Source organism: Melospiza melodia, chromosome 9 (genome assembly GCF_035770615.1).
Source record: "Melospiza melodia melodia isolate bMelMel2 chromosome 9, bMelMel2.pri, whole genome shotgun sequence".
NCBI classification, from domain to species: Eukaryota; Metazoa; Chordata; class Aves; order Passeriformes; family Passerellidae; genus Melospiza; species Melospiza melodia.
This window is the reverse complement of record NC_086202.1, coordinates 19,042,085-19,330,442: the sequence shown is the minus strand read 5'-3', so window position 1 is coordinate 19,330,442 and position 288,358 is coordinate 19,042,085. Positions and strand designations below refer to the sequence as shown.

The 288,358-nt window shown below is 44.5% G+C and overlaps 1 protein-coding gene across 8 annotated transcripts; it reads right to left on the bottom strand.

Moving 5' to 3' along the window:
• Positions 1-88,259: 88,259 nt before the first annotated feature.
• Positions 88,260-187,191, bottom strand: PAX2 (paired box 2). Of its 8 annotated transcripts, XM_063163653.1 has the most exons (13): positions 187,089-187,191; positions 185,715-185,779; positions 185,339-185,487; positions 169,235-169,403; positions 167,746-167,943; positions 139,209-139,294; positions 137,063-137,182; positions 115,573-115,748; positions 113,625-113,751; positions 102,309-102,518; positions 98,542-98,643; positions 92,639-92,725; positions 88,260-90,719 (listed from the first exon to the last, which is right to left on the bottom strand). In XM_063163653.1, exons 3-13 carry the CDS (start codon positions 185,361-185,363, stop codon positions 90,598-90,600), a joined length of 1,422 nt encoding a protein of 473 aa, XP_063019723.1. In that variant the 5' UTR covers positions 185,364-185,487; positions 185,715-185,779; positions 187,089-187,191; the 3' UTR covers positions 88,260-90,597. The 8 variants fall into 8 exon arrangements, with proteins under 8 accessions (XP_063019723.1, XP_063019721.1, XP_063019724.1 ...); XM_063163651.1 differs by lacking the exons at positions 185,339-185,487; positions 185,715-185,779; positions 187,089-187,191 and adding an exon at positions 173,166-173,373; XM_063163654.1 differs by lacking the exons at positions 185,339-185,487; positions 185,715-185,779; positions 187,089-187,191 and adding an exon at positions 173,166-173,372 and having other exon boundaries at positions 88,260-90,738.
• Between the last annotated feature and the right edge of the window lie 101,167 nt (positions 187,192-288,358).

The following is a 288,358-nucleotide window of genomic DNA, read 5'->3' as shown; positions in this document are numbered from 1 at the left end:
GGAAAGAGAAGAGTCTTCACCCCATCTTCCTTTTTCAGACAGTCTCCAGGAGTTTTGGAAGGAGCTTTTAAAAAGCCTTCTTCTATTGTTGGCCAGGAAACAAAGGATGGAGGAGCTGGATTTAAGCATAATGACGTGAGCTCCTCCATGCAGAAAAACCCAGCTGAGAGACCCCCCCGGCTCCACACACACACAAAAAAAGGAAGAAAGGGGGAGAAAATCTTTGAAAATAACTAATTAAAGTTGTTTTAGCCCCTCTCTCTCTCCCCTCCAAGGGCGCCTAATCTCACAGGGGGCAGAGGGGGAGAGAGGCAAGAGGAACAATAAGAACCATCCCCCCTTCTCCACACCCCACCTCCCGGTCTCTGAGGTTTTAAAACAAGAGGCCACTTTAAGTTAATGAGCTATCAGCTGACTGGGAGAAGTCTCTAATGAAGCCTGATGTTCACACACTCCCCAGCTTGCTGAATAGACTTCTGCCAATCTCGTAACTGTCAGAAAGTTTCATTCATAAAATCCACATGCTGGGGGTGGTGGTGACGGGGGCAGGGAGGGAGCTGGGTGGAAATGGAAGAGAGGAAGTGTGGGGTGGAGGTCTCCATATGGAGCAGTCAGCCCCAAACAGGAACATGCATGGCTGGGGCTGGCAGGCTTGAGGATCCCAGGGACCTGACTCCACTCTCCATTGTCTGGCTGGTAATTAGGAAGATCCTTCACATGGTTCTGGAGGACATTGAAGTCTGTAGGGATAATTAGTGAAGATTTAGGGGATGTTCCAGCTTTTATGTCACCAACTTTGCTAGGGCCACAGGGGCAGGTGCTGGTGGCATGAAGCCTAGGAGTCATTCTGGGGCTTTGCTGTGCCTCTTGTCTCCTGGCAGTACCTTAGGAGCTGTGCCTGTGGGGACCTTTGGGGGAAGAACAACAAAAATAAAGGGAAAAGTCTGAAGGAAAAGGCATAATGCTGAGACGGGAAGAAACACTCTTGTTTACTGTAAATAAACTTGGTGTTGGTGTGTGCTGGAGCTAATTCTCCTTGGGTATTGCACATGCTTTTGGCATTAGTAAATAGGAAAGATGCAGATACAGGTCAAAATCTGTTTTCCTCCAAGGGCTGGACTGTGGTTTGAGTAGCAAATCAGCATTGTAATCAACAGTAATTGGGAGCCACTGTATTCCTGTGTTTTGCAAGTTTTGACATGAGACAATTCAAGGTCTTTCCTGAAGTTTCTGAGCAGCAATGCTGAGCCTGGATCTTTTTTTGGAAGTTATGGGTTTAATGCTCAGAGCACAGGAATTGGATCTTAGAGCATTAGATTTTTCTCTCTCTCTTTGAAACTTACTTCTCTGGTGGATCTCTTTAATCTGTTACCAAAAAACAAAACAAAAGGCTCTACACCTCAAGGCAGGAAATACACTGACCATGAGGGTTCCCTTTTGGTCCTTTCCAATCCCTAAGTCAGTATGCTGGAGCAGGACCAGGGCATAATTGTTAGAGTGTCACTTAAATCTTAGTTGTGACAAAAGGCACCGTTAAATGAGAAACAATCTCTGCCTTGGGGAGCTTACAGTGTAAATACACAGTGCAGATTGAGTGGAAAAAAACACTTAAGAGTCTTATTCAAAAACCACTGAAACAATAGTAGGATCTCTGTTAACTCTGAGGAGCTTTGAAACTTGATCATTTGCCTGCTATTACACAGGGTGTCTGAATTAGAGCTCTGAAGTCAAATCCTATCCAGGACATAACTACAAGGTCAATTTTGTTCGTATATACTACGAAGAGAAAGGGACTGGATTTTTCCAAGTATAATAAGAAATCAGAGATGAATATTCTTGACATGCAGGACAGCATGTGCTGGGGCCACAGGTTTCTCAACCAGTTTCCTTATTAGGAGCATTGGATTCTGTGAAAACATGAATATGTTGGGAAAGCAGCTGCCTTTTAAGATTTCTATGGATTGGAGTACTGAGTAATGAGTCAATGACATAGTATTTAATTCACTAAGGCTTCTGGCTTCCCACCTATTTTGTCCTATCATTGGAATTTCACTTGAGTAGTGTAGAGAGCTATGTGGTTCTTTGTATACAGCAGAGGCAGTGCTGGAAAGAATGTAACTGGGATTTGACTGTAAACTGCAAAGTCTGTCGTGTGGCTGAATAATCAGGGAATATTTTTCCTCAAACAGCTTCCATAAAGATTTTGATTTTTTTTCTCTTCCTTACATTTGGTACCTGTATTTACTCAGCTTTGTTGCATTATAACAGTACCTGAAGACTTCACCACATTTCTTTGCTGCTGTTTGCATTTTGAAGGTTGGGAAGCAAAACACAAAGCTTTGGAGTGGAGTCCACAAAAGAGTTTAGACCTTGCACACTTGGTTTCTAGGCAGCTTGTTTGCGGTGAAATCTAAGTATCTGTGTTAAATATGGGCACCTGTAGATGTAAGTACATGGGACTGGGGAGCTGTGTAAGCTGGTGGGTGAGAAGTGCTGGAGAGCAGGGTGGGACATCTAGTCTGGCAGGTAGGCACTTCTCTCTTGCCTGGAGAGAGACACCTGTCTTTAAACTGGCTCATTGCTGTGCATATGTTCTTATTGAGGTGTGCTCTGGCTGTATGGATGCAGGATTTAAAACTGGATATTGGCCATAAATGCTCAGCCTTTGAATATTTCCATGGTGTGGCTTCCTAAATTACTTCTGGTGATGGTGTTCCATTTATAAATAATCAAATATTCTGATGAGAAAGCAGTAGATTAGCACTTCACAAAGGCTGAAGAAGTTTCTTGGCTGAAGGGAGGGCAAACTTGCAGAAGAGCAGGAATTTCTAATGTATAGTTATTTACATGCTATAGAGCATACAATGGGCTGTCTCATCTCTTCCATGTGCTGAGCCAGGAGCATCTTTGGAATGAAGGCATGTTCAGCTCCTGTCTATGGCTCCCTGAATGTACCCTCTTAGAGCTGGACCTGAAGCTGTTTAATTTTGTTGTTGTGATGCTAGTTACTGGTTTACATGCTGACTTAGTTCTCCAGCTTGGTTTTACTCCTGCGTTTTCTTTCTCTGGAATGCTGCACTAATCAGATCTATCTTAGGTGAAGTCAGAATGGTCTCTGTGTTGGCTTTGATTTTATTTGTTTTTTGCCTCTCTCACTATTTTCTATCATCAGTATTTCTTAGTGGCTGGTGTACAAATTGCTGACACAGAAGAGGCAAATTCAATATTATCAAATCTCTGCTCATGCCAGGTTTTGTCCTTTTTTTTTTGTTTTTCCTCTTGGTTATACCATTGCTCACTCCCAGCATTCCCTTGTACTTTATCAAGTCTCCTTCTCAGTACTACATTGCTCTTGCTGATAGTAACTTTTTCTGGCAAATTCCACAAACAGTTTTGTGGAGTGCTGATTTTGTCACTGCTGGTTATATTTATTTAGCAGCGGGAGGATGACTGGGCTCTCTGTGGTTGAAGGGCCCTCCTGTGTGCTTTAGACTCACTTGGATGCTCTCAGCCTGATCTAAGGGCTCTCCAGCAAGGAGCCACCAACATGCCTCTCAGGAAGTCAGGGAAGCATCTCCTGGAGGGTTTGTTCAATTGGGTCAGGGACTTGCTCACAAATTGGTAAAGGAGGAGGGGAGCAAGCAGACAGTGGTCAGGTCTGGGTACAGCACTGGATCCTGTGCCATGGGTTGTGTTTCCTCTGTGTATGAGCCAAGAGGGACCCCTTGCTTTACCAGCCTCTCATGAGAGCATTCATCCGACACAAGAGGCTCTGCTCCTTTCCCCTTGGGGGATGCTGGAGGCAAGAGCTCTCAAGGGCTAAAGAAAACAAAGCAATGTTTGCTTAGCTGGAGAGCAGAGTGTGCCCTACGTAAATTGTACTAGGACCTAAAAGTGCTTCAGAAATGAAGTGCCTCTGAAATTGGCTCCACGAGGTAAATGTGAGACAGGATGATGCCATTTCCCCAGCTGATGGGGTGTTCCATTGACTCATTTGAGGAAGTATTTTGGTTACTCTGAGCATCAGCATCAGGAAAAATGACATGAAAGACAAAGTTTTCCCAAGGAAAAAAAGGTTCTGATAGTCCTGCTCCTTGTAGACAGCCAACAAAAAGTCAATGTGTGTGTGTCCCTTGTAATCACAGTGCAAGGGCTCTGCTCATGGGAAGGAGAGAGAGGAAAAGGATATTCTCTCCACTGGCCTGATAAAGCAAGCCATGAGGATGGGAGGAGGTCAGGTACATTCTTTGTTCCCAATGTCCACACTCAAAGGCTTGGAGAAGCATCCCAGCATTCATCCTTGCTGAATGCTGGGATGCTTCAGGTGGGACAGTGTTTCTGAGTCCATGTTTCTCCGGCCTCGCTGTGTTAGAGGTTTTTTTTTACTCTTTGTACTGGACCTATGAAAAATATAGGTCCCATTTTAAATTTTAGGTATCTCTGGTTCAGTCACAAGAGTGCAGGCCAAGCTGGCATGTTTACAATGTACTTATTGAAGATGTAGTACCCAGCCTCACATGTATTTTATGTATTATGTACTCTGCAGAAACCAAAATTTTGAAAATACAGTATTTCTAGTACAGCAGGAAGAAAAGACCACTCCTTGCCACATACCCACCTCCTGTAGCTTTTGTTTCATTTCTTGTCTCTGTATACAGAAGTGTCTCATCATACATAAGGGGATTTCACTTCAGTATACAGTCCATTGCAGCTGTCAGTTCCCAGACCTCCTTTGCCTCTATAGGCATCTTGGTGGTTCTCTGTATTTCTAGGACTGCCTTATTTCCCATAATGTTTTTCCTCTGGTGAACTTGAAATGTATCTATGCTGGCTGTTGATTATTGGCATCCTGAGTTATTAGTGATCCTTACAGAAGTGGGGATAGCAAACTAAGTGGTTCTATGTTTGTGGTCTCTTTCTTCCATGATAGTAGACCTGCTACTACAGTAGGAGTTCAGTTCTGTTGTGTAGGAAAGCATGTTATCACATCTCAGTGTTAGATCAATCATTTGATGTCCCCAGCAATTCAATTTGCAGGGTAGGGGATGTTATAAAAACGATTAGGCTGGAAAAAATCTAAACATCTTTTCTATCGAAGCCTTGTTGTTTGGGTCTTTTCTTCCTTTTTTTTTTTTTTTTTTTTTTTCTCCTGTGTGTATTTTTGAAGCCTGCAGTGGATTTTCTGGACTTGTGACATGAGTTTTTATTATGTGGTGCATTAGAGCCCTTGTGAAAAATAAAACATGTGATGTGGAAAGTCTCTAGTAAAGAGTGACTCAGGAAAAAGAAAACAAAACCCTTCAGTCTAACGAAAGAACAGACTGTGTGAAAGTAACTTGGCATTTAATTGGAAATTGCAGTCAGTCTGCAGATGAAACAGCCTTGCTGGCATCTGCAGGTGGGTGTTTTGCTTATGCTTTACAGTTCTCCGTCCTGCTTGTGCTTGTGAATGTGTTTTGCCTGTCAGCTCAGAGGTGCAGACACGGCTGCAATTTGTGGCTGCTCTTTTTCCAGAAGTATCAGCAGTTCCCAATATCATGAGTGTTGTAAAACTGTGTTAGTAAGAAAGACCCTGCAAAAAATACCTTACAGTACAAATGGGTGTGACAGCCCTTGTTTTAGAGATGGAGAGTGCCTTTAGAGGTCATTAGAGATAAGTGATGTGACCAAGATCATGCAGGGCCTTTTGCACTCTAAATTATATCTGGGACTTCCACCTCACAGGCTCAGAGCTCATGAGGGCATTTTAATAGAGAAACTTTAGGAGGTGCACTGACATACATTCATTTAAGGTAAACGTGATCTGCCATCTTGGGCCAAACCCCAGATTTGCTTTCATCAAGTCTAATTATGATAATGGTTCATTTAACCTCTCTGCCTCCCCCTAACTTCAGCTTTAAAGCAAAGGTGCACTGGCTGAGAAACCTTGGACTGCACAGTTCCATTTTTAGCTCTGTCTGACTCATTTAATGATTTGGTCAGGTTAGTTTGTCCTTGACTCAGTTTCCCCACTGTCAAAATGGCACTAATAACACTGTCCTGCTTTTTGAGGAAGGGTTATGAAGATAAATTAGTTTTGGCTGGAGAAGAGTCCTGCAGGGCTAGCAGAATTGGAAGGAGACAAGCGTGCACTCTGTTGCAAGTATTATCTATCACTTATGTTTCTCACAGCCCTCCTTGACTTTTACTGGCTACATTCTTTCTCCTCTTGCAAATCACCAATGTGTATATTGATCAGCAGTATTCCTTGCACAGATTACAGGGCCATCTCTCCATCAAATTCTTTGCCTTCTCAGAGGCAGATGGCTTTACAGTTGTGGGAGTGAAATCCTGGCCTCGACAATGTCAACAAACTCATCCCTGGTTTTCCACTCCATGAGTGCTTCCTCTTCTGCACAAAGGCTGGCTATGGGGTCTCTGTCTAGGGCTCCTCTAAGGAAGAGCAATCCTCTCCAAAAAATCGCAGAGATGTTTTCCGAGGCAGACAAAGTGATGTGAAGTGAAGGGATGGTTGGAGATGGAAAAACCAGCCACACAACAATCTGACTTCTTCTAGAGAGGGTTAAGTACTAAATACCTCTTACTGGGTCACTTAATGATGGATGGTAGTTAGTGGGGGTGGGGTAAAGCTGACTTCCAGCCCTGCATCACTAAACAGTTCATTAGGAAAAACACACACAATGGAAAATGGCAGAGAGGCTCAAGTGTCCAATTTCTCTCTTGAACTCTCTGAACAGGAGGCTCCAGTCAGGGGAATCCCTGCCACCCATTCCCCCCCTCCTTCTCTGGCAGTTTCTTTATTAATTAACGGAGTTGGCTGGGGACGGAAATGGAGGACAATAATCAACATAGATGGGTCTGCAGACCTATTTTTAATAATGTGCTTTGCATCTGTCCTAATTGGTATGGAAACAGTGACCTGATTGGAACGACCGGGAGCCTCTTGGGGCCTTTCTTTCTTCCTTTCTCTCCCTCTGTTTTCTTTTTTGTTTGGTTGAAGTTTGACTTGGTGGGAGTGGAGGGGCCAGTGGGTAAGAAATATAAAACCTAACCTTAGGGGCTGTTCACAGGCTGGGGAGTTGAGAGGGGCGATGTACTGGGGAGGCATGGGATGTGGGGGCAGGGAGGCCTGGATTGGAAAGTTGGGTGTAAATGCCTCCAGGACAGAAAATCTAGCTGCCCTGAAGAGCTGAGGCCAAGCAAGGGAAGGAAGGGGCAGCAGCTCTCCTGGTTTAGTGTGACGATGAGGAATATGGTGGCTTTTTTGGGTGAGACAAGAGAAGCACCCCAAGAGCCAGCTGATGGCCAGTCCTTACCCTGCTGTGTAACAAATGTGCATGCAGTGAGAGACAGGTCCTGTCTGCAAGAGATTTTAACCTGAAATAGACAGAGAGGGAAATGGATCATTTGATATCAGAAGGTGGTTTTGGAACAAAGTGTGGTCCAGAAATGTGACTCCCTCAGTGCTGCGTGAGCTGCTTACCAGACCACAGATGTAGCTGCCATAATAGCTTAGAGACATGGCACTGGGGAATCCAGAACAAATGCTGTATGCAAACATGCATTCAAAGACTCTGCCTGTGTGGGGAGACAGGATAAAACTGAATTTAACTGTGGTATGTTCTGCAAGGTGGCAAACTTTACCTGTTGCAGCTGCTGACATGCTCAGCATTTACCTGTTCACACTGGATGCCTGTTGGGGTGGGATTGCAGAGACTGAGCACCCCCGAGCCCAAGGAGCAATGTGTCCCTGTGTTTTCGCCATACAGCTGTGCTGTCTGTCCTGTGGCTGCAGGGATGCAGCTGAAGGGCTGCTTTCCTCTTTCTCTCACCTAGTTAAACAGTTAGCAGCAGGCTCTTGCAGGCTGTGCGGTGTTTGTCCACTCTGCCTTCCAGTGTCTTCGCAATCTCTGGAAAGTAGCTCATGAGGCTTGAGCTTTTGGAATACCACATTCCTCCATACAGCCATAGCCTCCAGCAGAGCACGACTGAGCAGGAACTTGTTACCCAAGCAAGAATCATGCTGGGTGTTTTTCATTGCAATCTTGGTGCCAAATTACTAGCTTGCAACTTCACTTTCTGTCCAAAGCTTGCATGTATGCACTGTCAAACAATAGGATGGAAAAACAAGTCAAATCCCTGAAATTATAATGAAATAAAAGTGATTTTTCATATGGGCTAGGATAGAAATTGCACATGAATAAAGTGAAATGAATGGAAAGATTGGCTCAAACAGCTATTTTTGTATCTTCCCCTTGAATGTCTCAACATATCCAAGTCTGGCCATTTTATTTTGAGTTCTACAGCAATTATTTTTTCCTGTAAGCCCCAGCTCATAGGATGGATTCCTGTAACTGAGAATTTCAGCTTTCTTTTGAGGAAGCTTGCTCTTATACTTGCTATGGAAAACTTGAAGAAATGATGTTATTGCCCTCAAAAGGATCAGAATGAGAAGCTGAAAACAAGATCTCCCACATGTATTGCATTTAATAATAATAAATCTCGGGTGCTTTTTTCCAGTCTCTGTTTTGTGGGGTCTTGCTTGTTAACCTGGGCTACTTAGGCAGCCATGGAGGCATTGCTAAATTCAGGCCCTGCTTGTGGATGGTGATCTCTGGTGTATATAGAACCCCTTATGAAGAGGAAGGAAAAAGAGAAAAGAATTGCAATATGTAATGTAGGGGGAGCAGGCAGTGAGCGGCTGCTGCTGCGATGCGTGAGGAGTTGGCCAGGTCCCATGCAAATCAAGGACAAAGTTGACTAATTTCCTGGGTCGGTCATGGTGAAAATATCACATTTCATGGTTTGTTGCCGATTCATAGAAAAATCCTATTAAAACCGGGCAGATTACTTATACAATTTAAACAAATGATGATCAAAGATTATAACATGTTCTGTGAAGAATGAAAAGGAATAGAAATGAATGTGCATCTGGTGCGATGGGGCCAGCTGGGGTTTGCATACCAACTTGCTGTTTGAGCGGGGCGGGGGCGGTGCGGCCCGGGGGCTCCGCGCCCCTCTCGGGCCGGGCGGGCAGCGCCGCGCGCGGCCACCAGGGGGCGCCGCAGGCCGCGTTTTGAGGCGGGGGCTCCGGCCGGGCCCGGCAGCGGCCTGCGGTCCCGGCACCAGGGACGGACGGACGGACGGACGGGATGGATGGTGCGGCCGCCGGGCACGCTGCCCGCTCGGAGGCAGCCCGGCCGCTGCCCATCGGGGGTTCCCCCTCACAGGTGCGATGTGCCCAGGGCGGCTCAGCCGGCGGAGTGCCGGTGCTCGGCCCAGACCCGAAACCCGCACTAACTCGCGATCCCACGGCACACTGCATCACTTCCAAGTTGCTCAGGAAGAAAAGCCAAGCTGAAAATCAGCACAGCTTAGAATGCAAGGTAAAAACGGATTCTGTGTCTCACCGACACAAGGTCTACACTAGCGGTAAGCCGGGCTCTTACAGATCCCTGCATAGATCTGTCCCCTAATTCTCATCAGAGTGAAATGCTGAAACCTTCTCAAGACCTTCGCAAAGTGTCAAGTGCAACAACTGTACCCTGAAGAAGAGAATACAGAGGCATGAGCATATGCTTATGTTGTAAAGAGCCGTGGCTTTGTGAAGTGATTGCGAAGGTGGAGATGAAATGGGTAAACAAATGCATCTCCAAAGAAAATGGCAGAAATTTCAGCAAATACAACAAAATTATTGGCATGGGGAGCAGGAAAAGACAGGGATTTGTTTTGTTCATGTTTTTAAGACAGATTTCTGTATTTCAGTTGAAATTGTTACATCAGGCAGGGCAGGATTTAATATTTTCCCATGCACTGCTGAGCACCCTATCCCAAACAGCAATCCATGTGAAACCTACTGAAGTGGTTTTCATAGCTTGGAAATCAAGCTTAAATAATGAAATCTTATGACATCGACACTCACTTTCTTATGCTAAATATACAGAAGCAGTAGATCACTGATGCTCCTGTCACAAGGCTTGTTTTGCACAGCTGTCTGTCCAAAGTCCTCTATTGAAGCTTTCCCAAACACTGATAGGGTAGGCAGGACTTGATTTTAAAGGTCTTCTCCAACTTAAATAATTCTGTGTTAGTGTGGGAATTCAGTTGCATCTGAAATTTAGGGATGAAGTGTATGAATTTACTGATAGGGGCTCTTCTTTTTTACCTATAAATCTAGGAAAATGTTGCAATAAACTTTTCTGCATGGCCTTCAACTCCAGATCCAAACCCAAATGCCGTCTCTAACCCTAGTGTTGTCCAGAGCTAAGGTATCCATGTCTCCCTTATAATTCAGCATAACATATTTAAACATTCTGACAGCTACCCTGAACTTTTCTTCAATGACCAGACAAATAAGCACCAAATTCTCCCATTGTGAATCCTGTAACAAATCCAAGCCTTGACATTACTGATCATTGTAACACAAGGACATAATACTGCTGAGAAATTAAAGGTGTTTGCAACTATGAGCCTCTTATCTTACCCTGGAGGACCTGGGAGAGTTCTGCAATGGAGATATGATGCTGCAGAGCCTCTTGTTTCCTGCCCTAAATGTGAGCTACTTGCAGTGTCATTTATGGCTAAAGAACCTGTTGATTTGTGAACATTAACTATGAAAAATTCAAATCCACTGAGGCAGGCTGCAATCCTGTTGCAGGCTGGACAGAACTCATCAGTAAATATGCACTAAATCTTAGTTTTAGTCCTCACTTTATTCCTGGCACGAGTGATGACCTAGAAATCCAGCTATGTCCAAAAGTTAATCAGAAGATGTTTAAATATGCTGATACTGATTTTACCACTTATCTTACCTCAAGCAATGATGCCATTCCGGTTCCAGCGTTGATCATGGCTCAGTAACCCCATTCTGTCTGACAATTAAAAATGATACATTTTAATCTACTTATCCCTGAGCAGGTTTGGCAGAATTGAGCAACAAAAATTATTTAGCAGAGCCTCGTTTCTGGAATGCTAAGCTAGAGCCTGATTGTAATCCTAACCCTGCTTTGACCTCTGCCCAGATACTTGCTATCAGTGAAAAATAAAGAATAAATATTTGAGTATAGCAACATTAACTTTCATCCAGTTTTGAGAGTCCTAAAGATTTCAACAATTAATTTATCCCTCTAATCTCTCTTCTTCTGGACTCTATCCCCAACTCTAATCCTATTTTTGATGACAGCTTAGAAACCCAGAATTTGGCATTCTCATCTAGTGGTATCAGACCTTGGCTTTTCTCTACAGGTCTGAGAGGGGTCAGTATTAAATTTGGTTTTTTACAGATCCTGCTGTCCCTAAGCATAACTCAAATCCCAACCTACCAGCATCATACACTCTCCTCTCATTGTCACCAGACTTGAATCTACTTGTTCTAGCCTTATTTGACTTTGCAGAATTCAGCAAATATCCAGCTCTCTGTCTATATCTCTTTAATTTTGGTTCCTAAAAATAAACCACCAGTCTTTACCACAGACCAAACATTTGTTCTTTCTTCAAGATCAGGAATAAGACATTTGTATCTATTGGCACTAGAGTGCTCTGGTATGGATAATCTGTGTATTCAGTGATTTGGCTATAGAGAACTGAAAATTCTGTTTTCTAAAAATAAGTGATTTCACACCTTGAGTGGTGAATAAATAATTTAATTTCTATGTATTCAAGGGGAGATGAGGCTGATTTATGCTAGCTGATATTTCTGGTCTGGTACATAGAGTTCTTTGCAATAGAAAGTACCTGATGCTGCTTTGTGCTTAAAGAATCCTTATGCTTTTATAACAAAATGTGTATAGAGTGTTGCTGAGTAAAAATCGAGAATGGTCTCTAAACAGTAAGTGCTGTTGGCTGTATCCTGTGCCTCTCTTGTATGTGCTTTATTCTGGCCAGAGGGTGTGAACTAGGACATGGGAATAACAGCTGGAGAACGTGGTGGGAGTCATGGTGCTGGGAGGAGCAGCTGCAAGTCTCCCTGTTTTTAATTCAGTATTGAATACAGTGCTATTGGCTTTTTAGATCCTGACCTGTTCCAGTACTGCTGATTACATTTGTGACATGAATGGTCATAGGAAGGAACTTGGGGCACTGGAGTTAGATTTTACAGAGGATGCCTTTTATGTGAATTTGTGTGATTAAATGTCATCTTTCTTGGAAAAATGCCACCTGATGTACATTAATTTTGGATCACAATGCTGAGTTGAGAAACTGAACTGGACATTAATTTGTTTGTTAACTTTTCCACTTTGTTTTCAAGTAGGCAGTCGGGATTAAGTGGGAGAGGCTGTTGGTCACCAGCATGTTCTGTATAGGCCAACCCTGTGAGCAGCTGATAAAATAATATGCACATTAAGCTGGAGAGCAAGTGAAAACCACAGATAATTCTTTTCCTCTCTGATACTATGAATAAGCATCTTCCACCAGTGATGTCTTTGTGTAATAAAGCAATCTTAAAGCCTTGTACTTAGGCAGAGCTGAGAGAACGTGGTAAGGACCTCTCACTTGGTGTAGCCAGCTTACCACCATGGCTGCTTTGAGCCAACATTTTGTAGACTTAGCATCATGTTCATTTCACGTTAATGGTGAGTAAAGCTGATTAGCTGCTGTTTTAACTGCAGGTAACTCATTGTTACTGGCAGGAAACATGTTTCATCTGCATAACAGTTTCATGTGAGCAGTGGGGAACATTTTCTATTAGCATTTGTTGATGTGAAACGTGTTTCTTAGTGGAATTGTGTTTCGGACTGGAATAGAACTTTATTTTCATCTTTAACTCCAACTAGGAAACCTGAATAATGAAAACAAACTTTTTCATTCATTCCCAGTGATTTTTGATATTACTTTTAATGTATCCAAGATCAGTGTCTAGCCTATTTGTTATGCACATGGCTAATAAAGCTAGAATCAACCCTCTTAATGTTGCCAAAGTATATAAATGTCAGCTGCATGCAGAGGCTGGGGTGAGCTGGGGTTGTGTTCCAGAGAAGCTGTGTTACTCTGCTGTCCCAAACTGCCATGTTCAGCTGAGAGTTTGAGGTCTGTAGGGCCCCTGTGAGGTTCAGGTAAGCAGTGTGTGTTCTTTTCCACTCCTGGCAGTGTAATATTCCTTCTTTTCTCTTAGGTACCAGGCAATCCTGTTCATACTTTTTATTTATTATAATGACACCTACCAAAGCTCTACACAGCCAGGAGCTTGAGTTTTGAAAGTGATAGAATAGTGATACTTGCTTTTTAAGAAAAGCTTTACTTGCTTTCTTTGCTTATGCTTTGTAGATAGTGAAGCCAAAACAAGCAATGTTTGAATCAGTATCTTTCCAAAAATGCTGTCATATAATAACTAATTGCATTACCAGTTGTGCCTCTCATTCTGAAGGATCTCAAAGCACACAGTTATCCGAATTATGAGAGCAAATGAAAATCTTGTGTTGTCAGTAAATACTGTGAGACTCTCCTCAAGAAATGAAGCTTCCACCTTCTGTTGGCCTAGAAGGTGGAACTTGCTTTACAGTTTGCAATAGCACTACACAAACGTTTTTGTGAGCAAGGAGGGGAGAATACCCCATTGGTATAGATCAGGAAAGAATTTAGGAAGAAGGTTGCCTTGCAACATGATCATTCTAGAGACAAAGTTTTTGCTTGCCCAAAGCTATAAAAATTATGTAAGGGTATGGCTTCTTTCTTGATTTCATAAAGATAGCCTCTTGATTCTTGACAATCCACAAGTTGAATTGTTTCCAAGTCTTCATTTATTCTGGGGGATGTGCTTGTGCTTAAGGGACTGACAGTCACAAAATACGGTCCCAGAGAGCTTTAAGTCCAAGCGTGACTTGTAGACAAATAACTTAGTTCTGATTTTGCTGATTTAAATCAGGGAACCCACACATGTACTGCTGCAAGCCTCACTTGCTATTATATATTTGTACTGCTGGAATGCCAAGGATCCATATTACCTATGAAGATATTCCTATGCTAGATATCATATGAATGCAGAACAAATGAAAGATGATTTCATGCTTTAGAACTCCAGCAATCTAAGACAGAAGATCGTGACATGGTCAAATAATTATAATTGACACCAGAGAAGCCAGTGCTTCTGCTTCAACTTGGCTAAAACACCCCAAACCAACAAAACAAAACAAAAAAAACCCAACAACACAAAAGCAGCAAAATTCCCCAATGACAACAATAAAAACCCCAGGCCAAAACACTGATCCACTTGACCTATTTATAGAGAGGGAAGAGTTAAAGAACAAAAGCACATGGAAATATCTAAAATTATCTTCTCTTCAAGTGTATGGGGAAGAAAGAAGAGAGGCAAAACAAAGCCCAGAGAATCTGAAGCTTGGTCTGCCTTGTTTTTCCATAAATTTTCCAAGATATGTTGGAGACTCTTTTATGCATTAGCACAGTGTTTAGGAATGAATATTTGTTCAGTGAGATATGACTCTCCCATGGCAGTGCAGTGAAATATAGGATATTTCGCTTGTTGGCAGCAGATTTCTGGCTGTCTATGTTTTTATTAGTGCAGGTTTTTCTATATGAGCATAGCTATTTATCTAGCAAGCAGGGCCAGCCGATAGAAAGTTGAAGAGAGAGCCAGCACAGTTCTAAGCCATCTCAGTTGATAAAAACCCTTAAGGCGAAATATCTACAGGGTTGGGCCATGTGCCCGAATTAAGGGAAATGCTGTTACATTTTCCCAGTCACTTCAATATCCTGCAGTTCCTGCACTTCCACAAACACAATTTAATGCGGCTGATAGAATGCTATGCTGAGGATGTTTTGTCAGCTGCCAGTGTTTAGTCTTGGAAATTTTAATTCCTAAGTTAGAAGATGGAGGGAGCTTTTTACTAGAGGTTGTAACTGGCTGATGACCTTTAGTGTTTTGCTCATTTACCACCAGAGATGGTCAGATAGTTACCCCAAGGGGCTTTGAAGTACACCAGCATCTGTAGTCTGCTGGTCTGGTTTGTCTGTGTGGTGATAGTGGAGGTATGAGAATCCAAATAAGCAACCTGATTCTCTAGAGTAATAATCTGTGTGTAATTGTTGGGGCTCAATCACACACCGGGGTGTTCTCTGATGGTGGCAGGAATTTTGCTCGAGTGTAAACTGGATCAGACCTGTGGGACCTGATCTTTAGTTTGTAATACTTTGCATGTGTGATAAATGCTTGTGGAGGTAAGCAGACCAATTACTAGAGAGGGAAGCAAAGGCAAAGGTTACCAAGTAAAAGAACAGAGTAAGAAACCAATGCTAAGATCCTTATTTCTAAGGTGATTCCCTAAGCTCTTGGTGTTTTGCTTGAATAGCTGCTGAAAACAGAAGAAAAGGCAGTCTTTGCTCTATAGACTGAGAGAGGAACTGTAAGATAAAAGGCAACAGGGGATGAGAATTAGAGGTGGCTTAGGGAATGTATGGAGATTTGTCTGAAGTAGCAGTAGCAGCATAAACAAATGGGATAAAGCTATTTTTGAAAATATCATTATAAGGGATTTTGCAGATGGGCTTGTGATGAAGACCAATGAAACAAGCAAGGGACATTTATAAGGAGCTCCATTCCTTCATAAAACCTATGAGGGGCACAAGGACACAGATTTGGAGATCCAGCAATTAACAGTGGGTGTGGGAATAGAGGTGGTTAAGATGTGGGGCTCTCTTTTCTTGCCTAAAATAAGAGATATTGAGAACAGGTACCAGTGAAGGTTCTTGAGAGGGAATACAAGCACCTTCTGATTGCTGCCTTAAAGAAAGAAAAAGCAGTGGAGAGGTAGGAAGGAGGGCAACTCTACTGACAGGTAGGCTGGGAAGGTCGGCTGTGCAGTAGCATAGCAGAAAGGAGCAGCAAGTTTCCAGGTCAGAGACATGATGGTTGTGAAACATAGTGGTTATGTGGACTGCATACTTATATCTATGTCTTGGATCATCTAGAGACTCTGCCTTCACACTGTTTTTAGCTTCTCTTATAATTTAGTATTACCTGAGATCTGCGTAGTCAAGAGCTTGAAATTGCAACCAAACTACAATGAAAGTCAGCTAAGCAGGGCTGAAGTGATCCTGAAAGCCCTTCCAAAGAAACATGTAATCAAATTATTTAACTGGGGATAAAAGCATGCCAGGTAGGGAGCAAACGTGCAGCATCTCAGGATCTACTATGTTTAAATCAACTCCAGTTTTTAAGTGGCTTTCCAGCATGATCAGATTATAGGCTCTGGGACATAGAGGGTAGGGGAAGCATTGTTGTTATGCCCAGTTTGAGGAGATACTGATCAAGTCCACTGGGGCTACCATTGCATGCAACAAACACAGAACAATAATAATTTGTAAAGCGTATTGAAACTCTATGATAGAAAAAGTGTAATTGCACTGTGTTTGCAGTACATCTGCATTACTTGAATTGATATTTTGCACTTATTGCCAGCCTTGGTCTCCTGTTACAAACATTTTTCATGTACAAGCACTTTCCTCAATGCCATCACACATACAGAGGCATTCCTACTGGTCCAGACTCGCTCCCATGCAGCTTTCCCTGTGACAAGTGGGGCTGAAGTATGCAGAATTCCAGAAAGAAACAGAAATACCAGCCTTTGTATTGTCAGAATGAAAGCAAATAAGTACAAATAAATGAGTCAGCTATATAGATGCATTTCTTTATTTAGATGATTTAAAGTATCCTTGTGTTTTATAATAATGTGATGTATGGTTCACTCTGCCTGATATTAAATAGCAAAAATAGGCTTGTAGCACCCAAAAGTTGTTCATCTTGTATTTTGGTACAGTTTTGTTTTCTCTGTATTTCTTGTTTCAGCTTTTATTTCTGGAACAAGATTTTTATTGTTTAGAAACTCAGACTTGGATTCTTTAGGAAGCAGACCTTTTCTGAAAAATCAAGTCCCTGCTATATATTTATTGCCTCCAATCCTAAAAAGATTTTTTTTTAATGTGTTTAGTTTGATTTCAAAATAATTGCCTGGACATATAAAATAAATTGCAGAAATAAATCTGTGTGGATCCAGAGGCCTTACTAATCAATATATGTGTTCTTCTGGACTTGTTTTCTTCATATCTATTTCCAGAGTTGTAAATACAGGTATTTTGGTTTGAAATACCCTATGTGACTTCTGCAGTAAAGGGATTTCTTTTATGAGATGAAAGTTGAAACAATAATGACAATTGCAGTGTTAATGGGTGAATTTTAAGTATCCTTCTGGAGAAAATGTCCAGCATACAGCTGAAAAATTATTTTATGTGATAGGTTGGGCACAGAGTTATAGTTAATGGGGTGACATTAGGCTGGTGACCTGTCACTAGTGGAGTTCCACATGGCTCCATCTCAGGCCCTGTGCTCTTCAGCATCTTCACCTACAACTTGGACACAGGAACTTGAAGGAATACTAAGTAAGTTGGCCAACACTAAATTGAGAGGAACCATTGACTCACTCGGGGGCAGAGAGGCCCTGCAGAGGCACCTTGATAGTCAATAACTGGGGCAATCACCAATCAATGAAGTGTAACAAGAGCAAGTGCCAGATTCTGCACCTACAGCAGTGCATTACCCTGGTGGTGTGCACAGGCTGGGGAAGGACAGGCTGGACAGCAGCACTCTGAAATCTGACCTGGGGGTCCTGGGTGATGGCAAGCTGAACATGAGCCAGCCATGCCCTGGCAGCCAGGAGAGCCAAACCTGTCCTGGGGGGCATCAGGCACAGCACAGCCAGCTGGGCAAGGGAGGGGATTGTCCTGCTCTGCTCTGGGGCCTCCTCTCCTTGAATGCTGGGGGCAGTTTTGGGCACCACAATAGAAAAAAGCCATTAAGCCACTAGAGTGTCCAAAGGAGGGCCATGAGAATGCTGAAGGGTCTGTAAGGGAAGATGTATGAGGAGCAGTTGAGGCCACTTGGCTTAATCAGCCTGGAGAAGAGGAGATTGAGGGGACACCTCATTGTAGTCCTCATGAGGGGAAGTGGAGGGCAGATATTGATCTTTGCACTCTCGTGACCAGTGACAGGACTCAAGCAAACAGCACAAAGATGAATCAGGGGATATTTAGGCTGAATATCAGGAAAGGGTTTTTTACCCAGAGGGTGGTCAGGAACTGGAACAGGCTCCCCAGGGAAGTGGTGACAACACCAGTCAGATGGAGTTCAAGACGTATTTTGAAAATGCTTTCAGGAATGTGGTGTGACTCTCAAGGGTGTCCTGTGAAGGCCTAATAGTTGGACTTGATGATCCTTGTGGGTCACTTCCAACTCAGCATATTCTGTGATTCTGTGGTTCAAATCTAAAGCATTTCTGACATCACCTGATCATTCAGCTTCACCTCTCTTTGGGACAGCTATATGCATCAGCATGCACCACTACACAAACAACAGAGAATTTTAACAGCAGGCAATAAAAAGTACCAAAGCCTACTGAATCATTCAGAGCTGCTTTAGTGGCTGGCTATTGGGGTTTGTGCTGGAGTGTGAAGGATCCAATGCTCCAACATCGCCATCCTTGTGTGGTGTCCAAGGTCTGTAAAGCCCACAGATGGTCAGGTTTGCCATTGCAGATCAGACCTCACAAGTTTTGTCATGGTTATGTGAAATTGAAGCTTGTGTAGAATGGAGGCTGGGTTTATGCTTAAGTACTCAAAGAGGACTCAGTAGGACTGTTCTGTGACCTGGAGAAAAATGTATTTCTCTCATGGTCATTTTATAATATAGGGGTTTATGCAGGGAATCGTGGAATTGGTTCTCACTGAAGTTAGCTTGCTCTTACTGCTATGCATAGGTATAAGCTCTTTTTGAAAAGAAATCAGAATAAGCTTGGGTTTATATGACTTTTCTGACTTGGAGTGAATAGTATGTCTATCTGTAATGATTATTTGTTGCTGTTGAAGTGATTCTTGAAAAGAAACAGTGAGACACTGTGTCCCAGAGAAGTCTGTGTAAGGACTCTCGCTGACACCACAGGGTGTTCAAGCCAGTCCTCCTTTGTTATCATAGCATTTGCATTCTCATTCTCAAACTTGTGTGGTTTTAGTTACAAATTTCTGGTTTGCTGTGTTTTTCTCTTTATGAAAGATCTTTTCTTGGCTGTTTATATCCTTTTTTTATTCCATTCTTACTCTAACAGTTTTTAGTAATCTTGATAGTCTGTTTCTTGATTTCTTCTGTAGCTAGCTGATTCAGGGGGACAGATTTTGTGCACTGCAGCAGGGCTGGTGGCAAGTATCCTGCTTTCTAGAGAAAGAGAGCTCTTTGGTGGTAAGGAACAACCATGACATTGAAGGATACCTTTGTGTCAGAAGGAAGTGAGAATTCTAAGCTCAGCAACACTAGTGTATTATGAAGTCAGAGAAGTTGTTCTACATTTATATAGAGGTAAGAGCTTGAGTCTTCACAGGAATCCTTGCCTAGGAAATAAGCCTTTAATTTCAGCTGATTTTCTGATATTGGAATTTTGTTCTACTCAAAGTGAAGGGATGCGAGTGCCTTTGTGGGAATTCTCATCTGTGTGTAGCAGTGACTGTGCAGCCACACTAGTGCCGAGTCTGTGAAAATGTATACGTCAGGGTGAGACTATGATCTGTGGGTTGTGTGTGTGAAACTACACTCTGAGTGTGAGAATGCAACGGTGAGAGTAAGTGTCCCTGTCTGTGTGACACTGAGGCTGTGAGTACCTGTGGGGGACTTGATGATGTGACCATGTGTGGTGTGCACTGTGCAAAGGTTCAGCCCATCTGTGTATTGATATTGGTGCCCAAGTGTGATTGCACAAACATGTGAGTGAAGCACAGATGTGAATGTGTATGTGAACACAGGGAGAGCAAAGCCATGAACGCATATGTGAGCATGGGTGCAAGTATTAGTATATTTCTAAGTGCAGAACATATAAATAAATGTATGTAACTGAAATGTGTATATTACCAGATGATCTTAGATGGAGAGATCCTGTGCCAGGCATGGCCTCTTCTCTCTTCTATTTCTGTACATGTGTTAGCTTCAAAGATAAAAAGTGCCCCAGCTTGGCTTTAGCCTGGCAGCAGCCCTGAGTGCGCAGTTGCTCTGCCAGCTCAGTGTGTTTGTGTGCTCTTGTGAGAGAGCTGGTAATTGTGAGCGCTCCCTAAGAGAATCTCTGGGGCAGGGCATACAATAGGCAAGGGTCTAGGGTCTGAAACTGTAGACTTTAATAAAGCCACTGACAGCAAATAAGAGCCTGACATGTGAGTCACATTACTGACAACAAGGGCTGCTTTGTAGTCCCATCTGCACCCTGATCGGGTCCCGTACAGTAACTGAAAGGACAGAACAAACTGCTGCTGCCTTCAATAAATACAACAGTGCCACAAAGGCGGCCGAACAGACCAACTTTGTGTGGCTTTGCTGCAGCTGAGCTACTCCCCTGCTTCTCTTGCTCGCCTCCCCCACCAGTGAAAATGACTGACGTTACCTCGTAAGGGTTGCTTTGGAGCCCTGACTATGTGCTTGTCCCCATGGCAGTCATTACATGTAGCCCTGCAACATCTTTCTTCCCTGCCACCCCTTGTGTTCCTTCATAGCCTTTCTCTGCTTCCAGTGACTGGGAGAGGCCTGGAGCCTCTGCTCATGAGCCATGTCCCCTGGACCTCATGCCCCTGTCTGGGCTAGCCAGCACTGGGAGCTTAGCAAAACCTTACATCAGACTATGAGCATAGGTATCTGAGATGTCAGTAGCTTGAATAGTTACTCCAGACTCCCACTGGAGTGGTCATGATGACAATGTTGGACTTGCCAGTACAGAAACTTGAAGGCCTTTCAGTTGCTTAGTGGTTGGTCACCTCCCTAACCCAGGTAGCATTAGGAACATGAGTGTTTTCTATTTATCCAGGTGTCAGAAACTTTTTTTGCTGGCTGCCCTCAGGGTCTCTTACTCTTCTCTCCATCTGGGCCTCTCCCCTTTGGCTTGGAGACTTCCCCAGAAGAGCTTTCACATGGAGCAAAAAAGCCTTGCAGATTGACCCCTCTTCAATGGGAATTTGTGCCACTGTTATGTCTTTCTCAGTGCTTTTCTGGCCTCTCTTTTTCAGTTTGTCCCAATAGCCCTAGAGAAAGGGCTTTAGTTGGACTACATGTGTTGTCATGTACTGAAAGAGTTATAAACTGTGGAAAAGATCACTAGTTTATAAATCAAAATAAAAGCCTATGGTTGCCAAAGGGGTGATGTTAGGTATTAGGATAAGGTCTGTGATAGTGTAGGAATCTGTGTTGTCTGTCCTAGCCCACTGCATGTCAGTCCACCTAGCAAAAAGTCTAAATTCTTCTCTACTTGAAAAAATGGAAAATCAGACTCAACAGTTTATGCCTAGCAGAAACTCTGTGTCCTCCTGTATCATGTAGTGTACACAGAGCTGGATTCCCTGGAGCTGAGGGTGGGATCCCTACCATTTGCCCTGTGCTTCGACAGTGTGCAGTAGAGCCTGTAGCCTGCCCTGCCAGTGCCTAATTGACACTGTCTCCAGACAAGAGGGTCTCAGTCATAGTGATTTGTTCCTAAGGTAGAAGACTTACCTACTTTAAAGGTCAGATATTTCAGCTGGCAATCTACATACTGTAGCTTTTGGGAACATAACATGGTAGAGGTGGGAATGCAGCAGATCTTTCCTTGAGAAGGTGAATAGATTTCAGGAAGCAAACAAATTCAGGTTCAGAGCATCTTTAGGAAATCCTACGGTACAGTCTTGTGTGAAAAATACCTCTCTGTGACTTTACATCTCCTTCTGTTCAAGCAAACACTTCAGATAACATTAAAGATGGGAAAGTACAGACCAGCATAATACAAATCATCAAGCAATAGGAAGGAATATCTCCTACAGATGTATGCAGAAGAGAAAGAGAGAAGGATTTCACTGGTGTCACATAGAAAATGCCCAGATCCTATAATATGAGGTGTTGATAGGTGATGTTTATAGGAACAACTTGTGATGATGATTTTCATAACACAGTGATATTTCTTAGAGTTAATCTTTGGACCTTCTGCTAGAGATTTCTGTTCTCTTTGTATCAATAATATATAAAGGATTAAACACCACTGTTTTGAAATAACCTACGTAGCTGAGAAGCAGCACCAGAAACTTTAAGTCCTGTAGGAAATGTCTGTACTTCTCAGGGAAACGTCTGGAATTCTTGAAAAAATAAATTAGAGCATCTTATGGCACTATTAAAAGAGAATGCAGACTCCCCCACATCTGGCTCAGTGCTTTTATCACATAAGAAGCTTCCCTTTTGCTTGGTGTTTAGGCTAAGAACTGGACAGGGTGAGGCCAATAAACCTGCAGTCATGGTATTTTTTGGTGTGTGTCAGTCCCTCACTCCTCACCTGTGCTTACTTCTTGTAGAGGCTTCAGCTAAGGCACAGCTGGCGAAAGTGGGAAATTACTCTTAAGCAAGGAGTCTACAGCAACAGCATTAGTACCTTCCTCTGGAGCCCCTCCACCTCTTGAACAGGCAGGAACTGAGAGATCCCATTTCTAGTAGCTTGATACCTGAGGAGGAGAAGAAATGTTTCCTAGAAGGAGATGGAAGGATGGAGCCCAAAAGAACAGGAATGAACTTGGCACAGACATGCTGGATTGTATGTTACTACAGGGAGTAGGAAGCTGCTCACTTGTCCCAGCTGTTCTGCAGCAGGCAATCTGAGAGGACAGGTTTAAATTCTTCTTGCTGTACTTTGAGAAAGGTGCAGTTGGTAATTTTTTTTTCTCTCAATTTCTTTTTGTTTTTTCCTTTCATTGAAGAACTGGTTGGTTATGTCATTGAAGTAATCATTTCTGGAGAAGCATAGCTCATTGAGTGCCAAAGTAGTTCAGTTTTAATTTTTCCAGGTTTCTGAGTGGGTTCTCAAAGTGATCTTTACTAATGATCCCTGAAGATTGAACCTGATTCTATCTGTTGTTAAGCAAAGCCTGTCAGAAGTGCTATCATAAAATGCAATGGAAAGCTGAGTGCAAGTGTATAAAAAAATAGAAACAATAATAAAAAAATCTTTAGGTAAACAGATCTTTGGAAAAGAAAAGCAGTGGAAGGCACTGGAGATTATTTTTACACTTTCCTCTGATAAAGCTGAAGCCTAATTCAATTCTCTCTGAATGCAGAAAAGAACTAGGGCTGCATTTGGCAGCCCATGAAGTATTGGCTTAGTCTGTACAGCCTCATCTAGCATACCAGAGAGTGAAGGACAGGATAGCCAGATTCAGGCTAACAAGTTACAGGAGAGCATACCAGTCTCATCACTCTCTTTTTAAAATTTATTTTCCCACCCTTCCCCCCCACCCTCCCAAGAAATGCTCATTTGGACGCTAATGACTTTTTGTAAATAATTGATGTCACAGATACTCAAGGCTGAAAATAGTCTGAGTGGAACTTCATGTCTATCCTTCACCAACTACTTAAAAAAGGTGGAGACCAGCTTCTGCAAGCCTTCTTGAAAGTGGCAGCCTAGACACTCAGGAGGTCTAGAGCATGCACTAAAGTCAAGGACTTCCTCTTAGTATTTGTCAGCTCTTCTGATCTTGCTTTGGGATCTTAATTTTTTCAGGCCATAGCCAAATCTTGGAGATTTGAGAGATAAAAGAAGCTAAGCTCCAGAAAATTTCAGAGCCTTAGCAGTTCTGATCAAATAAGGTTGTACCTTATGGCTGGGGTCCAGTCCTGTTCAAGATAGCTTATTTAAGCCTATGGGGAAAAGAAGCAACCTTCTGGGAAGGATTATTTGGTCCTAAATTGTCAGCCATTAAATACAAGAGTATTTTGCCAGCAGAATAGGAGAAGCTACTTCCAATAAAGCCAATCAAAAGCAATTTCCCTGCTGAAAGGTGGCCTACCTGAGACAGAGCAGCCTGCACCAGCTGCACGCCGCTGCTGTCAGACTTGGCCGGGTCTGTCAATTAAGGGAACACAGAGCAATCTGTGAGCGCTGAAAGGGATCCCTTCAGAGCCCTCCGTGGCTCAGAGACAGGCCCATTGTCTGCATGCATGTCTCACATAGTTTCAGAGTCCTGATAAGCAGGCATGCCATGAAAAACTACATTATATGGTGAGCTCGGGAATACTTTGTCTGGGAGTAGATGAGATGGGGGTGGGAGAAGAGGTAACACTGCACCTTTGCATTGTGGGAGGTGGGGCAATGAAAGACGTCGCGTTTGGTGGTCCCCCAACATAACCTGCTTTCTCACAAACTCTTGTTGAATGATGAAGTCGTGGTTTCCTCTAATTCCCCTCCTCCTCTCCATCCTTGTCATTTCTTCTGGAGTTCAGAAATCAGGTGGAAAATTACTGCAGCACTGAGAAGCTTAACCACCTTCAGCTGCTGCCTTGCCACATACTGAGAGTCCTTTTTCCTCTGAATCTGTGACCTCCAGGGTCTATAAGTCTGTGGGCAGGGAAGAGTGAAGACTTCAGACTTCCATGCATGTGCTGCAGAAAACATAGAATAGGATATGTCAACATAGTTCTGAGGGGAAGAATAAGTGGGGTTTTCTCACCAGCTGCTAAGAAATGTTTGCTTTCTTTTTCCTCAGCTTATAGCCTGGTGCCTGGATCCCTTAGTGCAAACGGGCCCTTTGCCTTTCCTAGATGCAGACCCAGAAGAGCTGGTAGTCTTGGATGAGCACCTCTCAGTCTACAGCAGGATGTTCTCTTAGACTCCACTGCATGAGCTTGGAGTATGTAAAGAGGTTAGTACATGCAAAAATGCCTGCATAACAAAGCAAATAAAACCAATCTCTAAGTTGCTTTTATACTATCTTTTTAGGCCACACTGCATAGAAGGAGAAGGTTCAAGCAGAACTTTCTCTTTAAAATATCCACTATGTAAAGCTAATTTTCCATATGCTTGGGAAAATATGGAGACTGTACTCTGTGTGATGGGATGCAAAGAAATGTATACATGGGAGCAAGCAACTCTGTTACTAATGCAGTAGCACAGATTTGGAAAGAACCAATGCTGTGGTTAAACTAAGAACCTGAAGGATGACTTGTAAGTGACTTTTCCTAACACTTTTCCTTTCTCCTTGTGGCTGAGGTTTTTTTTTTTTTTGCACTCACTGAAGCTGATAGTCTCCTTGTTTAATTTTAGTTGCAGGCACTCTAGATGATCTTCATTCAGTGTTTAAGCCAAAGTTTGTTGTGGACCATGCCTACTTCTGACTGTCACAGACGTGTTGGACAAAAGCCATTACTGATAAGGCAGTTAAATTCTGTGGAGCTACCAAGGGATGAGCCTGGCCCATACTCTTCAGCTTTCCTATCAGTTTTTTGGCAGTACAGTGGGCTGCCAAAGAGAGGATTTGGTTTCTGATCATTCAGTCATTAGTCTTCAGCAGATATACCCTTGTCAGGCTTTAGTGATTTGTCTGCAGCTCACCCACTGTACAGTGACACTCCAGGAGATGGCAGGTCCTAGTTTTTCCCAGTAGGGGAATATGACTTGGCTCAGCATATTTGATAAGAAAAATTAATGAATGTGTTATGGGATGGAAGCTCTTCTTTCCTCTCCGACTTGGTGAGGTTCATGGAAACCCATCTTTCTTTTCACGTTAAATAAAGCTCCCACCATGGATGCCAAATCCTGCTGTCTGTTCTCACATTCTTCACTGCACACACACTTGTACCATACTGTCACTCCTGGATAAAGTTGTTGTGCTGACATATTTGACAAATTCTTGTGTTTCTTTCTGTTTAGATATATCTATATATAGACATATAGGTATATATATACACACTTAAATTGACAAGAGAGACTGCCTTGCTTTAATTTCTCTTCCTCAATTCTTCAAACCAGAGACCTTGCTAATGTTCATATTAGTTTCCTAAAACTGTGTGTTTCCCCTGCATCCTCACATAAATACAACTCATTATCTTTCTCCCAGCCAAATGCTGGCACACCATTTTCTGAAGCACACCAGCAGCCCACAGCATCCACCGAGTCACAATGTGGGCTCTGTAGGGCACCTTGAAGAACCTTATAATTTCCTTTGGTTTGTCTCTTTTGGTGTTTTTTTTTTTTTTGAGCCTTTTGAATCTGAGTCATTCTTGATGAGGGAGAGATAAGTTGAGGCATCCCACAAAACTGCCAGGTCTTTTCAGCAAAATGAACTGTCTCTTTTGAGTGGCTTATATAAAGATACTCCTAGCACAATCGTCACATTGCATTTTTACTTGCTTCAAAGAACAGCGGACTAATTAAGTGAAGATATTTAGCAGATTGTCATCAGGAGGCAAGTGAGCCACTCAGGGAGATGAATGGGGTAGTTTGTGCTTCTTGGAATTGTTGTTTCAATATCTTGTCGGGCTTGAGCAGATACCAATGGCTTCAGGAAGGGTACATATTCAGTCTTTCATATATGTTCAAGATAGAGCTGAGCTGCTTCATTGTAACATGAAAGCTGAGGAGCAGAAGGATGGGTGTCAAATTGAGTATCCTGGTGTATCCTGATGTAAAATCGAGGTACATTTCTCCTCCTTGCTGTGGTGTTTTTTGACCAAATTTATGAGCCAGTGCTCCACACTGGAGCTGTGTAACAATCTTCACCTGCTCTCCTCAGTTTTTGCTGTGCCTCCTACAGGCAGATATGAGTGATTGGGTGTTTTTGTATCTTTTGGATATGTATGTAGGATATCTAATGGGAAATGTTTTCCCTTCTATCATGTATTGCAGAAGCTGCACAGTCTTGGTGTCTAGCAGAAAGTATAATGCTAGACATCTGCTCCTTGGACCCCCTGGGACCCCCCTGTGGTTTAGAAAATAGAGACCTTTGATCTGTGGTTTGTGTGGGAGAGGTAGATGATGCTGTGGTTTGCAAACAGCTGATGGTTCTCTCTTTCCTTCAAAGAAAAAAATAGTGTTGGTGTGTGATGATGCAGGACATCGAGTGACCAATTGGGAGCACACAGCAAAATGTGGTTTGCTCTGCAAGCTGCAGTTCACCAGTGTCATGGTATATTTTTAAGAAAAGGTGACAGTGTTGGTTGTGTCTTTAAGCCACAAGCCTCCTGTGGGGGCAGCAGGGAATGGCCCAAAACCAGCAATAAAACCCCATGAGCTGAAAATTTCCTTCTGCATCTCTCCAGGGCATAATAGCAGTTGTTCACCCCACGTAAAAGGGCTGCCCCTTCTTACACTAACTTGTCTGTAAAAGGGATTTTTGTCCATAGGCACCTACCCCAGCAGGGGCCCTGTGCAGTGCCTACTGCAAGTTTAGAGTTCAGAGGAGTGTGACTGCCATTTTCTGTCATGACCCTGGAGGTTTTGTTCAGCAATTTGGGTAAGGACTGCTGAGAAAATGTTGAGTTTGAACGGGAACTGCTGTGTGAATGTTTGTGTCCATCTGGGCAGGGTGGCACTCAGAGTACACAGCTCTGAAGGAAAAGAGTGAAGCTGTGCTTGTGCCTCTACAATTTTGTGAAAAATTATGTGCAACAGTCCAGTGCTTAGAACACAGAAATCTAGTGCACCTGACTAACCAAATATCTAACTTCCATGTGATCTTGTCTCCCTACAAAGTGAGTATTTAAGGAAGGGAATAATAACAGGATGGATATATAGTGGACTCTGCTATATAGTGTCTAGGAATCAGAGCTGAGAGATTTCTTGAAATGGAAAATATTTTGGACTCAATGACTGGTATTCACCTCTGGACTAATATCAGTCTGTTGGGCTCCCCTGACACAATTGTCTTGGGCAGCAAGTCTGGCAGCATTTGAAAGCTAAGAAGGAGAAGCTGTGTTGATAGGGGTGGAACTAGTGCTAAGACCTGTAACAGTGTGAGTGCTGCCAGGCATGCCAACCTGGGAGACTCCAGCTGGGAAGGAATAAGAAGGGAAAACATGTAAATCAACTAGATCCAAAAAACTATAAATTCAGCAGGGCAAAGCCAAACAAAGTGAGACTGAAAAGTGGGTGATTTATTTGCTGTGGAACAGGTATTCCTCACAGATGCCATTTTTGTTTTGCCTAAATTCTTAAGAACCTGATCAATTTCCCTCTGACCTTCTGTATCCTGTAGTCTCATGAGGTGGCCTCACTCGCAGCAGCCTGGATGACTCTGGGCAATGTTCCTCGACAGTGGGCCCTTGAACAGTACTTCTGCAGCCCTTTCAGCAGTAGCCTGTTCCCAGCATGCTCCAGCATTGAGGACCTACCTGCTATGGTTGTCTGACATGCACTGCACATACAGGACATGTGGTTCTGCACATGGCCCAGGAACCAGGCACTGCAGCAAGTTCCTGGAGCCATTGCCACAGCTCATCCGTAGCTTGTGTGAGAAAGGCCTGTCTTAGGCACTAAAACCCAAGTTTGATGCCTTCTAGAGGCATTGCCAGAATTAGAGGAATGGAATTCTTACAAGAACCCAATACAACTTCTGTTGTTTGTTTGTTTTTTTTTTAATCAGTGGTGTGCTGTAAAATCGCACCCTCAGGGCTTACATGTATTTGCAGGAGCGGAGCCCTAAAATTTTTGAATGTGTGTTTTGTTAAATCCTTAATAGCTAGGTGACTCCTGCTTATCATTGCTTCTTCTGCTGACATTTCCAAGGAACACTAGCAGGTCAGAAAGTCAGCTTGGAGAAGCTGAGCTGCTTCTTTACCACATTATGCTCACCCAGCCGGGTGCTTTATAACTCCGTCTTTAATGATTTTCTCAGCTATTTTTCCTGGGACTGGCGTAAGGCTCACTGAGGTCTATAATTCCCATGATTGCCCTTAGCACCTCTTTTAAAAAAGTGCAGACTTTTGGCTCCACTCCAGCCTGATGGGAGAGTGGCTATTTTTAATGATAAACTGAATGATTTTGTTAGTAACTTCCATGAACTTTGAGTTTTTTAGTGTGTTTGCATAAATGCCATCTGGTCTTGGATGTTTCTTATTCTTTTGGTTTTTAGGTTATGTTATTATGTCTTTTTTCTTCCATTTGAGTTTCTATCTGTCAGTTTTCAATATATCTGGCTTTGTGCATCCCCTACTACTATTGTTGCTATTTGTGGTGACAGTGTTAATGTAATGTGGTCAAGGTACCCAGATCTCAAACTGGAGACTCTTTATGTTAAATAGTTTACATCTATCCAAACCAAGAGTTATTACCTAGGGGACTTTGTTGACAGAGTAAAGATAAATTGAGCCTTTATCTAATTTTCTGGCATGGGGCAAATGGCAAAAGTTTACTCAGATCAGCTAGGCCAAGAATAACCTTGTGCAACTGTCTCTGAGTTCAAGAGCATTGCCTGCTGGTGGCAGTCCAGAGTGGAAGGGGTCACAAGCCTACAATTCCACAGCTTTGATGTTCTCATATTCTAGTCCTGTATTTTAACTGCAACACCACATTTCTCAGACTCATTCTATTTTTCTGGATAGTTTGAAAATCTTGATTCCTGTGACTCATAGTAGAACACTTCTGGAATTGCACCCCCCTTTCACCAGCTCATATTTCTGACTGTGTTAGAGGAATAAGGTATCCAAAATGTCATCAGGCAATTGACATTGTTTAACAACTCACTGTCATTACTTGGGAGAAAGTCTAGGCTTCCCTCTCAATGTTTCTGACTCCTCAGCTCACCTCACTCCTGCTGTCAGCGTCTTTCTGAATAGAGTTTGCTAGAAGACAATGAGCCCTACCCCTTTCTCTTCTCTTCCGTACTCCCAGCAGGCAAGCAATATGGCAGAGTGTGGTCTCCAGTGTCCCTTTAGTCACTTCTCTGCTGTTGGTGTCATAGGGCCAGTGTTTAAGCATTTTCACGCTGGATTTGAAATGAGATTATAGACTGGTCCACTCAATTGACTTAATGGATTTTAAGAAACTAGATCCTATTAATGCAGTCAGTGCCCCAGGGTGCCTCTCCTACTGCAGACAAGATAATCTGCCATGCAAATTAAATCCTGCCTCAAGATGCAGGGCCTGCTTAATGTGATCCATTACACAGTTTACTTGTTTATATCTAATATTGTAACAGGAATAGGCTTACGAGCAGCAGGACTCAACTGAATAGAAGAGTAAATTACCGGGAAAATGAGGTTTTAGAGCCTCTCTCTCTTCCTTTCTCTCAATCCCTCTTCTTTTCTTCACTCCCTCTCTCTTTCACATGTGAAAACACATTCTTCTGCTTTTTGCATGTAGGGGGTAATCAAAGAAAATAATACACATGTGAGTGCTGGATTCTGCTTTTGTTTACAGAGGTGCAAATTGGGAACTTAGCGAGGAGAAGGAGCTCAAAAGGATCAGCAAAATCTTTATGGAGAGGTGAATCTTTCTTTAGCTCTGTTGTCCAGTCTGCATGGGGTTTTGGAATGGAATTCACAAGAACAGATGTGGGTGGCAAGGGTGGATAGGAATACAGAGACTAGTCAAACTGGAGGACTGGGTTTGAATTCAGGAGAGAAAAAACAGGGATATCCAGTTTGGGCGTTCTGAGGGAAAGAAGTCAGTCCAAGGAGAAGTGGTTCAGCAAGGTCACAGGCTTCTAACAGAAGTGACTCAGGTCCATATAGGGATATGTGCGAAGGAAGATTCTTGTATAAGTGATCCTTTGAAGGGCAGGAGGATCTCTCACTTTTATGATAAGCTTATGTTAAAGATCTTGAGATGAGGCTCCATAAGTTTAGGAACACTGACCTTGCATTGGAAGAAATAGCTTTTTGTATATGACCAAGTCACTGGCTTATCCTGGAGTTCCTGGGATAAGGATGTGGAGAATCAAAGTAACTTGGCAGGATCCAGGAGATGAATAAAAAAGAGGAAATGGATGGAAGGGTCTGCATGAATGTTTCAAATTGTAGGTGACTGCTATTAATAGATGAAGGTCTAACTCCCCTTTGCTTTTCTCCAATGGCAAGTGAAAATTCAATTCATTTCCACAGCCAAATCAGTTTTCTGGTGGAATATCAGCAGACTGCTTTGAGTACATACAGACTTGCATATGCTGTCATACAGCCACTGTCCCAACACACTACGAGTGCCTTGCACTCATAGTGTGGCTGTGTTGCTTTAGCTGCACTAGGGGCTGTAGGCACAGTGATGAATTGGCCTCTATTCATATTCCTAAAGGAAATGGATGGTTGTGATATAGGAATGTACTCTTGCGTGATTTTTTTGCAATGCCTGTAATGGATCCTAAGATCTATGAGATTTCTGAATGAAAGAAAAGTCAGAGTCCAAGGCAGGGGCATATTTGGAGTGATTCCTTAGGATTTGATGCAATCTGTAGCAATAGAGGTGTGGCTGTCTGCAAAGACACACTGTGGACAGACCCAGAACCTGTCCCTTGCAAAGAAAGAAGGAACCTGCATCAGACTACTTCACTTTCACGATAGCTTTTTTGATCTATTTCTGCAGTGATGGGAGTCATCTCTGACAAGATCCAAACAATAATTTTCAATTCCTGTCATTCAAATATACTTTCTCATTTATCTCATGTAAACCAGTTATTTTACTGAGCCTCAGTTCACAGTTCATAGCAGTGTCATCTCTTCAGTCTTGTCTGTGCACGTGCAGCCCCAGATGGGGACTGTGCCTTTGGTAGTACCCAGAGTTATGTGGGTTACAGCTGGGGCCCTGCACACGCAAATGATCTTGGCAGAGGGTTTATTCCCATGGGCAGCAGAGAGAGGTACGTGAGCCCCAGCAGCATACGTGGTGTTGCATGGTCGAGGCCTCATAAGCTGGTGCTGCCTTCAGAAAAGGTCTCCATGCCAGGGAACAACACTGCCTTGAACCAACACTTTTGCCATCTCTACTGATAGCACCTCATGCAGGAAGAGAAGTAAGGGGAGGAGGGAAGGGAACTGTTGTTTTTTTAACTTAATTTAAAGCTCTTTATGAGATTTTCACAGCTGTGATCTTATCAGGGTTTGGCTATAGAAATTAAAGCAGCAATTATATTTTCCCCTTCCTGGAATGTAAAATAAAGTCTTGTGTAAAATGCATTAAAAACTGGAATGTAAAAGTGTAATTAATGTGGAGCAAAAAGCACATTGCGTCATTAACTTTTTTATTAATATTCTCACGCAGTGCAATTTCAAAGCTCAGTGCCACTCCATTTCCCCCAGTGAAATATCTCCCACTCTTTCATTGCAGCTACCTTTAACCTCATCTTTAATGGGATGACAGCAGCTTTTCTCTGGAATTACATCTCTGCTCATCCATCTGTCCCACCAGACCCTTTCTCCTTCCACTTAGGGTTCCTATCAGATTAGGGTGCAATTCTGTTCCTAGTGGAAAGAGAGAGGGACAAAAACATGAGATTCATTTGACATCTGTAAAGCAACAATGGATATGCTTGCTTATCTGGAGGAAGGCTTAAAGAATAGGACTCTTCCTTCTGCTGAACTAGACAGCAAGGCTTCATCTTTCAAAGGCACCTCAAGATGTCTTGCTTGCAGCTCTCATCTCTAGAGACCATTCTAGATCAGTTTACCCTTGCTGTGTTAAGGCCTATTCCTGTACATAGTAGTTGTTAGGTGCCATCTGGGTACTGACTTAATTTCCCTTATTTTGTTGTCTCTACATGCAGCAAGTATTTTTCAGTTGCTGCTGTGTGAACAGAGGACCCCTGCTTTCCCTGAGATGTCAGTCTAAGCTCTTTGTTCTACCTCTACAGCATTGATGAGAGGGTTAATGTATAGTCCTTTTCAGCATGGTTCATTTTCCCTGTGTCAGCCAATGCCACAGAAGGAAGAATAGGGCTGTAAGCAATTCTTGCTGAAATCAGGAGTGGTTTGAGTGGCAGAACTGTAGTCCAATATGCAGGAAGCAGACTGAGAGGTCTATTTGCAGTGAAATAATACGCTCATCAGTTGTAGTATGTCTTGTGCCCTGTATTGTTTCACAAGAGAGGCCAGGGGGTAAAAAATATCTAGATTCACTACTCAATTCTTTCTCATTTTTTCTGGGCTCTGTTCAGCTCTGGAATGGGCAGACATCTCTCAAACTTGTCTTTTGAAGGCTTCTAACAGTTTGCCTGTCACAGAGGGGCAAATGATTTGTTCCCTTGTTTCTAAGCTTAGCCCCTATCTTAATCTCATTTCATTCTAATTTGGTGCTCACTTATAATTTACAGTCTGAGTTTTAGTCCCTGCAATTATCACTAGGATTGAAGTTGAAGGAAGACTTTTAGAGCTACCAGCTATTTGCTTGGTTTTGAAATGCTTGTAAGAGTTTAGCCCAGAGTATCCATGTATGTATTCACAAATGGTTCATGATATTGAAGCCAAAAGATTCTGCCTGTATTTCCTGGTAAAGATGAAATGTCCACAACACCTAGACTGCATTGAGCAAGATAGGATATTTACTGCATCTGATGATTTTATCAGATACCTGATTGATATTGTAGAATGGGAGTGCCTCTCCATCCCTCCATCCATCCCTCCATCCATCCCTGTAGAGTTCCAGAGCTCACAAGTTGTTTAGATCTTACTCTGGTCCTAGGAAATGGCTGACAGTTTGCCTGCATCTCACTTGAAGTATTTACAATGTGACTGTGGCATTTTGAGTTAGGTTGTGACCAGTAAAGTGGAAGTGTATGAGCCACCTCATGTCAGAAAGGAGAGGAGACATTTGGAGAAAGGCATTTTGGCTTCTACAAGTGAGCAGGTGTAATTTGGATGCTGTATATAGAAGAGAAGGCTTTGGTGAGTCTTCAGAAGATGCTTTCCCAATTCCTGCCTGCACTCCCATGAAAGGGTAATTGATTTGCATGGCCATGGCCATGCATTTCCTAGCACAGTAGTGTGTAGAAGAAAAATAAAAGCCTAGTCCCAGGGATCTTCTAAAATGCTCTGTCTGGGAAAAATTCCCTTGAAGTATGTGTTCAGTGCTTTACTGTTAACTGGGCTTTCTCCAAAGATCTGAAATAGCTGATATTTGTCCTTATTTGTCGGCCTGGGGTAGAATCCCAAAAATCCACTGGGTGTGAGCTGGTACTCATTGTTATCTGCTGTTTGTCTGAAGAAGACATTTGATAGTGTCAATCAGACTTCCCATTTATTGATTTTTCAACTGCTTGCTGAATAAACCCAATGCATTTCACAATGCATTGCCAATACTATGAGCATCTTAGCGGGAGCTGTTGTTCACATTTTGACTGAAATTATTATTGCAATTGCTTTGAAATTATAAAAAATTTAATTTAATGAAAACCATCTCTATGGAAATTATACTGGGTTTCAGATTAATTATGTATGTATTTCACACATCTGTGACTGAGGTCCTGTACTATCAATTTCATCATTCCTTTTCTTAAGGCTTTTTTCTGCAAAAAATATCAGGTGGTAAAATGAGTGTTTACCAGTCATCTGTCACTTTGCTTCTTTTCAGGTTGTTGATTAGGTTGATGTTAACCAGCATTCTGGGACTGGATTTGAGGAGAGCTATGTACTGTCTACTTGCCTGGTACTTTACTTCATAGTGCTTGAATTCTTGTAATCCCTTGTCAATGAGTGCCAGCTACCTGTCAGATGTTACAAAATCAGGTACACAAGGATTAGAAAAATTACTTATGACATGAGTTTTTAGTTTTAGTACATTCTCATAAAACTAAGTGTGGGAAGAGGAAGGAAATGTTTGGCTTCAAACATATGATGTTTTTTTACAAGACAGTTATGTTATTCCATATCATCCACATTACTGCTTGTCATAGCACTTTTTTTCCCCTGCTGGAATTCTTCTCACCTGTGGCCTAGATAAAATAACTTTGAGATTCCTTTAAGATCTCTCAGCACCCAAATGAACAATACAATTCTGATAGTACAATGACAGCACAGTATCTTGGGCACCAATTTTAGCAAATCCCCTTTAGTGATAGAAGTGCTTCAGCTTAAACTGTACTTGTGGTTGGAAGCATGCATTCCCAAACTCTGTTAATAATATAAGTCAAAATGTAGCCTTTCCTTAAGGACATCATTGTCTAAAATTTGAGACAAAGCTATTAATTTTAAAATGAAGCTGAAATACACACAGTTAGGCTCTGGACTTCTGTTAAATGCCCTGGAGATTGGCTCGGTGGCCAGCAGAGCCAATGCTGCTATAGTGCTTCATTTCAAGTATGTCTTTATTTTAAGCATTTTTGGAGCAATGGCAAAACGGAATTATTGGTTACTTCAGAGAATACCTATTAGAAGAAAAAGAGGTTGAAAAACCAAAAAGTGCACCTTGTCCCATCATCATCTTTTTGCATCCATCTAATTTTTGTTGTGCCAAAGAGGCATATGCTGCTCTTTTCAATATTAAATGTTATGCTGCAAAATGACAATGTCACTACCCTCTTTGAAATTGCCACTGACAGATTAATTCCATGCTTACTGTCCTAATGCCTACAGAGGCATTGTCTTTAGCTCTTTCATTTTTATGCTATTTTATTGAGATTTTCATCTTATGTTCTTTGGACAGTTCTGCAGAGTGGTGCTCTAGGGTGCTGGTTCATACAGCTCATTTGGGCACGTATTCCTTGCAGTTTACCCTTTGTTGGCACCCCTTTGTATGCTGAAGGATGAATATTGATGGTGATTTCAACTTTGTCATGATCTACCTGCATGCTTTTCTGCTTTTGCTGGAGGGTATGTTGTCTCTCTTAAATGGGATTTACATATTTCATGCTCATTCAGCCCAGCAGCTTTTGCTCTCTTCACAATTGCCTTAAGCCTTTGATCGTTTTCTTCTGCTGTTTTACCCCAGCTTAAAATGCCATCTGTATCCATACCATCAACAGTTTGTTGTTCTAGTAACAACCCAAATGGCAGTCTGCACAAACAGCATTTCTCTAAAGGATGTGCAGTCTGCACAAGTGAGAGCACTGTTTTTTTGAATACTGCTGATATATCTACTGTAGAGTGTCAAATTTTTTTCTTTGTCCAATACTTTTCTTCTTGCAGGCAAGAAAATCTATTCCTTTTTGCATTGCTAGTTACCAATTAGTCTCTACAGTAGTAAAATATTCTTCAGCCTTGTCCCACAAAAGCCAAAGAGCATCCTCATTTTGATGTTTCTTCTGGTTACATTATGATTTGTAGTTTTTTTTAGCTTTTGATTTAGCAACAATAGAATCTGAGACAGCACAGCTTTTCCACTTGTATTACTTACTGTGCTCATTCTGACCCCTTGTAATACATCTTTGACTCTTCTTTGATAGTTTGTCTTCCTGGCACTCCAGTTACTATATTTGCTGTGTTACATCCAAGATGGTATTTTTTTGTATATCATCGTGTACTTTTTCCCTTGGTGTTGTTGCAATGAATATTGAAAGCTGTGTTCTTCCCAACTCGTGATTTTTCTATATGATCCTGCCTTCACTTTCCCCCCATCTCTTATTTTGACCTTTAAAATGGTTTTTGATAATATATTGGCTGAAGCTCATATATCCAGCTGAAGACTATCAAATATCTCAATTGTTCTGAAGCTGGTAAAGCATTCATCTTAAACATCTTGTGCCCATACCACCTTGGAGGAATTTGGAGGGCTCTGGTGGTACCCTCCTGTCCCTGCCTGTTGCTGGTGACTTCTTTATCTGCTGCAAGGACTAATCCAGAGTCACACAATGGTTCTGTGCTACAAGAGATAGCCTGAAACCTGGCTTTGGGTGGGAGGCTGGATATTACCCACAGCAAGGTGGGGGTGAGAGAGCTCATTGCAGCAGCAGAATGGTTGTGCCTGTCTAACACAGCACAGCAACACTCTTGCTTCTTTTACTGGGAAGCAGTAGTGACCAGCTACTTTGCCGTTCACTCTTCTCTCTCCTAAGCCTTGGTGGAAATCAAACTTTAGGGCAAAGAGCAATATGGCTGCCTGCACCAGCTACCTACAACAGTTTTGGTGACAGCCATACCCAGCAGACACAAAAGCTGTAAGAAGGGGCCTATCTGATAAAGGCAGTAATTGGGCATGTGCTGGCAGAGAGGTGGCCTTTTAGAATAGGACTAATCAAATGCTCATTAGATTAAAATGACCACCTTCAGATGCACTTGGGAGCAGATGGGAAGCTGGTACAGTACCCAGAGGACAGGTGGGCTGTGCTTATTCCAGGTTGCTTGTCTAAGCAGGTGATTTCTGTCTCTGGACTAGCTGAGGCTCTCCAGGGGTCTTTGAGGTGTTTCACTGTTTCTAGCAGAAGGAAACAGAAGCCATGCACACACAGTGCAAACTGCATTAACAGCTAGGCAGACAGCTGCCTGCTTTCAGACTAGGGCTGTCCTGAACTGAGCAGTGCCCTGTGCTTCCAGCAGGGCAGCTTGGCACAGAGCACTTGCTGTGCCAAGTGCTGAGAACATCCTCGGTAATGCTGTGTGTTTGTACTTCCTCAGCTGAAGATCAGCAGTGGCCTTGGAAAGGAAGGAGCTCCTGTTTATTAGTATGGCCTTGCTGTGTAATCGTTTGTGTGCTGGCAGCATTTAAGGCCTTATCTGAAATCCACTGGAACTGTAGGAATTTCTTCAGCTTTTAAAAGTAGATATTTAGTTTTCCCGATGCCTGCAAAGTTTCCCTGGGGAGAAACAGCAGTGCTTTCCAGGTTCCAGTGTGCAGCTGCAGATCTGAGCTGTGCTATGTGCCAGGGTGGCTCCAGCATACAGTGATCAGATGGCCCAGAGGTGTTAAATTTAGAACTCTCAGTGGTGAAGAAAACCAAGATAAAGGGATGCTTGATGGCCAAATAATTTTGTAGCTAAACCTACCCACTTCCTGGGAAATACAGGCACTTTGGAGGCCAAGTGCTGGCTTCTGAGCAAAACCTGTGCTCCAGACACTTGAAAAACGTCTGGCCACTGTTTTTCATTAGTAACAGAGTCCTAATACCTTCCCATTTACACCATGCTGAGATACATATGCTCAGCTCAGTAGCCCCCTGAATGAGGATGGTAGATGTCAATGGTGAGAGATTTCCATTTTTCTCTTCAACACTCTCCTCCAAAGAACCCTCAAACTGATTGAAATTATGTAGAGGAGAAAGAGGGGCTCACAGAGAGAAGCTGGCTCGCTTTATAGGGGGTATGGTGAGTTGGGTTTTGTTCAGCTAGGAAGAAAGTCAAATGTTCCCAGCCACCTTGTCACATTCAGAACTACAGGGACAATTACTGACACACTGCTTCCCTCAAAGACTAAGGACATCTGAAAAGGAAGGACACCCTGTCACAACAATTCATTTAAAAAAAAGGTAGCGATAAAGTTCTTTAAAACCATTAACCAGACACACTGGTAATTGGTTCATGATATTTTCCTTGCTTGGTTGCCAACTCTCTTAGATTCAAGAGGTAGCCCTTGATACATTGAGATGTACTTGGCCTCAGACATAGTTACTGCTGTGTCTTCTTGGTGGTCATCAGGAAAGTCCACTTCATCATCTGCATAACCAGTAATGTGGATGATGGAAACTTGGGTTCAAAAAGTGGTGCAAATATGTGTATTGTTTTTAAAGACTTGAGATAAACTATCATGCTGGATCTTCTGTCTGTTCTGGCTGTTTTTGGTGGAATAAATAGCTTCTAAAGAAACAGTTAATCTTTATGTAAACATAATCTCTTTCATACCTATCTCTAGTTTCCTCAGAACAGTCTTAAAACTGAGGAATAAATTCAACCCATAGGGAGCTGCTTATGGTTTCATCCTGTGCTACACTTAAGTGTTTTCTGAGTTGTAGGTGCCTTCATATTCTTACAGAAAACAGGATGGCTAGGGGGTCACCAGGTCAGTATGCAGTCGGTCACAGCCACCACCTAACCTTGAAGTAGACTGTGATCCACTTCAAGACACAGGGAAATGTAAAATGAAACAGAGGAAAAGCTCAGCTGAGCAAGGAAGGCTGGTAGAGCCTATTCTTATCTTTTTCCTTCTCTGTCCCAGATGGGTACCAACAAATAACACCTGTTTGCTGACCACCACTATTTCACTTCTCTCCTTCTCTTCTTCCCCCTTTCTGGTCAGATACTTCATTTTCTTCTATAGAAATGAACTTGGCAAGAGAGCACACCTTACCATCTAAGACAAATTCCTTGATTATTGCGAGATTGTTTCCTTTAGATCTGTGCTGAAGTGCAGTGGAAGATTTGTCTATGGCCAAACTCCAAGTCTGTGGTGAATGCAGACAGGGAGGATGGAAGGACAGAATAAGAGAAAGAGGGAAGGAGGAAAAGGGAGGCACTGTGACCCCTGCACTGAAGCCTTGTGAGCGTGGCAGAGACTTCTGTGTGTTTGTGTGGAATGGTGGCTGTTTAGATAAACAGATGGCAACAAATGGCATAAAATTATATACCCATAATGTCAGTTCATAACATTTTGTTCGACATACTTGATTTAATCGCTTAGCTGACGATTTTGCTTTTGGGCCCATATGGTGGCAAATGGCAAATGAACCCTCTTTACACAGCAACTCCAATCTGGCACTTTTATCACTGAGACTTAGAGAAGAATCCAGGAGGAGAGAGATGCAGATGGAAAATGAATGAGCAAGCAGGGTGGGGTACATGTGTGGGAAGAGGAGGTTTTGAAGGTGCAGCCAGGGGAGTGTTCTTGGGAGATGGAATTGGGGGGTGGTGGTGAAATGGGAAAGGGAGGGCTGGGGCAAAGGAAATCAGGATGTACTATTTTTAAGAACATCTAAGATGAAACGAGGAATTTATCAGGGAGAATCTGAGAGAAAACCTGTGGAGAGAAAATCCCCACATGAAAGTATAAGGAGAATGATGCCAAGAAGAAAGGAGAGAAGTAGACAAGGTAGGGATAATAGCAGACTTTTAGGAAGTATATTCAAAACTGATCTACAAACATAAGTGAAATGAGTGCAAAACCAAGAGAACAGATTGATTGACTGGACTCTTCAAAAGACCCAGGAAACAAATTAATAGGAAATGTACCTGATGAGACTTAGTTTTCCTGTGCTGTTATCAGTGTGGTACTCCTGAGAAGAGAGATCGCGAGAAGGGCAACACAGCAGTGATGACTGAGTTCCTATGGCAGATGACTTTGTCACTAAGACTGTGGTCATATCTGGCATGATTACTGTGTATTACAGTATTCAGAATAATTGCTTTCTTCAACTTAGCTTTTTCTTAAGTTTTGAGAAGGCTGGACCTTTGAATGTTTTTTTCAGCTAGGGTGTGGTCTTGCAAAATGTTGAGGACTATAAGTTTGCCTGTCTGTCAGTGAGCAGGGCAGTTCCCTCAGGCACATCCAGTGTGCCTTCATGTATTCACTCTGTGATGGGGATTTTCTTTTGCATGTGCCAAGGAGAAAACAGAAGAGGCACCCTTTGAAAGATGCTGCTTCAGTGACAAGGAAATAGTCCTCAGTAGGATGGAAGTGAAATGATCTGGTAAGACTGAGAAGTTAGAAGACAAATGAAGCTGAATATGTGCCTTTTGATAAGACATTTTTCCTAGCACATCAGCACTTCATTGCTTATAGTGCAGAATGAAAAAAAAAAAGCATTCACCAAAATCCTCACTTAATCCAAATAATTGGTCAATAAAGGCTTGGAGAAATGTATTTCCTGTGGTTCTGAGAAGTATGTTGCCAGGGAAATTTCATAATGGCAAGATAATGGTCTCAGAGTAACAATACAAATAAAAAGTCCAAAGACCACAAGAAATTTATGACCATTTAGGCAAGCTTTCTCTAATATCTCTTCCCCTTTTTTGGTATTCTTTTGTGAGCCCTGTTCAGTAGAGAAATGCCAGGGTGGTTCTGCTCATTGCACTGTGTTGATTGGTCCAGCAGTTGATCAGAATTTGGTTTGCACCATACTTGGGATGCTGAAGAGGGCTAGCTGCTGGGGAGTTTATAGCTCCTTCATGGCAAAATTGTATCCTTCTAACCTATTGTTGTATATCTTTAATTACTGGGGGACTCAGCTACAGAAAATAAATTCTGTCCAAGTTTCTTCTGAGATGTCCTGTGCACATCTGGGTGTACTGAGCCCTCAGTTTCACTCTTATTTCTCCAGATCTTTACTTCATGCAGCTGTGGCTGGGACTTCCCCATTGTTCAACTAGTTCGCTTGTGACCAATTAGTACCAATTAGTTTAAGACTTCTTGTTTGATTGAGACTTGCTGTAGTTAAGTCTAGATGTGGCTCATGTCTATCAAAAGGTTAGGGTGACTCATATTTGTGGTACCTACAAACCATCTCTTTCTGATGAAAATTAGGGCTTCCTCTTCTGCCCAGCTTTCCTTTTTTCTTCTCCTGAACAACTGAAACTGCCTCCCAAACAATGCAGTCCAGCAGATATCCATGTAGTGGCAGTTGGCTTCCCAGCCTTACTGGATCTTGTGGTGACAGGTGCTAGGTAAGTCCCAAATTTGCTGTCAGAATCCACATTGAAGGATTATGGACTTCCAGGGTAAGGTTTGGGTGTTGGAGGTTGGTTTCCCTCCTTTCCTTCCCTGTTTTATGTGTTCAATTTCAAAGTATCTGCAAACTAGCCTGACACAGCTCTCTCCTTCTCCCTTACTCCCCCCATCACCCTCCCCCGTTCACACCCCCCAGGCTCTTTACAACTAAACAGTTTGTCCTTTTCCCAACGTTTTGGAGAATCTGGGAACGTAAGTGCTCCAATAACTCATGTCTGAGCTCTCATTTACCCCCTGCCGGCATGGGGATGCTGCGCACCAGCCTCTCAGAATGCCAAATGAGTCGTGGCTGCCGCCTTGTCCCCCGCGCCCCCCGAGGCCAGCGAAGGGACCCTCCGCCTTGCTGGGGCTGCTCAGAGACAGCCAGCTGGGCATCCTTGCCTGCTCCTGAGCGAGAACCTCTGGAACTGGGAGGTGCTGTGTGCAGGACAGGTGACTCCACTGCTTCAACTTTTTGGATACAGGGAGAGAAGGGGGAAGGCTAGGTCCCAGAGCTTAAGAGTTTTGTAGCTTGGATCCTAAGAGATGGCTTCATGCAGGGAACGCCTTTGAAGTTTGGCTCTGCCACTGATATGTCCCATTGTCTTGGCTCAGTCACTTAGCTTCTGCCCAGTTAGCTTCTGGTTCAGTTTCTCACATTATCTGAAGGACAGAAGAGCATTTTCCCCCCCATCCCTATGCAGCTGTGAGGTTCACACTGAGAACTGATGCAAAATGTTTTGAGATCCTTGATTTGAGCAGAGCAGACTGCAATGAAAACCAGGATAGAAAAAGACATCAATAGCTTTTGGAAAAGTGGGGATGCTTCTCATGCACTGGGCTTTGCAGCTGATGGACTGGACAGCTCCCAAATATCTTTTGAAAACAATTGAGGATGATTGAGGGTTTAAATCCAGTCATGGTAGGACTTGTTTTTAATCTGCAGGAAAACTTTGGAATTGTGGATTTTTCCTGACACCATATCTTCCCTTTGCCTCTGATTACATCAGCTGCTTTTCATTTACATTCACCCTGTGGTATATGTCCCTCCTTCACTGTTCTCTGAGTACTCTGGTGTTCTCCCCAAGTGTTGTGGTTTTGGTTTTTTTTTTTTCTTTTTGTGTAACTGGCACGGGTTTCACTACCCACCCAGCTCATGAAGCTGTCTGCTCACTTAAGGAGTACTATTCTCATTTTACAGAAGGAAGCATGGCACAAAATGGCCTAGGTCTATTAGTCTGCTCTGGTCTCAGCCCAGAAGTGGTGACTCTCTACACAATTCTCACTCCTGTGAACCTGCAAGCTCATTGCGGTGTTACCAGCGCCGGCAGGCGGGTTATCAGCTGTTTGGTCCCTGAGAGCCAGGCCCATTTCCTCTGTCGTCCTGTGCTCGGGCTGGCTGCTTGACTGGATCGGACGCAAGCCCCGGCCTGCGTTGCCGAGGGATGGTGCCGGCAGCGGGCGCTGACCCTGTGGTGTCGGGTTTGCTGCCATGAGGAGGTGGCCCCGATCCGTCCGTGCACGCCTTGCAGCCGCTCCCCACAGGCTGCAGGGGCTCTCGGGGTGTCTGGAGAACAGCCTGCTCCCAAGCTTCCAGAGACGGGATGAAGCTAGCACCCCCTGGAGCCTCGGGAGAGAGCGAATCAAAGGCGTCTCCCTCCGGAGCCCTCGCTCACGCTCCTCCCTGCTCTTTTTCCAGGATTCCCTGGGGAGGGGGGGGTTCCCAGCCGGGCGTCATTCCGTGGTCGAAGCGCCGCAGACCGCCGTGCCGGAGCCTCACTCACCGCAGCGTCGCTCACCCTCCTTCCCCCTTTCGCGTTCCCTGCCTGTGGCCCTGGCAGGCGACGGGAAGTGCCAAGGATGAGAGCAGGTCCCTGGTGTCTCCTTTAGCTGCCATTGCAGTTAAATTAGAACAGAGACCTGCAAATAAAGCACCCCCTCCCCTACCCCCCCCCCCTCCCCGCTGCCTGAAGCTCTGCATTTCACTCAAGTGCCCACCGGGGAATTTGCCCATTTACTCTTGTTATTTGCATGATAAAGGCTGTTCTGCTGCCTTTTCTGCAGCCTGCCTTAAAAAGGCAGGGAAGTTGGAGCAGACGGGTAGGAGAGCCAGAGAGGTCAGGGCACCCAGCCCCGAGCCCTCCGCCCCCGGCTGAGTCGCCGAGGGTGCTGCGGCGAGGAGGAGGGAGGGAGGAAGGCTCTCCTCAGCCCGAGGTTTTGCTTTCCAGTTTTGTTCTCATTAGCGGCTCTGTGCATTCCCTTCGCTCCTCACAAAGACGCGTATTCTGGCACGGAAATGTGCCCTCTGGGATTCACTGAGAGAGAAAGAGAAAGGGGAGGGGAAAGAGGGACATAGACGCAGAGAGAATAGGCGTTTATCCTGGGTTGCATCCAAGCTGCCTTAGCTGAAAGTCGGGATGGAAGCGTAAAGGTGGCTGTAAACCTTTCTGGTTGCACCACCCCAATCATGGATTAATCACCTGAAGCAGTCTCCGTGTTTTGCTAGTTTTGCCCTGGCTTCTTCTGCCAGGTGTTTTTGAAATGTAATTTTCTTGAAGTAAGATGAAGTGGAAATACTCTGCGGTGATATGCCACTTTCAGTTCAGTTTTCACCCTGGCTCTGATTTAGATGAAGAGCCCCATGTCCCTTCTGACTAAGGAAAATTTACCAAAATGAAAATATGACTTAGCAGAAGAAGCACAAATTTTGAGATCTAATCAGCAGTCAGGAAATTGTTTGGCTAGCTTTATGGGGCAAGGGTGGCTGGTGCTCAGCCCTGCCCTATTCCCATGCTTTCCAGCTTGATGAGGCTTCTTGTGCCTGTGATGAGGCCAGTGGCCACACAGGAACTGCAGTAGTGACACTTTCACCAAGGCAATCTTCTGTTGTCTGCTAAGCTGGCATCGCATGTACTCTGTAGCTGTGGAGCTCTCTCTAGCCAGGCCACAGTCACGGGCCATAGTGGAGCTGCATCTTTAACAGTCTATCTCCCTCAAATACCTCTCAGCTGAAGTGTACCCTTTTACCTCCCTGTCAGCAAGTACAGCCAGCCCCAGCACTCAGTCTCTGAAGCACTCTGGCTGTGTTGACTGTAGCTGCCCTCAGCCTTCTCCCAAAGGCTACAACAGGAGGAAACTGTGAAGGTTATGTAAAAAGATGGCCTGAGGAAAGATGTCCAGAGAAGGGAAGAAAAAAGTCCTCTCTGTCTAGGATGTTGAACTGTGTCATGTGGTCTTTTTTCTATGTTTTATTCCCTTTTTAAAATCCTCATTTCTTTGTAAGTGGCTTTACTGCACACTGTGTGTACAATGTGACAGAAGTTTGGAAGCTATCCCCATTCATTGTACACCTCAGGCCTGGATGGGAGTATTGCCTTATAGGGAGTCCATATGGAATGGGGTGTAGGACTTCTTATAATTGGTATTGTACTGATAGTGTATGCAGGAAAAGAGAGAGTGTTTCGAGTCCTGATGTAGAGATGCAGTAAGATCTCTTTGAAAACATTATTTTCCTTTTGCCCTTTCTTTCTTGTGATGCTTCTCCAGAGAGGAACAGTGCCCCAGAGTGAATGTGTGGAAAATTTCTGATCTGTGCACAGGATCTTTTGTGTGAACTTACACTTCACTTGGACTCTAAACCCTTTTGAATAGATCCCAAGGGCTGTCCAGCCAGGAACATCCCAAACTGCTGCTCTTTGCTGCTTTATTCTCATTTTAAGCAATTTTAAAGAGGCAGAGGAAGGTATGGGTGTGAGGATCTGCCCTCTGGATCTCAGCTGGAATTCTCCACTGAAGAAAGCATCACTGCATCTGTAGGTTTTGAGGTTTTGCACTCTAGCAGTAACCTCCATGAAAAAAAAAAATATACTGCTGTGCATTGGAGCCTTCTAAAAAATCTTGCAGATGTTTGAGGGTAGGTTCCAAAATTTTTTTACTCAGTGTAGATGTCCTTGGTGTATATGGAGCGATTTACTGATCCAGAACTTCACAAGCAGAATTTGATCAGTGTTTCTACATTTCCCACCAGACTGCATCCTGACTGAATCCACCGAGGGCTTGAGAACCAGGATGCTGCTGGTGTATGGTCAGGCTAGAATGTGGAGTGAGACAAGGCTACTGCAGAGCCTGGGACCAGGCCCATTGCAGTTTCTCACTGCTGCTCAGGATGGGTTCCAGAAACAAAGCTCTACAAGCTTGCATTAAATTAGGGAAGCAGGTTTCTGCAAGCATGTGGCAGGCTGCACAGCCAGGATTCTGGCATCCTAAGTGGGTTCTGGAGCCAGCAGTCTGGGAGCTTGTGGCCGCTCAGGGCTAGTGCTCGGGAAAGGTTCCAGGATGAGGTCTCAGTGGCATCCTCTTTTTCACCGTTGATCAACAAGTTCAGAGCATCTGTTCTTGAATCTGAATTCTGTATCTGGTGAACTTTTACATTTTCAGCATAGGTAATGATACCAACTCCATCCTCTCTTCTTGTCTGAAGAATCAGATATATAGCCCTACCTGTTGTATGAGTGCTCCTTCCCAGCTGCAAAGCTCTGAATCTTCTGGAACAGGATCAGTGTGGAAATTCCTTTCATTGTCTTACTAGTAACTTTGCTCCCCAGGTCTGGTTTTCCCTGGTACACTGACACCAGTGTTACATCTGAGAATAAACATTCCTTCTGAGGTTTGTAACTTACTTTTTGGTGGTATTTGTTGCATGGTTGACCTAAAGGAGGCACTCAGTTTAACAAGGAGCTCTTAACTAGTGGGTTTCTGGGAGGCCTGTCAGCCTCTTCTGATGGCTTTCATCTTGTACTATTTATAGATTAAAATTAATTTGAAATGGCTAAGCAGGGGTTTTACTCACTCTGAAATGATTTTATTTATTCACTACCCTTGGCATCAAGAAGACCAGACATAGAGAGAGAGCTTGGCTGTGTCTGTTTCTTGCACCTGGAAAGCACTGTGGGGAAGATGGCAGAGGGATGTTGCAGGCATGTCCAATAATAGTCTGGATAGGTTCAAGTAGTCTGGCTGAGAAAAGCACTGCTGAGGGTATTGGGCAGGTCTGTCTGATTAGTGACATCCAGAAAGATGGAATCAGAATGCAGAGACTAAAGCTGTGTAATTCCTGGCACCTTCCACTGTGTGCTGGACAACCACAGCATATTTTATGTGCCTAAGATGTCTTCAGGTAAGGAGAAGCAATTCTTTATTTGAGCACAGACTTCTTATGTAGTTCTGAGAAAACCATTTAAGGTAGGGTTTGTCTCACCCTGCTTTAAATATCTGGGAGTGATCTTATTCTAGGATATTTACCTACACTGTAGTTACCACCTGTAATTACACAGTATGTTACTACTGTTAATGTTCTCTCCATTGTCCATAGAGGGCCTACATAGATGAAAATATAGCTGGTTTTAATGTGGCAGGAACCTGGTGAGGTGAGTGTCTCTGAGCCTCAGTTTTCATATGAAAGGTGGAAGCATTGCATAGTGAAATGACTGCACGGTTAGACAGGGAATGGCATAATGGGCTATGATTCTGCATTGGTGAAGAGGCAGGAGAGGAGCAGAGGAGGTGTCTGTGGAGTAGTTTACCTGTGACCTTCTGGCATTTGGCCCTATGCAGGTGGAAAGGAGTTTAGGTTATTCCAGTAAACCTTATGAAAACTCATTTATGTTTTTTTCCTCCAAAGCCATGTTTAGGTTGCTAAAACTACACTAGCTGTCTCATGGCTTTTCCTGGAGAATGATCAGACAACAAAGAATACAGTATACATCATCATATCGGGAAACAGCATCATAGATAGCTCAGCTGCTGGTTTGTTTAGAGGCCTCTGGACTATTTTTTCACTTTTTCAGGTTTCTTTCTGAAGGTTTCACTGCCTAGATGTAACCATTATGGGCTTCTGCTCTCTATTTTTGCCAGTTCAGATGGGAAATGTTTAAAAAGTAGAATGAAACAAGAATGAAAGCATTTAGAGTCTCTTCCTCACTGCATTAGGAGGCCAAAGGTTATGAAAGGAGAGTTTATGCTGAAGACATTCTTTGAAAGCCCTCTCAAGCAAGTCTTCTGCTTTTTATTACTGGCTTGAATTAAGATTGATTTTCCTCAGATTCCTGGTCTCCCTCTTGGGACCAGCTCCAAAAACCCTGAGGCTCAAATGAAAATGGAAGGTGCTAATTAAAAGCACTATTTATCTCTCTTTGAAAATAGACCCCAGGAGTATGTGGGGATTGGCGGGGGTTGCTCCTGGAAATAAGCTGCTCTCCTGCTTGATGTTGCAGGTGTTCCATGCTGTCAGGACTGTTAAGAGTCATATGTTAGTGTCAGAGATATGTAAAATATTATCTGTGAGCCCTAGGTCTGTCTCAGTACAGCCACAGCTTTGGGGTCTCAGGAACCTGTGACCTTTGGCCATTGTTGGTCAGGAATTACGGGGACTGTTGTGTGTCCAGGAGATGAGTGCATGCAATATCCCCACTGTACCCAATGTAGTGTCAGAGTTGAACTGAATGCTGTTAGCCTGAACATCTTGAATTAATTTTTTAGGGTATTGGCCAAGCAGGGCTGTCACACTCTAGCACCTTAGGACTGAGACCATCCTCTGGCTGTCTGCCTTGTTCACTCCTTCTATCCCCAAACCCAACAAGCCTTGGAATAAGTTATGTTGGCACACCAAGAAGAGGAGGTGGAGCAGCCAGGGACTGATAATGAGGAAATGATCCAAAACCTCCCCTCCTTTGAACTCAACTGAGTGCAACCAAATGGTCAGTTCATTTATTCTTTCATCAAGTAGACCTGATCCAAACTGCTGATCCAGGATGATGCTACTATCACTTCACAAAGAATATAGAGCTAGGGCTGTATTAACTCCTCATTGGAAAAGAACTGGGAAGTCTGCTGTGTAGGATCATGGAATTGTTTAGGTTGGAGATTTCCAAGGTCATTGAATCCAATCATCAACCTGGCACTGCCAAGTTCACTACTAAACTATATTCCTAAGTGCCAAATCTACATGTATTTGTACTGCAGAAGATGCACAGGAAATTAAAAGTAAGAAGCCTTTCTTACTTTTATTTTACTTGCTTTAATTCACATTTGAGATGCTAGGCAGTTAGTTAAAGGGTCAAAGTAAGAAAGCCTAACTGTTGCTATTTAATGAGCTATTAAAAACAGACTCTGGAAATTTGGTATGAGATTGCTATAGGAACCAAAAAGGCATGCCTACGTACCTTTGTCTTCATGGATATTCCTAGTCTGACCATAGATGTCTAGAGTTGTTTGGATGAGGTGCTTCCATCTCATGGTGATTCTCCAGGGTGTTATCCCTACCATGCTACTTTCCACAGTCAGATTATCCTCATAGTGCTGAGTTTAGTGCAGTCTCTTTGCTCTCATTATACATACCTAGAAAATGTTTAGATCATTTTGTGCAGGCAGAACTTAAAATTCTGTCCTTTAGAGGCTCCCAACCCATTTAAAAGAGTTCAGAGAAAATATATGCTAAAGGAGAAATATCATCCCTGATCTCCTATTGCCTGCTTCTTACTGTGGGTGGCTAAATGTCTCTTGGAACTCGTGATGGGATAGGAAATATTTTGCTTTTTATCATTGGCTGCTAATGCCAGTGTACAGAAGTTCTCAATTTCTGCAGCCAAACTGGGAAGGTGTAAGAAATAAAGAGCTGGAAGCTGAATATGGTTTTTGACCTGTACAAATGACAAAAGAGTAAACACTTTTCTAACAGTGACAGAGGATGGACTAAGCTCTGGATCAGTGAGACTGGGGGCCATAGTTTCTTTCCAGATCTGGAGGAACATATTCTCTGTTCTAAACCAGCTAACTGTTGCTTTGGTGACAAAAACACCCCAAGCCATGATGGCTGGCTTCCCTGTCTTTCCCTCGTATCTGTTGTTGGTTACTAGGAGAAAGTGGCCACAGTTTGGTTGTCATGGTGCCCCAGCAGCCAAAAGAAAATGTCATCCTTTTGTCATTGTAAGGAGAAGCTTTGCTGCAGAAACTTGGCAAGCTGGTCAGAGGGGAAATGATAAAACATCCCTGGTACTTATCAAGGGGTTAATGTTGATAGTTCTGATACAAATGGCATCCTGCAAGTAAAACTGCAATCACTATGCCTGCTGTTGATTTCTGGACTATAGCAACTGCTCTGGAATGCTTGTGCCTGTCTTTTCCAGGTCTCAGTTGGCAGTTTCTGTGGAATAACCTGTACCAGCTCCATTGCTGCCAGGTTGATGTATTCCCAGAGTAAGGAATCTGTGTTCTCTCATATTTTAGTAAGAGACACCTGATTTTCTGCCTTATAATAAACGATTTCAAACTAGTCACATTGCTTTATGCAGTTCATTTTCTCTACTAGAGAATCAGGGACAAAGTAACCATTGCTCTTTGCTAAGCCTTTTCTTGGCCTGAAGTGGAAGGGGCCTTCTGACATCTTCATGGAGAGACAGACAATGGATGCAGGAAATCCACCACAGGATCACCCACAGCCCAGATGACACAGGCAGCATCCAGGAGATTTCCCTATCTCATTCCAGCAGGGAGACACAGGTGACACCTTGGTAAACGTTTCCAAGCAACTTGGCCTGGAGCAATGCAGGAGAGCACTTGAGTGTGCTCCCCACCGAGTGTCCCAGTGCCCCGTGCAGCATCTTTGGCTGTTGGAAACCAGATCTGGGCAGCATGGAGCAGCCAGACCAGGAGGTGGTGAGGGCAGGAGGAGATGGGCGCGTGTGCAGTGCCCTTGGGGCTGCCAGGCACCTCTCATTAGAATACATTTGTTCCACAGTATTACAGCCGGCTGGTTCATCTCTTAGTCTCTTTGCAAGGCTGTTGCTTACAGAAGGTAGAGGCAGGGACTTGGTCTGGGTCCAAACTCTGGTGCTGCTCTGCCTCTCCTCTCCTCGGTCTCTCGCTGTGCACAGAGCCGGGCCCCCTGCTGTGCCCTCGCCAGCTTTTACAGCCGCCCTGCCTGTCAGAACAAATGGTACGGCTCAGAAAATAAACTCATCTCATTTGTATGACAACACGGCCCCTCCGGTTAGAATGCTGCACCATTGCTTTTAACAAGGCTTTAAGCTGTTCAGTTCAGAGATTGTTACAGCCCCTGGTTTGTTGAAATACAAACCTTCTCCTGCTCAGTCATCCTAGGCATGTTCCCTAATGCCTAACCTAGGCTATGATGCCCTCAGTGCTCTGTGCCCTGGCTAAGGATGCCCAAGCTCAATGATGTCACTCTTCTGCCTTCATCATAACCTGGGCCCTACATCCCGAGTACTGCTCCCTACAGGGATGAAAAAGACCTTTATTGCTGAATAGTGCAAGTGGCTGGGTGTTTCCTCCTGTGCTCTATTGTGACTTTAGCGTGTGTGCAGGGCACTGTCTGGATGTGGCTCTGGTGGGGTGTGTGTGTGTGAATGCAGGCAATTTTCCTTTCTGTGTGTCTCCCATGCTGCAAGAGTCTATGTTCATAAGGGTTGAGTTTGTGTTCCTGTTTACCTGTGTGTATCCACCTGTGTGTTCATGTCTTGTTTCTGTGTGTTTGATGTATTGGGTTTTAAGGATGCTTCTGCCTGTGCCTGTCTTTATGTAGCCAATATTTTTGTATTTATGCCTCTCAGATGTGTATATGTATTCCAGTGAGCATGCTTTCATAAGCCTCCTGCTTACCAGTACTGAAGGGTGTGCAAAGATTCTCATTATATTGCACGTTTCCCCTTGGTGTGACACATTCCAGCAGTTCATAGGCAGGTGATTGACAGTGTCTGTTCCTTACATGCTGCTTGGAGCAAAGTAGCCCAAAAAGGAACCCTGGAGCTTTAGATGATCCTAAAGGGTGCCTTGTTAATAAGGAAGGAAAAAATTACAAGGAGATGGAAATAAACATTCAGTATATATTTGGTGACATGCAGCTCTTTCTAAAGCACACCATATGTTTTTTCTGATGATAAACAGAAGATCTGGTCCTCTACTGTCAAAGGAGTTGTAGATTTTCTAGGGTAAATGGTTGCAAAATCACATATGTAGAACAAGTGAAGTTGTGCATTAGATAGAGATGGACACATGTGCTTGTAGATGGGTCTGTTATTCTCCCTTTTCAGCACTTTCACTACAGAGTAACTATGGAATTCCTGTCTTCCATACCTGTTCAACTTGTGGTGGACCAAATGTGTAACTGTTTCATCTTCTCATTAGCGCAAATGCATAGAATCAAGACACCTGAATCCTTACTTTGGCACTAGCTTCCTATGTGACCTTGACAAATTACTGTGTGTTTATGCCTCCTTCATTTGCAGGAAGGGCAACTCATAGTGGGTGACCTTACAGGGATGCCAGAGGGCTGACATTGCTCACATATTTTGAGAGCCCCAGAGTAAAGTGGTACTGGCAATCACAAAGTATTAACTCTTTAGCAATATTAGTGTTGCTGACAACCAAACCTGTGATACATCCTTAAGCATGTGATGGATTTCCCTTAGGTGAAAGAGAATCTCTGGGATGTTAAAAGCAAAATCCTGGCTGTCAGTAAAACATGAGGTCTAACATGGATCCAGCTGAAAAGGTTTGCTCCCCTGACTGGACAATAGGTAGTGGATGCTGCACTCCTTGATAAGCTGGGCTTTGGGTTCACAAAGCTTCTGTCCCCAGATGCTGGGCATAGGGGCAGAGGCTCCCCCTGCATATCTTCTAATGCCTGCAAACAGGGATTTCCATGGTGGAGAGGGAGCACTAATGGAGTGCACAGCCATTTGTTAGCCAGGGGCTTGGGGGTTTGCAGAGCTGTGCACATTCCTGCTGACGGGTGCATAGACAGAGGAGTAAACAATGGCTGTCAGATTTACTGCTGCAGCAAAAACAAACCATTTGTCAAAGCGAGGATAACACAGGGATGCCAACAACTTGAGGCCACACCTCCTTGGGATGTGACCTGGTTATACCTCTCAAAGCCAGCAGGATGGGATGGAAGCTCTACTGGGATTTAGCCTGAGTCCATTCAGAAGTGCTTCCTCCAGAGTAGTAGAGAGGAGAGTGCTGAGGAGTTAGCAGGGGGTGCACAAAATATTTCTTTATACAATGTTGTGAGGTCCTGGCAAATAACAGTCTAAGTAAAAACCTAGTATTAGTCTAAACTCTATGCTGTAAAGCATTTCTGTCCTATAAATCAGATGTTCCCAAACACAATGCAAAACTAGATTTTTCTCTATAGACAAAAGATGGTCTCAAGGCTTTGCTGGACATTCTACATTATTTTAAGAGAACTGCTCTCTGCATGTGATACAGCAGCATTGATCAGAACATTTGTGGTAATTAAAAACCCCATGGCAAGTTTCATCAGGGACAGGTGACAGGTCAGTTAATTATTTTTAGGAAGCAAAATTCCCTCTTCAGTTCAGAACAAAAGATAAAAGTAACAGCAAAATTAACCTTTCCCAGGGGTGATGGGATATTGTGATAATTATTAGTAGAATATACTTCCTTTCATATTTGGCAAAATTTTGATGAATGGTAATATACAGTATACATTAATTATGTGTTTGGTAAAAATTAGCAATAGTTAGCAAAGAGTTACTTAACCTGGAAAACTTAAGCTGATTTTATAACAAAAGGAAATGGAAATTTAACCTGAAACACAGATTTCTAATAGCAGGAATAATGCTGGAAAGTAGAAACATCGATACAGGTTTTCCTGATGAAAAGTTAGATGCTAGAGTGTACAGAGATATGTCATGAACACCAGTTGTCTTCCCTTTGTATGTTGGTATTACAAAACATTTGTAATATTTTCTATATAGGTAAAGTGGCATGATACTGAAAGGGATTTGTCCCCTTAACTTTTCACTGGAGTTACTGACTCCCAGGTTGACAAATTAAAGGGATTAAGGTTTGGTGAAGGACCAGGCTTTGCCTAGAGATTCAGCATGACAGAGTACTGCTGCAACAGTGCTCCTTTGTCTAGGTCCTGGCAGATGCAAATTGAAATACATCACTTGTATGAGCTTCACTACTAGGGTGGATTGTCCTGGAGCATGAGGAGTTTGATCCCACTCACACTCTGAATTGTGACTGGATGCAGAATAATGTGGGGTACTTTGGTACCGGGAGGAGCATGATCAGAGAAAAACAGAGCATAGCATAGCACAGGCTGAAAATTCCCTTACTTGTAAGAGAATTGAAAGATATCTGTTAAAATCTGAGAGAGCCTTCCAACTCCCAACAGAATGAAAGTGGGAAGGAGCAAACATCAAAATGCTAAGCAGAATTGGAGTAAGGAAGATGGAGTGCAGAGTTCTGAAGATCTGTGCCTACCTATCTTTTATGACTGTAACAATTAAGATTAATTGTCTAATGTGAAGCTGCTGTTTTGTTGTATGAGAAATTTAATGACTCCCAGAGATGAAACTTGCCATTGCTGTAGCTGAAGCTGTTACAAGGGGATTAGGCTTTGATAGTCTTCATGGGCTGGGCACAGGGTAAACCTGAAAGCTACTGACTAACAGGTTATCCTGGGATCTTTTGTACAACTGCAGAGCAAACACCACAGCACATTCTGGTCCAACATAGCAGAACTGGCTCACATTAGGCCCTTGGAAAGGGTGTGATGCATGCACCCAGTTGTCTGCCATGTTCAAGGGAGCCATGCTTATCACTATAACATCCCTCTTCTATGGGCAACCTACCACCTCTACCAAAAACAAGAATGAAAGAAAGCCTAAAAAGGTGAAGAAGGATTTTCATTATGAAGTTAATTAGCTTCTGAGCCAAGCTGCACCTTTTCAAGGGGAGGAATTAGAGGGATTTAATTGCTTTATCAGCCTTCTCTTTGATTTTCAGCAATCAGGCCGATTCCATTTAATTTAACTGCCACAGATGAGAAGAAAATTGATGCACTCACCTGCCTTGGAGCAGAAAGAGAGAGTGAGAAAGAAAAGTTGGAGAAATTGGCAAATATAGTGTCTGCAGATTAATGAAAACCAACAGCATTTGCTCACAATTGGAAATGATGTGCCTGCCCTGAGGTGTTGGAGCTGTGCGTGTGCTGCTGTGCATGGTGATGTGAGACCCATGTTAATGGCAGAGAACAGGGAAAAGCGGATGGACCTGCCCTGGGGAGAGAAGGAAGTATTTGTGAGATGATCAGGGATCAATTAATGACTGGATGTGCAGGGGGGTAGAGAAGAATGGGGGAGAAAGTGGCCAAAGACTCCTGCTAGCAGACAGGCAAGCAGAGGTCAATGTGCTGAGTGGCTTGGTATGATAGCTATTGTCATCCTCTACCAGTGGGACGCATTTCTGGGTCAGAGGGTTGGTTCATGTTACAGGTAACTGATGTTTGTTTGTTTTACTGAGGTACAAGGGAGAGGTTAGAAACGGCAACACAGGTTTTTGGCATACATCATGCCTCTGGTGAAGCACCTTTCCTTGTCAGAATGAGACTTCCTGTTGCTTCCTTCAATGTTTCTAGAAACATTTCATGCAGGCGTGAATAAGACAAAACCCAAGGTGTTGAAGAGAAAGAAGGTGAATAGATGTGGTGTGGAAGTAGCAGAGGATGGTCCATCAGGAAGTGATGAGGAGAAAGTGGTGTGAGAGGAGCTGAGACCTGTAGAACTGTGACCCACAGGGTGAGAGTTGACTTCCCCCAGCTAAGGCGTGCCTTTGGAGAGCGTCTGCTGAGCTTTAGTCACCTTTTAAACAAAACAAGTGCCTGCAGCTGTCTGTAGCCATAATAACAGTCTGGGAAAGATGTGTAGTTCTCAGACCCTTTCTTTTCAAAAATGAGGACTCCTAGAGGTGTCTAGAGGTAATCCTTCAAAAATGGGCTCAAGTAATTGTTTTTTAAAGTGATGACCCAAAATTGTAACGTGACTATACTGGGAAGTTTGATTTTCAGTGGCAGAGTACTTGAACAATGCATTGCTTTGGGAGTATATGAGCTAATTTCTTCACCTTTGCTGGTCCCATTTAAAGACAGCTCCTTGCTGACTTAAAGAATTTTGGGCCAAAGTCTTGACTGGAAAACTTTGTGTCCTTTTGATCTGTGCAGGAGAGGTGAGACTTCTTCCTGGTTCTCTGGCCAAGTCTTCATTTGAGGGAAGATGGTAAGAGTGGGTAAATAAAAAGCATTCCAGAAGATGGCACTTCCTTTTTCTGTGTCCTCTCAAAAAAATATAATTAAGGGAATGCATTGGTATTAAAAGAGTGTTTCCTGCCACAGAAGATTGTTTAATTGAAAAGAGAAACTTATCTCTGAAATGTCAGTTTTACTGATATTTTGTTTCACAAAAGTTTTTGACAGAAGCCTGTTGGTAGAATTGTCACCTTCCATTTCCCTTCTTCAAAAGCTAAAGGTGTTTTTCACTGGGAAATTACTTTTTTTCAAGAAGAATTTGATTCTGTAATATTCAAAGGGGGTTTAAATCAGAAAATTAATTTTTTAAAAAATTATTTTATCAAAATAAAAAATTTTGACCCAATTTTTTTTTTTGGCCAGGAAATGTATTCTATTATATATTTCATTCTGTGTGAATTATTTTCAGTCCCATGCTAAACAAATTTCAAAATTGGAAGCTTTTAGAAAATGAGAATTTTCAAATTCCCTATAGTTGTCAAAACTGGGACTTTCTTATCCCTGGGATTCTGCGTCTGATTTCTGTTTCAGCACTACATATTGAATTTAAGACATTTCTTATAAATAGCACTTCTCCCATTGTTTAGATATCATATTATCTTTGGTGCAACCTGATTATGAGAATGACGTCTAATTATTCGTTGAAGTCCACATTAAATTTTGAGCCGATTAGCTGCATTATGTTAGGTCCTACTGGAACTCCATGTTAAGAAATGGCCTTTTCTCAGGCAAAAGAGCAGAAACGAGGGAAAGGGAGGGTTGAGCGACTTGGCCAGGGCTTTTCAGCAGTGGGGAGTGGACTTAGAAACACTGTCCATGTGTGTGGACCTGTAGGGAATTGCTAAAAGCTGATAGCCTGGGCTGTGTCTCTGTCAGTTCATTGCTGGGCTTGACAGTGGTGGTCAGTCTAGAGTAGAAGCAGGAGCATTTAGAAGCTGTCATTGCCCTCACAAATCAGTTTATAGGTCTTTTGAGATGAAGGTCGTTCTTTTCTGGAATTTAACACCTTTAGGTATAGTTTTAAGAAGCAGCAGCTTTGTGGGCTGTAATTAAGACTCTGGAGGAGAGTTTTTTTCTGGTGATTCTCTCTGCTCACCCACAGCAGGTTAAATGAAGGGGGTTAATAAGGTATTATTTCCCCACAAAAGCCCTGACGGTGCATTTCCTCACAGCTTGCCTGCCAGGCTTGGCCTAGCTCTGTGGATCAAAGGCTGGTTATCGCTAATATTGAGCTGTTGTAACCTCTGTCCCCTTTGATTAAAGTGGCGCTGCTGTGAATTTCTCAGTTAATCACACCTTGGCTCACAGGGTCAGCTTGCAACTTGGCAAGTTCAGAAAACTACAGCAGAGGAGAGAAAGGTAAAATGTATTATGCAAATGCAATTATGATTGAGTCTGACTCCATCCGGCCAAGGCCTTGTACTGCTGGAGAGGCTGGAGGGAGAAGAATCAATATCCCATCCTTCAAAAAGGGCCTCTAGGCAAAGAAAAGGAAATGGAACAGGAGACTCTCCTTTCTTCTCCCTAGAACTTCCCACAGTATTGAGGAGAGCAGCATTTTGAGGACCCTTAAGCCTTCAGCAGGTGCAGTGTGTTCAGAGGAGAATGTGACCTCCCAGACATTTTCCATCCCTGGGAGCTATGATTTACAGTTTTTCCTTGGACTACATTGAAATGGGAGCTCTGCCAATGGGTTCAGGACTGCTAATTCTGCTTTCCACTCCACATCACTTCCCAGAGCCTCAGGATGAGAGGAATCAGCAGGCATCATGGCAATGTGGCTCCAATTTCTAAGCACACAGTAAGATAAGTCACCAGGTGTATGTGCAGGGCAAGAGATGAAGATTTGAGCCCCAGGAAGGCCATGGTGTGGAACGTGAAATTTGACACAGTTGGCAGTTGAATTAGGTTAGTGAACACAGCAGCCTAACCTTGTTTTGAGGATCCTGAGGGACAGGACTGATGAATAGAAAGAAAAGATAATAAGAGTTGAGCCTTTTTATGAAAATCACTTTCCTGTTGTAAGTTTTGATTTCATTACCTGCAACATAGAATGTGACTGATTGTCCTGCCAGATGGAGGGGAATATGGGAGTTCCTCAGCGCTCAGGATATGGGCTATTTTTTTTATATAGGAAGGTGCCCTATTCTTAGTAGCATTTCAATGGTCTGTAGAATCAGCCTGTCAAGAACTGGGCTATCTGCAGGCATGTGGTAAAGCCATATGTACATGCAGAGATTTTAATGATGTAGAAACACCAGGATGACTTATCAGTTTTGCAACTGCAACTGAAAAGCTTCACTGAGCTCTGTACTTTCCTAGCGAATCCAAGTGAAACAAATTATGGCTATAACTCCATTTTTGCTATTATTATTGCATCTTCAGGTGTGGTTCTGCCAACCATCTGTTTATCAGGGTTCAAGTCCTCAAGCAGAGTTGCTCCATGAGAGGTGTGCAGCCTAGGAAAGTAGATGGAGTGACGTGGTTACAAACAGTTCAGTAGTATATCCAGGAGCAGAATTGTGTACCCAGAGCTACAGCCCCTCATGTGACAAAATTCATGCTTCTGGTGGCCCTGGCTGACTTCAGCATTGATTCTCAGATTCAGCAGGTTGCCTCCAGGCAAAGGGTATTTGCTGTTTTCACTAACCTGGCAGCATCTTTCCTTATCAGTACACAATCTGTTGGAATCCCAAATTAATACACTAAATCATCACATTCCTACCTTTCTTCCTACTCCTAAGGAAAGAGGTGTTTTACTGCCACTGCTGAGACCTGTTGTGCTTTGTAGCTGTGACAGTGAGAAGAGGGAGGGAAAAGAATGAGCTGTTTCTAGGGAGACTGGTGTTCAGGAGTGCTGGTTGTGGTGTCACAGGGGCTGTTTCAGCTCCAGCTGTGCTGCAGAGCTGAGGTGAGGGGAGCAGGCACACAGGGGCCTCTGCGCTGCAGTGCGGCTCTGAGCAGAGCGCTGAGCACAGAGTGGGAAGGCTGGAGGACGAAAGAGCACGGCAGGGCATTCTTGATCAGACCCACTAATTAACTGCTTTATCTTCTTTTATTTACTCCAGTCTTTCTATTTTTGCATGATTTGTTTCCTTATTCAAGTGAAACAGCAAGTAACTTTTTAAAATGTAAATTCAGAAGTGCTGGAACTGAGTTCCTGCTGGGAAGAAAGTCCTGGAACTCTGCTCCTGATGGCTTTTGGGAACATTTTCATTGTCTCTTACTCCCTTCTAAAAGCAGGTACCATTCTGCTCAGTGGGGGCATGTGGTTCTTATTATGCTATCAAACCTCACAAGCATGGGAACAGAACCACAATGCCTGCTGCTGTTTCAAAGACCCCAAAGCTTGAATTTTAGTAGGTAGCCCATACAGGCATCTTCACATTGTGAGCTTTTCTTCACTTTATGTATATCTTTCCCTTGTGTGCTTCTCAATCCCTTTGCACTGTTTTGTTGCTCTGAATACCTAATGTATGATTATTCTGATTTTCTTAGAGATGTCAAAGATACGATCTAGCTGGCTCAAAGGTGTGACATGGTCCTAAGAGGATTTTAATTAAAATTGTCATTAATAATAAAATATAATAACAACAATAATGCTAAATTACAGCTTTTTTTTTGTCAAAGTGCTTTGGAAAGGTAATGGCAGTGGCACTGCTGTCTCCATTGCAAGGTTAATGTGTCTGGGAGAAATGATTCACCCAAGGTCATGGGTGAGGTTTGTACCAGAGTCGGAGGTGAATAAGTGTTCCTGGTAGTCAGTCTGTTCTATCATGGCTTCCTTCCTACGGAAAGTTTGCTTTCCTCCAGCTTCCATTTTCCCACGTACTGAATGTCCCTCTGACTTTTGTTCAAGACTCCAAGAGAAGAAACTGGCATTGTGCTCTGAGCCAAGGACTAACAGACTTTGCTCAGGCCCAAAATGAGTGATTCAGTGTAAGCACTTGCAGGTTCACTGTCCAGGAGATAGTCATGAAACAGCCAGTGAAACTGCTCCTCAGGACTCAGGCTTTGGTAGGGCTCTACAAAACAGGAGCAGTGCCTTGGACTTTCTCTGTAAACTAATGCAACTCTGAAAGAAAGGGTGTGATGGGCCAAAACCTAAACTCTTAAATCTCTGCTTCTTACCCCACACACATTATGTTTCACCTGGCAAGAGTGAGGACCTTCATCCCAGATGAACCTTTCAGCATCCTTTATGTGGTTTCCTTTGCAAATCTGGATCATCTGTAAATGTGATCAGTAAAGGAGCTCAATGAAATTAGGCTCCCAGGTGCTTTTGAAATCCAGTGGAAGCTGGGCACCTCTAACTATTTACTTTGTTAAACAAATCTCTGGCAGGGACATAAAATGGGCTCATCAGAGCAGGCTTCTTTGAAAGACTTAATTCCATATTTCTGTAGTCATTCATACCTGATCCTCTAATATGGTTGATTCAGCTGTGGCGCAGGTGGAACTCCTGTTCAGTTTGATGGAGCACTTGGTAGTTTTTCTAGGCATGCAATGTTTTTAAGCTTTACAGGGCATGCAGGAGAGTTGTGCCTGGTCAAACAGAAGTCATGGTGTGATGGGTCTGTGACTCGGGTCGTTACAGAGTCTTTTGAAGAGATATTTATACGGACAGTTCTTTCCATAAAATACAGCATTCTGGAAGCTGCTCTGATAATATTCCAGTTTCCCCCTGCAACAGCCCAGTATGCCAAAGTTACACAGGAGGTAAATGCTAACCCCTTTAGTTTAGAGGTCCAACATAAAACCTTATTCCTTATTTATTTCATTTTATTTTTTCAGTGGTGCCTATTACTTTAATGTCTTGCTTTCTTTCCCTGCACTTTTCCTTTCCTCCTGCTTCCTCTTGCCCTTCTTTTCTTTCCTTTCTTCCCCTCAGCCCTCTACTTCCCTGCCTCTTGATTAAAATGTTGACTTTAACTTGGAATTAACCTGATTAATGTAATTGAAAGTAAAAGTCCGCTGCTCAGCACTTTGGGTGATGAGTGGAGATGGATTGAGAAAGAAAGCTTTCAGATTGAATACACTTCTCTCCTCTGGCTGTTAATTGCACCGTTTACTGGTACCTGACTCACTGACCGTCAGTGTTTAGTCCAGTTAATGATGATACACAGTCCATACTTTCCAGAGATAATTAAAAAACATTCCAGCAGACACTGCTGCACAGAGCTTTTCTATCTGTCGCAGTCAGCAGGCCCCAGGGGTTAGGGGTTCTAGTGTGTAAAGACAGAGTTCTCTGGGCAGAGTTGAGCTGGCCTTGGTTATGCAGGCATTTTGAGGAGTATCACAGAATGGTTTGGGCTGGAAGGGATCCTAAAGATCACCTGGTTTTGCCCTCTGGGTTGTTGGCAGCATTGGCTTCCACGCAGGTGAAAGGTGGATTGTCCAGCTGTGGGGCTCAGCCACTGCTCAGCAGCTGTCTGTGCATGCCAGTCTCCCTAGCTGCTGACATACAGGCTGCTGAGGCTGCTGAGCCCTGCTCCAGCTGCTCATGCACACCATCACACTGGCCAGGAATTTCCAGGTCCCCAGTAGCTGATCCACCTGATCTGGAGAGCTGTTCCCAGTGGCTCATGGCTGTGGGTTTCACACCTGGAGACCAGAGCTGATGAAGCAGCATGGTAACTACTTCACATGTTGGCTTTAGTGGGTCTGTCTCTTGACTCTACAGTGCAGTGTGCAGGTGGGCATGGAGGCTTTCTGGAGCTGGGAGTCTGCTTCTGTACTTCTAAAGCACTTTGCCTAAGACATAAGATTTTTGAGTAGAGTGCTCTCCCCACAGTCATTTGAGATCTTATCCATAAGGGATAAGAGTTCAGTGAGAATTAGACATTTAAATGCTTTATGCATCAGGATGTAGTTCTCTTGTGGCATACTTTTACATTTGCAAAATAGGAATGCTCAGACTTCCTTACAGGAGGGGCACTCTCAAACTATGCTGGACAGAAATTTACAGAAAATGCCTTGGTTAACATATTCTGGAGACTCACATACACTGAAGTGATAGTAGAAAAAAATTCTTCAAATATGAGAATCCATTAAGAAGCAGACTGGCAAGGAGTATGGTGAAAAATTTCCTATCACTGAAAGAAGTATTCAGGCAAAACAGGCAATCTGTAACAATGCCAGAATTGGTTAATATATTTGTTAATTACCTGAAAAAGTAATAAACATACGTAAGAGGAATTTGTAGGTGTGACAAAGTTTGGCATGCAGATCAAGATCAGGAAAGACTATAAGGATCATGTGAGGGACTGGCAGCAGTGGAAAGTAGGTAAGAGAAAAAATAGATTTGCACACAGAAGGAATCCTGAAATAATCTGCTTTGACCTCCTGAGCAAGACATATAGTGTACAGTTTACATAGTGAGAATAAGAACTCACTATTTCGGTTGACGCTTTCAATTGCTAATCACAGTGAATTGAAACAGTGGAGTATATTTTTCATCTGAATTTGTGTTCTATCACTGTTTTTTGTTAGGCTTTTTTTCTACTAAAGTAAAATCCCTTTTATACATTGTTTTTTCTCTGTTCAGATACTTCTCTGTTAGACTCAGTGCAAGATTATGCACACCCAAAGCTATGATTTACATTTCTTGTATGCTTTATGCTGTCAACTCGGGAAAAAAAAGCTAGGTGTCACTGTGACCAGCTCAACAAACATAAGTATTCAGCATGTCCTCATCCACCCTCTCTTGTCCTGCTGCCATTTCCCTTTACACATGGGCTCTGTTCAGTGACCTGACTATGAGCAGTGTTGAAGCTCTGGGGAAGAAGATGAGATTTTAATGAGAGGAGTGGGGTTAGTGTTTGTGTTACAATAGCAATGAAAGGCTCTCGTGAGATCAGAGCCCCTGTCATGATAGGATTTGTCTCTTGTTTAAAAAAAAGGCAAGCAGATAATAATTTGGCTTTGCAATCCAACTGATCTGAAATTTGGGAAGGCTGTATCCTCACACACAGGAAAGCAAGTATTTGGGTTTTCAGCCACACAGGGGAGCAAAATGAGAACTCTTGCTTATTAGTCCAGGTCTGATTTTGCAGGATTCTTCTGTGTCTTGGGCAACTTTTATATTTTTACTCGGATTTAGAAAGAGTAAAGATGGTGCTTTTCTATACTGTCTCCTACTTCCAAAAGATTGTAAGTCTGTATATAGTCATGGTATATTTTTATACAGTGAAATGAATAATAATAGCAGTTGTAGTAAATTTTAGGGGCTACAAAGCTCCTCTTCTCTGATCAGGTGACTCCTCTAGGGGATTTTCAAGCATTTAAACCTGGCCCGTTCCAGACACAGTGTCAGTCAGACATCAGTCTGGATACCTAGCCAAAGCATCCAAAAATACAGAGTCCTGCTTCCCATCTGAAGACATGTGTTATTTGGGGGTTTGTGGTGTTTTTGAGTTTGTTTTTTGTTTGTTTTTGTTTTGTTTGGGGGTTTTTGTTTTGTTTTTTGGGTTTTTTTCTTTGTAGAAACTTTGAAAAATCTCTGGGAAATCCCAACTTATAAGAAAAAGGCAAAATGTCAGAGCATGAATGAAGAGCTGTATCATGGCTCTGTTCCACAGCCTTTATCTTTTTAAATTTTTTACTTCCATTCCTATATCTGCTTTATCACTTGTTTCATTATCTTTTCTATGGTTATCCCATCTTTGGTGCACTTCTCTCTGCTCTGTATCACAGCTGCTTGTACCCTTCCCACATTTATCTTTGTCCATAGCCCCACATTGTTCTTTGTCAGATTTACCCTTAAGGCCATCACATGGAGTATAAGGAGCACTTTTTCTCCATTCAGCAACAGAAAAAATAAGACTCAGGAGAGCAAAGGGGCTTGGGTAGGAACCACCTAGCAAGTGTTGACTTGGTTTGACCAGCCCCTAAGACCAGGGGTACTTAGTCACTTAAGAGCTGGATAACCTTCCTCTAGATTGGTAGTGGGATTTTCTTCGCTGAAATTTTCCCCATCATACTAAGAATGCTAAGGTGAAAAGAGGGATCATTTCCTTGCAGTGGACTGGTTCCTGCTCCTGACTGACCTGTGCCTCTGGAAGTGGGACACAGATGCACCTGAGGGCAGTGTCCTTGAGAGCTGGCCACTGGGTGGGTTTCCAAGGGACACTGACCTGTCACAGTGGAGACTAGTCCTGCTCTGATTGCCTTGGGCTTGATCTTGATGCTGCAGTGGGCTTTTGATGGTGCCTGAGTGTGGCTGGTGGTGAGGTTTGCTGAGGCAGAGCACAGAGGATGCTGCCATGGGACCAATTGTGCTGGCACCTGTGAGGAGGCCAGACTGGCTGTTGTTTGCTATTCCCTGCACACACGCAGGGAGCCTCGTGCACTAAGTGACATCAAAGCTCATTATTTTCATCAGATGCCACATTTGTAACCTGTTACCAAGTAAATTGTGATAAAATAGACTGGAGCAGCCCAGAGTCTGACACTGTGTGCTGAGATGGCTGCTGTGTGCACAGCAGGCAGGTACAGAGCTTTACAGGACTGCTGCTTTAGCATCCTAAAGGAGTGGGGAGCTCTCATGGATAGCAGAGTGCTCAGGTCAAAACCAGCTTATGAGGCATCTTTTGCAGACACTGTGTGCTTGGATGAGGGTGAACTATGTCTTTCCAGTGTTTCCAGGAGGTATGTCATTTACCTCCCTCCTACTTCTTGCTAATGGGGGAACTGAGACAAGGGGAAAAGAAGTGATTCACCCAGTGTCACATAGTAAATCTACAGCTTCATATTGTAGTTCTTGCCCCTGTGCTTGGAGCCAAGAACGGGTCCCTCACATGTTGCAATCCAAATGGTAGGGTGTACAGCAATGTATCTGCAGTTTTCACATTCTCTTTCCCCCAAGCTGGAATCCAGATGATGTGTGTGATTCGCAATGACATCTGAGGGCACAGGAGAAAACCCAGCTCATTGCTGGAGTTTAGTTTTCTGTCTTTAAAGATTCTTAAAATCTGCCCAGGATGTTCAGGTTTTTGAAGATGAACTCTGTGTGTTTCTGAATTAGGAGATACCAATTGTTTTGTTTCTGTTGCTTTGTCCTCCCAAGCCTCTGTCTGCTCTACTGGCAGAGACAAATATATTTGCCCTACAACATATTGTGGAGCTGTATTAAGTAATATCTGCAGTTTGTATGTGTAGAAACTGAGGCAAATGGGAAGCTATTCAATGTCTGCAAGGACTCTTCTGTGCCTTTGAGAGTTAGAAAGCTGGGAGCAGGAGCCTCTCCAGAGCTCTCCCCACTTTGCAAGATTTCTAGCCTGTTTCTGACAACAGAAGAACATGCTGTGGTTTTAAGGATCAAATGGGACCTTTAGTGGAGATCAAATCCTCCAGTGCTGTGCATATACAGAATTAAACTAACACACTTTATTTGCTTCTAAATAAATGTCTTTTTACAGGACTAATAGATGCTGAATAGCAAATACTAAAATGCTTCGCATGTGAACAGTCTGTGTTACTTGTGGTGCTGCAGTGGAACAAGCTGGAGGTAGTCATAATGATAGCTGTAAATAGAGAGTTTCTTGGGAATCAAAAGTATTCTGTGATCCATAATAGTTGGAGAAGTTTGGCTAAACGGGAATGAAGCAATTTTAATAGCAATGTGAATGTTTCACTTTGGAAAAATTACCATGATATTAATTTTAGAACCCTTCTGTATTCTGGCATTTTACAAATAGAAGAAAATGTTAAAGTGAAAAAGTTTTTAATAGAAATACAAACAAATAAACTGGTAATATTTGCTTCCAGGTTAGTTAAAAATATATTTGGCATAGCTAAATTATGAAATACTTTATTGATATGAAAGGTATATTGAGGGATGGAAGGGGAGTGCATGAACATTTTTTTTTAACTTTAGCTTTGTGCATCTGGACTATGGTTACCAGCTAACTAGGTCTTTACTGCAGCACTTCTTTAATGCTTACTGATCCTTTATAAATATAATAGAAGGCGTGCTCTACTCTCTGCCCCAAAGGTCTTACAATTTAAATTGGCAGTTCAGAAGAATTATCTCCCTATTTCAGGAACTGGAGCATAGCAAGATCAGTGATTTGCTCAAGGTGACATGGAATGTACAAAAACCAGCCCCAGCTCATTCCACTGTCCGGTTGAGATCCATCCTCCAAGTTACCCCTCACTTTGGGAGCGCTCTGACACCTGAGCTGCCTGGCTTTGCTGCCCTGAGGCTTGAGGTGTGCACATGGCCAGTGGCTGGGCTGGGAGTGGCCGGCCAGCCCTGCTGCAGCTGTTGCTGCTCTTTGTTGACAGTTGCTGTAATCCATGGTACCTGCTCCTATGGAGCTAATTAATCTCTTTTAATTAATGAAATCCTTCCACTTCATGTTCCTCCCCTTCTTTTCCTCTTTGCATCTCTCCAGCTTCCACAGCTGAAACCTTCAGCCCTCCTTGAGCAGGGACTGATAAAATCTCTAGCCTTTAAACATCTCTGTGTACTCATCTGTGGCAATGCTGGTGGCTCCATCTGCTTTCCTCCTTTGGTGCAGTAGCAGCTTAATCTTCATGGCCTGTTATCTTTAAAGCACACTTGATTTCTCAAAAGAAAAACAGCTAAGCATTTTAGCACCCGCTGCTTTCCTTCATAGGCTGCTACATGTCATTGCTGTTTAATCATGGCCTGAGTTTGCGAACACTGTGTATGTACAAAGTACTCCTTTGAATAGATTTATGGGCTTGATTGGGACAACACATCCAGATAATGCTGCTTGCCTGCATCTTTGCACTCCAGGATTGCTTATTTTCTTTCATTTCATCCATTAAGTCCTACTCATAACCTTTCCTCTCTTCTCAGGGCACAAATTCTGATTCTTGCCCTTTTGCTATGAAACTTGTAATTCCATGTCAGGTAAATCCACAAGTAGAAAACTGACTTGGGAACTGCAGGACTGGGTGTATCCAGCCTGTCCACCAAGTTATCACTTCTGGTATTCCTAAAAAAGCAAGGACCAGAGCACATTGCATAAACAATAACACACAACAAAATATAGTCTTCATTCTGAAGGACATTCAGTTCATGTTGGGACACAGACCACATTTCTGGCCTCACAGAGACATGTCACTGCTTGGCTGAAAGGTGATAGAAAATTCTAGGCAGCACAGCCATCAGCATTACAAAAGAAAGCTTCCATACTTCTGCATATTCTACTGCTAATCACAGCATAATCTTCCCCTCTCTAAACCCTGCCAGATAGTTCTCTGTTTACATTTTTTTCATCAGCTTCTTTACCTCTCTCAATATCTAAGTTTACAGTGCCTTTCCTCCAGCTCAAGTGGCTGATTTACATACAAAAGTGATCAGCTGTGGGATGAACAGTCTAGCGAATCAAATAATAAGTGACATTAAGTGGCATCTAAATGACATTACTTCGATTCTCTGCTGAGCTATGAGTTGCAGTGTGAACATGCACACAGTAATTAATTCCTGTGCCTCAGGTCCCCAGCTGTAAAATGGGCAAGGTTCTGAGTTCCTGGGAAGTCCTGCATTAGTTTGGAGTCAAAGTGAGCAGTGCCTGTGCAGAACTGAGAAACCATGGTGGTGGGATGCACTCAAACATGTCCTTAGAAAGCTGCTAGAAAGGCAGTTACTGTGAGTGAAAATAATTATATTGTGTCTTGTTTATATGACAGAGAAGTGCTTTTATATGAAATAAGGACTGCATAGGGATCCTCTAGTTGTATTGACTTTTGGGTTTTTTTCTGTTCATCCCCATCCTTTTTTGCCAGAACATACAAACAAATCAGTGAAAGGTAGAATTGATTGATTCATTAGCATGGTGGAGGTCCAGCCACACAAAGCACTATAGGGAGATACAGTGAAATCAGAAAAACTTGCATGGTTCATATAAAATTTAATAGTTTAGTCAGAGAGAGAGAAAGAGAGAAGAGACAAAAAAGCATGTGTAAAGAGTGATCATACAAAATTTACAGTAAAAGAACCCAAACAAACCCAAATAATTCTATTTTGCTGAATGCATCAACTCACACTCTATGATTCTCACTTTCCTCATGGACTTACAGGTGTAAATCAGTAAGATTTGTTCTGTTAAAGTCAAGAAGAATAAAATAATTTTCAGTGTATGTTTTCCCTGTACTTGAACAAAATCAAGTCACTGCTGTATCATCAAGTCACTGTTACACCAGGAACTGTAAATGCACTGAGAAAGAGATATGGTTTTTAACAGTAAAGGACTAGATTATTTTCCTGGTTGGACTCATGTATATCACAGATGATTTTTTCCAGGTCAGGGTGAACCCTGACAGGCTGAATAAAGCCTGATCAAGATGCAGAATTACCTGGAAAAGAAAGGGAGTAACAGGGAGACCACAGAAACTTGGTAAAAGCTCCTTTCATCACCTTCTCTCATGGCTGCACACAAAAGCTCTACCCCTACTTAGACTGTACCAAAAATACACCCCAAGCATCCCTTGCGGAGACCTTTGCCTCTGGATGAGGAGCAATTTCAGCCAAGCAGTGAGGTGGGCATACTGACCTTTTCTCCCCAAGGGCAATCTCATCCATCCTTGAAAGGAGACCTGAGCAGCAGTGTGCAGTCTCATGCTCCACCACGCTTCTCAAGTGGTAAATGGGTAGCACAGAGAGAGGCTGTGGCATCTCCACTGACACCAAACATGTCACTGAGCTGCCAACACAATGGGAGCTGGGAGAGCTGCTGGCCTAGGATCAGATGTCAAGGAGAGGTGGCAGGAGGTGAGAAGTGCCAGGAATACTGCTTCCCAGCTGGCTCTGGAAACAGTTTATGCCTGTGTCCATCTGCACTCAGATCAAAGCCTCCCTGAATTATTCAGGTGCTCTTTGAAAATTCTCATCATGCAGAAAGTGAAGGCAGCTTGGCTTTACCTGCTGGAAAACAAGCATTCATTGTAAGCTCCAGGGCCAAACCAAGGTTCTTCTGCTCACAGAATGACAGCAGCTCCTCCCACCTTTATGGCAGAGTTCTCTCCTCCTGTTACACCAAGTTCTTACATACATGTCTCAAGTGTGTATATGTCTCAGACCTCACAGGCTTCAGTAGGTACTTTGCATCTAATTGAGGCTGGCCTCGCAGTCCTGATCCTGCCTTCTCCAATATGTTGGGCATACTGATATGTGTGCTTAAGAACAACCACTGGCAAACACACCTGGATGGTGTTGAGTGCTTCCAGCTATATCAGTGAGAAGAACATTCAGTTCAGCCTAAAAAAATAAGATAACAAAAACTTGAAACTTCCAGGAGGGCAAGGGCATCAAGTGTGATCCTTTGTGCTGTGATGCTGCAAACACTGTTAAAGTAATTGGGCCCCAGCACTGACCCCCATACTCTGAGAGCTGCTGTGTACAGCAGCTTAAAATAGAAAAAAATGGCCTGAGAAGGAGGAGATGGGGTCAGAGCTCTCTGCTGTCCTTTAAGCTATCAACAACAACTCCTTCTGGGGTGTGAGTCCAGAACTCCTTGTATTAGAAGAGCTGTTTTGGTGTCATGGGCAGACACATCTGTTTTATAAGAAAAGACTATAGACAAGTCTTCCCACTGCTTTCTGCATAATAAGCCCTCTGCATATCCAAGGCTGGAATGACTCTGGCATTATAAACTGTTATGTCTTTATAATATTTTAATTGTGTATTTTCTTTTAAATGTCAGCAGCAGGAGAAAAATTATTACCCTAAAAAGTAACTTTCACTTTAGAATGTAGCTTTAGTAGCCATGTAAAAGGTGAAAAGGTTAAAGTAAGATGAAAACACTCAGTCATCCCTGTCATTTTTTGCTTTTGGACTCTTCAGGCTGTTTTCTGACTTGCTGAACACTTGCAGATAGCAACCCTCATTATTAGAAAGCTCATCAGCCAAATACCACTTTTCATCCTCTGCAGTTGACTAAGTTAACAGCCTACAAAGTCAGACTGTTCTTACAAGAAAAGGTATCAGCAATAATAGTGCTCATGATGGTCCATATTGATCTCCTAGAATCACAGGATTCTTTTCTCTGATTGTCAGTATTAGTTACACTGCAAAGTCTGTGTCCTTGATATGCATAAGCTCGGATGATGATGGTCTGTACCCTCTGAAACCCCCAGCCTCCTCCTCATAAATCATTATCAGCTGCATCACAGTGTAATTCCCCAGTAAATAGTGAAGTGGTTTGACATTTTCACACTAGGAACTAATGACCTGTTGTGTTTTAGCTTAGGCAGGTAAGTTGCTAGGTATGTTCTCCCCTCTGTGTACTGTGATAGGCAGGGAAAGGATTTCTGGCCTCTTTAAACTGAACCACGATGGGGTTGGGAAAGGTAAAGGCAACATCTTTTTGCCAAGATACAACTGCAGTAGTTCATAAACTCAGGCTTTTGCTGTGGTTTTGCTTTTCCTTATTATGCTGATGAGAATGAAGAGACAGATGTTTATTTGGAGAGATGTCTGCAGAAGAAATGCACTTAAGCCTTGTTCTTGGGTATTCCTGAAGGTTAGTAAAATCCAGATCAGGAATCAAAGACTTGGAAGTATAGGTCTGTTTCTTCAGGCATCAGATGAAATAATATGGCAGAACAGTCTGACTTGGAAGGGACTCACAATGATCATTGAGTCCAACTCCTGAGCGAATGGCCCGTATAGAGATTGAAGCCACAACCATGGCATTATTAGCACCTTACTCTAATAGGCTGAACTAATCTCAGAGTCAGCTGGAAGGGTCCAACAGTGCAGTTCTTCACTGGACATCAAATGTGAAGGAAAAGTTGTTTCTTCTTCAGTGGGGGACTTGAAAGAGCAGAGCTACTAGTGAGAGGTCTAAAATCTGCAATGCTAGTGCAGTATCACCACTCCCAGGATTTCTTCATGGTTTTAAGCTGTCTAATGGAAGATGAAAATTTGGTTCTACTGACCCAGTTGGAAAATTCATGTTCTGTTAGATTAAACTAGAATGCATCCTGTTGTTTTATAAGCAGGCAAGAAAATATTAAAGAGCAGCCCATGCATCATCTGTAAATCTATACCATGTGGTAGAGACATGTCTGTCTCTTACTTAAAGGTGGAGATACATTTCAGGACCTGGCTTGATGGGTTTTTTTTTGTGAGGGAATTGATGTTTTCAAACTCTAAAGCCACGTGCAGGGTGAAGAGCAAAATGGGGTGGTGGAGCACTGAGGAGAACTGTATTGGGAGGTTGTATAGCCTTTTTTGTTGATAAGACTTGTTTGGCCAGACAAAAAGGTTTAGTACTTTAACGGTGGTTGAACCTGTCTTGGCAAAGGCATGGTCTTATCAATCTCCTAAGGCCAACTTCAGCCTTATTTTCTGTAATTCTGTGAAAGGATAGAATTGTGTTGTTATAATAATAGTAACTGTTATTATTATAATAATAACTGTTGTTATTATTCTTTCTGTTACTACCATTTGAGGAGGACTTCTCAGAGATCAGGCATTGCCTGGTGCTGTACTTGTGTGTGAGAGAAGGATGATCTTGCCCTCAGAGAGCTTACGAATATGAGCCAAGAGGCAATGGCTAGTACGGACAGCTGGGGGAATACAGCAAGGAGCAATGAGACACTATTGATCAGCAGGATAGGCAGTACTCATAATACATCAGCAGCCTAACTGCTGTCAGATTTTTGCAGGCATCATGGCTAAGGAGAGTTTGAAGGAGGATAATGAGGAAGCTTTGCAAATGAAATCTCCAGGCTCCCACCATCCCTGCTCTAGAGCTGGGCAGCAGCAGGATAATGGTTTGCCTTCTACCTCTGGATGTCCTTGTGTCCCCATCTGCCGCTGCCCACTCTCACTGAGGGCACAAGTGGTCCTCTTCCAAACTTGCTTCTACCCTGTATTGTAGCAGGGTGGCAGGAGACAGAGCCAGAAAAAGGCCTGGCCCTCTATCTCACATGCTGTGGGATCTCTCCCAGTGACAAGAAGTAAAGTTGATGAGTCTGTATCGAGACAGTGAAGTGACCCCCGTGCTGCTCCACATAATTAATAAATAAAGCACTGGGGGAGTTTTTGCCATGCCGGCTGCTATGACAGGGCTGTCTACAGTGCACTTAAGCATTAAATGACCAATTTCTGTCAGACTAACTTCCCAAGCCTCTCTCTCTCTCTCTCACACACACACACAAAGCTAGCTTCCTCGCTCCCTGCACTTGGAGTTTTTCAGCAACTGATGGCTCCTGGTTCATTTCTGTGGAATTAATTGGTCCCTGAATGAATTCTGTTGACAGGGCAATTTATCATGTGTTTGGGTTGACAGTGTTGGATACCGGTAAAGGGGGGGAGTGGTGTGTGAGTAGGATGAGGGGAGATGGACAGGATGGGGGTGGGTGGGAGGATGAAGAAGAGGAGGAGTAGAAGAAAGAAGAGGTGGAGGAAGAGATTGCTTAAAAAATAAAATGAAAGACAAGAAAAATTCTGTTCCTTTTCGGTACTCTTCATTACAACTCAGTGCAATGGATAATGCACAAGGAGGATTGGGAGAGGAAGGGAGTGCCACGTCTCTCATAGTGGGAGTCACAGTGCTGCTTTTCCACAAATAGCACCATGACTTGGGAGGAAAAAAAAGGAAGAAAAAAACCCCAACAATAAAAGCTCATAGTTGTTCTGTGGTGTCTTTGGGGCTCAGCCACAAGCTTCGACCTGTAATGCTTACATCTCTATTTCTCCCTCATAACAAAGTGACTGGGAAGTTAGGGACACATCTGGTTAACCCTCAAAAATCTGATGGGTGCCCAAATACAGTTTCAGTAGATACTGAGTGATGTCTGGCACCTTGGGAGTCATTGGTGTCTGTCATTGTCAGGGATGTCCAAGAAGGCATCACATCTTGCAAAACAAATTCTGTGATTTGGGTTCCTAGTTTTGTCTCTGTATGAGTTGTAAAGGGGTGCCTGGTCCTATATATGCCACTGATGATCCCAGGTTATATAATTTCACATTGTCCACAATTGAGACAATGCAGGGCTTCCCAATATAATTAAAATTACATCACTGTTACATTTTCATTAAAATGTCGTGACTCTCACATAGGGATTCAGTTTTTAGTCAGAGCAATGTATCTGCAATTTTACTGCTTTTGACTTCACAACTTCTGAATGCAGAAGAGTGGGTATGCATGCACATGCATGCGCTATAGCATGGATAATGTTAAAACCAACCAAAGACAGAAAGAAATTCAATTTGGGTGCAACAAAAGTATGTGCATAAACATGAAATGAATTTTTAAATTATGTATCTTCTAGGAATCTTTGAGTGTCCTAATGAGATGCACTACAGACTTGGTCAGGGAGAGATAGGTCTGTGAAATGTTGGTTGTATGCATGGGTAGAGGACCAGCTTCATTATCTTCATCTTGACCTTAGCCTCCTCCTGTGGACTTCTCTCCCCTGTAAGTAGAATGTATCAAAATAACTCAATGCTGAGATCAGTGGAAGAATTACCAGTAGCATTCCTGCTCATCTCATTGCAAGCAGCATTAAGTCAGAGCTCAGCATTTCTGGAACAGCCATCCAGAGCCTTTAGCTGCCGGCTAGTTGGGCATGTCTTGGTTTTGGAGCACTGTGGCTCAGTTTACCAGCCTTCAGCCATCTTGGGACTCAAGATTTCATCAGTCCACCTGTCAAAATGAGTGTCCATATCATAAACAGCCTGGAGACAGAACTGAATTTGAGTGGCAAGCCCCAAACTGGGGGTGGTAAAACACAACAGTGTGTGGTAGATGGACTCTCTTTATTTTGTTCGGTCATATTAAAAGCAAACACAAATATAATTCTCATCTATTAAAAACTGTGTAACTGGGCTTTGAGGAGACCAAATGCTTGTTTATGGTTGTCTTTGTATTGTTGCTTTTATGCTGGGTTGGGTCAAGCCTCTAGCTTTCATCCTGCTGGACAATGTACGAGCATCAGAACTTGTAGGGTTCTAAAACAAAGTAGGTTGGGTGAGGAGATGTAGGAAGCCAGCAGCTATCATAGTAAAACTGCAAAGGATTTGAGACAGTCTTCTTGTAGAGCCCCCAAGTTTTCTGCCGGTTAGAAAGACATTTAAAGCTACTGTGCTAAGAGCAAGTGTACAGGAAAGAACATAAGAATAGTGTCTTAATTAGGGTGACTCCATACACAGATGTAAAGTCTAAATTCAGGTTATTTATAAAAGGATTTTTTTCCTCCATAGAAGTAAGATTAATAGTGTTACAGTTTACAAATATGAACAAAAATGAAGGACATATTGTTTGGTAGCAAAGAACTCTGCAATATAGCTTGGTCACAATTTGCTATCTGAGAAGCTCCAGCACCTATAAGTTGATACCAGGAACATTCAACCAGAAAAAATGTGCATATTTCCAACAGTGCAGGTAATCAGCTGTCAAAATATTACAGTTAGGGTTCACTGTATTTTCCAGCACTTGAACTTTTACAGTTGATAGCAAATGTTCCTCAGAAACAGATTCTCCTACTTCAGCTCCAGTTATTGGACCCACAGCAGGAATTAATTCAGAGCAGCCCTATGGGTATCTCATATCAGAGGCCAGACAAGATGATCACAGTGCAATAGGAGTCTCCTCTGGGGTGGCTGTGGCAATGAACTTGAAAACAGCTATCTTAAAAGTCAGTGCCTGATTCCAGTTTCACTTGCTCACTGTTTACATGAATGTTACTCTTTTGACTTCAGAGGGCTGACTGACAGTGGTGCATACAGAAGGCAAATCAAGCTTCTGTGAAAAATGGTTATGATCAAGCTGTCCTGAGCCAGTGAGGTGAACATGACATAGGACACATTAAAGAAGTAAACAGGCATATTTTCTCCTATGACACTGAATCTTTGAGACAGGAACACAAACAATTTTATTTAAAAATTACCCCTAAAAATTGAAGAGAGAGAGTAAAACCTGAAAAAATACAAATCTTCATGCATTGTGAAATACAGATGAAAACTCCTGTTACTGAAGAGGCAGTTCATTCAAAACTGAACTCTGCATAAAATAATGGAGATAAAATGAACCAAAATAAGCTTCAAGAGGGTTGCATTTAGAACTAACCAGGATATAATAGGTAGCTAAAGCAGCAAGACAAATGACTTAAAATTATTCAATATGCAGCTCCTTCAGCAGGCCCCACAGTTAGAAATGCAAGCCAAAGTCGCAGGCTGTTTTCTCCCTTTTAATGGTATTTCTGTGTATTTAAAAGTATAGGATTTTTAAGAAATGCTCATGTTTTGCATGGTCAACCATCTCTAGCAGTAGTTTCAACAGATTCCTTACAGGAAGGTATAATTGTGCAATGGGCAGACAGAGGAATCTCCTCCACTTTGTTGTGAGCTTAGATAATCTGCAGAATGCTTGTTGGGTGCTCATAACTCTGGATTTTTTTTCTGTTTATAAAACTGTCAAGAATTTTCTGGAATCTTTGTAACTTCCTGTGGTTACAAATTCAGTTGGTCAAAATACAAACTGGTGGGGAAAAATTTTAATCAGCTTTTAATTTGCTACTTTGTAGTTTAATCAATTGCCATCTTTTTCTTGTGTTCTTGTGACCTGCAGAGTCTGGTTCTGCTAAGGAAGCCTGTCGCTTATCTTCTGGGGAATGTTTAGGAACCTTTTTAATGAATTCCAATTAAGAGTCTTTCTGACACCAGGGGATGCAGAGGTCAAAGAATGCCCTGAGCAGCACAGCAACAGACCATGTGGAGCACAGATAAAGGTAAGAAAATGTCACAATTATGAATTTGAACAGAAATTCCTGAAGATATGAAAAGCATTTGAATTTGGAAGAGTTTTTGAGTGAATTGTGCAGCTAAGATTTCTGCCTGGAGCCCTGAAGAGCTATGTACAGATTCTTGTATACTTGGTGGAGGAAGTAATAACAATGCTATGCCTCATTTATGCAGTGACTAATCTGGAATGGAGGTTTACAGAAAGTTGTAGATGGTCTAATCAGAAACAAGAGGTTTTTATTCATGTGTGACTTGTAAGGGAGAATTATTGTGGTTGCTTGAAGATAAGAGATCCCCGAGTGCCTTCTGATTGCTTGTGATTCAAGCAGAAGATGGCACTGGTCTTCATAGCAATTTGTCTTTAAGCAACTCTGTTTATGGCTAGTAAAATGAAATTTAGGAGACTAACCTCATGGCCAAGTGGATACTCAGGAGCAGAACTGACAGATTCTCACTGGCATTTGTAGAGTCAACCTCTGTTTTTAGCACAGCACAGGTAACTTGTGGTACCAATACTGCATTGTTAACTGAGCTTGATAGGAGCTCTCCAGTGAATCTGAGTGAGCTAACCATTATAAAGATGAACATCCTGCAAGATTAAGAAAAGGTACAGAAAGGACAAAAAAGCAAAATCTCATTGTTCAAGTTGAGAACCATAATTGATTGTATGTACAAGTTGGTTGCTATCAATATCATGTATTTTCAAACACTGGAGTCGTGCCTGAATTCACAGCAGAAACTTCTGTGAGTATCAGTCTGCTACTTTGGCAGCACAGAGAGTCGCATGAAGGAGTTCTTTAGCACTGTGTTTATTCAAGGGACATGAAGCCTTCCATGGAGGAGGTCTGGCTGGTGCTTTTGGTTTTAAACTCTTTCCCCTCCTCCTTCTAATGACCATTTTCTTCTCTCTTTGGCTTCTTCAGTCTGGGCTGTATCTTAGGTGACTTGCTCAGCATTTAAATAAGAGGTTGACAAAAGCTCATTTTAAGGGAAAAATATAATACAATGAGAATAGATGGCAGAAACAGTATGTTGTTACTATTTTGGCCCTGCTAACCAAAACTAGAATCCTGAATTTTTTTCAAGGTTGAGCAGTTTAGGAGCAAGCCATATTAGACAGACTGCCCACTAGTTCTGCATGCCAAAGGAGAAACAGTGTCAGGAAAAATGTTTTCTGTCTTTGCTAAGCAAACCAAATGATCAGTGGCTTACCTATTTACCGTGCTTTGAAACAGGGTTAATGGGACAAAGTGAGAGGACCTGCAATCACAACACTTATGTCTGAAAAGAAGGAGTGTAAGGAAGTTCTTGCCTCTGTATGATTGTTGTCAGTATGTATCTCCTGTAGTAGCAGCATCGGGTGTTTCAAAATTAGTATCTGTTTTGGCAAATTAGGAACTATTCTGGAGCATAAACCAAGCTCATTAGTGTAAGCTTGCTGGGGTTTTTGGTTGGCCATTTAACGTGTGCTCTGGTGCTCACTGTTAACATGCACAGATAGATACGTATTGCACAAAAAACATGTTCAGTGCATAAGCAACCAAATAATCTAGCCTCAACTTTGCTGTGTTCTGAGTGGTTATGCAAGGGAAGAGATACACAAAGCTTTGATTTTCATGAATTAAAATATTTGTAGTTCAGAGATGACAAAAATAACCTAGTACCCTTGCCAATGTATGACTCACTTAGAAGGAAAGACTCCAAAAAGCCTTCCAGTCACCTTGGAATGGAACACAAAAATGATGAGGCCCAGCCCTGAGATATGTCCTTGGAAACATCTTCCTTTCCCTGCAGACTGTTCGCCATGGGTCTCAAATGTTCTGGTGTCTCACTCTCTTCTGAGGGAATGGATGATATCTGTGCTCAGACTCAGCTTGGGACTGCAAATAAAAATGTCATTTCTTTTTTTTAGTTTTGTTATATTATCAGAGCAAAATACAAATGAAGATGTAAAACACAAGAGTAAACAAACAATAATGAGTCAAAATGGGCAATCCATACTCAAAGACAAAACTAGAAAGGCATTTTTGACAATATCAGAGATATTGATAGAGACTGACAACTCTCCAGAATCAAGACTGTTCTGAGATACTTTTAGTTTTGTTTCCACTCTCTCTCCCCTCTTTTGGTGGAAACTTCATATCTAGCACTGTGACCCAGAGCAGGAATTTCCAGGAAGGCAGTAATTTCAGAGAATTCACCTCCAAGGAGAAGATACATTCAACATCACCCGAATGTTTCACAACAATGCTATTTGGTGGCCTTTTCTCCAAAAATATTTTGCTGTTCAAAGTTTATTTTGTGGGAGCTCTTTGAGATTTCTGGAGGGGGCCAAGAGCCCACTATGGTACCTGTTGTACAAACACAAAGCAGCAAGAGAATTTCTGCTGCAGACAGTATTATCTACATCTAGTGAGAGCGATCAGCTGATACAGACAGAAGTGAAAGCACAATGAAATAGCTGGAGATGGGGTATAATTTAAGTTTGTTTTGATTTATACTAAAATTCAAAAGAAAGTTGAATGGTGAATATGTAATCTAGTTGGTAGAGGAACAGGATGAGTTTTTCCTAATCAACCTAAACCCCAGAGCTTTCAAAGAAGAGCAAGTTAAGCATAAATGAATTAATTTATGTGAGTAGATAGACATGAAAATGATGGATGGGTTTTCAGGGGTCTTTAACAAAAAAATTCCAAAAAGCTAAAACTCATTGTATAATGTGCAACTGAGTGTCCAAACACTTTTCAAAGTCTTGTAGTGAAAATACTGAACTGTACATATTTACATACCTAGCTCACATTTGAACTCTTTAGAAGAGCTGGTCACAACTGCAGAGACTGAGCCTCTGGAATATTTTGACAAAGGAGAAACCAAATAACAAAAGATTATGCAGTTCAGAATACTGGCCAGTATCTTGCAGTTGTTGGGCAGTGAACCTACAAAGCAGAGTCCTGAGATGGGAATAAATCATGGAAGGAATTCCACTCCTGCGTGCATCCACAACAAGAAAAGATGCATGTGAACAGGGAAGGTGCTGGGCTCTTGGTGATTCTGGGAAGCCTGTGATGTTTGGTTAGATCCTTCAGTATGAGTTACATTTTAGAGAGCTGCTTTTTGGAATCTTGGCTGAGTGTCTCCCGAAACACTTAAAAACTTTATGGACATTCTTTGGCCTATTGGTGTGGTCTCTGTTAGCACTTTAGTTCCACAAAACAGCCTTATAAAGTTTCTCCTTTTTTGTCACAGTGTTTTCCAGTTCATTTGCTTAGACATTGTATGTATTACATGTATGTACTCCCCTGCCAGAATATGATGCAGCAGGTAGAAAACCTGTGTTGAAAATTTATTATCTCTTCTTTCATTTACTTTCACAAGAATCTGTTAAAAAAAAAAAAAAAAAAAAAAACAAAAAAAACAACAAAAAACCAAAAAAAAAAAAAAACCAAACAAAAAAAAAAAAACAACCCAAACCAATTGATGATAGTTCCCTTTGCTTTTATCCATACCTGCATAAAGAGCAGGAGGTTCCAGCTGGCAGAGCGGTTGAGATTTATGTGCTGTTCCTTTGCTGTCAATGATCAGGTGAGCAGCTCTGAATGAGTCACTTTCCCTTTCAGTTTTCTCTAATGAGAAGTAGGCTGCTCAGGACAGGAATGATGTCTTACTGTGTACAGTGCATGAGGCACAGAGTCATTGTCTCAGGATCTGTAGGTGATATTAATATGGTTCATAGTCACAGTTTGCAATGTTCCTTTCCAAGGTTGCAGCCTGTGGGTATGCTGCTTTGTGTATTCACTCCATACTCTGTAACCTGCCTGCTAAACGCAGTCTTTTAGCAATCTGTTCAAGACCTCAGACACTGAGGTACAAATTGTATTTTGACCTTATATGTGTAGCCCAGCAGGTATGTATATGAAGCTAACTAGTATCACCTGGTCAATATTTTACCAGATTCATCTCACATGAAAATCTGTACTATGTCCAGTTTGGCAAGTCTCATACACTCAGTAAGAATAATGATATCACCTTTCATGTTGCAAAGATCTTTTTTGCAGTTTGATTTTAGGCTTTTTGTCTTTTGTTTTTGAGCCTGTAATTGACACTGGATGGTAGAACCAAAAGAACTCACAACTGTTTAGGAAGGCTGAGGTTTCAATCTTTTATCACATATCCTTCTTGGAGCAAAAGCACAAAACTTTGATGAGACTTGCACGGTAACCGTGAGAAATAGTCATGTACTGTATTCTGATTTTGAGAGAACTGTTTGGCTACTGCCTTGCCAAGATAATTACAATGATTCCTGCAAACAGTGTAAGTCACATATGAAGGCAGGGATGTTCTGAGCAAAAAAAAGTAGAAAAAAAAAAAGGAGGTACCTGACATGAGATTTGTGATGGGGTGCCTAAGAGGCAACATAAATCCACCACCAAGCAACAGTTCTGTGGAAGAAAAAGTTCCTTGATTGATTTAATAGCAACCTAAAGCAAGTATGCAAATGAGAACATTTAAAAAAATAATTTCAAATCAGTTTTTGGAAAGCAAAAGAAAAAAATAATAAAGATTTGGCCTCCTTTTTTGGGGCAGACAGCAGAGTTCAGAATTTTCCAGTGAAAACTGGACAAGTTGAGATGTGCTATGAAGTTCTGCTCTCTCTGGGGTTTGTTCCCAGAGTATCATCAGCTCCTAAGTGTGCCAGCTCCTCTCAGGTGTGGTGGAGTGAGCTATTGATCTTTGCTGCCATTTTATTCCCTCTTTTATGCCTTTATATATGAAATACTTCCTTTGAAATGCAAACAGTTTGCAAACCCCTTCTTTCCTAGCAGAGAGGTAAAAATACTTTCTCTGCTTCTCCTCAGTGGCTGACCAGATAGGCACAGTGGCACAGCAGCTTTGGAAAGGGGTTTGGAATATGTCCTGTCTCTCCTCTGGTATTGTGGCTTAGTTTCCAGAGCCCCAGGGATATAGCATGTCATATTTACTGCTCCTTTTAGCCACCAGAAAACCTGCAGTTTAAGAAATCAAAGTGCTTGCTTAAGATGTGAAAAAAGCATTTCCAGAACAAAAGGTGATGCCAGTTCCTTGCCTCCCACCAGTGCTATGAGGAAGGAGCCAAGCTGCAGATTGTACTGAAAGTGAGAAGGGTAAACTCCCCCTTTCTCCTTTCCCATGCCAGCCCCAACCCAGCCCCCAATAAGGCTTCATCTCTCCGGGAATGGAGTCCCTCTGAGCATGATGCTGAGCCAGAGGAGTGACAGGTGCCTCCTGATATGCCTAAATGAGAAGAACCAATCGGAGGAGCCTGCCCAGCTTTTGTTGTCATCTGGCTTTGCTCACGAAAGATGAGTTTGATTGACAGATGCATCAAGGTTCACAGTTTATTGGTTTTTGCAAAAGAGCCAGATCTGCCAATTTAGACAGGGGAGTGACACAAAACTTTCCATCTAAATGGACTAATTTTACCACAGGGAATTCCCAGGCAGAGCGCTCCAAGGCAGGCGCAGTCCTGTTTTATATTTTAACAAGGACTGAATGACAAATATAAACGACAGTTCTAGGCTGACGGAACATCAGCATTTGACACTTCACAGGGGAGCGGTGAAATAAACAATAGGCAGAGAAATTGAATTAGAATCAGATGAGAGTCAGCTAGAGAGGGCGAGGAGGGCCTGATTCTCTACCAAATCATTTTTTAAATAGCAAACTGAATACTAAGTAGCTATAACATGCTCACATCCTGGTTGATTAGGAAATTTAACCTACTAGCATATTATACTTGCTTGATGTTAATGGGTTGCTGGACAAAGGTGGATGATGGTGTGTACAAGGAGTTTCTGTTCATGATGGTGCAAACCCCTTCTGCTAATCTTACCCTGTTACTAATAGACTACCAAGTTAGAGAGCAAGAAGTATTACAGGTTGATTTAATTTTTCTCCTGTTCCTTCTGGCACATTGCCTGCAGAATTCTGTCCAATCTCCCTGTATTCTGGCACTAAGTTTTGGGTACCCTCCTTTGTTGCTTTGGCTCAATTATTGTACTACTCTTTTTTTTTCTCTGGGACTTTTCAAGTTCAAACAGGCAATTCACAACATTTTAAGGAGAATGATTCTGTGCAGAGTCTGTCTGGAACTTTCTGACTGTGAACTGTATTGGCCTGAGAAAAAAGGTTGACTTTACTTAGCTGGTAGCATTAGCAAGCTGTTATCCTATTTCTGCTCAGTTTGGATGGGAGATAGGATATATAAACTCCTGATAGGTCAGACAGCTAACTGTTAGCTAGATGTTACTGGTTAAAATTTGGGTTCCTGGATTTTATGTCATGTTCCGTGATATGAAGCATATCTAGATAAATGATTTTCAATCTTATTCAATTAGCAAAGAGTAAGAACAAAAAGCAAGCAGTAGAAGAATAACTGCTTGTACAGTCCATCTCTGTCCACAAGCTTACCTTTCCCAGTTACATTAAAGGCATTTTCCTTAAAAATAAACTAATGATTTTAAAAGTGTACACTAAAAACTACTGGTCTGGATGTTAGAGAAAGCAGCATGAAAATAGGGGGCTTTGGGTTGATTTGCTTGAAAATGATGATTTGACTTTCATATATGAGTCTATGAAGTATATATGTGGAAGCTGCCTGATTATTTAGGCAGTGTAACTAACCCTTGCTGGTGTATTAAAGACATTCTAAATGCAGCTCTGTGGTTAAGACAGGATTCTCATGGATGCTAACATAGAAAAAAAAAAAAGCTTCTTTCTTCTGTGAAGAGAGGTTCTCTACCTGTGTGAAGTTTCACCCTGTTCAGTCCATTTGAGTTTTCTGTGTAGATTTTGTTTGTCTTCCTTTTGTGGATGTTCAACAGGATGTGTTTGAAATTAGTCTCAGGTTAGAAGTCATTACAGAATCGTAGAATGTTTTGGGTAGGAAGGAACCTTAAATTTTGTCTCACTCCAACTCACCTGCAGTGGGCAAGGATGCCACCCTCTAGATCAGGTTTCCTCAAGCCCCATCCAGCCTGGCCTTGAACACTTCTTGGGGTGGGACAGCTTCTCTGGGCAACCTGTTCTAATGTATCACCACCCTCACAGTCAAAATTACTCCCTAAAAATCTAATCTAATCTAAATCTATCTTCTTTGAGTTTAAAATAAAACCAAACAAACCCTTCAAAACAGTCCCCTACAGCTTTTCTCCCAATGGTCAGATGCCACAGAAGGTTGCAGTTTCAGAGGGTCAGCATTTGCTTACAAATGGCAGAAAAAAGTTAGGGTGCTGTAGTAAAGATGTTGCCTCCTTCCTGAAACTTTCTGTTCCTTACTAAAGGAGACTGTGAAGAACAATGAAAACAGTAAGGACAGAGAAGTTGCTTTGAATGTGTGAGGGAAAGGGAATAGTGTGGAGAAGTCACTAGTACCTGAGCATGGAGTGTAGGGTGCTGGATGCTCTCCCCAGTGTGTGTAAGAAACACGTGGGAGGTTATACCTGGGAGGGTAGGAGGAGAGAAGGAGGAACAGAGTTTACAGAGAGTCCATGTATTCCTCATTGTGAGCAACATCAGGGGTCAGCATGCCTGGGGAAGAGCTGGCAAGGCACAGAAAGAGATCTTGAAAGAAGGGCCTGGCAAGAAGCAGCCAAGGTTCACAAGAGGGGTTCTCCTGGTACATGGATAAGAACCAGTGGAAAACAGTCCTTTCCAAGCTGCTACTACAGAATGAATTTCCAGGTAGAATTTTGAACCTGAAATTATCAAATAGGCTTTGGATGGCATCTTCCACCAAAATGTCACACAGGAGAAAACACCCAAGCCTTTGATAAGCTTTGGTATCAGACCAGCCCTGTCAGCCTTGCCAGGAGTTGCTGGGCCATTTCCAGGTCTTGTGACATTTGAGCTGCTTCCAAAAGCACTGAGCCACAAGGTCCCTGTGATGCAATGAGATGCTTCCTTTTAACTAGAAGTAAATTTCTGGCTCTTACAGAGGAAGAGGCACCATTAATAATGTAGCTGTAGATGTCTTGAGAACACTGAAACTAGAAGTCAGATAAAAGTTCTTTTGTATTTATGTTATATTCATGTATATAAATATACATATATACAAAATGTTGTTATATACAAATTACATTATTTCTAATGTATCTTGTGATTTTTGCCTGTACTTGGATCATGATTTTTAAGTATGAAGTGCTGACAATACAAACATTCTTTACTTCGCTGCAGACGGGGCCTGAATCGTGTAAGTTAACTGTCCTGAGGATTTTTCCATTTTTTTTCTAAAGAAGAGAAAAATTTATATACAGACTGTTTACAAGGCATATCTTCATTAACTGCTACTTTTTTAGCGAGTGGATCCTTCCCTTAATATTTTCAAGCATTTTTCTTTGGACACAGACATCATTGTATAGGTTTGCTAGACTATAGTTTTCAGGATGGTCTTTTTCCTTGTTCCTTTCCATTGATGTCATTTTTACTGTTCTTCCATTTTTGCCCCTCCTCAGGTTCTTACGGTTTTTCAGTACTGATTTTGTGTCCAGTATATTCATCTGCTACCTAAATGAATACCTTCAGATGTGTATTATCTTTTCTTGCCTACACTCATTATTAAAGAGTGTATTTAAAGAAGGTTGTCATCATCTCAGAATGTTCAATCTTTTCTTTATTTTTCTTGTCAGAGTAATCATAAAGAGGATTTCTTTACTTAGTGTTGTATAAACCTTCACAATATCATTTTCCTCATTAGGAGACAGACTGTGGTGCTCTTTTTAGTTTTATCACATAACATTTTCACACTGAGAAAACTCCCATTGACTATGCAGAATTATTAAAGGAAAATAATACTAGTCTGAATGGTGGAAATAGCTCTTTCATGCAAGTATTTATTTTTGCAAGATATATAAGTTCTTGAAAGTTGCAAAAGTTTTGCTGTAGTTCTACTGCCAGTTATGGAGACTTACACAGGAATGTCAGGGCAAAGATCTCTAGGCTGTATTTTGTGATACAAATGAGATAATCATGCTAGTTTCTAAATCATTCTTATAAGATTATTTTACCAGGATGAATTTTGAAAATCCATTTTGTGTTTGTCTGACACATCTATCTGGTGATTCTTAGCCTGTCTTTCACTTCTGACAGTGAATGTACATTAATAATTTCCTTTTATTCCAGTCAATTTAACATCTAGGATTCATCTATCAATTTTCTTTTTGATTCTTATCACTGAAACTTTGGTAGAGAAAGAGAATTCTGATGTGTAAAAAGTGTCCGAATTGGGGAATCCAGTTTTATTCCAATTTTGAGTCCAAGCCTATCCCTACATCACATCCCAGGCCTGTCTCTCACAGGCAGCAAACCCTGGCAACTTGAGGCCTCCAACTTCAGGAGAGTTGCCAGGCAGTTTTGCTGCAGTATTGTGAAAACTGAATTGCTTTTACAGTCTGTCTGGATTTCAATGAATTGACTTTCACTTACAGAAAATGTCCTGTTGGGGGATTTTCAGCCTATGCTATTAATACTGCAAGGGAAAAATAGAAAATAAACAAAAGGCAATTTAACTCTCTGATGAGCAAAAATATTTGATTTCATGACAGCACTTAGGGCAGACTTGCCTTAAGATACACATGCACTGGCAGAAAATGGGGCCCACTGGCTTTTATGAGGAGTTATGAAAATATTTTATAATGACTAAAATTGTAGGAGCAAAACGGGTTTGGCCTAGGCTGACTTCTTGCTACATTTTTAGTCCACCTCTATGACCTTAAACTGTACAGGACTTCCTGGAGAACTAATGCTTAACTGAGGAGGAATTGACTGAATACCTCAGTATTTGGTATGTTTATAGCATACCAGAATATAATGCCCAGCTTTGGTTAGGTGGATGACGAATAGCTTGGAGAATGGGTAATTTATGACTTTACATTGGGTTTTGTTCCCCAGTTCATCTAGACAGAGTCTCCCAGTTGGGCTATGAGGAATGGGATTAAAGGGGGAGGAGGCTCTGCGTTTCACTCCACATCTTTCTGATGTTGTGGCTACCCAATAGCATTTTGATTTTTCGAACTACCTGGAGGTACCTGATGTGTTATGGATCATTGGGAATCAATTGAGTGAGATCAATAGAAGAGGGAGTCCTGCTGGCAATGCACAGGAGCATGTGGTGGCTGTGGGGGGCTCAGAGGCTGGATTGTGCTGTAGGGTGTTGCAAGCATGTGCAGTGCCGTCCATCACGCAGCGTGGTGGATGTTAACAATCATAATGTTGTTTACACGGTGCCCAAAGGGTGCCACGTGCAACAAATGTAACTTCCCAGAGACCTCAAGGCGAATCTATTGGAGAGTGAAGTGTTGTGGGAGTGGAGGAAGAGAGAGAAAGAAGGAGAGGGGAAGAGAAACAAGCCAGAAGCCACAAAAATGACATAGAAAAAAAAATTTGCTTTTATTTCTCATGTGCACAAAAAGAGAAAAGAAAAGAGTCAAACAGAACTGAAGTGATGAGGAAAAGCCAAGAGGGGCTGCAGAAGCCTAGAATGGATGTGACCCTGCACCTGGCACTGGCCCCCTCCCTCCCTGGTCTCACATCTGGCTTAGCCTGGAGATCATCAGCAGAGCTGCTCTACAGTTACATTTGTTATCAGTTGTTGGTTTGGTCCCTCCTTCCTGGTTTGCCAGTTTGCCACCATCCTGGGCTCAGCCAAGGAGCACTCTGTGGTATTTGTGGGTCCCTCAGAAGCCCTCACTCTCTCAGTGCCAAAGGGGGCAGCTCAGCTATGATTCTTATTTCTTTTTCCAGAGGGGTGCTTTTCCTTGGGGACAAAAGGGTAGAGTTTTTCCAACAGTTCAGCAAAACAAAAATTCCTTTAGGAAAATGTTAATAAGTATATATAAAATTATATTCAAGAGAAGAAAGAGGTGCAGGGCTTTTTGCTTTCCTTTTCTTGTTTAACATCCTCGCATTTATGTTGTGATTAATTCCAAAGTCTTACTCTGAGTTTGATTCATCGCTACTGATGGGTCAGACAGCATGCAAACTTCTCCCTGTTTCCACAGCAGGGCTCATTGCCACCAACCCTCCCCAACAGATTTACAGGCCATAAGTGTCAGCTTTACTGCATCCACCTCATGCAATCCTCCCCACATCCCTTTGGGCCAAAGGGATGAGAGCTTCAGAGGGCAGGACTCAAAGGTACTGCCCAGTTTGGAATGCCATGGTCCCTGTTGTTTCCAGCCAAGCACAGCATTTGAGATTTTGTAAGATTCTTTCCCCACGATCGAGTAGAGACTGAGGAGACCCAGTCTCACAACATTTCTGCTTGGTCCATTAGCTAAACCAAACATAGCAACAGAACTAAGAATGACTTGAGAAAAAAGAAGTGAAGGGAGAGCTAAGGAAGAAGAATAAAGAAACAAAGAATGATTTGTGTGAAAAAGAAAAACAGAAATGTCATGGAAACATTAATTATTATTCACAATAATGCTTAAAATTTTGATAGAATTTTCTATCCAGAATCTCAAAGCACTGAGCCAGTGCTAATTAATTCAGCTGTGCAATCCCCCTGTGAACTAGAAACTGTTGTTATTCCCATTTGACAGTGTTGGAATTGAGGTGTTTGGGGAAGTTGGAGTTGACAAAGGTTTTCTAGACCCACAAGGAGAACTAGGATGTTTGAGATCCCAGAAACCTGTTCTCATATCAGTAATGCTCTTCTCTCCCTGGATAGAAAAGCGCAGAAATAATAAAAGAGAGGGATAGAAATTGATTGGAAAGAGAGTATGAGAAAGAAATGTGAGAAAGGTAAGAGACAGCAGAATGGAGGAGAGGTTTGTGTTATAGGCTTCACTGGATTTTGCATAATGATTTCTTCCTCCAATCCTTGTTCTTTTTCCTGTAACATTTTTAAAAGGAAAATAATTAAAACCCCCCACCTATAGCAAAGCAGCTGTTGGCCTGTTGAGGAAAGGGTCCTTACAAGGTTTGGCTGTTCCCTCAAGTTCTGGATTTGTGCTGTGCTTTATTGAACACATTGTTTTGTTTTCAGTGAGCACAACGAGACTTGCACAGTACACACAGCGTGTTCCTTATCTACAGGATGAGACGAGGCTGTTTTAATAACTACCATGATGAAGATGGAGATGAACTTATATACAAGAGGAATTGCCTTCACATTACACACATTATCTTCCTACAAAGCAGCAATTGTTTTTTGCAAATAACATAATATTAAATAATTGGTAGAATTTTTGCGTTTCCTGCATAGTCCAGTCTAATGGAATCTAGATGAATATTGATGGTTTTCTTCTGCATAATATCACCACATAAATCCCCATGTCAGCTACTAGACTTGGGCTATAATACTGCTTTACAATGCATCCACCGACTGTAAATCAAAACAACCAACACAAGAAACTCTTTGGCAAATGTAATTCAGTACATTCGCATGAGGGTCTACAGATGGTGGTGGAAGAGGATTAGACTGCCCAGTCCTTTGCATAATTCTGCTTTTCTTTGTATTTTCCTGGTCAAACTACATGCTGTACTTATGAACTTTCCAGACCAATTCAATGCCTGGTGGAAATCCTCTTTTACCAGTGGAGTTAAACCAGCAATAGATTTGGCCTTCCAAGAGTCAAATCAAGCCAGCCATGAGTGAGACAACTAAATTCTGCTTTCAGACTCTATCTCATGTCCACAAGTTTAGTGAAACACCATTAGAAAAATAAGCATTTCTGAGCTTCTGGCTTCTCTCAACCTGGGCCCTGGGCTGCAGGTGGCCAAGTGTGAGTTGTGACACTCCTTTTCTCTAGCTTCCTCAGGAGCTTCTCTTTCCTGATCCTGGGGTTTCTTGCCTGTGCACTACCTCCTGAGTGAATCTGTATGGTGCACAAGTAGAGCAGAGGTTGTACTGAGAGACTAAAAGAGAGACCATTCTAACAGGGTTCAGCATCTATCTGTTGTCTGTGAAGGAAAACAGAAGGAGTGGTGAAAGCATTTGTTTAGAAATTGAACAGAATTTTCTTCTCTCACAGAGTAAGATCAGACAACAGGCCAAATTCTGGTTGTGGTGATAGTGTAATCACTCCGCTATATGAAGCAGGTTACTCAGAGGTAAGATGTGCAGAATGACACTTTTAATAGATCAGAAGTAACCTCTTGGATTTTATTCTGTACAGGAACAGATTTTAGCTCTATATCTTCTATGTAAATGTCCCCCCAAACACCCTTATTCATTTGGGCACCCCATTAAAGAAGACACAGACCTATAATCAGCTAAAGCCATGCAGCGGCTGAAAAAGTTAAGTGAAAGGGGCCTTTGGGATCAACACAGCTGTTTACTGAAGGTGGATTTCATACATACAAGTAAAACTTGGAGACAGAATACCAAGTCCACTACCACATCTCCTCAGAGGCTTGGAACTTTGGATTTTATACATGATGTTGGCTGTAGAGATTGCTCCACTGTTCACTTTTATGCCCTTTGGAGGTTTTATTCTCAATCCTGTCTTTGTCCATGGACAATAGCCCATGAGTTTTATCTGAAACATCTCTAAAACAACAAGGATCTACTTTGGCAGACTTGGTGCCCTGGGGACAGGCTATAGCTGCCTTCATGTTTTCTTTGAGTAATTTTGAGGAAGTGTCAGTGCAAGAAACAGTTTATGAGTTTGCTGACAATACAGGATAATAAGCATTTCTATTGACATTCAGCCTTTGCAGAACAGGGTTTGTCCGTCAGTTGTGAACCAAAATGAGCAGAGAATCCCTTGAGAATCATCAGGTGAGCATTTGGGATAAGGGGTAGATATTAGGGTGCACAATACAGGATTGAAGATGAAAAGATGGGACTGTATATTGGGTCTGGCTGGGAGGATGCAAGCATATGGATTTGAGTGGAGGCCTATAAATTAGTAGATGTATGAGCAGATGGGTGGGGAATCAAAGGGGGGGCCCATATAGCAGGGCTGTAATGGTTAGAAAATTAGGTGTTGAGCACAGATAATGACATGGTTGTCACCAGCAGTGGAGATCTGGAGAATGGGTGTTGGGCATATCTAAAATTGCAAAAGTTGGGATGCAGGTGAATTGAAGTCATCACAGGTACAGAGTTTAAGGTAAAAGGACTGAAGGCTAAGGACTAGGGAACCAAGCAATTATCCCAGCCAATCCTGAATTTGTCCATCTCAGTCTCAGCTGTCCAGAGGGCAATCAAATGGGCCCACATGAAGCCCCACACTTTCCACCACTCAGCGCAGTGAGAGCGCAGCTGGGCTTGTTTTCTTTGTTTGCCAACCAGTGACATGGAAAACGTTTGTTGCCTCAGAGTGCTTTTTTTTTTTGTCGACTGATGCATTTGGTAACTTTGTCAGATGTGACTTGTCCATACTGCTCCCCAGAGAGAGGATTTGGGAAAGGGGGGGGAGGAGGAGGCGACTGGGTGGAGCTGGCATCCAATCCTCTCCAATACCATCATCCCATTGTAGTGCAAAACAGAAAGGAAACAAAACCCTAGAGTGAAAGAGGAGCATCAAACGTCAGAGGAACTCTGTCTGCCATTCAGGTGGTGGGGAGGGATGGGACTTGGAATTTTATTTTTGTAGGGTTTTTTAATTATTATTTTGGTTTTTTTGTTGGTTTTGTTTGCTTGGGTTTTTTAGAAAATTGGGGATTTTTTTGTTCCTTTTTACAGACCTTCATGACAAAGCATAAAAACACAGTTATATTTATATATCTATTTATATATTTCTTCATTTCGTCGGTTTGTTTGTAAATGTTGCTCCATCCTCCTGTCTGAGCTGATTGTGTGTCACAGAAATTGTGGGTGTATGTGTGAGGTTCTTCCCAACTCAGGCCTGCAAAGTCACCACCCGTGAGGTGCAGCCAACTCTGGGGGAATCCATGCTGGAAAGTGGGGATGAGGTGCACAGAGAACCCCTCGTGGGGTGCAGATCTTTACTTGGTCCTTTCTTCATTTGCCAGATGGGCCAGGTGCTGCCATCTTTGCTCTAGCCAGACTGTTCCCTCTGTCCAGGGAAAGAGGGTGAGCATCACAGGTTACATAAAGAGTCCACCACAGAAGAGTATATCTTTGGGGAACAGTGTTTCACAAGCGGCATTCTCCCGTGCTTCCCTGGCCCTTACCGCTCCCAGAAAGGGGTCCTGTAAGGCAATGGTTGCCAGCTGCATTGCTTCCCAGTGCCCCTGGAGTCCTGGAAGCTGAGGGGACTTGGCATGGCTGAGCTTTACCCAGGGTGTTGGAGGGCTCCTGCAGGGGAAGCCGCTTGGCTGCAGGCTGTTTCCGCGGGGGCGGAGGGCAGGGGGAATGAGGGGGTCTCAGTCTCGTGTGGTGAGCGCTCGGTCTGGCGCCTTCGTGGCGAAGAGGAAGGAACTGGACTGTGGGGAGGAACGGAGAAGGTCTCTTCACCCTTCCCAGGGATGGAGGGAGGTGATCAGACAGGTACAATGTGGAGGCCTAAGCTGTCGCCCTGCAGTTTCATGTGGTTTCCATGGTAACTAGTGGCGGTCATAGGCAGCGGCAGCAGTGGGAGGTGCGGAGCCCCGGGATGTGGCACTATAATAATAAGGGGAACCTGAAAGTTAACACAGGAGAAGAATGGACTGGTTGAAAGGACAAACAGTAAACAAAAAAAAAACCAAAACGAAACAAAAAACAGAAACAATCAAACTAAGAAAAGAAATTAAGGACAACTGAAAACAAAAAGAAAGGTAGAAAGAAAGAAAAGCAAAAGAACCAAAAGAAGAACTTGAAGACTGAGCTCCTAATGGGATTAGCGAAAGGCAGTAAGTGGAAGCCAACTGAGGGCCATACTTCAGTCGATAGATGCTATGGTGGCCTCTGGATAGGACACCCCTCTACAGGAAGGAGATCTTTTTGCATCCTCTGACAATCAATGAATAAGCCCACGAGCATTTGTGCAGGTTTTGGCTGGGGTAGAGTTAGTTTTCTCCACAGTGGCTGGTAAAGGGCTGTGCTTTGGATTTGTGCTGAGCACAGGGTTGATAGTACAGAGATGTTTTTGCTATTGCTGAGCAGGGCTCACATAGAGCCAAGGCTTTTTTGCTTCTCCTGCTGCCACACCAGTGAGATGTCTGGGGATGCATGGGAAGGAAAGAGAGACAGCTGGGACAGATGACCTGAACTGGCCAAAGGGATATTCCAGACCAGAAAATATCCTGGTCACTATCTGAAAACAGGGAAGGAAGGAGGAAGGAGACATGTTTGGAGTGACACTGTCTGTCTTACCAAGTAACCATTGTGCATAATGGGGCTCTGCTCTCCTGGAGATGCCTGCCCATGGGAAGGAGTGAATTCATTCCTTGTTTTGCTTTGCGTGTGTGTGGCTTTTGCTTTTAAACTGTCTCAGCCCAGGAATATTCTAGTTTTTATCCTTCCAATTCTCTCCCTGGTGGGAGAGTGAATGGGTGGCTGCATGGGGCTTGGCTAATGCCTGGGGCTAAACCACAACAAACACTGCAGCACGATATGGCACACCTCATCCATAGCCACAAAGAAAGTGTCAGGGCCAGATGTTCTGAGTGCACCTGACAAAGTGACTTTAAAACCAGTAGGGGAGAAAAGAAACAAAATTACAGTGTTTTATTAATTGGGATTGGGGTCACAATTGGCATGGAAGCTCTTTAGATGGTTATCGAATGTGTGTTACATAGTGATTGATTATTAAGATCACATTTACTGCAGTATAACGGCACTGGAATAAAAATGTGCATCTATTATCCAGTTGTTAAACCTCAGTAAATACATAGGTAATAATCACAACTGATTTATTTTACATATAGTAAATATCTTCCTATTCCCCTGCAAAGAAATGTTGTATTAGAAGCTAATGTCTTATAGGAATTTTTTTCCCTTCTGAAAAAACCCTTGACTATTTCTGAGCATATCAGTGACTGGAGATGGATATATATCCCTGCATGGGAACTCTACTGACTATTATAAATCTTGTGATGCAGCCTGTCTCCTGCTCTAGACATTAGTCCAACTTTGTCCAGTAGGAAGAAATTCTATGGGATTTAAAGATTTCATAGGAATTGACTCTGGATTTAGCCTGGGAGAGGAGTGAAACCTTATCTGAATTTTTAACCAGGCCTTGAAAGTATGCTGGTTGTGGCTTAAGAGTAGCAGAACCTAAATTTACCTTTTGATATAATTTGTTGATGTAAGTGTGAATGCAGCCCATGGAGAAGCCAGAGCCAGAACTCGAGTTCTGAACTGTCTCATGAAAGAGGTATCCACTTCAGAACTGGTACAAAATATGCATGAGGTATATACCCATGTCAAACTGGACTGGAGAGTGAGGAAAAAGGCCTCTCACCTGCCCAAATACTTGAAACCCCTCTTCAGAAACAAACAAACAAACAAAGAACCCAAAGAGAACAAAGAAAAGAAAACAAAGAGACAAACAGAAGGAGCGCGAGGCTGGGGGCGTGCTGTGGGAAAGAGGTACTCACTTAGTAATGCAGGGTTGCTGAACCGCCAGGCCTCGTTGTAGGTCGTGTACTGAGGGTGGCTGTAGGGATTCCCTGAGAACTCGCTCCCTGGAAGAAACCAAGGAAGGTGTGAAATGCAGTAAGCAATAAAGATTAATGTCTGCTGTTCCATCAGACCAGTGTTCATGCTGAATCCATTTGCCAGCAGGAAAACTGGAGCATGTAGCTTCCTTGTCTAACTGGAACTCTTCCATTCAAGGCACTGCTCTGCCTGTTCAGTGCAAAGTTGCTTACCCATACCATTAAGCATCACAAAATTGACATCTTCACAATCAAGAAATCAGTTCAAATTCAATAATACAAATAAATTATTTAAGTGGGGTGGCTTTTTTCCTTTTTTTTTCACTGCCTTCTGTCTTCCAATTCTCAAGCTGCAGTAGGACTGCATATGCAAGTTTTTATGCACTTAATTATCAGCTTTCTTATCAATAACATTGAAGGTTCTCCAGTAGCATCGAGACAGCAGGCATGGAAGGTTAATGGGACAAGCTCACAAGAAACTCTTTGGAGCTAGCAGTGCTGTTGATAGCAATATGTATTGCTAATTTTTTTTTATTAGGGTACTGAGGGTGATGGCATAATTGTGAAGAAGAGTATCATTCATTTTTGGAAATGTTCTGAGTTGGCTGTGCTTAGATACAAAACAAAATGGAAAACACATGAATCACTTTCTTTCTTACTCTGGGTGATGGTATTAGTCAGAAAAGTGATTCATACATGATTAACCTCTCTTTTATGCTTAGTTAGTGAATTATAGAGAAAGCTTCTTGCATTCTAGCTCTGGAAAATGTTTTTCTAATGATTGGCACTTTAGGTACTGTGCTGAATCTGAAAGACAAGTTGTGCTACAGCTCCCCTTTTCACATTAGGAAAATGGGCCCAAACCAAAATATTTCCAAATTTTGTGACCTAGTAACGCTCTGAACCCAGATCTGAATGATGCAGAGTCTTCTAAAACATTCAGTTTTATTGTGCAGAAGGAGTTGAGTCTCCCTGTTTCTTAGAAGGCTGTGCAGGGTATTTGGTAACTGAAGGGGTCTGGTGCTGCATTCAAAATAAACAAATCTCCAAACTTAAACATGTATGCTTCCATTATGGAAAATTATGACATGATCTGATCATAAGCTCAATTTAATGTAGTATCAACAATCTGTGGACAATTAAGGCCATGTGAAAGGCCTTATGTGCTTAGAATATTGTAGGTATTAGCTTCTGGTCTGCCTGAAGGCAGAGGTGGAATTGTTCAAACAGAAGTGTTTGAGAAGCACCTGGCAGTTCCTGCTAGATAGCATGGAAGAGGAAAAGAAGGTAATGCAAGATGGGATGGATGCCTGTGATACAATTACCAAAGAATGTCAATTAATTATGGTATAATCTCTGCAAATCTCCTCTCACTGGAGTATTAAAGCCAAAACCACAGATTCTCAGATGGTGGAAATGAAGTCTGTTCAAGTTAGGGGATTTGCACTGCTTTAAACTTGAAGAGAATCTTTCCAGCAAGGTTTTTAGAGGTACTCAGGGTGATAACCAAAGTACTCAGTGCAAAATTGAGTATGAATCAAACAAAATAATAATCCAAAGATATTTTAGTCACAGGAGCATTTAGTTTCAGTATAAAACCTCATTTTGTGCGAGAGATCTTGCTAACTACTGTTTTAGTGATGATAACTCAGCATAATTCCATAGCTAGAAGCATCCTGCATGGAAAATTGGCAACTAGCTAGGAAGGAATAGGTGAAACCTGTGAAGATGACCGTGCAATGCACAGTCCAGATTTTTCTCTACTGAATTGACATATCTCTGGAGTATACTGGAATTGGTTTGCTTCCCAAAGAAGGAGAAAAAAACTATCCTTATGAGAATTTCTGCTTTTGAAGTGTTTCATATGACGTAACTGTATGGAGAGACATTGTTCTGATATTTCAAGACTTTTCTCTCACTCCCTGCTGAGTTGACACACTAAACTGTTTATAGTGTTGCTAAAGCATGGGTTAAGCACAGGAGAAAGAGCCACAGCTATGGAGCATGGGGAGGAGGGAGGGCAGCCACTGGAAACAGTGTTTATTGACGAGGAGTGAAAGCATGCATGCAGCAGGATAATGAGCTTTTGAGCTCAACTGTGACCAAGAGGAACTGAGCTATCGCCTTCCCCGATCACTAATGAAACAAGTGTAATTTCCTCATCAACATTGGATTCTGTTTAACGACTCCCTGCCGCTGCCGTCCCCAGCCCTCTGCAGGCTCTGCACTGCTCTGTGTAAACTTCAGTTCCTGCAGTGGATGCTGACTGCACTAAAACAGTTTGAAGAAACTTGATGTCCTTTCTGGGAAAGAGGAAGAATTGAGACAGGAATCAAAGGTATTCTGTTACCTTTGATGTGTAGGTTAAGTGTAGCCCAATACCTGATTCATCTGTCTGAGAGTGACTAACCCCTGCTTTTCCAAGTGTGTGCTCAGGACCACTGGCCTTCGTCCATGTTTACAGCCTGGGACCTGAAGTTACAGGAAGGGCAAATGCAGGGATATATATCTTGTCATCTGCATAATCCTCAGAGACATTTGCGTTTGTTGGCCATGCTGCATGAATGCAGTGCAACAGGAGACAAGGTTTTCTCTAGACTATGTGAGTAGAAGTCTAGTGAAAGGTTGTCATGGGTAGAAAATAGCAGCTTTGATTAGCACTGGTTAAGCAATCTTCTCAGAAACAGTTTTCCATTGGAAAATGCTGTCTCATTGAAATGGAAATGTCTTGCTAAAGCTTGTCAGCTTCAATAGAGTTTTGGAAAGAAAAGTTCTGAAGTTATTGCAAATTGAAACAAAGTGTTATGTTTCAACTTTCTTGTTTTGTTTCATTTTGCCTTTCTTATTTAATTTAATTTCCTTTCAGTTATTTCATTATTTTAATATGCCTTGACATCTAGAACATGTTGATGTTATTGAAATGTTTCATCCTGATGTTTGCAAACTGAACTGTTGCAGGGTTCTGACTCCTATACCAATACAAGATGAAAGCAAATATCAAGGAATCAGAATTTTGAATGGGTTAGAAATCTGATTTCTGAACAGTTGTGTGTTTAGCTCTGCACCTTTGTTAAAAGAGGACAGAGCCTCTTTCCTATGTTTTCTCACATCTGAACAATAGGTTTGTTTGCATGTTAGTGGCTTTCTTAAAGATACTTCCTGAGTAGTCATCTTGCTGGCTTCTTGTTTCCAGTGTAGTTAAAGCACTGGCTTCTGAACTTTCTTGGCCTGAGGGCACATAACAAACCATTGGCATCATTGTATTGGATTGTTCAAACTGGGCTCCTGACAGAGGTTGCAAGTCAGCACAGAGGATTGATCTCAGGAAGCCTGTATTCTGTGCAATCTGTGCTCAGGGAATCTTTACTAACACTATTTCTTGGCATCTGTATTTAAATCTTAATGGTTTAGTCTTCTAATACAGAAATGATGAGGCATGAAGTGAGCCTAGCAGGTGGCAGGCTCAGAAAAAATAAGGGATATAGTTTTCACAAAATATGTAGTTTAGCTATAGAACTTTTTGCAAAAGGTTTCTGTGCATGTTAAAGGCTTATATGGGCTCAGGATACATTTTTTACATTTGTAGATGGAAAACCTATCAAGGGTTTCATATTAAATAGAAAGAAGTCTGGCTTAAAAAATTTCTTAGCTGCAACATGGAGGCTTGGAGATCTTTCAAGAAAGTACCAATACATACTTGCTCTACTCTTACACCCTTCCCCATATTTCCCCTGTTGGCCCCTGACACAAAGTAGTGGCTGCAGAGGTCTGCAGAGTGACCCATTAAAGGAAAATCTTCTGTTTCTTCCCAGGAAACCTCTTTATCTCCATCTTGTTGGCTTCAGTCGCACTAGAAAACAGGAAGAAAAGGGCTTCCTGGCTGGGTCTGACCAGTGGGGTATGACTGAAACAGCCAGAACCTGATGCTCTGTTGAAATATGCAGTAACTACTGCAGGATGCCCAAGCAGGCCCTGGAAAAACTCCCTCTGATTAAATGTTGACATCAGATTTAATGTGAAGATATCCATTTGACCAGAATATTTTTTTTTTAACTTTGAAGCATAACTTAACTTTTTTTTTTGTGTATTATTCTATTCATTTTGTTTTGGGGAATATTTCTGGGTTGCCTATTTTTTTGAGGACACTACTATCTTATATGCAGCCTCCACATCAAGGAGCTGAAATACCTTATTCTTGGATAAGTGACCCCTGATATTAGTGGTCTTAAAAATTATGTCCCAGTTTAGGAGTCAGTATCATCCTTGTAATGACGACACTAAACTTACATAGTAATCACTGAACAGTTTCTACTCAAAGAGCCAGCTATTTTGATATTATTAATAATTTCCATATGCTGTGACCTCCTATAAGTTTTGATCAGAAATGATCTAAATATTGTCAACTGAATTTACCTATTGTTACTGGGGGGAGTTTTGTGTGGGGTGTTAATTGATCATATGTTGTCTTAGTGCATGGCTGATTCTGGATAATGAATCCTTCCTGAATAATTTAGTGTAGGACATCCCTAAAATTTGCCACCAGAATAGGTTGCCCAGAGTAGTTGTGGATACCCAGTCCCTGAAAGTGTTTAAGGTCAGGCTGGATGGGGCTTTGCACATCCCCTAAAGATGTCCACTGATGACAGGGTGGTTGGAACTAGGTGACCTTTAAGGTCCCTTTCAACTCAGGCAGTTCTATGATTTGTCACTTTAAGATGTTAAGACTTTGACCTCAAAACATTTCCTAAGAGTTATATTTTCACTGTCCTCACTGATGTTAATGTTCATTTAGCTATCTATTCTGAGGTCTGGGTCAGAGTTAAGTTAGGCTTTCCACTTGTAAGGCCTGGCAAATCATATGATAGGTTAAGAGCTTTCTGTCCTCAACTTGTTGCTGCTTTAGTTCTGGACTCATCCCTTCAGAAGCAGAGGCTGCAGAATGGCTGTGTACCTGCCCCTTAATCATCACAACTCACAGCCATGGGCCGTGAAAAGCAGAAATCAGTGGCCGATGAGTTCTGAGTTCGGAACTACCATGTCTGAGAAAAATCCTGCCTCTTCATTTATCTACTGGGGACAACTGTCATCAGAGGAGAGTGGGCAATAGAGCCTGAGGTAATAAACTCCTCAATTGTCCCAGAGTAAATGGTTCTCTCTTCTTCTGAAAGAGTGGGAGAATCCAAATGCTGAGATAAGGTATTTCTCCAAAGCATTGGGTATCAAAGAAAGTTTGTCTTTGGATGTAGGATTAGGTTGGTAATTTCCTGGACTGGAGGCACTATTTTACAAACAGGAGGTGGTTAAGTAGTTGGTTGCTAAGAGTGAATAGTTAGTTTCTCATGAAATGCTGTTAATAATTTCTGAGTTCTTAGTAAGTTTAGGCTATATAGACAGTAGGTCTTCAAATACTGCAGGTATTAAATTGCCATTGATAATTTTCATCTTGATGGCCATGGATTTAGACAAAAGGTGAGTTGTCACCCTTAGTTAGTGGATAGGTGAGTATCTTGAGCCATGAGCAGTACATAATAATCTGCATGGGTCATTGGAAAATAATTACATTAGTTAATGAATACTAGGGTTAATTAATTACCAATTAATTGCCACAGGTTATAGCTAGCTAGCTGCCCATAGCAGCAGAGAATCAGTTACTAGGGGGGAAAAGATACATTACAAAAAGGGTTGTTAGCTACATTGGTTATAGGCTCTTGATGGTTTCTTTTTGAAAAGAATAGCTCTTCATGTCAGCAAAGCAACAGCCAAGCCAGCTGTGAAAGCTCTCACAATGCTGGTAAGCATTCAGACATGTGTGCACCATTACTGAGGGCTGGCAGCTGACTTACCAGGAACCATTCCTGCAAGAGTTGATGTTGGGTAGCTGCCTTGTCCAGTTGGGGGAACATGGGGTGGGTAGCCAGGCAAGGTGGTGCTTGCCATATCACGACCTGGAAAGGGAGAGAATCAGGACAGGTGATCAATACAGATAAGATCTTTCAATATTGATTTGGTATCATCTCTTGTCCCACTGTCACATGACTTGATAGGCAACTGCTGCACAGCCTTCTCTTACATGAGTTCTGTCTGCTCATTGAAAATTTTTGGTGAAGATTGGGGTACTTTTGATCTCACACTGTAAGGATGGATGTAAAAACTTAGCTTTGATGAGGCTCAAAAGAATGTGGTTTGATTTTGGATCTATTTTAACTAAATCAAAATGGCCTTGATCTGCACAGAGAGTGGCAGCATATTCATTGCCAGAGTAGCTGAGGTCCTGTCTATATGCAGTGGATGCGGTTCCAAAACTGTGGTGATGTTGCTTTAGGGCATGATCAATGTGCAAGGCACTGGGAAGTGATCCAAGAGTTTTCTGTGCTTCTCTTCCCACCTTTGTAATTCACCTGCATATGGTTTTAGGCAAGTCACTTTACCTCTCTGTGTTCTTTTTGTGCTGCAAACTCTTTGGTGCAAGAGCACACTTTTAGTACATTTGCACAGTGTTTAACAGTAGACCAATAATGGTTGGACTCCTTCCAGGTGTTGGTGTACTATATGTAATAATAGGATCGTGCAAATTAGTTTGTGTCTCACTTCATTTTTATCGCAGGTACAAGTGTTTTTGTTTATAATACTTTAAGTTGTGATAACTTTTCATCACCAAAGAAGCAGAGAGGGGTGTGGATTTGGTGTATGATTGTAGATTATTTTTCCTCTCTTAGAAAGTGCAGCTGGGGGTTTCTTGGTTGATGCCAGAGGCATTTCCTCATTTGGACTGGTTAGCCTGAAAATGGGCCAGCCAGAAGGGCATTTGCTGTTAGTGCTTATTGCATTTAAATGAACTAAAATAATCTCAGAAGCTGCTGGGAGTTTCAAGCCAAAGCAAAACAAAACAAACAAAGAAAAATAAAACAAAACAAAAAGCTAAATAAATTAAGATAATCTTTCCCCCACAGCTGCTGAGAGATTTACAGCTCAACCTCCAACACTGCCTACTGAGATGTCAGCCTGTTCCAGGCATCAAAAGCCTTTCACATTCCCTAGGTGAACTATAGCTCACCAAGAAGTTTGTGCTATTTGTTATTCTTTTGTTAAATTTTGTCTCTCCTGGCAAGAGTCTGATTCACCTTTAGGAGTGACAGGCTAAGTAAAGCCCATTAACACCACTGCAGTCACAGGAACCATGCTGGGATATGCCAATGAAAGAAGAAGTGTTTGGTTAGCTCTACTACCGGCAGAATGATAACTGATAAAAGCAGGCCCTGGAACAAGCATGAACCTTGGCTGGGGAATCAAAAATAATTAACAGTTACAAGGCAAAGCAAAAACTAATAAGCATGGAACATTAACCTGAAGGGAGGAAGTTTCTCTGGGATGAGGTAGGCTAAACCAGTGCCATTGCTTTCACAGTTTTGAGTAAGGATTACTGAGGTGATTTACTCAAGAAAACAGAAATGCAAGTTCATTCTTTCTTCCAGAAGAGGTTCCCTATCAATGGCTGAAGGACATAGTTTATGTCCTCTTAGACAACCGCTAAGCCATTTTCCAGCCACTCCCCAATACTGATAAAAATAAATACATAATGTATCAGGGATTAATATTCTACACTCTTTTACTCTTTTATCGCCATCATTCCTTTAGTGACTTGTTGCTGTATGTTAAACTGTATGAATAACACCTAGTAGATATTTTTCTCACTTTGGTTTAAGGCAAGAAACTTTTATGCTTAAAAATCTTGTGCTTTTAGTTTCATTTATTGACTAACCTGAGAAATAACAAGTGATGAGTGAGAAAACAGTGTCACTGAAAAGTTAGAGATAACATTATATAGCTGCAGGCAAAATTAATTCATTTTGACTTTCATTCAGGTGGGATCACATATACACTTATTCTGCTACTTGATGTGTGCACATATGCCCTGTGTTTTTATTCAGACATGAGCACACAGAGGTTGATGTTCAAAACTGAGCATGGAAAATTTGTTGGGAAGTGATCATTTGTCAGAATCCCAGTCTTGAAAAAGAAGATAACAAACAAGTACTTTATCAGTAACATCAGTAAGACTCCCACAGAGAAACTCTTCAAATGCTGTTACATACAAACAGGCCCCTTCCATAACCTCCTCTCATTACAAATAGGTAGACAGGATTATTAAATTTTTGTACTGCAGGGCTATGGCAAAGCTAGCTCATAACATGCTTCCAACTGCAGCCATTCTTCTTCCTGCAAGAACTTTCTGAGTGAGGAACAGCACTTGAATCACTGTGACATTGCGCTTTAGAACATTTTTGTTCCAAGTCTAATTCCCTCTAAGAGTCTTAAGGCATGTGCCTCTCAAGAAACACAGAGCCTTCTAGGCTAGAAGATGGTCATATATAACAGTATCCCCAGATAGATCTCTGCTTTGGAGCCATTTCTTGCCTTAGGAAGTGCCCAGAACTCAGAGGCTCTTACTGGCTGCAGTAAGGGAGGACCAAGATGGTCTTATGAACACAAGCCTTCTTACTTGTTGTTTTCCTACATGGAGGTTTAGAAATGGAAATCTCACATGACAAGACAAAGGAAGGATATTAAGTCAAAAGAGAAAAATAATATAGGAACATGAAGAAGGCAGAAGTAAGAAACACGTTTCTTGAGTGTTAGGAAGAAGATATGTTTCTTGAGTATTAGTGTGGTCTGCACTTACTCTTATCTTTCCTGAAAAAGCCCAGATTACATTGTTTGAAAAATAGTCAGTGGTCACCCAAGACGATACCCACTATTTCACCCAAGTCACCCCTGAGATTCTGCAGCAATGTTGCTTCTGTCACCTTGCTCAGGAGTTTCCCTTAGTACCTACCTGAAACTTGACCTTCCTCCTCATCTTTCCCTCCTGCCTGCTGCTCATAAATGCTGCCATCTTTTGCAACCTATTTCTTCACTTCTGCTCTTCTCTTAAGGGCCACCTGCTCTTCCCTTAAAGGCTACCTCAGCTCTGTATTCCTTTGGCTGGAAAACGCAGTCTTTCACACATCCTTCCTGCTCTTGACATTCAGACATGATGCTGGGTTTCTTAACTGCTTGATCTGCTGTGTGAGGGTGCCAGCTCACATTGACACTCCCAAATCAGGTGACTCAAACACTGCTCACAGCATAGCTATGGCAGTGCTCACCAGCTGCTCGTGTCTATTTGACTTAGTATCTGCAACCCATGCTGAACAACCCAGGCAGGCCTAGAGCTGGCTGGAATCTTTACACTGCTGTCATCTGCCTCAGGCTAGCACACTGTATTGTGCCTGCAGTACGTGCCTGCTCATGGCTATTGAGTCAACACAGGATTTTGCTGTATGAATGTTTCTATGCTAAGTCCCAAACACAATCCAATTGGGACACCCAGTCACTTCTAGGTAGTTACAGCTTCTTTTCCCATTTTATTTTAAAAAGAAGGACAGCCATGAAAACTTTTTGATTTTTCATGGAGCTGAGAACATACACTGCAGATGCAGACCTGGAACATGGTTGCTCTGGTTCCCACTTGCACTCAAAGAGCTTGCAGCATTTACTTGTCTCCCCATCAGACGAAACTGAACCCCTTGCCTACAGCATCCCCGCTCAGTTTGTGGCCAAGGCCGGTTACCTGCTATCAGAGGCTGGCTGCTGGACTGCCCAAAGTGGGCACCATGATGAAGGAAGGCACTGTAGCAAGGCGTGGACGCATCGTCTGAAAGGGCCATGTGGAAGGGCTGAAGATCAGCCTGCCCAGAGCCGACCGGCGTGGTGGGGGTGAAAGGGGTGAGAGAGGCTCCATGAGGCTCTTGCTTTATACTGAGGGGAGAGGAGAGGTTTTCTGTGGTAGGGTAAGGGATGGACACAGACAGACAAAGGGAACAGGGGAAGGAAGAGGAGGGTGGGGAAGGGAGGAGAGGAAGAACAAAATGGGTAAATGAAAATGGAGTGGTTAAAATCTACAGGGAAATTAATTTTAAAACAAAAATAAAAATAAAAAGGCTAGGAGTAGAGCAGAGGAGCCAGTGCTGAGACAACAGCAGTAAATATGCCTGGGGGCTAGGCTCAGACTGCAGGAATGCCTCTGCAGAGCAGCAGGAGATGAGGGGAATGGAGTGCAGTGGCAGAGGGGAGGAATGGGAGGCAAGAAGATAAGGAGGTGAGGGAGGGAACATGCAGGAGAGGGAGGACAGGAACAAGCATAGGATTGGGAAGAAGAATGCTCTGAAGCTTTTGTGCTCCCTTTCCTGCTGCTTTTTTTTTTGCTGGCCAAAGGCATATGAAGATGCTACGCTTACACAGTTTGGGCCCAAGGAATTGCACCACTTTTTCTCTTCAAACCCAAGGTAACCTTCCTCAGGAGAGTAGCCTTGCTATAAGCATCTATTAAACAGATTGCTGGGTGTAATGGCCAAAGCTGCTCTACCCAAATTTCATAAAAGCTTGACAAAAATGGTATAGCTGGAGTTTGAGGTTAAAATACAAATGGGACTGTGCAATTAATAGGTGGATGGACAGATGGATCAATCAATTGATCTTGTTCACAGTGGCACATTTTGGAGATTTAACCATAATAACAGTCAAGACTGACTCTGATTGTTCCCAGAGTGTAGTTTTGCCAGATAGATACCTTGACAGAGAGACGTAATGGAAGAGAGGAAATGTAGGGGACTTGTAAAAGATCTAATTTTCATTGTTGTTTTCATTGGGCCTCCATTTCTGATCGATTGAGCTTTGTCACTGTTCCTAACTTGGCTGCCAAGTAGGATGTTTGGGAATTGAAGAACTCTGTGACCTAAAGCATGGGTACTCCAGAACACCCACTGCTGTTGGGTCAGCAGTAATAGAGTCCTGTATTTGGACACCTGAAAGCAAAGCATGGATGATGTGAATCAGATCCAATCCAAATTGTCTACCAAACCATCCATCCTCAGGTCATCAACTTCAAGCTAATAAATGAAAGCCATCTCTCTGCTGTGATGGCAACTATTGCCAATGGCCTATGAAATAAGTTAGTTCTGGTGGTTTTGATTTATACAGAGAAATAGAAATGTGACATGTAATTAGGACATAAATCTGACTTCATTAATGTAGAACTGGCTTAATTAACTTTAGGCACCTTGTTGTGAGGCTGTAGTGCTCACCTAGACAATAAAGGGCTGGGCAATTTCTCTCTGCGAATGCTGTTTACCCTGAGATATTTGTTTCCTAAAGATTTGCTTCCTGGCAAAAATGATAGTTTGCCATCTGTGTTCTACTCCAAGTACTTCTAACATGGGTGGCCAGCAAAGGTCTCTCATCACCAAGATTTCTTTGCAGCAAAGACATACGCTCATGTTTCAATTAGCTGGGAAGGATCAGTCCTGGCCAAGAGGGATACACTTCATCCTCACTTGGTTTACTAAGTGAAGTCACTGGTACGCTAAGTGAGCATCATCATTTCTTTTCCCTTTTTGGTACAAAGCTCTGTTTGCCAAGGACCTTTTGTGGAGGGTATGGGGAATGGAACTTGGAGTATCTGGATTTTTTTTTACAGTTAATCAAAGTCCCCAGAATAGGCAGCCCATCAGCACCCAGCTTCTGCCTTACAACCATACATTGTCCTACTTGTCCCACTAGTGAGCCTTCATGTGCCAGAGCCAGTCTCTGTAGATCAAGAACCCCCCTCAGCTATTTTTCTCCTGCATCCTCTGTCCTCTGCAAGGCAAAGAATGCACAGATTTACTTTCAGACCAAAGAGGCAGAGTCACCACCAGCATTCTGGGAGTGCTTGAAGCCTTTATCCAAATAATGTTGATACAAGATAATTTGGATGACTAGACCTATCTGCAGGCAGAGGCCCAGAAGTTCCCTGGGCTTTCACAGGCTGCGAGTAAAGGGATATTTTTCAAGGAAGTCATTTGACAGTGATACGTAAATAAACTGGGGATACTTCAGTCCTGGGCATTTTCCACACTCTTATTTCAACTCTTTTTATTATACAAGAGACAGCAGGTGTGGGGAACTACTGAGGAGGAAAGGGCAGAGAATAAGGTGGACATGGAAGCGTGGGTGGGCAGAAGCAAGAGGTGCTATGGGCAGGGGTTAATCCTGTTTGCACAGCCCCCAGGCACGTTGGGTTTCCTAGTCCCTCCCCTGCTTTATTTCTCTTTTAAAGCATGGAATTTTCAGCTATAATCCTTCCTAAACCGCAGCATTTTTCAGGCGCTCTGTGTAAGTGAAACCATAATCTCTGGTAAAACAGACCGCTTAAGCTGCTGTAGCATTAGGCCAATCTGATCCAGCCCCTGGATTTCCGCTCTGCCCAGCCACCACAGAGAGGATTTCAGCCTGAAAGACTGTGTAAAGCCCTTGCAATGGGAATAACAGTGCTAGGCCTTGCCTTGCAAAGCTGGGAAGGGTTAAGGGACCAGGAGCTATTTGTCCCAATGTTGTGAGGCTATTAAAACCCCTGTCAGAGTCACAGCGGAGATGAGCCCAGCCCTCTCTTGAACACATCAAGGCTTATGAAGAAAAATTCCTCGCACCTTCCAGAGCCATTGCCACTTACTCAGTATGTGGGGGGGATAAAGAAGTCAACAGTAATATGGCAAAGAGACTTGAACACAATAATGCTAAACACTCTTCTCTCTAATAGTGGAAAGGAGGCAAGGATAAGGTCAGACAGCGAATGATTGCACAACCAAAACTCTGACTTATATGTGTCTATTTATCTATCTTTCCCTCTACACTCTGCAACTGCACAGACATAATTTATATCACATGTATCTTTACTGATGGATGGCATTTACCATTTTTTACTCCTTTGTTGTCCAACTCTCCACTGACTAAAAGCACCTGAATTCTGTCTCTGGTATAACTCCTGCCACTGCTATGCTGGAATAATTGCCCCAGTAGTGAATTATAGCTCCAAAGCATGTCACTGTATATGAAATCAATTGATTGATCTATCTATCCACCTGTGAATGGCACAGTCTCATTTTTCATTTTAACCACCTCAAACTTCAGCTGCATCTTTTATGTTTTCAATTTTGATTTTCTCCATTCTCTAATTCTTTCATATTTGTGATGGAGAACTTGCCTCTGCCTATCCTAAGTCCCACTACTGCCAGCAAGCTGTAGAGGAGTGCAATTTTGGCTTGTCTATGTTTTGCTGGGAATGTTTCTTAGTAAGGCTCCTTCAGTGAATCCCAAGGTATATCTTTCTCCTAGGGCTGGAATACCAACCTGAAATCAAATGGGAGGAGAGTGGAGGGGAATGAGCAATCCCTTTCCAAATCAGCAGAAATATATTCCTGCCCCAATCTCCTTTATTCTTCTAAAAGGCAATATCCTTGTTTATAGGTGGCAAAAAAAATATCACCCACTGTCGTGGTGGGGGAAACTTGAAAGTCATCAGAGTGGGGATATAGCTGGAAACATAGCAGAGGACAACATTTTGTGAATCACCTACTCTCTTTCTGACTGTATTTTCTGAGTTATGGTTGTTTTTATTCCATTCTAGCCCTCTCTTCTGTTATTTTGGCGGAGAGCAAGAACTGGTGATCTCTAGCCTAAATTCCTACTGTGAATGAAGGGATTTTGGCCAGACAGAGTGAGAGGAAGATTCACAGCTTTGGGTTCCTATGGAGACTCATCTCAGCTTTTATCGTGTTCTCTCCTGCTGAAGGCAAGGGAAGTGGGGTGGGGGTTGGTTGCAGGACTACATGAGCTGCTTGTTTTTCATTGCTATTTTCCTGGAGGATAAGCTATCTGCATCCAGTGCTCCTTTTCTTTATAGTACACAAAGAATACCAAGATGGCACATCCATGCGTGAAGGATGGCTCTCACACAGCCACTCAACCCTGCTTACTATCTTGACAATGTTTCCTGTTCTTTGTCTTTTCCTGAGGTCTCTACCAAATATTTGTATGACCCCAGTGCCCCACCCTTCACAACACATATCCTTACAGCATTGCTTAGGGATCACTCTTTTATCTGTGAGGAACTGAGCCCAGAGAAGAATACTCAAGTTTGTGTAGGGGCCCTGTGCCAAAGCTGAATCTTATCTCAGGTGTTTTGAATTCTATCCTTGTACCCACCTCTGAAATGTCTTCTTCTGTATTTGTGTTCTCTATTCCTTAGAAGAGTTTCATTGTGGTAAATAGAATGGGACTGGGTCCTCAGAACTCATAGACTGGTGAGTTTACACTATAGGCAGTGGAGTTACATCACTTTCTCCCTTGTGGTGATCTTGCCTCAAATTCCAAAAGCCATACAAAAGACCAGACAGGACTCACACAGCATACTGTTCCTTTTGCTTACTGTCATATCAGAATAACCACTTTTCCTATTCTTAGTTTCCTAGGTTTTCTGTTGCGAGAGCATTTTTCAAGCTGGACATAAAATAAATACCATCCTGTGTTTTTTCTCTTCTCTGATCATAACAGACCCTTGCTAGAAGAACTTGTAGGTGTCCTATGATTAACCTGCTTCTCGTTATACCTTTCTTGTCTTCCTACTGACTGGAGAGTGTGCCTTGTGTGTTCAGATTTTTTCTGTTTGTGCACACATTCACCCATGTTCTTAACAACCTTGGGCTGCTTTCCCCTAAGAGTCAACGCTGTTGTGACATCACATCCCACGTCAAATTTTGTAATGTATTTTCTGTTTTTTTTCATTTAACTGAATATTATAAATCTAGATTTTATGTCTAGTCTGATCTGATCAACTGCTGCTTTCCAAGTAAACTGACATGCTAACTCTGTATATTACTTTGAAGAGAAAATTGTATACCCTTCATATAGAGTAAAACATGGAGCTTCCAGTAGACCTGTGATCTGGACTTACTCTTTGAAGCTACTTGAATCCTAATCACTTGGGAACTCTACTGGAGCCTATTTCATGTGGCTCTCAGTACATTTGTTTAAAGATGGAGCTGAAGAGGAAAGATATGCTTTGAAGTCCTGGGTGGAGGGGAGAAAGATATGCATGCAACTTGTGGACTTGACAAATGGAGAAGTTCAGTGGAGTTTATATTGTTGCCTTTCTTGAGTCCCAGCCCATTGGATCTGGCAATTTCTACCTGTCTTGAAATGTAGCATGTGCTTATTCCTTGCTGTTTTGTGACTTGAGTGTTGCCTCTTAAACAAAATGCTTTTGAAATATATACTGGGCAATGCAAAACCTGTTAGTTTTTCGTGCAGTCCTCATTATAGGTAACTCCAAGGTTCCATCATAATGGTATTTTACTGATCACAAGATAGGATAGATCTTCCTGGGTAGCCCACAGCAGTGGTAAACTTAAAAGAATGGAACAAAGATTACTCTAAGCTTTCAATTTCTCTGAAAGACTGCAGTGGACAATTTTGGTTGTACAAAAAGTGAGCCTGATTGAATCCAGTACAGTTGACTGGCACCAAAAGTTATTAATGTCTGCTTAACTCAGGTATAAAGCACAGTCTTGCTACACTGGGCAAATGTATACATCACAAGAATTTTTATCAAAGTCGTACTCATTGGATCCTTCATTTAACTTGAGAAGAAAAGGCAAAACTTAAATTGCTGGAAAGACAATATAATACAATTATTTTCTCTAAAAAGTTCCCTTTTGTCCAGCAGCATAGAGTGTGGCAGCCTGCAATGCTGCCTCTTGCTGAAGAAAATTGGACTGGGAATGCCAAATCACTGCTATTGTCATTATATGACATTATTTTCACTCACTGCTATTGTCCACTTAAATGCTAATTTAAGGAAAGCAAAGATATTATTTCTTTTAGGCCCATCCATTTCTGTGTTCTTCAGTTGAATATGCCTTTAAAGCCCACCAGCTGCTTTTTTCAACATCATAAAGTTATTGTCAGTGAAAATTCCACTGAATGCATATAAATAGTTTATGTGATTCCTTCCCCTTCACCCCTGTTCCTGTCTGTTTCAGGGATCATTCATCTGACCATCTATCACTCTCAGCCATTTGGTCCCAGAGAAGAATAGTAACACCTTTTGCTTTTACAAATTCCTTGACTAGATAAGAAGATGCTATCTCTTCTTAAAGAAGGGAAATGGCTGATTAAACTTGGAGGTCCTGTGGACTTCTGCTTTGGCCAGTTCCTCATCTTCAATTTGAGAGTCTTGCTCACAGAAAGTACTACCTTCATTTTAGTGAGGCAGGGTAGTAACAACCTTGTAGTAGATGTATGATTGATAATCAAATTCCATTTTCAGGGCATTGGAGCACCCAGAGCTGACTGCAGCCGGGCTGCTGAGCTGCTGGGTGGGGTCAGCATCTGGGATCTGCCATCACCAAAGCCAACCTGGGCTCCCCAGCAGTTTGCTGTGCAGGTTATTTAAGTCAGACGAGTCAAGTCCTGACCAGGACCATTGCTTGCTGGTATCAGAGGCTAAAGTGGACTGGAGTAAGGCAGGAATTTTTCACCAGTACAAACAAAGAAAAGGAGAAGAAAATACTTCCCCTCTCACTGTAACGTTATAAGTGCCACTGAATGTAATGGTCAATTTTAGTCATTATTTAAAATAGCAAATTGCATCAACTTGTTTTACATTTCCACTGTGAGGCTGTTCGCTACAAGCTTGAATTTTATGGGAGGTAACAAATATTTTGACAAATACAAAATTCACCCTAAACATAGTTATTTCAGTTTTTGCTAAGTAGATGAACTACATCATGTGCACATTTATTTAAGCAATTATGTTGTTTAATATAATTTGTCTTCACATATTATTACATGGCAAAATAGTGAACGATGAGTCCATATTATTATTTTATTAGATAATTAACTTTTTACTTGTTATCTGTGTCAAGTTATATTTGGATGGAAATTAGAATTAAATTAAAAACAGTATTTGTAATTATTCATGCTAATTAAATAAAATGACCATAAGTTCCCTGACTTCCTAAATACATTAGAACAGAAAAAGTAAGCTTTTCTAAGCAGGTTTTGCATTAAAAATTATTTATTAACTGGAGGGAAGGATAGCTATAAGGAGGAATTTGGATTGGTTTAAGAACCATATTTTAAAAATAATAGATTTCATTCTTTCCTACCAACTCTAATTCACTTACTTTGAGGAAAACAAATATTCCTGCTTTTTCAAATCTGAGTTTGTTTCTTCATTTTAAATGACCAGATATTGAACTGAACAAAATTCTCTTTGGTTCACTTGCTAATCTGAAATTAAGGAAATAACATCTGCGGGAGGCTAAAGTTCTCGAAGGATTGTTGAGCATTTCAGAAAATCTTTCCAACTGTCTAGCCAGTGATTTCCCCATGATTAGCATCACTGCTTTCCTGAAAATCAGATTCTGTTTGAATACTACTTTATGTCTTTCAGGTATAGCAAGAATCCTTTTTTGTCAGTAATTCCAACATTTTTTGCATACATTCATGTCTGAATTAAAAAATAAACTGAAAAAACCCTGATTGTATGCCAGAGAGGGGAGGTCTGGAGGAAGGTAAAATCCATGAACTTTTTTCTCTCTCTGAATGTTCACAATGCAATTGAAAATTTCTGCATTGTCTGTTCCATATGAAGGACAGCAGGGTAGGTTTCCTAGCCTAGTGTCCAGCAAGTCACTAAGTGACAACTCATTCATGGACATTCCTTGAACATACTTAACAGGGAGAGATAACGATGACCTGTTTGCTCCATAGTAAAAAAATGGTTTTGTTTACTTGCTTTCAGAGATTTGAGTAATAAATGAGCCATCTAAGATGTGTTAATAGAATAATTGTCTGAAAGGGAGTGTTTGATATTGGCAGTACTAGGCAAGGCTGGGCTGTACACAGCTGTGGTGCTAAGCTGTGTCTTTGAACAGATACCCAGGGCTTTGGGGAGGGCCTTCTGGCCAGTTGAAGAGGTGGCTGCCTGTTTTGCAGCATTTCCAGCTCTTCAGTTCCAAGAAGCTCCCAGACAGATAAAGGGACTTCAGCAACACCATTCCTTAACTGTCTCACTGCATTTCAAGATTTTAGGTAGCTACAGATTGTTGAGGGTTTGATGCCTTTTGGAGGGGTGCGGTCTCAGAATGGTGTGAACTGAAAGAGCTTGCTGAGGACAGTTAGTCATGAGCCAGAAAGAAGGACTTTCTCTGAAGTCTTCAGAAAGGAAGACCTTCTGAAGACTGTACGATCTGGTATCATACAGCTATGGTGTGGAAAGACCTAGTACTATGTTTTTCTGTTTGGGAAGACTAAGCTGGGGAGACTTGCCTGCAGACTGAAGCTCTAAATCTCACATTGTGAAGTGACTCCACACAGAATTTGTACCCTGAATGGGTAGGTTTGTTTCATAATGTGAAAACGTGAGTTCAGGTGTCAGGTATCACCTGAATTCACAGACTGCCCTGGACATTTTGTGAGGCATTTCAAGGATGATACCATAGCAGCAAAAGAGGCACCCAGCAAAAAAAATTCATTATTACTCCAATATCCCTTCCTGGGATCAGGAGCTGGGTGACACCAAAGAAATCTGCATGCCTCTTCCTTAATTTTCTAGCTGGCGTAGATCAGGAGGCAGGACTGAGTTCCTCACATCTCTGCTCCTTCCTGAAAGCATTGCCCAGCCCCATAGCAAACATATCATGAATCATTCATCTTTAATAGATTATGCAGATTGAGAACATCAGATCAATGAAGATCAATACCTGCAACCATTTAATTGCCAGCAAAAACATTTTAAGAATGAGCATTATCCGAAGTCCTTTCTTGGGTAATGGCACCATTAATCCAAACATTGGATCCTGGCCTAAGTGTACAGGAAAAAATCTCCACCCCTCTTCCCTTGATGCCTTTCAGGTTGTTGAGGGGCTTTTTCTTCCCCTCTTCATTTCCAGTTTCTGAGTTTCTCCATCATTACCACCAGTGAACAGCTCCCAGTGCTAATAGTTCTGCTTTTGTTACTCTGCACTGATTGAAATGTCGCATACAGATTGAGATGTTAGTGCTAAGTTGCCACCTGGGAATGTCAAGCTGGGTCTGAAATGAACTTTTCTCACTCTTGGATCCAGATGGATCAGATGGGGATGTTCTCAAGCTGAGCTGAGAGTGTGGCAGGGAACAGAGTAGGGGTAGCACAGGGTGGGAGGGACATGAAGAAAATTTTTTTCCTCAGCCTACAGTCTCTTCTGTGAGACCAAATCTGCCTCATGCTGTGCCCTTGTGAGAGTCATGTCTGAGGTTTGTTTAGTGTCCCAGCCTTCAGGAAGCCTCCTCTCACATTGACAAGCTAGAATGCACCATCTTCACTTAGGCAAAAGGACTAAAAAGAACTATTTTCATGGCTTCTTTGAATCTTAAACTGATTGTAGACACATCACCTTTACATTTAGCTGTGGGGATTTGCCTTGCTTTGCTACTGGCTTTGCCCCTCAAAGACAAGAAGATATTTCCTGTAAGAGATGTGAATCTGCTAAACAGTAGATGAATGACAGCTGAGTTTTGCAAATACAAAGAAAGGTAGAACACTTTTGCCACAGCTAAGCCATTTTTTTCGGGTTGGCTAAGAAACTGCATGTCTACAAGGATTCTGAATCAAGCCTGATAGCTGTAAAAGCCATGAAAAAGGTCTGGGATGTCATACTTTCCAGACATTTCCTGAATAATATAGTTCATCTCCCATACTCTCCATGAGATTTTGCAGACATGCTGGATGTCCTCTGTGTTTGAGTTAACTGTTACTAATCCTGCCTGATCCCAAAGTTCTTGGTAGCCAAAAGTTGCATACAACAATATGCCTTTGCTCAACGTTTGCTGAACAAGCAATGACTGCCTGCCTCAGCCATGAGCTGCCCTGACATCAGGAGCTATTAGCTGGGGCTTCTGCAAGAAAAAATTAGAGATACATACTCCAATGCTCTTGATTCTGTGCCATCAGAGGACACCTTTTTTGTCAAGGGACAAGAAGCTTCTTCCCTTACTAACAGGACTTAGACCTTTGTCATGAGTTGTTTCTCATCTTCTGCCACGAGGTTTCTACAGGGGCTACAAAAGTTGTCGAGAAAGGGGAATATTCCAAACAGGGGCAAGTCACTTGAGCCTTGCAGCTACTTTATCTACCCAGGAGGAGATGTGCAAGTGTGGTAGCTGTAAAAGGAAAAGGAGAGGCAGCCACCAATGGCAACCAAGGCCTTGAGAAGAAGGGTTGTGACACCAGAATATTTCCTTACGGCTCTAGACACACGCAGAACAGGGAGCCTACACCAGTATCAGGACAGTGTGGGAGTGACCCGTGGCCTCAGGCCAAACTGTGCCGCTCAGGTTCTGCATGTGCTACCAGCAAAAAGGAAGTTTCAGTGAAGCATCTGCTAAAGGGGTTGCTCCTATTTCTCTGCATCCCAATTTGTCTGCTTTCATGTGCTTGCTCACAGTTTCTACTCTCCCAGACACACTTGAGTTTAAGGTGCCCACACATGAGGAAAGGCTGTGAACAAATATTTTTGCCAGCTTTCCTAAGAGACTCATGGACTTAAGGAGGAGGAAGTTTAGCAGTTGCAGTTCATCAGATCTCAGTTTTTAATTTGCAAATGCCCCTTCCAAATGCCAGGGCTGAATAAAACTATTATTTCTCCAAAAGAAAGCCAAGTGAAGATCATGGGTAAGCCATGACCCCATTGTTCTTAGATACAAAGGAAAAAAATCAGTGTGTATTTGGACATATTTGTTCTCCACCAACATCCCAACCTTAAGCCCCATCTGGGCACACAAGTTTGTGATTCACATCTGGGTTTGCCTATTTTTGAGTCACACCTGGACACATCTAAGTGTACTCAAAACTGCCAACACTCTGAATTTCAAACTTCTATTGAACCCTTATGTTCTCCACAATCTTTCTGTCTCTTTCCTTGTTTGCCACAGAGGGGTATCTTGCATTAGCAGAAAAAGCAGAAGCTAATGGTGATGAGGGAAATAAATAAAAAGCTTGGTTCTGCTGTTTGGTCAGGCAGCTTACCGGTCACCACAGGGTACGTCTGGGGTCCTGACACATTTGTCCCCAGGTCTGGGTTAGCAGAGGTGGATAGACTTGATTTGACTTCATCGAGACCAGGGGTCAGAGCTGGGAGGGAGTACTCATTACCCTGGGGAAGAGAGGAGAAAGACAGCTTGCTATTGATGTGATGGGAGAAAGGGAAGGGTGCACAGATGGGGAGGAGGAAGAGGAGAGATGCAAACCCTTGCACAGATGGAAGAGGAGGAGGAGGAGGAAATGGAGAAGATAAAGTGACAAGAAGGTTGAGGGGGATGAGGAGGGGGTATCCTAGGATGAACTATCCCACCTGCCTGCTTGATGCTGTGAAGGGGAAGAGAGGTGAGGGATCTGGCCTGTTATCTGTGGTATGGCTGAGCCCTCATTTGATGCTGTGGGGATGGGGATGGCTGTCTGTGCCAGCCCATGGGAAAAGAAAGGGGAAATCCACATCCCCTCCTCTTGGCTGAGTGGAGGTGGGAGGTGTTTGCCCTGGTGACAAGGACAGCTGGGGCATAGGACTATAATGACATGACTAGGACAGGCGGGCTGTAGGAAACAGCCAGTGTTGGCGCACTGTCACCAGGGTCTCTGCCTGGGTCGCCTTTCTCCCCTCCGCTGTTACCTCTGTCCTAGCTTTTTAAAAACAAAGAAGCCTCATCCCCTGCCTCTGTCACTCTGTGCATTGGGGTATGAAATTGGGGAGGGGGGAGCCACATGGCTAACAGAAGGGTGGGAGGGGGAGAGCCATTGAATCTGAAAGGGTGTCCTGTCCGAAAGCCTCTGGTAATTGCCTTTTTATTGTGGCAGCCTCCAGACCAGACGCAGGAGCTGGAGAAACCAGGAAGGCTACAAAACAGCAGGAAAAGTTGCTCTGATTAATATTACGTTAAATTAAAACTGATTTTCTGCTCTTTCTCCTCTGTTTTTTTCCATGCACTTCCCCAGCCCCCTCCCCACATCTTCCCCTCCTCCAGCAGGTTCAACGCATGCTGCCCCCTCCCCGCCCCTGTCCCTGCTTGGCTAGGACTGCCTAGTCATTTCCAATTCCTTCTTGTATTGATCTTCCTGTAGAAATCAGTTTTGTAATTAGCTGCAAATTAGGCCTTCTACTGGGGGTGAGCCTGCCCCCTGATTTATCACCAGAGTAATTCGCTGTGATCGGAGAGAAATTAAAATGAACTCAATTAGGCTTTGGATTTGCTTTATGGGCCCTGCTCAGAGTTTCAGGGGGAAAAATGACTGTGCTGGTGCTTAATAGTCTAATGAAAGTAAATAAAGGTTATTCATTGTAATAAACCCAGGGACTCTGGGATGAAGGGAGTCCACAGCCAACCTCTCCTTCTCTTCCTTTGTTGGTTTATGGCTTGGGGCGGTTTAAAAAGACTTTTGATTTTCATTTTATTAAGACAAACAGCTTTTGGGATAAAAGGCTGGGAGAGCGGGGGAGTAAAGAAAAGGTGGGCAGAGCTGCAGAAGTGTGGAAAACTATGTTGGAGATAGGAGTCGAGTGTCAGCTTTGGGCCATGAAGGAAAATGATCCATTTAAACCCAACCCTGTGGCTCGCTGGTCACCAGTGTGATCTCAGGGCGCAGGAGTTTCTATGCAGTGCTGTCTGCCAGTGAACATAGATGGGGGGTAGGCATGTTCATGGCAAGCTACAGACAGGTCTGTGTGCAGAGGGAAAAGTGGTCATGGGGATGTAGGGAGAGCACAGTGTGCACATTTATGGCAAGTTTACCAGAGGAGGTAAAGCTTGTGTATAATCACAGTGATACAGTTATGAATAGACAGGGCTGTAAAAGGTATGTGCAATAACAGGTCAGCATGAGAACAAGAGACAGAGAGGAGGAGAGGGATTTTGGTGGGGGAATCTCCCTGCCATCATCCTCACAGTGCCTGTGGGTTCCCATTACCAGGCCAGGCCCTCACCTGCTCAGATTTGATGTGCTCTGATGTTTGAAAGACGTCAGGGTAAGAAGGACGCTCAAAAACTCGATCTAAAGCTTCCAGCTGCTGCTGGGTGAAAGTGTCGCCACGAAGGTGCTTCCGCAAACTGTCCACGCTGCTCTGGGAATCTCCATTGGGAACTGAGCCCTCGGATACATCTGCAGGGCACAGACAGAGAAAACAGGGAGTTAGCACCACCCTGGCTTGGATGGGTAATTGATGCAGGACAAGAACAGAGCAGGAAAGAGGGAGGCTCTGTGCCTCCACCCAGGTAGCTGAGCCACTCCTGAGGGAGGAGGAGGCTGCAGGGGTCCAAGAGGAGCCCCCTTCTCTCTGATGGAGTGGCCAGGCTGCTCCAGTTGGTTCTGTGGGATTCTCCTGCCCAGGATGAGTGAGGCTGTGGAGAATGGCGCTTAGCTCAGAGATGAGTTTCGGTTCCGCTGATTTTTAGTGTTAAAAATTGCCAAATCTCCACTGCCGAGCATAAAATGGGAGCAAAGCACAGCGATTAGCATCGCTAGAAGACCACTGGAGAGGCAGTTCACAGAGAAACAAGAGTGCTGAGGATGGGCTGTAGTGGAGAGGACTGGGGGAGCCTGCAATGGGAAAAAGGCTCTCTTGCAGTTTGGAGGGGAGCCAGTCTCTGTTGTAGCTCCCCAGTCCTATGAGCTGCTATCACTGTTCTAATTTCATCTGATCATATCCTTTCACTCCCCTTAGATAACAGGGAAATCTGGTTTCTGACTCCATGTTTCACCAGAGATAAATCTCTCCCTGCGGGGCAGCTATCCCATCCAACATATGTTGGTTTCTGTCCCATTCACCTATGTGTAGCTTGTGATTTATCATGACCCATATTTCTGTTATAAAACTCCCTCCAAAATGAGATGAATCTTTGTCTCTGCCAGTCTCCCTTCTTACCCAAAATGAATTATTGTATTACAAAACCTAGGTGGGAATTACAAAATTCCCACCTGCTCAGAGGGATTCAGCCTTCCTTGTACTACTTTGTTCTTACTAGGAATATAGCTGGATTCTGGTAGAAGCTTCCCTGGAAGTGCATCTCTGTCTCTACAACAGCCCTCTGACACAGTCCAATCTCACAGCAGCGCCTTCTGCCATGCTCCAGGGTGTCTGTCTTTCTGTTGTGCCATCCTACATCCCTTACAGCTCACTCATCCCCTCTGCTGTGAATCCATTATAAATGCCCTGCCCCATCCAGAGTGATTCTTTTCCTATGGTAAACCATCTGATCACCTATCTGGGTTTGGTTTGGTTTTTTCCCTCTGTTATCCCCCAACTCAAATGAGGTGCATTTTTCTCTGTTATAACCCCTTTTTATCTAGAGTAAGTCTCCTGCTATTAGCATCTGTCATATCCAAGGTGAGTCTGTCTGTTATAACCTCCTGTCCCAGCTGAAGTGAATCTTCCTCTGTCATAATCCCTCATCTCATCTAAGGCAAGTCTGCTCATTATAATATCCTCCAACTGTGCTGAGTATCTTTCTGCTGTCACATCTCCACCTAACTTTGGCAATAATCCCTCCTTCATCCATGCTGATACACCTCCATACTCTCCATGCTGAATCCTTACCTACTGTGCTTCATCAGACACAAGTCTGCCTGCCTTATCACCCTGACTAACCTAAGATCAGGTTCTCCCTCTTGTGCTACAATTATCTTCCTGGTTTTTCACTAATATGCCTCATACTTAAGCCTTTCTTGGTGGCCTCCAGTGAGTGAATCTCAGAAATCTGCTGTCAGGAAATTGGTCCAGGGTTCTGTATAGACCTTTTCCTTCCTCCATGCAATCATGAGGTGCTCATGGACACTTGATGCTTCCAGGAGCCTGGAGTGACATTCACTGTGCAGCATCCAGAACAATACCATTCTGCTGCTTCCTCCTTTAGCTCATGGATAGTGCCAGGATGGTATTTTCCTGGCACAGTTAATGCCCAACTGGTGGCCCAGAGTTATGACTGAACCTGCTGCCTTCTGGCTATGAGATATATCCGTTTATAGGTGATTATACGATATGATATAATCAATAGTACATTATATACAGTAGCGTAGTACAGTACCACTCACAAGACCATAGAAAATATTACATATTGATTTGTCCCTGCCAGCAGCCTTCCCTCAAGCAGCCTCTTCTCTCTTTCTTTTCCACCCCAAGCCAGAGCAAGGCTGTTTACTGGCACTGATCCCTGGAGTTTTCTCCTCTCCCCAGGCTTATATGCCCGAGAGAAAGTTATAAATTTCCTGAAATCTGGAGTTCATGACAGATTTGACTAAGAAAACAAAGCAAGGATTAGGCTTGGTGGACTGCACACTGTGTGGGTCAGTACAGTTTTCATGTTTTATATGACACTGGGCTGTTTCTGCAGGTGCTGAATTTCAAGAGGACTAGAACTCTGGTCTTCCCTGCAGAAAGCTAGCAACACAAGAACAGAACTCCTGAGTCCAGACTCAGGAAAAAAATGTTTCTGTATCAGCCTGAACCTGTCTGCAGCCTGTGAAGCTGTTTGTCTTTGAGGATTTTTCCACGTGTCAGTCAGTGTGTATGATTGTACACACCATGATACTAATACACATGGGTATTTTTGCAGTAGATAATTATTCTGTTATTCTTTAGATTCTGCATCACAGTACATACCTGACCAGGCATTTGTCTGTGGCTGCTGGTTTTGGTTATACCTGATTTTCAAGGATGGCAGCCTTAAACTCCACATGGTGTTTGGTGTGAGTGGCCTAATGCACAGTAAAACTTTCACTGATTGTCATTAAACTAGATTTTACCCTTAGTGAGTTGCCCTGAGTGGTTGCACAGATTTGTGCACACATGCACAGCTATTTGCAATTCTGTCTGCCTTCAGAGCCCTGTGCACATGTGTCTCCTGTGTGTGCACAGGCCATGCCTTTGTGTGAAGAAGCTGAAATCACAGCTTTCCTGAGTTGCTGTAAGAGTCTCTTTTCCTTCATTTATTCAGGGGCCCTTCAGATCTTGACAAATCTGTCACTCTAAATTTGCGGGAGATTATGGTGCTCTCTGCCTAGCACGGAGAGAGGTGATATATGATATCTGCTGCCCCTATTGATTGCCTGATCTGGTGGCAGAGGGCTGGCGAAATGAACTTGAAATGAACATCATGCCTCAACTCATTGTGCGTATAATACACTACTTAATCCCACATTTTTGAGCCGCTATGGAATTCAATTGATCAATCATGTCCCTCTGATAGTACTGTTTTAGGGGTTATTGCTGCTCTGCTCACTGACCTTTCTATTTATTTATTTATTTATGTCAGAGTGTGTGCGTGTGCATGTGCACACATAAGCGTGTATGTGTATTTGGGAAACCCAGGACCAGCTGATGAGAGAGCATCTGTACAGTCTACAGGAAATGAAAGAGAAGGATGAAGAAAGGAGAAGGGTAAAGATTAGGGTTAAATAAGAGATAAGATTGATCAAAGCAAGCAAATGGATAGAGAGGGGTACAAAAGTTGTAAGGCAAAAGACAATGCTTTAGTTTAGGTTGAAATTCCTGGAGGGGAGAGGGATGAAGGAGGGGGATGGGCCACTCTGCCCTAGCCTATGCTTTAAAATCTGCAAAAGCAAGGAAACTTTGACAGAGGCCTGCAGGGTACCTCGATGCCGATCTTGTCTAAACAGCTTGCAGTAGGATTTGGCTTAGTAATGGTAGAATGCATGAATCCCAAACTTCACAGAGCAATTATATGAATTGTGCATATATATTTTACTTTTGAAGCAGAGGTTTCACAGAGGTGATCCTGAAAGACAGGTTTGTATGGCTTGTGTTGCTAAAGCTGAGACATTCACAGTCACAGATCTGTTATTGAAGAAAATGTTATTTTCTTCAAAACCAAATGATTGTAAGTCCCCTGTGTTTGTCTTCTGGTGTCAAAACCTACAGAGGATGTGTTTTCATTTTTTCTCTGAAACTGCAAGGGCCAGACACTTATATCTGATTTTAGATCAAAGTTGAATTCTCATCTAAGGGTATGACTCTGTAAGCTGGACTGTCAGGAGAAGCTTCAAATAGTGTAATATACAAAGTATAAGAGCTGACAGCCATGTGGGTATGAGCGAAGGTGGCAGAAAAGACCAGAAAGGACTTTGGAGAAGAGATGGAGTCCATCAGAGGGCTGAGGGTGCTAGTGAAGAAAGGGCTTGTGGAGAAAATCTGATTTGGGAAAGTCTGTCAGATCCTAGGAGGAATCGCACTGTGCTGGGCAACAGTCACTTCAGCTGATGAAGAACAGTGCTAAAAGCTTATAGGACAGGTATTTGCCAAGAAAGCAGATATTGGAAGGGGTCCTGTTCAAAGGAGTAAAGGAAGATTTCAGCTGTGGGATGAGTCTGAGGATGCCACGTGGGTAACTGTGGTAACTGCACCCAATCAGGAATCAGCATCATCACCTTTCCCAGTTCCCTTTTAGTGGAAGGAAAACCTCTCTTTTAAATCATAAGAATCTTAACAAACTGCTTGAGAGGCAAACCATGGCCTCAATCACTCTGTCCCTCACAAAGGCACACATTGCTGTCAGTGTGATCAGGCCTTGCACATGTGACAGGAAATATCTCTCCTCCAAGGGACAGCCAAGGGAGTGCACACAGTGAATGTTCAGTGTAAACCCTCAACACAAAACACAGAAATGCTCCATGGGTGTCACAGAGCTATTCTGACAGATAACAAGGAAATGCTGTGCCAAAGAACAACAGAACAACCTTGACTACATCTGACACAGGGAATATGCCTGTTAAATAATTCCAAAACAAAGAGACATTCTCAGGTCTGGAAGCCACAAAAACACCAAAATGGACAAGTAGCGCAAAGTAGCATAATTCATTACTTCCCTGGCTACATGTGACAGACAGAACTCTTGCTCAGGGTGGGACAGGACCATCTCAACAAATAACTCAGAAGTATTGCTGACATAGGAAGATCTTTGTGGCACAGAAACATCTAGGAAGGTCATGAGAAGCTGTGTAGCTACCACACAAACATGGAGATACTGCTGTCTTTTAGGGAAGGGGCTGTTACCATTCCTATGATGTCTGCCTGCAGTGCCACGGGGGCTTGATTTCAGCTGGGCCCTTGCAACTCTACCAATAAAAATCGCAGTCATAACAAAAGCGAATGTGACTGGCATGAGAACTGCCAGCCAGGTGACACAGCAGAACCCATCTAATTGTCAAAGGCTCTGAGGGAAGCACAACTGTCTGATGCAGTGGTGCTGAGCTGGCAGCTGCAATGCTGTCCCTCTGCACCAGCAAGGCGACCCTGTCTTCTCTTGCAGCCTGCCTGCGCCATCCCTGCTGGGGTGCTGAACTCAGAGCAGCCCTCTCCTACTCCCTGAGCATTTGTGGATACATGTGCTGCCCCTTCCCAAATCACACTTTTGTGTTAAGACTGCTCTGTCCCTTTTTCCGATTTCTCTTCTCTTTTTTCCCCCTCTGATGTGTTCCCTTGTCCCCATGCAGCCTGGACCTGTCAGGCAGCTTTCCTGTCCATCCCGGGGGGCCTTTCCCCACACTGCCAGTTGTTGCAGTTTCAAACTCAATTGTTCTCCTCGGTACTGAGGCAAATGGAGTCATTAATTACCTTCTATCGGCTGGGCCGAGTTCAGAACGCGATCGATAGCCAGTGCTTGTCATTCAGGGCAGCCAGCCCTGCGCAGGCCCTCGTGCTGCCTTCAGTGCAACACGAAGGACCCCAGCACCAGCAGACCTGGCCTTCAGACCCGGGTCTCAAGCCCCCCCTGGGAACAGCACACATCCTGCATCTGCGTCTGAACTGACCCCAACCAAGAGAGAGGCAAAGGACAAGGACCTTGTCCTGAGGTAGTGGGTCACACATTTTCAGATGGCCAGGATTGTCTAGTACTGATGTCCTGATCCACACAAGCTCATCCAGTCTAGCTGTCACAATGTTTCTAGAGACACTGTTTGCATCCTCAGTAATTATTAAACTAATACTGTACTCCCCCCAGTAAGGATAAGCGCAAAGACTGGCAGTCCTTACCTGGTGATCTTTTTGCCTTTCTCGCCCCACTAGTTAGAGGTTTGGAAAAGGAAGGCTGTAAATTTTGGGTTACATTTCCTTCCAGGAGAATTTTTGTGGTCTTTTAGACAGTGCAAAAGATGTCATCTCTAGATGGGTCACTTCTATGTTTTAGCATGTAGTAGTGTTGCAAGAATTCTGAGTGCTTTGATTGTAATAACTGGTGGGGAGAAAGATGAACCTCAAATTCAGATGGGAAGGATCCTAAGTGAGTGCAGAATAGAGATGATGGAGCATGGAAGGGGCTGGCAAGGTTCAGGAATGCACAGAGAAGGAAGGTTATCAGGGATGTACGCTGCGATGGTGAAAGAAGATACGTTATGTACAGTATCCTGCAGAAATAGGGATAGTGGGACATAAATACTGGAGGATTATCACCTCAAGGAAGACCATCAGCCTTCATGAACTCCAGACTTGTTCAGATTCCTGTGTCCATTTGCCTCAAGGGAATCCACAGACCTGAATTTCAGTATGCTAATTGATAGTACTGTGCTGGTCCATGTGTCCCTGTAGTTTAAGTGTGTCAGCAACACATAGACTGTATGTATTGCTTTCTTACATGCTCAGGCTTAAAGCAGAAAGGCTCAGAAACAATAGATTTTATGTTTTGAAATGAGGGTATAGCTCACATGAGGAATTGGTGAGTAAGGAAGGCTGCTTGTGCAGGGAAATGAGTGTGCCTGACTGAGGAAGAGTGAGATGTGTGCTGGTGCCTGACAGCAGTGCTTTTTACACAGGGTTGTGTATGACTGAGTACCCTAGATGGAGCAGGAACGGGCAGTGCAGCTTGAATACAGGGCTTACATGAGCAAAAATGGCAGTGCTCAATGAGAATGTAAATGTAATGAATTGTGTGTGCAAATGTGTAATGAAGTGTGTGCCCAGATCAATCTTGGATTATCATGGGAGCATGTAAAATGCATTTAAGGAAGTGAGTGTGTATATGCATATGAAAATCATATGTATTTACTACTGTATCTAAGTGTATGATTGCAAATTTGGACAAGAGCATCTGGGAAACTAAGCCTGTGTTGGATAGTAAAAATCAGCACATCAGCCTTACTGAAAATGCCAACAAAAGTCTTTCCAGGTGTTAGGATGCAAGCAGCTGTCTCAGATGTGTATACAACACGTACTACAGCATGTGTGGGTGTGCAAGTTTAGCCTAGGTAGTAGTTTCCTAGGTCCAGTATCTCTTACTAGTGCTATTAGGTTTGACTGTTAGACAAACGGAAATGCAGCTGCCTCTAGAATCCAGTACACTGCTTTGTTTACATTGACAGAGTAGCAACTGGCATTCTTATACAGTGAGCCAGATCCTCTGGTCAGTGTACATCTGTAAGTCTCTTGCATTCAGTAGTTATACTGATTTACACATCCTAAAAGTTATCAGAAGGGTTATGCTGATTTATGCTGTTATGGTGTTATGGTGTCCACAACACCGCCTGTAGTGCAGTGTCCTCGGGTACAGCTGCTGCTGCAGGGAGCTCAGAGCTATGCTTTCCCTCTGCCAGAGAAGGTGATGCTCCCAGCATCATTGGTGTGGCTTAACTCTCTTCTCTCATCTTCCTAAGCATGTTTGTTGGGGAGCTACTTCTCAGCAGGATCCCCCCTTGGTGAGCATATAAAAAAGGGGTGGCTTTTGTTAGCTCCAAAGGAGAGAAGCAACACAAAAAATTACATCGCATGCAGCCCTAACTATGCTTGTTTAGAGAAACTGCTTGCATTTATGAAGTCTTTGGTGCGGAAAGCAGGGTTGCAAATGACTGCATCAGAGCGACAGTAAAGGCCATTAATTTCCTGTTATGTTTTCCTGTGTTGGGGGCTTTATTAATTTAATTTTACACTGTCGAACAACAACGAGCGTTGACACCGCCACACTTGGAGGGTTTTTTTTTTTCCTCAAGCAGCGCTTTGCCTGACATGGAAATCAACACTGCAATCAGGACTGCTAGACACAAAGCAGGGAGCCCAGAGCTCGACTGTCACCATCCAATTCCACCTCCCAGTTTGTGGGAATCCCTGAGATTCCAGTGGAGAGCACTGAGAAGACACCAGCATATAGACTGAGTGGATCTGGGTCAGACCATGGGCAGTCTAGGAAATATGAATTCCTCTTTAGACTGCTTGGTTCCATCAGCTTGGTCCCCCACTAATATGCCTCCTTTCCTTCTGTTTCCCTCTAGACTTTCCCTTCCTTTCATTCCACCTATTTTCCCCTCATGTACACTTTTACCTTAACCTTATCAGTCAAAGGAGTCTGTACCTGTCCCTGGGCCAGATACTTGTGAATCATGTTATTGGAAGCTCTTCTGAGTCAGCACTAAACCAGTATTCAAGCAGAGTGTTTTTAGAGCTGCCATTTTTGACGTGCCATAAAACAAAGGCTCCAATCACTCAGAGTCATTAAAATTCCCATGGCATTTTTTGCAAGAGTGCAGACATTAACCTGGCTGTCCTGAACAAAATCCAGCCTGAGTGATTACCCACAGCATATCTTAATTCTCCTGTGGTTTCATTTGGACATGGCACAGCAAAATTTCACAGTTGATGCTCTGTATTGTTCAACATCTGCCATGGTCCACCTGAGAGTCAGCCACATTTCAGTAGAAAATGAGATCTTAAGAATGGGAAGGTTAATAAACAACATATGATACAGGATGGGTAATTGTGAAATGCCATGCAATAAAAGAGCTACAGGCTTGCAATAGGCAGCAATCTGCTTGAAACATCACCATGCTAAATATTTCTTTTTTGAATCCTCATTCCTATAATAACTGTTAACCATTAGAATAATTTGTCATCTTTCTGCATGAGGTCACACGAAGGCCATTATAGGTTCATGAAGGAACCTATACTGATGTGACCTCTATAAAATGTATATTGCAATATGTTCCAAATTGTAAGAGCTAGTCTCCAAACAAGAGAGGGCCCAGCCATGGGCAGCAATCAGTTTCACAAACAATTGAGGTCTCTGCAGAGAAAAGCCACAAGTATTTTTGAGGATTAGCTAGTGGAGTATTGTTTTTTGTTTGCTGGGATTTAATAAAGTTGTCCCAAACTCTAGAACAGTTCTGATCTTCTTGGAAAGTCAACCCTTCTGTTCAAGGCCTACCTCTTATCAGACTAGATGCCAAAAGGCAAAACAAAAGAGCACCAAGTCCTTTGGGAAACCAGGCATGGAAGTATACCTGTCCTTTATAATAACCTTTTCTAGGGCATTTAAGAGAGGAGTGCAAGGCACTCAAGGTTTGATGAACATTTCATAACAACAATCACCTCATTAAGGTTTAATCAGATGTCCACCAATCTGTTCCAATGCAGATCCCCTAGCTTAAAACCAGAATAGCTCCTCTGACCAAAAAAAAGGCAGGGCCAAAGAGAGAAAGAAATCCTGACCTGATGCACATCCAAAAGGAAACCGTGATACCCATGACCTGGCTCCTGTTCTGTCTCTGTACTCATATGTGTTTTCCTGTGGCTGTTGACCTCTGTGGGAAAAGGCCTTTCTACTTTGAACCTATTGGGATGTAAGCAGTAGGATGCTTGGATGAATGAAGGAAAAGTGAAAGGAAAATGTGAATCCAGGCATTGTTTTTAGGCCTTTTAACAAAACTCTAACATTTTAAAGGGTCTTAAGATGGGCATGAATTGCATTTGACACCTATTTAAAGCATCCTTTATTTTATCTGATTGATTCTTGGAAAAATCATCTTCAAAGAGCTATGGATGGAGACAGAAGACAGAACATGTCTGGTGTGTGTCAATAGATAGATACAAATATGTATCTGTAATTGCTTCTTTCCAGCCATCTACTACTAAGAGAGTTATTCCTCATATGCAATATCCTAGAGCTTAGAATAGCCTCTGCAGGTCAACACAAAATGCTGGTTTATCAGCAGAGATAGCTGGAGTCCTGAAAGTCCTGAAAGCATAATAAAATGTTCACAAACAGCATTTTTTTCAAGCAAGGTCTGGTGACAAAATTAAACACACTGGTTTTTCTTACTTTATCCTCTCCAGTCAAATTGCCTCCTTGCCCCTCATCTATCCAGTCAAGATTCTCACGGGCTAATCGCTTGGTGAGATCTTGTTGTTCCCCTGGGATCCAGTGAAACAAGGCCAGAGGATCTGATACTATCACTTAGGGAAGTAAAGAGCTTCTGCTTTCCTTCCAAACAGCAGGAGCAGCAGCTCCCATTTTGGGAGGAGGGGTTTCTGTGGCCCTGACTGAGAACAAGGTGCTTAGTGTTTTCCTTTAGCACAAGAAGACACTCCTCTATAGGAATGATTTACATCTATGAACAGCAAGCGATGCTTAACGTTACACTGATGTAGACTTGGGAGTGCAGAGATAGCCAAATTAGGAGCTAATTGGTGCACTGGGGACTGAATGTTGGGCCCCCTTGGCTGCTGGATGTGATCACGAATAGAAAGAAAAAAAGGAAGAAAGAAAGGGAGAGAGCAGGAGCCATCCTCCAGCCAATGCCTCTCTAAAGGTTGGGATTCCTGAGGCCGCTTCTGTCTAGTGCTGTCAAGGTCAGCAGGTTCAGGTTCACTGAACGGTCAGGATGGTTTGAATTACTGGCACTGCCTGCCGATTCCTCCGCTGATCGTGATCCGTCTTCCAGCACCAGCTGCGGGATGATGCTCCCCAGCCATGTGCTGTGCACGGTGTGGGGCACAGGGAATGTCAGAGAGGCAGATGCTCTTGTTAAAAGGATAAGTTTTTAGGAAGATTTAAGGACCCAAGGCAATGCTGAAGAAAGGCACATGCTCCAACCACTGAGCATGTGGAGACTAGGTTTCTAGAAACAGCCATTCTGGTCCATTTTTCTTTTACCTGGATAACTGCACATTAGTATGTGCAAGTCTTTCTTTAAACAACACTGCTTGGACATTTTCTCCCCAAACACATATAGCTGTGTGATCAGGCTAAAAGGCAGGGTAGCCAGCATGTTCCTACAAGGCAGTCTGCAGAGAGTGCCAGAAGGTGCTCAGAAAGCTGACTGCCAGTGTGTCCTGCAGCAGGTAGTCTTGGAGCCACTGAAGAGACCTCACCAGAGCAGGTGGCGAGAAGCCATGCCTGCAGAGGTATGAGTTTGCATAGCCAGGCTGGCAGTGTCACATATATGTGCCTGCGGTGGCACCAGGGTGTGGCTGAGTGCCTACGTGTGTGTGTGCCACCCAAGCAGCCAAAGCAGCAGTGATAGCAGAAGTATATGAGAAAGAAAGTGGCAGGAAAGAGCAACAGGAGGGATTTAGAAGACAACAGGGTTGTGTAGAAGTAGTGTCTAGTGTTTGTCTTAGATGAGAACATGTCCACAGGCATCCTTTACTTGCTTTCAGTAGAGTTGCACTACAGAGAAATCTGGCCCTCTCAATCTGTAAGCTGAAGTGCTTACTCTTGCTTCTTCTGAGCTCTGTTGTGTTCCTCTGTGAGTCAGTCACTCATGTGCAATAGCTATGGATACGCAGCTTTTGTACTCACACCTCTGTGTCTGCTTGCCACACACATTTCTACACCTGTTGAAAACTCCATGTAGAGCTGAGAATGCAAGAGACTGCCCATACCTGGTGCCCATACATGAGGCCTCTTGCACAGCACCCTTGGTGCTCACCAAGATGTGGAAGAGATCAGGGTTAATGCTGTGAGATCTGCTCCACAGAAGGGAAGCCCCCGTCTCCTCTAAGCTTAGCCCAGCTATTCTAACGAGCTCTGTGTGTTGCCTGCTCTAGGAAGTATGTTGTGCCTACTGTCACCTCTCTTCAACTCCTCTCCCAGTTCCCTCTTCCGCTGCAGAGCAAGGGGCTATGGCAAGAAGGGTCAGAAACAGTGCCCAGTATCATGCTGGTTTACATTAATGAGATACACACAGTGTAATCCAGCAATGGAATCAGCTCTACAAAAGGAGGTAATAGCAGGCTGCCATGAGCAGAGCAGCTCAGGTAATTGGTTTATCTATCTAGAAGCAGTAGTAGCAATCTCTGCACAGACAGAGTAGCAGTAAAGTCTCTTCCTTAAGGCTATTTCCTTTGTCTTTTCAATTGCTTGCACATCCATGTGAGATAGAGAGAGAGAGAGAGAAAAAGAGCTAGAGAGAGAGAGAGGGAGAAATGTTAATTTGTGAATTAATGGCTTTTCTCTGCGGAATTGTAAATTCAAATGTCACCTCACAGGGTGACACTACGCTGGGCTGCTGAGGAAGCAATGATAAGATCCCCCCATCCCCATGCCGACATATACCCATGCCCCTCCCCTCCCTGAAAGATAGCTACGAAGTGGAACATGCTACTTTTAATTTGCAGTAACACCACAGCAGAGGGATGCAAGAATGACTGCTTTCCAACCCTCCCTTCCACAGCAAGCTGGGCCACATCTTTTCCTTTCTACCTCCTTCCACCCCCTCTTCAACCCCTCCCATTTTAAACTGTGTCCAAGACAACACATTATCTAAACTCCCCCCACCCTGAACTAATCAAAGGATGAGCTAAGGGAGGGCTCTTTAGAATGGATGCCTCTGCAACCCTCTCCTCTCCTGCAATAATCAGGTGAATTAATGACCCTGAAGTTAAAGTGAGCGCTGATACTCAGGCGTTGTGCAGCGTAGGGGAGAAAGCCTTCATTGTTTTCGAGCAGGAGGCGGGCAGCAGCAAGGGAGATTCATGGATGGAGATTGAATATGCAATTTTCTTTCACCTTGCCAAGAGCTGCCCCTGGGCTGTGCCTGGCCTAAATTTTTTTTTTCCTCTTGCCATCTCTGCTTTATCCGGCCCTCCCACCTCCCTTCCATTCTTTCCAGAAAATTACCTTCAAAATTGATTTCCACTTTTACAAACAAATATAATGGGAACATGAGGGGGGAAAAAAATCTTGGGTTGTGATGAATTAGGGCTGTCAGGTGCTTCCAAGTCTCCTTTGTTTTTGTTTTACTGCCTGTTAGGTTCTTTGTTTTTCCACCAACTGGGAATAATGCCCCTGCCCACAGTCCCCATGGTGCATGGCTACCTTCACAGGATATGGCCACCACCTGATGTCATCACTGTGTTATCCCTGCTCTCCATCACTGTGAGCAAACAGCCGCTGCTAGCAGGCTGTCCTGGCCCTTCACACCAGGACACGCCTGATCCTGTGGAGACACTGCATGTCCCAAACTACTGGTGATCTGGGTCCTACAGCCCAGGTACAGGTCTGTTGATTTGCCTCTGATCTTCTTCACCCTCCTCCTCCTGTTTTCCCTTGCCTTATTCCGCTGATGGACAGATCCCAGCTCTCCCTGTTCTGACAGATCAGCCTGGGTCATTGGCATGTCACCATGACCCATGTTTTGTGTCAGTGCCATGTCACCTTTATTCCATGGTAGTATTGCCCTTATGTCTTATTGCTATGTCACTTGACCCCAAACCAGTGTCTCTCGCTTGTCATGGCATCCTCATCCACTGTTATACCAACAACCCTCTAAAATACCATTTGCCTGCACATTGCCAGCTATTTCTGATTCCTTTTGCAGTTGATTCTGTCATCCACTGCGCGTTAACCTGGGACTCTCATGGGTTCAGACACCATGCCCTCTGACTCCCATACTCTTTGCCTCCATGACAACTTATAACAGCCACCTCCATGATTGCAGGCAGACCCAATGTAAGACTCATATAAAGTGAACAAGAAGATCCAGAGAACCAGGCATCTAGCAAAACTAGGGAGCAGCCTTTGCACAGATAGAATCATTGAGGAGGCAGAGACACTAGGACTTGTAGCTGCCTGACTCCTGTTGACATGTTAGCTCCCAAGAATGAGTCAAAAAGTGGAAAAATATCTAACCAAAACTAATTACTAGTCAGAAAACCACACACGGTACTCACACAAATAAATGTAAAGAAAAGCTCTATGCATAAGTAGTGCCCACAAAACATAGCAAATTAACATTAAAGACACAAGAATGCAAACTGAGACACGCAGAGGTACTAATGTAGGTGCATGTCAATTAAATGTAATTTCTGAATAAACAAATAACTTACAAAAGTATATGTAAACTAACTAAATGAAAGCCTGTAACTCAAAGTAATTTCCTTAAATTAACATGTACAGAATCAAATAATGTAAACAAATACAAAATATTTACATAAATAAACAGCCTTTATACAGGCAAGAACAACCAATATGTGTATATATAAATATATATATAACATACACACAAATATATAACCTCAATGCAAATACACATCTGTACAAACTATATACAGAAGTGCACAGCATTAGCAGGCTACATATTCATATCCAGCAACCACAAAGATACATTGATACTCCAAATATGTAACAACACATACACTCAGAATGTACATACAAATATACAACATTCACATATAGTCTCAAAATGTGAATACAAATACCTCGCATTCATAAAAATACATAGCACTAATACTGAGCCATACATGCCCAGACATCCATATGATCCACAGTACCCATCCTCCTACTAGGCAATATTATACACAGCTTAACATACACATTTTCTAGGTCTCCATAGGCATGCACAAAAATACGGGTCCAACCTGCCACTCACCCCAGTACACAAGCACAGATAAGTAGAGACCAGTGATCCTAACACAGAAATACAAACACCAAACAGGCGTGCATTCCTAGAGATACAAATACACAATCAGAGATGCACACAAATACAACTGCAGCCAGACCAGCTTGTCTTCAGAGAATAGCAGCCCCTGCCAAACTAAGCAGCACTATAAGCTCTGGAAGCAGGGCATTCTGTCCAAACTGCTTTCTGTGATGTAAGCTGTTAACTCTCCCTTACCTGACTTCTTTCTCAGCAATGTGTACTCCCCAAACTCTGAGCGTATGTGCAGACACCTCACACAAACACATGTATCCTGTTTCTCCTGCTCACAGACTGACCTCCAGATTCCTGGTGCAGCAGCCCTCATTTCTGTCAGTGCTGTGCTGCTTATTCACTGTCTTGTGCTTCATCCAGTTTCCCCCTCCTCTGTTTTCCTATACACACTCTCCCTGTTCTGACATCCTCCTGCAGCTTATTTATAGAGGTGCAGGACGAGTAGCAGGTACTTTTCTTATGTCCTTCCAGGGGTCTCACTAGCTGAAGACCTTCAGGAGGGAGAAGTGGGTGATCACTTGGAATAAACTCCCTCTTCAATTTATATTTTCATCTAGAATGGCAGGGAGTGTTTCCTAGACTTGTGTGTATGAACACAGTGAGCCTGGTCCCCTGTGACTGCTCCTGTTTGCAGAGATACACCATTTCTGCAAGCTGCCAGTCACTGGAAACTCACCCATGCTGCATAAAACAACAGTCCCAGAGAAAGTAGGAGAAAAACATTGTGTGAGTTTGAAAGACTCCAGAATCTGCTCAGCCCATCTGCACATCCATAAACTGCTGTGTATACACCCCACAACTCTGTGTGATGGTTGGAACACAGGGTTAGCACCTGAGGCAATATAACTGCATGTGTCTCCGGTATCATTAAGACTATTGCTGACCTGCAATAAAGCAGCCATATAGAATAACACAAACAAGTCAGCTGTGGTGACAAAAAATCACACTGTGAAACAATTCAGGCTCGCCACAGACAGTAGTGCTGTTCCATCACTTGCAGGGGTCCAAACAGACCCTGTTGTCTTCAACAATTATTAGGGTTTGAGGAGAACAGAAATATACCTACTATGCCCAGAGATGGACATACATCAGGCCATGACACAGTCAAGTGGAATGACTCACTCATATTCTTAGCAAACATATGCAGGCAGCATAGAAAAATGAATGAATGCATTTCCCCATAGGACAGCTCTGGGCTAGACCTCTGCTCTGGTACAACTCCAGCATAAGCAAAGCATCACCATGCTGCAGATGACAGCATAAGCACACTGTATGTTCTGAAATGACCCCAGCATACTGTGGAACACTAATATCACATTTCATGAAAACACACCATTCTGAATATGGTGCTGCAGTGACATAGCTGTATTGACTTCACTGTCATGGCCAGTCTATTTTCAACCAACACATTATATCAGCTGCAGTAACAACTCTATGAATTGCAGTGACAGCACAGTAGAAACTGCACCAGTGAACCAACAATTACCATGTTGAAACACCCTTACTGCATGCCGTGATGCAAACATACCACAAAAAACAATTCACAGCTGCTCCTGTGAAGAGTGTAATGGCCTTGAGTGTAATGGGGCAGCAGACCAAGTAGTGATACAGTTAATCTCATCATTAGCATCACAAACCCACAACCTATAGTGATAGTTACAGCAGGATAACCACAACTAAACTGCCTGCAAACACATACTGTGTGCCACTGACAATGACACAGTCGTCTGAAATATCATAGCTGTGTCTCTCACACCGTATTATCCCTGCCACTCTGAACAACACAAATGGGATCATACTTGCAGTGGCATACTCAGCTGCTGTATACCTGCTCAAAAACTTAGACACATTACACATTACCTTTGCTCTATGTTACTTTCCACTTGAAGAAAATTTTGAACCCAAGTCTTTAAAACAGTTTATGTCCTGGGGCAGTATTTTAAAAAACAACTTTCAGTAGTGGAACTGTCACAGATGTCTCTGCCTCGTACTTCATCAGAAGGAGGCATTTTTACTTTTCCAATATGAAAATCAGATCACAACAAGGTAGGAAAAGTCCCAAGCTGAACACTGTCAAGACCCTGCTCTGCACTCAGAGTCCTCCCATTTGGAGTGAGGAAAGAGAAAGCCACCTGTAACAAAAGCACTGATTTTCAGTAGAGGATCTTATGGCAATAACAGTCAGAAAATTATATGAGCAGCAGCAAAGAGAAGGGCAGTGATGCTACCTATCCTATAGCTCCAGGATTAACAGTGCAGATACTCCTACAGATAGTGGCAGCACCCTGTTCAGCAGGGCCCAATTCCATTTGAGGAGTATGGTGAACCATCTGCACGGATACAGTTAACTCTTCTTGGAAAACACCACCAGATCTGTAGAAATCTTGGTGACTCTTCATTGTCCCACTGCACTGACACAGCCCTGCATTACTAGGCATCAATGTAACTCACTCTAATCATCAAAATGACAAGTGAAGGATAGGAAGAAGGGACTTCTTCTGCCTTTTCAGGCTTGCTCCCCCATCTCTGTTGGGGATTCCTTCACTGCAAACACCGTTTTATTGCCATTTAGAGTAGCAATCACTCAGTCCCCTCCTCTCCCACAAACCTAGTGCTGATATTAGCACTGATCACACTAACAAGCCTTTGGGTTTTATTACTACTGATACTAATAATACTGGACACATTACGTCTGCTCCCACCAATAACAGGCTGCAGATATGATCCCTGCTAATGTCGATAATACTGGGGGATATTATCTCTGCCATTGTCAGCACTGCAGATATTATTGCCAGTAATGCTGTCAAATACTACAGATACTGTCAAGGACCAAGATTAATAATGCTGAGAATGTTACAGCACCAACCTCACTGGAAGTTGAATCCCAAATGAGAATTTAGGGTTAGACAGGAAGTCTGTTTGCAGTCTATTATGGAAAGGGCCGTGTCTCATAAGAATGGTTTCGTAAAAATTGCTGAAGTTTCACATAGCTGAAGATGCAGTGTTATATACTCTATATACCCACGCTGGCAGCAGCGTTATATACTCTCTTCCTGTTATCTAATTACTTATCTATCTATCTATCTATCTATCTATCTTTCTATTTATCTGTATTTCGCTTTCTTGGCATTTCTCCTTTTTTCCTCCTTGTACCATGCTCAAGACTACAGTATGAGTGACACTAAGTTTTTGTTAGTGCCTCTGGGTCACCCCAGTTCTCATTCTTTTAGCTATCAATTAAGGGATTATGAAAAAGCAGAAATAGTTGCATATTCTTCCCCTTTGTCCTTCTGGATATTGTATTGCTGCTTCTTAGTCTGGCAGTGACCCTGCTGAACATGGTTGGCCTGCCAACACAGAGTACTACAATACTCAAACCATAAAGAGCCAGGAATTCATGTTTTCTGATGCAACTTGATAGTGTAAGACCCTCACTGGTCTTGAGAAAGTCATCACATGCTGCAGGGTGACCTCTGCCTTTGGAAGATAGTGGGTATAAGTGAAGGTGGGTGTAAGGTCAGAGGGAGGTTACAGCTCCACTGGCAATGCCCACAGTGCTACACAAATGTTTAGTCAAACGTTTTAGTCAAATTATTTTCAAAATCGCAGGAGACCAGCTCTATCACAAAAGTCAGAAATTTTGCAATCACTGGTTATAAACTGAAAAAAAAGTGTATTTTGGTCTTAACAAGGCAAATCCTGACCATCCATTCTTGGCATTCACCTGAGGAAGACATACTGAGTTTTGAGGAAAGACTCATGGCCAAAAGTTCATTGTTGTGACTAGTAGACACTCAGAGCTGCTTCCCAGCTAGCTCTCTCTCAATGTCATACATCACCCAGGCCACCCTTGCACTTTCAACCAGCGAATTTGGTAGGTTGGAATTTCCACTCTTTCCTCTAACTCCCTGTGGGGGACACACCTGGCTGTCAGCGTCCATCTCGGAGCCCACCTCATGCCTCCGTCTGGCTCTTTCTGTCCAATCGGGAGTTCTGCTACATCATCTTGACACATAATTATTTCTCTTCTTAATCATCTGTGCTACTGTCTAATGTAGACACCAGCTGCAGCAAGGAGGACCTGGGGGAGGGGGTGTGCTCACAAAGAAGCTTCTCTGTCTTTCTCCTACCCTGTTCCCCCCAGCCATCACAGAGGTTGCTAACAAGGTTTTCAGAAATGGTGATTCAGGAACAGTTTGGTACTTCCCCTTTCTGCTGAACTGCATTCCTCACAGAGGAATCCTTGCAGCAGAGCTGGTCCAACAGAGCGGAAAGAAAGAGAGAGCAGTGCTGCTTCTTCTGCCTCCTTTAGGGAAGAACCACTCCCTAAATGCTTGGAAAGTAGATGTGCAAAGCTCACAAGGGCTTTTCAATGTAAGAATAAAACCTGAAGTTAAGAAAGAAACTGCAAAAAAGTGTTCAGAAGCCCTGGGAAATACTGAGAAGGTGTATGCATCCAGCATGAACATGAAAGAAATACTCACGTTGTATCTCTTGACAAACTTTTCCTACTCCCCATCTCAACTAGAAACAATCAGAATATTCAGAGCTACAGAGGAGACTGCCCAGGAATGAGTGAAGATCACTGGCTTTGCAAAACTTCCCCTTGCACCCTTCTAACCTTACGACTCAGCCCCGCAAAGGGACAATATTTTTCATAATTTCTGAAGGCCAGTGTGAGCCCAGATAACTCATCTCATGGTTAGAGATGTTGAGAGCTAGCTGGAGGTCCCATGTGAACTTTCTCTGGGTCAGGAGCATGTGTCCCTGCAGCAGATATCTGGGATGGCAGGATTAAGGCTGTTATCTAAGGCAGTTGCAACCATATCATGTAACTGCCACCTAAAACTCTGAGAGCTAAAGGCAAACAACATCTGCAGAATTGTCTGGTTGGAACCTTTTTGATTCCTAGTAGGATATTTGGGCACTTGGCCAACAGCAAGGAGCTGCATAGTGTCAGTTGCCTAAATCAAATCTGGAATGAATTAAGGACAGACACAAAGACTAGTTCTTACCGTCAATATATCATTGTGAAGTGTCACAGTCTTAGATGGCTGCTGTGTTGTTTCTGTGTTTAATTGTATTGTTCCAAAGAAAGCTCAGGTTCTGAGGCTGGAAGTGACTGTGTGGCTGCATCTAAAGTGGGATGATCTTTCCAGGTATAGCCTGAATAGTAGCTAAAGCCAGATTGAAGAGCCTAATTTCTAATGAGATGTGGAGACACCATGTTGAGAGATGGTGATCACCACATTGGACTGTATGAGAACAGGGATTCTCAAAACCCTCAAATAACTGCCAGGAGATCTGCACAACTGTTAGAGAAACGTGTCATTCAGTTTGAAATGTCACTATTTCCTGTGTATGTAATGATGGAAAATGCTAGAAAGGTTTGCAATACTTGTCTTTTATTCCTGACATTTTTTGACTTTGAGGCATTGACTCAGTCCTTCCATTGCTACACTTTTTTCTTAGCTGGGCCCTACTGCCATCTAGCTGGGAAATGGATCTTCCTCTGGGGCCCCGATCCAATTTCCAATGACATCAGCAAAAATCTTCCCATTTGCTTTAATAGAAGCTGGATTGGGTCCTTGCTTCTAGTTTTACTTTGTATAAGGGAGGAAGGAAACATGATGACTGCCTGTTGTTCTTAGGATTACTGTGTTTGTTTGGATCAAAAACTTACAGATGTGAACCTCACCAGAACCAATACTGAGAAAATTACTAGCAAAACCTCAAAATGCAGCATCTGTTTTAGGAGAGCTTTTTCTTCTCACCACATATCACAGAGAACTCTCATGTTCTCTTGCATTGCACAGCATTGGGATTACAGCACACACAGCACCCTGAGCCACCTGTCCTAAGAGGTCTTTCCATGCAACAAGCAACACAACATACTGAAGTCAGAGCTGAACCCAACAAAACTGGTCAGCCAATATTCTTTGAAAAGTTCACCTCCTGGCCCTCAGGTTTAGAACAAATCAAATTTTAAAAGGCAGACTTAAGGAAAAGTGTTTGAAAGCCACCATAAGAGCGCCAAGACCTTACCCACCCCTCCTGACTCAGTCTATTTAGACCTGAGGCTCCAGCTTTTGATTCATTTCAGGATCTTTGCCCTGGATACTTCACAGTAAGTAGGATGCAAAAGGAGAGAGCTTAATACTGTTTCATTATAGCCTTATTGAAAGGCTTAGAAACAACCTTAGGATCACAATACTCAGAAGACCTCCTGTTCTGCTTTCAGACTGTTGCAAGCATGACAGCTCTGCTGTGGTAGATGCTACTCATTGAAAACTGGGCCCTTGTGATCACCAGCTAATGTAGCTCGTGGCACATCACAGGGCAGGAACTTGTTTGCAAGGGGAATGAAAGACAGCTCCCACATTGCTGGTGCTTCTCCAAGATGGCATTTAGTTTGAAATCAAGTGAGTCAGGGAAACCATGTTTACCCACAGTTCAAAGTCCGGGCACCTGCTGGCTCCTGGGGAGCTCAGTTCCAGCCGTTTCCAGCAGTGAATGAACTTGGGATCAGCTCCAGCAATGGAGACGGCTCTCTGCCTGCTGAGCAGATGTCTGGAGACGCAGCCTGTCATGAAAGGCCTCGGAAGAAGAGCATTCCAAGCCAGCAGGGCAGTGGCGGGGAACTGGTCTCTGTTGCTAAAACTGATCTAGCCCCTGGAGCAGCTGCAAACCTTGGCCTGAAATTGGAGCCTGTACATGGGGACAAAGAATATAAAAGGGAGGATGAGCTTCTCCCCTCCCCCTACCTTCATCACGTTTCCTCTTCTCGCCATTCGACCGAGGAATCCCCAGGATCCCGTTAATGGAGTAAGAGCCCACTGGATCATTGGAGGCACTGGAGACAGGAGGGGATGCTGTGCTGGGCACTGGACGAAAGGAAAAGGGAGAAAGGGCCATCAGGAGAGCAGCACAGCACTCAGGGATCCCCAGCTGAAAGCTATGCATGCCACCAGTCTAATAGGAAAGCCTGGGCACTAAGCAGATTCCTGGTCCTTCATGCTGAAAGATTTACTCTACTGTATCCCAGCAAAGCTGCATCCCAGCTTTGCTTGTCCGCTGCTATACTGTAGCTTCACAGCCTTCCAATACAGGGCCATTGATAACAAGTAAGTGTACTCCATCAAGAAGCTAAATGTTGTTACATCCCAGTTCAGAGCAGGCTTTCAAGGTAATCCAGTGAAATGCTGCATAGGCCACATTCTCTAGTGACCTCATAGTCCATCCATATTTTACCAGATCATTTCTTCTCAGTATTTTTTCACCAGGAGTGCACATGCTCTGTCTTAGGCAGACTAGACTCTTACATGGCAACCTGAAACACTTAGTGAAAAAATTACCTTCTTAGCATAGGTTAGAAGCACTTCAGTACTAGCCTATTAAATTCAGTTCCCTACTGGAATGACTGGGTGATACATACTACCACCCAGATTAATGAAAACCTAGTGCCTTCCCTTTGTACTGACCAATATCAATAGGCAGAATGCTCTGGCCACCTGGCTGTCCAAGATTGCTCATGAATTTCCAATATATCAAAAGTGACAAGTAATCCAAATTAAAAATGATCCCTTTGTGATAATCAGGCCTTTAGAAAATAGAACAGGTAGACCTATGCATCCAGCAGACATACCTATTGTGTCCCAGTGTGTCCCAGTAATGGAAAGAATATCCCAGTTCTCTTACAGGCCACTATTCATCATTCAGCTGATAAAGCACTGATCTGAAGCAATCAATACATCCAACAGAAGCCTTTCAGGATGGAGCAGAACCTTTCAACACTCTCCAATGTAGACCCACTTCCTAGAATATCCCAGAGCAATGAGACTCCACTAGAAGCACTCACAATCACTACCCCAGCTCAGCCATTGCATTCCCTAGACATTGCACTGCTGTTCCAAGAAGGAATCTGCCAGCTCTATCTGTTGTGATCAGTGATTGCCAGTCCAGTGAGCAAGTCCATATTAAAAGAGCATCCAGAAATGTTCTTCCATATTTGCCCATTGTAATCCTGAATACAGTTTGTGTACAGGATATCTACCAGCTCTGTCCCATGCAGATGAGCATTTTCTGGTAAATCCTTGTGTAGCAGCAGATTCTCCATAACCAAAAGAATCTAAGAAAGTCTTAGGCCACAAATAAACTACTGTAATTCACAGTATCCCAGAATACTGCATGTTTTTCCTGCTCTAGTTTGTCACTAGATAAAGCTCTGCTAGCAAGAGCAGACATATCCACCCCACAGTTCACAGATTAGAAAGTATCTCATCACACATCTAACACAGTACCTCTAAACAGACTAGGAGGCATTTGGTCACTGTATTACAGCCTCCATCTTCTGTTCATCTCAACAAACTAGCAAAACATTTCCCGCAGCATTCTCAGTGAAATACACCCATGGGATACCTGACTGCAGAGCTAGAACAATGAAGAACTTAGTTGTGAGGCAGCTGGAATATCTTGCCCATGTTTGTGTGTTACTACCATTAAAAAATTGACCATTTCCATCAAAGGGAGAGGATAGAACAAAAATTGGTAGGGAGGAAAAAGAGAGTCAGAGGAAGGACAAGGGAAAAGGTGAAGACTGATGCTTAGACAGGACTGTAGTAAATAGTTCTGTATAAGGAGATGAAGGAGAGAGCATGAACATGAAATGGACATTAAGGCAGAATCACTTGGGCAAACCCCTACTTTGGGCTAGTTTCTCTGTGATTCACTTCTCTGCATTGCAACAGGGGAGACAAAGAATAGAAAACTGATTTTCATGGAGGCTTCTTTCCCCCCACCCTCCTCCCTTTTGCTCTGCTTAGCATCTGCTTGTCAGACTTTGTTCCCTCAACTAAGCTTCATCCCTATTTCCACTTGACCTGTCACCACCCCTCATGCCGATCTACTTACCAATAGTATGTCCTGGTGCAGTCACACCTGTCCCACTCCCATCTGGTGTTGGGTGAAAAGGTTGCTGAACTTTGGTTCTGATGATCCTGGAAAAGAGTGAAACACATTCAGAACTCAAATGCATCTTCTCTGTGCCTTTACAGACCCACAGTCCCAGATATCAGAAGCTGAAGGCTCGATCTGAGCTCTCAGTGCAGCAGAGTGGCTTCATTTGCCTTGTGGTCCTGATTCTACTGCTTTAATAGTCCAGCTCTCAGAGAATCATCCTATTTCTGCTCTGTCATCTTTATCCCAAACTTGGGTGTTCACTGCATAAGGATGGTGTTCAGTGAGCATGCCAGGATCTGCTCTGTGTTAACAGCTGCATTGTCATTTATGGTCTGGTCTGTGAGCATAATAATGGTGCAGTCTTCACAGCTAATAGAGACATTGCTGAATTTATAAATGGAGTAGCTTTAATTTTGTTGTCTACCTGAAAAATACCCTTCTAACCGACTAAATGCTTTGTACTGTGTAAGGTTTGCCCATAGCCCTTGCCCTTCATAAATGAGGTGAAAGCAGAAGGCATCTGTAGGGACTGGTGATGGGATATAGACCACCAGGAAAAAAAGGTCCATCAAACAGGGCAAAAATTGGTGTTTGTCAGGTGGTGAATGAACACAGCATGGGAAACTCCAAAAAGCTTATAGTGTAGCTTAGAATGGCAATAAACTGAACTGTAATTGTCAGTGCTCTGTTTCTTGTTACATGAAATCTTTCACCTCTAGGTCACTGGTTTAAATCCAGCTGAGGTCAGTGGTGAAAGAAAATCACTAGTACCTAGTACCTGACTGCAAGGTCCCTGACTACTGGCAGATATTGGGTATCCGTGAGTTGGGAACAGCTGTTCCACCAAGGAACTCAGTAAATAAGCCGTGACCTGTGGAGGCCATGGAAACCAACTTCCTTTCTGAGATTAGAACAAGCCTCTCCTCTCTTCAGCCACTCCAGCTGGGGTGTAGGTGCAGATTCTCTTCAGCCTCAGCTTCTGGAACTCTTAGCCCTGCATTTTATTAGCTTTATTTTCTACCCAAAAATATCTCCAGAAAGTGAAAGCAAATAGAAGATTCGTCCTGCCCACTTGAGAGCTTCCCTTAAAAAATTGTTCTGAAGAGTAAGTTGGCAAAACTTCAAAGAGCAAATGTGAGTGATATGGCATGGATAGAGATAGGCAGAGACATTGTGGGGGCAATTTTTAAAAAACACTATTTCTGAGGATGAAGCCTTCTTAGGAAAGGAGAACATCTCACCTCAGCATGTTAGAAGACTCTGCTACTAGCTTGATGAAGCCTGACCTGTAGCTGAAGTGCCTGGGACATAGCTGGAGACAGAGAATGTCAAGGTTCTAGCTGAGGATGGAGATCCAGATCCTCACTTCATATAGATCAGTGGTACCAGATGCCCTAATCTACAGTTGCTGAGAACCTATACAAAAAGTGTCTGAAGACCTCAGGGCCCGATTCTGAGGTCATACAATTTGCACTAGGTGAAGAGCTGATCTGAAAAGTGTGCTATGGCAAATAATATAACTTTTTTTCTTATTTTCTCTTTTTTTTTCTTTTTTCCCCTCTTCTCTCACATTCCCCCTAAAACCCCCTGAAGTGCCACTCTGGTTGTGTGAGTTTATTGATTTCCCCCAGCCCAGAGAAACAGAAAAAGGGGATGGGGTGCAGGCAAAGGGATGGAAATAGAAAGCTATAAATTATTTGTGACAGGAAAGCAATAGTGCCAGAGTGCTGAGCACAAGTCCCGTGTCACTATTAGATTCCTTTTAGCCTGATGACACTGTAAAAGAGGTTAAGTGTCTGATGGAATCGTACACCTTGGGGGCAGGGGCAGTCCAGGAGCAGAACAAGCCACAGAGAGCGGGTATATCAATTCTCCACGCCAATAATATTCCCCTCATTGATCGCAACACAAAGTTCAAAAATCTCATTATAGCTAGGCAGTCCTGGAACTTTTTTTAAATCAATAGAGTGATATAATATATGTATACTTTGTATAAATGTTTCTCTCCATCCATCTATCCGTCTATCCAAAATCTGCCTGAGGGTGTCTAAGTTAACCTACACATTATACTGTGTTATGTTCTATTGTAGTGTAGCATAGTGAATGGATTAGAAGATTTCCCCTGCAGCCTTAGATGACATATTATAAAATGTCCTGTTAGCACTGAGGTGACATCAGATGGTTCCATTCATACTGAGATGTGACATCAGATTTTCCATTTGTACTGGGAGATGGCACCAGACACCTCAGCTTCTACTGAGGGGAACCATAAGATGAGTCTAATTATACTGAGATGGCAGATCAGGCTGTGCTGAATCATGCTGCATGAAAATTGCAAAGTTTCAAAAACCCATTTAGAGTAAAAACAGCCTGTGAAACGCTGCAGGTATAAAATGCCTGTCCATAATATTCCAAAACCCAGGCAGGGGATGAAGAGGAAGGTTCAATTTCCTTTCCCATTCAGTTCGAGGTCTCTTGGCTGAGAACACCAGTTAGTGCCAGTTGTGACTGTGTTTACTGAGATGTGTCCATTAGGAACTGGCATGAGACTCACCAGCTCATTGCACCAAGTAGCTGTCAGCTGGTAATGATTTTCGATCACTATCAAGCAGGGCCAGATTTCTGCTAGTGACCCAGAGGTGAAAGGCTCTGTGCAGAAACATCCCATTCCTAAGAATGAAACCAGTCTTATGTCAAAAGAAAGTGTCCGGAAACCGTGAGCAGAGGAGAGCAGTTCTGGTTGTGCTGCCTCCAGTGGCTTGGGTCAAATAATTTGTGGCATCAAATGCACAGTGAACCTAATGAGGTATCTGGTAGAACGTATTTTCTATGGCTAAAAGAAGAGGCAGGTCTTGAGAAGACTCTCCCCATCAGTGTTCCTTTGCCCTAAAGTCACGACTCAACTCCAGTGTTTTAAGGGAAGAGGGGAAATTCAGGACTCTAATGCTCAGTACAGAACATGGCAGTGCATCCCCCGGGTCGATTCACTTAGGGGCAGTGATAAACAGCAGAATAGATAGGCAGCACTGCTCCTGCTTTGAGAGGCTTCAAGTGAGTCTGTCCTACAAAAGACCACCTAATGAAACAGCAGATGAAAGATGAACAGAGCTGACCTGGCCCCGTAGCAACAAATGCAGCATAATAATGCTGTCTTTAAACTTCAGTGTTGCTGAAAGCTTCTCACCCTTACTAGGGATCGAAATGCGCACTAAGCCAGCTCTGCTGCCTCAAATCTAGGATTTCTGGATTACTGCTGTGTAAGAGGTCACAAAACCTTGATCACCTCTTGCTGTCTTTGGTAGGTTGTTCTTGCCTTCAGACACTGAAGAAAGGGAAGTCTTGCAGATTACATCCTCAGCCCTTCCCAAAAGCAGAAGGGACACAAGTCCTGACACATCAGTTAGCAGTGCTGATTTCTTGAGATAAATGCCAATATTTTCAAACATCTTTTTCCAAGAGAATTGACCCTTTGGACTAAATTCATCCCTGCTCTAATTCCATCACAATCACTGACTCCAATAACAGCCTTTGTATTTAATTAAGAACAGAAACTGGTACTTACTGTAAATTCCCATTTTTCATTTTCTGGTGGGAGATTTTTGTACAAGTTGACTACTTTGAGTTTTGGATAATATAAACAGATTTAATACATAGCCTTCTGAAGTTTCAGCAACAGGACATTTATAGATCTTTGATTGCAGTAAAGCAACTGAACTTCATTTCACAATCTGAATTTAATATGCAATATTATGTTAAGTGATGGCATATAATGTCATTACAGTAAATAGTATCATACTGTGAATTATGCATCCATCCTGGAATTCATGAGTTGCTATAGTTGGCTTGTAGTAACTCCTTCTAGACTTAATATTACATACAGCACCAGCTGAAAACAACAGCTTATTTCCAAATGCCTTTGACTTTTTAAAATGCTCAACATTAGGTCATTAATTTCCAATGTTTGATTTCTATTTCATTATTTTTGTCACTTTTAATGGAATTCCTTCTCCTGATTCTGAATACAGATGGACAGACAAAAATCTTCTAGTATTACAATTGTAACAAGCTCTAATCAAACAATGTAACAAGAAATATTAGAAGTTAAAATTAGCTGAGCCAGAGTGCTTCCTGAGAAGAACTTTCACTCCTTGTAAATAAGCAAGTAGAAAATCATTTCTAAACTTGTGGAAAAATTACTTGTTAAAAGAACATAGAAAAGATGGCAGAAAACTCACCTTGCTTCTCTGACATTTCTATCCAAACTCTCTTAAAGCCTAACATACTTGGTGCTTTCTTCTCTCTTACTATGGCTGGCAGAGTGTTTTGACAATATCTCAAATAAAAAAACCATACTAGGGCTGATCAGAGGGAGATAAGGTAGGACGGAATAATCTGGAGTCACAATCTAGACATTGTATTAATCCTAGAAGAAAAGAGTGAAGTTGAACTGAAGGAAAGATTGTTGTGTCCTGCTGCCTCAAGAAGACCCTGACAGGTTTCAGAAAACATTGGTATCCTCACTTTGATCAGATTCCATTGTCGTGGATTATTTTTGAGGGTGGAAGGACACACTCAGCAGAGCACCAAACTCCTTGTAATTGTTTTGGAGTATTCATATTTTAAATGCTCCATATTAGAAGCACATTACAAGACCCCAGGGTGTGCATTACTGGGCAATTAAAGCGGTTCTTGGAAGGCTAACATTGTGAAGCTTCAGCCTTTTCTCTGCGCTGTGTCCAGGGGAGGCTGTGATGGCCAAGGCACACACACCCTGCTGTGCCGCGCTGCTTAATTAGCGCTGGGCTGTACTGCCGAGCCAGGCTGCCTGCGCAAGGCGGCCTGCGGGCACACGGGCAGGCCTGAGCGGGACAGAGCCTCCTCTGCATCACATGGCTTCCTGCTAAAGGGCTTGTGACCATCCCACTGATGCTGCCAAAGAGGGACAACATCGGATGAGAAGAGGCAGCGTTGGGGTCTTTGGTGAAAGCCCCCATGGAGCCATCAATATCCCACCTGCAGATTGGTGCTGCAGAGGCATAAAGAGCTCTGAATGTGGCTTTGCTTCAAACAGAGGCAGTCTTATGTTTCTGGGCGTAGGTTAAAAATGCAGCTGAATTCATGGTTGAGCAAAAGATAAGGGGAGGGAAAATCTTGTTTGCCCAAAGTTCAAAACGGAAAGCAAGCTTTGTAACATGGTGAGGAAAAACAGCCAAGGGATTTGGGGGTGAAGGAAGGGAAATAGAAAAGTCTGATAGTTAGAGCCTAATCCGATTTAGGGAAGGGCTTCAGTTCTTGCTCTGTCATGGACCTCTCTCATCAAGAGTTTGGACAAATGGCATTTCTCTCTGTGCTCTGTTTCCTGCCTGAAGTGTGAAGATAGGAGCATTGCCGTGCCACCTGGGGCACAGTGAGGACAGCTGGAAGGAGGAGTGAAGGGCTCAGACTCTCTAATAAACAGGGGCCAAGTTAGTGCTTCAGCGAGCTGTAGCACAGTATTGGCTTCATTTTCCTGCTTGAAGCAGAAGTGACATGTACCCTGCTGACAGTGGCTCTATGTGAAGGGAAATGGGCAAAGGCAACAGGAATTGTGTTTCAGCTGCACAGACTTTGGTGGTGGTGTTTGCATTTGCAACAGCAGATGTAATTGGGGAAAATCAGAGCTGCAGTTGCTACATAAAAGCCAACCAATAATTTCTCATAGGAAGTAGGGTGGGAGCAGTAGAAGCTACTGCTCTCAAAATCTACTGCAACACTTAGAACCTTCAGAAAAATAGCTGACATTGGCAGGAGCAGCTTCCTCGCTAGCTGGCCTGGGGCTCTGGCACTCCCTGCCAAAACAACAGAATGCCTTCAAACTCTGCCATATTCAGGGGCCACAAGCAATATTCACACATTCAAACTTGCTTCTATCATGAAAATTGCATTTCTTTCTCCCTACCTTTTGGAAAAGGAGAGAGAAGATGAGTGATCATTTACTATGTTAGCATATAAGCACAAGTATGATAGATTAATTAGATTGATTAGATTGATGGTCCTAAAAGGTACATGAAGAGGGATTATCTGTTTTCTCAAAGCTTCCAAACAGATGAGAGGTCAAAATGGAGATGCCTTACATACTTCAAAAGACAATCCCAGCCCTCTCTGAGGAGAATTGACTCTGTATGTGCTGTTAATCTGTGTGGGTCCATCAATTTCACTGGGGCTAGGCTGACATCTTGCCTGCAGACATGGGGAGAAAAGTGTCACTTTGTTCCAGGTTATCCTGCTCACTACGAACAAGAGAGAAAGCCCAATCCTGCCCATTTCTCTCACTGCATTTCTTGACTGCACTCTAAGACACACAATTCACAGCATCAGTTTTACTATCTGAAGGGCTTAGAGTGGAGCTAGGATTTTTTTGTTGTTTTAAATCAGTGACCCATGATGACACCATATGGTTTTATTTCATTTAATTTGAGCAGAGCATTAACGTTCAGCTTCTAGCAGATCTCTACCCATTCCACTTCTGCTGTGCTACATGGTACAAGTGCAGACATAAGGAAGAGGGGTAGAAAGAAAGAAAGGAGAAGATGTCTGCCTTCTGAGAGTAGATGTGCCAGGCAGGAGGCTGGCCTGCCACCTCGTTCTGCTGAGCAATAGTATGCAACTTCATGGCCCTGGCACTGATGATTGACAGAGGTCAGCCCCATGAGGATAGGTTGCCTAGCCTGACCCCCTAGAATGAATTGCTGCATGAGGCTGTAAGAACCATTTGCCCACCTGGGAAACAGGTGTACTTGAATATTTGCTGTGCTATGCAAAGCTGTGGCTACAGAGCCATCAGGACCCAGGCTGGCTGGCTTAAAGGTGGCTAAAGCATGTCTATAAGAGCTGCACTCAGGCAGTGACTGCAGGATAGAAATGTCCTCAGGCAGGTGTTTCTACTTTCATTTTACTCAGTTCATGTCTGGAAGGCTTTCTTCGAGAAATTCATTAAAATCCAAACATTTAGAAGGTATCGTACAGGTACCAAAATATTGTATAGTAAACTTGATCCTGGGTTTTTGACAACCTGGTTTTAAGGTGAATTGAGGAAATCTTAAATGGCAAAAAGAGTGCTACTGGTCTTGGATGTAGAAACACAGACCTAGGAGGAGCCACCTGGGTCATCAAGTCCAAATTTTAATGCCATAGGTAACCATGGAGCAGACATTCAGCTCAGAGGATCCATCAAAATATCCATTAAAGCAGGTACAGATCTACCTTTCCCCCTCAACAAATTCATAATCTCTGCAACAGAAGACCAAAAGCTGTAAAACTAACAAGCCACAGGAAGAGAACAGGAGAAAAGCATCACTAGTAGCTAAAGTCCCTTTCATTAGCAAGACAGTTCTGTGATGAAAAGGCCCAGAAATTTTTGACCTCTTAGGAATTAAGAATTGTTTTCTGATTACGCCTACTGTGCAATGATGTGTAGTTCAGAGTGCCAACTCTGCAGTTCAGAGTGTCATCTTGTGTTACCTCTAGCCTGGCCGGCTTGAGTGGTGCCAGCAGCGCTGCCGCAGCAGCATGGAGCTGGCGTCGGGCACGGCCCCACGAGCTGCCAGCACGCGGTCAGTGCCGCGCCGCGCGCTGGAGCTGGCAGAGCAGCGCCGTGCCAGCGGGTGACTTGAGAACACCTACAGAAACACACGGGCTTGCCAAGGTTAAATATCTTAATCTGGAGTATGGGAACTTTTAATTGAAAGCTTTGCTTTGAGCCCGTTTCCAGTTATTAAAATTCAGGAGTCTGTGCTGAATTCCTTGTGGACATTCATTTTGATTAACAGAAGACATGTGTGTACTAGGAAGGGAGTCTTGAACTGGGAGGAATCAGATAAATGTAGATAACATTCTCAGCCCTCTTGCAAGTTATGCCATAGCTGGTATTTTGTGTAAAGCCTTAGATCTTGAAGATAAACAATTAGTTCAGCTTTCATTTAATACCAAGGTATTTCTGACTTTCATAACTGCAAGGACCAGGTGGAAGTGGGACCTGGCTGACTCCCAAGGGGCCAGAACTGGAGGCAAAAGGAAAAAAAACCTGATTTACAGCATTGGGAATTTTATGCCAGTCTCTTCATTACGGAGGGTACTGACTCAGGACTTTTTAACTTTTGGTTTTGGCAGCATTGTGTATTAGCTGTGTATTATCTCTGTATCCTGCAGAGTGCTGCACTGCAGTGCATGCTTGCATGTGTTGGATAAGTAAATGTTTCCCTTTACAGGGATGTACTTTTGTGTGCCTCCGTTACAGTCCTCAGAACTGGGGAAAATTTTCACAGTGGACCCTTTACCATTAGAAGATTTTTCCCAAAAAAAATTTTAAAAAAAAGTGCTGAGGATGTGTTTATTAAATCTAATGTTCTTTTTACCTCAGCTTGTAAAGAAATCAACAAATTTGTAAGAAAAATGTAAATATTATTAGAGAGGACAAAATTTGGGGTTTCCCTTTAAAATTACCTTTTTCAGGTGAATTGTTGACTATGTTAAAAATAAAAATAATATGTTTAGATTTTATTGAAAAAGAAGGTTCTAACTACTCTGAAATGTAGAATTTTAATAAAGTTTTGATTCAAAAACACACAAAAAATATTCACAAAGAACCCGAATCTTTCCCTTCCTGCTCTAGTCCTTGTTGTTCTTGGTGTCATTTATTCCTTGCTTCATCGTGTCACCCAGAGCAGTTAAGCACAAGTGAGCACTTCAGGGTGTGGGTGCTGCACACACTCCCAGCATCAAGTTGGTGCCTGTCTCTGTAGAAGATTGTCTAGTTTTTGTATTTATAGGACAAAGTCAGTTTTATATAGTGAAAAGATAAATCTGTAACCAGTCTTTTTGGGTCATATAAGTCACTGTCAGGTCAAGTGTTTAGATATACAAGTGTATGTTTATGTGTCCATATTGTGTTGGCAAATGCATTAGCGTTTGTTTCTTGGCATATTTTAGTTCCCCACACAGACAGCATACCTGTTTACCTATAGGTCTGCATTTATAACTGTGCCCACATGGAGTTAGACATTTGGGTCACATATTAAATATTCAGGTCTCATGAAGAATTGATAAATGTTTTTCAACCATTTCAAGTTTTAACAGAGTTTTATGGGAAAATATTTAGATGTGTTGCTTGAAACCATCATCAGCTATCTATATGGATGTTTTTGTACAGCACATACATATTAAAAATTATATGTCACAATCACCTAGCACTAGTCTTTAACAAGGCTCTAATATCTATGATGTAATAGCTAACATATCTGAATACTGATCAATAATTTATGTGGAACCCTGCTGTATTATAAGGCCCGTACCTGTGTGTACATTTGCATAATTGTGTAAGTTTGTGAAGGCAGAACTGCTCTATTCTCAAAAAAATATATCTGGCTTCCATCTTATTAACTACAGAACTGTGGGTTTCTGTGAGCCTTCATCAACCTACATCCATCCTTTTCTGTTACGGTTGCAGTGGCTGGGGGAGTACCCTGTGCCTCTGGGTCCCCTTTTTCTGGCTCCTGCATAAGTACAGTCTCTGTCCATAGGAGTTAGCAGATTAAGGGTTTATCTACATAAGGCTCTCCAAAATAATTTGAATTAACTGAATATGTGAAATTAAAGTGGTCTAGTTAAACTGCATTACACCTCTGACTCCCTTGTTTAGAATTAAGTCAGCTTTAATTTAGTTTAGCTTAATTCACTTTGGAAATGAAGTGAACTTAATTCAATTTAGGACACTCAAATTTTGAATGAGCACCTGAACAATGTTTTAATGCTTTTAACCAATATAGTTGCAAAGTTAATTCAGATTAATTTTCCTGTCTGCCCCTGTGTAAACAAGCCTGTTTTCTATGCCCTCTCAATGAAACCATCTAAGCTGAGACTCCTCCAACAACTCCAAATTGACAACCAACCTCCCAAGAGGAGCAGTTTAAATGATGCTCCCACAAGCACAAGTGTTTCCTTATCCCTACATCCCCATGCAGACAACTTCTCTCCCAGTGAGCTTTAGTGATCTCTAAGACTGATTTGTCTAGAGCTTGACTTGCTGAACCTGGCACTAGCTGGGGTAAATACTGAAGAGATGCAGCAATTGTTCAGCACTATCTGAAGACCTGAGTTATCAATATTGAATTATTCAAATTTTGCAGTTTAGGATTTTGCAGTGGAATACAATATTGCAAATTATGATATATTATTTCTGCAAATCATGATATCCTAGAGAATTTTAGTGATTTTATTCAGTTCCATTATTTCAAAACATGGTCCCCTTAATCTGAATTAAGTACTTGTTCACCTAATGAATCAGAATGCCTCCAGCTGTAAATCAACATGTATTTAATTTTTTTTAATCTAACTTAAGTTCAACAAGATCAGATACAACCAGGATTCATAGGCAGAGGAATATAGATGGACATAGGCAAGGAGATTTAAAAAACTATACTCCTATACTCCCTTTACTTTTTTTCTTGAATGTTTTGTAGTCTAAGAATACAGGAGGTAGCATAAGGTGAACCAAAGATGCTATCATGTTATTTTTAAAAGGCAGTTGCAAAATCAATCATGAACAAAATAACCTTAGAAGTAAGACAGAAGCATATTTTAATGCAGGAATATTATTATTATTTTTAGAGCATCATTATGGAAATTTCAAAATTTTCATTACCTTCCTTAATTTTAAAACGCACTGTGTATTTGACACACTGTGTATTTGGTCAAAAGACACCTTAGGAAGGAAATTCTGTCAAATATCTTTATCACAATGCAAAAAAGCCCTTGAAAAAATTGCCTTTTGGAAAATCTCCTCTCAGAAAGCAGCTGCCCTACGATTTTGCTAAAAAGTCAACCAGACTAAAAAAAAACCAAAACCCCAAAGAAATCAAAGAAAGCCACTTAAATGTCCCAAGCCATCCAGTGCTCTTTGATTAGATGGTTAGGCAATATTTTGTGTGCTGTTTTTTATGGAGTTATTGCTTATGAATAGTGTTATTTGATGGCTACAGCAGTCTCAGATTTTTGAGTGGCAGAAGATTAGCATGGTTTCACTGAAACAGTCACAGTGCAATGCAATAAGGAGAAAGTCCTATATATTAATGTGTTTGTGCAGAATGCACTTCAGTGTATGTGGGCATCCATTTATGTGCAGCTAGCTGAGAGGATGCCCCTGTGAGTAAAACCTGGGCTTGCAGAAGCAGTGACTGTCAGAGTGGCTGTGCTGCTCTGTGGGGCTGTGCTGCTGTACCAGTGTGGGTATGTGTGTGCTTGTGGGACGGGCCACTGCAGGTCTGTCTGTCTGTCTGTCTGTCTGTGTCTCTGTCTGTCTGTCTGCAGGTGTGCTCCCACTTCTGTGTGTGTGATCTGGCTGTGCTGCTTTCTGAATGTCAATGAGCTTAGTAAAAGCATGTATGTATTTGTATCTGTGTGTGCATCAATCTGCATATGGATGGGCTTGTATGTGTCTTTAGATCCATTTCTTTGTATGGTTTGTGTGTCCCTCCTGTGAGATGGGGGCCTTCTTGAGGCCTGATCTCAGTCAATGTGAGCACTTTCATTCTCATAAAAGGCACCATCATTCAACTGCAAAAACACAAACTGGGCACCAGGAGACCTGGGTCCCTGTTGATGAGCTCTATTAGTGAGCAGTCTTTTAATTCACTCCGTGCCTCAGTTTCCCCTCCCAGCCTTTTTTTAAACTCAGGCTGTGGTCACACACTCCTTGCTACTATATGGGCATAATTCTCTGTGTGAATGGCTCTATCTGCTTCAGTCAAGATCCTGAGCCCTGAGAGGCCCTTCTGATGCTGTGCTGCTGCCTCCCAGTAACATCCATCCCTGCATGTACCTGCCTTTGTGTGTTCATGTTTGGGGTGTCCATCTGTGTACTTTGTGGCTAGCTATTTGTAGTTTTTATCTCCCCATGTACAAACAGAGCAGGGGAAGATGGAAAGGAAGGAGTTATTAAATGCCAAGCGGATATGCAATAAATCCCATTGATTTTACAAACTCCAGCTTGTCTTCAATCTCTTTCCATTCTTTATCCTGGGGGCATTGCAACAAAACCCTATTTTAAATACCTTTTCTTTCCCTTCCCCCTTCCCCCTCCTCTCACTCCCAAAAAAGTGTCAATATTTTATTTGGATTTTTAACTTCGCTCCATAACAGTTGTTTGACCTCCTGACTCATGTGAGTCACATAAATTCTGGGACTTTATTCAGGAGCCATGTTCCTTCTATTGAATAAGCAATTTGGGAGGGTGAATTAATGACTTGTGCTGTTGCTGGAAAGTCCCTGAAGAAATATTAAAATTGCTTGCAGACCGAATCAATACTCACTGAACACCCAGCATGAGGACCTGGGCTTTTTAATGGCTACAAGCAGCAGCACTGGGTAGAGGAAGGGGAATTCCTGTACACAAAACACACGCAGGCACACACAACCAACAGCAGCCTTCCCCCAGCCTTGCTGGCTGTTTCAATAACAGCACATTCCTGTGCACACAACCTGCTACGAGCTGCTGCCTGCTGTGCCAGGGAAAGGACTTACAGACTGGTTCCCCCATCTCCCTCCCAAGAAGATCATGCAGGATTTGCAAAAGCTGGCTGTTTGGGCTGTGTGTTAAGCGCTTGGGTTAGCATGGTCTGGCACAATCTGCAAGGCACAAGGAAGGATGATTATTTGGGGTGTTATAAGCCTGTTCTATGTGTTACTTTGCCTTTTTCCTCTCTGAAGAGGAAAGACACTGCTCTCTGTTAGGTTTGGGGGTGCTGCTGTGGTTTGGAAAGAGGATTTGTCTGTGTTACATAGGCACGTCTGTGAGATAGGTCTGTGGCTTTGGGTGCTGAACAGTATTTTGATCTGTCCACAGTGTGAATTTGTTTTGTTTGCAATATTCTGTAGGATTTCCTTTCTTGTAATGGCTTGTGTTTTGGTGAATGTCATGCACTCCTTCTTGTGTTAAGAGTGCCTGCATGATGCTTTTGGTTATTGAGCAGGTGTCACTTCACTAGATCAGTCTATTTCAAGGCTGTGGGTGCAATTCTGAATGGTTCTGAGTGCCCTGGGAGTCCACCAGCCTCACTAGGAAATGAATGTGCTCAGTTGTGCTGTTCAACAAGGCTTTTACTATTTGCTTCTCACTAGACTGACAACTGCCAGATTTTGCCCATACCCTAAGACCCCTCTGGCAAGGGTGGGTTTTGTTACCAGAGTTTTCAAGTCTCCCTTGAGAATGTGGCCCCATGTTTTGGTGTTTTGCCCTGTGGTCGTGAATGGCTGTTTTGTATTCGCTTGTTGGGAGGCTGTTATTGTGTATTAACACCAGGCTGGGTGTGCTTTGTATGTCTGCATGTCTGTCTCATTGATTCCATCAGTATTATTTTGTAATCGTGTGATTGAGTTAGTGTGCATTTCAGGGCTCCTGTGTATTGAATAATGATGTCAGGGATTGGGTTGTTTGACTGGGTAATGGCCTCTTTTCAGTGTTGTAAGTGAATGTGTCCTTCTCCTGTTTCCCTGTCTCAGCTGGGGCAGGATCATTTACACTAGGTGATTCCTTAAGATGCTCACATGCACTAAAAGAATATCCCTTTGGCTCACGAGCTCTCCCTGCCCACGGGGCATGCCAAAGGTACGTCTCTCGTGTGTGTGACACGTGGGGTGGCATGTCTGGCTGGTTCTCAGCTGCATGCTTCAAGGTGTGTGTGTCTTCTGGTGTTCTCAGGGATTTTGCTAAGACCTTTCAGTTACGTTTTTGGATAAGGTTCTTCACAATTGCATGCAAGACAATTCTGTGTGGTTTCAAATAGATTTGACTGAGTCTGTGAAAGGATCTATAAATCACTACATGTCTTCAGTGAAGTGCACGCTTGCCTTTGCAAGGGTCTTCTTGTATGACTTTCTGCATTAATGCATAGAAGGGCATCAGTGTCAGTTAACAGATGCTTCTGATCTGTGTGTGACTGACTAGCAATGTTCCCAAGTCTCAACTGACCTGGGTCTCTCATATATGTAAGAAAGAATGGGATTCTGTGTCAGCAGCATTTAGCAGTAAATATATGTGTTAAGAAATTTTAAATGTACAATGAATCTCTGGGTTTGTGCAATGGCTTCTGACTGGTGTGGGTATTGTGCAGTAATGCTTTAAGACAGTGTGGCCACATTTGGTCCCTTGGAAATGAACAAGAGAGTTCAGTTATTTTTCAGCTGATGATTATGTGTCATTGCTGCATGAATTTATTTGCTCTGCACAGGCAATGTGTCTGGCATTGGGCCTGCTCTGTCCTTCCTCAGCCATTAGGATTTAGCCCAGCAGCAGTCACATCCAGACAAAGTCTATGAAAAAGGCCGTGAAAGATCCAGAAAACTTCCAGAGAGAGTTTTCACTTGTACCCTCTCATCAAAATATCTCATCAGGAAAAAAATCTATGACCTCTCTCAGTCAGGCCATCTATATGGCTGGGATTTAGCAAGCCAGTGAATTTAGCTTATATTTTTCAGTGAGGTTGCTAACAGGGAACTCCTTACTCATCCTTGCATTAGCTCAAGCCTTCTTACTTCCCTTGCTCTCTTGTTTGTGCTCTCACACTCTTTTCCCCACTTTCTCCTCTGCATTCTGGCCTGAGTTTGACCTTGAACAGATTACATGGTCCTTAGCCCAACCACTGCTTTACCAGATCCCACCCCTCACACTGGGGTAGCAGCATCAGGGTAAGAGGGAGAAGGGAAAAAAATGAGGGAGTGAGGAAGGGAGAGAGGGAGGGAAAGAGGGAGAGAGACCTGTTTGAAAAATAATTGGAGGCTGTTAAACAGAGGAGCCCAGCATATCACTCTAGTAATGGAAATAAATTCCATTGTATTTGCATTTTAATTTTCCACATAAACAAAGGCCCGGAGTGAGCTGGCTTCGCCAGAATCACCGGCCAGAATTTAATTAGAAATGAAAAGTTTATAGGGTCCTCTTTAATGCGATTAATGCACAGTTAACATTTATCACATACATATGCTGGAATCGCCTTTTTTAAGCAACCACCGGCCATGAAATGAATTTCTTTTCAACTTTTTTAGCATGCGTGAGGAAGGCTGTCTCTGGTGAGGCGGTCCAGTGAGCACACTCCTGACAGCTTGGTAAACTGCAGCCCACAGAGGCTTAGTAGCCCCCATCCTCACTGAGGAAAGTTCAAGGTGGCTTAGAGGGAAGCATGGTCTAGTGGTTAAAGCCTGAGGTTGGGAGCCAGGGGATCTGGGTTGTATTCCCAACTCTGCCACATGCTCACTGCATGACTGACTTGCTCTCAGCGTCTGTTTCTCTGGGTGTTAAAAATAAAAGAGAAATCAGCTGGAAGAAGATATCTCAGCCCCAGACCCCTCCGTGTCTCAGTCTCTCCAGCAACTTGCCCAGTCCTGTTGTATGGGATCTGGATTGTGTCCTGGACTGTGCTGACCCCTCAGCTCATCTCCCTGTGCCTGAGCATTCCTATGCCAGCTGCAGGGATGGAGGAACATCCACAGAGCTTGCCTGATGTGGGAGGCTGGGCCTCCTGGAGGGACTTCTTTACAGTGCCCCAGCTGCCTGCACATTCATATGCATCTCACATGGGCATGAGTTCCTGTGGATCTCACATAGGCAATCTCACACGGCTTCTGTGGGATACGCATCTTCCTGCCAACGAGCATGAGTCAGGAGTGGAACAAACTCTGCCTTTGCGGTGTGGGAGCCCCGGCAGCCCTGCCACAAGGACCTGTATTCACTGCTGAGACAGCTCCATGTTTCTTAAGGGGATCCCAAACATGCCTGTTTGGTCCAGAAAACTACTAAGAACGTCTTGTGAGATACTGGGTCTGTCAAGCCTGAACTTCAGATTCTAACATAAACCTACTCAGGAGCAGCTACCAGCTCTCCTTGTGGAAAGGGTAATTATGCCTCAGTCACCCTGAGGGGCCCTGAGAGGTTGCCCTGTGAGTGCTTATAAAAAGCTTGAGCTTGTCTGCACATGGATGCTAGGGAAAGCAAGTCTAAATAAAGAAAAATTATCCATATCCTTTCATTGCAGAGCAACGATGAGATAAAAGGCCAAAGGTGAACACCTCCCTTGTTAATCTGTGCCCTTGCTAGAGCCAGAAGGATATCAGACTTCTCACCTCCCTGCCTCCTCATGAGTCCCAGAGGAGACTGTGGTCCCTTCCTTATGCCTCCTTGCCTGCTCTGGCTGTGTGGCAGACAGGGCTACAGCCCCATTCTACTCCCACACTTCCTTCCCAGCCTTGCAGACAAGCAGAGTAAATAAACCAGGCCCATGGACACAGAGTGTTAGCGTGTTAGGGACACAGCAGGGGAAGGAGGAACATGAAACCTCTATTGATCCCTTGAGGAATGATGTCCCTTCCTTATCTTATCAGATTCTCTTCACTCTTCAATTATAGTCTGTTGAAATTGGCCTCTTAACCCAAACAAGATAACCTGGGTAATGAGGAAAAGAGTGCAAAGGGAGGGGAGAGGAGAGAAGGGCAGAGTCCAGTGCATTAAACTATAGCTATAATTAGAAATATCTCCTTTTGTGTAATCTCCTTTGCCCCTACTATCCCTAGGTATCCTCTTCTTGCATCATGTATCAGGTGAGCTACCACACATCCACTCCCTGACAAATGTATCACGCCATATACACCCTTCATTCCCTCGCTCGCACTTGGTACCCACAACAGGCACACGTCCCTACATTTGTGCATGATATTTTCTTTTATATATGTATTTGCCCTGTCATACACATATTGTGTTCAGCAGATGCCACTTTGTCATACACACTTGCACACGTGTTTGTGTTACTGACACTGCCCATCTCACCAGCTGTGTTTCCTCAGCACATTGGTGGTACAGCTCCCAAAGCACCTTATCCCCACATCTGTCCAAAAGAACTGCTGGTGAAGATATGAGCACTGTTAGGACTTCCCCTGCATCTGCTTAGAGCCATAGCTCATCAGTGCATTTACAAGACTCTCTGGCCCTTGGGAAGCAGTGGCGCAGAATCCCGTGCAGAGTCCCACATATTGCTGTGCCTTTGCTCACCACTGTGACTCCCTGCAAGTAACTGCAGAGTTGCGACGTTGTTTCCATGGATAAGACTATTCTTAGTTCTTACACAGACCAATAATACCTACTTGCTAAAAGTCTATACTCCCAGCTGGACATGTTGCCCTAGTGATATGCCCAATGCTCCTCCTTGTACACATGTCGCGGGGTATAGGGCATGTCTCGCCCAAATATCCATTACAGAGAAGATTGTCTAGTGGAACAATAGAGACTCAAAGGTTTATCTGCACAAAGGCACCCAGGTTTCCATGCTCAAATTACTTCACTGTGCACAGAGTGATCCTGGAGCATATTCAAGAGGTGCAGAAAGTGCTTTCATTTTGGAAGGCCGTGCTCTGAGCAGTGCTAAGTCTTCATTTACAGGCCTGGCATCCTCCTCATGCATGCATGCTTCGAAAGACTGTGTTCCCCAGGATCACTTTATCCCTTGTCTTTCACTGTGCCAAGGGCATTTCCTTGTATACACATCCACCTGAAATGGACCACACTCCCTCCCATTTTATGTCACCCTCTGCCACCAGCTCTCTGATTTTTTTTCTGTGGGGCATGAAGAGCAATAGGTATACCATAAATGTGTATTTTTCTTTAAATATTTGCAGGTCACAGAAACTCATGCAAACTGCAAAGGGGGTTTAGAATTGGGGCACTCATCTTTTTACAAATTTGTTTGTTCTTTCTCATGTGCAAGCATACAAACTCATCCATGCAGTTCCTCCCCGCTCTCCAGCCTGCACCCCTCACATGAATCTGCATGCAGCCAGACCCACTTACTCTGTCCCCATCCTGTCTGCCTTCATACTCACAGACCCTAAACTCAGGTTCATGTGTAGCCTGAAATTGTTAAAGACACATAGGGAAGCTGGATGTTAATACTGAATGACTCGGCATCTTCTTTGGCACAGTGGCCCAAACTGCCTGCTGGGAAGGTGCAGCAGGTCTCATTTTGACATTATACAAAGTATACAATTCAAATCTGCTTCAGCCTTTCCCTCCATCCTTATCTCTTGCTCTTTCCTTATCCAACCCCACCCAACTGTGTTCTCTTCCTATTTTGGAAACTTCATGTTGTGGCTCATCTGTCAAAATCAGCACTACAAATACTGTCTCTTTTAAACTCTAAATTTTCTTTTGTTCCATAGAGAAAGGGAAATTGGGACATTGCATATTTTCCACTCTGCCTCTGCTGGCACTGCCTTGGCGTGTTTGTACATAGTGTATCCCTGAAATACACTTCCCCATGCACTCGGATTGCAAACATTACATCCTTTTCTTCAGAAATGTTATTCCTCCCTTTTCTTTTCTTTTATACATCCCCTCCATTCATATTGATTTTGTAAATTTATATATATTTTTGTGTATGTGTAATTTATGTATAAATTTTTAATTTTTCAAGTTCAAAAGTCTGAAGTTAAACAACCAAGAAGTGGCCAAAATTTAGGCAAATATTAACAGCAGGCACTATTACCTAGCTACATCAGGCTATGGTCTTTCTTTGTAGAGGCTGATGACCAAAACTTTTTTCTTAAATGTATTTTTAGAGAAACTTGGGTATATTGAAAGGCAGTAATCCCTTTAAGAAGAGTCCAAATCTTAGTGCTCAAAGAATCTAGTGAAATTTTAAAGTGAGAGCTTGAAAGTGAGCAGTGGGATAATGATGCTGCTGTTGTATTTTCACCCAGCTTGAAACAAATGAGGATTGATTTTGGGAATAAAAGGGCTGTGATATTATTCCTTCCTGACCAATGAAATGAGTGCTCTTTTTGTTGCCAGAACTATGCGAGCTACCCTGGAACTAGAGGTGGTACAGGGCATCCTGTCTGACAGATACATGAGGGTTTCTTTTGTGACTTTGTTGTCTGGTTGCAGTCTCTGCTTTTCCTTGTGTAAATTAGCAAGCAGACATCAGTCTGGTTGCAAAACATGGGTACCACCCTTCTCAAATGAAATACAGTGATGGGCATTTTGAGCAGAGCTGATCACTAATCTTGAAGCAATTTGTCTTCCAAGCCGAGATGGCTATTTAACCCTTATGCCTTGGAACCATAAGAGAGGGAAGAATTCTTACCTTGAAAGGAGGAGGATCTGTTGAAAATGGAGCTAAACATGAGAACTGTAATTTTTTTCCCAGGAGTGAACAATTCTTAGAGGCAAGCTCCATCCTACCTGTGTATGTGTGCATGTGTTAGGGAATTGCTAGAAGTCTGGGGAACGGTATGCTGTGCAGGTTTTAGAAATGCTACAGGAACTGCAGAGCTAAGGGATGATGAAAGCAAGAAATGTCCTATTTCTATTTTTCATAGAGGCAGGGTCAAGCCACCAGAATCTCCCTTCCTGAATTAACAGTGAGGTTTGGGTAAATGTTTCATATATAGCATTTTCTGGGAAGTCTATCTGGGTACTCACAGTCTGTTAGCTCGGGCTTTGGCACATCACTCTTCCTCCTCTCTGTCAAAACTAGTACACACATAAATCCCAAGCCAGACAAAGGACAAAGGAATATCCTTCCCTGACTGCACTGAACTCCTGAATATGCTTCCTTTTGCAGAGCAGCATTTTGTGTCACCATCTACGTGCCTGCTCAGAGACACGTGCCCTCTACCATATACCAATATGTAGTATCCAACCAAGAGCCACATTTTCCCAAAGGTGCCTATCTGCCTTGCACTTACAGTCCCTGTATAAATGTCCTGTACAAAAAATGCAGTATAATTTGGCTTTTTTGTTCCTTATACCCACCTCTGAACACATTAACCTTTCAGATCTGCCTACTATATACTAATGTACCCTGTACACTCCTTCTTATCTTCACTCCTCCTCAATGTCAGTATGGACAGACTTATTCTCTCCATGTCTCAAACATTTCATGCATATATCCTGTCATTCTTCATACCTCAACCACAGCTATTCCTCTCCAATGGCTCCAGGATTGAACTATTGTGTTGTCCATTTCCCAGTGACAAGGGGTCTAGTTACAGGGTTATTGATTAGTTTTCATGCAGACAGATGGATCTGCCTTTGGTCTCCCCACCAAAATCCACCTCTGTATGGGCTGATTGTCACTGCTCCAGGGATAGGATTTCACCAGGAGACCACCCTCCATGCAAACATCCTTCACCCAGGCCACAGATGGTAATAAATGGAGTCAGGCTGAGCCATAATAAAAGCAATTGAGTGGGTTACCTGTGCAGACATGAGATTTATACCTCCTCATATTTGATGTGATTGTTTTATTGAGTTCTCAGTGCAGTTAGGATGCCATTTATTTATTTATTTATATGCCTACTTATCATGGAAAACGGGGGAGGCTCTTTCAGCCTGGCTGGTGTGCAGTCTCCGTCTTGTCAAATATGAGCCCATAGAAAAGGACTCTTCAGTTTTGCTCTGCTTTTTACCTAGATTTGGGCTTGATGAGTGAGCCCTTCCCACATGTCTCATTTTCTATGACAGACAAAGATGTTTCAGGACCCCTGAAACCTTGAGGACTGTCTGAATTATGAGCCTAGTAGAAGCTAAGGGGCTGGTATAAACCACAACATGTGTATATGCTGATTTTCTAAAAGTGCCTCTTGAAAGAAATTCCTATTTATGCTGTGCCTGTTTTGGACAATGGTTTGTGATCTATGCACAGAGCCTCTTTATGCTATTGCAATAGAAATAGTAAGCACAGGCATTTCTTCTGACTCTGTGATCACATGTAGGCATTGAGAAATATTAGCAGGTGTAAATTGATTGGAAATGAATATTTGTAAGTGCACCCTGAGGAATTTGGAAAGCAAGTGATTAGATTTGTGATTTTCAGCTGGGTAGATAGCCATGTAAGTGCTGCAAAATCAGCCCTCAGTTACTGGCAATAGAGAAAATTGGAGGCTAGTGCTGAATATCATAGTGTTTAGTATTTCATCACAAGCCGAACCATGTTTTTTGGGGTTTTCCATCTCCTCTAGTCAAGTGGTAGCATGAGAATTTCAGTTCTCATTTAATGAAGTATGTAGCCAGTGCTTGTGGGGGCTTGAAAAGGGACCTGTCAGCTTTCAGAGGACTCAAAGGACTGCATTGTTAAGATGTTTTTAAAGATGTTTAATAGGAGTCAGATATCCAAATCCCCTTTAAAATTTAGAGTAGGAAAGAGAAAACAAGTGAAAACAAACCTACATTGTATTACAAGTGCTCATGATTCTTATGCCAATTACACAGTTTAGGCTCTACCTTGGCATTTTTAAACAGTTGGGACTGATAAATATGGCAATGCAGCTGTAGGCTCCAATAGGTTAATTTGAATTAGAGTGGAAAGAAATCCTCATTCCTGTTAGTCTCAGTTTAAAAAATAATCATTTGGGAGAAGAACTCAAACCTTTTTGATGCTTTCATGACTAGTAATCATTGTTGGAGCCATCGACACACAGATGCGATTTCCTAAACCCCCAGTGAGTATGTGGATGTCAGACCAATGGCAAATGCTTTTAGAAGTTTTTGGCTTTCCATTTATAGAGACCAACAGCAAAAGTGTGATGTATAAATATTTTGCTGATTTTCAGTGGAGAGCTTGAATTCCATTTGAATTTCACTATGCCTTAATTAAGGACAATAGAATCTAAGTGAAGATCAGTCTTGTTCAACTGTTTTGAAGTCATATACTGTTATTCAAGTAAAATGAAAATCTTTTGTTTGAACATGCTTTGGGATTAGAGATGGGAGTCTTCTGATATTTGATATATGTCTGAAAACACGACTTTGTTTTGTATGTGTCATGTCATATCATAAAAGGTCCAGCTGGCCTGCTAGACCATTATCTGTCTCTTTAGCCAACGCAAGATTATTTCTTATTGTATATTTGCTTGTTATTAATGCCACCTACTTTTATATATTCCAAGAAATAAGGAATTCCTATGGGATGCAATTCCACATTTTAATGGACCTCCCTATCAGAGGATACCTTCTGCTACCATTTAAATGTTCCCTTTCTTATTTGCCTCCCTTCATTCCTGCCTATAGTGCTTTGTTTAAATGTGAATAATTCCTTTCCTGTTGGAAGGACTGTGCCCTTCAGATCACTATATTGTTCTCACCCCTTCATCATTTCTTGGCCAAGCCACTTATATTTTCTCCTCTTTTCTCTCAAAGTCAAATGAGTTTTTTCCACATAATACTGATTCTGGTAAGTGAGGTTTAGCTCCATAAGACTCACTCACCCAGCACAGAACTGCAGCTACCTCTATGGCAGAATGCAGCAATAATTCAGTAGTTGCAAAAGCTTGAAAATATTTGACTTCCAGCAAAAAATCAAGCTTTTTGTACATCTATAGAAAAAGGAAGGGCTGGGATTTTTAGGTGATAAAGGGGCCGATACGGTTCTGAACTTCAAGGTTCAGAGAACAGGGAGTTCAAAACTTCCCAGGCACAACCAATTCTACTTGCTGACTGGCTCTGTTGAGCTAATATCTCTGCAATATGAAAATTAGAAAAAATGCAGCTAGCTTATTGTACTTCCCCCCATACAACCTTCCAATGGCCAGATACGATGAATAAGACAAAGAGAAATGCTGTGAGCATTCATTTACTCTTTCAGCTGCAGTAACATTGTTTGTAACCTCTGCTTTATGAGCCTGTCCTTTATTTGCAATGATAAAAAGAAGATAATACCAGGTTTGTGTCTGATGGAAAAGAGTCTGAATTTAAAGGAGTATATTCCCTGTAATGAAGCCCTGTGTGACCCGATTACATTCTTTGCTCCGCTGAAAGCAACTGGCTAGGAGAAATCTTCTACCTTGAGAGTGTGCCCTGATGCAGGAAACCACATAGGAACCTTAAACTCAGCATCAGCTGGGAGAGAGGATTCCTGCTAGAATCCCAAGTTTCTTCCCTGCGCACTAGGAATGCCAGTTTACAAGTCCTGGTAATCTCCATTGAGTACTGTTGGACAAGTTTTCTTCACCCCTGCCTTGCACCAAAACAATGTCAGACAGAGGCAAACCCAGTGTATCTGACAATCAAATATTTGGTGGCTATATTGAGAAAACTGACTTGTGCCTACTAAATACCAGCAGTGGTGATAGGTTTGTGTGACACGCACACCCACACACATGCTTGCAGGTTAAAACTCAGACAGTTCACCCCAGGCTCACTGCAGACAATGCAGTTGTCACTACTTTTGATCACTATTAATAAGCTGCCATTGGAGATACTCTGTACTCTTACAGCTTCTCCCTAGACTCAATACCTGTCTTCCAAGAATTCCAGATTTGTTCAGGGAGAAGGAAAAACAAGGAGATTCACAGTGACTTTGGTGGATGTCCTTTGGGGATTTCTCAAGTGCTGGTGGCTAGCGAGGGTGGCTCAGAAAGCTCTGTTTGCGTAATACTGATTTCTTCATACAACACAGCTCCTGCCCTAATGTGCCTGCTTCTTGGCAGATAATTGTCTTGAAATGTTACATTTACCTCAATTGCATGAGCTAAAGCCTCAGCTGATGTAAAACAACCTAGCTCTAGTTTTGAACTTTTTATCGTTATGTACTCTATTCAATGGAAAGTTTTAGTGCAAGATCATACTGAGTCTTACAAAAGTAACTAAAAGCTGTTATTTTTGTTTTACAGATGGCAAAACAGCCTTCTAAGGAGTCCGTGTGACCTGCCTAAGATCAGTCAGAAAAATAATGTCAGAACTGGTAAGAGCAATCTGATCTTTGAATATGCCATTCTTTGCTCTAACTACAGGCCGGTCTGCAGCCGCTGAAATTGGCCATATGCGCAATAATATTTCAATGTACAAGTATGTTAAACTGGTCCTTATAACGCAAGTCAATGTATGTGTCTTTCCATATGTATTTTTAAAAGCACATCATTACTGGAGACTTTAACTAGGCATCATTAGCCAATTGCTATATTGTGAAAATGGAAACATCTCCCTAAACCATATGCTTAACACTAGAAATTAATTGGTACCCAATACCTAAGAGAAGATCGAAAGAGCATCCAGCAGTTTGATTGAGATAATACATGAACTAAACTCTGTTCTCTGCCATGGGGTATCAGTTAGGTCTGTTCTCAGGAACTCAGGGTCCAAAGTGTAACCAGAAGACTGACTGAACTCTGAAATGCTTTACCTTTGACATGTGTTGACTAAGAACGAACTGGGAGTTCCCAGTACTGAACCTGGCCATCCAAGAACTGGGATAGAGGTGAAAATCAGGGGGAGGTTGTTTTGCTTTGCCTTTCTGGACCTCATTCATTAATCCAAGATATTTCATTAATTTAAGAGAAGCAGGAAATAGTGCTTAAACAACAATTGCATAACTTGCAGTACTGTGAAAGTGTTCCGTGACGTGCTCCCTCCTGTTCCTACTAACATGCACTGTCTAATTTCTCTGGGATGATTATCATCTCATGAAACCTATGTTCTTAGGTGAACTATATGATTTGCTAAACAAAGGAAAAGTTTTCACTAGCACCTGCCTCCAAGTTCATTTTTAGGAGACTGCCACAAGGAGCATCTAAATTTAGCAGTGTCTAAATTCACTTGAAACAGTCTAACCTGAAAGGACCAAAGAGAACTGGTTTATAGTCATATGATAGATGGGAAAGTTTGGGCTGGCAGAGTGCTCAAGAAGCAAGGTGCTCAAGCAATTTAAAACATTAATTGCATACCAAAGAATCAACACTTCTGTCATTTGCCTGCTTCTCAATTACATGCACTGTGTATATGTGTGTGAGTTTACATGTACATGTACACGTTTGTATGTATGTTATGTGTATACCAAACATACACAATTGGTATATGCTGCATAGTGCTTATTGTATGAAGAGGGAACAGGAAAGCGCAGAGATAACTGATCTCAATCCTGTCATTTCTGGTGCACTTTGCTTACGAACTCATGTACTCCCTAGATTTTTCCCGTAATTAAAAGAAATCTACTGTATAGCAGAAGACTCTAGTATTTTTTCCTGAATCTTTACAGGGTAGTTAAGACATGTTTTTTTTCACTAGAACTTGTATCTACCCTTTGTCTGCGTGAGTTTGGAATGAAAAAGTTTTTGATATAACTCAGAACTAAATAACATGTTGTCCCAACTAGTCTCAGTGCAGTAGTGACAGATCATGGCAATGTAGGCAAACAGAATTAAAAAAAAATCGTAAAAACATTTTAAGTGTTTAAGGGAGAATTTTAAAACTGAATTGAAACTGTTGTTCTGTAGTCTCTCACCCAAAGACCTTTACTAATGTTAGACTAATTCTCAGAAAGAAAATAAAACGTAATTAATAAATTTTCAAAAAGTCTTATAATAACCAAAAGTAATTTTTTTCTGTCTACAAGGACATCTCCATTTTGAAGCACAGTTTTCACAGTCTATCTAGGGATATAGGTAACTTCTTTTTCCACAAATGCATTGCTAATTTGCCTTAAGATGCTCAAACGCTCCTGGATGTAGTTCTAACTGTTCTAGACATTGGGTAAAACCAGATTTTGTACTGGAAATGCCACATTTTGCAGAAGTAAGAAGACAGATATTTATTGATGGCTAGGTTTTAAAATTGTCATCTCTCTGAAGCTGCTCAGAGACTAGGTGTTAGATTAACTCCAATTTGTGATTGGTGATCAGAGAGATGACAATTTACTGCAGGTAAGGGATTTGCTATTACAAAGAAACTGTCCAGATTCTCTATGTGAATTTTTACAATGAGGGAGAGAAAAATGTATATTTAAATTGTGAGCTTCTTTGTGTTTTGTGAGTTCTCTGAGCTGGAGTCATGAAAGTCACTGGAGTGGTGAAGCTCACGCTACTCTCCACAGCACTAGGATTGGGCGCTAATATACTCAATATTTCCTATTTCACTGCAATTTTTCCTCTGTTCTTGTCGTGTTCTTGTCTAAGACAGACTTGCAAATTTTATGACTTGTGTTATGGGCTCACTTCCTCACAGATGTGAGTTTTGAGGAGCTTCATACAAAGGTGAACAGTGGGAAGTTTGGTGTGAATTTTTAAAAGGAATGGGGAAAAACTCAATCTTATGAAGCTAAAATGCTCTTGAGCCTTGGGGACTACACACTCAAATACCATTGTCATGGTGGGTGACAGCTGAGCTTCTCTAGTATAATAATACTTAGTAGCTACAAAACACTTGTCCTCAAAGTATTTTATAAGCACAATCTAACTGGCATCTGTTTCCACCTCCTTCTGAGAAAAATTAGTTTTCATTTCCAGTGTGGGGAAACTGAGGTACAAAACTCCCCAAACCCCGCCGTAGACTGGTAGCATGGTGGGAGCCAAATCTGGTGCTCAGCTTTCTGCCTGGGACAACACAACCCAGACGTGAGGCACAGGGTCCAGCTAGCATGAGACTGAGACTTCAGTGACTTTTGGATGCTGAGATCCCTTAAGCTAGCTCAAGTATAAATATACGTTGGGTCTGTACATGCTGTTTCTCCAAAGAGCCTATGGCCATTCCTCTGGACTTCCCTGCCACCCGCCCAGTTCCTTACACGTATAGCTGTCTGTCCTTCCACAGCTGCCTTTGTAAGGTGTCTGAATGTCAAACTGTTATTATTTCAATACCTGACCGAGAGAGTAACAGAGACCTGGAGGTTTTTTAGGAGGGTGTATAATTAGCCGATCAGTATTATGTTACCCTGTTCATAACTTAATAACCATTTTAATACAGATGGCACACACAGGGATAATTTCCTAGGGTAGCCTAGCAGTATATTACAGAGACAGTGTGTCTGAGGGAATCTTTCTTAGCCAAGGTACATTCCACTAGCTAATTCTACCTGCTGTTTTCAAGATGATTTGGGATAATTCCATATCATTTGCAAAATATTAAAACCCATTTATATAGGATGCCAGATTTGGAAATACACAGTCTGAGTTATTAGACATATTTTGATAAATCTGCCATGAAAAGTGCAAGACAAAAAAATACCACTGTGCTTTCCTTGCTATTTATTTTTTGCTTCCCTTGCTATAAATACACCAGGTTTTGGTTTTGGTTTTTTTAATCTGGCTAAATTTGTTATATATCAAAAAGGCCAGTATACTGGTTTGTGCATTTTATCTATGTAGACACTAAAAAGCCTGCATGCTTATTTACACATACACTGTGTATATTTATTTGGCTGGGAAGACCCATACATTTGGAATTGCATCCAAAATTTCATGTATTTTTACTCTGTTGGTGAGGTATTTCATGCCTATGTATGTACCTTTTGCAAATATCTTTGCATTACTCTGTTTCTAGAGGTTGTATTTCTGTGGGCACAGTCAGGGTATCTGTACATACATAACACTAAAACGGTGTCATTACTTTTACTGTGTGCACAAGAGTGTTGTGTTGCCAAAGTGTGAAGATCTGATGTACGTTGTGTTTGAACGCGCAGGCATGTGAGCCGTCTGAATGCTTTGACGTCTGTCAGTACTTGATTACATCTATTCCTTTTTTCCTGCATCGATCCTGATTTTTTTTTTTGCCTGTCATATAGTTATTTTTGTCACCTCAAACCTGAGACCAAATCTGAGTCCCTCCAAGAACAAAATCAACAAAATCTGCACCCTAGTAGCCGGGGGAGAAAATGAGGCAGGAGGAGGGGGGCAAATGGTTTGCTAGTGCGAAATCGATTCTGCTGCTGCCCAGCCTTCTGCGAGATCAGGGATCAGACCGAGTCGGGCCACAGGGACCGCGGAGAGCAGCGCTCCCCAGCCGGGTAGAGAACCGCCCGGCGAATTTAGCCGTTCCCTCAGGCTATCGATGGGGAGTGAGCCGGGGGAGTGGGTGCAAGGCAATCCTTCCTCCCGCGCCCAGCGGGTCGCGGCTCTGAGCCCGGCTTGGCAGAAGATGACGGCAGCCTTTCGGCTCAGAGTTCTAGTACCCTGGCAGGGCTGGAGGTCATCTGCACCCCTGTAGGGGTGTTTGAGAGACACGGGAAACCCCGGCTGCGCAGCCCGTCACCCCTCCAGCCTGAAGAGCACCCAAACGTTGCGGCAGTGCCGGGCTGCTCGGCGGGAGCCCAGCTGCTCTGGCAGCAGCGCTGCCCCGGCCCCCGGCTGCCCCCGGCCCGGGCAGCGGGCACAAGCTGCGGCCCTGCCGCCGTGAGCCCCGGCCCGGATCCGCGCTCCCGCTGCTCGGGGCGGCTGCTGCGGGAACGGGCAGCTGCTTTCCGTCCCGCTGCTTTCCGTCCCGCTGCCCGGAGCTGGGCTCGGAGGTCACGGCGAAGCCAGGGAGCGCCCGCTGGACAGGGCCGGGGACTGGCGGGCTATGCCCACGGGTCCCGCTGCGGACAGGGGACGGGAGAAGGCTGGATCTACCCTGACTGAGGAAGGATTAGGCCGTCCCTGCAGTTGGAAGGGGTTTTATGGGGCCGTAAAGATGCGACTGGGCCGCGAGCTGCGGGGTTGCTCTTACCTGTTTATGGAGGAGACGCTGGGGACCGTGTCGTTGTCGCAGATGCCCTCGGCCAATAACCTGTCCCGGATCTCCCAGGCGAACATTGTCGGGTTTTGTCTTTTGTACTCGGCGATTTTATCCACTACTTTGGGGGTGGCCACTTTGGGTTTGGAGCCTCCGATCACGCCGGGCTTGATGCTTCCCGTCTCGTAATACCTGCACAAAAGATGGTCAGTGCCCTGCCATCCTCGAGCACCCAGAGCCCCAGTGGCCCCCAGAGCGCCCCGCGGACCCCTGCCCCATGCCCCACCTCGGTTTCGGCCCGCGGGTGCGCGGCCTCGGGCCGTGGCCGCTCGGGCGCTGCATATCGCCGCTCCACGAGGCGCCAGGCGGCACGACCTGGGGCTAAGGCAATCCCTTCGTCTCTCTAGGGCTCGCTCTCCTTTTTTTTTTTTTTTTTTTTTTTTTTTTTTTTTTTTTTTTTGATTTTTTTCTCTTTCCCCCCACCTTTTTTTAATTTTTTTTTTTTTTTTTTTTTTTGGTATGTGTGTGTGTATGCTAGAAGCGAGGAGCGCTGCCTCCCTCTTCCCCCGCTTTACGTGCACACACTTCTTTTAGGCCCTGGGGTCGGGAAATTAAACAGAAACCCTCTCGCCGCTGCAGCCGTGCGGAGGTTAAGGCCGCCGAACGCGGGATCGGGCCGGGAAGGGGGCGTGGGGAGCGGGCAGTGGCGGGCTCGCACTCCCCCGCCTGCATCTCCGGGCCGGCCGCTCCGAATCGGGGCGCTGGCCGGGCTGCGGATGCAGGAGAAGGGTTTATCCCGGCCCCGGGGTGCCTCTAAAGCGGGTGCTGGTAGCGGGCAGCGCCAGCCCGCGCCCCGCTGTCCGTGAGCTCCGCTGGCCGCAGCGTTTCTGTGCCGGCCCTCGCACGGGCGGCTGGGGCACTGCCGCCTGTCACAGCGCTCCGCAGCCGAGCGGCGGCCCCGGGCCCGGGCTCTGCCCGAGCAGCCCCTGGGGATATTGCACACCTCATTTGGCGGTGATCGGTTACCGCGGGCTTTTATTTATTTATTTGTTTGCCCCGTTGTTTGTTTATTTACCCGTGTATTTGGTAAGGCTGCTTACGGCTTGTTGTGAGTTAGGATTTTTTTTTTTTTTTTTTGTTCCTGATGGATTGGGGATTTTTGGTCGTTCTTTCGTTTTGTTTCTCCCGTCCCTTCTCTTTTCCGCCCTCCCACCCACTCTTCTCGAATTATTTTGTCCTCCCAGGAGTTTTCAAACACCGCCGGTGAGGGAAGGGGGGAGGCGGGGGAGAAACACGTCCTTGCCAGCTGGAGGAGGGGGCCCTGCTCGGCCGCGGGCTCCCACTGTGCGAAGGTGCCGGGGCCGCTCGGGGTCGTGGCGGGGAGCGCCCGGTGCCGCGGGAAGGGCGGAAGGTCATACTGGAGCGGGGAAGGGATGCAACGTTGCAGTCTCAGGGGAGGGGAAGGAGCTGCCTCTTTCCTTACCTGCCCAAGATCTTGCTGACACAACCGTGGCTGACCCGCAGCTGCCTGGAAATGTCACAGGGTCGCACCCCCTGGTGAGCCAGCTCCACTATCCTTTGTCTCACCACGTCAGGTAGGGGCCTGCCGTTCACAAACACCCCCCCGAGCTGGTTCACACCCCCGTGCCCTGCTGGGGAAAGAGAAATAAAAAAAACACAACAACCCACGCACACCAGAAACACACCGTTAGTCGTGGATTCTTTACCACTCGCACTGCAAATTCTCCAGTCATTACAAATGGATGGAGGTGATGGCAGGGGGTCGAGAGTGGGCAACAGGACGTGGGGAAGCGATAGAAGATAAAGAGGGAGAAGGAGAGAAAGGAGCTAAAAACAGGGAGAATGAGAAAATGAGAGAAAGAGCTAGAGAAAGAAAGAAAGAAAGAAAGAAAGAAAGAAAGAAAGAAAGAAAGAAAGAAAGAAAGAAAGAAAGAAAGAAAGAAAGAAAGAAAGAAAGAAAGAAAGAAAGAAAGAAAGAAAGAAAGAAAGAAAGAAAGAAGAGGAGGAATGATGCAAAATGGAAAGGGAAGGCAGAATGAATTTTCCCGAGACGGAGGAAGATTGTTCTCCACCTTCCCGCACGCCACCCTCCCTCCCCGAGCCGCTCTCGTCCTGCGGTCCCGATCGGGATGCCGGAGCGGTGGATTCTCACGGCCATTGTGATGGGCCGAACATGGAAACAGCAAGGCAGAGATGCACTCCCAAACTCCAGAGCTCGACCTCCGGGCGGACTCTGCCGCAGTCCCCTTTCTCTTTACTCCTGGGCTTTTTCTCTCATTTTCTTTCCAGGATTTTCTATCACGTTGTCAATTACAGTTCCTCGCGAACTCCGCCCTCCCTCACCCCGCGGCATGTCTCCCATGCAAGCAGTCCTATCCCGTTATTTTGGGATGCGAGTTGAAAGGACTCACAGAGAAAGAGAGAAAAGGAAAAAATGGAGGGAGGGAGAGAGAGAAAAAAATATTTTGAGTCCCACAGCTGGTGTTCCTTTACAGGCAGACTTTCTCTCTCATTAGGTTTCGATGTTTACAGAAAAAAAAAATCCAGAAAAAATAAAATAACAGACCCGTACTGTTTCGGGTTTGGGTTTGTTGTTTTGTTTTGTTTTTTGTTTTTTGTTTTTTGTTTTTTGTTTTTTTGTTTTTTTTTCACCGTACAAATCTAATTCATGGAGAATTTAAATTCTCCGTTTTGTTCTGTTCCCCCCTTTTCAGGCAAAAACCTGCTCTCGCTCAGATAGCACTGCTAGGATGGTTTTTTTTTCCCCCGATCTGTCTTTCTCCATTTCTATAAATAACTTGGGGGAAAAAAAAATAAGTATGCACCTGCTAAGAGTGGACACGAGAAACGGAGTGGCGGGGATTAAGGGAAATATCTCCTTTTGGGACGCAGTAAGACAGTTGGTCGTGAATCAGACGTGTGCGTTCGAGCCGAGAGCAGCTCGCCGTTGCCAGGGCACGGGGAGATGCCCGCTCGCAGGCGGCACAGCTTCGCTGGCGCTGCTACCTGAGCAGCGGAATATCCAGCTGATATAGCTGTGCAGTGCACTCTGTATTAAAGCTTTCCTTTCACACAACCCTAACCTCCAGTATTTTCCTCTCCAAGAGATCTTAGTTCGTTTTGCAGTTTGCTGAAAAATGATCTGTTTGTATTTTCGTTGTGGTTTTTTTTCTCTCCTGCTTCTGACACTGACTTATTGGCTCTGAACTTAGTGGAAACTCTCATTGCCCTGCGATCGATCCAAGTCCTTTCGTACAAATAGAGTTTTTCCCATCTCCCCCACCCCTTCAGTAACACCTTCACACATCCCCTCCCAGCCCCACCGGCCGGGGCGCCGGCTGGCTTCCCCGTCGTTTCCCGCTGAACCGGGGTTATGTTTTGCATTCTTTTGTTAGTCTTTTTAAAAACATATTTAGGGTTTCAGAGGGGACGGGGGATATTTATCTTCTTCCACTAAAACCCGCGGGTATATATTGTTGTGTTATTCCTCCATTTGTTCAGAACCCCTTCTGCACATGTTGCCTCTAAAGTTACAAGATAGCAATTTCTTCGGCAACTCCACGATAAATAATTCAAAGCACCTATTATAACTCGCATTACAAAGTATTAAAGGGCAACAGATGCAAAAAGATTAAAAATTAATAATTCAAATTATTGCAGTCCGGATATTTTTCACACGAGTTTGTTTTGTTCTGCCCCGTGGTTTTCTAAAATTCTTTCTATCAGAGCAGTCAGATATTTACGTGCATTTGTCTGCATGTGAGTGCCGGCATCTGTGTGTGCACAGGCTCAGTCGTGCCGCTGTGGTACCGATCGTGTGTGCTGTCTGTATGTCAGAGCCTGTGCCCGCATCTCTTTAAATTGCTTAATAATATCCAGGTCTGTAGCTCTAGAAATACACTTTAGGAAACGAATCAAATGTTGATGGGGTCTTATTGTTTTGTTTAGATTTGGTGTTCTTTTCCCCTAATCGGAAGCCAAAAATTGGTCGGGAATCTCCCTGGAGTTTTTAAAAAATCAGCGACAGTGAAATGCCTCTTTGGTCTGCTGACATGTTTCGGATCGTACTGGAGCTGGAATTACTGACATCGCGTCTGGAAACAGATCGCACCGCTGAAAACTAAAAATAATGTCTAAAGCACGGGGTGTTTGCTGTTAAAGCTCTTTGGAAATCAAACCTCACATTTTGAGCAATGTATTCTGGAAATCAGTTATTAGGAAACAGAAAGGCAATTACCTACATCCGCGTTTGGGGATTTAATCTTAGATTTGTATTTCTGCACCTTCCTTCTCAAGGCAAAATCGGGATTTTTTTAAAGTTCAAGCATTTCCATTTTCTATCTTTTCGATTTGTGTTTTATGCAGCGGGCAGGGCGTGTCCTCAAAAGTTTCGGTGTCAAAAGTTACAAATTACTCTTAATTATTCATTTCCTGACTCAACATACTCTCAATCTCGGCTTTCTGTTTGTATTTTTTCTTCTTCAATTTAAATCTCGGAATTATTGTCTCTCCTGCGGTTTAATTAAAATCACTGGAAATTCCTTGTTACAGTCCCTGGTAAAAGAGGCTTTTCACGTTCCTTCGTCCCCCTCTTAAGAAAGGCTTTTAAAATTGAAAATGTAGCACGAATGCCATTTCCTCTGTAGCAGGAATGTATTTAAAATTCACACCGGGTATCTGGTAAATAAACTAGGAGGGATCGTGACTTCTTGGGAGCCTCCAGAGCCATTTCGTCTCCCTGCCATACAATTGTCCTATATTTTCCCGCAGTCCAACCTTTCGCCCAACGAAAACGACTCACAGAACAGGCACCGACTAACCCGCCATTAATTCGAAACTGGCGTCTTCCCTGTCTGCCACCGAAATCCAAAATCAAAGCAAAGAGCATCGCATCGCGGGGAAATCTGGGGGGTTAAAGCCGCGGAGCGTTGCGGGGAGTCCCGGCCCGGCTGGGCACGGACAGGGAAAGGGCCCGTCCCGGGGGCTGGCACGAGTGAGTCAGAATAAACTCTTGTTGTCTGAGGGGCGATGGGGAAAGTGTATTTGCAGAGCATAGCTCCGGTTCGGAGGGGGCTTTCCATGGCGCGCTCAGGGCACGCAGCGCAGGCACGGCAGCGCTCAGACCCCTGCCCTCGGACTGGGGGTGCTGGCCCCCGCCCCGCTGCCGGCACGGAGCTCTGCTCCCCTCGGCTCGGGGCTGCCCGGCATCCTTGCTCTGCTGCTCGGGCCGGCAGCCTCCGTCCTGCCTCCTGAACGCCTCTCTAAGCCCGGCCATCGGCCAGGGTGAAAAGGTGGACCTGGAGGAGGATCAGGTGAGGAAGGATGGCTGGGGAAGGAGGAATGAAAGGATGAGAAAGGGACAGCAGCGGAAGGAGCCGGGCTCCAGTACTCACGGTGCATTGCTGAGAAGGGGTCTGCTTTGCAGTGCATATCCATGGGGAGGCAAAGGAAGGGGAAGAAATCGGCTGAAGCCGCCGTGTCGCCTCTAAAACTCAACTTCAAGACTTAGGGGAGAAAAAAAATGAAAAAAAAAAAAAAAAAAAAGAAACAAAACAAAACAAAACAAAAAAGCACACGAGGAGAGGAGAGGAGAGGAGGGGAGCGGCGGGATGCGCTGGGCCCCCGGCCCGGCGGAGCGGGCAGCGAAGTACTTTCCGGGGGGCGGGAGGGCTGCGCCGGCCTTGGGGGAGTCAGCAGAGTCCGTGGGAGCGAGGGACTGGCGGCGCCGGGGGGCAGGTGGGTGTCATGGCTGGGAGGGCTCAGAGCATCCCCGGCGGCGGGGAGTGGGTGCCGGAGCAAGGTGCGGCCGGCGGCCAGGCGGCTGAAGGCGCAGGAGGACGCGGCTCTCCCTCCTCCTCCTCCCGCGGTCCGGGGCTAGTTCATTTAAGTTCAGAGCAGAGTAGCAATCCCCGGGAAAGCGGCGAGCGGCGGGCGGGCGCGACCCCTCCTCTCGGCCGGGCGGCGGATCCGGCGCCCGGCGGACTTTCGCCCGAGGTGGGAAGTGCTTGCGAGAAGCCGGGGCCGGAGACTGGAGCCTCCGCTCCCGGTGTGTGTCTCTCTAAAAGCCGCAGCGCCCTCAGCCCCCCGCCCGCCTCCCCGGAGATGGATGACTTGTCAGACAAAGGCAATAGATTCCGACACTCTCTGATTCGCCAGCGCGCCGAGCCGAGCGCGGCCAGGAGAGGAGAGGAGAGGAGAGGGGAGAGGAGAGGAGAGGAGAGAGAGGAGGGCCGGGCCGGCGGCGCTCGGCGCGGGGGGGGCCTCGCCTGCGGGACCGGCGGCGGGAGAGCCCCGGCCGCTCGCTCCGGAGCGCCCCGGGCCGTGCGTGTGCGGGGCGGCGGCGCCCCTGCCCGGCCCCGGGAACGGACGGGAGCCCCGCTTTGTTGTCACTTGCGGCCCAGGATCCTTAACTCCCTTATTTAACACAAGCACACACGCCTTGCTAGTTTCACCTCCCTTCTCACGCTCCGCGTTTTTTTACCGGAGACTTACTCGGTGTAAAGCGGGACAGGAGGGGGATTCGATACACATCAAGGCTTCCGTGGTGTGCGGCTTAGTGTGGGAGAAAGAAAGAAAGAAAGGAGGTGAGGGGGAGAGAAGGAGGAAAAGAAAAAGGAGAGAGACAGAAAGAGAGGAATGTATAAAGAAGGAAAAGAAAGAAATATAAATAGAAACCAGACAGAGAGAAAGAAAGAACGAGGCAGAACGAAAGAGCAAGGAAGCTTCTCGCATCAATTCAAACCAAGAGATTAGGCCCGTTTCAGTCATTGCAAAGTTTCCCCTCACATACATTTGGGGAAATAACAGCAAATCCAACCTCACACTTTCCACATCTCTGCTGCTTCTCTCCCTCTCTCTCAATTTTTTTTTATGTTAGAGTGGGATTTTAAAATTATTTAAATTATTTTACAAATAAGTCTTCTTATTGTAGCAGTTTATTACTGCTAAAATAGACATGGCTTTGACTTAACAGAGAAATATGGAGCAAGTAAGAGACACCTTCTTAGGGTAATAACCAGGGGCAAAAAGGCAAGACAGAAATTGCTGTGAGCTCAGTTTTGATTTTCAGACTTGAGAGTTTGCCATCACCTGAAATATACCTCCTTCTCTTTTCTTCCTTCATTCTTCCCCATCCCTCTGCTTATCTGTCACAAAACCGCTCCCCCCCCCGCTTTTTTTTCCCTAACCGCTTTAAGTAAAGAATGTCTGAGAGATCTTTATGAAATATTTTTCACTGTCTCATAAATCATTTTGGCACTTCAGCTGATGTTTTATCTTTCTCTCTCCTCTCTCTCTTTCCCTTGTGTGCAAAACAAGGGATGATTTGGAAAAGAAATTTTTTTGTTATGCCACGGGGATTACATGGAAGTGAGTCCTCGGTGACTGCGGGTTTGAGCTGCGGGCAGGCGCGGCTGAGGCGGCCCTGCCCGGCTCTGCCAGCAGCTCCAGCACAGGGTGGACTTTCCACGGGACTGGGGCTCTGCCCTGCCCGCTCGGGATCTGCGCTGCCGCCCGCCCGGCGGAGGCAGAGGCACGGCTCCGTCTCTCCCGGGCAGCTCCCGCCGAGCGCCAAACTGAGGGCCGCCGCTTCCCGCGGGCTGCCCCGCTGCCGGGCCGGGCCGGGCCGCCCCGCTCCCCGCGGCTCTGACCGCGGGCCGCAGCTCGCCCAGCCGCCAGGGCCCTCAGCAGCGCTAAGGCCCGGCCCGGCCCGGCCCGGCCCGGCCCGGCCCGGCGGGACCGCCCCGCGCAGCGCCTGAGGGGCGGCCGGGCTCAGGTGCGGGCGGCGGCGCTGCCCACGGCGGCCTCTAGATGGAGCCCTCCGGTCGCTTGGCGGAGCGGAGAGGAGCCGGCGGCGGGCCCGGGCCACCGCCATCCCGCCGGGATCCCCGGCACGGCCCGGCTCGGCACGGCCCGGCACGGCACGGCACGGCCCGGCACGGCACGGCCCGGCACGGCACGGCCCGGCACGGCCCGGCACGGCACGGCCCCTGCGCGTCTGTCGGTGAGACAACGGTGGCTGTCGAGTCCCCTCGGCAGCTGAGTCTCCTGGTCACGGCGGGGCCGGGAGCCCGCTTATCGCCGCTGCCGGGAACCCCTCCCGCCGCTCGGCGCCTCCCGCGCTGCCCGTGGCTGGAAACGGCCCTGTCACAACTCTCCGTCACCGACCGGTCTAGGTCGCTTCTGGTCCTCCAGCAGTCACCCCCGGCCTTGCTCCCTTCCGCCCCAGGCAGCCCCCACTGCCCCGCGCTCAGGCGCTCAGCCGAGCCGAAGGCAGAGCGGGAGGTGCGGGCAGGAGCCCCCGGCAATGCCGGGTGGAAAGGAGCTCCCTGCGCCTGCACTAACACTTGGTGAGTTCATGGACCCTCTCTCAGAGATGCTCCGAGCCTTTGGAGTTGACGATTGCACAGTGAGGAGATAACTTGGTGGTGGTCTGGGGCAGCCGGCGAATCTCAAACCTCTTCCCGATAATGTATTTTGCCTTAGTTTCTTCACTATTTTCCCATATCACTGAGAAGAAAGACAGGAATAGCAGACTCGAGAAATACAAAAAATGAGCACTGTGCGACACGAAGCCTGAATCCCACTCAGGGAGGTAACCCGAGTAAACCGGGGAGCCCTGAGCCTGGTGGAACAAGACGGCTTTCTGAAAGGGAAGGGAAGGGAAGGGAAGGGAAGGGAAGGGAAGGGAAGGGAAGGGAAGGGAAGGGAAGGGAAGGGAAGGGAAGGGAAGGGAAGGGAAGGGAAGGGAAGGGAAGGGAAGGGAAGGGAAGGGAAGGGAAGGGAAGGGAAGGGAAGGGAAGGGAAGGGAAGGGAAGGGAAGGCTCTCCACTTGCTGTCCCCTTCCCCCACCACACATGACAAAATATTACCTGGTACCCCTTCCCACAGTAGACTTCCTAGAAGTGTTGCTTTGTCAACATTTAAATCTACTGAACAATTTCTGCCAACCAGAATTAAAAATACCGAGCTGTCTGCGCGCCCCCAGGCACTGCCGTGTGCCCTGAGGGACTGGGCGAGGCCAACACCACGGGCCTCTTTCCACTCCCAGGGCTTCCCATCTATTCCACTTCACGAGCCCTGTGTGCTTATTTCCCTCTCCCACTTTAGATTAATATTTCCTTTTTTTCTAATCTCTTTGCTTTGCTTTGCCTTGGTTTTCCTTTTTTTTATCTCCTGCTTTTATTTCTTTTTCTCAAAGAGAATCTGAGGATCTCCCCCTTCTTCTCTAACCCAGCCTTCCCCCCCGCCCGCCTTCCCCCGAGCTAGAAACATTTACACTTCAAAAGAGACGGCCGCCTCTCTGCGGAAATTTCAAGAAAAATAAACTTTTGGGGGAGTTACAATGATAGCCATCTTTCGATCTGCTTCATTAGCCGGCTTTCTCCATCTGATCAAGTCGAAATCTTCTCCATTGATCCTGTTTCCCACCCTTGGTTCCAATACACATAACCTCGAGGGTCCTGTCAGCTTCCCTTCGAAGTCATTGGAGTTCTCCCGAGCCGCCTTGGCTTCCCTAGCCTGCCGTCCCTGGGAGCCCGCTTCCACAGGCGCTGCTCTCGGAAACTGCTCCCCCTGCTCCTCTCTCGGCTCGGGAAGGGCGCCGTGCCCACAACAATAGGGGTCGGGCGGAGGGGGGAGCCCCTCGGAGGGCCCAGGCCTGGAGCAAGCGCTTGTGCCTGCCACCGCAGTTGGCTCCAGGGCCAGGGCTTGCGCCCACGTTGGCTCCCTGGTTTCTACGGGTTGTCTGTAGCCACTTATGCTGGAAAACAGCTAAACCTATGGCCACAGGATGCAGGACGGTGTGCTGCAGAGGTAGAACTTGTTGGATTTACCCCATGGAGATGCCGCTAAGTTCTCGGCTCCACACCCTGTCTGCCTTCTTCCTCTTGTCAAGTGCGCTAACGCTTACAGCCTAAATGTTGGTAGTTTGGAGGGGATTTAGCTCAACCCTTAATATTCTCAACATCACATTTAAGAATTCACAGAATAAATCTACACTGACCGTCTAGGTGTGTTTTTGTGACACATAGTTTCTGCGTCAACTAAGTTAACTCTCACCCTGAGAAAGTCAGTGGCGAAATCCCTGTCTGCAAAAAGATAGAGGAAAAAAATTATAACACATCTTCCCTGCCCAAAGATGTGAGCATTTAAGGGAAGTAGTCGGTATGCGTGTGTCAGAGAGATCTTCAAGGAAGGGGACGCTTTGAAAAAACATTCCTGGACGACTTTTTGGGTGCTTTGTCTGAGGAGAGGATGATTCTGGCCTGAGATTTCTCGCTGCCTCTCGCCAGCGAGCACCCAGATGGAAGGGGTACGCACATCTTCGCTGTATGGGTGCTGTGGTCTGATCATACCGGAGGGGAGCGGCTGATGGGGCAGGGCGGAGGCGCCAGCAGTAGCGTGGAGACATGGAAACAGGGCCGAAGCTGCGGGAGATTTCCGAAGGGTGCGTCGGGCCCGGCAGGGCGGGGGGAGGCAGCCAGCGTCCGGCTGCTCCTCCCCGTGCCCCCCAGCCGCTCTGCCCAGAAGAGCCGCGATTGCTCTTGGTGGTCGAGCTTAGCAAATAAACATAAAGTTTAGGTTTTAAACGAAGTAAGAAAGAGGGCGCGAAAAGAATAAAAGACCCCCATCCTTCCCCTCCCCCTGTGTCTCCGAGCCCCTCTTCCCCTCTCCCTCTTTCTCCCCCTCTAAGCACCTCTGGTCACGTTGGAGGATGAGTTTTTGGAGAGCTTCTGGTACAATATGGAGCACCACGGGCTGCAATTTCACACTCCACAGCACATTCCCCCTAAAGCTACTTTCTTTTTTTTCCCATCTAAGACCCCCTCATGTCTCCCCCTCTCTCTTTCTCTAGCTCTTTTGTGAGCCATGGGTGGGTTGCATGTCTGGGGGACGCCGGGGCCGCGCGGAGGCCGGCGGCCGGGCCCTGCCAGCGGGGCGGGTGCGTGTGTGTACCGGGGGCTGCGCTCCCCCCTCGCCCTGCCTGCTGCTGGCTTTTCCCTTCTCTGCATTTGTTTGCCCTGAATGGTAATAGCCCACGTGTGCTGCTCTTTATTCAGTCACCGACACTTTAACCTCTCCTCTTTACAAGAGAGCGTTTGCCACAAAAACGAGACAAGCCGAAGACCTTTTGCAGCCTCATTGAGGGGAAAAAAAAAAAAGAAAAAAAGAAAAAAAAAGGAAAGGGGGAAAAAAAGAATAAAAAAAATAAAAAAAAAAAAAGGAAAGAGTGGAGGGGGGGAGGAGAGCCAACAATGTGAAGAGACACTTCTGCAACAAAGCCGCCTCTCAGCGCACCGGGACGGCCGGAGTTGGGGCGACTCTCCAAGCCTCCCGGGCCATAGACATATGGAGACAGGGGCGGCCTCAGCACAGCCCGCCCCAGCCTGCCCCTTCCCACCCTAAGCAGGCCGGCGGGCAGCGGACACACGGCTCCCAGCACCGAGCTCGGCTCTCGGTCCGTCCCTGACCCGAACATCGCACCCAGCGCGGGCTGGAGGAGCCCCCGCTGCAAGTGGGGTCCCCAGAGCTGGTTCCCGTCCAGGCGGCCTCCCCGGGCCGGCTTCGCCCGCTCACTACAAACTCCTGCCACTCATCTCTCCGTTTGTCTGTCCCGCAGTCCCAGAGCCCCTCTGGTCTTTGCCTGCTCATTTCTTTGCCCCGGAGCGGCGGAGCGGGGGTGAGGGCAGGGGGTTTCGTGTTGCTCCTCTGACCCAAAAACGAACTGGCCCAGATGTGAACCCTGCCTCTTTCGTGATAGGAGACTGAGCCACTGGCAAGGCCCAGCTGTCTCTTGGCTTTGCCCTGGGCTGCCTCTGGGGTAGAGGCGTGGGAGCCCCCTCTACTGCCTCCTCCTCCCTCCCCACGATGGAGATGTCTTTTTTTTTTTTTTTTTTGTCCTGTAATTTCTCCATAAAACTCCCGATGAGTGAATTAGACGCTTATTAAAGTCTCCTTTTAATCAGCAGTAGTGGGAGATCCTCCCTCCCTCTATCTGCCCGTCCAAGGTTAGTTTGCCTCAGGGCGATTTGCAAATGTTAGGATTTACAGTTATCACACGCAAAAACATTTATATAACCCCTAACTATAATACACCCATAAAAACGGGGAGGCAGCGAAAACTGCTGCGGATCAGCGAAAAACCCTATGGCTGGCCCATTAAAGTCCCCGGAAAGGGTAATTCCAGCAGTCAGAGGGGCCAAAGTGTGGTAATGACTGCCTGGGATTCAAATCTCCAAAAATGATCGCACAGAAAGACCCGCCGGGGAGAGGGGCGACTGCTTCGCTCCACTCCCTCCGCAGGGCCGGTGGGGGAAGTTGGAAGCAGACTTCTTCACACATGCCCTAGAAAGTGATGGATATGCCTCGAAACTTCCTTCCTTCCTTCCTTCCTTCCTTCCTTCCTTCCTTCCTTCCTTCCTTCCTTCCTTCCTTCCTTCCTTCCTTCCTTCCTTCCTTCCTTCCTTCCTTCCTTCCTTCCTTCCTTCTCCCTCCTTTCCTTTCCTTTCCTTTCCTTTCCTTTCCTTTCCTTTCCTTTCCTTTCCTTTCCTTTCCTTTCCTTTCCTTTCCTTTCCTTTCCTTTCCTTTCCTTTCCTTTCCTTTCCTTTCCTTTCCTTTCCTTTCCTTTCCTTTCCTTTCCTTTCCTTTCCTTTCCTTTCCTTTCCTTTCCTTTCCTTTCCTTTCCTTTCCTTTCCTTTCCTTTCCTTTCCTTTCCTTTCCTTTCCTTTCCTTTCCTTTCCTTTCCTTCTTTCCTGCCAAGTTGAGCCTGAACAATTTCTGTGCACACACAAATCCCCCTCCCCAAAGAAAGTTGCCGCGGTTGCGTTTCGGGCAGTGCTTCCCAAGCCCCGTTGTGAGCCCTGCTCCTGCCCCCGCTTCCCTCCGCGACGGACGGCTCTCCGGTCGGATGGGATGCGCCGGGAGCTGGGTCGGGGAAGGCAGGCTCGTTTCCACCGCTAAACAAAGGCTGGAAACGCACCAACAAAGGACCTGGCGCGGCCCCTCCGCCCCGTGCGAGAGCCGCAGGTGAGGGCTGGGGCTTGCCCGGCCGGGCGCGGGGGGTTCTGCTTGCGGAGCAGGGCTCGAATCGGCGGCGGGGGGGAAGATGCGAGTCTGCAGGGCTTCAGGAGAAACTGGTCGTAAGTTGGTGGGGAAACTTTCTTCCCCCTTCCCCTCTTTGTGGGAAAGCCGGGGAAACGGGCGAATTTAGCTCTCTCTCCTCCTGTGCCATTGGCAAAGACGGGCTCGCTCCTTCCCTTCCCCTCGAGCCGCCAAAGCTCAAGTTAGGCGCCTAATTAAAAAAGTGGCAGGAAGACTCATGCCTCTTTAACATCAGCTGTTAATGGCCTCGGAGTTTACTGTCTCTGAGGAGGAAGACAGAGGGAGAGGCAGAGGGATGAAGTGTGCGGGGAAACGGAGGGGCTGAAAGAAGTGTGTGTGGGGGTCTCTCAGCGTAGTGGAGAAAGAGAAAGAGAGATTAAAGGAAGAGTGGGTGAAGTAGAGAATTCTAACTTATAAAAAGGAGCTGGAAGGTGGAGGGGGCGGGGAAGGACTGAACTGTGAGCCGACACCAAATCCCTCCAGTTTCCCTGGCTGCCTCATCTGGGCAGCTCCGGCGGGATGAGGAGTCAGAGAGCAACTCTGCGGGCGCGGGAGAGTGGCACGCAGAGAGGAGAGAGGGCGAGCGGATCCGGGATGGAGGGACGGACAGAGGGAGGGAGGGAGGTTTTCAGAGAGCGGAGCGTTGTTCCCGGGTGCCTGCCTTTCCTTCTCCTCACTCGGACCCTGGTACTTTCCTCCTTCCTCTCCTCTTTGAGGTTTGCAAACCAAACGTCACCAATCAATACGAACCCCGACTCTGTGGGTGCGTGTGTGCGTGCGTGTGCGTGTGTGAGCGTGGTTGTTGATCCTGACGTGCTGGACTCCAAAAATCTGCCTCTTCTGACTCCCTCCTAGCCTGTAAGTTCAGAATTACAACCTTCTACATCTATGCAAACTTTTATTTGTCGGAGAATTCCTGTATCTAGGAAAAAGAGAAATTGTCACCGTGTGAAAGGCTGATTTCTGACACATGGGGCTTTACCCCTCCCCCAGCGTGGGGAAGAATATCTCCCGTGGATGTCTTTAAACTGTGCACAATCCATAACTTTGGCAATGTATATGTAGTGTTATTTCTGCAAGGCAGTTTTCCAGGGTTAGGGGAGGTGGTTGCATTCTGCTAAATGGATCCTTTGTGGTGAGTGCAGATTTATGCCCAGTTTTGATTTATAATTAAATTAGCTTCTAATTTGCAATATGTGCGTCTGTGTTTAAAATGTATCTAATCTGTGAAATTGAGGACTGGGGCACTTTAAATGAAAATCTACCTTTCGCCTCAAGGGTTTCTTTATGAAGGGATAGCCGGGAGGGCAGCGTGCAGCAGGAAAGTGAGGCTGTAATTTCCATTAGGAGATGTCAATCAATCTTTCTTTTCAATACATCAATTAATAAATCCGATTGGTGCTGCGGGCTGCTCCCCCCCTTCCCCCCCGCCCCCGAGGCGCTCTTTTTCGGCCGGATGGGGAAGTGTGAGGGGAAGGCAAACTTTGGCGGGGAAGTCCCCGCAGGCAGAGCCCGACCCGACCCGCCCTCCCCCTCCCTCCTCCCCCGCTCCGGCCCTGCGCGGGGCTCCGGGACCGGCTCCAGCCTCGGCGCGGCGCTGGGGGCGGCAGGCGAAGCCGCGGGACTCCCTCCGTCGGCTCTCGGGGTTTGGCAGAACTAAATTGACACAGCTTGGTGAGATACGGTCAATTTTTTTCGCCCCGATAGTGGGGGTGTGCACACGCGGTTAGATCTGGGCCCGGGACCCCCCGTCTTATTTAATTTATATTTAGGCTACACTTATTTAAGCGACCCTCCCCCACCGTCCCATCCCAAGCAGCTCTAACCCGGGCAATAGTATCATCGGTTTCATTGGTTATTTTTCAATGGAACCGCAGCCCCTAGCTTTAATTTTTCACAATTAAAAAGCGGCCGGGATGGCGGGGAACTCCTCCAGCCTGACAGCTCGCCCTAGCTCTCCCTGCTGTTAGCGTATGCTCCACACCTACAAATAACCGCGGAAATGGGGGAAAGAAGGTATTTATTAGATTTTTTTTTTTTTTAACGGGCAAATGCAGTAGTGCCTCTAATTTAGCAATTACACCGATTCTCCTTTATTTTCAAGTGGCGCTGGTCGTTCAGCAGAATGTCACCGTGGTGGGCAGGCGGGTAGAAGCCCGAGCACAGCCCGGCGCGGGAATGCCCAGTGCCCACTTGGGGACAGCTGGCCTGGCAGGGACAGGGCAGGTGTGGGGAAGGGGGACAGCGCCAGGACAGGGCGGCACCGAGGGCCTCCCGTTGGGTCTCTGCTCCTAGAGCTTCACAGTCAGGAAAACCGGACAAACAAAACTAATTCAATGTGTCACCTCTCCCTGACAGAACACACACAGTATTTTATAGAAATCCGGCTACAGAAAGGGCTGACTTTCCTGAACCCACGACCAATGTAAATAAGATGCTCAGAAGGAGGAGAACATCCTCAAACTACTCCGTTGTCATCGTCATCATCATCATGTCCGTTTGATTTAAAAACAGCACGATAGGGAGCACGCTCTCACTGAACGCTGTCTCCTCAGCTATCTTTTTTTCCTCCCAATCACACGGCTTTGTACCCTCAGATTTGCGGGCTACTGCTGCCGGTTTGAGTTGCTCGACACAAGCAGCGTTTTGCCTGTCTCCAGCGAGAGGGGGAACTCTGGGTGAACAGAGGGCTGCGAGCGGGAGCACGGGGGCTACGGGGGTGAACTTCGGGAAGGAATGAAGTAAAAGGAAGAGAGAGAGAATGAGAGTCTCCCAGGCAGCTCGATCCCATTAGCTCCGTCCTTGGGTTGCATATTTATACGGTCTAGGAGGTGAACAGATGGACTATCAATTTAATTCCATCTTCAACACCATCAGAGATTGATTTTCTACTCGCTTTTAATTTTGCCATAATTAATTAGATCATTACAACTGTTTTCTATTGATCTCCCTATTTAAACCTCAGATGCAAAGGGACTTCGGCAGATCCTTTAAAAACACAGAAGGGAAAAGGAACAGAGGGGTTTGCAAACTTTCTGAAGGTTTTTTCCAGTTTTGACTTAGAAGATTTTTGGTGCAGAATAGCAAAAAACTGCCTCTGTGGCCTTTTCTTTTAGGAGGCCCTTTTTGTTGCCTTTGTAATTTTCTTTCATATTTGGTGAATCTTTGTCATATTTATATGTAGTATACAGCATATATAATAGATTTAATTGGTTCGATTATGAAAACATAAGCTTGCACGTGTATATGCATATATATATGTTCTCACACAACGTGTTTAAAATTGAGATTTACAGAGGTGGTGCAGACACATTTATATATGGGGAAACTATCGATTGAAGAGATGTGGTTTTCTGAAGGGCGAATATTTTTATTTGCCTCCCGTACGTGTCTCTCTGTTTGTGCACTTGAATCCCTCTCTAGATGGGGGATATTTCACCCTGCGACTCCATCAGAAATGACAAAAGAAAACCAGCGCTGTTAGCTCCGCTTCCTAGCCTCGGTTCCCAGCGCTCGCCGCAGCCTTTCTTTTCCAAGCCTCCCCTGCAGCAAACGACTGGCAGCCGGGGCAACAGCTCGGCTCTGTGCTGACAGTCGGTGAGGTTTGTATTTTAAACCTCTATGCTCTTTCCCCCCCCACAAAAAAATCCCTTAATTAAAAGCTCTGTTTATATACTTAATTTGAGGGAACCAAACCGCGTAATTGTGCTTTTACCGCGAGCGGCAGCGCCGAGGAAAACCTCTCCGGCGGGGTTTGTTTGAAGCTTTGTTTGCAAATCATAAAATTGCTAACTGGGAGACGGGGGCGATCCGGAGACGCGTCCGTCGGCGGAGCAGGTTTGGGGGGCTCAGCGGCAGCCCCCGCCCGCCTCGCCCCGCGCTGCGCCCCCGCAGAGCCCGGGCAAGGCGCTGGGCTGCCCGAGGGGCCCGAGGCGGGGACAGCGCACATCCAGAGCCGGCACGGCGAGCAAAGTTTCCCTGGGTGGGGAGGGAGTCGGTGGAGGAAGAGTTTAAGCAATGCCCTGAACTTTCTGCGGACGGGAGACACCTCCGGGATCGGGGCAAATAGACAAAGGCCGGCGGAGGGCTGCCTCGGCCGCCCGGGGCGCCTGGAGGGCGGCGAGCGAAAGCGCCCGGGGCCGCTGGCGGTCGGAGCGGGGCGGGAGGGAAGGGACCGGGGCTCGGCCCGGCTCTCGCCGCGTCTGGGGGCTCCGCTGCGGGTCCTGGCCAAGCTGCCACGGTAAACACGGTGGGAACCCAGCCTTTCAAGGGATGCTGGAGCGGACACCCGTAAGGAAAAGGGATATTTTTCAGGTGAGATAGCAAGTGTTAGAGGGAGATCTGGCGAGGTGAGGAGAATGTGCGCGGAGGAGAGCAGAAGCAGGCTGCCTCCTGCCAAAGGAGGGAGTTGGGGGTGACGGTCTCATCCCTCCCTGCTGAATATTCAGCGCCCCCCCCGCCTTACCTGCTCTCCCTGAGCTCTGAGCCATGGCTCCTCTGCCTAATGGCCCGTCTCCCCGGGACGGCTGCAAGCCAGTAGATCCGCCGCGGCCTTTTCTTCGCTTCTCTCCTCCCCGCTTGGGTGTCTTGCTTTCCCCCGCTGACTTTCGAGATCTAGGCGCAACCACCCAAAACTAAACGGTTTAGATAACAACACACACACACCAGAGCACCACCACCACCACCACCAAAAAAAAAAAAAAAAAAAAAAAAAAAAAAAAAGCCAGCCACAGAGAAAGAAACGCCGCTCTACTGAGCCGGGACAGGCTAAAAGGAGGGAAAATAAATAACAATCAAAGCAAATGCAGCGCTGCTGCTTATAAAATTGGAGAGGGGCTCACCTGCTCCAGTCTACCAGGGCTGTGCAGCCAGGGAGGAAAGGGGCTGGGGGGGTCCCGCGGGGATCCTGCGGGAGGGGGGACAAGGCCTGGACTTTGAATCTGCTTCCCCTTGCCCCCCTCCTTCAAGCTGGCTACCTGTAGGGAAGTCTTGTTGCAACAGCAGATTAATTTGTTGTCTTATTACCATAAAAATGTGCTCGGAGAGGGGCTGGCAAGGGAGAGGGGGACGCGGGACAGAGGAGGAACTTCCTCCAAGTTGAAAAGGAGGCGGTGGGCTCAGGCTGAGGGGGGAGCGCGTCGGGGACGGGCGGGGAACTGGTCTGGATGGTGGCGCAGCCCACCCGGGAGCCGGTAGCTCTCAGCTCGGGGTCCGGGCAGACTCCGGTTGGGGTGGCGGGGGATGGGGATTCCGCCGTTTAGTTTGGAGGCGACAGAAGGCAATCCTGTGAAGTCTGCCTCTGTGAGCGCCTAGCTTTTTGCCTCTGAGAGATTATTTATCCGTCCGTCCATCCATCCATCCATCCATCCATCCATCCATCCATCCATCCATCCATCCATCCTTCCATTTATCTGTCCACTCGTCTCTTGTCCTGCCCTTACGACCACGTTTTGGTAAAGGCTTTGCGACTGAAAATAAATAAATAATAAATAGAACAAAGCTCTAAAGAAAAGAAGAAAAATTCCCAGTGCTAAAGACATCACTGAACGAATATTTTTCTTTCTCTCTTTCTACTCCCCCCCTTCTATCTCCCCATTGATTGAAAGTCTCTCTCAGCTCCAACAAGGAGTCCCAGGAAAAATGAACCATTCTGCTATCGATTCTTCATTAAAATTACATTTCTGCATTTGCTAAATTGGTTTTAAAAAGCTTCCCCTGTTATTATTGTCTTGTCAGAGCCGGCGGTGCTGGGCAAACAGTATTTAAAAGCTTGGGACCTCTCCAAGATGAGGCTGTTGGGGGTTATGTGTGTGCATGTGTTTCTTTTTCTAAAGTGTTGAGGAAAATGTTAACAACGCGGACTGGCGAAAAGCACGCCCTAGACAAGTGGAGAATTGTAAAAATAAGGAAGGCGGAGGGAACGCTTTCCTTCATATCACTTAAAAATCATCGATTGCCTCTTCAAGCAAAGAAAAAAAAAGTTTCATCTTAAATATTAAAATGGGGCACCAAAAGTCAATAATTGCAGCAACGAGTATTTGCCTCAGACGCCGTCTCCAGCCCGGTGTGCAGCAGCCGCTGGATCTGTCTGGAGTGGTTCCTCGCCTCCCTGCAGCCCGAGCCCAGCTCGCAGCCGCGCTGAAATGCTTCCTCGGTGAGATGTTTAAATAAGTCCAGCTAACCCTGACACATGCACCAGATTCCTCCGACCTTACCCCAACAAACCCCACGGAATCCCCGTCCTCCCTCCCCGGACTGGTGTGGGAGAAACCCAGAAGGGACTCTGGGAGATTTACTCTGAATTCTGCAAATCTCTCTCGAAAGAGCAGGGAAGCAGAAATGTCTTCCTGATGTGTTTATCCCCTAATCAGTTCATTAGTTATAAACAACATGACATTAGAAGTTAGGAGGCAGTTGATATTAATTTTTATTTAACTAGTTGATGTTTAATCCGTCACGCCAGACTGCTTAGAGAGAGCTGCCTGACACAAACCAGTTAGAACTTCATACACCGCGATGATCGGCCGGGCATTGGGACAAACAAACGGCGGCGGGGGGGCGAGGGGCAGGGAAGCAGAAGGGAAGGGAGCAAGGGGGAGAGGGGTAAACCCGGGAAAGAGGGGGAAAAGCAGCAAAAGAAACTGGAAAATTCCCACTTCCCTGTATAAAATGTTTGTGTGAATCGGCAGAGAAGGGAAAGGGGGGACGGGGGGCAAAGCACGAAAAATACCGTCAGGAGGCTGAGCCGAGGGGGCCGAGAAGGGCAGGTGCCCATGCCAGCCGCCTGTGCCACGGGGCCATGGGGCCATGGGGCGGGTCGGCGGGCGGCCCGGGGGCTCGGGGCGGGCTGGGGCTGCCCGGGGGTTCGGCCCCTGGGGGGCGGCAGGGGCGGCCTGCGGCTGCGCGCCGGCGGGCAGAGCGGGGGGCACCGCCACGAGAGTCCTCTCTTAATTAAAAGGGGCACAGGTTAATTAGCACGAGGCTATCCCAGGGAGAACAGCAACACATGGTGGGGCCGGGATAAACGGGAACCGGACTTTTCCCGGTTTCCCAGTGTTTAACACTCCTCTTCGGTGTCAGACTGCGACCCTTAACCGAGGAGCGCAGGTGCTGCTACAGATAAACGGAGTGAACGATTATGGGGACCTTAACGGACACACGACTCTTCCTACCTTAAAGCTGTGCTGAAGTACAATCCAACGAGAGTCTAGAAATACAGACTTCTCTGTTAAAATTTCTTGTTTCTCCCCTTGCAGCAAACTGGTGCCCCACGAATGGTTATAGCGTACCTGTTTGGCTCTACACCATCTCTATATGCGTGAATATCTGCTCGTTACCCTGCCGACAGCTTGGACGCCCACCCTCGCCTTTGGTCCCGAGGGGAGCGCCAAGCATTATCCCAACACTTTCTTTCCCCCTCTGTGGCGGGACCCCCGGCGTTTCTTCCCCCGCGTGAGTCCTGCTGTGCGCCTTCAGTGTGCCCTTTCGCTCAGCACTGTTCAGATGTATTAGTGCGAGCTGTTATAACTATATCTGCATGTTTTTCACAATTAAAACATTTCTTGGCGAACCAGGAAAACCCTCAGCAGCAGCTCGGAGCGTTGCTTGCCCGGGACGCCTGTTCCTCCGTGCGGCGGTAGCCGTGAGACTGACTACGGGGAAAGTGTTCTACGACACATATTTTAATATCAGTTTCCATATTAATCAATCACCTCAAACATCTATCTGCTGGATAAAGGAAATAGTTCGCATTCCGAAGAAAATTGCCTGCTTTGCTGCAGTTAATAGTTAACTCCGTAGCAGAAAGTTCCCAGGGAAATGCGGAGGCAGAGGGAGCGCGGCTCTCCCTGCTCCCAGCCAGCGCCGGCCGCCGCTTCCCCCTGGCCGCGGCCGCTCGCAGCACTCGGGAAAATCCCCCCAGAGCGGGCTGGGCTCTGGCTGCCTGCACCTTTTAGCAAAAAGGAAACCAGGACCGAGTGTTTTAAGGAATAAACTCCTGACGGGGCTGTGGTGTGCAAAAGGGAGGCTGACAGGCTCTTTACCCATAGTCCGAGAGAGAAAGTGGTGCAACAGGTAATAGGGCAGACACTAGCGACACGGGGAGCAGGGACGATTCCCAGTGGCTGGGGGAAATTCACATTGCTTGGCTGCTTGGCTGTTTGGCTTGACAGCATCGTAAGAAAATGGGCGCCCTTCCCTTCGTCCAACGTCTCCTCTCCCTTTCTCTGAGGCAGGGTGTGCTTTGAAGGGTGGAGTGGATATTCAGAAGATGACCTGCGGAGGAACGGGCAAGGGAGATGCAAGGACAGAGGCGAGGCTGGACCCCGGCCGAGGTCTTCGGCACTCGGAGGCCGCTCCCAGCGGTTCGTCCGGCCGGCAGCCGTGCAGGGGCAGATCCAGCCCTTTCCCGAGAGTTTCGGGGCGACTTCAAATGTGGGGGGTGTCCGTGCCGCTGCCGCTCTGCCCCGCACTGTTGCCTTAGTGTTGGGCTGACCACCTGGTGCTTTTTCATGGTGATGGCGGAACGGGGGGGACAAAGGGAGAGGTGAGAGGGGCAGGACAAGGAGTGAGCCTCTCCCCTGTTCACTAGAGGCTGTGAGATGAGCAGGAGTACTTTGAGTTACCAAAGTTGCAGGGATGCTGCTGGCACGGGAAAAGGCTGCCTTTCCCATGGCTGAGCTGGTGTCAGAGCAGCGGAGTGGGAAAGGATTTGTGACAACTTTGGGGTGGGTGGGGTGAATGCCTGGGGGCGGTGGGTTAGGGCTGCCGTAGGATGGAACCCTCCGGGCCGCCCGCGGGACGCAGCCGCGGGGGCTCTCGCTGCCTTTCGGGTCTCCGGCGGGGTGGGCGGTGGGCGGGAGGGATGGAGCCAGGGCAGCTGCGCCAGGCGACGTCGGTGCAGGGGCCTCGGCGTGAAGTTGCCGACCGGGACGTGGCGCAGGGAGGAGCGGGCTGGGCGGGCGTGCCGGTGGCGCCCCGGGGCACGGAACCAGGCCGGCTGCGGGAAGCCGGGACCCCGCCAAGACCCGGCCGGGAGCTCCTGCAGCCGCCGGGGGCAGCCGGGGGGAGGGTGCCGTTTCTCTGGCCCAGCAGCAGGGCGGCCTCGGGCCGGTCCCCGCCAGAGGGGGCAGTGCAGATCGGCGGCGCCGGCGCGGGGCCCCGGCCTCGGCCCAGCCGGGGGGTGCTGCCCCAGCCCCGGAGCCGGGCACTGTTAATCCCTCGCTGTCCTCTGGTGAGGTTTAGATTCAAAAGCGCTTCCCAGAATGTTTTACGGCCCCGGCTGGTGGTCCCCGTTGGAGGGGGCGGCTGGCAAAACCCGGCGAAGTCTCCCGGGGTCGGGGCTACCGCACCCTCTGTGCGGGGTTGGGGGCGCACGGGTGGCAATGCTCTCCCGAGAGCTGGGGAGACATCGCTATGAATCTCTTATTCCTTCTCCAGGTGCTTCAACACAAGTTTCTATCTCAGGGAAGGGGACCCGGCAGCCAGACGGCCTGAGGGCGCCCGGTGCTTAGGGACAGCCTGGGTCCGCAGGGCCCGGGAATCTGGACAGGCAGGGAATCTGGAGAGTCCCAGCGTGGATTAGGATAGGCATGAGGGAGGTGGACATGAGGTGAGGTGCTTCCGCTCGCCGTTGCCAGAGTTAGAGTAAAGAAAAGGGGAAATGGAAGATCACATAAAAACCATGAGAGACTGCGGCAGCAGAGCACGCCCCGTGCCAATGTGCAAAAGAAGGTGAAAATAAAAGAAGCATGGAACTAAGTGAGAAGATGGAAATCAGGATGAATGGGTAGACCTAGAGACATACATTGATCTTTAACTATATTAGGGAAAAAGGTCTGAATAAAGAAGGGAACGTTTAATTTGATGATGAAAGGGGGATGGATGGATGGATGGATGGATGGATGGATGGATGGATGGATGGATGGATGGATGGATAGAATGGGGGAAAAATAAAAAATATGAGAAGAGGAAAACAACCCCACATCTTTCTAGCATTTGTGGACGGAAAGAAGTGAATGAGGGGGCAGAGGAAGAGAAAGGATAAGAGAGGAAAGGATAAAAAGAAAATAAGTAAAGAGTAAAGAGGTTTTTAAGAGCCGTCAAACACTTGGTAGACATGAGAATTAGAACAGAAAAGCTGAAACATTTATGGCAGCCTGTGCCGAGGTGATTTCCCCATTGGCATTTTATGGAGCTCCTAAATCTCAGCTTTACGCTGTTTTGAGCTGTAAGAATTATTTTCCGCCGCACTTTTCTTTTTTAGGTTCACTTCCAGTTTCCATTGCGAGTGGCCCGGAGCAGGCGGAGCAGCTGCCCCCAAACAAGCGCCTCCCGAGGGGCCGACGGGCAGCGGGCGCTGCCCCTCCGCGCCGTGGGGGACGCGGCAGCTCCGGCTCTGCAGCCCGGCCACCCTCGGCGGCTCCCGGGGCTGTCCGCAGGAGAGGCTCGCAGCTGCCTCGGGGCAGAAGCAACAGTTCCCCGGCACGTCGAGGGAAGGGAAGGAAGAAGAGCCTGCTTTTCCCCGGGCACGGCTTTCTCCGGGATGGGGAGGGAGCAAGCGGCGGCACGGCTGGGCTGCCCTGCTCTTGTCGGGCGCGGGGGCGTGTTGGGGAGCGGTACGGGAACAACAAAAAATAGACCTCAAGGTGCAAGAAGTGAGGAAGCAGTGGTTCTCCCTTCCCAGATAGCCTGTCCTTACACGCCGTCTCCACGTCAGTGGAAAACTCCAAACCTCGGTGGAAAACTCCAACACTCCAGGCACTAGTAATGATAAAAGGAACAATAATGACAACAATGATAATGTGTTTCCGTATACTAAAGCATAGAAAATAAATATCCTCCTATGTCCGCTGCCTCCCTGCTCCCCGGATCTCTTGAACACGCTGTTTTCAGTATTTTGAAGGCTGGAGTAGGTTTGAGAGAGGAACATTGAGTGGAAGAGTAAAATCTAGGGGAGACGTAACTCGTGTGCCTTTCACCTTTTCCCGGGAACACAACCATTGTCCTTGTGACAAGAATCTCTGTTATGGTCTAGGAGCTGTAGAGAAAAGGGGACTTTGCAGGTCTGTCTCCTAACTCTGCTGCAGGCAGCTCCCTCCGCCTGCCCCCCTTGCCCCGCAACCCCGGCAGCCCCCGGGCTCTGAACCAGTTGATATAAAAGTGTGTGTGAGGGGGATAAAAGTTCCAGTCTCTCATGAGGGGAGAAGGCTGCAGGGGCAGAAGCAAGTTAATTTCCAGCCGATTTCTCATTACTCTTCTTAACGCCTGTAAGGGAGAGAAAATTAGGCACACAGCACACGTTTTGGCCACTTCATAAAAAATGCAGATTTGAGAGATGATGTGAAATGTGCCCTCGAGTCAATGATTAAAGATAGCTGACTACATTTTTTTTTTTTTTTCTATTTGGAGTTGAGATGAGAAATGCCCCTGAGCTCTGTAGGTCCAGGAAGGGTCCTTTAATAACTGATAAATTGGCCCAAGAACTCCCTCTTCCCCTCTCTCCTTCAGCCCCCTCCACCCCCCCAGTCCCCTCCCCGCCCTATACCCTCCACCGTCACACGTCGCCGACCGTCAGGGGAGAGATGCAATCCGCTGCTCTTCGCCCGGCGATCAATAGGAATCGCTCTCGGGGGATTATTTCCCGAGCGGTCCATGTGCCTGGACAGGGCCAGGCGTGACCCCCGGCGAGTGCGGAGGGAGGGGTGCGGCCACTCCTGCCTTGTCCCACTCACTCGTGTCAGTAACTTTCGCTCCCCACCATCCCCTGAGCTTGTCAACTTTGTCTGCGAACCGGCCAAGAGACAGAAGTTCTGATTCAGCATTAAAGATTTGCACTTAAGAGTAGTCGATGGAGGAGATGGCCATTCTGAAGAGAGGCGTTTTCCCGTCGGTTTTGAAAGGAGAGAAAGTTAAAGCCAATGGCCACGGGCATCTCTGGCAGTTGTCATCTCTACCCGATTGTCAGAAGCTGAGTCTTCCTCCAAGTTTCCTAAGAAAGTTTTGGCATGGACGGATGTCCATGTAGAGAGGAAGAGCTCGCCTCCTCCTGCCACGGCCACTGCTAAGCGGACAAAGAAGCGCTTGCCGAGCCCAGCCAGGGGGAGGTTGAACAGCACAATGAAGGGAAACTGTCAGGGAGAGCCCTGATCTGTCTCTTCCCTGCCTGGCGTCGGAGGTTACAGAACGCCCGGGCTGCTGGCTTCCAGGCTGGCATTGTCGGTAAAAACAGGAGTTAGTAATGCTGAGGGTGGGGCGAAGGAGAGCAGTGCCCTCCAAAAAGGTGCTTCAATTTCTTTCTCAAAAGCATCCTTCCCTGCGGTACCCATCACAAACTTGAGAGGAAGAAAAAATAGAAAGGGAAGGGAAGATGAGAGAGAGGGGATGGGGGGATAAAATCAAAGCTTTCCAGCCCGCTGGAAGAAGAAATGTGTATTTCTTTTTTCTAAACAGTTCTAATTTTTCAAACCAATTGAAAATAATAAAATGTATAAAGAAAGCAGGGATGCAGTTTTCCAGAGCTCAGCTGCTGAATAACTCCTCATCAGCCGCACCGATTTCTTTGATTAATCCCGAGGTCTGAAGTGGAAGCAGTTCCAGTGTGATACCTTACACGCCAATATGCTTCTGCTTCCCTACTTTGTTAGACTCGTTTATGCGCATTTTTAAACAATAATTTCGACTCCTTTCCCCCTTAATAAATCCATTTTTTGAAGCGGTACCTGCTTTCTAATTGCCCTGAATAAAAACCTTTTCCCATCTCCGGTTTCCTAGGTCCGATGGCACCCCAGTGGGAAGGAGGTCGCAGGCACCAGGCCGGGGGACCGGACCACCCCAGCTTCTGACAATTTCCTCGTGCTCTTTAGTCATGAACTTGTAATTGTAATTTCGTGTGCGAAACGGTGCGGGCCGACATTCACTGTCTTAATGGGACTTAATGTAACTGTACACGATCCTTTATGCAACCATATATATAACGAGTGCTCTCGTTGCCAGACGTATTGCCAACTCTCAGATTCCCTGTGTAACTATAAGTATATATGTTATGTTCACAACTACGCACATATACCCCAAATAGATTCGTCTGTGGAGAGGAATACGTAGCAATATATAAGAAATGTATAATACAAACCTGCATCTTTATATCAAAATGAAGAGACTTTAATTTATATATGTTTTATTGCATATAGCTATTTCTTTTGGAGACAGCTAGGGAGCATTTAGTACGTGGCGAGATGTACCTGTGTGGGGATCTGAACGGGAATGTTCCCTTGTGCTTGCATAGCCTGTGCTCATGAACATATATCACACGTATCTCTTTCCCCCCCTCTTCTCCATTTATAAAATATCAATGTGATGCTTTAGAAAAGCTGTGAGCTCTGCGCAGTTCTTTACCCTTTTGCCAGATGATGCCGTTGTTTATAAAATCGCACTTCTCTGCCAGGCGGCTTGCACCCTCCGTACTAATTCACACTACCGAGTCATTTATCCAGCTTTCATTTCTCTCTGAATTACCCGTCTCGGAGTCAACCAGAAGCACCAAATTCCTGCCTTTCTGATGAATGGACAATATTGTCTGCTCTTTTCAGGGCGAGAGAAAAATAGCTCGGGCAAACGAGAGCGAAGCCGGGGGCTTCTGGGCGGCTGCCCCACGGGGAGCCGGGTGGGGCCGGTCCCCGCTCCTCGGCCGAGCCGCTCCGCTCCGCTCCGCGCCGCGCGTGGGCGAGCCGGAGGCGCGGCTGGGGCCGCGGGTGGGAGACGCGCCGGGGAGGCTCGGGCGGGAGCCAGGCTGCCCCCGGCACGGAGACCCACAGCCCGCCCGCCTCCGCTCCCCGGCGTGCCGTGCCTGTGCGCGGTTTGCCCGCGCTGGCTTTGGGCTGCTTCGCAGGAGGCGCTAATTAGAGTGTAACTGCCAGGTCATTGATTTCATGTTACCAGAGTTGTTGTTGTTGTTTGGTTTTTTCTTCTTTTTTTTTTTTTTTTTTTTTTTTTTTTTTTTTTTTTTTTCCCCTCGCACATGAAATATCAGCCCAGCTCAGAGGCACTAAGAGCTGGGTTGGGGACAGCCTCAGAGATCCCCCAGACCCACAAAACCCAATTAACCTAGTACACGCACACTGCTGGCTTGGGAGTTTCAAGCTCCAGACCCGCAGATCTATCTGTTTTCCCTTTGTTGCTTTGTTGTAAGTCTCCTTCTGAAGACGATATCTGAATGCAGGGAACATTATCAATGACTTTTAAATAATAACAAAGGGGAAAAAATAAAAAATAATCAGCCCCGCCTCTTCCAGTTTCAATTACTCTAATTAAAAACCCGAAAGGCAATTCCTAGGCAATACCTAATAATAGAATTAGCAATCGGATCCATCATTTCACACGGGGATTTACTTGCAGGGGTTCTCTGCGAGCTCTATTAATAATAATAAAAAATCCTGCTAACCCTCTTTTTAAAATTAATAACTCTGTAATTATAATAATTTTATGTGCCTTTTTATAAGAAGAGGTTAATGTTGCCACAGTCTGGGGATGGGAAGGATGAAGTGAAGCGAAATACTGCTGCTTAAACTGACACCTTCCTATTTTATTAGGAGACATTATTATTATCAGACATCTGCAGGTAGAGAATTAAAATTAAAATCGCTTTCAACAATTCAATACACTTTTTATCAGCCATCTATCTGAAAATCATGAACATTCATCATCGGAGGCATTCTCCCTGAAAACAAGAACCCATTCAAATTTTATACAAATTATCATATTTATCATAGTCTGAAACTCTGGAGTAACATCTCCACAAACTGTCTGCTAACTCCCCAGGGAACTGAATTCCGCTCCGCAGTCGCTCAGAGCAATTCTCTCTCCCTCTCCCTCTCTCCCGGCCCTTTCACACTCTCTGCTTCTCGCGACTCCGCATCCCCCAGAACAGAGGAGCGAGGACGCAGAGGGAACGGGGTGGGGGAGAAGGATGCGGCGACAAACAACATTAAAATAACTCACAACAGGGGGAAATGCGTACCTACTTCTTGCAAGAGAAATAAGTTTCGCCTGATGTAGGAGACTCTGAAGATTCAAACTCTCTCTGCCGATTTTGGGAGAATGGCATCGGTTTATCTTTGAAGTCGATGTTTTTGCATGAGACCATTATTAGGAGCAGAATATTAGTAATAATAATAATAGTAGTAATAATAGCAATAGTAATAGCAATAATAATGTTCGATCCTCGCCAGTTCGGTGTTTTGTTGTTGGTTTTTTTTTGGGTTTTTTTTTTTTTTTTTTTTTTGTTTTTTTGTTTTTTTTTTTTCCCCTGGGCTTTGATTGTTTGGGGTTTTGTAGGGGTTTTGGGGTTTTGGGGGGGTTTTTTGGTATGGTTGGTGGGGGTTTTTTGTTTGGTTTTTTTTTGTTGTTGGTTTTTTTTTTCCCCTTGAATTCCATCAGCGCAGGGAAAGATATTGGCTGTTATTCGTATGGGCACTAGGTGCTGGTGACAAATGACACGAATCCGTGCTTCCTGTTTGCGGGTTTGGATGAGACAAATCACTTCCCACGCTTTGCTAATGACATAAAGTTCATCAGTGCTGAATCAGGGGCTGGAGCGGCGCCGGCTGCACGCCTTGGTGCGTGCCCTGCGCAGATGCGCGGCTCGCCCGGGGAGCGGAGCGCGGAGCGGCCCCGGCCCGGCCCCGGCCCGGCCCCGCCGCCCCCGGCCCGCGCACCTCGGCACCGCGGAAAAGAAGTAGTTCCAATACAATGTTTGTTAACTAGGTTATCTAGGCTGTAGAAGATTTTAATGTTGAATTTTATAGCTTTACCACGCTCTACCGTCCTTGTGAATATTGTAATATTGCATTTTTTACAAGTTACTCTTCTGTTAATGTTCCAGCTAGTAACTTTTATAATCCTCCTCAATGAAATTTTTTTGTATTCTTCCGCACCGTTAACCTCAATGGCGGCACCTCAGCCCCTGGCAGGAGGCAAAGATGAAATGAATTCCTCTTTAATCAGAAATAATAATAATAAAAACACACACAAGGCTCCCTCTGCCTTTTATTTCAGTTTCCCTTTTCGGGGAGGGGTGATGCCTTGGGAGTCCCAGCCCCTGCCCCCTGCTGTGCTCCTTGGGTGTGCCTCTGGCAGGGCTGGAGGTGGGCCAGGGGTGGTGATCCCCAGCCCTGTCCCTTCATTGGGGATGGGGGCTATGGCCTGCCCAGCTCTCGTCCCTCTGCCCCCCACCCCCTCCTTTGCTGCTGTGTGCTGCTGGCAGCCTGGCAGCTGCCTGTGCTGCAGGTGTGAGCAGGAGGCCTTCTCAGGGCTGCCCACAAGAAGGCAAAGTTAGGCACTTATTTTCCCTCTTCTTCCTTATTTCTGTCTGTGAGCTGATTGAGATGCTCCACAGAGCAGCAGCAGCTTTAGAGCAAGTCCTGCTGGTGTCAGTCAGTCGAGCTCGACTGGCTCTCTGGTTTCTGTTGACCTCAGCTGGGCTGGAGGTGCCCAAGTCCTAGCTGTTTGTTTTGCTGAGTAGTCTGAGATGCATCTATAAGAGGTACATGTTCAGAAAATGCACTCGGACTCCTAATGAAATAAATCCCTCTGGATGTAAATAAAGCTGGAAATCACCCTCCCTCCTCCCCACCCTACAAGCTCCCCAACTTCTAGATACCCTTAAAAATTAATCAGACTTGCAAGCAGAAATGATCATCAACCAGCAGAAAAAGGAATCATGCAGTAGCAATGAACTCAGTTCCTGTTAGCTGAGGAGCTGTATTTTGAACATGGATTGGATGCTGTCATTTCCCTTGGTTGCTAGATTTTAAGAACTTTGTCTCAGGCTCAGCCTGAGTCTTGTGTCAGTTAAATACTGGAGGGGTTTCTGTATTCATTGCAGGGCATATGTGAGGGCGGCCCCTCAGCCTTACCTACCAACTACCTTCAGAAGCTGCCCTGACAGCTCTTGGAATGCTGTCCCCAGGATTACCCTAACAGCAGCTTGTCTCAGTCCCATCTCCTGGCGTCAAGTGATTAAATGCAGTTCTCAGCTTTAATGTATTTTCAGCTAGTACAGTTGTGAGGAAAAGCCTAGCTCAAGCCTTAGCAATAAAATGAGAAGGATGTAAAGTTTGTAAATTTGTTCATATCTCAAGCTATAAGCGACTCATGACTGATACAGGGTTTGGGAGTGGCAATGGGAAGATTTTGTATTTTATGAATCAAAACATTTTTCTCCTTTTAAAACACACAACAGGATTACTAATAATTTCTGAGTGTAATTTTTCTCTTAGAAGTCTACAGCTGGCTAATCCCATAAATTTGTATGTTAGTGTTGAAGAATAACCTGAAACCAAAGCACACAAATAAAAAACCACCTAATTTTTAAAAACTATTTTTCAGTTATACTATTCCTTTTTAAATGTATTTGTTTAAAGCCGAACAAGTCTAATAGATGCAAGTTTGTCTTAAAAAATAAAATGGGGCAGGTAAGCTAGATTATTTTAACGGAAATGTCATTATTTAGCTAGGAAATACTCTGGTGTCACCTTGGAAGGTAAAGATACAGACTAGTTTTTGCTCTAAAGTCTTCATTTAGGAAAAAATTTTCTTCAAAGCACCTATCTGAGAACCTTATGGGATGCCTTTCAGAAATGATTTTTGAAGTTAGCACAGAGCAGATAAGTAGGAAAAACAGATGTTTCTGTGTTGTTGGTGAGAAGCAAAGGCAAAAGTGGATGGAAGGTACAGAGAAGAAGAGTAGCAGATCTGGGAACCAGGTTGTTGCTAACATGGTAAAAAACTACTAAACAGAATTTTTAAGTTGCCTCCTCAGGCTTGGACAAAATCAAGAGCAGGTTTGATCTTCTCTTGTCTAGAGACCAGCAGGTCACACCAGGTTTCCTGAATCCCACAGGCAAGCAGCTCCTTTTAGCAGAAGCACCTGGCAGTTCTTGGGTGCTCTTTCTCGGGATGTCCATGAAGTGGCTTAGCTATAGAGCACTCTGTTCTGAGCAGGGCTGCATGTTAGGCTGCTTGCATCCTACTGGGACAAAGAACCTTCTACCTAGAAATGGTGTCGAATGTCCCAGTGGACTTTAATGCTCTAACTAGCCTCACCTGTAGCCTCCACACGCCCCACACCCTCTGGCCCATGGGTTGGGGCCCAGGAAGTTTATTTAAGCTTAGACCTGGGCCTTGCTTTGTTTCTGCAGTAGGTGGATCTGTTTTCCTGCCCTTTGACTTTGGCCTTGCATTGTAAGTAGCTTGTTTCCTGGCTCCCCCCCTTACACACATCTTACAGTTTCTCTCCAGTTATGTCTGTTAGCTGTGACTTTCGCACAGTCTTAGGCCCACGTTGCAGTGTTTTCTCCAGTCCTGTCTGACCCTGTTGATGGAGCCTGCTGGCAGCTCCTGGCTGTGCCTGCTGTGCTCAGGCACTGTGCAATCCTGCCCCACCACTGTGTGCCTGTGCTGGGGCTGCTCTTGGCCCCTGGCTTGTTCTCCCTGAGTGCACAGCTGGCCCTTGTTCTTCCCTCACAGATGTCTTTGCTTATCCCGCAGAGCTACTGCAGCCCTCTATGCTTCCTCTTGAGGTTTGCATGTATTTTTTTTTTTGAGAGTTGATGTTGCAAACAGGGGCCTGAAGGCTCCATCAAGGGATTACTTGAGGTTCTTGATACTGTTTGTTTTTATCTTGGCAGCAGTCAAGAATTAGAAAGATTACCTAAAAGCCTATACTCCCGAGTGCTTTTCACCGTGAGAGCTCAATAAATACTTGCAAGGTAAGAAAGTAGTATTTTGTGAAGTCTTGGCAATTAAGACGTGTCCCTTTTCTGTTGTCTGTGAAATCAACATTCAAAACCCTTTCCTAGCATCACTGAGGGATTCTTGGTCAGACAAAATTTGATGGAGATATTAAGAACATGCCCTTTCCCGTTCTCCTTCCCTTTACAGTTTGGATACTTTTTCAGATCAAAATCTTTGTAGTCTCTGATTATTCCTTATAGGGACTTTAAACTTCTTTTTACTACCTCTTCTCCTACTTAACATCTGTGTTAGGATATTTTAGTGCCTGTACCTTCTTTTTCCCGAAGCTTTTGAGAATACTCCAGGAATGCATTGCTAGATGCTTTTCTAATATGACCATGTTTGCTCTAGTATGAGCCCTTATGGCCAAAAACCATATGAAAATTTGCAATCCTTGACTTAAATTTGGTGTTCTCTTAGTCTGGAACAGTAGCACCCATGTGTTTGTTTTGGCATGTGAAACAAAGTTAACTTGAATTTCTTCACTTTAACAACAAAAATACAGCAGAGCTTTTCCTCATAATTATTTTCTTTTTCCTTAAACACACTGCTTCTCTTCTGAAAAAAATTATTTGCAGTTTGAAGCTAGCTTATGACTGCTGGAGGGATTTGGTGACAGATCTACTGAAGTGTTTTCTCTGTAAGTGCTCGCAGTTTTGGACTTAGCACCTCATACTTCTTGGGGGCAGAGTTAGGGGAAAGAGAAGACATAATTCTGAAACAAGTAAGTTCATACATGTAGCTGTCCTGTTACTAGCAGATCACTGACTGGTGAAGAATATATACTTTCAAAATAGTATGAAAAATTCCCATTGGAAAGATCAGTGATGAACTAGCACCTTTGGAGAGAGGAAGATATTTTTCTATGCAAGTGAGGATTCAAATTCCCCTCAGTGATTGTGCTGGTGATGTAAATGTGTGTGTCAGAGACCATTATGTCTCCACCCTGTCCCAGCTGCCTGTGTCAGCACTCGCACAGATCTGTGCTGTCCCCTGCAGAGGCTGGTGAGAGCTGGGGGAGTCCAGAGGGGAAAGCTCTGGCTGTCTGCTGGGAAGCTGGAGGCACAGAGCTGTGCAGTGGGAAAGGGAGAGGGTGCAAGCAGGTACTGCTCACCCAGGCACAGCAGGCCCCACCACTGTCATCACCTATTGTGCTGCACGGGAAGGAATTCAGATACTGGCTGTAAGGTCCCTCTGTACAGCTCACTGTGGGCTCCTGACCCTCACCTGGCACTGCTGTAGTATAAGCAGCAGTGGTGGGCACAGTGAGTAGGGCAGATTTTTTTTCTCTTAAACTGGTTTGTGAGGAATTTTTAATGTTAACTATGGTAACAAGTATCTGCTGTTTAGAACTGCTCCATGTTTCTACCCTGGTGATGAACTGCAAAGAGAAAAAGAGCTTAATTTTTAGTAAAGTGCAACTCTTCCCCCAGAAATTTGCAATTCATTTCTCAGTGAGGTTGCTTTGCACACACATAAATGAATAGGACTTAAAAATATTTCTTTCTGTAGGTTTGCAGTGTATTTGCAGACTCTGCAAGCATGTTGCACGCATGTCTTGTGTTTGAGTATTAATTTGCCTTATGTTTAAAGGGTATGGGTTTTGCATATGGAATCTGTGCTGTGGTGCCTGTGAATGCTTTGATGGTGAATGAATAGGAGATGGAATGTATCTCTGCAGGTGAAGGCAGTGTCACACATGCTCACACATTTATATGGATACAACCATGCCTGAGGGTGAGGTGAGAAGGTGTGTGTGCCTATGTGACAACGCAAGTTCCCTGTGTATCCTCAAACACATGGTGGATGCCCATATGCAGGCAGCCTGGGGATTCTTATGTGTGAGCACATGTGCAGGTGTCTGAGTCATGAGTGGGAACTTGTGGGGCACGTGTGAAAGGGACCCTGCACATGGGTGAACAGGGTGTGTGGGCGAGGGAGCAAAGCAAGCTGCACGTCTCCTCCTTCTGAGAACAGACAGAAAACTACAGTATGGGGAGGACCTTGGCTGACAGTCTGGCAGAACCAGGCATATTTGCAGAAGATGGAGCAGAATAGACAACATGGAAGTTATTTTTGTCTATCAGCTGAAGCTTTATAGAGACATCAACAAGCTCTTGTCTCATGACAGCTTAATTCCTAGTTAATCAGCAGTCTGCTTGGGCAAAGGAAGGAACTCACATCAGGGGCTGATGATGAGCCAAACTTCCCAATGCTGCTTCGGGAGCCTGCAAGGAGCCCTCAGTATTGCTCTGCCTGCACTTGGCTACATTGCTAACCACTGGGTAATGCTCTGGGATAGCTGAATGCTTCACCAGTCGTGTTTTGGTGGAAACCACTCCTGCACAGAGAGCATGATTGGTCCTTTAGGTATCCCTCCTCAAGTGGTGAGCAGAAGTTTTTCTTCACTGTGTGTGATTAGATACCTTATCCAGGAAAGTTTCAAGTGGCCTAAATAATCCCAAGGCTTTCATCCTCTCTTGGGGTACTTCCATGTAACCTGCAAGTTGGCTTTTGCTTGCTTCATTTCCATTACATTTAGTGAGGTCTTCCTCTGTTGTGCTGTTGTGTAGAAATACTGCTTCTTCCTTCCCTCGTTGGTGAACAAAACTCCTCTTTTGCTCATGAGCTTTGTATATTGCAGCTGAGGGCCAGCTCACTGTCTTTTCTAATGGGACATTCCCATCTACTCGGCTGAAAAGCCACCTTTCTCCATTTTTTTCTTTCTAGCTGGTTTCTCTAATGCCACCAAAGTGGTGTTGGAGGGTATCAGCCTGTTCTGTGACTGGTGTGTGTTTTCCACAGACCTATAGCCAGACTAATTAAAGTGCTGATTGCACAGATTCTGGCTGATGGTTACTTTCTGGGAGCTACTGCCATGGTGTTCAAATGTCCTCAGATAGTAACAGGAAATTCTCATCTGTGGCTGGTTGAGATTCAGCCAAGCTGGTTACCCTGGGGTGGAATGACCTTGGGAATGCTTTGGACATTGGTTATTTCAGGCAGGAGGGCAGAGTCATCCAGGGCAAACATTCCTCATTTCTTAATGCTTCCTGCAGGGAAAAAGGAAAAGAAGAAAATGAATTTCCTATGAATTTCCTATGAATTTCCCAGGTCTTGAAAAGCACCCATGAGTAGTTGTTTTATATAGCTGGTGTTCATGTCTTTTCTGTTTTCTTATTAGTTTTTTATCATGATGAAGTATAGTGTGATTCAAACATCAAGCATTCTGGTAACCCCCTGCACACCAGCTTGCCTCCAGCTTTGCTAGGAAGACTGATCTCTTTTCCTTTTGGATGCTGAGCTGGATGGGGTTTATTTCATTCTTACAAGGGAAGTGATCATCACAGAGTGGATGCTGTGACCATAACTGTGACACAAGAACTTGTGTTAGGCATAAAACAAGAGTATTCACTTGGCCCTGTCTTCATTGCTGAGCTGACAAAGGAGAAAATTTGGTATCATCTACTGAAATGTTTGATATCCTGTGCTCTATGTCATTAACAAATCTGAGAATTGGCCTGAAGGATACTCAGCTATTCCCTCCTCCATGCTGATCATTACTATGTTACTTTACCTTTGTTTTAGGGGCTATCAGCCAGGTTCCAGTCCACAGGATGGTGTTCTGTGCAAGCCCATCTGCTGCTGCTTTCCCACTAGGGTTTTGCCAGGCCCGTTTTTCAAGGCTACAACAATACTACTGGACTTCTCACTCTGCTTTCCTGTACTGATACAAGTTCACTTGTGTCCCAGATCTTTCCCAACTTCCCCAGTAGACTGTCTACCAATGGAATTTGTCACTGTTACCACTGTAAGACAGCAGCTGTATGCAAGGTGCTGTAGACACAAAGCAGGTATGTCTAAAAGCACTGAGATTAGTGTGGCTGGAAAGTTGAGAAGAGATAAAAACAGGCACTGAGAATGGAAGTGGCTTGTAGTGCTTCCCCTAACACACTCTGATTAAGAGTTCTTCATCTCTGTTTGCTACAAGGCCAGGTTAAATACTTCTGAACATTTTCCTACCTTCTTTTTATTCAAGTACTCCAGAATCAAAAACCTCCATTGCTTTCTGAAGCTCTTTAACAATATTTTGTCTACTCTAGGATCTTCCTGTGTAACTGCAACTTCTTTGGCCTAGGGAAAATGGAAAGCAGATTGTGAGAATACTTTGATGGAAAGTACCTGGCCAAAGCCTGACAATAGGGGAACAGCTGATGTTGGCAGGAGGAATGGAAGAAATTATCTGGAAATGGGCTCCTATTCTCTTCAATGGAGCAGTATTCCTGCTGGGTTGCTGGCCTTGGGCAGGTATTCCTCCTGATGGAGCCAAGCTAGCCAAGTTGTTTCCATGGCAGTCATCTGGACTGCATGTCCGTGCAATCTCTTGAAGTCTCCATCTCTTCTGCAGTTCAGTGCAGGCTGCTCTGTGAGTATTATTGGGCAGTGTACTAAGAGGGGGCTGCATTATTTCACATCATCTTTTAGTGTGCTAGAGGGGAGTGTAGAGATGCACAGTGACCTGCAAGCCTGTAGGACTCCAGTTAACTTCCAGTATCAAACAGGACTTGACATACTTTCCAGTTTGGCTTAGGGAGACTGATGGCAGTACAGACGAAGCCCCAGCACTGTGACCAGTGTGTGTTACTGACTCTGAAGTTTGGCAGTATTTCAGTTTCACCTCTCCTGCATCATCATTTATCCCTCTAAGTACAGTGCCTCGATGTTCTGTGACACTCACTCCCACTCCTTTTTTATTCTCCCTGCCCATCTGCAGCTCTTTGCCCCACCCTGGCAAAATATCTTGTTGGATCTTTTCACCTGGAATGCTGGATATTTGAGGCTCTTTCTATTGCTAGCAGAGCCGGAGCTGTAGTTAGAGAACCTAAGATGTGACCTGGGATTCAAGTTACATTCTGGAGCAGTTCTTGTTCTTACAGGCTGACTGTGTGCCAGTGAAGTGCCCAGGCTGGATGAATGGAAGGGGGCTGGAGAAGACTTAAGGGAGACAGGTCAGTGAGTCAAAGTTGTAGAAGGGAGGTGGGGAGGAAAGAGCATGGGTAATCAGATCTCTTTAGTAGAAACTCCTCATTGATCTCCTTGTTAATTCCACAGTGGTCAGTGCTGAGCAAGTGCATATCCCATCTCTGTTCTGTCTTGCCTAGGGTCTCCAATGTTAAATGGTGCCATGCAGAGAAGCTTGCCACAGAGGAAAACATTCTGGCACCTAGTAGGCTGTGGCCATAACTACTGGAGAAGGAGCTGACACTGATGGGGAGGGTGGCTGTGTTTCTGCCTCTCTAGCCTATTATCAGGACTTGGTAAATGCTCCATGTATTGCGGTTTGCTCATCTCTTCTTAAACCCATTATCTTCATTATAAATGACTCAGGGAGATGTTCATCACCAAGAAGTGGGTGGGGAAGGCAGAAGAGCTATTTCTTGATCAAGTGACAGGTGGAAAGTGCCTTGGTATGTCTGCTTTGGTCCTGTCCATCTTCATGTCAGATTGAAGGGAACCTGTATAGGTATTTCAGCTTCTCTGGTTGCATCTGAGTAATTGTGGGCTCTGCCTCTAGGGCCTTGTTTACTGTTTGGGAAGTGGTCTTTCCAGTTCTCCTTCCTGTATCCAGATATGGTCCAGGACTTGCTTCCTCCTTGTCAACCCTAACATTGATTAATAAGGACACACATTTCCTGGGTTTTTCACCCATTTTTCTTAAAGACTTCCCTGCCAGTGGTAAGGAGACTGAGATAATAAACCACTGCTGGCATGTAAGGGCCTGAGGGCAGCAAGTCTTGGAGATGCTGTGGCGCAGTTCCAAGCATATAGAGAACACAGGGCAGCTTACAGAGAGAAGTTCTGCTGTCAGCTGTAGGTTTCTTGTAGCTGAAGTGAAACACTGGAATCTGTGGTTCATAGTTATCCACACTGACACCTTCTTGGAGGTGACAATCCCAACAATAGCTGTTGTGGTACTTATGAAGCATTTCTTTGGTACTTGTGGCTCTTGTGAAGCATTTCTTTGCTGTCTCAAAAATCAGGAAAAGCCAAGGGAGCGTCCTGGTAGATTTCTCATTTGACTTGAGATTTTTGCCTCTGGTATTGTTTATGTGAGAAGCAATGTGTCATGAATCTAAGTGTTTAAGTGGATGTTCTTTTGCTCACCTTTATCAAAGGGATCATGGTCAAGTCTTCCCTTGTAATCAGTTACTCTGACCTAAGTACAAAGCTCAAGGCCAGCCCCCCTGTAAAAAAATATAAATACTGACAGATGAGCGGCAGGGAGGTTTCCTGGGACTGCTGTACTGCCTGCCTGCAAAAATGTCATGTTGCCTGAGCTCTTATCACCCAGTTCTATTTTAAAAGCCATGTCTGGAACACATGTTTTGCAGTCAATCCTTTCTTCTCTGTTCTACCTCACAGGGGAGTAATTGCCAGCAGTTTCCTTTCACTCCCATCTTTAATGACTCCTTTAAACGATTTGGTCACATATTTAATATTTAGACCTAAATCAAATCTAGGATAGAGTCCAAACCTTCTGCATATCCACATGTGTGGCTTCACTGAGTGTTGAAGATGCTGGCTGAATTTATTCTGTGTTTTTGCCATGTCTTTAAGACAGCAATAACTGTCCTGGAGATACTGTGTAAGGATGTGTCTTGGTGCTGAAATACTAGAACAAATCCATAAAAATGATTCAGGAAAAAATACTGTAAAGCTTCCAGACAAACACAGCCCTCTCTTGAAGAGAGAGTGGCACAGCACTGTGTAAATGTGGTTAGCAATCCTATGGGGCATTGAACTAGAAGATCTTTGTAGTACCACAGCCAAACTAGAAGGAAAATCTGATTGCAGCCAGAAATATAGCCTGGAGAATCATCTCAGTCCAAATGACTATAACCAAGCTTGAACAGATATTACAGAGCTCTCACAGCTGCTGAGTCTTAAATTTTTCTTGACTGCAAGGATGGGCTGTCCATTATAATTCAAGTGAAGTTTTAGGTTGAGGAAGTCAATATAAATGTGTTCTTTAGGGTTGTCATCCTTAGGGAGATGTTTGGTTCTCATCAGGACTTTGTTCTCTCTTACTACAGGATGGCAGTTCTGGCTATCACTTGTTTAATTGAACACTCTGTGTTTTTTTCATTTTTTTTGGTGTTTTTTTTTTTTTTTTTTTTTTTTAATCAGAGTCTGCTGGGCCTTTACAACAAGGAAGAGATCTGGTGCTTTTGGACTTGTGTCCTTCAGTCTACTGTAGAGATGGGTGACTTGACCCTGAAGCTTGGGATTTGGGCTAGGGTTAAGACTAGGTCTTGGTAATCATGGGCACCAAAGCTGAATGCTCTCTGAGAACAGAAGCTTAGAGTAATGTGAGAGGGTGTAATTTGTTTTCTTGAAATAGTGCTGAGTTATTCTAATGGCATGTTACAATGATATTGAGGATTATAGCTAATAGGTACAGTGTCTCTGAAAGCAACCCCACCCTGAGAAATCTGAAACAAATTAATGTGTTTAAAATCAGGCACTGGAAACTTTCTTATGGTATTTTTTTTTTCTAATTGCTTTATTCAAAGAGAAAGAAGAGAGACGATTCTGTACCTGTTTTTCAGTTGTCTGAAGTACTGTGAAAATTCCCAAGTTCTGTGTTTCAATCTGTCACACTTTGAGAGGGCCTGGGGACCTGGCACTGGGAGGGAAGTGCAGCCCCTTGCCATCAGCAGTCTTCACTCCTACCTTCCTTCTCTTCCTCACCCGACACAGCTGTACCTTCAGCTTAGACACCCATCAGCTGTAGGCCATGCTAACATGTCTTGGTGAACCAGAGCTCCCTGGTGCTGCCCCAGGTCCTGTGGGAACTTGCTGAAAGACATTGTTTTCAAGAGCAGTCAGTGCTCAGCTTTTGGGTGAATTTAATTCCAGCTGCCATGGGGTAAAGTCAGTCTGGTGCAGGGAGGCAGGAGAGAAGGAGCGCTGTGTGACTGCTGCAGCCCACACATACAGGAAGGAAAGATGGAGGAAAAAAATAAGTGAAGGCAGAAAGTGGAGAGGATACCATTTAGTAACCTCTGAAACTGGGGTTAACCATATTGCTTCCAGTGAGGGCCACATCCTGCTTAGAGCCAGACTTGTGTGAAGCTGATGATAGCAGCCAGAATGCACCAGCTCACAAACAAACAAGCAGAGAGAGAAATAAAGGAAGGCAGGAAGACAGATGCCCCTTGGGCAAACACTTGTTAAATTGACAAACTTGTAGAAAATGATTAAGGCTCTGGCTGTTCCTAGTCCAGAGGGGCCCTGGGCTGCTGCCTTGAGCTAAGATACAAAGGTAGTTCCTTGGGAGCCTACAGTGGACAGGGCACACAGGGAGGTGAAACAATTACTGCCTGTCTCTACGGTGCAGTCTCTTGTCAACTGTTATTTATGTTTCCCCAAATGTTGCAGTCTTCTTACAGGGAAAGCAGGCCCTGCCAATCTATGGCAAAATAATTGCAGCAACATTTTCCTCCCTTCCTCCCTCCCTCCCTCCCTTCTTGCCACGTCTTACTCTCTTCAGTTCTGATTTACCTTGGACTCCTTTGATAATGAATTGTGATTTAACCTCCACTGAGATTTCAGATCTCTCACAGACTAGTAGGGTTGAGTTCTCACTTGGGGACCCTGCTGTGAGCCCTGCTGGAGGCCACCCTAAGACAAGAAACCCAGGCCAGCACAGCAGATCGTGCTGAAAGCTTTTGTGCTGTATTTTGCCTTTTCTCCATAAGTTTGCAATTGAGGCAATCTAAAAGTTCTTCCTTGTCCTTCACAGCTGAAACATACTTCCAGGAAGGGTGATTACACACTACTCTTTACTCCTCTAGAGGTACCTCCATGCTTCTATATCTATTCTATATCAGCCTGTTGTCCTTGCACTTGATTTTCTTTGGCAATCTCTATTGGGGCAGCAAAGAATCAAACCAAGGACCTCAGACTGGGACAGTTTGTGCTAATAAACAACTTGAAGCAGCCGGGGCTGAGCCTGTAGTTAGTTAGTATGAAAGTGTGGTGCAGGGTTTTAGTTGTGTTGAGCAGGTCCTTTACCAGGAACCCCAAGTCTTCAAGCAGCCCATGGGGTTTGTTTAACAGAGGAGCCTGTGCTCCCCTCTGTCAGTGGCACCAGACAGTCCTGATGGACGGTAAATGGAAACAAGCAGAGACCTTTTCCATCTCTTTTGGACTCTCTTAGAGCAGGGAAGCTTTCAGAGAAAGCCATCAGCAATAGGACAAAGTTTCAAACTTTGGACTTCCTCTCACTTACTGTTCTGTCCAACATCTCCCCTTCCCTTCATTCCAGATATGCATAAAGCCTGTCAGGAAGGGGTTAAGTGCTGCTTACCCCAGCCAGCTTTGCGTATTTAAAGTGAGTAAAGGTTTAATTACCAAATGATGACAGTGTCATATGGTTTTGGTGATGGCGTGTGGCATTCAATGAATGCAGAAGAGGGGAGGATGTGAGAAAGACACTGAGTGGCAGTGAGGAAGCGAGGAAGCTAAAAATGCCAAAGACAGTAAAACATCTGTAATTTGCAATTCGCCAGTGTTCGCTGATTGCTCATGGATTAAAGATTAAAATCTATTCTCTGGCAGATGGGGGAGAGAGAGAGAGGAAATTCTTACGAGCATGTTTTGCATCTGCATTTCATTCTGCTCCTCTTTACAATAATCACGGATGAGGAAATAAACCCAGATCTGGGCTGGCAGGAGGCGGGGAAAGTGCACAATATAGGCAGGACTCAGCATGCTTCTCCTGTCTGAGAAATGCCAAGCACAGAGAAGGAGCTGACATCAGGATTGCTCTTCTTGATGCCTGGGACTCTGTTTTGGCTGCGTGAGGATGGATGTTCCCATGAGGCTCGGAAGTGCCAAGAGCCAGAGCAAAGTCTTTCTTCTGGTCACCCCAATTCTGCATTCTGGGGTTTCTTTGATAGGAAGGGGACGTTAGCCATCTGTCCTGTCTCAAGGGATGACTGAGCCTGGCTACAGTGTCCATGACGTGATGTTAACGCTTGCAGGCAAACAATACAAGTAGAAATAATGTTTGCAAGTATAAATCATTTTTATAACTTCAGCTAATCAGAATCTGTCCCTTTTATGGGCATGATGAGCTCTCTCTCCTTCTCCCTCTCTCATTCTGACTCTCACACAGGGTTTCTCAAGTGTGCAGGACATTAAAAGAAAAATGGATAATAAAACTGCAAATACAAGGCCTGCTCCTTAGAGGGGCTGGGTACTCATGACTGTGGTTGGCTTCACTGGAGCCAGCTTTTGTGGCAAAGCCCACAATTTAGAAAGTATGAGGCAGCCTTCCACACCCTGACAGCCTTGTGGAGGTTGGGGCACTCTCCCCCTGCGATGGAACAGAGCTGGTGCTCTCCTGCCTGGCAGATGTAAGGTCTGCAGAAATTCTGTTCTCTGGAAGGAATAGGGGTTGCATCAAATGACCAGGATAGCACAAAGGGGCTCACAGTTCACCCTCCTCCTGGCCCTGGCTCTGTTCTTTAGGTAGTTGTGGTTGCCAGGAAGGGCAACTTCTCCCTGCAGCAGTATAACCCAGTCTTGGTGAGGAACTGCAGTTCCTTTCTGCTCCATCTGCCTCCCACTTCAACTAGTGCTGGCTTTACTCCACACACACCAATGGGTTTTTTCCCCATGGGAATAAAATTTTGTTGGGTGTCTTTGGAAGTGTTGTCTGAACATGATGCTGCTGCAACCTATCAAGGAAAGAGTTCATTCCACAAAGAGTATGCACTACCATAGCATTTATTATATGAGCACACCTTTCTGTAAATTCGTTGTCATACACTTGCCTCCATCTGTATGCATACAGAGAGATGCTCCTAAATCCCAGTCCTCATCCAACAAACCTATGCACTCTGACTGTTCAAATATTGCCATAATTTTTGGGTCACAGCAGTGATGTGAACATGCCAAATGGAACTTAGAGTGGGCAGGGCACAGTCCAAATGTTATTTGCTGTGATTGTGGAAAAGGGCACTGGTCTAAGTGTCCTTGGAGTCCCTCTGCTCATATCTCTATTGTGTTTCCATGTCCCTGCCTTAGCTGCCACCTCCCTATGCCATGTTGGTACCTGGGCTTAGTGTGCCCCTGAAATAGCCCCATGTCAACCCACAGAAAGCAGATTGTTTCACAGCCAATTTGTAAAGTGTGAAGACACACCTTGGGGGGAGGGGGGGGGGGGGGCAGGAAGGGAATGCTCATTGGTGCTGTTCTGGCAGTCCTGTCTAGATATTGTGAAACTGCACTCTAACTGGTGAGTGTTGCAGCTGCTCAGCCACCTCTGGGTCTTGGTTTATATTCTGTCATGGAACAGCCCTACTCTTCCTGCTCCTTGATGCTTTTCCACCCATTCTGACTGGAATGCTGGGTTTGTGCTTTCTACTGGTTGAAACAGTGTTAGCTAGAGGAACAGCGAACAGGAAAACTTAACTGGAAGATGTGTTTTTTCTGAGTGCCTGGTACAGCTTGCCTACAGCTTAAGAGGAAACTTAGGGCTCAGTTTAGAGTTGAGAGAATAAAAGAGCTGAGCTGTAAGAGGAGGAGGCTGGAAAGATTCTGATGAAGGGAAATGGTTTGTGTCAAGATACATAATCTAAGTTTTTTTTCTTCTTTTTTTTTGTCTGGGGAACAACTGGTAAGTGTTGGGATGTTGTTTAAATTTTTATTTAACACAAATTATTTAGCTTTTGCATTTGATAAGTGGGAAGGAAAATGTCAGAGAGAGAAAAGAATGTACACAGGAGGAGGGAAAAAACCCAGATGTGTGGGCAAAAAAAATCCAACATTTGATTAAGAAGAGGAAAGTGATCTCTTTGAATTGGGTCACTGCAGTTGGACCATTGGGAAAGCTGTGTCTCTGTTTGCAAGTGATCTGTTTCACCAAGCGAAAAAGATGAGGCAGAGCAGAAGAAAAGCTGAAGAAAGATCAATGGGAGGAGGGGGACAGCATGGCAGATTTAATTAATTACTGCATATTAAAATGTTTGTTTACAGTAACAAACAGCTACAAGAGGTCTGATGTTAATTAATTTACAGCATTTTTCACCAGTCCCTTTGCCGTTGCTGGCAGTCAAGGAGGCAACACTGTGGCAGGTAAGATAATCTCTCTTTGGATTTACAGCAGCATCTTGGGGGTGAGCTGAGGAGGCAGTGCAGCTCTGACTGGCTGCCTCTGCACAGCACAGGACTGAGGGGATCTTGTCCAGCCAGTAGAAAGGAGATTGTTTGGTAGCCTGGGCAAATGGTGCTCCAGTGTAACTTGGGAGCTGGGCAGTGTAAGGGCAGGTGGCAAGGCTTGGGTAAGAATGCCAGGCTTCTTGGGATGAGGTTTTGGTGTCATCTCCATTGTGCTGCTGAGACAGGTGTGCTGTTGGATTGCAGTTAACTTCAGTGTGGGGTAAGAAATCTGTGCAGCTTCTGTGTATTTAGGATTGTGTAATTTGATCTTTCTAGGATTGGCATGCAGAGAATCAGTCTCCTCCATGAGTGAAAGATTCTGAAGTGACCTGTTCTGCCCCAAAGGTGGATGTGGTCAGTCTCTGTGGGCACTAAGCAATTTTGTTCCAAGCTGGGATCATTGAGGTATTGGTAGGTTGATACAATGGGAGAGCAAACGCAGAACAGAGTTTGCAATTGGAATATCCCTGAACAAGGGCATCTTTCTTTGAACAAATCAAAGTTCAGGCTCTAGGGAAATCTACACATATGTTCCTCCAGCCCAGTGTGGCTTCTCTACCTGCCCACCTTAAGCTCTGGCCTCATCCTCACCTAGATGGCTTTGGAGGGCAAAAGAGAGATTGCACTTTTATACCCCTCTCCTGATTGTACAATATCTATGTCCAGATGCCTTCAAAGGGGGCAAGAATGTCTGTGTGAGCTCAGAATATGTGTCAGATCCTAAGTGCAATGTGAACGTTCTGCAGACAGAGGAAAAATTCTCTAAAGTTATTAATAAAGCTCTGTCTGTTGCTCTGAAATGACTGGAGTGCCCAGCAGAGGTCCGAGGAACCTTTTCACACACTGCATGATGTGCTTATGGATGGACAGCTAATTAAGCACAGAAAGAGCAAGGCTGAGTTTAAAACCTCTGATCCCAGATTCACTGGTGTCAACATCAGCAAAGAAGCAGTGCAGGAGGTTTGGTTTTCACACCTGGCCGGTTCCTCAGGCTGATAGAGCTGTGCTCTTTTTCCAGTGAGCCCTTTGTAAAGACATCTGTCTCCTGCCCCTCTTGGTAGGTCTTTTACAACCATAAGATAAGTCACATCTTACTCCTACCACCAGTAAAAGCCTCACAGTTGAAACCCCAGCTGAAGTAAAGCAGCATTGTTTCCTGAACTTCCCTGAAACTCAGCTGTGCCAGCTGTGAGAGACTGGGCCTCTGTATTTCAGCTGCCTCAAGGCAAAGTCTTCTCCCACTTTTGGAAGCTCCTCGTCTGAGTTTCTCCGTGTGGCTGCAGGTGGGCTTTGTTCTTATGTACTTGTAGACCTTTGCTGTAATCCCATAATTGATCTTTGCAGTGGCCCTGATATTGGCCCTGTCATGTTAATTGGCAGTTAACACTTGTAATTTGTCCTGGCTGTATCCTGCCGGCAATTAGCTCTTGTCACTGTGGTTCACTTCCAAGTCCTTGATACCTGGTGTTAAGAGGTCCTAACTCTGGCCTTCTTAAACTGCCCTTTGCTGTTTGTAATTTCACTGGCTGTAACTCTGGACATGAGCCACTCTGCTCCACCCTGATCTCCACCATACCCTAATCCCAACATTAACACTCCTTGTAATCTTCCTTTCACTGACCTCTGCAATCAGTCCCTGTAACAGAGAATCATAACAGTAATTGAATGATAATCAGCTGAAGAAAGCACTCTAGCAGGGAGACATGCCAAAGCACAGGATTCAGAAAAACTGGGTCAACTTTTAAAATTCATGAAACATGCGGATTAACCTTTGTGAGTGCCTGCAGAGAGTCTTTACTGGGTGGGTGCCTCTTCACATCTCTGTCCATCAAGGCACCAAATAATTTCTACAACCCAAAGAGAGAATAGAGAGTCTGTGGTGGGTTATGAAATGACAAGGGGTTTTTAGGTGCTAAGTGTGGCAGGGTGAGAATGAGTTTTTCTGTAAGTACCATATTGTTTCAGAGATAAGCCTGCAAGGCAGCAAAACCTTTGCTGACGAATGATTTCTCAAACTGTTAACCGGCTGAACATAGCTGAACATCTGGGGAAGGCACCGGAGCAGCTGTTGCTGCTCTTTAACTTTCCCTCAGCTTTGCCTTTAACCAGAAAACTGCTGGCAGAAGGCAACAAATGCAAAAAGTGGAACTTCTCAGAGCAGCTGTGTCCCTGCCCTGGACAGAGAGGTTGCACAGCCCTACAATGAGATCACAGACCACAAGGGGATATGTGTTTGCACCTGGCAGTTTTAATGAGAAGATGACTTCTAAGAGGCCTGTAGACATATGTGGCTCTTGTTACACCAGAAAATTCCTGCTTTGTGGCTATTTGCTCTTTCCATGGTTAATCCATATTGCAGTAGTTAGGGCAGGTATCTTTAGTGACATCAGATGTCTTACATAGGAATGAAAGTTCTTCTGAAGGGGAATTGCTGCAACTGAGATTTGAGCATGTTCCTTATGTATGGAATACTCAAACAAGAAACTTATCTTCTAGAAAGCCTTTTTTGGATCTGTGAACAGGAAAAGGTAAAGGCTAAACTTGTAACAGCTTGTACTTACTATGAAAAATGTCACCAGTGTTGGTGGCAAAGCAGAACATAAATGCTTCAATGTGGATGTGTTAGCATGGTTCTCCTGATGCTGTGAACAGAGGATTCAGAGACCCTGGGTTTAGTCCTTTCTATTGTATGAAGTGAGCTGAACCATGCCACTTCTCTATATCCTGTTTCTCTCTCTCTCTGTGTCTGGTCTGTTCATGGTGTGACAGATGTAACATATGGGCTCCTGAGCTCCAGCTGGGCTCCAAGTGTTATTGCAGTAGGTTTCTTACACTACTGTAACATGCTCACTAGTGACAGTGGAGTTATTTTATTTAATTTCCGACACATGGTGAACAAATCAGGTTAAGAGATAGCTGAGTATCTCCACATGTGAGCCATGTACCTATTGCTATAGGGTAGTCAAACACTAGAATAGGTTTCACAGAGAGTTTATGGGGTCTCCATCTGTGGAGATATTTAAAAACTGACTGGAAACTACCCTGAGCAACCTCCTCTTGTTGGTCTTGGTTTGGACAGGATGATTGAATATGACAGTCTCCATAATTCCTTCTGACCTCATCCAGTGATTTCATGCTGAGGTGCAAAAAGGTCCTGAAGAGGGTCCTCCTTCTGGTACAGGCACTGTATCACCAGAGCAGGGAGGGTTGTGGCTGCCAGCTTTGCATAGCTCCCACCACTGTCTTGGAGCAGTGGTGTGTTTTTTCTCTTTCCTAATGTGTCTTGGTATTTCTTTTTTTTTTTTTTTTTTTTCTTTTTTTTTTTTTTTTTTTTTTTTTTTTTCCACAGAGATAAATGATTTCTTTAGATCTGGATAATAATTAAGTAAAATCAATATGCAGGTTGAACTGGAAATTCTGACTCAAGTTCAGGCAGACTGAAAATTCAGTTTGAAAAGTTTGTGTTAGTTTTGACTCACAAGGGTTGTAGTGGCATTTGTGAACCATTCTTTCTTTCCCATTGTTTTGCTCTTTGGACTTCTTGTTCCTTCTAGACTGATATAACATAGAATTGAGAGCCAGCTCACCCACGCACTGAAGATGCAGCTGGAAATCAGAAATGGGCAGAAAGGCCAGCCTGGAGGTCTGAGTTGTAAGGCTTCTCTATGTGAAAAAGTAGCCTTTTTCTCCAAGATCTCATCAGCTCACTAGACTGGGAGCTGAGACTTGAAGAAAAATTGTGACTTGTATGGGCTCACCATGTAATTGCAAGACTTGGCAGTATTTTCATCATCTGAGAATGTAACCAGAATATACCTGGTTTCTGTCTCCTTTCATTGCAAATTGTTGAAGCAGGTGCTGTATGTCATTACTGATCAGTGCAGAATGTAGTGGAGGGGACTTTGGCCTTCCTAGGAGCCCCTAGGCACTGAGATCATACTTTGTAATGAATAACAGCATATGGACACGGGGTGATCTCGGACAGGGTCTGATTGCGCTCTCTCCCTGTCTAATGTCTGCAGGGTTTTTATATGAAATCAGTGAACTGCACTGATGTGTATTAGCGGAGTGTCTGGAGCATTACTCCTGATTTACACCAGTACAAAAGTGATCATAGACTAAATAGGTGCAAATGTACATATTTGATGTAGACCTCTGCCTTCTTGGAGTGCTTTTGGAGTAACTTGCCAATAAATTTTTGCCTGTAAAGCCTCTAATTCTTCTGTGAAGAGCAAAGCAAATGTTATTTCATGAGGAGAGTACAACGTCTCTCTTGATAGAGAGATGATGATAGAGATATAAATCTGTAGTAATAATACCAATAATAATAATAATTATTATTGGGTAATCTCCTGTTCAGGATTCTGACTGCGCAGGCAGTTACTCTGCATTTTGACAGCCTTGTGGCCAGTAAGAAAGCATTAAAAATGATGCAAGCATTTAGCATTTGTGAACTTAACTCTATAAACCTGATGGAGTGAAGAGAATCTTTTTGTTCTGTGCTGAGCTGAGAAATACTCTGGCACTCTGGACACCTGCCATCTTCCCCCTACTGCCTTTTTATGTCCTGCTGTGAATCTGCAGTATCTTCTGCAGTGGCAGCAGCTGGCAGGACTCCGGTGCCTTTACCCCCCTGACAACTCTCTGTATTTGTACATCACCTTGTGCTACACGGCCCAAGTTCCTGTGCAGGGTTCCTTAGGGCTTCTGGAGTGAGTGTGATAAATAATGACAATAAAATATGTCAACAGTGAATAACGTGACCCTGTAAATCATTAGCAGCTAGAGCAAGTGTTTCCTCTTTGGAAAATAGTCGCCCTCATGTCTGTATTATTCTTTCATCTCTTTATTGTCTTTCCCAAGCTAACATTGGGCAACAACCATACAAATCCACAGGGTAAATATGCCAGAGCACATCTACAGCTGAGTTGGGGTGTCGGTAGATGCCATTGTGCAGCCCCTTGTCCCTAGGACGGCCTCCTGTAACACTAAACTGGGTGTATTATTCCTGTAATCACTCAGTAGGCATATTTCTGAGAATAAGATCTGAGCCAAGAGCAGAAATCTAATTCAGGATCTCAGACGATCTTTCTTTCTTCTAACTGGTGGCCTTGGGCTCAGAGTGACTGACTCACACAAGGAAATGAGTGTGACCTGTGCGTTGCTACTGCTGTGTGTGCATGTAAGGGCAATTGAGTTGGTTGATATCTGATGAAATCACTGATGACTTTTTGGTGACCTCTGATGGAAAGGTCACATTTGAGACCAGGGGAATTTTTCTGCACAGTGGTCTGTCATAAACAACAGCACCTCATTTCCACATGCTGGCTCTGCAGGAAACAGCAGCAGTCCAGCATTTTCAAACTTTCCTGTATGGAACTTAAGGTCCGAATATTTAGTCACCTTGAATCAGTGTAGCTCCCTGGGAATCAAGTGAGTTGTACTTGTCTCCCCAAGCTGGTTCTTAAACAGGATACACTGAATACTGTGGGGTGCCCAGGTTTCCTATCCCATCCCCTGAATGGGTGTGCTACTTACACTAACTTTTGAGCAGCAGAATATTCTTAGTAGTAGAAAATGTACAACTAAGAATCAAATCTTTATTTTCAAGGCTTGAAAATGTTGGTCAGAGAACAACACACATGATCTCTTGTAGGTTCCTGGAACCAGAACATATCTGGTTTGTCTGTAATGTGGTAGCAAGTGAAGAGAGAGCTGGGTGGCATACTGTCTGATTCATATACAACCACTGATGTTTGGGTATAAAGTCAGGGAGTAGTCAGAGGGATGAGGTGGGGAAGACTGAAACCTCTCCCTACTGGCTGCCCTGAAGTGGGATGGTGTGCACTCTTGAAGGCTGTGGATTACACAATGCAGAAAATAGGAGATGGTTAGGAATGTCAGCCTCCTGAACTGTGGGGCTGACAAGGAGGTGGCAAGCCAGATAGACCAGACATATCTGCAGCCTATTGCCCCAGTGCTATCTTTCTTCACTAGTGAGCAGTCCTGCCCCCATCTTTGCTTGTCATAGAGCTGGCCTTTCTCTTGGAAAATTTGTACTGACAATTTTTGTGTATAAATATGTATCTTTTTTAAAAGATGCCCTACCAGTAGTGTTTTCCACTGATCTCATTGGAGCCTAACCCCCCCTTTCCCTCTGGTCTGCCAGGATCCAGTCAGCCAGGATCCAGTTCTCCATACTGCTTTGTAGTATGTGATTATTGAGTTGGAGCTGTTTGTCATATCTCAGGCTGCTCTCTGGTTCTCACTGTGGCTTCTGTCTGCTTGCACTGAAGTTAAGGAAGAGGTAAGGAAGAATGCTGATATCTTGATGATGATAAGGGATGAGCCTCAGGTGGAGGGAAAGGTTTAGGCTCAACTGGTTCCACAGCCACTGTGGTCATTGGTGTCAACAGAATTTGATTAATTTCCTTACATGTTTTGAGTTGCATCATCATATCTTAGAAGCTAATTGAAGCAACATATAACTTTCTACCAGCCAAGAATTGGTCCTCACCTCATGCTGCTCCTCTGCACAACTCTGCTGCCATTGTATATTCTTCTACTTTTCTACACCTTCCTTTGCTGCCTAGGACAGATTGGCAGGATTCAATGTGTCTCCCTTTCCTACTTGGACACTAGGTAGAGTGAGCAATCACAAACCTCCAGTGGTGAAATGTGCTTTGAAGAGTCAGTGAATGGCTCTGGAAGACTCCTTTTGCATCCTGCACTAACAAATAAAGCTCCTTGTGCTTTCAAAGTAAGATTGATAACTCCTCTGACATTTCATATTCAGTATTCTGAATATTGAGAGGTGTGGGTTTCCCTTGAGAAAGATACCAATCTTTCTGCTTCTCTCCCCCTTTATCTTCAGAGAGCTTGCTGGGAGACTGAGGGGGTAGAGAGGGGGCAAGACATGAAAAAGACTTGGGGTGGGGAAAAGGAGAAAAATGACACAGAGGAGCATTTTCCTTTTTTTGACTTCATCAGCAGTGTCTCTCATTTCAGAGCTTGGCAAATGGAATTGTACTGCTCAGCCACGATGAATGATCTTGTTTCCTTACCACCCCCACCTCAGCAGGGTCATTGAAATAGGCTTCAAAACAAAAATAAAAATGTTCCTGTTTTTATGGACACTGGAATCTGGGATTTGTTTCAGTTGAGAACTTTGGAGAGGTCAGAGTTGGGGGAGATGAGAGAGAGAGAAATAAAGGGAGGTCAACAATCTGAAACATACTTTTTGTTTTCAATTTGCCATGAGTGGGCAGTCCAGGTATTTGTCTATCCAGGTACTCAGGGCTTGCTTAAAGAATGAGAAATGAAAAAAATTAGTTTGATTGCAATTCTCCCATCTCTACTCCTCTTATTACTTGTGGTTGTGAAAGGAAAAAGTAGTGGCACCAGGAGCAATTGTGGATACCAATAAACGTGGTTCTGGACATATCTTTTCCAGGTGGGATTTGTCCTAGCTCGGTTCACTCTAAAAAAGTTGGCCCAGACTTTTGATCCAGCTTGTTAGATGCTGAATGGAAGATCTTAGATGCAGCTTTATAATACTGTTTCTGTCTTATTACACCTGGAAAAGGAATAGTCTGCAGTTCCTGCTGCAACATGTTAATGTCTCAACTGATGTCACCCTTTGTGACCTCTGTGTCTCATCAAATGCACTTCAGCCAGAACACAAATGAAAAAGCTTTGTGTTACCTTGCTCTCTCATCTGCTTCCTCAGCCAGTCAGATGAGGTGGTCTAAATCCCAGCTAGTCAAGCTGGAATGGGTGGACAGGTGTTAATTTTTTTTTATTTCCCAAAGGAAATGTGTGTGTAGCAACGAAATTTTGGTCTGACAGCATCTGGCTGTGGTACTGTTTTGGCCCATGTTTTGCCAATGGATTGACAGTATGTTAGTGCAGAGACCCTGTGCCATCAAAGTCTGTGATGCATTTGTCTCCAGGTTGCTGCCTGTCCTCCATTATCCCCTGGAGAGCCTGCACAGGTGCACATGCTGGCAGTCCAGAGGGCAAACCTGTGAGCAGGGAAACAGGCAGCCATGGCAGTGACATCCTGGGGCAAGAAGTGCTCTGTTGGCAGCTCAGCTTTCCTGGTGAAAGTTTCTAGGGCCATAGCTGAAAAGCTATGTGGTGTGGAGTGTCTCCTATGCTGCTGAGAGGTGTTCTACAGATGTAGCACTACTGGCTTGCCTTGCAGTGTTTTGGGGGTGGCCTCTTCCCTGTAGAATAAAATAAATACATTGTCCAGTGAAATGGGGTGGATTGCAGCCTCTTGTGTAAGAAAAAACTCTCTCTGCAGGCTATAGCCCAGGGCAGACATTCTTTGCTCACTCACAGTAATTCACCATCTCTCAAGGGACCCGTTGAGCTTATTTAACAAAGGTCAGCTAAATTTTCTAGTATCCTGCTGTGAAAGCAGGATTAGCAGAAATCTTATTTATCCTTGGTATCCAGCTACTTGACTGTTTCACCTCAAAGTGCCATGCTGGCACAGTCTGAATTTGGTGTGGTTGTGGTGGATAGAATCTTGAAGCACCCACTGCTGACTTGCCGGGAGGTTGCAGCTGTACCAGGAGGGCTTGATTTGCTTCCTCACTTTCCCAGCCCTGATTTTCCATGAGCCTCCCTAGGTTTTGAGTCACTCAGGCTTTTCATCAGTTTGTGCAATTATAGGTGCAATTTGTCCAACTCTGGCCTTAAAGAGGACTTGCTTTCAGATTCACTAGAGGCATTTGCACCTCACTGTGTGTGCTTTCTGCTTGAGGGATGTTGCATGAACTGAGTTTGTCTGTTCTATTTTCATTGCTGCTCTTCATGGCCTGGTGGTCCCATCTCAGCTGGGGTTTGTGGTGGTGGGTGCTGTGTAAAGCGTGATGGGAGGCAATGGCTGTTCTGAAGGATGCTTAGTCTAAAATGACATGGCTGCCAGGTTTCCAAGAAGGGTTCTGGTGTTCTTAAGTGGGGGCCTGTTACAGCATCTTCCTTCTCGCTCCTATGAGATGTCTAATTTGCTTCTCCCTTTGTCTTTCTTTCACGGAGCTGTTGAATCTGTGTATCCTGCTTCTGGGATTCCCCTCGTCACACCAGCAGACAGCTTGTGTTTCTAGCTTGTGCTGTGTAACATCCACCCCTTGTCCTGTCCCTCCTGCCCCAGATTTCACACTGCCCCTGTTGGCAGCTGCTGGAGAACTCAGCCAGTCTGCAGCACCACACACCACCTGCCTCACCAGCCAGGTTGTGGCAGCTTCTCTGGCTAGCTGAGGGGAGGTAAACACCAAAAGCTGTGGAGTTTCTGCAACTTCCCTGATCACTTACAAAGTTAGATTTCAGTCTTCTCTTCAACTCTGGGACCAATTCCTGCTTTAAATAGACACTGATGATGTTCCTACCAGACAGGAAGGAGTAAAGCTTTTATTCCGAATTTCTGCCTGTGTCAGGAGTTAATAATAAATCAATTTGTGTGTCTTGGACTCATGGACCCAGTGTCATCTAGGACAACTCACACAACCTGTGTGAGTTCTGAGCTGGATGTGCTTTGCCTTTTAAAGGAAAGGGCTTTATGGTGGATATCACCCTGCTGATGATATCACCCTCTGTCATAAGTGGTGTCTGGGCTAAATGTAAAATCTTGACTTGCTGTGACATTTGGTAATCAAGTATGTTCTGTGTGTTTTTGCTCTTGTCACCCATTCCATTTCTCCTCCAGTGCTCTCCCTTCCTCCCTCTATACAAATGGCTTGTATCACGTCAGGTCTTATTTTCAAGCTGGACTCTTCCAAGGGTGTGTATTTTCTGAAGGTGCAGGTTGTATGATGATATGATAATCTGGTTCTGTCATGGTGGAAGTTAGTGCTGTGTAATAAATCCTGCTGTTTCTTGGCCTTTGGCCCATCGGAGCAATGGCTTCTCCTTCCTATCATCTCACATATCTCCTTCAAAAGATCACCTACTCTGAAAAACCTATTCTGCAGTGGGAGAGATGGGGAAAATGCAGCTCTGAAGATACAACAGAGATTCCAGTATCTATAACACTCATTGATCTGATGCTTGGCTTGGAGGGCAGGTGTTATCTGAAAAGGTAGGCATCATACTGTGTGCTTGCCTCTCCCTAGACACTTAGGATGACTTTTGCTTAGTGAAGGACATCAAAACTCCAGGATGGGCAAGAACTACCTGGGTTTCAGAGTCCAGTCTCATTAGAGACAGTGTCAGTCTGTGAGTCAGATGTACAGCTCAGAAGGGGCTGCAGAAATCTCATTCTGTATGCCTTGACTTCTCACAGACCCCCAAAACTCTGTGAAGCCTACTGTAGATCAGGCTTGAAGCCACAGTGATGAGAGAATGAATGATCAAAGACAGAGCCACTCATCTAGTGGGTAAAAACACACTGATGGTTCCAGGCCACACTTAACTCTGCAAAATAAAATGAAAGAAAGCATCTTCTCAGGCCCAGCAAAGGTGACCTAAAAAATGTAAATACAATGTTTATATAAATCACCGCCCATCTCATCTTCTCTACTGATGTTTCTTGTGTGTTCCAAGCCTCCCTGCCAGTATGGACAACCAGGACAGGGAACCAGCATGCTGCAGATGCTGTAGAGGCTTTAAAGTAAGAGGTTTAATCTACCCATCTCTATGTAGTCTTTCCTCTGGGATGATTTAGTCTCTTTCATGGCTCAAGTTGGGATGCCTTCTGCAGCACATGGACTGTCTTCATCTGTCCAGCAGCAGACAAAGGAAAGGAGAAACACAGTGCAAGGAAAGAGAGGAAGAGAGGCAGCCAAAGGAAAAACAAAAGGGAGAATACAAGGCAGATGGAATTATCTTTTTTTTTTCCCCTTTCCCTTTTTTTTATTCTTCCTGTGCTCTGCCTGTTCCTGTCAGAGCTGCTGGAAATTGTTACCGACAGATCGAGTGTCTTCCAGTTTCTGTGTCAGGGAGTTTTGCTGATTCTATGAACCATGCAAAAGAGGGGTCAGGCAAGAGAAGGAGAGAGCAAGAGGATGACCAATTCAGCAGAGCTCTGGCTTTATCACTGATCTGGTCAGGTTCACTGGGTTTTAACTCCATGAGCCAGTCAGGCTTAGAAACTCACACCTTTGTTATCACCTTTCAAGAGGAGGGAGCAGGGCAGTTTGAATTCTCTGGGGTCATCAAGAAAGGCAGGCCAGAGATCATCTCCTGTAGCAGAAGCTGCCTTGCCCTCACCCTCCACAGCATGCCAGATACTTGGATGCTCTCTGTCAAGATTTATCACTATTTATTACTTCACAGATCAGAGTGGGGACAAAGGCAGGTTGGAGGAGGTTTTGGATCCTGCTTGGCCCAACTATCATATCTTAGAGCAGGGAGGGCCATGAATGGATTAAAACTTGTCAGCACCAGGTATGATTGCTGTTTGGGTACAAGTCAGAACAGAGGTCTCAGATCATGGGTCTGCTTTTGGTTCTGTGTTCTCATGGTGAGAACAGAGGCTGTATCTATGCAGGTCTAAAAGGACAGATCACCTCCTGACTCTCCCTCTGAATGCCCTGTGTATGGGCTGCACATAGCTTGTCTTGGTCTGCTTGGCCATGAGCTCCTGTCCCTGGTGCTCTTGGGTACCCTGTGCTCAAAAAGATGTGATGCAGACTGTGCACTTCCAAGGAGTAACCTTGGAGTCTTGTACTTGACTGTACAAACATATCCAAGGGTTTTCATGCTCACCATTGCTCTATCTGCATATGAAGATTATGTTGGACCTGACAGTATTTTCAGTCATGTTACAGGTGGCAACTGGAAGGTGAATGACAGTCACTGGGAGGATCAGGCTAAACAGATATGTCAGATTGCTGTAAAAAAATAGGGACAATATAATTGAAAACTTTGCCAAATCCTTTTCTGGAAACAAAAATCAGGAACAGGAAGGCTTACAGCAGTGAGATGCTTGAGCATTTTTCCTGCTAGAAGCTGGAACCTGGTAGCTATGACAAATGGAGTGTCTTGTGGGGAATATATTACTGCAATGGAAAGTCACTTTTCTGGAAGCTTAGGACTGACTGAGCTTGAGTGGAGGTTTTGGAGGTCTTTACTTAGTTGTAATAAAGTCTCAGCTGGTCTAGATTAGTTCATTAAATCTGGGTATCTTGCTTCTTCTCACTGCACTGACATGTTACTGCTAACATTGGTATTGGGTGTGCAGGCCCTGGAAAGAGACCTCTGCCTGCAGAAGCAGATTCTGTGTTGTCACAACTGCCTACAGAGTGGAGGTAGAGAAACTGAAATAGCATTGCTCAGTGGAAGGCAGCAGCTGTGAGCCAATGGGCCTTTGGGATTCTGTTCATTTCCTGGTTGACAGGGACCACTAAGCTGTTTGGGTGCCTCTTTTTCCCTTTCCAGAAAGGGTCTGCAGTGACTCCCCTGCTCCAGAAAGGCTACAAGAGATGTTCTCCTGCTGCAGCCAAGTTGGGCTACTAGCTCAGGAAGGATGTCCACAAGGGGACCTCCAAAGCATGTGCCAAAGGCCTGGGATCCCCCCAACACTGCAGTGCTCTGCATAACTATTTAGCTGTCCAAGCAGGCAGGCAGAACAAGCAGCCAGTGCCAGCTCTGGGGACAGGGAGGTTAGGGAATGATGTGCACATTTTCGTGGTAGCTTTGGCAAGAACAGTGCTGAATGTGGAGATTCCAGAGGACGTGTACAAATAGCAGTGGGGCTGGTGCTCCTCTGCAGGCCAGCAGGAACTGGCTTTCCTGCTGATCACTGGCCTGTGCTATTCCATCACCTTGCAGAGAGTGCAAGATGTTGGCTGGGTGTAAGTCAGTAAAAAAACCCCCATGTTGCTTCAGCAAGAGGTTTCTAGAATTTGGGAAGTGGAGGGAGACTGAGAATAATGTCAGCTGACTTTGCTTCCACCACCCACAGAGGGCCCAGAGGGATGTTTGGCACCTCTGTGAGTGTGCTGGATCTGTATGGGCTGCTGCTGCTTCCTCTGGGGGTATAGAGGCCTGAGCACGTGGTAGGCTTTGTACAAAGCTTTCCCTTGCCCAAAGAACCAACAGTCTGAGGTGGCCTGGGATTGCTGACACAGGTGTCTTTGAATGAGTAGGAGAATGGTCAGTTTATGCCTCCTGGGCTCTAAATAGTTAATTGACAAATACCACCTTCAGCACAGAGTATCTCTAGGTCTCTCAGCTCCCTCCCTTAGGGCAGCACAATACCTGTGAAGGATATGGGAATCAAGGGAATGATGGTGGTGGTGCTCATAAAAGGTTCAAATGGATCTGAGCTGCACTGCAGAGGGGAAGTGATAATCTGATAGCTGGTGGTTTTGCTTTCCCTGAGTAACTTTGGTTTATGGCTTCTGACGTATTGGCAACAAGGCAGGAATATGCTGGGTGCTGATAGATGGGGATTTTTGGAAATGTTATTGCTGAGGCAGATTATAGGTTCAGCTCAGGGTGGGATGTTGTTGCTGTAGTTAGTGTACAGCTGAACAGCAGCCTGGATCCTGTAGAGTACTGCAGAGTTCTTGAGCAGAAAAGTGGAGAGGAAAAGATACAGCAGACTGGGTGTGATTTGGTCCAGGTCAATAATAGAGTTTGGAAACAGTCCCAGAGCTCCTGACTCTAAGCTTCTCATCTTTCTTCAGGTTCATCTCCCTTGATGATTAGTCACTCAGCTGTGGCTGGTGAGAGTATCCTGTACTAGGATCCCCACTGAGGAACTGTAGCTCTGAGTGTTCTTAGGTTGTGTCATCTAAATAGCAGTTAGCTGCATTATGTGTGAGTAGGGTGGCCTAAAATATCAGCAAGTAGTGTAATAGTGATGGGCTGTCTGCCCATCTGAACCTTTTTTCTCCAGTTCTGCTTCTTTTGCCTTCACATTCCTTAAACCACCGCAGAAGGTGACGAGCTAATATTTCTTGCTAAAGTAAAGACTGCAGGGTTTTTGGAAGAAGTCTTTGTCTTGTCTCTGGCATTACCTAGGCTGGCCACTGACAGCAGGAGAAAAGGGCTGGGTTCACTAGGGAAGAGAAAGGGAAAGAAGAAAGTGTTTGAGTAGGTTGTTAAATCCACAGGGGATTTGTGACCCAGGCTTAGAGACATTTCAGGCAGTTTGCTCCCCTTCCTGTAGCAATGTCACCCTTGCTGTGCACTGTTTTCTGATGGCTTCTGTGGTGCACTGCTGATTCCCAACTGTACTGCAGAGTTTGAGAGGTGTCCAACATCCTGGCTACAGAATATGTAGAAACTGAGGAGCCAGCTCCTGAATTTGGGTAGTTGTGGGCACCACCAAAAGTAATTTGATATGCAAAGGGTTGTTTAATATTGGTGCTTGTTTCAGAACAACTTGCGTTTTATCTTCCAGCATTTTCTTCACCATGAGAAGAGCACAAAGTGAAAGCTGAAGTTTTAGTTTATTCACTTGTCTCCAATGCTCTTCATGATGACTGAATGTGAGATGTGGTAACTCCACAGAGCAAAACTGTGTCAGCAAACATCCCAAACCACATAAACCTTAAGCACTTGAGATTCAGTGCTAAGCACGTAGATGCCAGTTCAATTCCATCGTGGTCAGCTTTGTATTTCATGTGCTTTCTTCTCAGGTGCTGATGCTCTGTTTTCACAGGGTTGCCCCAAAAATTTAAGCTGGACTTGATTTTAGAAATGCAGGCTTTGGATTTCAGGAGATACTGGTGAGGAATACAGGGATGAAGGAGAAAAACAGCAGGGTGATGTCTTCTGAGTGTGAGATCATGAGCAACAGTGACAGTATACCTAGGTGCATGTGGATGGCCTGGAGTCTGAACCAGCTCTTAAAGGTCTGGAAGGAGTGTGTGCAAAGCAGTCATGAAGAGGACAAGGAGAGACCTATGATCTGTACTTACAAGCTGGGGGAACTTCTATTATATGGGCATTACAATTAGCCGAGGGGGTGTTTGTCCGGAAAGTGTGTGTGAGAGGAGCGGGGGAGTCAGGGAGGGGAGAGAGCTGGCGGTGATGGGGAGGAAGGGAGGGTGCCCTGACCTCTCCTCATAGCCCTGACTGTGTCCCCATCTGAAGGTCTGGCATATCCACTCTCACTACTTAATGATAGTGACATTACCCATCCGCCCAGCATCGCGGGGCTTTTGTCTTCATTCAGGCAGAAATGAAGTTCTCCTGGGCGCACTTATCAATCACTGCAAAGCTCCAGCTGTTCCGGAGCCTTTGGATCGACTTCAACAGCCGTGCTTACAAATTGTCTCTGAATAGCACCGAGCTGAGACCCCCTTTTTTGTCATTGTCTTCCGACAAATGTTTTTTTTCGGCAGCCTTTCGCAGACGTTGCCGGCTGCCTTCTGCCGCGGTGATTGAAAACAGGCCTGTTTTGCATTCTCCTGTCGGAGTCCTGGGTTCAGGGAGCTGTCCCTGAGTGCCACTCCAGCGAGTGCTGTGCCAAAGACAATTACATGCATAGTTTTGCTGATTGCATTAAAATCATTAGAATGAAAGATTCTGAAATCGTACATTAAGGGGGGAAATTAGAAAAAGCTTCAGAGACAGACAGCAGCGTCCCCAAAGTGAGGGCAATACAATTAGCTCAAATTGTGTTACATACACACAGACTAGGAGTAGCTCCTGTAACAAATGCCCTTATTATTGCTGCTCCCTCTCTCCCTCCATTCCTTTTTCTCTCCTTCACTATCTTCTCATTCCATTTTCTTTTTTCTCTCCTCTGAAACTTCTTTGGCCAGCACTACTGTTCTTCTTATTCTTCTGTTCACCCTTCTCTTTCTTTTGTCTTGAGGAGTGCCTGAGAAAAGGCAGTAGTGGGATCCTGGGAATGTAATATTTGGTTTTCAGAGCTGCTTTGCAGGCCATTTAAGAGGAAGTGAGCAAGTACAAACTCCAGAAGTTAATTTTCAGCTGAGCAAGAAACTTTGCTCTCCTGGGGAACAAGGAAGTACATGACTCCAAAAGCTTTGTATGTGCACCAGCCATCAAGAAGATCAAAGAATTCAGCTGTCTAGCTATAGTCCATATCCAATGCCAAGAAGGAGACTAGTAACTATGCCTGAGGTGGGAAATGTTCCTGCATACCAAAAGTACCAGCGTGGCAGGAGGTGCAGAAAGGTTAATTCTTGAGGGGAGCATGATACTTATCCAGTATGAATTCTGAGCTGTTGAAAAAAATCACATTATGCCAGGGCTCATGGGCCATCACTGTTATTATCCTGTAAATATGCTAACAGAGGGAAGATGGCCAAGTAAGAATGCCTTACCTGTGTCAGTCAGTGACTGAAATCCATCCATCTCAGTTGGTAGTCAATGTCTTATCTGAAAAAGCAGTTATGCGTCACTCGGCACTGTGATACTGTACAGCTTCTCTGCTGGGGCTTGGGGTAGTTACGGTACAGGCTGTTCCCAGTGTACCAGCCTGTCAGCTATACCTGTGGATCAGCCTGCCCTGCTGCTGTACTGAAACATTACTCACTGTAGACCTCATCTTTGCATCCACTTGCTGCTTCCAAAGAGCCTGGACACATTGTGCAGGTTCTGTTGAAATGCACATTGAGGGACAAAGCACAATGGCATACATGTGGCAGTGAAGCAGCACCACTGGTCCAGGCTTTGCCTTCTGCTTCACTGTTTTCACTGCCACTGTGTGGCATCCAGGGCTGTATTCAGCTGGCCTACATTCTGCCCACATTTCTGTGCCAGGCTCCTATCAACTGGTTTTTCATCTTCAGAGAGCTGATGTCAGTAGGCACCTCTGTGCTAAAGTATTTGAAGGCATCTATGCAATCTCCTGGGTATTTATTGTCATCAGGGTGGATTTTCCTGCTAACCCTGGGTACACCTAACTTTAGGCTCCACTTCTGCTCTCTGGGATGTAGGTATTGTCGTTCCTCTCAGTTTACAGCCTAGCCCAGGATCTTGTTCCTGACAAGAACTGCTGGGACAGACTTAGGGGGAAATGGTAACAAAGGGGAAAGCAGCCCTAATACTACCCTGTATTGGAACAATCTCGGGGATATCTGAACCCAGGGTGGTGTCTTTGTATTACTAATGTATTAATAATAGCCATTCAAAGCACTGCATGTTGACAAGGCACAGTATAAATGTCATGTAAGAAGATGTGCCTACTTCTCTTAAAAGACTATGAACTCAGATTAGACATGATGAAGATGGAAATAGGTTTTCTGCTCATGTAAAAGTTTATGAGGAGAAGGAAGCAGAGCAGGTTGATGACATGGTGGGTCAGGGACCTCAGTAAATATAAAAAACAATAAGGGGGAAATGAAGTAAGAGTGGGAAAATATAGAAGGGAGCAGAGGATGTATCAGCAGATTGAAATTGGTGGAAGATTTAAGTTGCTTTACTAATGTGAATCAGAAGTGTGAATGGACTGTGTGGGATACGATAACCAGGAGGTGAGAGGAGGGATGTGAAAAAGAGAATGAATTTGTTACAGTAGGGCAGCCAAAACTGGAGACCAATATGACAGAGATGGAGAAACTGGGTAGCAAAGGAAATGAGGCTAAAAAGACCTGTTAGAGACAGAGGAAGTGCTGAGTTTAGTGGCTTTAAAGCAGAGAGGGGTGTATATGGTAGATAAGGAGAATTGGATATTGGAAAGACAAACAGAGGTACAGGCTTGAGCAGTAAGAAGAAAGTAAAGTGAGGGAAGGGGGACAGATGAGGATGAGGAGAGGAAAGGAGTCTGGCTTGCTCCAAAGTCCAAAGGGAATATGAAGATGCTAAGTAGAGGAACAAAGTGAGCTGTAGCCCAAATATGACCTTAAAACCAGGGTCAGATGCTAGAAAAGTGCAAGTCTTCAAGGATATATGAGCAGTCGAGACTAGTCTCAGCAGAGCAAACCTGACTGGAAACAGCTGTCCCTTGTGGGGGCTTCCCCTGTTTTTTTTTTTTTTTTTTTTCAACTTAACTCACAGGAGGGACAGCCAAGAGTCTGTGGGATCTTACCTCCTTTTGTGATCATTTTCCATTTTCTTCCTAGCAACTGTTAAGTTGTAAGGGATAATGTCAAACTTTGGCATTGCAAATGCCAGCCAACCCCTTTTCCTATTGAAGGTGGACTAACAGTGGCTTTTTCAGAGCGTGGCAGGAGACATTCGTTCACACCAGACTCTCCCTGCTGGTTGGAGAGTTGAGTGCAAACAGTCTACTTGTATATGGCATGTCTGAAAATGAGCAAGTTGTATTCAATCTCTGAGGGGAAGCAGCAGGAAAATTAGGTTGTAAGGTATTTAAGACCCAGATACTTTCTTCCATGACAAATTAATATTCAGCAAATGATGCAAAGCTTTAAACAGTGCCATCAGAAAATGCTCTTTGACTCTTCTCCACTGTCTGGCTTATGTCTTCTTTGTACCCTTATCACAATGTGCCCTCCAAGTTCTGAGGTCCTATCTTGCTCTCATCCAGTGCAGACAGAGTTTCTGAGATAATATGTACCTTTGTGTAAGATACCTTCTTTCCAGAAACATGAGAGAAGATCTGAAAAGATCACTCTCTGAGGGCAAAGTTAGCCTGTCCGCACACCTGTGTATTCTGCCACTTTTAATATGGCTTGTGAAGGTGGCTGACTCCTTGGTTGCTTAGAGGTGAGGTGCAAGTATGGAAGGGCATGGGCTGGAGTGCACTGGGGCCAACAAGGGCCTGACTTGATCAACTTCAACAGGCTTTGGATCAGGCCTTCAGTGCCTGTTTGCATGAGGGCTGGTGTGAGTAGGCTGAGAAGGGATGTGGTCTATGGCAGAATCACTGCAGAGAAAGGATGGTGCTTTACTGGGGGTGGAAAATGGAATTGTCACCGTGGAATGAATGAATTGTACAGTTTCTCTTTTGTAACCCAGGGAATAATTAAGATAGATGGGTAGATGAATTAGCTGTCCTGCAAGGTCAAAAGTGGATTGCCTTATTACTCTATTATTTCACTGTTGTGGAACTATCACCACTAACGCCTTTTTCATGATATTTTGTACATCGCACCAAAAAAATAAAAAAAAGGGGAAAAAAGAAAAAAGGGGGGGAGATACAAATTGATCGTTTGCCGGTGAAATCAGTCTTCGTCATCGCCAGCAGTGCTTGGATTAATGGGATTGAAGGCTGCTGGAGGTTCAGCCAGAGAGACGGGCGGAAAAACAAGAGAAATTGGTTTGCACCCCTGGGAATGGAATTGATGTGACTTGCACAGAGCTGCTGCAGCAGTGGTGGCTGCTATGCTGTGATGCTGTTTTTGAAAAAAAAACACAGAAGGGAGATGGGAGAGCAAAATAAATCCCTAGCTGGAATACTGGGTCATTACAAACATGGATGATAATCTTCTAGCCTGTTTGGGAGATCCAGAAGAGTTTGTTTGCTGGAAGCCTTTACGAAACAATAGAGGACAGTCTTTGAAAAACACAGCTGCTTCCTGGTGGCCTTCTGCTGCTTCTGTAGGGCTTTAAAGATGAGGTTTGGGACAAACACTGGAAGCTGGACATTATTCTCATTACTGGCAAATAATCTCAAATCTACACAGTCGGCCATAGAGATGTTCCAAATGGGTAAAGGCCATTACGTGGACATAATAGAAACAGAGGACCCCAATGATAGACATAGTTGTAGAATAACAGAAGTGATGGAACCAGGGACATGTTGATTTAGGTATCATTGGCCTGACAGTCACAGAAAGAAATATGGTGGAGAGGAACACTTGTAGTTAGTCTTCCCATTTCCAGTGCCAAGAGGTGACACAGAGACACTTGTTTGCTTCAGATTTTTTTTTGCTTGAATTCCTGTAAATAGGATTTTTGAAAGATCTGAACTTCTGAAGGGGAGACAGCTAATTTGCTCACAAGAGGTTCTGCTTATGCTTGACATTGTGCTTATAGTTGGTCACATTTTCCTCAAGCACCATGAGCAGCAGCAGAGAGGACCCAAGTCCATGCGCAGTCAGTGTCAAGGGCCTTCCCTCTGGACAGGCACTCTCTCTGTTTGCCCAGTGCTAGCAGGTGATGGTCCAGGGTAGATGCAGCACAAAACTCTGAAGTGCTGAAGTTCATGCTATGCTTGACTGCTTTTAAGCAGCAGCATGCATAGTGTTTATCTGATTAGCTAAAAAGCAGTGCTATTAAAAGTGGCTTTCCAAATGTGGGGCTGGATCTGAGGAAGATGAAATCAACACAAGATTTTTTTTGTGTGTGAGCTAGAGATGTGGCAGATTGCATCCTCAGAAATATTTTCCTTTTATGCTGTTGCCTTTTGGTCAACACTGATGCCAGTTTTGAGGACATCTGTGTTTGAGATTGAAAGAGGGAAGCCCAGATAATTTCTGAAACATTTTGCATGTGGTTTAAGATTGAAGATACCAAACTCAGAGCTGTGTACCATCCATAGAGAGTCAAACTAAGACTGGATGCGATTTTCCAATTGATGACTGACTCTGGGAACATTTCCCCTAAATAAGACTATCTACAATGTAATACTGTGTAGGGCAAATATCCTCTTTGCTTTACCTTGCTTTAGTTCCTAGGCTACGCTCTTGATTATGCAAGATGGTGTTTTAAAATTGGCTATGAATTCGTGGCCATTTATATGTCTTTTGCTCTTAGAGAGCCCTTTTCTATTGATGTTAAAATTATTTTTTTCCCAGGCTTGTTGATCCAGAATAACACAAAAATAGAATGATGATTTCTAATGTATTGTATAGCTGTGAACTGTTTTCATCTCAACAACACCTTAATTCTGAAGTCTAAAAAAGGCAATTTTTATCTCAGACAACTAACAGGTGATGTCTGGACAGGTGGAAAGCCTGACCTTCCCATCCAAGATGTCACTTGACAACGGAAGTATTTAAAAGAAAATTCATAAAGTGGGGTATGCATCCCATAAGTTCTCTCACCATCTTTTACTCTGTTTTCTTCTCTGCTTAATGCACAGATAGAAAAGACTAGAGGGGAACTGGGAAACTCCTTTTCCATCACTGTGAACAGTACAGAAGAGAGACCTCGATGCAAAACATTACGGTGTTTGCATCAGGCAACTGGCTCTGAAGATAGTCAGGGTGAGCTGAGCCTATTTACTAGCGGGGAGAGCAGCTGCTGCACAGGGCCACTGCTGTTTCTGCTCTCAGATCTGCACTGTGGATCTTGCCTTCTGCTTTCCTGATGAGAGGTCCTTGCATGTCTGAGGGGCAGGTCTGTCTCTCAGAGCATGCTTTCTGAACTGTGAGCTTCTATGCTGGGTAAAGAAATTCTTTAACCCTTGTGTGCTTTAGATGAGCTTCTTATTTTTACCACTAGTATATTCCAGAGTATCTCTTACTCTTGGGTTACTCTAGAAAACTACTGTTTCTTTTCCTGCATTGCACAAGACAAAGCACTAAAGGATTTCTGCGCTACAGCTGTAGCTAGTAGTAGTAACTATAACTAACTTGAAAGTGAAACCAGTGAGGAAGATCGGGTCCTGGCTCAGAGACCTTGGTCCTTGTGATCAGAAATAAGGAAACACATAATAGGCTGTGTTATGTACCATGCTCCATGGAGTTATGGACTGATATTGCCAGGAAGGAGCAGGAAAGGCTGAGCTCCAGCTCTGCAGGTCTGTGGGACTGTGATGTGACCTGGGCAAGCCACCACCATGAGCTGCTACCACACCCTTTACTACAGGTACCTGCAGGGTGGGTTGGCCAGTTCTGGAGAATTTCCCACTGTCAACATCCCTACCTCTGCTTTATTTTGGGTAATGAAAGAAGACAGCTGGTTTATCTCCCAAATGAGGAAATGAGGTGGTGGTATCACAGGGATCTCTGTGTGCCTTTCAGGTGCAACTATGAGCATCAGAGGAAGGGTTTTGAGACAGCTCTGTGAGAGTTTCACACTCAATTCCACATATGTAGCAAAATAAAGGAGTAATTCCCATTGCTGGTTTTACAGCTGTGCTGTATGATTGCTTCTTTTGCCTCTTACCACTGACTCTGTGACTGTCATCATTGGTAAATTGTGTTCTGGCTGAAAACTAAATTTTTAACCAAAAACAATGATGCAGGGAAACTCAAGATGTTTTTTTTTTTTTCCTAACATTTGGAAGCAAAATAAGCTTTCATTTTTCCCATTACATTGACTATTTTGAAATTTAAATGCAACTCTAAAGAGTAGTAGAAACAAATATCTAATACTGTATCACAAGGACTAGCTTGGAGTGAAACTGTGCATTCTGGTTGCTGTGAAACACTTTATTTTTTTCATTTTGCCAAGATAAAACTTGTCATACTGATCCTTCTTCCTTTTTCTCCCCATTTCGAGGATACTATTTTTTGGATAAGTGTGTGGTTTTACTGTTGAAACTTATGGAGGGAGACAGCCAGTACCATTAAGAAGTAGATCTGAGTGAATCTAATGAGGTGTTTCTATACATTCCTGTCCTCACAGCTGATAGAAGTTCAGTGTTGGACATTCAAAGCTTTTAAAACTGTTTCTATGAGGAATAAAGCTTTTCTTTGAAGTTGAGGGTTTCGTTATATCAGCTGCATGTGATCAGGTATGCTTGACTTCTGGTGAAAATCAGTGTATTGATACCATCATTTTTCTTCTTTAACAAAAGCCCCAAGTTCTCATCCTTTCATGTGCCCTTCCTCCTACAGCACTTGCACACCCTACTGCGTGCCTGAATTTGACCCATTGGTGATGGTAGCTGTTATGATTTTTTTGATTCTGCTAAATAAATGGTATTAAGCTAAAACTTCACAAGTAGAACAAAGTGAACAGAAAAGGCACTGAAAATACAGTTCTGAACTCACGGCTGCACCTTTAAAAGCTCAAGTAGGCACTTTGTCTGCTAGGTTGCAGACTCTGGTTATCATCTGTGGGAAATAAAAGGTATTATTTTTACCATTGGAGGGGCTCCCATATTTTACCATCAATGCAACAGAAGCATATTGAAAATGACCAATACTCAAGTGGAGTTCAGACAAATGATATTCCCTACTTCACAGCAAGAACTGTATGCACAGGACCTTGAGAGAAATGAGAGTAATTGATGTATTTGTGTTTTGACAAAAATACAAGGCAGACCATGTGATGAACAGACTCTTATTTGGTGATGGTAGCAACAAAGCAGCATTAAAAATGTGGAATTTTTGTCACTGCATGGAAAGCTCCAGATCCTTAGCCTGGGGGCAGAGAGGTGAGATTTCAGCTCAACAGGGCTTTGGGGCAATAACATGAAGGCATCAACTTACATGAGGTAAGAATATGGCCCAGAAGGGACAATTGGTCCTACACAGAAGCAAAGTTTAACCTGCATAAGTCCCATTTGTAGTGAAGCATGTATGTTGTGTTTGGAGGAACTTCACCCTTTGGAATGAGGCTGTCAGTTTAAGGACTCAGTTTACCTAGTTTCTCTTTATGCCACTGGCAGTTCGCTATAGGCCATTGCTCATGATCTGATGGAAGAATCTGGGTGGACTCTGTTCATGATCTAAAACAATTATTTTGCTGTCCTTATTACACAGTCCTGGAAATAGCCATGTAGATTTGTGTACGTTATACCAGCTGCATACAGTAAATAAAATCTGTCAATGTAACAGGAACATGCAGAACAACTGGCAGCATCAGTGAAGAGCAGTGAGTTCCTCTAAATTCTACCAGCAAAGAATTTGGCCCTATGAGAGAAGGATAAACAGATTTTGCAGTTTCAGGTGGAGAAGGAACTAATTTTGTAGTGTGTGACTCTGGAAGTGGAGTGACAGGGAGTGAGCACATGGTTCAAGCTGGGCACTGCCAAGCAGCATGCAAAGTACACTGTGCTATGTAAAGGTGCTATTGCTGTATAAGGAAGGACCTCAGCAGGATGAGCTGGGCAATGAGGGGCGCAGGCCCATTCCCCAACACATGGCTCTGCACATGCAGTTCAGGACTGTGTTGTCACAGGAAGGCAGCACAGGGACCTGCTTTGAGAAAGTATCAGAGACAAACCCCAGGCTAACCAAACTTGTTAATCACCTGTGTTCCCGCTTCTTGACCAAAAACTCATCAAGACCATTGACACTATGTCTCTCTACATATCTGAGGAACCCCAAATTCTTGCTGCTACCTTCCACAAGACAGCAACACAAATGTGCTTCAATTGATTATGAAATCTGGACTCAAAAATGCCAAAGTGGGGAAGTAATTTGCTTAAAATGTTTTTCTTTTCATTCTGAAGAGAAGGTAGATATAGAATGACCTGTAAAACATTTGCCTTTCATTGCATTTTCTCAGGGAAAAAAGTTCTGAACAAGTCTAAATGTTGTATTTCTCTTATTTTTTAACAAAATGCCTGTATTACTTAATGAAAAGTATGATAATTTTAATGCTTAACATTAATCCACCCTCAAACTTAAAGAAGAAAAAATATTTCAATTTTAATTGAGAATTTTTTCTACTTATGGAAATAATATAGTTACACATATTACAGCCTTTAGATTAGGCTATTTTGGAAATATTTTTGGACACTAAGGAAGGGAAATCACAGTAAATTACCCTTCTCCCCATTTGCTTCTCAAAATTTTTTGCGACTAGTATTGAAGCAAATCCACTGATGTTCATATACCAGTCAGTGGCGGTCTTAATACTCTCTTGCTACTGGTCTAATATATGGCATTTGACATATCAATCAGCTTCACTGTGAATTAGTTTCTTTAATTTGAATATGATTATCAGAAAAATTAAGCCTGGAATTAGCACTGTGAGATGATCCAGTCCATCTCCCTACCCTAGGGCAAGACCCATTCTACCTCAGATGAGTATTTTATAACTTTCTAGCTAATTTTCTGTCTTTAAGAGCTTTCAGTGATGAAGATATCACAGCTTCCCTTCAGCAATCTGTTTCAGTATTTCACTAGCTTGTAGCACTAGTTCACAGCACTAGGCACCTGGTCCTCATGTATAATCTGGATCTTGCTGCAGTTTGTCTTCCTCTCTTTTCCATGTTGGCATGGAAAATGGCTAATTACATTCCTTTTTGTTCAATATTTTACCTACTAGAAAGAAGTCTTTCCCGAGCCTTCATACCTCTAAATGGAACATGTTAATTTCTTTTCACCTTTATAGGTCATGCTTTCTAGGTCTTGGACCGGTCATACTTCTCTTCACAAAGGGCTCTTATTTGCCACCATCTCTCTTGGATCTGGGATCCAGGCCTAAATTTAATGTTCCAGCTGAAACCCCACCAACAGAGAGAGGTCTGACATACCTGATCATCTGTGCTTCTCTTTGAAAGTGTCCATGAGTGAATTCAGTTTACTTTACACTGATGACTCTGGTTCAACTTGAACCTTTTCTGCAAAATTTCTGCCTCAGTTACTGTTCTCAATCTCACATTTGTCCCATTGATTATTCTGTAAAAGCGAGGCAACTTGTTTGTGTCTGCATTTATTTACACCCAAGGAAATGTTAAATAATTCCTTTGCAATAGAATTGAAGAAGACACTTCTGCTGCCCAGTTAGAATTTAAATAGGGAGGAACTGCCTGTGCAGGAACTTGGAAATGTTGGTAGGTGTGACTTGTCCTTCCAATAGAAAGTGTTATGACTGTAAAAAATTATATTTGAGCTTAGGGCTCACCTGATCAGCACTCCCTAGAACTGTCCAGGGTCCATTTGTTGTGAATAGTGTCAGCACTTCACTGCAGCTGTGCCATTTCTGCCAACATTGCATGGTCTTTGCAAGTCTCCTGTCCAAAAAGCAACCTAATACGAGCTGCTTGAGCCAATAAAGTCATAGAAGGTTACAGAACAAGGTGGTTTGCCTGTAAGGCAGGTAGCATGATTAACAGTAGGTATTTAATTGTTTCTGGTGTCTTCATTGATCAGCATCAGAATGGGCTATTGCCTTCCAGCCCAGATTTACTGTTGACAGTGTACCATGTCATACCACTAAACTGTCTTGAAGGTGGTTTTTGGCCAACAAAGTATCATACAACTGCATTGCAATGATGTTTTGTGACAAATAAAAAATCAACGACATGCCTTAACTCTCCAGCCATGTACCTGCAGTGTGTCTTGGGAGGTGGTGGCCCTTTGCAGCAGTGCAGACCTAAAACTACTGCAGGTCACTGCAGCTGTACACCAGTTGTGGGGAAATAAATCAGATAGCTTTAATTTAATTTTTCATCTTAGTAAAGAAGGGGGATGTTGTGAAACAGACACAATCTTTCATGTAGAAAAATCCCTTATGCTGTTCTTCACTGTTCCTTTTTAAATTTTTTTTTTAAATGAGGAAAAAACTTAAAACCCCCATATTTTGTTTTAGCCATGTTCAGCCCTTTTCCTAGCGTTAGTCCTTTTTTTACACAAAAGAAATAGTTTTGACTGATAGCTGTGATGTAGTTTTTGGAGGACACTGAACTTGAGTCCTCCAGCATTTTCAGAGCTATTTCAGAGCTACCTGCATTTTCTAGCTGAAATGGTCTGTCAAATTGATTGGAGGGTTTATGGAATTTTCTTCTTATTCTTAAATATCACCTAGTAGGGGTAGCAGGAAGAAATACCTCCCTTGAATTCTGCAGGAGAGAAATCAAGGCACTTTACAGCCCCTTGGCTCTCTAGTTCACTACTCAGAGTAACTTTCTGTTGTGGTTCACTGTCCACCAGCTTTTATTACAGAGGGCTTTGTCTTGTTGGTTCTTGTGGGGTGAAGGAATATGAAGGCCCTGTGCTAAGTGTATTCCCTTCTGTGCCTTGGCTTCCCAAGTCTCCATGGCCAGTTTACTACCAGGGAAGTCTGACTGTAGCTTACAGGCCTTGATTGGCAGTGACTGACAGATGAAGTTTAAGGTTGACTTCAATGCAAATCCAATTTTCCCTCTTTATTAGTGCTTCTTAAGTACTGTCTTGCAACGATGAAGCCGCTGTGATTTACTGAGTGAATTTACACTTCAGTGGTGTGGCAAGAGCTATGGTAATGAGGGAAAGCCAGCTTAGGTGAGCAGCAGTGCTGCTGCTGCCACTACCACTGTGAACACCCTCCCAGCTGGCTCAAATGCCACCAGGGCCACACGCTGTCGTGGTGCATCAGGCTCTGTGCTCTTCCCTCCAGCACTGTCACCTCTCAGTGAGTACCTGTGACACTGATGCACCCCTGGTAGCTTTGTGTGCACTGTTTGACCTCATTGGGTTGAGTCTTGGGGCTCCCATCATTTTACTGTGTGGTGTTGCTGAGCTGGAAAACTTGTATACAAAGGTAGCATTCTTCCTCAGATCCAGGCCTCTTGCAAGGCTTAGGCTTCCATTAGAAGAACAGTTACATGGCTTGTTTGGTTTGAACATCCTCCATCTGCTCATGCAGGCAGATGGCTGATTTGTGAACTGATGACTTTTGTTACCACTCAACTCTGGACTTAAGTGAAAATATTTACCTCCACAGCATAGAGGTTAATATTTTCACTCAAGTCCAGAGTTGTGACTTTGGCCTTGATTAAATAAGCGTGGTGATTCTCACCCTAGCAATATCAGCAAAGACAAATCTCTGTGAATCTGTAGGTCTCCAAGCTCTCAAGTCTGCTTTTGAGATTTGAATTTTGCACTGCTGGTGATTCACTTCTTTCTCAGCCTTCACAGTGTCCCATATTGCTCACCTAAATTTACCCTCCCCTTCTTCATGCCCATCTACTTTTGGCTTATGTTTAGAGAATTTCCTTGGAGATTGGCCCATCCTATCTTTTATTCAATACAGATAATTGTTTCCATGTCCAATTGTATTAAAGTGTGTCAACATTGTATTAGATGCCAACCAACACATATTTTTCTCAAACAGACTGGGCCACACTCCTACTGCTCAAGGTAAGGCAAGGCAGGACTTTCCCTGAGTGCTTTCTGTCTTAAGCAATCTCCATGGCTGCAGAGGCAAGAAGTAGAGCCCAAATTCCATGTCATCCGATCCAGTGCCTTGATTGTTGTGAGCTTCTCCATACCTCTCTTTTGGGAAGGCTTTTTTTGCTCCCCAACTGCTCTTAAGATACCATCAAACTGTCCCCTCCTCAAGTCCTTTGTTTCAGGGTGCTTCTACTGCATTTTCCTGCTCTTTATTTCTTTATTACCTCTTGCTGCAAAGTCCTTGCCTCACCTAATTCCAATATGGCTTGGATCCATCTATATTCTTTCTCTGGGAACATTCCAGCATGCTGCTCTCCTCCCTTTCTTGCTTTGAGGCATCACTGCTTTTGTAACTTCTCTTGAGCTTTGTGCAGCAGAGGTGAGTTGGAGTCTAAGCTTTTCCCCATCCCTACCTGTCCTGTGGTTGCATCTTGGACTGCCCACCAGGCTTAAATATCTACTGCATGTGGTCAGTAGATTTTTTTGAGTTCAGTGCCTTAGACAAGGTTATTTGGACCATTAATGTGGTAACTTAGCCTAGCATTTCTGTCTAGCTGGCTTCTTTCCTTTTGCTGTTTTATTATCTTCAACCCACAGGATGGTGTGGAATGGGTGTGGGACATTGTCCAGGGAGGTGACTGAGAAGTGTTTTGGCCTCTGGGGTGATGCTAGTGAAGGCCACTTGAGTACCCTTCTCCACAAATGTGTGCCAGGCAGTGTTGGCAGGTCCTCTTGTTTGGTTTTATTTGTTTGCTTTTTGTGGATTTTTTTTTTTCCAAAAGGCAGCAGTAACAGCAGCAGCTGTACGGGAATGGCACAGCCGCTCTATTCCTGGCCAAGAACCCTGTGAAATTAATCCACATCTCGCTGAAATCCTACCCCGCTTTCGGGTCACTGCCTCGTTCCGGCACTGCGGAAGGCAGGGATCCCGCGATGATTTATTACCAGCCCCAACGCACATATTATTATGAAATGAGTTTATTACACTCTAAATCTCCTGTTAATGTGCTACTGTTTTAATCCCTTTATCCAATTTTCAGTCTCTCAGGCTTGGCTGCTGTTCACTTGCACAAAACTCTCCATTCTGAAGGTTTTATTGTACGATATCCATATCCATTTATCCTGCTTTAAGGCTGCAGTGCTGAAGCTCTGGTGAGGAGGGGGAGCATGAGAAAAGAATGGGAGAAGTAGGAGGGGATGGGCCAGAGTCTGTGTGTAGAGAAAGGAGGAAAACAGTCTGGCTTAGCCTGTAAGGGCATAAAAAGGGGTGGAAGTGGATAGAGGAAGACAGTGGAGGGGAAAGAAGAGAACTGATTTTAAGGTGAGCAAGGATAGCCACTAAGTCAAGGAGTGGGGAAACAAATAGAAGGCACTTTGGTAAATTGTGTTATAAGTGGATAAGAGAAGAAGTGGCCTTCTCCTCTGCTTTGAGAGCACAATGAATCAAACAGCTCTAGCAGTGGAGAAGAGAGGGCAGAAACAGAGCAAAGGCAGAAAATGAAGGGGAACTGCAAAAGAAAGAGTATGTGGAGGGATGGGAGAGGAGGAGCATGAGTCAGAGTGGGAGGGAGGAGACCTGAAGGAAAGGGCTTTTAGAGATTCAGGGTGAAAAGAACATGCTCTGGGATGCACAGCAAAATGGTTTGGGCAATATGGCAGTGAGAGGAAACCACTTTGCTGATTTCTGCATCAGTCAGAAAGCCATCCCAACATGGACAGAAGGAAATGCTTCATGGATCTTTCTGTGGGTCAGATCTGTGTTGCTATGGAGAGGAGCTCCACAAAGATCAACTTTTCTCTCCTATGCCAATATTCTCAACCTTGCTTTTCACCCTGGGCCCTCCATCCTGGTGACTGTCCCAGCTAACTGTCTGGACATGGCCTGCTGAAGGAATGAGGTGATTCTTGATGTTTCAAATCACTGGTTAGAAAGAGTTTGCTCTACAGTGATGTTGATGTGGCAGGTGATGAGTGTTGGGTACTTCCAGTTGGTGCTTAGACCAGAGACATGGGTGCATTACACTTAAGTTGAGTAAATGGGTCCCAGAACAGATCCCTATAGACAGCACTCCACTCCACTGGGGCAAGTGCTGTAGTAGCTGCTATTTTCCTTTACCTAGCTAAAATCTAATCTAGAGCCACACCCAGTACCTAGCAGAACCCAGTATACAGACTTATGCTTATCCAGCCCTGCTCTTGATTCCAGTTACCCATGCACCAGAATACAGAAGTTGCTTGAGCTGGGGGTGGAAAACTTCAGAGCTGTCAGCGTGTGGTTGCCTGTAGAAATGAGGCTGGATGGTTGGGTCCCATGCCTGTATCTGCTGTTGGCTTGCTGTAGCACCCAGGGTACTTTCAGTGCCTCTATGTCCTGCTACAGGATGAGCACAATCATCCTGACCTATCTTGTCCTTTTATAGGTAGAAAGGAATAGGTTGATGCACACGTACAGGTACTTTGTAGCTGCCAACTGTGGCTTGCAGGAACCTGTGAGGAGAGTTTTTTATATATAACTCCCTAGGTTGCATTAAAAAATCACAGCCATGGAGCATGGTGATAAGTGTCGGAACTGGAAGGTTCCTCTGCTGTTTTATGCCCTCTTGTACAGATCTGTGACATACCACACACTGTCCAGTAGAAATTTGGGCAAAATTCTGTGTTATGATTAGCGCAGAAGAGAACATGGTAGAGCACAAGGTCATTAAGTTTGTTTTTGATGAAATGCCAATCTTTATGGCTTTTCCCCAATACACTTAATTGTACTTTTAAGACAAAATGAGAACAAAATTATGCACCAAGTTTGAAAATTAAGATATAGGACAAGGGAACCCAGCTAAATAAAACTCTCCAGAGCTTCTTTGAGAGGAGTGGAAAAATCCCCAAACTTTAACCCAGAATAGAGAGGCAAAGAGATTTGCTTAAAATAGCACAAGCTCTTGTGATGGAACTGCTGAGTAGCTAATGTCCTTGGCTTTTTTAGCTAGCCAGTTATTTAAAATAGCTCCTGCCCATAGTGTTTGCTTTATGGTGTTCTTCTCCTTCCTTCCACCTACTCTCTTTCATTTTCTCCAGAGAGATATTTTATCAGATCTCGCCACTGAGAGTAGGAGAGACAGATTAAATGAGATGGTTAGGAGGCTAATGTTTTTCAGTCAATGAGAGAGATTCAGAAGCTGAAGAGGCTTCTTGTTGTAGTTCAGCCCATGCTGGTCTTGTTGCACTTTGGTGTGCACTCAGGAAGAGAGAGGGGAGGGGAAAGTAAGAGTTGAAGCAGAAGGTCTGATCCCAGCTCTGCTTCCCATCTTATCACTTTGGGCAAGTCAAAAACCTGTTCTTATGCCTCAGTTTGCCTTCTCTACCAGGTGATAGTGACATGGTGGAGGGAACTCAGTGGATCACTCTGAAGTACCTGAAGAGGATGAGGTCTGCTAACAGCCAATGTTCATTTGGATCTTGTTGCCAGTATAGGCTTTAGGTCTTTAATAGGCAGCAAAAGCCTTCCTCTGACTTTGATGAGGATTTCTTCTGGGTCTTGCCCTGTGTTTCATGGGGGACTGATGAGCTTGGACAGGGGAAGAACTAGAGAAAGCCATCAGCAGGAACCAGTGCCTTGGTATTCATCCAGTGCACACACAGAGGGATCCTCCCAGGTCAGGATTTCACCAGGCCACCGATTCTGCGTTCATAGTGACACCCAGCTGGCTTAATGGTGGCACTTCCTGAGCTCTGCTACTGAGCTCAGCAGATAGCTCAACCTTCCTTCTCCTGCCCTCTTCTTCCTCATCCCTCCTGCTCCTTCCTCCACCCTTCGCCCTGCCTGACTCTCTGCCCTGCTCCTCTACCTGGTTGCTGCATTTTCCCTCTCCTCCCATGGTCCACTCCTCCTTTTCTCCCCCTCTTCCTGTGACTCCAGCTCCTGCTTCCTTTTTGTCTCACATACTCCCCTTCTCCCACATCCTTATAGCCTCCCCCCACACTCCTGCACTCTCCCTCTCATGTCGAGGACTTGCCTCTACTCTCTGACACAGAAGCCTGTATCACTTCCAAGGCTCCTGCTGTCAGCTGGGGAATAGATAAAGATAAATGATATTATGTTAAATTCCACTTAATGACAAATTTTTAATTTTCTGAACATGGTCATTTTCTGGCTAGTGAATCAAGTGTAGGGAGCTAATTACATGAAGATCTGAACAAAAATAACTCCTAATTTTCAAGGATAATGGAAGAGAAATGTTGGAGATTAATGGCACTATTTATCTTTTTTAAATTTCTATCTTTCTCTGTGATAGCACTGCTCCCCAAGGAAAATATTCATAAAATGAAATTGAAGTCGTAACTTAATAGGTTATTAAAATTTTTGAGTGCATATCACTTTCCTTCCGCCGCACTGTAAATTTAAATTGAAGTTTGCGGCTCCTCGAGTCACCAGCGGAGTTTTTTTTATGATGGCACAATAGAGGGAAACATGCATCTTTGTCAGGAGGTATTTGCTATTCTAATTTTATGGCAGGCCGGATTATCAGAAAGGAATGTCAGAGCACGGGGAAGCTGACAACACTACAGCCTTCAGCCATGTGTTTCCATTAACGCCCAAAGCCGTCCAGGGGTTTCTCTGGACTGTTATTTTCCATTTCAGTCTTTTATCTTGATTTAAAGTGAGGGCGCCGAAAATTCAGCTCCTGTCATTTTTCTCACTCTCTCTCTTTTTCTCACTTTCTCCCTTCCCACTCCTTTTTTTCTTTCTCTGTCTCTGCTCACAGCCTCTCTTCCATATTTTTTCCTTTTTTTTTTTTTTAATCCTCCCCACACAGTTTCTGTGTCCCCATCCCTCCCTCATGTGCCTGTGGTCCTGCTGTAAAGCTCCAGGGAGTGATGTCTGGGGATGGGGGCAGGGAGGGTAATTTTGCTTGGTACTCTAGGAAAGAGGCTGCCTAAAGGCTCCATCTAGGAGTGTGGCACCACTGCACTTTCCTGTGTGCTGCCCTGTGCCATAGTTTTAGGTGGGTATAAATATGATGCCCATTTTGGCTGTGTCAGGTGTCAACACCAGGGATAAGGTGCTTGGTGGCATCAGATCCTGCTTCCTCAGTGGGAGGCAGCTGGAGCAATGGATGTGGGCAGCACAAGGGAATATTCAGTCCTTTTCCAGCAGCCTGTTGGGTAGCCTAAGCCACCTCACTTCACCTGCCTTTCACCGCCTCTTACACTGTGGGGCAGAGTGTTCTTGTACTGGTGCTCTGCTGGACTTTCCCAGCCACTGCTCAAGTCTACTGCAGGTCAAGGCACTCTTCAGCAGGGTTTCAATACACCAAGTATGGGGCTGATCAAGCTGGGCAGCTCTGTTGGTACGTGTTGTCCCCTTGGAATTCTCCCTCATCCCTGTATGGCAGGCTGGACTCTTCTATCAGCAAGAGCATCTTCACCGCTGAGGCTCTGAAATTTTTAAACCATAGACAGCACAAAGCAAAAAATCTTTTTAAATGATGGTTTATCTGTCTCTGAATCACAAGACTGGTACAGTTCCTCCTAGCTGAAGTATCTGAACCTGAGCTTGGTCTACAGGGATTCACTTTGGGCTTCTTCTGAATGGGAAAAGGACAAGATGTTTCCACTGTCCCTGGCCTCGGCACAGACGGGATTTTTCATGCTCTTTGTGCAGGTGGATTAACTCAAGGCAAGAGAAAAAGATTTGGGGTTCAGACATTTTTTTGTCAGTTCATCTTTGCACCCAAGAGAGCTCTTGCGTTGTGAATGCATCAGCCCTGCTCTTCTGTGAGCCTCTGGGCTGGAGAGGCTGGACTGTCTGTGTTTCCATGCACTGCTACATCGTGCTCTCCCTGCTCAGTATTTGAAATGAGTTTTCACAAGGAGCTCTGGAGTGCATTCCCACAGATTCTGACTTCTAGCAGAAACAGGGAATAGGGGAGGTTCTAGCAGGGCCTACTCTTGCCCTGTCATTCAGTGTGCTTGGTACATGCCTTCTACCTGAGGTCTCAGCTTTGTCTTGGAGGTGAGTGGTGATTTGCAGTTAGGAGAAGGGATAATGTGTTGACTCTTCTGGACTGAATGTCTGACACTTGTGAATAGTTTGCACTTGATGAGTTTCGTCTCCTCTGTTGCCCCGTTCCTCAGTTGGTGGCATGTGTCACAGTGAACGAAGGAAGACAGGCAGCCTGGGGCTTGGGGGACCCTGCTTCACCTGTTTCCACTTCTCAGGCCCATCTCTGAGAGGTTTTGTAGATGGCTGCCAGGCTTCTCCCCTGCCTCAGTTTCCTTGCATCTCTATGTGACATTCAGAGTCCTGTGGACCGTGGTGGAGACATGCTAAACCAAAGTTAGACCTTGTGTGTGTCAGCGTATCCTCCTTTCTCTCACTCCCACCTTCTCAGCAGTGAGGCAGCTTTGGAAGATAAGGGTCCTTAAGGGATGAGGAACAAAATAAATGGGTTTACATTTATACAGCTTCTCTTATTTTCTTGGCCCATAAGGATTCTGAGTAATAAATGAAACACGACTGCTATCTGTATGACTGATCTATTTGTATAATTCTGTCTGTGGACTCAGACCCCAGAAGACACATCCAAAGAGGGAGGGTGTAGGTGGGAGGTATCTATCACTGACAGAAACTTCTGTACTGGAGTTGATGACAGCTCTTTCCCAGCATGTGGGGTAGGCCAGGACTTGACTGCCGAAGATGTGAAACCTGCTTGGGAACAGTGTGGCAACAGAATGGAAGTGGGACATGGAGAGAGTGGTTATGATCCCTGAGAAAGCACCAGTGACTCAGATGCTGTGCTGGGTTGGCACAAGAAGATGCTGGTGGACAGGGTGTGTGAGGCCAGGAGGTCCATGCTGATGTAAATCAAGACATTCCATTGTGCCTGCAGCATAAATCAGCAATGTGCCCTTTGTCATCACTGGGCTGGCCAGTCCTGCCTAGGCAGGCACTGGTGGCTTTCTGAGCTGCCTTCTCACAGCTTTTCCTTTCACTGCCTTCCTCCCCTCATATCTTGTACTTGATTTGATCTTATTAAATTGATACATAGATGTGATCTGGCTGGGCCATAGTAAAGCAGCCCCGACCCTGGGAGGGAGAGGAACATCCTACCTCCCTTTGCCAGACAACGAGGCCAGTCAGCCCTGGGTAATTGAGCTTTAATAGACTCTGAGAGGGGTGTAGCTCTCCAGGGAGCAGCCTCAGCTGGCAGCCCAGGGGGGACGGTGCCTATTGAAAAAGGCTTTTGCAACAGCGGGGAATGGTCTCAGCTCCGTGCCGACAGACGAGGCAGAAAAATCATCAACAGGAAACCCTGAACTCAGCCAGTGCTCCTGCGTGAGTGAGCAAGCTGGGAAACTTTCACGGGGAAGTCTGAGATTTCTGAATAAGAATGTACACTGGCATTATTTGATTTTTGGTTTTTGCAGCCCTATCCCCCTCCTCTCTGTTTCATGTACATTTGCCATGTGGTCTGTTCACTTGTGTCTGCTTGTCTTTGTCCCATGGGACATTCTCACTCCATGATATATGGTTTTTTTGTCCACTATAAAGATTTATTGAGGTCCCTCAGTCTCAGTGAGAAAGTAAAAAAGGACTGAACTTTGTGCCACAGGACTGTTTCCCTGATGGGCAGGTAAGAGATTCTCCAGCTGGAGATGTGAAGGAGGATGTGATGGACAAGCCAGACTCCAGCACTGCTGACTTCTCCCAGTTGAACTCACTATTTGAGTAAAAGAAGAATGTGCAGGATCCTTCTCTTGAGTCTTTGAAAGAAAAACAGCCTGCAAAATTTCAAATGAATGAAAGCCCAAACCAGAGGCACCTGGCTGTACTCCTGTTTTCTGGTGGAGCTGGAGAGAAAGTACTGAAGAAGCTAAGCACAGAACACAGCAACCTTGCCTCTGTGTCGTGTGCCCCAGCAGAGAGCGACATCCTCATGTGAACATTGTCCCATCTCTTTGCAGGCTCTTTCATTAGAAGGGTAGCATTGCTTCATCCAAGTGTTGGTAAGGACCAGGAAAGATACAGATTTACCTCACCACTAAGATTGTTTTTCTCTTAAGTTTTAAGAATTATTCTCAGATGCATTAGCAGGTGATTTTTGGATGTGACTTCGGCCTGTTAGACATGGCTGTTATCAGGTTTCATGTGATGTTCCATGCACTAAGAGCACTTTCTCTGGTGTTTTGTGACTGAGCACACATGTGACACTATTCCATGAACAGCACTCCTGTATCATAGCATGTACTACTGTGCTCCTAAGCCAGTGTCATGCGAGTTCACCTTGATTTGTGGAGATGCCTTCATGTATATTCTGCAGAAGTGTTTTTGTTGGCTTAGAGGTCACACACACTTTCCAGCTCATCTGATTCATGTCTTCCACCTGAAAGCACATCCACTTCTGAGTAAATTCCACAGCCATCATGAGCAAGCCTGGCTTCAGATTGAAAAAAGGGGAAGATGTGTGAGTATTTGAACAGCACTGAGATGAAGGTGTGTATGTGGATTATTTAGGCTGGGACATATTGGCAATGAATGAAATAAATACATAAATTAAAAATACTTAGCATATTCTGTCTGCTGCCTTAAAACACCCCCATAGAGATGGAAATTGTATCTAGGCAGGAAATAATTTTTTTCCATGAGAATTTGTAAACTGCAGTTACTTCTGCTCCAAAATGGGATAAGAACTAAGAAAAGATAATGCTTTCACAAAGGAATAATTTGATTCTCATCCTGAACCTATCTCCCTTTTCCTATACACTAGTCCCAACATTTTATACTGGATAAAATGAAATATTTTGTTCCCAGTGCAACTTTTTACTATTTCAAAGTCACTTTTAAGCCTAAATGGTCTAGAACTTAAAAATGAAAGTAATTTTCAATCATAAAACAACTGTTTTTGTTTATAAAATGCTTGAGCTGGATGTTGCAATGATTCCACAGCTCTTTTTTGTGGTCCCTCCTGAAATTGCTTCACAGAGAGAGAGATTTGTTAGAAATTGACCACTCCCTTTCATTTTAATGAACTTACACTTTGAGAAGTACAAGGTTTTCATGGAAAATTTGAACACAGCTATAGGGGGGAAAATTATGTTACACAGTGTCAGCATTTCTGAATATTTTTTCCCCCAACATCATGTCCTGATGAATTGTGAGCTCCAAGCTCAGGGGAAAAAAAAATAAACTCTCTCTAAATCTCTTATGAAACTAGAGTGCAATGGAGTGAGTTGTCTAAAGGTGTGTGAGTCCTTCTGTACATGGCTGTATCCTTCTAGAAGACGTCATGATTTTTTTAAACCAATCTCATGATTTTGGAATGAGGAGATGGTCTGATTCATCATTTTTAAGTGCTTAGTTTTAACAATACTGCATTATTCCCAGATAGCAGATGGGAAAATGGAGAAATGTGCTGAATTGCCAGCAGCAGAGCCAGAAATAGAACCCAGATGTCCTGGTCTTGTGTCGAAGCTCCCTGGTCTCTCCAGGAGGGCAATGAGGAGGCTGCAGTGCCAGGGGATCTTCCAGTAAAAAGCCAAGCCCTGGTGGGCACGGTGAATCACCTCAGCTCACTGATGGGTTGTGAAGCACCGGAACTTTGTCCGTCTGTCTGTCCGTCAGCAGGGCAGTCCGTGGGTCTGGCTGGCTGTGAGTGTCCTGTGCCCATGTGTGGCTGTGCTGTTTGCTCACACGGGGCAGGCAGGTCGGCTGTGTGTGCCTTTTCCAGCTGGCTGCGTGCACGGCACAGGTCAGCTCGCCTGTGGTTTAGCGTGGCTGTGGGAAGCTGCCGGCTCCTGTGTTTAGCTGCCTTCAGGCCTAGCTAAGCCGAGGCAGTGTCTGGCTCCCCAGCCACAATCTCTCGTTAGAAAGAAATTAAAAGCCACTCAATTTTGGCTAATATCCCTCTGTAGGCCTTTAACTCCACCTGTGACTAACCCATTCATAATAGCTCTGTTTTAGTGGCTTGGGTTGATGTATCCTCGATTAATTTGGGAGGAGAGCGGCAGGGCCATATCTCTTTGTCTCCCCCTCTCTTAATCCCTGTCCTACAGTCTGTCTTCTCCCACTATTTCATCTCTGCTGTCACTTCTCCATTCATTCATCCTCTTCTCGCCCCCTGACTGCTTTTTTCCCCCTCTCACTTTTTGGTGTTTTCTTCCCCAACTCCTGTTTGTCTGCCTTTTCCCTTTGTTCTCCCCATGTCCTTTAACCTTGCTCTTTCCTCCTTCTTTTTTTCTTGGACAGTCTTGCTTCTTTTTCAACTTTCCTTTCTCATCCATTTCCCCCCTCATTTGGACTCCTTTTTCTCCCCCCCACCACCTCTCCTCCAGCTCTCCTCTTGTGTCCTCTTCCTCCTTCCCCAGGTTTCAGATGCTCATGCAATCTCTCTCCCTCTTTGTTTCAGTCACCCCCACCCTGCTCCCCACTCTCGATTATTATTAATGATAAAGGCTAAAACATCACATCAGTAATTTCTGAGTGAGTTTTGCAATGAAGCTGGGGCCTTATCAGCCCCTCCCGAGTGCCACAAATTTTACTTTTGCAATTTCACGCCTTTGGTTATTATCACGCTGCTTCGTCCCTGCTCTGCCTCGCGCTTTCCCTCCCCCCCTCCTCTGGAGAGAGTACTTAAACTTGTTTTCATTCCCTTATTCTTTATTTTTTTAATGTCCACTCTCTCTGGAGCCAGTAATGTTCTTCCTCTTTTTTCCTCTCCCATTTTCTGTTAATTCTGTGCCATCTGCCTTAGCATCTGTTAAAAATAAAATTTCCCTCACAATGAGAAGCCCTCCCTGCCTTGCCTCCATCCCCTCCCCCACAGTCTCAGCCCCCCTACTTTTCCTACCATGGTTGTTGGAGGCTGCTGCTCTCCCTCTTGGGGTACCTCTTCATCCCTCTTCCCATCTTCCCTCCTGCCTCTTTGGGCTGGCTCAGCAGCATCTGCTGGGCAATGGGGTGGAAGTGGCAGGAGAAGGGAAGAAGGAGGTTCTGGGGGTAACTGAGTTACTCTCACCCCCCACAAGCATGTGAGTGTTTGTGTGCACGGGTCTCTTACCTGTGGGTGTTCCTGTGAGCCTGGGCAGGCACGGTTAGCACTGCTGTGGTGAATCAGCCCTGGGACAAATGCTCTCTCTGGGGCTGATGAGCGGGGCCACCCTGGGAGTAGGAGAGGGTCTGGCTGCTGTGTAATGCACCAACTCTCCACCATCTATGCTCATCAGGTGAAGGCTGTTTTGACCTTAGCTGTGATCAGGTGTGGACTTGGTTACTGTGGAGTAAAGCTTCTACCAACCCGGTTGACACGAGCATGAAGAAGCTTTCCTGATCCAAAAAGAAAATTTTGTTGATTTTTTTTTTTTCAGAGTGATAAGCTTTGACAGCCAAACTTACATTAAGAAAAGGGCCAGACCTCTGTGATTTCCCATTTTAATCAAGGTCTTGATTGTGGGTCTGATACCCATGTGAAACCTCCCTCTGTGCCTTAGAAGGACTTTGCTTGCTACTTCTCCACTGAAAGTTTAAGGGGATAAGGAGATAGAGACTCTGGTTACCATTAAAAGTTTCTTTTGTGATTTCATATTGGATGGCTTGGTTTCCTTAGCAGGAGTTTGGATCTGTCACAGACTCTGTTGTACTGTTGTGCCACAGAACTGCCTAACTCAGTTGTCCTGATCCAAGTCAGACTTAGAGTTCGAGCAGGAATCCAACTCTTCCATCCTGCTCACCCTGACTCTGTGGTATCTTGGGGCATGTCCCACTTTCAGGATCAGGCCCTCCCTCTGTTTGGTCATGGTATTTGTTGGCTGTGTTGAGCGCAGTGTTTTGGGAGATTCGGTTACACAAGGCATCAGTGTTTGCAAACTTGCTGACAATAGACCCTTGCTCACATGCTCCTTCTTGAGGCTTTTGCTCCCCAAGGGCCTTCAGATTCTCTTCCTGCAATGCAGATGGAGCTTTGAAAACAACCTGGCTTGGCATCCCTTGTGCTAACTCTGCCATGTGCTCATGATCTCTGAGGCAGTGTCCTGAGACTTTGTTGTTTGTGCCTGCCAGGAAAATCGTGCCTTCATATTGTTGTGTGTGCCTTTATGTGACTGTGTGTTTGGGTTAAGGACCCAGATGTTGAGGGTATGTGTATGAGCCATTGGGTGTATCTGCATGTCCAGCTGTAGCTGCCTCCAGCAATGAACTGTTGCCTTTGCAGATGTGGACAGGCTTTCATTTATCTCTGAAGCCAAGAGTGGCCAGTGGGTGCATCTGTGCTGAGCCAGGGGTGTTTGCTCTGTGCTCTGTGTGTGCCTGTCACAGGTGTGTCAGTGGGAGTGTATGGGAGCCCAGCTCCCTTGGCAGGTGTCTTTGGGTGCTGCTGGGTGTGGATAGGAGGGTGCAGGGCCATTCACCTATGTCCACACATGTCTGCTCTGAGCCAGAGGTGGGAGCCAGGAGAGTGCAGGCAGAGGAAGACCCCAGTGAGTTTACACAGAGCAAATCCCAGGCTCTGTGTCCCTGCAGCGCCTCCATTACCAGCCCCACTGAAGGGGCTCAGAAGCAGCGTGGGTCTGCTGCAGCACAATAACCTCTGCGGCTTTGATAACAACAAGCCCCCTTAAACCCTCTTCCTCCCCCAGCTCCCCTTTTCTCTCTCCTGCTCCCTTTGAGCCCTGCCGACAATAGGCAGGCCTGCTGCAGAGCTGCCCACAGCCCAGGCAGGCACACAAAGCCGCCGAGAGCTTACAGGAATTCTTTGGCAGGCTGCTGGTTGCTGCGGAGAAGAAGAAGGGCCCTTCATACTCGGAAGCTGTCTCATTGCCCCTGGCCCTATTCTCTTCCCGTGTTTGATAGACACTGAGCCACGGTAATCTCTCTCTGCCCCGAGGGGAACAACAGCTTTTGTGAAACAGATTTTTACAAACTGTTTTGACCCCACATCCCCGGTGCCCCCCCTTGCCTCCCCCCTTCCCTTCCCTCCAGTTCACTGGCTGTATCAGTGTCACATAATTAAATCAGCTTTCCTGTTTGCCTCTGCTTCCTGCTAATTGTTTGCTCACAGCTAGGATTAGCAAGTCAGGGTTATTTTTCACATATCCTTATACAGGTTTTCCTGCTGCAGGAGCCCACTTTATGGTTCTTGGCCTCCCTACTAGCCTGCTCCTCATGCACTATGGACAAACAGCTCTATGGGCCTTGGAGGTGCAGGGAGATTGCTGGGCTTCCTGAGAGAGTCCTGGCAGTTATGCATGCTGAAAAGGGCAGAGAATCTGTGTCAATATTTCTTTCACTCTCTCTTGCAAAACAGGCTGAAGGAGTTGGAGAGTGGGGATGAGTCCAGTGGGCACTTGGTGAGCCTAACACCCATTCTCAGAGGCTGGTCAAATGAGGAGCTCCTCAAATGGAAGCTCATGATAATCCCTTTGGGAACTGCTGAGCCACACCATTTTAATGGTATTAGAATGAGGGTAAGCCTAAAGCAAATACTTGGAGTCACTATTGCAAGTGCATCACAATATAAGAAGTCATCTCCCATTAGCTGAAAACCTACATAGCTGCTCCGAGCTCCACTTGCAGCCTGCCTCAGCTAGGAGAGGCAGGAGAGGCAAAATGAACCAGCTTACCCCACCTTTAGTCTCTGCACTCTGCACATTTCACAGGAGTTAAAAGTGGGTTGCAGAGCTCAGCTAACACCTTTCAAATGATCAAGGCATAGTTACAACATCTTTTATGAGCCAGGACTTACATCTTCAAGCCTGATCAAAATACTTTAATAAAATATCTTGCTTTGAAAGGAGGAAAATAATTATTTGATTCAGCTGATTAACACAGTAAAAATCTTTTTGCATTAAACACTTGGAAAAATTCACTGATTTTCAGGAGGAGGAACCGGAAAATATACATCATATACCTTGCTGTGTCCTGCAGACTTATTGCTGGTGTGGCCTTGGTCTTTCAGGAGTCCAGGTGATTTAAGGGTTTTTTTTCCATATTAGAGGAAATTTATACTGAAATCCATCAAATGCTGAGGAAAAGTTTACATGAAGGTGATGACAAGATTCTGGTTTTCACCCACTTTTTTTCAGGGTTAACAACTTCTTTCCTAGTGCTACCAATTGGTCTTTCACTCTTTGATGATGTGAGTTAAAAATTTAAAATAGCTTTAAATATAAATTGAACTGCTATTTTCTTTTCACTCCATGCTAAACCCAAACATTTTTAGCTGGACATTTGCAGTCTCTTGCCTAATGGATAGAGAAGTCTTGAAAATACAAATTTTTTTTCCCTGTAAGTTCAGAGGTTAGTAATTGTAATAAGAATTAAAATAACAGTCTTGTGTCCTCAAAAAAATTAAAATATCTCTAGGTGCTTCACACTGAAGAAAGAAAACCTTCCTATTTGATATAGACCTTTTGATTTTTCACTGCAGCTGCTTTCTCACTCCAGATTGCTTGAATGACTAATCCTGGGCACTTGGTATTCCCCAGTCACTCTGAATGCAAGTGCTCAACTTTTCCTCTTTGCCACATTTTCTGTTGGGAGATTCCCTCCCTGCTCTCAATATTCTTATATCCCTCTCAGTTCAGTATAGATTTGGTAGTTTCCGTGTGGGAAAATGGATTTAGTAGGAGGCACTTGAACAGGAAGATGGCTAATACATGGAGCCCTGTGTGACAAAGACAGATACCTTTTTTACCAGGCTCTCAACACTGCACTACACTGGAAGTTTACCAGTTGGAAGTAGTTTGTCAAGGTACAGCTGAAACTCTGTCTTCTCCCCATAAGCATCAAAGGGTGTGTGTTGCCTCTGGCTTCCTGGAAACAATGTTGGGACTCAAAACTGGCTTTTCAGTCTTCCCTTTCCCTAGCCAGAGGATGTCCTTCTCCTCCAGCAAGGGAATGTGGACCTCTGTGCATCAGCCTCCAAGAAGCTCTGGTGCCATGCTAGAGCCTGAAGCTGAGCATGACTCCCTGTCAGCAGGCTGGCCAGGGCCTGGCGTGAGGGAAAGCTCTGCCATTCCACTCCTCCTTTAGATCTGCCATCCAACTTTCCTGCTAGTGCAGCACTGATGGCACCCCGAGTAAATGAATCTGCTTTGTGTGGTTGCTAATTAGTTGGCTAATTATTAGGCTGACTGATGGTTTAGTTGATGATTCAGTGGTTGCTGGTAGCTTCATCATATGGATAAAAGCATCCTTCATGTGTTTCCAAGGGAATGTAGCAGATACAAGGGTGGAAGACAGAAGTTTTTCTACCTACTTCTTTGCCTGGATGGGTTTTACAATCTGGGACAGAGATCTTTGCCTCAGTTTCCCTATCAGTAAGTTGGAAGTAAACATTCATAGCTCATTGGGGTGCTATGGACATTAATTAGTTCCCGATTGTTAAGGGTTATTTGAAAATATAAAATGCAATTGTCTGATTGCCCAAGTAACAGGCTGGCTTTCTGGTTGGCAGGATGGCTAGAAAATTGGTGAGTTACTTAACTAGCTGGGTTAATGACCTGGTCCCATTTACAATGGGAACCAAATCATACTAGGACATTTCTGCTCAGCAGTATGGAGCTTTGTGGTTTGTTTTGGGTTTGTTGGTTCCCCCCCCCTTTTTTTTTTTGTTTCTCTAAGATAATGAATGGTAGGAACAATTTTATTCAATGTAATAATTCTCGCTCCAGAATTGTTGCAAGGTTGAACTATAATTTAGAGTTCTGTTTTGGAATTGGTCATTGTTCAGGTTTGTCTCCTTGGAACCGATTTCAGCCCACATGAAGTAAGCCTGAATAAATCAAGACGGTCTTTTACCCCGTAGCAAAGAGCCTGGAAGGCGGTTTGGGACGGAGGTGCCCCCGAGGGAGCGGCCGGTCCCTTGGCGGCGGGGCCGCTCTCCGCGGTGCTGAAGGAGCGCTCCCGTCCCGCCGCGCCGGAGCGGGGCCCTGCCGGCCCGCCGCTGCTCCGGAACATCGCCGCACAAAAGAGCCCGTGGTCTGGAGAGGCCCGCTGGCTGCGCACAGGCCACTGATACATGGGGAAAAGCAGATTCGAATTCACGGGATCGTTGGGATGGACTGGCCCCGAACTCCAGTTCTCACCCATCCCAGCTTTTTGTGAGAAGTAGTTCCAGGATTTTCTCATCAGCTCCCCAAGGCACTGCTTCTTCAATCAGTACAAGTCTCTTGAGCTACAATGGAGACTGAAAGTACCAGCTTTTAGTACGATCTGCTCAGTCTTCTTATTATCTGCCCTTATTTTCTGTTCCTTATGATGTTGTCAACCACTAACCTTAAGGTCTCTGATCTTGCAAGTTAGGTGCTTAGTTGAAGTTTTACATTTATTAATTAATTTATATATTCTGATGGAATATAATTTTAAATAATTTCATATTATGTGTTTCTCTGAGCAGAGCTATCATGCCATGCTCTGAATCAAAAAGTGCTGAAATTTTATAAGGGTTGAGTTTTATTTAGGAGATCTTTAGCCTCCTATCTTTGCTCCCAAGGAGAGATCACGGTTATGTAAGCAATTCTGACAGATGTTTGTCTAATCCATCCTTGGAAACCTCCAGTGAAGTTATCCTCCTCTCTCCAGGCAAATCTATTGCAGTACTTACTCCTCTAACATTCTTGCCAATGTCCAGAGTAAATCTCTTTTTGTTGCAGTTTAAATCCATAACTTCTCTTTGTATCTGGAAGTGACATGGAAAAAAAATTATTCCTTCCCTCTTTCACCTATTAGTAAACTGCTGCCATGTCTCTCCTCAGTCTTTTTCTTCCCACTAAACAATTCCTGTTCTTTCAGTCATCCATCTCATCTTCACAGATGTCTGATCATATGTTCCCCACTTGGAGGACTTGGAGTCCTGAGTAAATTTGCACATTGCTTAGATTGCCCTTTATGGAAGCAGCCCACCTAAGGAGGCCTTTCTGGGGTAGATCATAGTGGGAAGAGTAACTCACATATCTGGCAAGGGACTCTACTGTTCATATTCCTGGTGTGGGGACTGCTTTTTTTTCCCCTGAAAAGCTTGGCATAGTTGACTCATGGATGTGATTCATCATCACTCCAAGATACTTTTCTGCAAATCTGCTGCTTCCTAAATTGTGTTTGCATAGCCAATTATTCTTGACAGTGTGGTGCCTGGTCTCTTCTCTTTTGGTTTGATTTTAGAGAGATGGTATGAAGTTTTCCTATGTGTTGGAAGAACTAGCTAAGAATACCATCCCCCCCCCCCCCCCCCCATAGATGCAGTAGCAGCAAAACAGCTTTTTCTTTCCATCAGTATGGTGAAGATCTGATTACTTCTGTCTGGCATTTATGTCTATTCCTTATAGATAAGTCTTTTGTTACAAGTATTTTAAATAACTCTCCCGTCCTCTACACTTCTCAACCTGGATGTGCTCAGGAGCAGAGTGAAAGACATTTGTCTGTATGGCCTTTGCCTGTTTACTTACTGAACCTGCAATGAGTCAGGGGCTGGTGAAGAAATGCTCGTTGCATGGTTATTGAAAGGGGAGTTCCAAAGAGCTGTTGGAGGAGTCACTTTGCCCCAGTAATAATTCACTAATTTTTAGGGTCAAGCTTTCCCCTGCGTTGTCTTGAGGTGTGGTTCTGAGTCACAGATGTCCTTGCTGAATATAATGGAAGCTGTGGAGCTTGCAGAGTGAGTTAAGTGCACTCAACACATAAAGGGATTCCACAATGCATCAGATGCCTCTGGATCTTAATTCCTGTGTGCTTCAGTTCTTGTCTCTAGAATGGAAAAACCAAATCCCATTTCTGGAAGATAAAGTGGGTTCAACTCAGAAAGGCAGTTGGCCACTTTTGTCATGAACACCAGTAAAAATGGCACAGGAAAAATAAAGGTTCAGTTTAGTATCTAGAAAAGGGTTTGTGCAGTGCCTAGCACCTAAGTGAGCAAAGAGAAAATAAAATAAGGGCAGAGCCCCTTATTAAGGAAACACCATCCTAAGCTCTAGATTAAGGAGCCATTTCCTGGGAAATACAGTTGAAATTGTGTAATTGAAGCTGATAACACAATGTGATGTGTATTTAGGGGCTCTAACGCTATGAGGCATCGCATCGTTTTGGTTCCTTAGCTTTGTGCTTTGGGAGGGATCTGTTAATGCTTTAGGCAGTGATATGTGTGTATGTGTGTGTGTGTGGGTGTGTGCATAGTGGAGGAGTCACTGCATTTGGTTGCCAGAAAAACTAATTTGGACACCACTGGAACTGTTAAATGCTGCTTACCCTCTCATGTTATGGCAATATCTGGGGAATGGGAGGAAAAAATCTCAAGAAACTCTGTATGGTTTATTATTTTTCAAATTTTGACAGAAGAAAAGGTAAATTGAAATGTAATCTTCCAACAACAAAAAAAGGGATAAATTTTTAATGCTCTTGTCATCCAAAAAAGGGATAAATTTTTAATGCTCTTGTCATCCTCCTCCCTTCCCCTTCTTCGAATTCTGGAGCAAATTTAGAGTTGGTTGGATTAATTTAAAAGGTGAAAATGACCCACTGCCAGCAAAAAAAATTCTGATTTTCCCTTCTACATGGCAATCAGCTCCACTGTGGTGTCCTGCTGGTAGCTGTGATGGTGCATCACAAGCTTGGTGGAGCCATGATAGGCAATGTTGGTATCTAAATACAGGCTCAGGGAATTTATCTTTCTCATGAGCCCCTTGTTAGCTAGGGGCTGATGAGTTTGGGCTAGTGGGATCCTCTGTTACTTGTTGGTGGCTGCTGAAGACAAGCAGACTGGTATGGCTATCTCAGCACTGGGAGAGCTGTGAAGTGACACCAGAGCAAAGATGAAGGGGTTGGGGCCAAACTGAAAAAAGAGGAGGAGAAGAGGGAGCAGAAGCACATTTGACATGCAGTTCAGGTCCCTAGAGACAGTATTGGCTTATGTAAATGCTCGCCAAAGGCACACAAAGCTGTGATCAAGGTCCTTCCTGCTTTCATCAGGAATTGAAAACACAGGACAAGATCAACTCTGGACTCTGAGAGACCCAGAACAGAAGAGGGATGGCATGTATTAATTGTGGTGATCTACATGACTCCCTGATGAACAGAGATGGTAAAAAACCTTCAAAGAAAAGCAGAAATTACAATTCTGCCTTCATGGAAATATTCCCACTCCGCTAACTGTATTAATGAAGTTTGGAATAGTATCACACCACACAGCTGGTTGCACAGGAGGGAGCTATCTCATTCCTGTGAGGAGGTCATGTATCCCCACATTTGGATGTTGCAAGAGCTTGCTTTCTTCTCTGCATTGCCCTGAAACAGTTGATCTGAACCACAAAGTAGGCAAGGCAGTGTCCCTAATGCATGAGCACATATTATCTGTTCTTTTAAAAGTACCTGAATGTTTAATCTCTACTTAGGGAATTTTTGGTGATTTTGTATTCAATATCAAAGCTGTAATCAGCATTATGTGTCTTTTAAAGCCATAGAAGCTTTTATTCTGATCCTGGGTGGTGTTTGGTGTGCTGTGCTGGAGGGTGACTGCACATCCTGAGGTTGGGTCCTGTGTTTGAGTAACAAGGCCTTTATTCCAGGAGAAGTACTAGTTAGGTCTTCTCCCAAGAAAAAAGATACCCTCATCTGGTAATGGGGAGCTGGTAGTGAAGATGTCCATGTTGTTTTGGCACCTATAACGGAGGTGAGGCTGGGCTGTGTTTTTTGTGTCTCTGAAAGCCCAGATTTTTTTCAGTTGGCAATCACAGACATGTACTAGGAACATGATTCCCAGGAGAGAAAGCAAGCTTTTAAACACCCTTTAAAGACGACTTCTTTCTGTGCCTACAAATATGGCCTCTTCCAGCTTCCCAGTTTGATCCTAGAGTGCTACGTGACTCGTGTCCACCAGAGGGCATGTGGGACATTTTCTCCTCCCGCGCACAGAAAGGTAAAGAACGGCTTCCAAACAAGTGCCCTTCCAAAATGGGATCCTGCACTGGCCGCCTTGGCCCTTGCCATTGCCTTGGAATGCTGAGCAACGGTGTTTGGGCAACGGAGCTGCCAGCAGGAGGGCTGATGTGACTGAGCCACTACTGCAGTGCGCGGAGCTGTTTTGGTGTGACGTGGGCTTCTGCCTGTGTGAAGGGTTAAATGTAAGTCTTTGTGGTGCCATGACTTTATGGTTCCTTAGACTTGCATTTCAGACCGCTGTATGTGCACACATGTGGGCACATGCATGAGAGAGAGCGACACACGTGTGCACATGCACATACCCACACTGGCCACAGAAGAAGCTGTATCCACACAGGCCCACTCTATAGCTTGCAAAGTAAATTAGTCTTAAATGACTCTTTGGAAACAAAATAAATCAAATAGCATAATAGTACCATCTTTTTATCTCATTTGTTCCCATACAATTAGTAGTTTTACTGCCATGTTGTGACAGGTGACTGTGTTTGACCTTTGCCGCTTGGGTGGTTGGCTGGTGCTCAAACTAATGAAGACCCTTAATGGATTGGCTTTTGTGAGGCTGTGAGCGGTGGGGTTAAAGAGAAAATGGTGCCTTAGACAGAGTCCAGAGAAGATCCTTCAATTAAACCTGAAGTCTATTAGCAAAGAAATATTGAGGAGGTTGAGAGTTAGCAATGATTTAACCAGCAAGTCTTCCTTGTGAGTCATTTAAAAAAAAAAGTAAAAAGAAAAAAGAATCTCTCTGGTTATTTATTGTTGAGTGTGTGGTTGGACTCCCACCCTCATACGTGAGAGGGTAGGAGCAGAGACACTGGCTTGGAGAGGCTGGGGCCACAGGGCCTGAGTCTGAAGTTTGTTAGCCCCTAACTCCCACATAGCTGAGCTTTCCTTGGACAAAAAAGTGAGAAAAATAAAGCAGTGGCAGGAAAAAAAGGAAAAGTGATTCTGGGAACATAAAAACAGATCTCTGGGATAAATGAGACTGTTTGGAACTTAATGTTTTTCATTATGTAAATAAATTACAATGAAAGTAAAGGAGAACCCTCAGCTTCTGGGCAATGAGTCAGAGGGCAGAGCTGAGTTGTAGAGTGAGAGTAATAAACAGGAGTGGAGGGAGGGTGATGAAGAAGCTTGTGCAGGACAAGCAGGATCTATCCAGAACACCACAAATGGATACAACAAACTATGTTAGGTGTGGGGTGCAAGCCCCTTTCTGTTAGCTTCCATGTCAGAACCTAAGCATTCCCTGTTCCTCCCAGACAGACCTTCTTCCTTTTGTTTCCATGTCTTGCTTAATTTTCAGCCTGAGCATCACCTTGCAGCATTGTTCATGGTCTTGAGCAGAGCTGGGGCTGCCTCTGATCCTCACCAGTCCTTTGGGTGATGTACTGTCCCACAGTTGAGAGGAGGGAGGTGAAAAGGATCTGATAAGGGAAAGCTTGAAGCTGGTTGTTCTGGGTAGAGGGACCTGTCACAGAATCACAGAACATGCTGAGCTGGAAGGGATCAACAAGGATCATCAAGTCCAACTCCTGGCCCTGCACAGAACACCTCAAGAGTGACACAGTGACACCATGTGCTTAAGAGTGTTGTTCTGAACTCTGAACTCTGTCAGGCTGGTGCTGTGACCACCTTCCTGGGGAGCCTGTTCCAGTGCCTGACTACCCTCTGGGGGAAGAACTTATTTCTAATGTCCAACCTAAATCCCCCCTGACTCAACTTCAGGCAACTCCCCTGGATCCTGTCACTGGTCACCACAGAGCAGGGATCAATGGGGTCAGACCCACAGCCCCTCAGCCCCATGCCTGTCCATTGCCCCCAGTGTGTGGACATTGGCCTGCTCGCCGCGCCACGCTCCAGACATGTCCAACATTCTCCTCTCCAGGGCTTCTGCTGGGTACCCTCTGGGTGCCATGGAGAAGATCCTAAGGCAGAGATCAGTGTCTGCCCCTCCTCTTCCCCTCAGAGGAAGTTGTAACTTCAGTGAGGTCTTCCCTCAGTCTCCTCTCCTCCAGGCTGAACAGCTTACTCCTCATATGGCTTCACCTCAAGACCCTGCACCAACTTTGTTTCTTTCCTTTGGACACTTTCTAATAGCTTAATGTCTATCTTATATTCCAGTGACAAAAACTGCACACAGTACTTGAGGTGAGGCTGCACCAGTGCAGAGCAGAGGGAGACAATCACCTCCCTTGACTGCAATCTATTCTGGCTGTTGGGAAAGGAGTGACTTCACCTGCTCCAAAGGTCCTTAGGCACCATGGCAGGCCCTCATAGCTGGACTTAGGAATTGTCAGAGTCTTCATCCCCTCCTTATCCATCCATCCATCCATCCATCCATCCATCCATCCATCCATCCATCCATCCATCCATCCATCCATCCATCCATCCATCCATCCATCCATCCATCCATCCTTTCACTCCTTCCTCATGGAGAAACTCCTTCTCTGCAGTTACACAGTCTCTCTTCTTCCCTTTTTCTTTTCTCTCACTCTTAGACACGTGGCTCCCCCCTCCTCTATCCCCCTACTTTGGGGATAATTTAACATGTTACACACTAACTTTCCAGTAATGGCACTCTGGCTTTTTGAAATTCTGCTTCCCTGTTTTATGGCTGGGCGTCTAATGGTTATCTCGCAGCCCTGCCTCTGGCAATCATGTAAGGAATAAATAGAAGCTGACACAGTAATTTACTTAAATCTTCTCCACACTTTTGCAGCATTTTCCTCCAGAGGATACCCCCGAAACAACAATTATTTGAAATGTCATGCGTTCCTGCCCCTAGGCTACCGACAAATGAACATTAAATCTATTAACAACAAAAAAAATTAAATGTTTACTTTTCTGCGAAGGTAAAGGAGAAGCTGGATAGAGGGAAGGATGTCTCCAATAAATTTCTTCTCAATAATAAAGAGGTGTAGTTAATGTTCTCTCTAAGCAGAGTCAGCTTGCAGCCCACATCCTATGAGGACAGAGATGTGATGCCACAGTGCTGCCACACAGCCTTGCCAGGGCAGCTCCAATAGCCTCATTTTTCCAGGCCAGGGAGCTCAGTTTTAGGTCGGTATTTTTGCAGATTAAGTAAGATGTGAAGAGCGCCAGAAGCCATGAACAAGGTGGTCGCAGTTCTCAACTTCTCTGGCTGCTGCTGGTGCATGCCATGGGGACTGAGGAGGTGGGAGAGGAAGCATTACCCCTTGGTGAAAGGAGGCTCAGAATACACTCACCTGTTTCACAGAAAGGAAAACTGAGCACTGTGGAACTCTGTCCCTACATCTTGTACAAAATTTAGCCAGAGGTAAGGCCCAGCTCCTCCTCTTCTCTGTCCTAGGCTCCCACCTCTTTGCTCAGGTTTCCTGAACACAGGTAAGCATCGGTGTGGAGGGTTGGGCCACATGAAGGTGAACTCAGCCCTGCACATGGGTCCTGGTGGAATATGGTGGGTTATGTGGAATATGTGTTACTTTCTGAAAGGTTCTATCTGTTTGATAGCAAGGATTGTCTTCTTCCCCGCTCCAGATCCAGCTAAATGCCTGAAGTTTAATGATACATGAAGAGCAAGGTAGATGTTACATCTGTGGTAAGTCAGCTCCACAACATATATACTCCATACAGGAAACCACAGAGCTCATGAAGTACAAAACATGGGCTTTTCCCTTAGTCTTGATGTAGATGTCAGAGCACGCTGTAGACTCTGGGGTACAACCTGCAGGTGAATTCTGTCTCAGTGTTGCAGTGGATTGATTTAAATGGTTCCACTGCCAGACAAAAGTCTAAGCACCACAGCAGGTTTATGTGTTATCCTAATACGAAGAAACACAGTTATGAGGTCTAATATATTGGGATGGACTCTTAGATAGCAGGTAGTATCAATATAAGTCAGTGTCTGCCATTATAAATTGGAGGGCCTCAAATACATGTTATTGTATTGTTAAAAAAAAAAAAAAGGAAAAAAGGCAAGAACTTGGGAAGAGCATTCAGCAAACTACTTTGCATTATTAAACTTCCTCCTGTAATGTCTCCACTTTGATCTCTTCTCTGGCCAGATTCAGATCTCAGCTCCTGATTTCCACCAAGGAAAGTATACCGGGAAGCTATGTGCCTGCACTTTTCTTTTTCTAAGCTTTGTAGCCTGTTCTTGTGCTCTCAATTCCGGATAATGCTGGACCCCTTTTATCCAGCCCCTCCTCTCGCCCTTTCAAGTGAAAAGAAGACTCCGGTGCCCCCCCATCAAAGTTAAAGGGAGGCTTTAGAGAGGAAGGCTCAGCACGCTGGGGCTCTTGAGCCTGTGTTTAATCTCTTTTCCCGTTCCTGTGCGCCTCTGTGGCTTCCCTGCCAGTTTCTTTGTTGCCAAGTTTCTCATTTCCTTTTATTTGTGTGTGCAGGAGGTTGCCAGGTTCGCTGGAATGCATCTGAAGTCATCTTCGGGGGACACGCCTCAGACCCGCCCCGGGTGATCCGTGGCTGGGCAGGCTGGAGCGGCTGGCCCGGCTGCGGGAGCGGGACAGATCCCACCCTGCGCTGCCCCGGCGTGTCCAGGGCCGGCCGGGCGTGGGGGAGGATGGAGGTCAGGGAAAAGGGATTGAGAGAGAGCACCTTGACCTCTGGGGCTGCCCTGCCAGGAGCAGAGCAGAGACATGAGCAGACCTTGGCAGGGGAGGGCCCCCTCTGTCTCTGTTCCTGCCTCACCTCGGCTGACCTCAGTGCAGTGCCCTGGCTCTTGGCCACGGCTGCCCTGCTCCGTCTAGTGATGCTGGGCTGAAGGTGTGGCCTTCAGCTGGATCTGGGATGTGCTCCCAAGATGAATATAGGCTTTTTTAGGCTCCTGAGGGACAGAGTTGGAATCATACTGGCAAAGGGAGGACTCTGAATATTGCTCCAGAGCTGGACATAACTCTGAGGAATGCATTGCTCTTAACAAGTGACGAGAGAGACCAAGTTTGTGTTCATGCTGCCATCTCTTCATCATGAAGGTACTTCAGTGGGCACCACATCTCTCAGGGAGCATGGAAAGGGGATGTCCTGGGTGGAATGAGACACAAATTCACTGCTGCAGTTTGTCTCAGCTTTCCTTATGTTCAGCCCTCCCACCAGAATGGAGCAGGGGGCATTGCCAAGACTTTCACCCCTCCCAGGCCGTATGGGTCTGGTTTGGCACATTCCATTCATTGGAATGGCAGTACCATTCATTTCTCTCTGAAGCAGTATTGGGGAACTGCAACTCCAACAGCATCCTCTAAAGTCAGTATTAACAGCCTGTTTGCTAGGCTGTGGAAATGAAAGAACAGGTAAAAGGATGGGACTGTGCCCAAAACTTGGGTATCTTGGAGATTACCACTTTTTTTGTGATTACTTCACAGCTTCCAAAAGTTCCCTATACCTTCCAAGGTTGATGTCTGTTGGTCCATTTCTTGACGCTAGAAAGCAACAATCTCAGGTTTCTTGGTACTTTTTGAGTTTCACCTGAATTCCTGGTAAAGTTCAGCAAAGGTATCTGCCCTTGGTAACATTTTTTGTACATTTATTAGCCTTAACCAGCCTGAGCAGTCTGGACTGCAGCCTCCGCCCATGGATCCAAGGCTTATTTAAGCTTCTCCATGGGCCTTCAACCTCTGACTGTGTAATGTTGGACAAGTGGCCTTTGGTGGATCAGCCACTGTTGTACCCCCTATGGGTCTTGTTAATCCAGATGCCAAGGTATGCTCTGACTTCTCAGCTTGACCTTTGTTCTGCCTTGTGGTCTGTGACGTGCTGAAAACAGAAGTTACTCACTAGAGGAATTTCCAGTGGAAAGGGCCACAAAGAGGTGGGGTATTTTTGCTTAGAATGGGTCTGGAGAGCCTGGAAGTGGCAGGTTGCTGTGCAGCAGTCTGCAGCAGTCCTGGTTGGCCTGGCACGTGGTGCAGTGCTAAGAACACTCAAGTTTTGGTGTTACTTTCTGCTTGTGGGCACAGAGAGCAGCAGTTATGTGAAGAGCCTTGTCCTGGCTCAAAGGCCTCAGCACTTCTGTGGGTGTGGGTGGTCACTGCTGTGCTGCACAGAGCAGAGCTGCCAGGCTCATGGGTAACAGCCAGCACATCACTGCCCCAGTATCTGCCAGATCTCCCTGCTGCTTTGTTCTCAGGACATTTGCACTGCCATTGTCTCTGCTCCCTATGGACAGGCCCATGGGGTTGTGCAACTCTGAGCCTGTGCAGAGTCCACATTACAAAACAATGTAATTGTTTTGGTTTTGCACCTAGAACAGTCTGTCAAACTGCAACCCCAAAACTCCTGCAGGAGACCAGGAGATTGCATCACATATCAAGGAAAAGACTGACTGATAAATATATTGCAGTAAGCAGAAAATAGTCACTTGCTGTAAATACTCTTCTATGTTTTGTTGTGGTGCTGCTATTTCAACCCGGTTGTGTAACTATCTTTGCAGAGAGGCTTCTGCACTTGAATTTTTTTTTTTCAAGGTACTTCCTTGCTGTACATCTGGCAGTTCCTGAATTACTTTTATGGAGGGTTTCTCTGAATTTTCCAATACTTTTAAAAATAAAAAATGTGATTTATTAATTAAGATATTGTGAAGAGATCTTCTGATAAAGCCAATGTCCTTTTCAAGTGTTAAGAACACTTCTATTCAAGACTATTTCAAGAAATACAGCTTTTGCTATATCCCATTTCTATTTTGTCTTTTTTTGTCAACCTCAGATTTTTCCTTTTTGGTTTCTTTCACCAGGATGGGTTGCTGTAGGATGGCAGAGCAGAAGGAAAGCACATCATCTAACCACCCTGATTCTCCCCTGCTGCTGCTTGGCATCCACACATACTGTGTAGTGCAAGAGAAAAGCAAGACCTGGAAGCATCTGCTGAGGGTTTCAGATTCTCTGTTCCTCTCTTCCAGTCCATTAGGTCAGAAAGAGAATGGCTATCAACAAGTGTTTCATCTGGAAGTGTAGCCCTGGGATTTCCCTAGAATTTTACCCCAGCTTGAGCTTAAGACCAGTTTTCAGCTATCAGTCATTCTTGACTGAACTTATATTCTGATTTTCCAGAGCTTTATTTCCACTGCCTGCTCCCCTTATAATGCCTCCTTTGCATTTGGGGTGTAGTTGTGTCAGGAGATGTTCTCACTTGTGCTGGTTACTGCTGTCTGGACACAACATGGCTGTAAACCACGATACAGTTATTGCTTGGAAAGGGAGGAGTTTTTGCAGGGAGTTGGCCTTAAACTGCTTCTGATCAATATTTTAGAGATTTTGACAATAAAATGAAAAACAACCTGAGAGGTAGCAAACTGGAAGAAGGTTGCAATTCCTTTGGAGATCAAGGTTGCTACTCAAAACATTTAAGTTGGTATTCTGGAGAAATAAACTAAATTTAGATGAGTAATAATCAGTAGATGCAAAGGCTCAGTGTAATGAGGAATGGAGGAACAAGTGCAATGCCTAAGGGGAGGGCAGATCTCAAACTGTATGGGAGTCAGTAATGTCACACCCTTGCAGTAAGAAAATGTTTGGATCTGCTTTTTATCAATGCCAGGTCACTGCTGAGACACGAGAGGTCCCAGCAGCTCCCTGGCCTACTGCAGTGGAGTCTTGTGTAATGCTGAAGGCTGCCATGGAGCTGGAAACCATGGCCTGTGAGGAAAGGTTAAGGAAGTGGTTTATATGAAAGTAGAGAGCACTATGGGTGCACAAATGCTCTGTGTAAAAACAGATGATACTGAGAAGCAGGTAAACAGCCATTTTCTGTGCCCACCTGCTAACAAACAGAAAGAAGCAAGTATCACTGGAATGGAGGGAGATGATGTAGTAAAAGTCTTTGCTAGCTCATGGAGCATAGAAGCACCAGCAGAGATCACCATGCAGCTGCTGGGATCTTGGCTGGAGTGCTGCAGAAGATACCTCAGACAGGGATGGGCTGGATGCGTCTGTCTCAACAGGGATGTACCTGGGTCATTGCATCGCTTTTCCCAGCCTACATTCATACATTTCTCTCCATCCATTTCATCTGCCTGAAAGCTGGCAGGGCAGTAGAAACTTCAAAGGAATTTGTACTTTGAGGTTTTTCCTTTTTCCCCGTAGAAAACCTCCAGAATCAATGAAAACATATAGCATATGCTATGCATTCCCACAAGAGAAAGCAATGCAGCAAGCTATTGGATACAAAATGCTTTGAAATTTCCTGATTGGAAGGTAATTGATTATCAAACAACAGTTATACTGTGCAACAGAGATCATAGCTCCCCTTTGGTGCTGGAAAATCTAAAGATTAAACCTGCACCTCCTAGAGGAGGGGTGCTTTGGGACAGGTGTCCCTTGCAGAGAGGTAGTACAGTAAACACACAATGCTTTCAGCAGCCACCAGCTCCTGCTGTTCCAGCCCAGGCCCTGGCAGCTCAGAGCTCTCTCCCTGTCCCTGCTACCCTGGAATGGGCACGGCTCGTTAGCAGCAGCCTGGCAATCCGGAGAGCCTGCTATGGCAGCAGCTGCTTTTCCAGAGCTGTCCCAGGCACGGGGCAGCCCAGGGCTCTTGGCCAAGGTGAGGCACTCCCTGCAGGCTGAGATGGAGCCTGTGGGAGAAGGGGTAGGTCCTCACCAAAAGCAACCAGCTGGAGCAAACTTTGCTTCCTTGCAAAGTGCTTCCACCTTGCAGTCCCTCCTGCCCAGCGAGTCTCCCTGCTCCCTGATGTTCCTGCAGCCAAGTGCCAGGGAGCAGATGGAGGAAGTGCCATCTGGCTTCTAGCGAGCTCGTTCCCAGGCTGGAGCTGGGGGAGCTGCTGGAACAAAGGATGGCATTGCTTGGGAGTGCCTGGACTAGAGAGTTTGTGAGTACTATAGGAGTCTAAACTTGCTTCTTTTATGCTCATTGGCTCCCCAGCAGTAGGTTTCCCAAGCTGCAGCTCTCATGTGTGTTCTCTGATAGCTGAGCAGTGGGCTCCAGCCACTCTCCTGTCTGGGGGACTTGTGCTGGACTCATGGAAACCACAATGCATTTTTCTTCCTCAGCCCACACTGCTGCCCTTGTGGTAGGACCATATGAGCCACACTCATGGGTTGGATACCCTGGATTTCTTTCACATGGCTGGCACAGCCTCATCCTGTGGTGCTGGATGAGATTTGCCTGATTCAGGTTCTGCTTTGTTCCATGCTAACTCCACACAGCTGGGCTGTGTGGGGCTAGTCACCAGGGAAAAGAGACTGGCAGAGATGAATAGAGGATGTGAACAGTTCCCTTGGTGCCCTTTTCCCTCACTCTTGTTTCCCTCTCAGCAGGGGGAAGCAGTCTCTGCGTGGTCCTCTGCCGATTGCATTGGCAAAGTCATTAAAAAGAATTAAAAAGGAAACAGAAAGAGACGGAAGAGGGGAAAAAAACCCTACACAGCCCCAAACAGTTATAAACTTGAACAATGGAACAACAGGATCTTTCTGCTCAAAGCCCTGGGCCACCCTCACCTTAACTGCTAAGGACCACAGTGCTCCAGCCACTTACTGGGAGAATGGAGGAAAGAGCTTTGGCTGTATTTCTGCTGGGATGGTGGTGAGATGGGTTGCAGGGCTGGTTGTGAAAGCTGTCATCTGATTGTTCAGATGCAGAAAAAAAAATATATAGAGAGATGAAATTAATTACACATGGTTGACTCATCCATCTGCTGAAATTGGCAATGGATTGGTATCCTGGCTTTTGGAGAGGGAATAATATGTAAGATACCATCCTGGGGGGCAGTGTCTGCCCTCTGTTTTGCTGTGGGAAAGTATCGGCCTCTGTTAGCAATTGTTCTGGGAAGCAAAAGAATGGGATGAGCACCTGGTTCCTCCTGTCCTGTCTCCAAGGAGGATTTGCCTTCCAAGGTTGTGTGGTTGTGATTGGTCTGGGAAGATCTGGTTTATAATCCAAATTCAGTACCATAATGGTTTTCCCCAAATAGTTGCCTAAATTTTGAATCTGTATTGAGATACAGAAATCTAGGCTCTTCCAAAGGCCAGCCACTCATTTGTTCTGAATCATGCCTGGACGTGGTCAATCACCTTTAAAAGGCCTGATATTTGAGTTCTGGGTGGGTGCTTGCAGCCTGGAGCCTGTAAAATTCTGTGGAGAGCTGTCCCAAGTTCCTCACCATCTTCATTTCCCTCAGCTTCTGCTTCAACGGCAGTCTGTACCTGCCTGAACATGTCCTTTTAGGACTCTGGGGCAAAGGCAGAAACTTTCAGATGGCAGTGAGGTAATTTTTGCTGCAGTGAGAGCGGCTTGTAGGCTGGGGACAGAGATGGCAATGGGAGAGGCTGGCAGAGATTAGTTGAAGAATCTCATTCTGAAGCCCTTCGGGCCACACACTTGCCTGGGTCTGACACAGTCACTGGTTCAGGTTCCTTCTCAAACCATCACACAAACAGCAGCATTTCCCCTGGGTTTATTTCTGCATGCTTCAGATGAGTCGGATTTTCTCACCCAAAGATTGGCCTCGGGAAAGCTCCTGGACCATTTTCCTATTAGCCCTCCTTGTTAGACTCTCACTGAGGTAGTTTGTAGCTGCAGACCTTCCTGTGCATCAGTTACCAAGGCTTAGGCTACAACTGTGGCCAAAATCCTTCAGTCTAGCACAGTGGATCCTTGTGAACATTGTGGATTTGCGCGTTTATGTCTCACCTGGTGCACCAGGAGCTGGGGCAGAACTCAGAGGGGCAGAACTCACTGGGGAGGTTTGAAATATACTGAAATAGGTATAACTGCTGTGCAAAGCAGAGTTTGCATTGGTGGTGCCCTTAATAGCTTGCATTATCTTACTTACATGTATATTCTGGAATCTACTGCATTTATACAATTAGCTGTAGTCTTCTAGGTGTAACTGTGTCTGTGTTGTTAAAACTTCGTACAGATTCCCAGTATTGGGGTAAAATGCTATCCTTTTGATGTACTTACAGTTGATTTCTTGTTCACTGGCTGGTCCTGTGGAAATATCTTGTTCCCAGATAAGGTCAGGTAAGTGTGTAGTGTTGTGTGTAGTTTCTGGGTGTGTTGAGGTGTGCATTGTTGTGTGCTGGATGCATCACTCCCTGGGGGTGTTTCTGTGGGGTGTTTTGAGGCATTCACTCTGCGTCACCATGGGGACAAGGGAGCCGGTGGAAAAGAATACAGTTTGTATTTCTTAGTGTTGTGATTGTGCTTTCACAGTGCCTCAGAGTGAAGGTGCATGATGAAGTACATACCTCTGTGTGTCTTTCTGCATGACAATTATATGCAAGCACACAAGCACTCACACAATAATATGCACACACCCTCCAGGCTCCAGGGCGTGTAGGAGAGTGAGTGTGTGTGTGTGTGTGTGTGTGTGTGTGTGTGTGTGAATGCTATTTAAATAAAAAAGAAAGGAAGTGAATCAGGGTCGTTTCCATTTTAATTGTAAAACAGATAAGCACTAAACACTTTGAAAAAGTAAATGACTTGAGAATAATTACTATCTATTACTCTGCGTCCCAGGGGGGCAGTTGGAGGAGCCCAGATGGCTACAAAAATGGGATTTAGCAGAAAATTGAAGACATTATTCACCGTAACACATTATCAATTACCTTCATATCAATTACAATAACCTTACATTAGAAGAAGGGCCAGGAGACTATCTTCAGCCCCCAGCCTGAATAGTAATTGCACTACCCCTATGGATGGGGGGTGTGTGTGTGTTACAGGGCGGGGGGCACCACAGGGTTGTGCAGGGTTTTGGCAGTTCCAACTGCTGGGAAGAGAAGGGGAAGGGATAATAGCCACTCAAAATAGTTTTTCCTCCTCTCTCTACAGTCACCTTATGGAAGGTTTTCCTCTGTCCTGTTTGTGTGGTCTAATAGCTCGAAGGGCAGCTGATGTGGCTCCTTCCAAGAAATTCTGCTTGGCTTGCCATTTGGGAAGTTCAGAGTCTCTGTGCAGAGACTATTGTTTCGCACCAGTGTCCTCTACTTTCCTCTTCCCCCTCTCAGCCATTTCAGCCAAGCTGCTCACTTTGTTAATAGGGACTCGTATGCAATCTGATGTTCTTTTCTGTAGGATCTGCCTTTCTTGGTGCAGCAATCTGTGCAGGAGGTGGGAACTGCTCCCTCTGCCAGCCCAGATGGGGCAGCAGCTCGTGTTTCCTGTAACCAGTCACAGAAAGATCACACAGCTTTGATGGGATATGGAGATGAAGCAAACAAAAACAATTTTTAAAAGTCTCTTCTCTTCCTTTTCTCCAGGGATGCTGGAAGGTGTCTTGGGGAGGAGCAGTACCAAGGCTGTTCAGCAGGCTGGTAGCATGAAGGTAGCTCTAAGGACATCTTGTCGCCTGTGGATGTCTCTTGTTGCCAGCTGGGATAGCTCTCAGAGCTGGTGGTAAGTCAGTGCTTCTGACTGTAGCTGGCTAATGCTTCTGGCTTGCCATAATGCCATTCTGGAATTCCACCTCCTGGATCTGGGCTTGATCCAACTCACCCAAGTTTTTGCACACGTAACACCCACATCTAGCTGTCATGGTCCCATTCTCTGCTGCAATCCAAACAGGTTTCACCGACACAGTTTCCTGGCCTGTGCACAAATGTGTATGCAGGATAAGGATTTAGACACATCAGGGCACTTATGAGTTAAACTGTTGCTGACACTCCCTTCAGCTCCCCCCTTTCCCAAATATGCACTGGAGTGTCCAGTGGGTTAGTGCAGAGAGGACTAATTGCTATTAAAAGGCTTTAATCTGGGAGATTAGTGTTGGCTCCAGGCAGTGTTTGCACATGAAGGAGATGTTTCCAATGTGATGAACTAGAATTTGTCCCTGCTGTTTTGTTGATAGAAAATCATCTTCCCCTTGGTTTTTTCTCTTTATCTCTGTCTTTCTTGCTTTCTTGCTCTCTCTGATCATTTGCCTTTTCCTCTTCCTTGAAGTTAAGCTGAGAGCTTTATTGTATTTTGGAGTGGCAGTCCTGTTTGACCTTTGGGGTCAGTTGTCTTTGCACATATGTACAGACATGCATGTGTATACACAGAGATGTGACTGGATTTTCCTGATTCAGAGTCCTGCAGGAAATAGATCCTGATCAAGAGAAGTAATGATAAATGTATTTTCCCCTTGTTTGCTGTTGAGCCTCTTGTGGGTCAAAGGGGGACCTGCAGAGTCCTTCCTCTAACATAAGTCAGGCCAGTTGCCTTCTCCTGGGCAAAGGCTTGATCCAGAGACCATCAGGAAAAGGTGTTGCAGAACTGAAAATCTTAAAGCTCCCTGCAGAAGTAATTAGTGGGAAGTAATTAAATGATTACATATGGGAAGGTATGAAGTATTACTGGACCTCTGGCATGACCCAGGAAATGTCACTATTGACTTTGATGAACATTGGATCAAGCCCAGTGGAAATTAATCTGATAACATGCCAGATGTGTCCAGAGAGCCTTTCCATGAAGGAGACACATTTGACCTGGGAGCACAGAAATCTTTGTGCTATACTTGCTGAAGGATCCAAAAGCAGAGGTGCTTGTTCTGAATTTACTGTTGTCAGAAATCCACTAGTATCTCTAAGGTCTGACTATACAGACTCACAATCCCTGCTGCTCCTAGGGTACAGCTGGAATTTTCACAGCATCCTCAGGAAGTTAAGTGCCAATTCCCTTTGAAAAGCACAGTGGAATAAATACTGCTTGTGTGTAACTCTACTGGAAGGAGCTTTGTATCCTAAAAAGAAGAATATGTGAAAACTTTATCAGAAAAGGAAGAGTTGTGTAGAACCACAATGTTGCATGGTCCTTCTCACCCAGAGAGTGACCAGACAGAGGCTAGGAAAGAGGAATGGAAAGAAAGAATGAATCCTCAAATCAAAGAGGTCAAGAATCAAGGGGACAGTTGGGTCAGGGAAAGAAAATTGGTTCAGGATCTGGGTCTTCCATTCAAAGAGGTCATGACTTTCCAAGGAGGCAGCACTTTTCAAAGTGTCACACATCATTCTTCTGTGCACTGTCTGAACACCATGGGCTTTGCTCTTTTGCAGGATGATGCCAGAACCTTCCATGAGACTGCACTGTCATTATTTCACCACAGGTATTTTGAGGAGGTATAAGTGAGGGACTGGGAGAAGAGAGGGGAAAATTAAGTCACGTCTGTATCCATGGGGGCTGTTTGGCTCTCCAAAGGCAGTTGTGAAGCCTGTTGCTTCGCAGAGTAATGTGGTGATGTGTTGTTCTTTGGGTTTCTTAAAGCATTTGAATCGGATATCAAGTGTCACAGCATTGGTCCTGTTTGGACAGCTTTGGAGTGGGCTAAAATTTTGTACAAATGTAGTTATTTCTCTCTTTATCCCTGCCTCTGCCCAAAAATCCAAACTGTTACTGTTAGCCAGCAGGAAGGCAGACCTACTGCTCATGTAAATTGCTTTAGTTCTGTTGTTTGTCCTTGTTCCCTCAAGTTTGCAGATGATCCTGGTGTAACCAGCATAAGGATCTGGCCTCTAGCATGTGTTTGTCCCATCTGCTGTCCAGCATGTTAATTTTCATGGAAGACACAAACTTGCACGGACTGTGATTTTAAGGAGGGGCCCTTTTTCTTTTCATGAGCCAACTGCAAAGCCTCAGGGGCCAGATTCTCAAAGGCAGTCAATGCCAAGATCTGGAGGCACTGGGAACTCAGGCCCTGGCAACTTCTAGCTCATGGTCCAGTATTGACAAGACCATGGGGAAAGAAACAAGTGTTAGGCATTTGTGTAAAAACAGTGATGATACAACTTTTTTTTCAGTAGCAGCATTACTGGGGGGAAGGGCCAGACTTGCAAAAAGGTCTCAGTTAAAATAGAGCCTGAAAACTCCTCAGGGGGGTTAGAAATAGTGGAACAGGGAGTATATTTCCACTGCAGTTGACAACCAAAGTAAAAATAATGATTCCTTAAAAACAAGCAAACAAAAAAAAACCCAAGAAAAAAATACCCAAAACAACAAAAAAGCCAACAAGTAATGGGCAGGAGAGCAGGAGAGAAAGAATTTGTTTCTTTGGCTGATCCTCTTTAGTTCTTCTACAATAGGAGCAGAAGTATGTTGGGTGATGGCTCAAGTGATTCTTCCAAGTATTTGATGCCACAAATGTTTACAAATATTAATAGACAGGCTTCTTAACATGCCCAGTGATCTTGCTAGTCTTGTGTTTTGGGTGCAAGATTGGAAATACATGAGATTTTCTAAATTGTCAGGCATGATTTTATTAAAAAAAAAGAGATAAAAAGAGAAATAAATGTAAAATGCCCAAGCCAAAAATATAAAGCATTTTGAAAGGATCCCAAACCCAAGAATTTAGAGTCCACCTTGAATATTGTTTATTTTTGTATGATGTTTGTTAGGATGCATTTTTTGACTGTTATTGGTCATATGCAAGTGGCTTACTGTGCATTTGGGTAGTAGTGTTAGTAACTCTTGTTTTTATTACGTTTTATGAAGTTTCTGAAGCTCTTAGAATCAGGTAAGCATATGACAATATCAGTTGTCCATTCAGTTTGTTATCTTTTCAATGTTTCTGTGTCCAAGGTGATCATTAAATCAGAATAAATAGCCTAAGAATTTATTAGAGCTTAAAAGTCAGAAGGTATTCAGAATCTACGTTATGATTAATCATTTTAATGAATTTCAAAGAAACTTCTGGTTTTAGCAGGTATGGCACACCATTTTTTAATAACTTATGTTGGAAATATTACAGATAGGCTTCTGGTCAGTTATAATTGCTCATGAAAATGGATCTTTTATTGTATTAATCTCGCTGTGTGACTGGAATCCCAGGGAGTCTGCATCCAGGGCAGCTGGAAGGACTTGGCCAGTTGGTGTTTGGAGAAGTATTTAGAGCTCTCCATGTGTTGAAGCCCTTCAGCCTTACTGGTAAAACTTCCAGCTGACTTCAGAGAAGTTTATGTCCCACACCACATCCAGGAGTGCAGGTCCAGTCATGAACATGTCTTGCACAGCCCCTCAGGACCACGGGAAGTGCATTTTTGGGGAGGACTGCACTGATGTGTGGAGTAATCATGAGAGATGTGACCGGTGCAGGATGAGACTGGGGACAAGAGACTCAGAGGGGCATGGGAGAGATATATATAAAGGACCATTGCATTGGTTAAAAAAAAAGGCTCTGACACAGGCATTGGAACTGGGGAGCTCCATGGACATGAGGCAGCAGGGAGCTCACTCAGCAACCAGCTAATCCCTTTTCTCCGAGCCACAGCCAACAGAGTAGCTGCCTCTTCTAGCCTACCAGTGCCCTTAAAATTTTTGAGGAAACCTAAATTAAACCTGGCCCCTGATGGGTGTTCTGCTTTCCCAAATCCAATTAGCCAATCATGACTTTTCACTTAGCTGCAGTGACTTTAATTGGATAAGAATAACAAAGGAAGGATAGAAAATTACAGGAATTTACTTAACATGCAGGGTGGAGCCTTGCAGCAAGGATCCCTAGCACTGGAGAGGCAGTAGAGCTCGTTGGAGGTATAATAATATCATGAACAGTCCACAATAATATGTATGAAGTTTTTTCATCTTCTTATCAACTGCAAGCATCCATATGGAAAGCTACAATAGGTGTGGTGATCCAGCCTGCTATTCTCATGTGTGTGTGCTCTAGCCAGCAAAATTGGGCTGTATGTAATACCTCCTTTGCACTTGGTGGTGTGAAAGGGCTTTTTGAAAAGTGAAATGCCTGTGAATGAAAGGCCTCCAAGTCTCTAAAGCTGAGCACAAGCTTTGAGCCATGCAGAACTGAGGCCTTTCAACAGTGGATTTGTTTCTTTGACTGCCATTCAAGGGTGCAGGGGCTGTAGGGAAACACAGCAGCTCCAAAATGTGCGTTCCTGTCATGTTACTGGGCCTGGGGTAGCACCACCAAATGAACTTTAAAAACCAGGGTATCAAGACAATGATAATGCATTAGCACCAGCACAAGGCTTGGCACTGACAGAGATGATCTAGCAATGCTACTAATAAGAGCTAAACCTCTTCTGAACAGATGTGTCATTGGCTTGCTCACGGGGATGTGGGAAACAGGAGACATGGCTGCCATGTCCAGCATTTTTGAGCATAATTTGGAATGAGATTTTGGAGATCAAAACATACATTAAAAGATGCCAGCTTAGCAATTTCTCTTTTCTTCTGCATTTTACTGATCAAGGTTGGTGCTGACCAGTTGTAGTGGTTTTTGATCACTTTGTGGCTTTGCATCACTTCCCTAAATTGCTCCCATGTCAAGATATGACACCAGTATGTGATGAATATAGTGCCAAGCAAAACTTAGGAAAACCATGAGGAGAACAGTGACTATTTTCCTGCTTTCTATGCAACTTAAGGGACCTGCCTTCTACCACAGCAAATTGCATCATGCAGGCCACACTCCATGCATGCTGATGCTACTTCATATCCAAAGGATGCCTTGCAGCTTCAGTGAATGTTGATCTGGATTTAACCAACATAACAGGGATCAGATTTTTGCCTACTGGGAGCTGTCAGTGAATGCAAAGTGTGACGTAGTGCTTATCTAGCATGCACACGAGGGACCCTGCTGCAAATCAGGAATGACTTCACTAAATCCAGTGGAGCTGAACAACCATAAATGAGCAGAATGAGGCCCACACATTATCCCAGGCTAGCATGCTATCTTTAGCAGGCCCTAATGAATTCAGCTGCAGCATGTAGTCATTAATCCCAGTGGAAGGAGCAGCTCACCATTACATGACCTAGGATTTCAAGAGTTTGCTATTAATGCATGCGGTTGCTGTCCTAATGCAGAACCCTCCATGGGTCCAAGACTGGGGGAAACACGAATTACCCTGGACTCAGCCAAAATCTTGCTAAGGCTCTTTCAGCACCTTCCAGCACAAGTAAGAAGGGAGGAAAGGCTGGGGTAATAGATGGCACACGGGGCCCAGAAATTGTTTATGATGCAAATATGTTTAAAAGTACTGCCTTGCCTCCTCTGGGAAAAGGAGCTTAAAATTGAAGTCTAATGATAACAAATGATTGTTAATGAGTTGTCTAAACATAATAGATGGAAAGAATTAAAAGCCTAGAATAAACAGGGTTTCATTAAAGAACAATAAAGAAACAACTCAAATTTCATATCTTAGAATAAATGGGCCCTTGTGGACTCACTGGGAGTGGAGGGCACTGAGGTGGGTGCATGGGCTGGGAAGCTGAGTCCTCTCCTGCCTGGATGCACTCCCTGGACCCAGAGCTGTGGTGCCTGGGCAGCGCTCACTGGCAGGAGCAGCTTTGAGGTGGCTGCCAAGGGCTTCCCTTCTCCACAGCCTGTGCACGTGCTTGGCCTGCAGCATATGAGGAATCCCACCAGCAGTCCTGAGGTGCTTGAAAGCAGGCACTTGCTCAAGTGTCCTGCTTAAGCACCTCTCAGCACCTGTCAGCGCTCTGAGATGGAGAGGAAGACAGGTTTTGCTCAGAGGTGTTTACAGCCAGGAGCTGGCTAACCCTGGCACTGGAGGCCTCCATGACCTCAATTTAGGCAGTCCATGGAGCTCTTCCCTAGAGCACCAAATCTTGGTCACAGAACTCCCTGGGGAATTTGAGCTGTTCCTAAGTGAGTCTGCAAAAGTTACTGAGAAAGGCAAGCTCAAACCAGCTGTATAACAATCTATATATTGTTTTTTAGGCCCTTCAGAGACAGATATATTTTTTAGGGGCACACAGATAAAATTAAAGTTGAAATTCAGTTCTCTAGAAAAGTGTGCTACTGAGAATGTGAAATTCTGCAGAGATTTCACAAATGGTTCATCAGAGTGTTAGATGCCAAGAGCACACATCATATTTCATCTCAGTGTGTGGCAGATGGCATATTGTGGATAGATTTTAGACCAAGATTTTATTAAGGACATGTGAAGAGATGATCAATAATACCTTGGTGGGTTTGTTTCCAAGACTGTCTGCATTTGGCATGGTGACATTATTATTGTTATTTGTGTGTGGTGGAAAACTTTTACATTTCAAAGTTGTTTTAAGACTTTAGAGTAGATCTCTACTTCAAGTTGCATTTTAAATCATCCTCTGGACAGGAAAAGTATTCTGCAAGCCAAGTTTAGAGTCTTGGAGTCTGACTTAGCTTTTACTGTTTTTCATTAAAAGGAAATGGGGGACAAAAACTGAAATGATGTGGCAAAAAACACATCAGGATTTCCTCAGGAAACATTGCATTTACTATTAATTTATTTTAAAAGGCCCTTTTTCTCTAGGAAAAGTAAAAAAGGTAAAAAAAAGAAAGTAAAAAAAGTAAGTAAAAAAAAAGGTGAATCTCAAGATTCTTCCACCCAGCCCTACATTTTCCATTTGTTGACTTGGAGATCTTGTTTGTATTTCAGGAAGGATTGCATGTTCAGCAGAGTGTGTGTGAGAGCAGGAGTTTGTGCTGGGGTGATGTGCCTGTGTTTCAGAGTGTGTCCATGTCCAAGTGTAATGTACTTGTCTTTACTGATATGCTTTATGATGGTGGATTGCAGCTCTGACAGCCTCTCTCTGTGTGTTTGTAAAGCTGCATAGGGCTCAGCACTAGAAGACCCCAGTCTTGACAAAAACCCTGGAACAACCCTAACATTCAGCAGGGGCTGCCTCCTGCCTTTATTGATGGTAATTTGTACTTCACCTGGTGGTTTACCTGGGAACACTTGTGAACTGTGCCACACAAATGCATGATAAACCAGGCTTGAAAAAATCCAGGAGAGAATGGGTGCTGTGCAGAGTTAGAGCACTGTTCCCAGTGGTAAAATGGTTCTCTCATGACAAGGTGTCTTTCTTTTTCTTGTTTAAAAATATGAACTTTGTTTTTCAAATATGGTATTTGGATTTTTCTCTTGAAACTGGAAAATGATCAAGTTTTCAATATGGGTTTAAGAATATGTTTTTAGAATTACCTAGAAAAAGATCCTACCTCCTCTCTTCAAATCAATGACAATTGAGATTACAAATAAAATGACATTTTGCACAGGAACAAGAATGTTGTTAACATTTTTATTAATAAGGATTAGCATCAGTATTATTGTTGCTACCCTCTTGCTAGTAGTATTGTTAACTGTGTCTCCTTGTGTGCTTAGGCTAAATGTAGCATAGCCTGCCTTTCTGAGGACATTTGGCCCTCCAGCTGGGCATGTGAGAATTTGGGGTGCTATTGTACCTGTGACATCGTCAGTGCTAAACATGACTGTGCAAAGGCATTGAAGGAGTTGGGTAAATCTCTGACTGTATTTGCATTGAACTCTGTATGTGACTGGATGGGGACACATCCATGGGGATACATTGCTAGTCCTTCAGAGAGGAGATCTGGAAGCTTAAAGTCCTGCTCCTGAGCAGCTGCTGAAATTTCTAGCAAAGTGAGAGGAGAAGGAAACCTTCCAAATTCTTCTTGTGCAGTTGAATGACATAGCAATGCAGACTGGAGGTTCATATCTGAGCCCCTTGGAACCAAGGTATTCTTGAGAAAAACTTAAGCCAAATTGGTCCAATTCCCCAGACAACTCAATTTTGGGAAAACCTGGTTTGATTAAATGAAATTATATTAAAACATTCTAGCTGGCTCTAGTGAGGAGTATCACAAGCGGCAGTTTGAGACTTGATCTGGGGATTCTTATGCCTGGCATCACAGACGAATTCACCCCATGATTTCATACACAGGAGTGTACTGATCCCCCTGGACATTTGTGTTTATTGAACTTGCACCCACAGGAGTGGGCCTTGCTGGCTGAGCAGCTTGTGTCACATCTCAGGCGTCAGCACTGGGGGGACTTGGTGCTGCTGTGTGGTGCTAAAAGCAGTGCTGGTGCTTAAAGCAGTGTTGGTTTAATGGCTGGTGTGCAGGTCTGGGACAATCACAGAATTACAGAATGGTTGAGGTAGGAAGGGACCTCTGGAGGTCATCTTGTCCAGGCCTCCTGCTCAGGCAGGGCCACCCAGAGCCAGTGGCCCAGGACCATGTCCAGGCATCCCTGCTGGTCTCCCTGGCTGTGGTTGCAACTGCAAGGAAAGTTATAAGGCTCAGTTAGGCAGCACGGGCCCTGCCAGTAAATCATTGTGCAGTTCAGGCTGTTTTTTCCCCTATTGGAGTCCATAGAGAATCAGACAGACTGTGCTGAGCTGGTGCCATCTGCACCCAACCTGGACAGCAGCTTTATCTTGCCTTGTAAAACTGCAGAGCTCTGTGACAAAAGAGTTAATCTCTGCCTTTGTTTCTCTTCCTCTCTCTCTTCTCTCTTGCAGCCGACTGAAAGGCAAGATGAGAGCAGATCCATCAGTGTCAGCTGCTTTCAGCACATCAGCACTTTTGGGGGGTTTATTGGGGACTAGTCCATCAGCAGTGCTTCCAAACTGCAGCCACGCTGCAGACATGCCCCTCCTCTTGCACGGCAACCAGGCTGCCTGGGGATGCAACGCCAGGAGCCCAGTGCCACTGGCCAGGGCCTGGGTGATAAATGACTGCATGAGGCATCTCCATGGCTAGCAGAGTCCAGAGGGTCAGCCAGAGCCAGGCTTCTGGGGAGGCAGCAATGAAACCATATTAATTTCTGGGCGTGCGTCCATGTGTGTCTGTGTGTCTGTACTGTCTGAAATAATACACTTGACAGAAACACACATGCTTCACTTCCAGCACACAGAGTAACACGGGAGAGGGCTGAAAGGGAGAAAGCTATCTGATTGACAGGTTAATGAAGCAGTTCATAATAGCAATGGATATTATAACCTTAGAAACAGCTTGTAAATACCCAGTTGCTTTACATGTATAAACATACTCCCATGCTCAGGTCTGTGTATATACTTTTGCCTATTTATGAAATATATATGCATATGTAAAAGGTGCAGGAATGTGAAATCAATGCTCTGAAGCGAAACCAAAGAACAAATAGAAGCTGGATAAAATTAAGCTTCATTAGCCTACCAGCCATATATATCCCTGGCCTTTTATTTAACTCTAGGGCTGGAAGTCTTCCAAAGCAGTGGAGGGACTTGGAAGCACCCATCTGACTGACTTGCACTCCTAAGCCTTCTTGGTATGCTTGAAGACTCCACCTTTGTGGGGTTTGTTCACTTGGTGGGGGGTTTTTCTCCTTTTTTTGTTTTGTTTTGTGGGGTTTGGTGTGGGGGGGGAAATGTGTGGGTGTGTGTTTGTTTGTTTGTTTGTTCATTTGTTTTCTTGCTTGGGGTTTTTTTGTGTTTGTTTTGTTGTTTTGTTTTTAATCCCAGCGTCTCAGGAAGAGCAAGCCCATCCACACAAGGATGGGAAATTTTGTTAGCATGAGGAAAGTGGAATTTGAACCCATATCTAATCCAGGGTTTTGACTAATTCCTCATCACTTTGGTATGTCACCCTTTGAAAAGCTAGATGTATATTTTACTAGGCAGATATTTGGATGTCATTGTTTTCTTCTGTATTGTATATATCATTGAGAATTTCCCAGTGTACTCTGGACTGGGGCAATGACTTACACAACAATCCTTTCTCTCTTTTGTGGGATCTATTAGCAAATTATATATAGTGACATACTGAGCTCTTGTGGATGGGCAACAACCTTGGGAGCTGAAAAAGCAAGTCCAGCATGACTAAGGACCTTTAGTTTTTAATTTCATGACTCTGCTTTTACTTGTAAGCCTCAATTTTTCAGTAAGATAATTCCCTTAGGTTCTTCTCCTATCTCAGAGAAAAATCAGGATTAGATTAGAAGATTTCTCAATACCTACAAAGAAGTGTTAGACTTGCCAGTTCCCAGCACTATTTCTAAGCATCATGACTGTGGATGAAAAAATTCAAAGAGCCAAGTGTACTGGGAAGGATCAGAGCCACAAGGCTGATAAAACCCAAACCTACACAACGGAAAGTTGATTTTATCACATTGAAGTTTAGTTCAGTCTTCAACTCTTGTGAAAATCCTCAGCAAATTCCCATCTAAGACTATACAGTTAAGTTTCTGGAAAGAGTTGTGCCAGATATTTTCTTCCCTGATGGGAATTCCAAGATAAAAGCACTTAAGAGATGGGATATGTGCAGAGACTGCTGATGTGGTGTGGCACCATGCAAGGAGCATAGATGCACATGCAATGTGCAAAAACCACTCCCGCAAGTCTCTAGCCATACATGCTTGTGCTTTTGCTACTGCAGCAAGGGATCCTTTGATTTATATGGCAACTTGCACTGTCTTGATCTCTCTCTTGATCACAGGTTTGATGAGCTTGATCTGAGCTTCCAGGCAAAACAGTCAAGCCAAGTATTTCTGTGTTAATCTTACAGCTGTGGAACACATGTCCCTGAACATGTGCAAAGCTGAAGACAGAGCTGGGAATGGGACTCACATGTCCAGCATGGAAAGCTCATTATTTCTGTTTGTCTAGACTGGTCAATTATGCTAAAGCAACACTGGCTGAACATTTGCACAGAAGCAATTAGCTCTAAAGCTTAGTTTCTAGGAGTATCACAGCTCTGTAACTGGGAATCCCCTGGGTTTGGGTGCAGTTTGAACCACTGTCCAAAATACTGTTCTGCCTTACATCCTCTGTTTTTATTTTAGCTTCCTTTTCCTCTATTCCCCAGAATTAGTGTCTGCAGCTACTCTTGCTCTCCACAAGCATTTTTAACCCTGAATTGTAAAACAGAGGAGAACAAGTTGATTTAAGGATGAGTAGAGATTAGGGGTGAGAGAAGTTTGATCTGTAGCCTGGAGAATTAGTGTCCTTCCATCAGGGATTTGCCCTTAATTCACCACTGGATAGGACTGTTAGGTTTGAGCAGACTGATGCTGCTCCTGCAATTCTCTCCCCTGCCCCAGAGACCAGAGAGGGGCTGGGTGTTGGTAGGCAGCTGGTGCCAGCTTCCTGTGGGAGCAGTAGGTTAAGGAATGGGAGCTGGCAAGGTGTCCCTGTCTTTGATGATGAGGAGGAGCAGGCTGTGCATGACAGCTCAGCTGTCTTCCAGCACCCAGGCCAGCCAGCCAGATCTGTGAGGCCTTCCCAATCAGCACAGCAAGCTCAGCTTTGCTGCCGTCAGCACTGCTGAGAGCAGAGGCTGAGGATGGGTGAATCCAAATATCCGGATTGCATGGATATTGGCTGGAAGCATTCCACCATATCCGTGTGACTGCCTTTGCGTGATATTCATGCTCATCAGAAAATTAATTATTCCATTCAGCAGGCTCTGTGAGCTGGGAGGATTACCTTTCAATACCTGGAGTTCCTGCTGGGAGTGGGAGAGGTGTGTGTGTGAGAGAGAGAGAGAGAGAGAGAGAGAGCAAGCTTGTCTGTCTGCCTGTGTATCAACAGGCTGTGTTGTGGACACAGATGTGTACAGACAGCAAGAGATTGTACCTGACTGCAGATACAGGGAAGGAATTGCACGAATAATGCAGAAATAAGGAAGATGCCTTGCTCTGTGTGTCTGTGAAAGAGAGTGCCCTTGGTGACTCTCTGAGTGGCTTTGCATACCAGAAAGATAAGTATTTTCTTTCAGCTAGGTCAGCTGTGTACAGGTAGCAGAGGGTACAGGGCCTGGGTTGGCAGCAATGTCTTGTTTTTGCCTTTATTTTTGTGAGGGACTTATGCATGGCCAGACTGTCTCATGTTTGTTAGATCTACCTTCAGAAGAGTTGATATGTGTTTAATACCAGCCTAAACCTTCCCATGGTTTCCTGTGTACTTGTCCTTACAACAGCAAAATGCACGTGTACACAATGATTGTTGAAAAACTGCACGTGATGGAAAAACTGGTGTCAGCTGGCATCATCACATTAGTACCTCTGATTTTGACTATGGCCCTCCTAAACACAGGTCCTGTTGTCTTCCTTATAGTACAGCTGATCAACCCCATGTACCTCAGGGGTTAACTTATATCAGCAAGAAAGCAGAATCAGGTCTTGCAATATTTAAAAGAAAAGCTTTGTACCTCAGTTTGAAAGCTTTCCTGCAATCCTCTGAGTAACAGGATGTTTTTTCCCATATGGGGTAGTATGGTCTGCATATGTGCATGAGCTGGAGTTTTCCAGCTGCAGCAGCAAGGAGGGATCTTTCCTGGAAAGCAAAATTGCTTTATTAAGGCTTGGCTTTGAGAGCGCCCTGATTGGCTGTGCTAGGCAGCACAGCGCAGAGTTTCAAGCTTGGGGTATTCTTGGAAATTTGTGTTATTAATTGAAAGCTTATTAATGGCAAACACAGGATGACATTTTACATGGTTTAGTTATGTTCTGTGAGTCATTGGTACAAAGCAGTCTCAGCCACAAGGCAAGGAATCTCCTGCCGTAACTGATAACAGGGGAGCAATAACAGCTCAGCTCCCTAACTGGTCCTGAGGCGACAGCCACGAGCCTTACAAGTGTCTGATCATCTCTCTCAGGAGAGGAGGTCACCCTCTCCTCTGAGGTGGTCACTCATCCTGGGGTTAAGGGAAATCTCAGAGGAAAGCACACTTAGTCACTGAGGTAATAAGCACTTGTTTGTTACCAGTGGGCTTCAGAATTTTGGCCTCTCTAAATCTGTTGAATTGCCCTTAAAAATAAAAAAGCCCTGAAGTGAGGGCGCTGCTGACATCACACTGGAAGTCAGTAGTCCAGTCTCTAGAACAGGATATGTGATGTTGTTCTAGATAATTAAACTTTGTTGTACTGAACTGTGGCTGGGTTCTCTTGAATAATGCTCCAGTCCCATTCTGTCAGGCTGGTGCTGTCGCCACTTCCCTGGGGACCCTGTTCCAGTACCTGACCACCCTCTGCGTGAAGAACCTTTTCCTAGTGTCCAACCTAAACCTCCCCTGACAACTTCAGGCCATTCTCTGGGGTCCTGTCACGGTCACCCCAGAGCAGAGATCAGTGTCTGCCCATTCTCTTCCCCTCAGAGGAAGCTGTAACTGCAGTGAGGTCTGTCCTCAGTCTCCTCTTTTCCAGACTGAACAGACCAAGTGACCTCAGCTGCTCCTCATGTGGCTTCACCTCTAGACTCTTCACCATCTTCATTGCCCTCCTTTGTGCTATCTAAAAATCAAAATGACCTTCTTGTTGAAACAAGAAGAGAACAAATGTCTTAGATTCTTAATGTATTTTTAAAGAAAGTGACATTGCCCAGCCAGTTTGTGGATGTGTCCACCTAGTCCATGAAAGGTGCATTATTTTAAAGCAGATTCCTGAACACCGTCATCCAGAGTTATGTTTATCTTTCTTACACTTACAGGCATAAGCCAAGCAGGCATTCTACTAGGACAGACACTTCTGCAAGCCATAGCCATGGATCTGCAGCCTCTTTTGTCTGGGAAGAAAGCAAGTTTGTACAAAACCCTCAAATATCTCCATCAATCTTCTTGGTCTCCCCTTCCCCACTGCTATGTGTGCATCTCATTCTAAGAGAATTCCCTGGGTTCTTTCCCAGGCACACTGAGGGTAGTTAAACCCAGTGTTGTCACAAGTGGCTTTGCTTATGTTTCTGAGGTTCCTCAGGGAAGCACTTGTCATAAGCTCCACTTTGGTCCTCAGAAAAGCAGGTGAGAGTTTTCCAAAGCTTAGTCTTGGTTTGGCAAATCAACCCTCTGGGATGAAAGATGCAAGGGAGGAGATGGTGGGAAGCCACCACCATCTGGGTCTGCAGAAATAGCAATACATGCCCCCTGTCATGGAGGAAGATTCAGTTGTGAGTGCCAACTGGATTGTTCCTTGTTTGGGACAGTGCCTAGAGCTAAGCATCTGTACAGAGTGTGGAGGGAAATTTCCTTGAGGATCTGTTAGACCTATAGATGTGTGGGTTGTGTGTTGTCTGTTACCCATATTCAGTGCTGCAGTGCCAATCTGCAGCTACAGCTCCATCACTGCCTGGAGCTGGGTACAAACAAAATCCTCTCTGTACTGCTGAGAGCTCTTCAGGGAAATGTAGACAGCAGAACTCCTCTGTACTCCCTTGTCCAGCAGCAGAATTATTTCCAGAACTGCATTGTAGGCACTGGGAGGAGATTACAGGCCAAGCACTTAAACTCTTCCACCCTGGTTAGCAGGAGCCCCACAGCTGTGGATTGTCTGATGCCAGCAAATAAACCAGATGGACGACAGGGATGGAGACAGGCCAAGCTGGGATGGAAAGCATAGAGTGCCCTCCTGTCTTAATGGGCTTCTGAAAGATGAAGTAGCACAAGCTGAAAAGAGCCTTCAGCTGTAAAGCTCCCTGTGTTCAGGTAATGGGAAACAGGACCTACTCTTTTTTTGTGGGACTTCAGTTGTGGCTTCTTGGGGTCTCCTCTAACACCACAGGATGAAGGGTGATGTCTTTGGTACCTACAGGAAAGTGGGACATTTCCAGGCTTCACTGGAGAGAAGATTCCAGACCTACAGATGCAAAGAGCAGTGAGTTTGGGAAGAAAAACCCAGCAGTAATAGTGAGAGATATCACAGACCATATGCATACTAGAGTGTATCCCTGCAGTTGCCTGTTCTGGTTAGCAGGTTGCAGGAAGATAAAGCCCACCCAGTCTGCACAGGACAGTGATGGGTCAGTGCTTCTGATCAACATATGCTGCTCTTGCAGGGGGCCAGACCTGGCTATTCCTCTAGCACTTCATGTCTGTGATTTGTTACCTGAGTGATGGCAAGGCCTACAACTCAGATCAGACCATCTTTGTGCTAAGTGCTTTATGTACAAGTCTGGTGAGATTCAGACCCAAAAAGAGCTTTCTCCCATTAACAGATTTCTCCTATTAACAGAACATCTATTTATGGACAGGCTATCTCAAAAGGCTGTGAGAAAACCATAAGGCTTAATTTCACCAGCTGTTCAGGGTCCCCCGACTCCAGCTCTCTTCAAAACTCAAGGTAAGGCAACCTACCCTTGTCTGTGCATCTATCTCTGTTGACAATGTAGGCACCCGAAGTTTGGTGCCCCTAAATAATGAGTGACCTAAATAACTCATGGATCTCTTGAGTTTGAAGGCTACAGAAAATGCCCCAGGACTTTGTATATATAGGATCGCTTGGAATCATACATGGAGCCCATTATCAGTGGTGAGAATTTAACTTGGTCCTGGTGTTATGCCTTAGTTCTATGACTGGCTTTCCTCCCAACAGTCTAGTTGGAATTTTTCAAAAGGTAGAAGCAAGTATGTTCAGCACTAAAATATGCCTACTGCATGCTTTGAGGTACTTTGAATTTAGAGTATTCCAGCTTTACTAGGAGATCAGTCTCTCATTCCAGGAAACACAATCTACAGGAGCCTTTCTCAAAATAAAGGGTTGTACCTCAGTTCAGTGCCTCTTCAAGCTAGGCCAAGCTGCTTGCCGGTCTGTTTTGGAAGGGATTACTAAACACACCCCTCAGTGTGCTGGAAAATCACCCCTGCTGGTAACAGGTACTGTCCAGACAGATTACATTGTGTTTATGGGGTTCAGCGTGGAGGGGTGGATACAGGACATCCGTGCCAGGCTGTTTATGGCTGTAGGGGAGCGTGCCCTTTCTAGGTGTGATCCTCACCTCCACCATTTGTCCTTCTTCCTCCATTCTGCCATCCCCGTAGCAGCCTGGATTGGTTATAGCCCACATGTTACAGTGGCCAACCTGCAAAGAGCGAGCCAGAAAAAGTTAATGTGGAGTTCTGGTCTACTCCCAGGATGCATTTGGGCTGCAGCCCATAATGATATGTATAATTGCGAAGGCCTGCCAAAAAAAGCAGGCTGGATTTAATTGAGTCAACACACTGCTATTAATAATAAAATGGCAGAGACTTTGCTATTAATCACTTGTGCTG

Coding starts and splice junctions, on each gene's coding strand:
- PAX2 (XM_063163651.1), bottom strand. CDS start 173,208: ATGGATATGCACTGCAAAGCAGACCCCTTCTCAGCAATGCACC. Junction 169,404..173,165: donor CCCCTTCTCAGCAATGCACC/GTGAGTACTGGA, acceptor CTCTTTCCCCAG/CAGGGCACGGGGGTGTGAAC. Junction 167,944..169,234: donor GTCAGCAAGATCTTGGGCAG/GTAAGGAAAGAG, acceptor TCTTTTGTGCAG/GTATTACGAGACGGGAAGCA.